This window comes from Callospermophilus lateralis, chromosome 4, assembly GCF_048772815.1.
Source record: "Callospermophilus lateralis isolate mCalLat2 chromosome 4, mCalLat2.hap1, whole genome shotgun sequence".
Classification (NCBI taxonomy): Eukaryota; Metazoa; Chordata; class Mammalia; order Rodentia; family Sciuridae; genus Callospermophilus; species Callospermophilus lateralis.
In genome coordinates this window covers 52,497,103-52,759,142 of record NC_135308.1, presented here as the reverse complement: position 1 = coordinate 52,759,142, position 262,040 = coordinate 52,497,103, and the positions used below count along the sequence as shown (strand labels likewise).

The 262,040-nt window shown below is 38.0% G+C and overlaps 4 protein-coding genes, 1 non-coding gene and 2 pseudogenes across 11 annotated transcripts; 4 read left to right on the top strand and 3 right to left on the bottom strand.

Annotated features, from left to right (window-relative positions):
* The first annotated feature begins 39,579 nt into the window (after positions 1 to 39,579).
* Plekha2 (pleckstrin homology domain containing A2) lies at positions 39,580 to 122,804 on the top strand. Of its 7 annotated transcripts, none has more exons than XM_076853846.1 (14): positions 52,450 to 52,627; positions 52,987 to 53,081; positions 53,940 to 54,069; positions 65,594 to 65,757; positions 87,729 to 87,785; positions 94,713 to 94,761; positions 96,171 to 96,268; positions 104,428 to 104,568; positions 105,072 to 105,218; positions 105,531 to 105,599; positions 105,990 to 106,060; positions 109,931 to 109,994; positions 117,802 to 117,879; positions 118,728 to 122,804. In XM_076853846.1, the coding sequence occupies exons 4-14, from the start codon at positions 65,617 to 65,619 to the stop codon at positions 119,088 to 119,090; spliced, it is 1,278 nt and encodes a 425-aa protein (XP_076709961.1). In that variant the 5' UTR covers positions 52,450 to 52,627; positions 52,987 to 53,081; positions 53,940 to 54,069; positions 65,594 to 65,616; the 3' UTR covers positions 119,091 to 122,804. The 7 variants fall into 7 exon arrangements, with proteins under 7 accessions (XP_076709964.1, XP_076709961.1, XP_076709960.1 ...); XM_076853845.1 differs by having other exon boundaries at positions 53,940 to 54,075; XM_076853847.1 differs by lacking the exon at positions 53,940 to 54,069.
* LOC143397304 (small ribosomal subunit protein uS7m pseudogene) lies at positions 72,882 to 73,800 on the top strand (annotated as a pseudogene).
* LOC143398710 (small nucleolar RNA SNORD35) lies at positions 108,341 to 108,426 on the bottom strand. Its single transcript, XR_013091310.1, has one exon. It is a non-coding gene; the product is annotated as a small nucleolar RNA SNORD35 (small nucleolar RNA).
* A 340-nt stretch (positions 122,805 to 123,144) lies between the features above and the next one.
* Positions 123,145 to 134,810, top strand: Htra4 (HtrA serine peptidase 4). Its single transcript, XM_076852480.1, has 9 exons — positions 123,145 to 123,625; positions 124,368 to 124,467; positions 125,787 to 125,991; positions 127,072 to 127,266; positions 127,709 to 127,741; positions 129,491 to 129,605; positions 129,964 to 130,021; positions 130,405 to 130,500; positions 134,603 to 134,810. Exons 1-9 carry the CDS (start codon positions 123,145 to 123,147, stop codon positions 134,766 to 134,768), a joined length of 1,449 nt encoding a protein of 482 aa, XP_076708595.1. The 3' UTR covers positions 134,769 to 134,810.
* A 2,360-nt stretch (positions 134,811 to 137,170) lies between these two features.
* Tm2d2 (TM2 domain containing 2) lies at positions 137,171 to 143,848 on the bottom strand. The gene is made up of 4 exons (XM_076852479.1): positions 143,504 to 143,848; positions 142,612 to 142,699; positions 140,861 to 140,976; positions 137,171 to 137,653 (listed from the first exon to the last, which is right to left on the bottom strand). The coding sequence occupies exons 1-4, from the start codon at positions 143,728 to 143,730 to the stop codon at positions 137,440 to 137,442; spliced, it is 645 nt and encodes a 214-aa protein (XP_076708594.1). The 5' UTR covers positions 143,731 to 143,848; the 3' UTR covers positions 137,171 to 137,439.
* Positions 143,849 to 144,124: 276 nt separating this feature from the next.
* Adam9 (ADAM metallopeptidase domain 9) lies at positions 144,125 to 234,935 on the top strand. Its single transcript, XM_076853825.1, has 22 exons — positions 144,125 to 144,419; positions 153,058 to 153,155; positions 155,694 to 155,752; positions 157,392 to 157,470; positions 162,130 to 162,206; positions 163,153 to 163,348; positions 165,078 to 165,143; positions 167,186 to 167,257; positions 168,843 to 169,012; positions 171,462 to 171,543; positions 172,023 to 172,156; positions 185,927 to 186,098; positions 193,537 to 193,629; positions 194,841 to 195,036; positions 204,857 to 204,962; positions 210,668 to 210,851; positions 221,028 to 221,108; positions 221,369 to 221,474; positions 225,936 to 226,077; positions 227,758 to 227,845; positions 231,705 to 231,772; positions 233,560 to 234,935. Exons 1-22 carry the CDS (start codon positions 144,323 to 144,325, stop codon positions 233,651 to 233,653), a joined length of 2,460 nt encoding a protein of 819 aa, XP_076709940.1. The 5' UTR covers positions 144,125 to 144,322; the 3' UTR covers positions 233,654 to 234,935.
* Positions 234,936 to 250,658: 15,723 nt separating this feature from the next.
* Positions 250,659 to 250,758, bottom strand: LOC143398692 (U6 spliceosomal RNA; annotated as a pseudogene).
* Between the last annotated feature and the right edge of the window lie 11,282 nt (positions 250,759 to 262,040).

The following is a 262,040-nucleotide window of genomic DNA, read 5'->3' as shown; positions in this document are numbered from 1 at the left end:
GAAGGGCACAGGATGAGCCAGAGCTGTGTCGACATTACAGCCCACAGAAAATAGTTGAAGTTTTTTTGTTTCTTCTAGGTTAATACCAGGAAAAACTTTTTCAATACTAGCCAGGCCAACTCTCCCCTCAAGGGGAGCAGACAGGAAATTTCATGGGTTGTATTACTGGAAAAGATAGAGTCAAAGCTCCATTTGAAGACTAGGTAAGGATCCCCTAAGGAAACAAGAGCCCTATCACAATCTTACCATTTGACCATCCTAAGACATTGCAGTCAATAAAGTTCCTCAAAGGAATGTTTCACTTCAGTGTGTTCCTGAACTGCAAAGAGAACCCTATAAAAATCACAGGAATAATCTCCTTTTCTGAGAATTATTGGGAAAAATAAGATGGAACTTATGCTCTACTCTTCTAAAAGAGCTTTATTCTTGCATAACTTAAGACCACCATTGTTTTTTTATTTTAGTGGTACTGGGAGTGAACTCGGGGCCTTGCCCATGGCAGGTGAGTGCACTACCACTAACCTACCAGGCCTTTTTATTTTGAGGCAAGTTCTTGTTAAGTTGCTGAGGGTCTCACTGAGTTGCCCAGGTTGATCTCAAACTTAAGCCTCCTGCCTCAGTCTTCTGAGTAGCTGGGATTACAGGTACACACCACCAAGTCCAACACACCAATGTTTTTTTGGCTTTTTTGTGTGTGTTTTTTTGGGGGGGGGGTTTATTTGTTTTTTTCCACACAGGATCATCTTAGCAATCAATTTTCTCTTTTTTTTTCCAGATCTGCTAGAGACGGAAGCCAGGGTCTCAGACATGTTCAGCAAGTGCTCTACACTGAGCTACATCCCCAGTGGCCACATTTTTATGAAACAATGACAGCAAATACCAGAAGTCATTGCACAAGTTAAGGATAAATATTGGTTTGTGAGATTAGCTCCAGATACAAATTTATGGGTAGTAAATAGGTCATGACAAAAAAGTTTCTCATGGGGCTGGGATTGTGGCTCAGAGGTAGAGCACTTGTCTAGCATGTGCGAGGCCCTGGGTTCAATCCCCAGCACCACATAAAAATAAATCAACAAAATAAAAGTATTGTGTCCAACTACTTCTAAAAAAATAAATATTTTTTAAAAGTTTCTTATTATGGCAAAGTAGGCAAAATATGAAAAAAACACATAGGCAATTTAAGTTCATTCACAGAAGCAACTGCAATCCAGAGAGAGGAGTGATATGACCAAGGCTGTATGTTACCAAACCCTGTGGTTTTTACTCAAAATAGGCTAAATACTAATAGACACTTATTCTTTTTTTTTAAGCTCTTGAAATCCAAGTCCTCCCAGGTTTGTATGGATTTATATCATTTTGTAAGTTTCTAGGCATATAAGAACCAATCAATCCCAAATGTGGTTTAACTATATTTGTTCACCAAATACTGCTGCATTTGCAGTTTAAAATGAAACATGAAAAAAAATCACTTTTTCATGTTTGATTGAAACTTCATTTAAATATAAATGATATGCTAATTAAAACTATTTTTTTCCCAAAAGAAAGCCATTCCTTGTCTGCATTTCTTAACTCAGTCATTATGGGTTATTTTACCTAAGGTGTATTCCTAAAGGTGGGAACAGTGGTGCTTCTGATCTATGAGATAAGTCTAACCCCCAGTATGGGACAAGAAGGCATGGAATTGTTCAGACAGTGCTGAACATGTCTAGAAGGGAAAACTTAACAGAAAGGATGTTCACATGGGGTAAATACTAGGCTATTCTGAACAACACAGATTGGGTTCTACCTAGGATCAGACCACAGCTTCTCAGTTACTTATCTCCAAGGGCTTCAGTGTTTTAAAATTCTGGCCTAATAGTTTGTACCTCAGAAGATGATTGTGAAGAGTCCAGCAGGAACGTTAGCATAGTGCCTGGCCCTCAGGTCCTCGGTAAACAATTATCATCATCTAAAACCTAGATTCTAAAAAATTTTCAGAGGCTGGATGGTAGAGTCTATGCCTAGCATGTGAGAAACCCTGGTTTCATCCCCAGCACCTCATAATAAATAAAATAAATTCTAATGATGGCTTCCTTGTAAAGCTGAATGATTTTATTGGTTTTCTTCGGCATACCAAAATTACAAAGCTTTGGAAACTTAAAGTTACCTAACTTTGTTCTTTTATCTGAGAGTAGCAAGAAGGGAAGGAATTGAAAATTAACTGAGGGGGCTGAGGATGTGGCTCAAGCGGTAGCGCGCTTGCCTGGGATGCGTGCAGCCCGGGTTCGATCCTCAGCACCACATACAAACAAAGATGTTGTGTCCGCCGAAAACTAAAGAATAAAAAATACTGAAATTCTCTCTCTCTCTCCCTCTCTCTTAAAAAAAAAAAGGAAGAAAGAAAGAAAATGTCCAAGGTAAAAAAAAAAAAAAAAAAGAAAGAAAATTAACTGAGGATAAGAAGAGGTCCCAGGGCTGAGGTTGTGCTTAGTGGTAGAGCACTCGCCTAGCACATGCAAGGCCCTGGGTTCGATCCTCAGCACCACATAAAAATAAAACATTGAAAATTACTGTGTCCAACTACAATTAAAATAAATAAATAAAAGAGGAGGTCCCAAAGTTGGGGCAATTGAGTTATAACATGGGAAATGGAAATTCCTGTTTGTGTGTTACCGCCTACCTCAAGACTGCCCAGGCCTATGCCAGCTATAAAATACCAGATTTCTATTATCTCTTTTTCTTTTGCCAAAATGTACAATTCTTTGAAGTTCTGTTCCTATGGAAACAAATGTTCAAGAACAGATACACCTCAGCTAACAGAAATTTATTTTTTATCCAATTTAAATGAAAGGGTAACTGATATTTGAGTTTTGTGTGTGCCAGGTTTCCTAACAAATATGGCACATCACCTATTCCATGTAAGTAGGATTGTTTTTTTAACTGATGGGGGAAATGAGGCTAACACACTTATAACATCAGTTGGCTAGGAAGGTGGCACTAGCATTTGAACTCAGATTTCTCTGATTTCAATTCCCATTCTCCTTAAGACCGTCTCTGGAATATAGTAGCTAACAATATAGAGGACTTCTTATTCACTAAGTGAATTGTCTTGCCCTTTCTTCATCTCATGTAGGAATAATTCAATGGATAGCAGAGAAGACTTTGCCTGATCATATCACCAAAGTTCAGAAGTATGAGAATATGAACCCTAATCAAAACTGCATAATCAATTGCAATTCTGAAGCAGCAGTGTTCAGGGAAAAGAAACTCCAACTCTCCTTTTTTCCAGGGAGTCCTGTCAGATGGGAAGAGCTTTGCATAGAAGTTTGAGACATGGATTGTGGTCCTAGTTTTGGTCAGCTGCATGGGATTTTGGATTGAGAACACCAGAGGAAACCTTCCTGCAATTTTGTGATTTTACAAGTTCCCCTCTATGATGCTGTGCCAGACAAAAGATCCCCCAATTTCTTCCATTTAAAGTCATTAAAATACCTGCTTGGAATGTGTCGACAATAGTGGGTTTCTCATAACTCTCCAGTGTGCAGAAATTTTCCCCATGTTTGCTTTGGCTACAGCATTCAGAAAGGTGAAGTCACCAGCCCACATCACACAATAAGGGAAAAAGCCTGGGCTCAAATCCCAAATCAACATCCAAGACTCCGCTCTCGTTTTCTCTGGCAGCCTGCTCCTCTCTGGACCACAGTTTGTGTCCCCTAGATGAAGAAATTGGCTATGTTCTTGAAGTCCTCTCCCAAGGGTGACAGTGTCATCATGGCTGCTGTACCCAGCCAGTGTCCCTATGATTCAAGCAGACACACTCTAAGTTCTCTGGAAAAGGCCCACAGACTCAGTAGTTGAGTTACACCCCCTGTGAGTTGACTAACCTGTATTTTCTGCTTTTCTGAGAATAAATCAAAATGTGTTGAGTTCTTAGGATGTGCAAACTCAATCACAAATATTCAACTATGAGATGTCATGTATAGACTTAGGTATTTTTCTTCTAGACATTAAAATGACACAATTACCTGGTGAATGCAGGCATAATCCCAATATTTTACTAGCATATTAAGAGTCCAAGCTCTGGCCAGGCGTGGCAGCACATGCCTGTAATCCCAGAATCTCAGAAGGCAGAAGCAGGAGGATTGCAGGTTCAAAGCCAGCCTCAGCAACTCAGGGAGGCCCTAAGCAACATAGTGAGACCCTGTCCCAAAATAAAAAATAAAAAAGAGGCTGGGGATGTGGCTCAGTGGTTAAGTGCCCCTGGGGTTCAATCCCTGGTACCAAAAGAAAGAAAAAAAGAGTCCAGGCCCTCATGGTTTGGTGTAAAATAATCAGTGTGCCTTCTATTTCTCTGAGAGGTTGGCTCCTGCTAAAATTTGTTTATGAAGTACTGACTTTTCCAGACCTGTTTTTTATTTATCAGTTGATTTTTATCACTTCACCATTTATCAGCAAGAAAATATGACATCTAAAATGTGATTTTACTTCCTACATCAGCTTCCAGTGCAAATGTGCATGAATGGTCACTGGAGGGCTCCACTCCCAAAGTCTTGCAGTCTTCAGGGCTATGCCTTTCAAACGGGAAGACAAACCCTGTTAAGAGACTGAATGAGAAGAGAACACAAAAGGATGAATGCTTGTTGTTCAAGCCCATGGTGTAGGTGAGTACTGTTTTAGGAACATTTGATTATACTTACATGTATATATGTGTGTACTGGGTTTCAATTTTGAATGCCTTGGATTGGGGGCCTGAAAAGTTTAGAACTATTTTAAAGGCTGGAGATGTAGCTCAGTGGTGGAGTACTTGCAGGAAGCCCTGGGGTCAACCCCTGTATAGAGGTATGGGTATAGGATAGGGAGGTACACAAAATTATTTTGAGAAACTTAAATGTCATTAAACTTTATGTCACGAGGGGAGAGATGCTATTGGATTGGCCCAGGGTTTTATAGGAGAGAAAAGAATAACCTGTGATTGCAGTATCTAAGTATTTAATATGGTTCTGGGGATTAAACCTGAGACTACTTGTATGGTGAACGTGTGCTCTACACCTAGCTACAAACCTCCCTGTTTTTAAAAGTCAACTATACAGTTAGAACACGTTGTTACTGATGAACACTGTTTATGATAACTTGAAGAAATTAAAACTTTAGGAATATGAAGCTGACTTCAGAAAATGGCATAAAAATTCCTTTGCAACCCTCGACTGCATTGGAGAGAAAAAAAGAGGAAGTTAGGAGGGGGCACTTATAGGATAAAAGCATGTGGGCCTATTCTAAAAAAGAAAATCTATTTTTAAAAAAGAAGAAAAGCAAAATTTTTCTTTCCTCCTCCAATCCCCAACATACCAACCTCCCTCCTCCTCATGGCCACAGAGGATGGCCTATGAAGATTCAGAACCCCATTTCTGTTTTGCCCCCATTGCCAAAACCTAACCTGCCATGCAGCTAAGAAAAATGAAACCGGGCTGGGGTTGTGGCTCAGCAGTACAGCGCTCACCTAGCACGTTCAAGGTGCTGGGTTCAATCCTCAGCACCACATAAACATAGATGAATAAAATTAAAAAGAATGAAACCTCAGGGCTGTAGCTCCATGGTAGAGCACTTGCCGAATAAGCCTGAGGCCCTGGGTTTCATCTGCAGTACCACAAAAAAGAAAAAGATAAATAAACTTCCTCTGTTAGAAATAAGATTTTTCCTTAATTACAAGTTCTTGTATGCAACTCTCTTGGCATAGTTCAATTCAAGATGATAAATATGTGTATAAGCTATAAACAAGATCTTTTATTTAAATCCTAACTAGATTGGGGTAATTTAATGTTTTCCACCAATGTCACTTCAATTCAGTAACCACAAGTAATTAATACTCATGTGTTAGTTAAACCACCAAGTGACTGAGTCATGAGTTTACCACATATTTTCAGAAATGTGATAAAATTTAAAGTTGAATCCAAGGCTTTGAATTAAGAAAATGAGTTTCAGGAAACAACAAGATCATTCATCACAATGTCACATAGATAGAAATCAGAGTTCCAGAGGTCTGGTAAAACGATGAGCCTATTGGAATATTTGTTGAAATACCTCTGGCTTCTCTAAACATTTTAAAATTATTTTAGGATAAGATTATATTTATAGAAAAGTTGCAAAGAAATCTTTCCTTCTTTTATGGCTAGCCCTCAACATTTACCCTTTCACATCTTGTCCCACTGGTTTGGGGTTATTTGCAAAAAAAAAATTTCCCAGCCCTGTTCTAATTCATTCATTATTTGGGCTGGAGGTCTATCTCAGTGGTGTACAAAGCATCCACAGGTGCTGAGCCAGTGTAGGCACTGGTGGAAGAAACTGCCATTGTTTGTGTCTCTCCCCTTTTTCCTGTCCCCTACATCTCCCTCTTACTTTTTTTTTTTAATTTTTTAGTTGTAAATGGACAATACCTTTATTTATTTATCTTTATGTGGTGCTGAGGCTCAAATTTAGTGCCTCACATATGCTAGGCAAGCGCTTTACCACAGAGCCACAACCCCAGCCCCTACATCTCCCTGTTTTGTTCAAACATTTGTACTTATATGACACAAGAATGGACTATGAACTCTTGGTCCTTACTTTAATGATGATAATTAAACTCTGTGGTAGATGACTACCACTTCCTAGTGTGCATGAGGCTCTGAGTTCAATCCCCAACACTGCCAAAAGAATTACTGTGCTTATAGCAAAGTGGGCAATGGGCAATCTCTTTTTCAATAAGATATATTTAGTAATTTTAAAAAAATTGGAAAGAATAGCCAAGTGCTGTGGCACACATCTGTAATCCCAGCAGCTCAGGAGCCTGAGGCAGGAGGATTGGGAGTTCAAAGCCAGCCTCAGCAACTTAGTGAGGCCCTAAGCAACTCAATGAGGCCCTAAGCAACTCAGTGAGAGCCTGTCTCTAAATAAAATACAAAAAAGGCTGGTATGTGGCTCAGGTTAAGTAACCCTGAGTTCAATCCCCAGTACCGAAAAATAAATAAATAAATAATAGTTAGAAGGAATAAATCAATATGAGTTAGTTTTCTCTAAAAGAAAGAAAGCCCTCCTTTGCATATTCTGTGAAAAGACCCCAAGTCAAGCTCAGATGAGAGCTAGGATCAGGGCCAGAACCTGCTCTCTGGGGCCCCAGGACAATCTGTTTCATTTTGTCTACCTCTTTCCTAGATACCTGTGAAATACCAGGAGTTTGGAACAACTCTATGACTCTATGTTCTCTTTAAAACTGCTCAAGTGTTTGCATACATTTTAAATTTACTGTTAAAACTTGAGCTCTTTTCCAATTTCTTCTCAGGTTTCCCTCATATTCCAGTCATATTCTCCTGACATAGCTATTCTCCTGATTTATTTGGACATAGTCCTATATTGAGGAACGATTCTTTTTATGGGATTCTTATTTGAAAGTCTACTATCCAAATTGACATTTGGTTGAGCCCTCTATGAAATTAGATCATAGGCACAATGAAGAAAAAAAAAGAATAGAATTATGACGCCCTAAGCAAAAATATAGTTGTACCTTTGTATGCATAACTTTGTAAGTCAGTGTTCATGTTCATGGACACATGATCCTCAGAATCCACTTGGCTGCAGGCAAATGCTTTTGGGCTATTTGGGAGACAACCTGAGTGAGGAGGAGGGAGGCATGTGTATCAGGAGGAAACTTAGGTAGCATCTGTACATCTGTAAATTCTAGTTGGGTGCATTTCATTTCTGTAGGTGGATCAAATTCTGAGCCTATCTGTGCCTTTGGACATTGCTCTGCCTTTTTTTTTTTTTTTAATTCTGGAAAAATCCTAGCTCTGGTCTCTATATAACCAATGCCAATAATTTAATAGTCTGATATTTTTCCTACTTTGTCTGGAAAAATTATCTTACAATGTAAGGCTAGTCCCTTTTTATTTTTAATTTTTTTGATCAGCAACTATTATTTGAGTTTATTTATAATTCTACTTTTTTTTCTAGAAAAGATTTAAGGCAGTTTACAGGCATATGAAACTCTCATGTCACTTAAGATTTCAGATAAAAGTGATTATGACAAAAGCCTTGGTTGATGCTTTGGGGACTAGTCATTGCCACCCCACCCACACGAAGGGCATGACCAAGCCATCATCCTGTCATCACTATCAGTGAGATCGGTCTGAAATGATTTAGCAAATCACTCCCCTGAAGTATCTTTCTTTTACCTCCATCCATTTGTTACTTAATTTAACAAACATTATTTGAATGCCTTTTATGTTAGAAGGGCCAGATTTAAAGTTGCATAAATAAGGTATAATTCTTGCCCTTGACATATCCATTATCTAATTGGGGGAATCAGCAAACTACAGACCAGAACCAAATCCAGCTCACTTCCTATTTTTATATGATCCTCAAGCTAAGATTGGGATTTGCAATTTTAAATGCACCCACCCCCCAAAGAAGCATAATATTTCATGTCATGTGAAAATTATATTAAATTCAAATTCAATGTCCTTGGAATAAACTTTTATTGTAACACAGCCATGCTCATTCATTTACACTACAGCAGCAGAATTGACAGTGGCAAGAGGGACCATAGGGCCCAGCACATCTATTTGGTTTACTATCTGGTACTTTGCAAAAAATTCCCCAGCCCCTGTTCTAATTCACTCATTATTTGGGCTGGAGGTCTAGCTCAGTGGTAGAGTTCTTGCCTAACATGTATGAGGCTCTGGATTCTATTGCCAGCACCATAAGAAAGAAAAATTATCACTTAAAAATGATTCATTGACTATCTAAATATTGTTTGTGGATGGTTTTTTGGTGTTTAGTTCTACTGTTCTCAGTGCTGGAATTATGAAGTTCCTACCCTAATTGAGCTTATACTGAAGGACAATAAAAGATGGAGATAACACAGATGGGTGAGCTAATATGAGCACCCTTGAAGCTTTCTTGGCCTATTTCAAAGTCTCACATTTTTTTTTCTGACTAGGTGCTAATACATTGTATCCATAAAAAGTGTGTGTGTGTGTGTGTGTGTGTGTGTGTGTGTGTGTGTGAGAGAGAGAGAGAGAGATGTCCTTGGAAGATGTCCTTAATGGTATTATGTGTATTTACTTAGGTCTATAGACTTTATAGACAACCTGTATGATCACCCCTATTTTACAGATGAGGAAACCAGACCTAAGCTAGCATGTGGCAGAGTCAAGTTGGCACTCAGGCCATCTGTGCTTTGTACATATCATGAGTAATCCTCATCTGCACCACATTCTCCTTTAGGCAGAACAGTAAGAATGTATACAAAGTCCCACAGGGCACCCCCTTCTCTTCATTTAAGAAAGCATTGAATGATGCTGTATGTATGTTTTTGGCTGAGTTATTACTTATGGATTTCCTTGACTCTCGAAGATACAAGTTGGATTGATTTCGAATCTCCATTCTATGGCTTATGCAATGTTCGATGCCCTCCCTAGATTGCTAATTCTAGGTAGGCTTGTCTTCTTATGGTGGGCTATCAACCCAGCTTCCTTCCTCCAGTGGGTTCTTATTATTTTGTGTCTAATTGCTATCTCTAATCTCTATACTTGTGTTGACTCAAATATGGACATTAGCATCTTTTAAAGAAAATGTTCACCAAAATAATAAAAAGAATACAAAAATTCCATGGATGTACAACTACTATAAAACAAGTTGCATTCATAGGACTGCAACTTAAATCTGAATATTAGACATGCCTAGTAATATTTAGTACTTACTGAGTGCTTATCATGCTCTGAGCTAGATACCAAATATTTATTGCAAAATAAACCTCTCCATAAGAAACACAGGGAGTCCACATTTTTCAGTACCCCCAAATGCAGGATTGTATTATCATGAGGTTAATGAAATGACTGGGGTAAGCTTGCCCAACTTGCTGGCGAGGCATACCAAAGACCCAGCTCTGCTATCTGATTCCATCCTATGGTTTGGCACCATCCACCTGACCACTCTGACTGAAATACCAGTAGGGCCAGTCTGGTGTTGTGGTGAGCTAGACTTCTGGAATGATAGAGGTGACTTTAAGAAGCTCCTAGTGAGAGGGTTCCAGAGAGATGGTCTGGGAGACTCCTGGAGATGCACAGTGCCTGTCCTGTCTTCTAAGATTGTTTCACACTTTCCTCCACACTTGGTGCATTGTGGCAGGTGTCAGAGATGTGAACCTAGGTGACTTAATTTGGAATCCCTATCTTCAGTCGCACTGCCTAGACCACCTCATTCCCCTTCCAAGGTTTATCTATTTCAAAACACAGTAGCAAACAAAAATTCCTCCATATGATCTGTCTTTTTCAGGGTTTGTTTTCAGTCCTATCTTTTCATACCTAAATGTCCTTAAAAAACAACTCTCCAACTCTCTCCTTCAGAAGGATTCCTACGGAGGATTTTTTTTTTTTTTTTTTTTTTTGCTGAGATGCAACATGGAACCCAGAACCTTATACATGCTGAGCACATACTCTACCACTGTGCTATGTCCCCAGCCAGAGGATTTAAAAAAGCAAAACAAACAAATTTTTTTTAATACTGAAAGATGACCTTGAATCCACTGTAATTTACATTTTCAAAATAGCCATTTTAGTGACCTATTAGTAATAAATCATCTGCAACATACCACTGAGCAATTGAGAAGCACAGCTCTAATTTTCTACTTTTGCATATTTGTTAGATTATAAGTTAATTTCAGGAGCACTCTTTCTGCATTTGTCACCTCACAAGTAGAACTCCTGACACAGGCTTGTTGGATATTATAGACTAAAAAGAGACTCCTGAACCTCCTTTCTGGGATTTGATATCACAGAAGGTGGGTAGTGAAGTGAGTGTTCCTCCACTGTCCTCTTTAGCACTGGGTTATAATATTTTCCAGATAAGTAGCCAAGTTGTGATTTGACGGAGAACAAAATCCTGGATGAGCCATTATTTGAACCCCACAAACACTTAGAATGGAAAGCTTTGCTTCCTACATTTCTGAAGTCATCTGGTCAGTCTTTTTGCCTCTTTTGTTTTCTTTGCCAAAGTGAGGTCCTAAAGGGCCACAGCTGCTATATGACCCCAAGTGACCACTAAATTAGTGACTAAGTCTTTAATGACCCAGAAAGTCCCAAGCTCAGAAAAATCAAGGAAGAGAATTGGAAATGCATATCTGCAAGGGCAGTAGCAATTCATGATAGTGGTCTGGCTCTGCTGGGCAGTGGGTAACTTTACTGGTTTGGGAATTGGTTTGTTAATTTTTTCTTTTCTATCTTTCTATTGCCAACCAGTGCACATATTAAGATCATCTGAGGTCATATTAGAAGACAGAGTCTTGAAAGAAGCAGCTGAGTATGTCCCAGAGAAGGTGAGGAAAGCCCAAAAGAAATAAAGAGGGAATCCATAGGACGTGCTGCTTCTAGAATTCTCATTCAGAGGCACAAGTTTAGAGATAGAGGATTCTATTTTCCTCTCTATTGGTCTGATCATAATACTTAGTTCTGCAGTAAATAATATTTTCAGGGTTGGGGATGTGGTTTAGAGATAGTGCACTTGCCTGGCACGTGTAAGCCCTGGGTTCCATTCCTAGCACTGGGAAAAAAAAAAAAAAATATATATATATATATATATATATATATATTCCTGTTTTTTGCTCTTCAGTGTTCTGGCAGTTTCTAGAAGCTGTTCACTTAAGTAAGGTTAATGTTTTGTTTTATTATTTATTTGAAGTACAGGGGATTGTGCCAAGGGCTTTGTGAGTGCTAGAGAAACACTCTACCATTGATCTAAGTCCCCAGCCCTTTTTATTTTATTTTGAGACAGAGTCTCACCAAATTGCCTGGTTGGCCCTGAGTTTGGGATCCTCCTGCCTCAGCCCCCTGAGCAGCTAGGATTGCTTTGTGTGTGTGTGTGTGTGTGTGTGTGTGTGGTGCTGAGGATTCAACCCAGGACCTTGTGCATGTGAGGCAAGCACTCTACCAACTGAGTTATATCCCCAGCCCAGGATTACTTATTACGTAGCATTTGATGGGAATTCAGTATACATTATAGTTATAGAAAACAAGTTAGGAACGTAGTACAAGTTGGACACAGAAATGTCTCCTGCCTTTATTCTATAAAGTAGGTATGAAAGAGTAATTAAAACAAATTGCTAATATTTAGGCCTTTTGCAAGCTGATAATAATTATTACATTTTGAAATTGCAACCACAGTTTCAATGGATAAAAGCAGAGAGATTTGTCACAGTGAGTCCACATTCACTGGACTTCAAAATCCACAGTATTACAAGCAGAGAGCTAAAGTTGGAACTGAACTGAGCAACTTGAAATGCCAGAGTAGAAAGGAGTTTGGGACATGCCACCCCTAAATATGCTGCTTTAGCATATTGATTGTTTTGGGCTAAGGGTGCTTTGAAAGCAGCTGCCAGAGATGGGGGTGGAAAGCAACTTGGAGGACCAGGGTTCCATCCCCAGCACTGCCAAACAAAAAACAAAGCCCAGCAGGTGCAAGATGACACTCTGAGTCCCCTTTTCTTCTAGAAAGCAAGAGATGAAACTCCTATGTGAAAGATGATTCATCCCCCTACCAGGAGGAAAGAAATATTCTTATCACCAGAGACAGAGAGTCAAGGCCAAGAATCTGTACCAACAAACCTTGTTAAACTAACCCTAATCTTCCAAGTTACTTTCCCATAAGTTACTACTCTTTGCCCACCTTGGTCTGTTAAGTATTTGGTTCTGTGTTTTTTTTTTTTGTTTGTTTGTTTGTTTTGCAATACTAGGTTTTAAACACTTTGCCACTGAGTCACATCTCCAGTCCTATTTATTTATGAGACAGGTTCTTGCTAAATTGCTGAGGCTGGCCTCAAACTTGCCATCCTCCTGCCTCAGCCTCACAAATAGCTTCAATTCCAGGTGTGTACCACTGTGCCTGGCTTACCTCTTCTTTGGGTATTCTTTTTTCTTGTGAAGGATCCCATGTACATGTAAATACAATCTGTATGCTCTTCTGAGTTAATCCATCTTATGTCAGTCTCAGATGGGGACCCTAAGAGAGTAGAGGAAATTTTTATCTCCCCTATAGTATTTCTTTATACTTCATTTTTAAATCAAACTCATTTTTAACTAGTACATAAAAACACAAAAATTATACACATTAATGAGGTAACATAATGTTTTCCTCCATGTATACATTTTGTAATGTTTAAATCAGGTTAAACATACTTACTTTTCAAAAATTTATTCTATTTTTTTAAAATATATTTTTAGTTGTAGGTGGACACAATACCTTTATTTTATTTTTATGTGGTGCTGAGAATCGAACCCAGTGCCTCATGCATGCTAGGTAAGCGCTCTACCCCTTGAGCCACAACCCCAGCCCACATTTATTCTTTATTTAGGGTAAAATCCCCCACAGTACTGATAGCAGAAAATGAATAATTAAAAGTTCCCTATCATGTAATTTATTGGCCAAAGTAATACCCCCTTCTGCTGATCAGAAAATATTATTGCCAGAGGGCAAGACCATAGAGATGGTCTAGTCCCAGCCTATTATTTTACAGATGAGAGACCAAATGACCCATCCAAGGCCACATACAACTTTGTGGCAGTGGTATGACTATTACTTAGGTATTCCCACCATTCGACGTTTTACATTTTGGAATGCACAGAAGAAAAATAAAGGCTATTTCTCAGTTTTAAAGAGGAGGGGCTGACTAGTGGTGTAAGTAGTACAGCACTTACCCAGCATGTGTAAGTATAAGGCTTGGGGTTCATCTCCAGCACCTCTTTCCAAAAAAAGAGAAGAGGTGACCCATTATCTTGATAGATGTACTGTAGTTAATGCAAATGGCATCCCTGGAGCTATGCCTTGGCCAGCCTATGTGTTGAGGAAGCCCTGATAAATGGGGAACCAAGATATTCTATATAAGGAAAATCAAACCAAACTAAATAAAGTTTCAATAGAAACATTAACTGGGCATAGTGGCACATGAATGTTGTCCCAACTACTTAGGAGGCTGAGGTAGGAGAATGGCTTGAACCCAAGAGTTCAAACCCAACCTGGGTAAAACAGTGAGACCCTGTCTCAAAAACAGAACAATACAAAACAAAAATAAAAAAACAAACAAGTGAAAAAAAAAAAAAAAAAGCCAGGCACAGTGGCACATGCCTGTAATTCCAGCAGCTCAGGAGGTTGAGGCAGAAGGATCATGAGTTCAAAGCCAGCCTCAGCAACTTAGCAAGGCCTTACGCAACTCAGTGAGACCCCGTCTCTAAATAAACTAGAAAAAAGTCTGGGGATGTGGCTCAGTGGTTAAGTGTTCCTGGATTCAATCTCCAGTACAAAAAAAAAAAAAAAATCATATGTATATACGTATATATGTTTTTGATTTTTTATGTATAATTATACACACACACACATATATATACATATACATATGTACATACATATACATATATATTTAATTGCAATATTAAAAAAAAAGACAAGGGAAAGGTTACCCTTATGGCAATTGAGGTTACTCTCAAAGAGTGATTGAGCTATTGGCTAAAGAAGGGAACTTAATTTCCCTACCTTTCCTCTGGTGACTGACAGCCTTCTTTAAGTCTTGAAATAGAAATCCATCTCCCTTTGGCTTAGCCTCGGGGCAAGTGCTCCCCTTGTCCAGGCAGCTCTGTCCTCCCTGCAGATGCCCTCTGGACAGAACACTGATCTACTGGGATGGGCTTGGGATTCCCTACTTCTACTGTTCTAGGTCACCTCAGTAGGCCTGGCTTTGGCTGTAGAGCAGGGAAGGTAACCTTGAGAAGTAGACATTTCAGAAACTGGGGAAAATACTTTAAGGAACAATAGAATCAGTTTGAATTTGAGCTGTTGAGAAATGGGGAAGTTGGTGAAAGAGAATAGAGCTGGGGGTTTTAGTGAAGGGAACATACTAGGAATCAGTTTGACTGGACACTTGAAAGAAGTTTCCTTAAAATGTGAAAACAATTTTGCAGAGGAATGTTTACACAAAAACCAATCTAAAGAAAAAACAACTTACACACTAGAAGCTAAATGTCACTTGATTCCCAAAGGGAATGAGCTCAGAAGTTAAAAGGGGAGGGATGCTCTCCAACTATTAAATGTATTTTTAAAGGCCCTTTTGGGTTTAAATTGGTTCCAGGAAGAAGACAGGCCCTTATCCCAGGGGAGGTATCTTTGAAAAGGCTAATAGAAGGTTGGAGATGCTTTCTATTGAGCATGGCATAGCGGGTGCAGAAGGTTAACCAGAAATATTCTGTCCATGGTGGTTTCAGCTGATAAAAATTCAGCCCGATTTTGAGATCAAACATTTGAAACTTGCAAAACTCCCTCTGGGGTTGCCTTTGTTTATCTTGCTTTCCTGGCAGCCATTGGAGTTTAGGCAGAGTGATGTCACTGGAGGAACTTGGAAAGCAAGCCCAAGTTTTCTGCAGTGTAACTTTGGAATCAAAACCAGTCACACGGGTGGGTTTGCAAGTGTCAGAAGTAGACCCTGAGCAGCAGCGTTAAAGTGTGCACCAACCGTGAGGGAGTTGAAAACGTAACTGCCCCAAGGCAAGCTGCTAGATGGTCAGTGCTAGGGAGGGAAACCGGGCTTTTAGTGCTCTTATTCTGAACTTGGACTATAATTAACCTTGCAAGTATAAAAATCACTCCAAAAATGAAGCTGACTTATATACTGAATTTAGAACAGGAAACCTAATCTCCTCAACCAGCACACAAAATCTAGACCTCTGAGCAACTTGCCACCACCCAAGGCCATCAAATTCAAAGGGTGTATGGGGGTGGAGATTGGGGTGGTTGCTGCCACCCAGCCAGGAGAAAAGGCTGGCTTGGGAAACCTGGGGATCTTGAGTTCAGGAACTAATGGGTAGAAACTCTCAAAGGTATTGTAAATGGGGGGGACTTTTACTTCCCTTTATGCAAAACCTCCAACTTCCTCCCAGCTACAAGCCAGTGCCTAAAGCTTCATTTGTTTGCTCTGGGAACGCCATTGTCACTGTGCTTTAGGAAAACAGCAATGGCTAGGCAGAAGGGTTCATTTTATTGCAGGTGATCTAGAAGGAACACTGGTAATTCTATCTAACCTCTCTATTTCCTGCTTTCGTCTTTACCTACAACCCATTTCTCCCTGCCTTTTTTTTTTTTTTAAATAAAAAAAATATCCAGGGCTGAGGATATATAGCTCAGTGGCAAAGAACATGTTTTATCATGCATGAGACCTGGGGTTCCATCCATAGCACCAAAAAAAAAAAAAAAAAAAAAAAATTCTCCCAAGTACTTTCAGACTAAGTAGGTGGTCAGCCACTGACTAAGTCTTCAGCAGTTTCATTCATTCAACAGAACTTCACCAAACTGCTTCTGCCATCCAGGAATAAGGCCTAGTCCCTTGTTGCCTCCTGGGTGGAGTCAGAGATAAACCACTCAGGGCCACTCTGGTAATTAGGCCTTCATAGGAGGTTCACAGTGAGGCCATGGCAGCCTGGGGACAGGTCTCTGTCAAGGAGAGGAGAACAAGGGGTGTACTTTCCTTATAGGGAGACCTCTGTGGACAGAATGTAGGTGAGATGGGACAGGGAAAGGTCACTCTAAATCCAGGGAAAGCATGTGCAGAGGAACTAAGTGAGAGAAGTCATGCCTGGGAAGTCAAGGAGCAGCAGGAAATAAAGTTGAGATTAGCAATGCTGAGCACTGACATAAGGCCTTGAGGCAGGAGACTTGAAATGCTCAGACATCTGATTTGGAGTGGAAAGAATAGATAAGTGCATTGGTGAGCCTGCAGGCAAATTGGGTGGGGTCCCCCAAGAGGTTTCCTAGCAAACTTTGTCCCACTTTGACAACCTCTAAATTATGGAGCAGATGACCCCCTCGCTGAGATGGAGATTATCCCTCTGAGATGAGCTGTGCAGAAGACCTCTCTATGTTCTTCACACAGAGCTGTGAGTCAGTCCATTCCTAGGACTTTTCTTAAACCTCTAAATTAAGTTCCAGGTAGGGGGACCTGAAACAAACCTGTCTTTCTGTTTCTTTTTTTAACTGGTCAGTGGAGTATTACATCAGTATTTATTAAAGTTTTAATTACAATCAAGTAAAAATCAGATATTTTTTAAAAATTAGACCTTTTAATAGTACAAACTAGGCGTGGTAGCATATGCCTGTAATCCCAGCTACTCCAAAGGCTGAAGTAGGGGATCACAAGTTTGAGGTTGACCCCAGCAACTTAGGGAGACCCTGTCTCAAAATTAAAAAAAAAAAAAAAAAGCCTAGGGATATTGCCCAGTGATAAAATACCCCTGGATTCAATCCCCAGTATCATGCCCCACCCCCCAAAAAAGAAAATGGCCATATCTTAGAAAGCTAATCAGTGCTATTATTCTTTCACTGTAGGAACAATCTCTTTTGCTAAGATAAACATTACTGACTCTGAGGAACCTAGGACATTTCTAACACTGTGGTAGTGGTTCTCAAAGTGTGGCCCCCAGACCAGCAATAGCAGCATTGCTTGATAACTTCAGGAATGCATATTCTCAAACCCTACTCCAGACATACTGAATCAGGAGCTGTGGGTCCAGCTAGTATTTGAACAAGCTCTCAGGCAGTTCTGATGCAAGGCTAAAGTTTGCAAACCACTTCCCCATGATGTCACCTACTCAAAGGAGCTACATGGAGAACTGAATATTCTTTTTTAATTATTATTATTATTATTATTTGGTAATAGGGGATTGAACTCAGGGCCTTGAACATGCTAGGCAAGAGCTCTACCATGAAGCTATATCCCTAGACCTGTTTTTGTTTTCTTAAGGGACAGAAAATCTTTAAGCCTAGTCAAAGTTACCACCAAGCAACTTTGAAGTTCCATGTAACAGACATGGAGCAATCTAAATATCTTTTATTTAAATAGAAATCTACCAAATGATTTTAAAAACTACATACATTGTACTCTCTGAGCAGAGGGAGGAGAAAAAAGGCACAAAGGTCTGGCCTATGGTAAGATTCTGCCATCATTGACATTATCATTTAAAAAAAATTTAATGCAAATGATAATCATTTACAAAAAGCGATGACCCCATATATATGTATAATTACTATGTGTCTTTTTTTTTTTTTAAATTTTAAGTCTACCTATGAGAATCCACAAGGGCTTACTGAGAATTACTTTTGTGTGTCCTAAGGCTCTTGCCCACAAGTGACCTTCTGTATGGTTGAGTCAAAACTGGAACATAAGAAGCAATTATGGTCATTGGGGAGCTCGGTTGCAGAGCTTAAGCTCCCCAGTCTTAACAAGGGGAATTGAATCCCCAGCACTAAAAAAAGAAGAAACCAAAGAGTCCTCCTTTAGCTTTCATTCAGAGAACTTTTGTTTTCACTCCTCACCCAATCAAATGCTACCAGATATGCAAAGTCACCCCTCCTTTCATCTCCCTTGTCTCTTAACCTAACAGCAATTTCCCAGCCTACTTTGCAGAGCCCCAAAGGGACCTCAGGCTTGCCAAACCCTAAATTCTGCCAGAATGAAGCGGAAGTTTCTTAGGAATGGGCCCCACAGTCCCCCTGGCTGTTCAGTCATGTGTCCCTGGGCAGGAACACCTGGCTGCCCCTCCAGGGCTACTGAAGACATTATACTACTCCATGGTCAACCATCCCAGGAATTTGGGCCTCCTGGATTTGTCCCATGCAACTAGGAAAAGGGGCTTTTAGTGCTCCAACTCCAAGAACTCTGACCTTTAATTCAGGAGCACTGGCCCATCCTATCTCCAAAAGGGAGTTTTTGAGGATATGGCAACTGCTGCATTAACAGATGACTCTAGGAAGGAAAGGAAAAGGCCTGTTCTAAAAATACATGTACCGTTCCTGGATGATGCACCGGCCTCCTCCCCACTCCCACCCCAATCACCCTTGTGACTGTTGGAGAAGAGCAGCCTCAAGCCAAGGGATTAGTGCAATCACAAGGTCAACAATAGATACCCCGTCCATAAATACTCCTGGAGAGCTTTAGTCATTGACTAGGAGCCAGGAAGGGAAAAAAGAAGAGGGAGGTGGAGAGAGGGTTGGCAGCCTGCTGGGGCTAGCTTCAAACAGCTACAGTAACTTTTTTTTTCTTAAACCTGACTTTCCACTAGAATGTAGAGATCTATGGAGGGAGTATAGCTAGGAGAGAAAAAGGACAATTACCACAAAAATGCTTTTTTTAATGGGTAGATGTCCTGATCTTCAGAACATAGATCTGTCCCCCAATTCTTTGTTAAAAGAAAACCAGGAGCTGGTACTACTGGCAATTTCAGAATCTCTGTTATTAGTCAGAATGTTAAATTTATGTAACAGGAAGAGAAAGCAGGGTTCCTGCACTGATAAAGTTGGAAGATCATTTAGTTTCTAATTTCCTGGGATTCATGGACCTATAAACCAGGAGGTAATTTGTTGGAAGGGTCTGTTCTGTGGGAACTGAGGACCCTGGGATCGTAAGGTCCTCGCTTTCTTGTCTGTCATGTGCACTTCTGGGGTTGCAGTGCAGATGAAGACAGTGAGGTTCGCTGAGGAAGACATGAAACGCTCCTCCTGTGTGGGAGCGAGTTGCCTAACAGCATTGTTCCTAAATAAAGAAGGCCTTGATGTACTGGTAACCACACCACAGAACTGATATTCTGCATCTTCACCAGACAGAGGGGAGGACTGGGGGCGGACCGGCTTTACTGTCACCAGCAGAGACAACTTCCAGAGCAGCTTGGATGAATCATCTGGTACATACACACACACCCAAAAATTTTAAATATGGATGAAGGGGGTGGGGAGTTGCCAACTAACAGAAGCTGAATGTTAGGTACATAATTTTTGGACCTGGTATATCTAATTCTGTCTTCAGTTATTGATTCTTTTAGTCCCTTTTGAGTGAAATTATAAGTGACTTACCTAAGGACCACTAGAACTAAACTTATTCTAGAAAAAGCTTAAAACCTAAGTTATTTTAGTGATGTGGCTAATGTAGACACCTAATCAAAGTACAAATCAGCTAACTGGACATGGTCACTAATGTAATTAATATCAAATGTGCTGTGGCTTGGGTCTGGAATGTCCCCCAGGTAAAGACTTACCTGTTATAGGGTTGGTCCCCAGCCTGTGGTACCATTGGAGGGTGCTGGATCCTTTAGGAGGTGGGGGGCTAATGGGAGGAAGTTAGGACACTGGGGATGTGACCTTGAAAAGGATATTTGGACCTCTGTCCCTTCTTTTTTCTCTCTCTACTTCCTGGCCACCATGAGGTGAGCAGCTTTGTTCCACCACGCTCTCTAGCCATGATGCTCTGCCTCATCACAGGCCCCTAAACAAAGGACCAACCAACCATGGACTGAAATTTCTGAAACCATGAGCCAAAATAAATATTTCCTCCTTTAAATTAATTTATCTCAGGTATTTGTCATAGCAACTGAAAGCTAACACAGAGATTTTTTTCTAATAAACAAAACCAGCCATATGTATCAGCCAAGACCCTGACAGGTAAAACTTTCCAATTTGATAGTTTCATAAAGGGGTTGTTTACAACAGTCTGAGTGGGGTTTGGCTGTACAAAGGGGGAGATCCTTGGCCTAAGAGGTCAGGGGAGAGAGCTGAGTGGAGGGAGCCACTACACATTGCTGTCATGATGTACTGTGTGGTGCCACAGGCCTAAAGCAACAGGGCCTCCCGACCATGGATTGCAACCTCTGAAACTGTGAGTCAAAATTAACCTTTCGTCTTTCACGTTGATTATCTCAGGTATTTTGTCTGAATCACAGAAAGCTGATTAAGACAAAATTTTATTAACATCTTTGTTTTTCTTCTAAAAACCAAGGTTCTTAGTTCCAGAGTGAATTTGTGTTTTACTTGGTATTCAGAGCAAAGATTTAGAACCCTGCCTGCCCCTCCCGCCAACCTGCTGCTCATTTGGTATCTCTGTCAGAGGCAGGGTATGACAGTGGGTAGACAACAGAGTTGACAAAAAATAACGTCAGTTCTTATTCACAGAAAAAAGGACTAAGGACATGGCTCAGTATAGAGCATGAACTCAGTATGTGCAAGGGCCTGGGTTTAATCCCCAGTAACACAAAACAACATATCCAAGAAAAAAATGCTATAGGATTAAATTTTCACTTGCCTTTAGAGACACAGGTCCTGTGTCCACAGAAAAGTTTAAAGATTGTGATCAATCAAATGAGAATGTAGGAAACTTTTGTCTTAAGAGACTCAGAAGTCAGCAACCAGCCAAACACGGCTGTGAAGGGTTTTAGAGTATGCAATTGGAGATATGTAAGTAACGATTCCATATGAGGTGATATTTTATCTATATTAAATGTCTTGCTAGGATCTAAGCAGCCAAAATTCCATATGCTGTTCCAGCCACAGACACTTTATACAAGTTTATTATATACAATGAAGTGCCTGGTCCTGCTCTGAAGACACCATGTCTTTTGTATCAAATTATTGGTGAGTCAAGACATAAATGAAAAGAGTCAATTGAAATTTTATACCATTAAGAGAGGAGAGACACTGACTTAAACTTCACCAAGAAGCCACATTTTGCTTACCATTTAAGATCAACTTATTATAGTTGGGTTCCAGAATGTTCCCTGAAAGCTCATGTGTTAAAGGTTTGGTTCCCAGTGCAGTAGTGTTTGGAGATGGGTATCTGGGGAAGTGATTGGATCATGAGGGCTCTGATTTTTCTCAATAGATTAATCTATTGATGGGTTCATAATTGGATCATTGGGGGTGGTAGAAATGATTGGATGTAGGGCCTAGTTAGAGGAAGTAGGTGACTGGGTGCATGCTTTGGAAGATATATCTTCTCACCCCCATTCATTCTACCCATCCCCCTTTCTCTTTCTCCTTTCCAACTAACATGAGGTGAACAGCTTTGTTCCCCCACACCCTTCTTTCAAGATGTTCTGCATCAACACAGCCCAGAAACAACAAATCCAGCTGATCATGGACTGTCACCTCTGAAACCATGAGCCAAAATAAATCTTTCCTCCTTTGTTTTTCTCAGGTATTTTGTCACAGCCACAAAAAGCTAACATCCAAGTAAAGTCCCCACAAATAAGGACTTATGGAAGAATGAATCATAATTATCTGTAGCTTGATTTAAAGTTTTCAAAGCTTTCTTCAGAAGTTGGTAATGATGACATCACACCACAGCTCCAGTCAGCTGCCCTCTACTAAGGACTGCTTCTTGCAATCCTAGTGCAAACAATGACCTCTTCTTGGCAAAGCCCCTGAGTAAGCTGTTGCAGCTGCAGCTCTTTGGGGAAAAAGAATTCACTCCCGCTGGTCTTCTTCATGGGGAGTATATGCTCCTTTGGTGTTGATTTGGATCTAGAATGCCCCCCAAAGGCCCATATGTTGTAGGCTTGATTCCTAGCCTGTGCTGTTATTGGGAGGTGGTGGAACCTTAAGGGGGGGGGGGGCTAGTGCAGGGAAATTAGGTCACGGCAGGGGTGTGCTCTTGAAGGGGATATTGAGACTCTGGCCCTTTCCTCTCTCTCTTTGCTTCTCAGTTGTCATGAGGTAAACAGCCCTCTTTGCCATGCATTCCTGACCATGATATTCTACCTTGCCCACAGGCCTAAAATCAACAGAGCCACTAACCATGGTCTGAAATCAAAATGAAACATTCCTTATAATTTGACTATCACAGGTATTTGTTACAGTAATGGAAAGCAGACTAGCACCGTATCTCATTATGACTTTTTTCAGTAAGAACTCTTAAAAGCGTAATCAGTGATAGTAGTTCCCAGCCCTGTCCAGCAAAAGTGCATAGGCAACACTGGTCCTATTCCATGGCTCAGCAATGTGTTTGTAAGCTTCTCAACACTGTGACTAAAATACCTGACAGGAACAACTTAGAGTAGGAAAAGTTTAGTTTGGTTTAGGGGTTTCAGAGTTTCAGTCCATGGTCAGTCAACTCCATTGCTCTGGGCCCAAGATGAAGAAAAACCTCATGGTGGAAGGGCATGGTAGAGAAGCACTGCTCTACTCATGGCAGCCAAGAAGCAGAGAGAAAGGGGAAGTGGCCACAGGGAAATTGAACCCTTCCAGGGAAAGCACCCAATGACCCATCTCTTCCATTTATACCCCACGTGCCTACACTTACCACCCAATTAGTCTATGCAAATTAGGATGGACTGATTATGTTCCAGGTCTCATAATCCATTCATTTCACCTCTGAGTATTCCTGAATTGACACAGGAGCTTTTGGAGGACACCGCATATCCACAATCACAACAAACTAACATTGCCACCTCTTTGCTCCTCCAAGCCAATTTTGTCCCACCTGTTTCTAAGCTGCAGTTGCTGAACAGGTTGGAACAGGCAAACATTCTCAATTTCACTCTCAGTCCATGGCAAGTTTGAAATGACTCTGAACACTTGGTGGTCATTTTCTGATTCTCACCCATATTTGTGGCCCACCCCGGGATAATCAGACAAAATACTGGCACCTTCCACAACAATATTATAACACAATATTAAGCCACATATTGACCTTCAACTTCAAGGTCAAGGAACCTTGAAAAAAACTCCCTGTAACAAATCACCCAGGACTCGATTACATAGTCCTAGGTTATCTAGTTATGTTTTACATATTATTGTGACAATTGACGAAAATCAATTAATGTTTTCTAGATCTACCTTCCTGAGGTAGTTACTTCACCCCCACAAAGGTCACTATTATTCTATTTTCTGTTGCTATTAATAAGTTATTTTATTGACATAATAAGCATACAGATTCATGGGGAGTTTGTGAAAATTTGATACATGTATATAATGTATAATGATCATATCTGGAAAATTAGCATTCCCATCTCCTTAAACATCAAATATTTCTTCCTGTTGGGAATCGTAGGTTTCCAACTCCTCTTTTCTAGTTCTTTATAACATATAATAAGTTGTTATGAACTATCATCACCTCACTGTTCTGTAGAATATTTACTCATTTTCCCTCACCTACACTCCACCGTGCTAAGCACTTAGCAGGAGATTATGAAGCAATATATCCAGTGTCCAACAGTCCTGTACCAAGTAGCTAATGGATCTCTTCATACCACCAGGTATTGGAGATGTTCCATGGTATGGATGAACCTTGCAGAATAATGAGAGGTGGCTAACAAGTAACCAGACTTCAAAACAAGACTTCAAAACAGCTCATGCCCCATGCATTTTTACTTGTTCAAACTTTTTCCCAGTTCATTACTTTTTTTTTTTTTTTAATTTTTAGTTTGTTTTTTTTTTAGTTGTTGATAGACCTTTATTTATATATGGTACTGAGAATCAAACCCAAAAGTGCACTACCACTAAGCCACAGGCCTAGCCCCCCAGTTCATTAATTTTTAAAAAATATTTTTAGTTGTAAATGGATACAGTAACTTTATTTATTTATTTTTACATGGTGGTGAGGATTGAACCCAGTGCCTCACACCTGTTAGGCAAGTGCTCCACCACTGAGCTACACCCCAGCCCCTCCTAGTTCATTCTTACCAAGGAGGACCAACATGCGAATGTGGGCAATGGTGGGAATACCAGTAGCTCAAAACAGTAGTTTTGCTGTAAATCTCATCTGGCATTTTGTGGGTATAACTCAATGGTAGAGCACTTTCCTAGCATGGGCACAGCCCTGAGGTTCCTACCTAGCCCTCTTCCCCCCATTTTAAAAAGTACTTGAGCTTGGTGACACACGTTTGTAATCCTTGTTACTTGGGAGATTGAAGCAGAAGGATTGCAAGTTCAAGGTCAGCCTGGGCAACTTAGCAAAACCCTGCCTCAAAAATTCTAAAAAGAGCTGGGTAGTTCAGTGATAAAGAGCTTGCCTAGCATATGAAGACCCTGCATTCAATTCCCAGGATGCACACACACACACACAAAAATGCACTGAGTTTCAAGCATCTTCCGCTACTTTGGCAGGACTCATGAGTAATCGAAATATGCAAAATGGGGGTTGGGATTGTGGCTCAGTAGTAGAGAGCTTGCTTGGGATGCCCAAGACCATGGGTTCAATCCTCAGCACCACATAAAAATAAATAAGTGAAATAAAGGTATTGTGTCCAACTATAACTAAAAAATAAATATTAAAAAAGAAAGAAATATTCAAAATGGAGGAAAGATTAAGAGGTCATGCTGGAGATTTGTCTAGTACACACTGAGGATGCAAAGGAAGACATGGTGCACTCTATTTGGGAGGCACTCAGTGGTCAAGAAGGTCATACAAATGAGGTGACATTTTATCTTTGTCTTGAGAGATGAGAAATTTTTGTTTGGTGACAGGATAAGAATGCCTTTACCAGTAAGACATCATAAGTAAAGTCAGGGTGGAATACATTATGTGATCTGGAGGCCACTTGTAGCCAAAGGGAATAGGGGGCACAGGCAGAAATAAGGATGGAGAGAAACATGGCACAAGATGACAAAGGGCCTTCTAGGACCAGTGAAGCAGCTTAAGCCTTTTCCATAGGCAAATGGGTAACACTAAAGCCACTGGAAGTTTTTAAACCCCAGAGAGACATAATCATGTATTTGTTATAGAAAAATTAACCTGGAAGCCATGTAGAAGGAGAATTCTGAGGTAGGAAAAAGTCCAGGGAGACATGTTGCTCTCCTGCTTAAAACCTTCCAAGAGCTTAAAATAAAATCAAGTGGGCTGGGGGTGTAGCCAGCTCAGAGGCAAAGCACTTGCCTAGTATGTGTGAGACCTTGGGTTCCATCTCACTGAGAAACAAACAAACAGTAAAAAAAATAAAATCCAGATGCATTTCCCAGAGGGCCTGCCTTCTTGCCATGGTGTCCCATTTTCCCCTTTAGGTGATCCTCCAGCCATGGGGCCCTTTGTGGGCTTCTCCAGTGTGGCCAGCCCATTCCACCTCCAGGCCTTTTTGCATTTGCTGCTTCTCTTACTTGGAGTTTGTCCTTGGATTCTCCCACGACCCTTCTCTACTAGTTATCTCAGTCTCAGTATTAGCCTTAGCTCCTTCAAAAGGATAACATGCCTTTCATATCACTTTAATACATTAGAAGCCTGATGTTCTTTTGTTTGTTGAATTATTACTGTCTTTTATTCCCTCAGATGTGCTTCATGATGGGAGGGGTCATCCCTGTATTATTCACCAACATGTCCCTTGCCCCTGAATGAATGAATGAATGGTCCAAATTAGGAATCATAAGGGCCTGGATTAAGGTGAGGAGGGGGGGCAGGTGGGAAGGGAGGTGGAAAGGAGAGAGATGTGAAACAGTGAGATCGATATGACTAATTGGATGTGGGTGGTGAGAGAGAGGGAGGAGTAAGAGTGACATTTGGGTTTCTGGCTTGGGTGGCTGGGTGGATGGTTGTGTCTTACAGAACAGGGAATGCAGGAGAGAGAGGTTTATGAGGCACAGTCAGTTTCAGGTATGTTAATCTGGGGACACTCAGAGGTAGAAGACCAGGAAAGCAATTGGATATGGCAATCTAGAGTTAAGGAGAAAGGATCAAGCTCAAGATACATATTTAAGATCTGTCAACACACAGGATAATTGAAGACATGCAAGACACAGGAAACACGTTCATTAAATGAGGAGGGAAAGGGTATGGTTGCAAGTGGAAGCAAGAGGAGATGAGCACTGATTCTGAGAACACAGCTCTTCTATGGATGGAAGGAATGTCTAACAGCCCTTATGTGACTTCTGGGGATGATCTGTCCCATCGCAGATTGGGCAGGTAGCTGTGATGCCAGAACTCAAGGAAGAGTTTATAGAGGGCCAAGTGAGAGACATTTTCTCTAGCCTGGCTTCCCTGACAAAAGAACAACAGATTTCATTCATCCTGGGGCCAATCAGGGAATGAAGCGCAGAGCAGCTCCTAACCTGCTGTGCTGGACACTGGGGAAGGATTTTATCAATGTAGTGTGTGCACATGAGACCAAGAACCAAACCCGCAGTCTAATCATGCAGTTCCCTTTCTGAAATATGCTGTCTGTGAGAGTGGATAGGCCCACCTATATAATTCCCTATTTTACCTGTTTATGTACTTATTTACCTATTTATTTTTGTGGTGCTAGGGACCTAACCAGGAACTGGAGCATGCTAAGCCTGTGTTCTACCACTGAGCTATACCTTTAACTCCATCTGTTCTATTAAGATGTCTTTTCTTTTTGGGGGTGGGGGGGGCAGGGGAAGGTACTGGGAATTGAACTCAAGGGCATTCGACCACTGAGCCACATCCCCAGACCTATTTTATATTTTAATTTAGAGACAGGGTCTCACTGAGTTGCTTAGTGCCTTGCTTTTGCAACCACACGCAGCTTCTTTCTATGGTGCTAAAGATCAGAGGATATATTTTCAATAATAATAGTTCAAACTCATTGATGAAAAATATAGAATATAAATCATAGAAATAATCTTCTAAAAACAGTACTAAAATTAGCCCCTTTTTTTTCCTTCTAAGTTTCTTTTCTTTCCTTCCATGGGCTTTTAAAAATATAGTTAAAATTATATAAAATTTAATATATAATTATAGAATTTAATAATTTACATATTCAGACATATACATATAATTTTTATCTTGGCTTTTCTTTTTGGTAGATAATATAAATATTTTCCATATGGTTTCAGTATTTTGATAACTATATAATATTACCTTCCCAATTATTGAACACTTGGACTATTTTATTTTTTTTCTATTTAAAATGTATGTATACAGTGATAAAAAAAAATCATTGTGTATTAGTTTGCTAGGACTCCAAATCACAGAATTAATAGCTTAAACAACAGTTTGCTTTTTCAGAATTCTGGAGGCTGGAAGTTCAAGATCAAGGTATCAGCAGGGTTGGCTTCTGCTGAGGCCTCTCTGTTTGGTTTGTAGATTGCCACCTATCTCCTCTCTGTGTGCTTACATCTTCTTTCCCCTGTATCAGAGCATCTCTGCTGCCTCTCTGTCTAAATTTCCTCTTTTTATGAGGACAGCAGTAAGAATGGATTGAGGTCCACCCTAATGACCTCGTTTAAATTAAACACCTCTTGAAAGGCCCTGTGTCCAAATACAGTCACATTTTGAGGTACTGGGGATTACAGTGTCAATGTATGAATTTGGGGGTAGGGGACACAGTTCAGCCCATAACACACTGTGTATAATTTTTCTTCTCACCTGTATTTCTAATGATTTCCTCTGGATGGATTTCTCGAGTGGGAATCACTAGGTCAAAAATAAAAAATAAAGCTTTTGAAAATTGCTTACTCAAAAGATTTAACAATCGCTGTTGCAAAAGGTCACTTAAAATTTTGTTTCTTTAAATAAGTGCATGAACCAACGAAGGATTCCATTCAGTTGCATATGACAGTAACTCATTCACAATGATTGAACTCAAGCAGGATTTATACAGTGACTTGAAGTGAAGCCTAGAAGGTGGTCACAATTCACAGAGGCTTCATGATGGACTGATGTCGTAGGCACCTTCAGAGTGTCTGTTCCCCCATGTCCTGCAGTCTTTGGCATGTGGCTTTCACATCCCTGGCCTTCACACTTGTGTTCTGTCTCTTATCCGCGGATCTCCCTGTGGCTGGCTCCCTCACTTCCTTTATATTTTTCATCAAATGTCACCTTCTCTATGAGGCATTTCCTGGCCACTCTTTCTTTCTTTCTTTCTTTCTTCCTTTCTTCCTTCCTTCCTTTCTCTCTCTCTCTCTCTCTCTCTCTCTCTCTCTCTCTCTCTCTCTCTTTCTTTCTTTCTTTCACTTTTTTTTTTTCAGTACTGGAGATTAAACCCAGGGTCACTCTACTATTGAGCTAAATCCCCAGCCCTTTTTATTTTATTTTGAGAGAGGGTCTCCAAGTTGCTGAGCTGGCTTTGAACTTGTGATCGTTTTGCCTCAGTCTCCCAAGTAAAGAGACATACCACCATGTCTTGCTCCTAGTCACCCTTTCTAAAAGTACTTCCCTATCTCTTCCTGTCCCTCTTTACTACTCTATTTTCCTTCTTAGAATTTATTATTATTTAATATACTATTTGTATTTAGCCAGCTTTCTGTTGCTATAAAAAATGCCTGAAAAAATCAACTGATAAAGGAAAAAGGTTTATTTTGGCTCATAATTTTGGAGGTTTTAGATCATGATGAAGTGGTTCTGTTGTTTGGGGGCCTGTGGTTAGGCAGCACATTATAGGAGGAGCATGTGGTACAGCAAAACCTCTTAGGAGATGAAAAAAAAAAGAGAGAGGAAGAGAAAGAACCTATGGTCCCACAATCCCCTTGAAGGTCATGTACCCAGTGACCTAAGAGCTCCCATTAAGCCCCATCTCTCAAAATTTTCCACAACTTCCCAATAGTCCCAAGGGCTGGGAACCAACCCTTTAGTACATGGAACTTCAGCGTACACTTATCTAGCTCTAAACTTCAGCAATAGTTATATGCTTTTAATTATTTTTTGGTGGTGCTGGGGATCAAACACAGGCCCTCACCTATGCTAGGTAAGTGTTCTACCATGGAGCTACATGCTCAACCCTATATTTTAATTATTATTTTGTTTTCTTTCTCCTCCCCTAGAAGGAGAGCTCCACAAGAGTATGGATTTATCTGTTTTGTTCATTAGCATATACATGTGCACACACGCGCACACACACGTGCACACACACGCACACACACGCGCGCACACACACACACAATTTCTAATTTCAGGAAAGACTAAGCTGAAACGACTTCCTTCTCCCTTTCTTTCTTCTTCCCTTCCTATTTCCTTCCCCCTTTTAAATTTGATGTGGCTTTATCAAAACTACACAGAAAGTTAATGACAAAGCCAGAGAACTGAAATCCTAGAGTCCTGAGTTTTTGGCCCTTTCTGCTACCATTCCTAAGCAAGAATGTCATTGACCCTGAAGGATTAGCATAATGGGCTGAAAGAGAAAATTTTGTGGTTGAATTTAGGTTTAACAAGCCTTTTGAAACAGGATGCTGATGAGGTCATCTGTTCAAGTCAGTAGTACAGTATTCTCAAATCCTTTAGCACCTTTTCTGAAGTTTCTGGGGAGGTAGGAGACTGAAATACATGTTTGTTCTGCTATCTTTATTCAATTCCTCATTAATCCTGAGCCTGGTTTTCTGAAATTTCCTTATAATGTAAAGATCAGTGTATGTAATATTTTTAAGAAGTATTATTTTAATGAAACAAATGTATGGGGTTCAGGGTGATAATTTAACACTTAGACTATTTTATTTTTTCTCTATTTAATATATATGTATACAGTGATAAAAAATTATTGTGTATTAGTGTATTAGTATGATGATCAAATCAGGGTAGTTAACACTGCTATCTCCTTAAACTTTAAAGCAATTTTTTTCAATTATAAAGTAATGATCATACATATTTGTGGAGTACAGAGTGATATTTCAATACATATATACAGTATGTACTGATCAAATTGAGGTAACTGATATTTTCACCTACATTATTTTGTGTTGGGAGCCTTTGTGCTCCTCTCTTCGAGTTACTCATATAATAGGTTATTGTGAGCTATAGTCACCCTCTGTGCTGTGGAATATAACACATTGACATTTATGTAAAATAGGAGGTATAAATGTAATAGAAATTCTTATAGATGCACAGAAGGTCTCTGGAAGGACATAAGAAGCTCTAAGGATGATTTTGAGGAGAGGAAATCGAGGGCTGGGTGAAGAGGAAAGAGTGTAACCTAGTTACCACACAACCCAATGATACTTTTGAATATGGTTGCAAAAGGATCAAAGAAAAAAACCAAACTCTTAATGTCAATGCATTGCCTCAGTCGTGAAATACTCATTGTTTCCAATGTAAAATGCTACTGAGCCAAAGTCCTACCAAGTCCCCACATTATGTAGCCCTGCCCATCTTTCTAACCTTTTTTTTTCTTTTTTGGAACCAGGGGCACTTAACCATTGAGCCACATCCCTAGCCTTTTTCTCATATATATATATATATATATTTAGAGACAGTCAAGGTCTTACTGAGTTGCCTAAGGCTTTGCTAAATTGCTGAGGCTGGCTTTGAACTTGCAATCTTCCTGTCTCAGCCTCCTGAGCCACCGATATTACAGGCGTGCGCCACCGTGCCCAGCTCTTATTTTCTACATATCTCCCCTTGCATACTTTGCTCTAGCAACAAGGGCCTTCACGCTATTCCTTGAACAAGTGGAATCTGTGCTAAACAGGGCCTTTGATTTGCCTTCCCTTTGCCTGGGATCCTCTTCCCCAAGATCTTTGTGTGTCTTACTCTGTAACCTCATGCAAGCATCATTTCCCCAAGAGGGCTCTTTTCTAAAATCTCCTTTTAATGCCTGATCTCTTTATTCCTTTCACCTCCTCTCCTTTCTCCATTTTATTTTATTAATTTTTTAAGTTGTAGATGGACACATACCTTTATTTTATTTATTTCTTTTTATGCAGTACTGAGGATTGAACCCAGTGCCTCATGCAGGCTAGGCAAGCGCTCTACCACTGAGCTACATCTCCAGCCCTCCATTTTAAATCATAAAATAATGTCACTTATTTATTTCCTTACCTATGTAAGACCCAGTAGGAAGGGACTATTTTCTTCCCTACTATATCCTGATAACCTAGAATCAGAGATTACCACAAAAAAGGCACTCGCTAAATTTCTTCTGATTGAATGAAGAAATGCATAAGTGAATTTATCAATATGCTTAATGCAAGGCAATACTGGACCTACCTAGTTCAGGAGGGCAAATGAGTTTCCTTCACTTACCAGCTCCCATCAATGCAGAGCAGCTTGGAAACTAGACTGAGAAGATTTGAGGAATGACTCAGGTGATGATTAACCTTGTGGTTAATCAGCAATGTTGGCTATGGGCAAAGGAAGGAAAGACTGGTACATATGTCATCTAATTGCAAATCCAGATAATCTGGTGGGTTTGGTTAAAGCAAAAGTCAGATAAAGAGCATTAGAATCAAATGTTCATTTTTGAATAATGAACTTGAGCCAGATGTGGTAGTGAATTCCTGTAATTCCAGCAACTTGGGAGGCTGAGGCAGGAGGATCACAAGTTCAAATCTAGTCTGAGCAACTTAACAAGACTCTGTCTCAAAATAAAAATAAAAAGGGTTGGGAGAGAACTGGCCTACCAGCTGGCCCTGGGCTTGATTTTCTGCACCACCACAAAACAAACTCTACCTTCAAAAACATGATGTTATCAAGCAAACCGCAAGATAATGCCTTCATTTCATATTTATTACATTTGCTTGCCTTCATTCACTGTTGAGAGGTTCATTGTTTAATAGTCTAGACCAAATAGTCAAAAATCTTAAACTTATCAATTTATTTTTAAATGGATATTTTTTTAATGTGTGTGATGCTGAGGATCAAATCCAGGGTCTTATGCATGCTAGGCAAGCACACTACCACTGAACTATGTCCACAGCCCAATTAAAACATTTTTTGGTGCTGAGGTGGGATTGGATCCAGGGTCTAACATATGCTAAGCATGTTGCTATACCACTGACTGAACCCCAAGCCCCTCAGGCAGGGTTTTCACTTTTTCAAATGTCAGATTCACTAGGTTTCTGGGAGCCCGTGCTCAGGAGCCCCTAGAGCGCCCCAACTCCCAACACACTTAATATTAATTTTTCTCTTCCCTGGAGGCTTCAGTGAAACAGAACAACTATCTCCACCAGCCAGAAGCAGCAGTTTCTTAGCCAGCTTTGATGCACACAAGAGAATCTGGGTGTGTGTCTTTAAAATCTAGCTCTAACTTGAAATATACCATGAAAACCATCTAGCCAGGTTTGAGTCACAGATTCATCTGTGACCAAGCAAGTGGACCAGGTGGGTAGGGTACCATGATTGATCTCAACTAGACCAAGTTCCTACTTGTAGCCAATCTACCATGAGTTACAGAAGAACATGGAGACTCCCCTTCGTGGACCCCTTCCTCTCAAGGGAGAAGGAATATTTCTTAGGGGAGTTGTCATGGGGAGAGAGCCATCTCCAAAAACAGGGTATGTAGTAATGTATAGGACATGCTAACCACTGGTGATCACACAACTTCTTTCCAGATTTCCCTTCCTCCCACATCACCCCCTCCTAATACTCATAACAAATGCTCACTATCTTTTTCCCCCATAGTTACCAGGGATTCTATTTAAATTCAGTGACTCTGATGGAAATAATATCATTATTATTTTCTGGAACTTCTGAGCTTTATAGTGAGTACATACTGTGCAGGCCCGTGGAACCTTCTTATAAAAAGTCACCTGAACTGAAATCGGCATAGGTGCTCCTTTCTTCATGAATTATTTCACCTACAGTTGAGTTGCACATTATTTGACTTCCCTTTCCACACCTGTTGCCTGGTTCAGCCCTCTGCCACCTGGTGCTATTATTCCTCCTTTGATATTTAACAACTCTACTGCCCTTCAGGGTGGTGTGGGGCCTCCAGCAATCCTATTGATGAGTCCACCTATTTGTAAACAGTCATGGCTCTTACAGTGCTAGCACCTGGAAGGCCTGTAGCCATCAAACGGTCCAATACTTTATTTTGTAGGGGGAGAAAATGAGGCTAAAGGATTTGCTTAAAATCACCCAGTGTATTAGTAGTGGCAGAGCATGGCTAAAGTCTTGCTGTTTTCTGGTTCTTAATCCAGTATACTTTTAGGAACCAGAAACAGCCCCCAGTAAAATCAAATAGAGTGGTTGAGTATGTGTTTAACATGCTCAAGGCCTTGGGTTCAATCCCAGCACCAATAAAGAAAGCTAGCTATATAGTACTCAGGCCCTTTGACCAAAGCCCCTAGTGCCTAAAAAAAAAAAAAAAAAAAAAAAAAAAAAAAAATATATATATATATATATATATATATATATATATATATATATATATATATATATATATATATATATATATATATATATATATATATTTTTTTTTTTTTTTTTTTTAAAGTAAACTCATCCCTTCTGTGAGACTGTGCCCTGCAGGGCCATCATCAAAACAGACCTCCCTCTGCTTGTCAGGCAGATGAGTCACCTTCATGCTCAGCAGGGAACACAACTAACACCTTACTGATGGTCTCACTGATGGGCTCTCAGGATGAATACTTTAGACTGGGAAATAAGCAATAGAAGTTTATTACTTACAGTTCTGGAAACTGAGAAGCCCAAGATCAAGGTGCCAGCAGATTTGGTGTCTGGCAAGGGCTTAATTGTTTCCTAGATGGCACTTCTTGGAAACACTTTACATTCAGTCTCTTTTATATAAAAGGGCATTAATCCCATTCTTAATAAATCAAATAAAAATTTCATTTTAACTGCTTAAAGATGTCCCCAAGTCTCTTCCAGTTTACCCTGTGATTAAATAAGTATTATAATTATTGTGGGGAAAATGGGAGACATCAAGTCCAGGAGTTCAGAAGGAAACCAGTCTAGGGAGATTCTGTAGATTGATGGTGATTAATATCCACTTTGAGAAAACGAGGACTTGGGGGGTCCCCTTACTTGACATACAAGAAACCGAGACCCTATAGCATGATAGAGCAGGAGCTGCTAGGAGGAACAGAACTCAAAAGCATGTTTTATGGGCTTTAAGCTTATCATTATAGAAGCAACAAATGCACACAGTTTAAAAAGTCCAATAGCACCACAAGGCTTGTAACAACAGCAGCAACAAAATAGTTCCTTGCTTCACTTGCTGCCTTCATCTGAGAGACAATCGCAAATCATTTTCCTTAAATGTTTTTTCAGATTCCATGTCTGCTTTTTAGAAGTCCAATAAATTCTGACGACTTCTCTCCAAGGTGGCCTGTGTCTTTCTGCTTGGCAGCTTTGGGGATCTTCCCTGTATCCCTGGAGTTCTGAAAGGTCTGATTTCATTTACTGTGTGGGGCACTCAGGGAGCCCTTATAATATAATGTGGAAACTGATATACTTCAGTTCTGGGATTCTATCTTGACTTAGTGTCTTTATTTTCTCTTTTTGAAACTCTCATTTAGCTGACATTTCTCTTATTTATTATCTTCAACAATTAGCTGCACCTCTTGGATTTGTGTCCACTTTTTGTACCAATTTTTTTTCATTTTTCCTACTTATCAATTTTTGTCTCTGATAGATTTCCTCAACTTCATCTTTTAACTGACCCATTAAATCTTTAAAAAAAAAATTTAGACGTTGATGGACCTTTATTTTGTTCATTTATTTATATGTGGTGCAGAGGATCAAACCTAGTGCTTCACACATGCTAAGCAATTGCTCTACCACTGAGCCCAACCCCAGCTCCCCATTAAATTATTTTCTGTCATTTTATTTGATAACCTCCATGAGTTCTTTCTTATTCTCTGAATGTTCTAAGAAGCATCCTGAGATGTGTGTGTATATATATATACACACACATATATAAAATACATTATATATATTCCTGAGTTATATTTACATACATGCATATATAAATATACATACACCAATACACATATATATTCACATACATATATATTTTGAAATTTATTTTAAACTAATAAAAACAAAAATAGTATGTATTTATTGAATACTATGTGATGTTTAGCTTAGGTTACATGTATTTATCTCCTCAGACATTTACCATATCTTTATGGGGAAAATATTCAAAATCTATTCTTCTAGCTTCTGATGTGTATATTTTTGAAATTATCATTATTTTATTTTTTTGCACTGCTGGGAATTGAACCCAGGCTTGAGCATGCTAGGCATGTGCTCTACCACTGAGCTGTGTTTCCACCCCCAAATTATCATTTTAGAGCGAGTGAAATATCTCACTTCAATATGATAGTAGTTTTATTTTTCTCTCTCCCTGCACTGTCTCTGTTTCTTCTAAGTTCTCCTTTTTTCCCTATTTGTTTGTCTGGGTCTGTCTTTTATGTTAGAGGATTCCAACAAGAGCCTGGAATGTTCGATGGCTCTTGTTGGTTGGTAGGCATTTATGAGAGATGCCCAAAGCTAGTTTGAAAGTGTTGAGTACACATGAGGGGTTAAGACAGGTGGGCCGCACTATGTGCATGGCACTGAGAGACACAGATCTGCTTCTGTACAGGTTTTTCTCTTGAACTGACAGTTTCCCAGGAGGCCACTCTTCCACACTCCTACCTGGGGACGGAAGCTGGGAAGGTATAAACCTTTTTCAGGATCTTTCAGTCAAGTTGGGACAGGGAAATGGGGGAGGGGTGGTGCATTCAGTATCCAGGTATTGGATGACTCCATACCCCTAATGTCAGTAAATCATCTGTTTTTTGTCCTGTGTGGACTCAGAGTCCTAAGCCCAGATCCTTTCCTGACTAACCTCTCAGTCACCTTCCTCCTCACCTCCTCAGGCAAGCCTTCAGTCTTCCTGTTTTCAGCCCCGCCCAAATCTCCACCTCCTCTCACCCTTTTGACAGGTTCCTGGTGATCTAATCCCTGAGGCTGTCTAGGTTTTGGAGATGCAAAACAGCTGGTTTGCTCCCAACTCAGCCAGGTTGAGGAGATTTGTTTCCACTTATTTATTACATGTGTTTCTCAAACATTTAAAATTTCTGTTGGCAGTTGATGTTTTCACATTCTCTTTGTCCTTGAGTGTTTATGTCCCTTCTTCTCATTTATTGTCACTTTAGTGGAGGGTTAAGAGGCAGCTGGGATAACATTATGTGTTCAACTGATCTTAATTAACTGGGATCTCCATGTGCCTCCTTTGAACTCCACCTTCCAGCTTTCTGTGTTTTCTCTGTCCCTGTCTTCTTCCTTCCTTCCCCTTTCCCTCCCTTACTCCTTCCCTCTTTCCCTCCCCCTCATCCCCCTCTTTCTTGTCCTTCTTTCCCCCTCTTCATCTTCCCTCTCTCTCCATCTTTCAGGATACCTTTCCTTCTTCCCTACTTAAAGGGCATTAGGAAGACTGATGTTCTCTGCTTTTAAAAAATGTTTTGAATATAAATAGCACCTTGGAATCTGGCTTTAATTTGAACATGCCACGTTTCTGCAATAGACTCAGAAATACCAGCAACTCCAGAATCTGTGCTCCCTAATCTTTTCCCTCTGTGCATTAACCGAAAAAAAATTCTCTTTGGTATTTCTGGGAAGAAGAATATAGGCATTTTATCCATTTCGGGTCTGGCTACTCTTGTTCAGAGTTTGGATTTTGGAACCTTAACCCATAGAACAGAGGAAAGAGGACAAAGAGTAACTTTTGACCAAAAAAGGAAACAAGTCCAGGGTAAGGGTGAGACCAAGAACTAATTAATTGATTAATTAATTCAACAGATAAATATTGAATATCTACTGTATTCCAGGTATTATCCTAGGTAGAGGGGCTATAAAATGAATAAGACATTTAGAGTGGTGTTATTTGTGTAAATACACATACCTACTGTATGTCAGGCGCTATATTAGACACTCTGACTTTATTTATTTTTCACAATGGCATTGTGTGTTAGTCATTATTGCATCTATTTTAATAAAAGAAATCTGCCCCAATAGAGGAATGCACAAGTACTGTGAAGCCATTAGTCTTCATGTGTGTTTTGGTGCCATACCATGCTGTTTTTGTTACTATAGCTTGGTAGTATAATTTAAGGTCTGGAATTGTGATGCCTCCTGCATCACTTTTTGTGCTAAGGATTGCTTTGGCTAATCTGGGCCTCATATTTTTCCAGACGAATTTCATGACAGACATGAAGACCAATGAAGCAGAATAGAAGACACAGAGACACAACCAAATAAATACAGTTATTTCATCTTAGACAAAGACACCATAAGCATATGGAGAAAAGATGGCCTCTTCAACAAATGGTGCTGGGAAAATTGGAAATCATATGTAATAGAATTAAATTGAACCTTATATATCTTACCCTGCACAAAACTCAACTCTAAGTGGATCAAAGATTTAGGCATTAGACCAGAAATTCTGCACTTACTAGAAGAAAAAGTAGGCCCAACTCTCCAACATGTTGGCCTGGGAACCAAATTCGTCAACAAACTCCTAATGCCAAGAAGTAAAATCTAGAATCAATAAATGGGATGGTATCAATCTGAAAAGCTTCTTCCCAGCAAAGGAAACGACCAGCAATGTGTACAGAGATCCTACAGATTTGGAAAAATCTTCACCTCCAGTACATATACAAAGAACTAAAAAAACTTAACACCAGGAAAATAAATGACTCAATCAATAAATAGGTAAAAGAACTGAACAACAAACACTTCACAGAAGAAATTTGAATGATCAAAAAATATAAGAAAAAATGTTCAATATCTCTAGCAATTAGAGAAATGTAAATTATTCCAGTCAGAATGGCAGTTATAAAGAATAAAAGTAACAAAAATGTTGGTGAGGATGTGGGGAGTAAGGTACTCTCATATACATTGTTGGTTGGACTGCAAATTGGAGCAACCACTATGGAAATCCATATGGAGATTCATTAGAAAATGTGGAATGGAACCATCATTTGACCTAGTTATCCCACTCCTCAGTTTATACCCAAAGAACTTAAAATCAGCACACCACAATGATGCAGCCACATCCATATTTATAGCAACTCAACTCACAATAGCCAAACTATGGAAACAATCTAGGTGTCCTTCAATGGATGAATGGGTAAAGAAAATGTGGTATATATAGAGAATGAAATATTGCTCAGCCATAGAGAAGAAATTATGGCATTTTCCAGTAAATGGGGAGCTGGAGACTATCATGCTAAGTGAAATAAGCCAATCCCCCCCCAAAAAAAACAAAGACCAAATGTTCTCTATGATTTGTGGATGCTAACCCCAAATAGAGGAGGTTGGGGAGGAGAATAATAGAAATAGATTGGACTGGACAGGGGGTAACAGAGGGAGGGGAGGGAAGAGGGAAATAGGAAGGACAATAGAATTAAATGGTCATAACTGTCCTAGCCTTCTAACTCCACATTATGTATAAGAGTGGGAACCTAATAGAATAAGTTATACTTTATGTATGTATATTCTGCCAAAATACATTCTATTGTCATGTATAACTAAAAATAAATAAAATAAAGTACTGTGAAACCAAAGAGATGAGTTTTTTTTTGTTTTTTTTTTTTTTTTTTTTTTTGGCTGAGCATCATAGGAGGTTACCCTCTGTGGGCTCAGTGGTCTAGTCTCTGCAGAAGTCAAGGTAGAGGCTCTGTCTATCTGTTACAGGGGAACCTGCCTGAAACTGGCTCTTCATCCTTGGTCAGTTACCCTTTATCTCCTTCCTCTGCTCCAAACCACAGAAAACTCTTAGACATGCAGTGCTTTTCCTTTTTCTTACTTTATCCTCCTCCTTTCCTTTTTCTTGTTAGTAACAAAAATGTACCAGTGTTTCAAGACACTGGCTCAGGAAAGACCAAGAAACCCGTTGGGGATGGGACTTGCTGGGGTGGGCAGGTCCAGAGATTTTTTATTTTATTTTATTTTTTTTAAGAAAGGAAGATCCTGTTTCCCAGAGGACAGCCAGGCGAATCACATGGGTGAGCTGGGGAGAGGAAAAGCACACACACCCCACTCTCTGAACTTCATCAGTTTTTTTAAGCTCTAGTCTTTGAAACAGGAACTTGGCTTGTGTCTCCTGAACCAAAAGCACACATTTTGCCTTCCTCTTTTGTGCAGTCACCTTGTCCTTTGTCACTGTCAGGGGAGGTGGCTGCCACTGGCTGCTACAGAGGTGCCTACCTTTGTGCAGAGAGCCCGGTTCTTCCAAAGCCAGGGGTTGGGTAAGTGGAGGCCCCCTGGGGGGCTCTGGTCACTTTGGTTATCCTAAGAACTGGGTAGAGAAGGTTGCAGGGGGGTGAGGGATCTGAATTGCCTAGTACTGAGAAAAGGAGGTGGTGGGGTTGGGGGCAGGAGGCAGACTGGGATTTTGCCAAATTACAGATGAAGCCAATGAGATCCAGAACAATCCCCAAAGGAGGGCCCTCCCACACCCACAGGAAGGCCAAAAAAAGGCTTGAAATTCAAATTATTTTTGGTGCCTGGAAGATGAGAGGAGAGTGAGAGAGGGCAGCGGTAGTAAGTAGGAACTGAAGGGGGAAGGGAAGGGAAAAAAAGGGAAGGTTCAGTCTGTACTTTTCCTAAGGAACAGCTCATAAGAGCACCAAACATGAGAAATGTAGTTGGATGATTTGAATAATACTTTAAAATTTTGTATCTGTGGAGTAGACTATACAGAAGAATATTCACAAATTTTGTATCAATTTAGTTTTTGTGCTTAAAGAAATCTCTGCTCCCCCTCCTTTTTTAACTTCTACTTGTCTGGATGCTGGAGATGGAACACAGGGCCTCATGCGTGCTAAGCATGCACTCTATCATTGAGTTACATTCTGGCCCCACAATGTCTATTTTTATTTACTTATTATTTTGAAAATAATTATTGTTTTTGCACGTGGGGATTTGAACTCAGGGCCTCACACATGCTAGATAAGCATTCTACCACTGAACTACACCCTAGACCTACACAATTGTTTTATTTTTGATTAACATGTATTAATTATACAGAATAATGGGTTTCGGTGTGATACTTCCACACATGCATTCAGGGTGCACTGAACAAATCCAACTTCCTTCTCCCCACCCTCCTCCACACACACCCTTCCCAATCTCTAGTAATCACTATTCTACATTCGGGTCAATCTCTTTTTAGTTTCTACATATGAGAAAGAGCATGTGGTTCTGGTCTTTTTGTGTCTGGCTTATTTGATTTACCAATAATGTCCCCTAGTTCCACCCATTTTGCTGCAAATGACAGGATTTCATTCCTCATTGAACCCAGGGTCTTGTGCACCCAAGGCAAGTGCTCCACCCCTGAGCTGCATCTCCAACCCACAGCCCCTATTTCTGAGATGACAGGAGGGGTTTTGTCCACACTGTACCCATTTGCTCCCTCTGCTTCTCTTAAGCCCTTTTGGTTGTGCTGGTTTCTATAAGTCTTTCTTCTTTCATGATGTCATGTTTTTGTTGCTTCTGCTTCCATTTTTGCTTTTGGTAAGAAAGATGTAGAACAGGAGGTGGCGGTGGGGAGATAAAAATGGACAGTCCTGATGAAAGGTAAGAAAGTAATACTGCATTGGAGAATTAGGTAGAGGGAGACGGGAAAGTTCCCTTGGTCAGGTTCTTTACCCTGTTTAGGTCTCAGTTTTTCTCACCTCTAAAAAAGAATTATGTGGATTAGATAGGCTTGCCAGGTAGATACTGGACACCCAGTTAAATGTGAATTTCAGACAAAGAGCAAATAACTAAAAATCTGAATTACAATTCCATGTATTTAAAGTAGTTCCTTTTAAGCCACCTTCTGCCAATGGTGTTTCAATAGCGGGTAAGCAGAGAGCACACTGTTTTAGGGGAATCAGGGTCTAGATCTGCCTGAGATAAAGTAGGGCTGGTTTTACACTGGGTCTCTGCTCTCTCATCTCCCCTTGCACACTAGGCCTCTCTCTGGTTTATAAAAGAAAGAAAGAAAGCCAGGCCTTGCCCTGGGTTGTAAAAACCTCCAAGATCAAGATAAGGGACAATTAGAAATATCTGTGTTTTGAGAAAGTAAAAGACTTTTATAACTGAGAGAAATCATTTCATCATTTATTGCTTTCCATAAAACTGGTCCACTGATAGATCAGCAGAATAATCTTTGTTTATAAGACACACTTTATTGGGTTTTCAGCACAATATAAAGTACAGAGAATTTCTATATATCTTTTGCCCCAACACATGCACAGCCTCCCCCATGGAATAATTTTTGGAAGAAAACAACTGATTGATATCTGTCATGTAACATGAAGGAGGACTAAGAATTGAATGGCATTGCTAAGCAAGGTGCTGCTGCGTAAATTTCAGGTTCCCGGGCAAAGGTAGACTGGTCAGAGACCTTCACATAGGACTTGCATCCATGGGGGATTTAGTTATTCCCTGCTCCCTTCTGAAGCCATAAACCCTTTTGGGTTTTGTCCCCCTTTTCCTTTCCTTTTTCCCTTCCTGGACATCATTGTAACAAAAATTCCTCCAGTCCTATCTATTTATTAATATGAACAAGGTTTCTCAGAGCATCAGAAAAATGAGAAATAGGAATAGTATGGATACTAAACTAAGCTCATTCTTGCAATGAGTAATGTTAGTGGATGGATACTTAAACTCATTACATATATCTGTATATGTAAATACATAATATCCCTACATTTAAAAGTTCATCTTTATCCGTCTCATTAAGGAAATAATTTCCAATACTATTTTACTGTTTCATGCTCAAAGATCAACAATATATATATCTCCTATTATTCATAATTGTAATGATGGCTTAGTCTCAAAAAATGTTTTAACACTGAAAGCCTTATGGGTACAGGATAATTTTTTAAATTGTAAAATCAATTTACATATGCATTTTTGTTTCAGAAAAATGGCAGGGCAATCAATGAAAGATGTCCAAGCATCAAAATATCTGACATTTTAATATAATTCTTTAGAGAAAAATGTACTTCAAGGAGGAAAGGAAATGATTTAACATTTTTGGCTGTCAAAGAATTACTTGTTCATTTTTAAAAATGAATGATGGTATCAAATGACTATGGTACTTAGATTCTAATGGGTACATTTATCAGAGTGATATAACAGTTTTATTTTAAAACTCGCCATGCTAACAATCTGCAAAATACATCCTTTACAAACACTGAAGTCTACCATTAGAAGATGTGAACACCAACATAAACATATGTGAAGGCACACATAGTTTTTCAGCATTTTTTACTGGATGTAGGTAAGAAAAAGTTTGAAGAACACTGCTTGATACCCTTCTCTCACTGACATTCTTACTCATAACTACTCATTTCCTGTATTTCCAGAACCTTTATGACTTTGAGCAGTAGAAAGGTAGGTACCATCACACCTCCAATCTCAGGGAATTCCTAACCTAAAGTTCTTTGTACCTCACCATGCCACCCATCTACTTTGAATTGGGTGGTAGTTACAGGGTCATAGTACAAGAGCTTAAATTGGAGTAACCGAAAATAAACCAGCCCCTAGACCTCATGGCTGAACTATTTCAAGAATATGTTGTTACATTTCAGTGGCCATGATTTGACTCATAGTGTACTCAGGAACATATAATTACAAGCTTTATTCTAACGAACTTCTGCAATGCTTGCTTGTCACCTCCTGCATGTAGAGGAGAGCTGCAAAAGAGTTTTATGGTAACTGGAATGATCTAATCAACCCCGATGTGTATCCTCAGAGAAGTGACTTTCTTGAATACCAGATGGGGTTCTGGTGGAGTTTCTCCAAGTATTTATTTTTAAGGAAGGCAGACAAATGGTTGGAAGTGGCTACATGCCCAAAGGGCAATGGGAATGTTCATGGGGGCATCTCTGTAATAGGGACTGTAGCAGTAGAAGTGGGAGAGGAATGAAGCATTGCTTTTCATCATTGAAAGATAATTAGTTCACCCCAATTTAAGTATAGGTGTTCTTTAGTGTTCTTGGGAGATTAGTTCCAGAATTATCCTCAGATACCAAGGTCCCTGAATGCTTGAGTCCCTGATGTGAAATGGCATAGTATTTGTATATAACCTACAACTTCCCATATATTTTAAACCATCTCTAGATTACTGATAACACCTAATATGATCTAAATGCTATGGAACTATTTGTTAAATTGTATAGTTTAAGGAATTATGAAGAAGAAAATCTGTGTATGTTCAGTACAGACAGAATTTAAAAATATATTTTCAGTGCTTAGTTGGTCGAATTCACAGATAAAGAAGTTGCAGACATGGAGGGCCGACTGTACTGTTAGCCACAATATGAGAAACTATGCTTAATCAGTTCTGAAGTTTGTAAGTAATGATGCCTCAGTTACCTACGGTTAAAGGAATATGTTTCTCTGCAAGTACTTTTAAAAAACTGATTACTTCTACTTAAGCACAAAACTCACAATTCTTTTAGCTTTAAAATGCTTTTTTAAAATCAATCTTTTAATTTAGAAATAATTATAGTTTCGTATTCAATTATATGAAATAATTCAGGGCAGGGGGTATAGTTTGGTGTTAGAGGGCTTGCCTAGGAGTGAGACCCTGGGTTTCATCTCTAGCACTGGGGGAGGAAAAAAGACTCAGAGAGGTCCTATGTACCCTTTGCCCAATTTCCTCCAGTAGGATTACTTTGCAAATGATAGTATGATAATACACCCACCTAAGACACAGAACATGTCCATCAGCACAGAGATCCCTGAGTGCTTTTATAGCCATACCCATTCCCATACCATAGCCCCTTCTTAACCCTTGGTAAATACTATTTAGTCTCTATTCCACCATTTCAAGTTTTATATAAATGGAATCATGCAACATATGACCTTTTGATTGTTTTTCATTCAGCGTAATTCTCTGAAGATTCATCCAGGTTGTTGTATAGTTCCCTTCTATAGCTGAGTAGTATTTCACGATATGGGTATACATTTTGTCTAATTATCCAAGAGTTGAAGGACATGTGGGTTGTTTATGATTTGGGATTTTATGACTAAAGCTTCCAGAAACATTTAATTACAAGTTTTTATGTGTCCATAGGCCCTCATTTCTCAGGACTAATTCCCAAGTGTACAATTGCTGGGTCATATGATAGTTGTATGTTTAATTTTTAAAAGAAATTGATAAAATTTTCCAGAAAACTATATTCTTTTATATTTCTACCAGCAATAGGCCATGATCCAGTTTATCTGCATCCTCTCCAGCATCTGGTATTGTCATTATTTTTTATTTTAGCCATTCTATAGATGTGATTACCTCATTGTGGTTTTCCTCATTATGGCACAATATTTTTAATTTATACAATTTTACATTTCACAAACTTTTTATATCATCCTTATGAACATCAATTAAGAGCATTTTTATTAAAAAAAATACACACTGCACACAATATAAAACACACAAAGAGCATGGGTGAATCATGAAATCTGCTCTTGTTACCTCATGGATGATCTCCTTCCCAGAGACCGCCACTCCTACCAGCAAAACCACATGAAACAGTTCACCAGAAAACAAAGGCCACTTTGAAAATAAAAAAGATTTAAAAACACTGCCTACTATGCTGACCGCTCAAATAATTATGCAGAACATTTTGAGGTTACATCCTTGCAAAACTGAATATTTGTTATCAAACACACAAAAATTATCTCTGAGAACGATATGTTTGGGGAAAATAGAGGATAGCTGCTTTTCGCTGTTTATCTTTTGTACCTTTGTCCTTTATGCTGTATGTATATGTATTAGCCTGTTTTCTGTTGCTATAACTGAATACTACAGACTGAATAAATGACAAAGAATAAAAGTTCATTAAGTTCATGATTCTGGAGACTGGAAGGTCCTTATTGAGGGGCCACATCTGGTTAAATGGTGAATCCCAAGGCAGCCCAGGGCATCACATAGCAAGAGAGGCACATACCTAAAAGAGACAGAGCCAAACTGGCTTTTATAATAGATCCACTCTCAAGATAACCCATGGATTCATTAAGTCATTAATGAATTGATCTAGTCATGAGGACTCTTCTCAGCCACCTCTTAAAGATCCTACCTCCTAATATCTCACACTGAGGATTAAATTCTAACACGAGTTTTGGTGAAAACATACAGATAGAAGCATATATCTCCCATTAATAATAATGGAAGGACTTAATTCCACACATTCTTTTTGCTTTCCTTTGTTTTCTATGTTTTATAATGGTCTGCTTGTGTTTAGAATCAGTGATGTAAAACTTTGTGCGCTTCACTAATGTTCACAGGCATATACTGGGTATAGATATTTTTGACTATGTTCACCCAGAAGTGTTTACTGATAGTCACCCCCATGTGGGTTCAATGCTGAGGAAGTGAATTACGTAACCAGTCTGTGCAAAAATAAAGTCAAATATAGTGCTAAAACATGGTCAGGGATTAAAAAATCTAAGATACCTATTCATTCTCTCACTCTGATCTGGGAAGGCTTGGTTTTTCCCATAGAATCACAGGGTATTGCTGTGGATTCAGGAATCCTAGTGGTGCACTGCACTTATTCAATCTGACGGAAAAACAATGCCATCAGCATGAATCAATAGGAATGGTGCATTTGGCCAGCAGACTGTTATTTCTGGGGACAGGATACACACTCAGTTCTGAGGTTTATGTTAGTGTCAGACTTAGCAATATAGCAATGTTTTCCAAACTTTGTTGCAATGAAAAAAATTTGGCATATATATGTATGGATGTGTGTGTGTGTGTGTGTGTGTGTGTGTATACATATATATCTCCTGTTTATATTTTACATTTGATTTTAAATACACATTTCCAGGTGTTCACCAAAGTTTTATCTATTGTGATCTTACTTTATTCCTGTCCCTTAATGCTGTTTCTCTTATCCTATAAACAGAAATTTCCGAAGTGTCTTCCACTTCCCATATTTTCTCTACTCTCAAGGCTCTGAGAATTTGACCAAAGAGCTAGCCCTGGGTTTGGGGGCAGGGATCACTGCACAATGATTCAGAGTTCATGGATTCAGATCATGACTGGCTATGTGATTTTGAGACTGTCTTTCTCTCTTTATAACCTCAATTCTTCCACCTGTGAAAGAGTCTATTCCTCTGAGGGTATGAAGAAAGAAGTTAGTTCTTTGTAATGAAAGTTTCAGAATGAGATACAAAGATTTTAATCTAAAGGCATGATACTGATTATTTTATTTATTTATATTTTGTGATGCTATGGAACCCAAGGTCTTACTCATACTAGAAAAGTGCTTGACCACAAAGCCAGGCCCCTTATACTGATTTTTAAAATTTAGCAGACATTCTCAGCACTTAACATGTGCTGCAAAAGCATTAATTCATTCATTTGATCCCCAAACCATGGTATGTGATAGTCCTCTGTTATCACCGCCTTCCACATTTCATAGGAATATGAGAGGTAAAGTAACTGGTATCTGGTTATTCCGCTAATCAGTGACAGACCGGAATGCTAGAGTGCAATTATTTGGCAGTCACTAGCAATGGAATTGCTGCTTATTCACTTCTGATTGTGATCCCTTTCTTGCTCAAAAATCTTCAGTGGCTCTTGAAGTCTAAAGTAATAAATAAAGAATGCTCAGCTTAACAATAAAGATCCTCCAACTACTTCCTTTCCTGTTCTATTCCCCATGAAAATCCTTCCTACATCCTCCTGTGCTCCAGTTGGACCGGACAAACCCTAACCACAATTCCCTGGACAGATCCCACGTATCCATGCCTTGCCTTGAGAATCTCTTGATCTGGTTTTCACCTAGTCTCATCCCCTCTTCATTTTTCCACATTTTACCTTTCCTTCAAGGTCCTTCCGGAGTGCCATCTCCTGAAAACATTTTCTCAACTATGGCTGGCTGATAATCTTCCCAGAGAATTCTCTCTCTTCCCTCCTCTCTGCCTGCATCAGTTTCTGGCTATTATGACAGTTATTTCTGCAGATGCCTTATTCCTCTCACCTTAATAAAAGGAGGAGTTCCTTGAGGCATGCATTGTGATTTCTTTCTCCTAGAATTTTAAGATTTTATTAAAAATTTAAATCATCCTTCTTTACTTCTTTTTTAAAATATTTTTTAGTTGTAGATGGACACAATACATTTATTTATTTTTATGTGGTGCTGAGGACCGAACCCAGTGCCTCACATGTGCAAGGCGCATGCTTTACTACTGAGCCACAACCCCAGCCCCCTTCTTCTTCTTTTGATAAACAAAATGCCTGCTTTTTGTTTAAAACAATAAATATTACAGAAAACACATCTGTTGGAAGTGAAATTTACTATTCTAACCTCTCCAACCCTGCCCTAAGAGAATTGTGGTTAACAATTTGGAATGTATTCTTTTAGACCTTTTTCATGAATAAAGAGTTATAAGTAAAGACATGTAAGTAAATATTTATTTACAGAAAGAGGATTATATTATACACATAGCTTTGTAGCTTTTTTAACTAAAATATTTAGTATTTTTAATATAGATAATCATCTCACTCTTTTTGTGCTGAGGATTGAACCTGGGGCCTCATGCATGCTAAGCACATACTCTATCACTGGACTACATCCCAGGCTGATCTCATTCCTTCTCTCTCTCTCTCTCTCTCTCTCTCTCTCTCTCTCTCTCTTTTGGTACTAGAGATTGTACCTGGGGTGCTGTATTACTGAGCTACATCCCCTGCCCTTTTTATTTTGAGACATGGTCTTGCCAAGCAGCTTAGGACTGAGGTTGACCTTGATCTTGCAACCCTCCTGTCTCAGCCTCCTGAGTCACTGGGACTACAGGCATGGGCCAGCCTCATTTTATTTTAACACTGGTATAGTATAAGAGTACATGAATGTTCCATCGTTTACCTATTCAGTCCCTTGTTCATGAGCATGAGAATGATCTCTATTTTTTATCATTATGAACAATGCTTCGGTGAATACATACATAATATATAATAGTGTGTGCATATATCTCTACATTTACATACTCATATAACTTTCTGTGGAACACACTTTTCAACATGAAATTGCTAGGTGAAATGGAATAAATTTTCTAAGTAATGATAAGTATAAAAAACATGGAGGGGAAGGAGTTTTGGTTTGTCTTTCTGCATCCTTCACAAGGCTTTACATGGCATCCGTCAGTGTGGTCCAGAAATCTGACATCAGGCTGCCCTGGCCTATATTCAGGTTTCATCTTTATTCCTCAGTCACTTCATCAACATATAGTGGGGAAAATAATAGTACTTGGCTCTCAGTGTCATTGTAAGGCTTAAATGAGATAATATATGCAAAGCAATTAATATTTAGTAAATACCTGAAAAACAAGTAAATGCAAGGTACATATGGGAGAAAAATGGTAACAAGTTCAGACAATTGTTGAATGAATAAGACTAAACAGAACAATGGTAGTTTGAGTAATCTTTCTAGAAATGAATGGTGCAGAACCATTCATACTTTGCTAATGAAACCAATAACAACTACTTATAAAATGACCAGCTAACATTAGATGTGCAACATGTAGCCTTGGAGAAATTTATATCTGTGCAAAATTAACTGGCTTCAATCAGGATCAAAAGAATGACCTTGGCCTCTTCAGTCCCATACTTTCCCCAGTGGAACTAACTGGTCTCAGCTGAAGATGAAACCTTATATAATGGGTATGTCTGAGGACAGAGAACAATACAGTTCCCTTGAGGGTACACTGGCTCACAAATGGAGGGTATTAGGTGATCTAGTTAACTAGCCATCAACACTGAAAAGGACATAAAGCATATATATATATATATAATGGGCTAGGAAAGAAGATGAAACTTTCTGTTTAGATTTTTAGGTTCTGAGCCAGATTTCTCCACATTCATGGAATAGTTCCTACCCAATATCAGAAGATTCTAGGGGTAATGACTCCTGGACTCTAGAACTAGCTCTACTATTAACTAGTTGCAAAATCTTGACCAAACTGTTGAATCTCATTTTACATTGGTCCAATGAGGAGACTGAAATAGTTGATGTGAAAGGTTCTTTTTTTGACATCCCTTTCTCCACAGAGTCACATTTTCAGAGCTGTTTATTGTACTGAAAAAAAATTAAAGTATGAAATCTGATAATGGAAATACTTTCAAAATGTGTCAATAATGATAAAAGTAAGAAGCTAGACCCCAAAAGGCCTCATATTGTATGACTCCACTTATATGACGTATCAAATTTTAGGCAAACCTACAGATTAGATGGAAAACAAGTTATTAATTACCAGGAGCCAGGAGAAGATAAGAATAGGGTGTGACTACTTAATGGGTATGGGGGCACCTTTAGGAGTGATGGAAATGGTCTGGAACTAGATAATGGTGATATTTGTACAACACTGTCAATGTACTAAATGCCACTGCGTATAAATTTAAAATGATAAAAACAGTGACATTTATGGTGCATGTGTCTTACCATAGGAAAAAAGTCGGGGGGGGGGCGGTGTGAGGAGGGGGAATACACATGCAAGAGAGCACAAAAGAACTATAGCAGGATACACATCAATTGACACCTGCTCTATGGTACCTGTTAGAGGATCTGGGTGTACAGTGTCCTCTGAGGAACACTGGAAAATCCAGGGATGCAGAAGTGAAAATCACTGCATAAACTGTCCTCTGAGGCCAGGCCCTGATTGGGGCAAAAGTGGCACTAAATGGAGAGGTATGAGCATAATTCAAAGTACACTGATTGCCCTCCCCTCAGCCCATGTTCTTGCCCTTCCCTTCTTGGACCCCAAAATGGACCTCTTAGACTCATTTCAAAGTTCAACTTCTTCTTGAGAACTGAACCCATAGGGACATCTCACTCTTCTAAATGCTGATAGCACAACTCACTTGTGCCAGTCCAGTGGCACTTCCAGGAGAGCAAGAGACTGCCTGGACCTTCTAGTCATACTTGTATCCTCCTAAAGAGATCCAAGGCCTTTTTGCCTTGCCTTTGCCTCCCAGGCATCCAATACAGTAGTGCTCAGAAAATATTTGTGGCTCTGTGAATGAGTGATTCAGGCAGGCCCCACAGGGAGTAGAGTTTTATGGATTTTAATAGGAACCATACCATGAAATCCGAAACTTTCACCTCACCGCTCATACTAGAAATCATCAGTTGCAGCTGGTTTTGTTGGATAAGCTGCTCCCAGCAAATTCAACTAGAACTGGTGGTTTCCAGTATGAATCCTCAAAAGGAATTGTGCTCCTTTTCACACTAAAAACAATAATTAAAAAACCACTTATATAGCCCTATCACGTGTAACAGCAATCTAAACGCTTTGCAAATGATGATTCATAACGACCCAGATGTAGAAACTGAGGCTGTGAGACATTTAAGGAGTTGGCCCAGGGAGCAGAGGTAATAAGCACCAAGGCTTGGATTCAAACTCCAGGTATCCTGCGTCAGAGAAGATACTCTCCAACTTGATATGGCTGCCTTAAACCCAAGTGCTTGTCAAAAACCTCCAGGAATGAACACACACACACACACACACACACACACACACACAAACGTTGATGTATTTGTTTCAGGAGAATTTTTTTTTTCTGTGTCCTCCTTTTCTTCCTCATTCAGAGCAAAATGTTCTAAAGCAAACAGTCTTTTTTTCACACCTGAGAGAGCGGTGTGGCTCATTTTCGCTGTAGCAATCAAAATGGAAGAGGAAACTTGTGTGGTTTCATCATTGGTGCTTTCGGGGTGTGTGCTGCGGATTGTTCTGCCTTCCTCCTGGCTCACCTGGCTCTCTCTCCCCCAAGACTTGCTTACCTCAGGGGTCGGGGACTCTTTATAAAAGTCTGCCTCAATACTGGGATGATGCGGACGGGCCTTTTGGTCCTTCCCTCAATCCAGTCCTGGTCCTGGACAACCTACCCCATCACCTCCGCGGTGCTGGGGAGGAACCCAGAACCCTATGCCTGCTAGGCAAGCTCTGCCACTGAGCTGCACACCCCCCCCCCACCCTCCCAGCCTTCACTGTCGTCTTCTGCCCTCCTTTTCCTGAAGCCTCTTTATTACCGTACATTCTTAACCACATTTGCATCAGAATCCCCAGGAGCGGCATTTCGCTGTGCTCTGTCCCAAGGTGAATCCACTATATTTAGGCTTCGGATGTTGTCCGTCTGCCTGGCTTTAGGAATATCTAAATGACTATCTCCCCACGTGGGAGGCCGGCGTCAGAACCCGACAGACCTGCCTTTTGCTAATTGAGGACCCAGGGCAAATTACTTAACGTCTCTGAGTCTCGGTTTCCTCATCGTAAACGGGATTGATACCCAGAGGTTGCTGTGTGGTACCGATGCGGTAACACCGGGCGGCATCGCGCACAGTAGTTCTCTTAGATCTCCCCAGGACAATACCTGAGTAATGCATACTTGTCTGTTTCCTTTTTAAAAATTTTCCCCCTTTTCTTCCCAGAATACCCTCATGCTCTGAGGGCAGGAGGGGCTTCTTTGCTCACACTCTGAAAAGTTCCTATAATCCCAGTTAAGAGCGCTACGGCCCACTGGGCTCTTGGGTCCCATTCAAGACAACCCGGAAGAATCTACTATTCGCTCGACCCCAACTCTAAATCTAACTGCTCAGCCCTAGAAAGACTTTAGGGCTCGCGACCCTAGTGAGGGCGGGCTGAAGTAGCTCGGTGGGGCTTCAAAGGGGGAAGGATTGGGGTTAAAGAGCGCGCGCTCTGGCTAGCCTCCCTCCTACGACTCCCCGGGCTAGGACACCTGCTGCCCGGGGCTCGGCGACCCGGGCAGGGCCTCGCGTGCGTGACGGTCTTCTTCGCGGCCCGCAGGCACCTGCGCGGCCGCAGACGGACAGCCAGGTGGCGGGGCCCGCGCCTCCGCCTCGGGGGCAGCCTCACAGGCGCGCCGCCCCCGCCTCCTCCGCACAGCCCGCGGCGCCCGGCCGCGCCCCCTCCCAGCCCGCGGCGCCCCGGCACCCCTCTCCTCCCCCGGCGGGCTCCGCGGAGCATTGTACTCACATCCGGGGCTGGGTTTTGCTTTAATGCGAAACGTAATTAACCCGGAAAAAAGAGCCGAGAGACAGGAGAGAAGAAGGGGGTAAAGAGTAGGGGGAGAAGAGCGTGAGGCGCGACGGACACGAAGAGTTGGGCAGCGCGATTCAGAAATCCCCACCGCCGGAGAGGCGGTCCTACTCCGATGTAACCCACCCTGACAAGCCCCGGCCCCTGCACGGCAGGGTAAGTTGGGCGTCCCCACGGGCCGGTGAACTGAGAGGCGCTGAGGGGGTGCGCGGGGACAAGTGAGGGCCGGGGGTCAGAGGAGCGCTGGCGGGGGGCAGGCGGCGGAGGGGCGCGGAGGGCGCGCACGCGGGGTTGGATGCGCCTGTCCTGGCGGCTGACGGCGGGTGAAGGTGGCCGCAGTCCCTGGCGGCCTCCCTTACCTCCCAGGAGAGCCCTGAGGGCAGCGCCTCCTCCAATCCCCTGGAGCGTCCTGGGTAGCCAAGGTCGCCACCGCCAGGGGTCGGGCTGCGGGGGTGGGGCCGAGGGGGAGTGTGGGGGCGGGTGTTCTGCTGAGCTGCATTTTCTCACGTTTGCAGCCGCGAAACTTCTGTGCCGGTTGTGGCGCTGGGGCACCGGCCCCGCAACGACTACCCGGGCTGCGGGTAGGGAAGGAGAGCAGAGAACGTCCCAGGCAAGTCCCTTGGGCACGGAAGGGGCCATGGAGACTGTTTCTCTTCCCCCACCATTTATTACTTGGCAGGCCTAGAATGCTACCCTGGGGAGACCCCCTCCTTTCCTCTGGGTTTGCTCTGGGGAAGTGGAGGTGACTTGGGGAAAAACTGCCCTAAAACGCAGGTCCGGTGCCAGATTAGGTAAGCCCTTCGAAGGGAGTTGTCTTTCTCGCACCAACTTCTTCCTCACCTTACAAGGCTTCCCTTTTCTGCTCCAGTCCTGGAGACTATATCATTTTTAAAAAGAGAGAGAGAGAGAGAGAAAAAAAAAAAAAGAATAGAAAGAAAAAAGAAGCGGGGGCTAGGATAGAGGCCAGGCTGTGTAGGAAGGAAAAGTGTCCTGGCATGTCCAGAGCAGGCGCAGCAGTGCCAGCCACCGAGCACCCTTGTACATCTGCCCCAGGCCAGCCCTGCCCCCAGCCTTTCTCCTTAAATGCTTCCTTCCTTCTTAACGAGCAGAGGTTCAAGATATATCTTATGCTTCTAACTCCTCTGTCCCTTTCTTTAGGACTCCAAAGGGTTTTTCAGAAGAGTGTGAACACCAGAGAAGGCTGGGGTGAGGGTGGAGAGGGATGGGGTGGGGGCCTGTTGTACCAGGAGAACTACCGTGTGGCTTCTAGGACCCCCTCACACTGCTGAGTGGTGGTTATACTTGGGGCTGACTGGTCCAAATTGTCCTAAATGTTGTTCTTAATATATGTGACTAAGTCTCCCTCTTTCTTCTTTCTTGTCCCCCCCCTTTGGTGACAAAGCTTTGAACAACATCAAAACAAAAGATTTGAAATTAGAAATTTTTTTTTTTCTTTTTTCCTTTTCAGTCGCATTCATTTGACAGCTCTTGGATAATACGGACATGCAAGGTGGTGATGAAAGACACTCAACCCCTGTCTCTCAGGAGCTGACGGTCATGTGGAGGATGCAGACTGTTCATAGTATCTAGAATACAAAGTGAGGGTCAGTGTGTGTTTAAGATACCAGAAGAGGCTTTTAAAAAGTATGGTCATCAATGCAGATATTTGCCATCTCAGTTGTGTGCCACGTGGAGGCAGATGACTTTTGCCATAGCAGAGGTCTAGGTTGTAGTCTAGCCCAATGTAGAACATCTACTGCATGCTAAGTAGATGTTTCTTGAATGAATGAGTGAATGGTAGTGCACGAATTGACTATACTTGTTGGAATAGTAGAGAAAACAGTATGGCAATAGTTTAAGTTATGGAAATTTGGCCCACTGGCCTGGTTCATGGGGATTTTCTCTGGCTGTGGTCTTTAGACTCAATCATCCTTTGGTTCATTTTACCCCATTTTTTTTTTTTTTTTTTTTGCAAATTGTTGGTGGCTGATATTGGGAGCCTTGCTCACTTCACAGATGGGTAATTAAGTGGGTATTGGTTTGGAAGTTGCCTACCCTTTGGTAGAAGATTTTTGCAGATCTTTTTTCCTTGTCATTGGTGTTTTCATCTTTTTGTGTGTGTGTGTGAGAGAGAGGAAGTAGGGCTTGTGTATGCCATTTTGTCATCATAGTAGGCTGAAGCTTTGTATTTTACTGAGGCCAAATAAATTGAGAACATGAAGGTTTTGGTTGGTGGTTGCTTATTGGGAGATTCTGCAAAGGTGGGAAAGGAGACTAGAAATATAGCTCAGAAGTATAATGCTTGTCTAGCATGCAACAGGCTCTGGGTTCTATCCCTAATACCACCATAAAAGGGGGACGGGACACCCCTGTCTGTCAAGCCCCAGACCAGTCCTCTTTCTGGCTAACCAGGTGTTTGTTAAAAGTACTAGTACATCTCAGGACCCAAGCAGCAAGACCATGTTCTTCCTTTGTTATGTGCATCCAGCTGGCACTTCCTCGATTTCCTATTCTTTTCATGGGGCAGGTGCACAGGCAGGTGATGCCCATGGTACAAGGCTGGATGACTCAGATTAGATCTTGCTTGTAGACCACAGTGCAATAAATATCCCTTCTCAATCACTAAATCTGCCTCACTTCTCCTTATTTTGGCTGTTGTAGACTTAAGCCTTGGAACATAGGATCTGGCTGCTGGGATTTTGGTTGCTCTGCCTCCTCTGTTCCTGTCGTGAGCAGAGTTTGGGTTGCCTTACTTTCAGTTTCCCATCTGTCTTAGTGAGCTAGATACAACTCTGGCAATCTAATCTGTTAGGCTTTGGAAAGGAAGGAAGCAGAGCAAATATTATAGTATGACAGCGTATGGGAACAGAGGAACCCTAGCCCTGCACAATATGAGGCCATTATTGAGACAGGGACTTGGGCAGACTGGGAGGTGGGAGGGATATGGTCCCTTCCTGTCTGTTCTAAGGAGGCCTTTGGTTGGTGCAGTGGGATTATACTTGGAAGACCCTGTTGACCTTTGTTGTAATCTGGGGTTGCTATGTTCTTCCCTCCCCTGTCCCCACTTTAAAGCCCTGCCAACCTTTCAGGACTTACAATTTATCTTTCTTCTGAAAGTCCCTTCTCTGTTCTGACCCCAGCTAATTGAAGTGACTTGCTGCAGATTAAAAGCCAAATTGGTTTGTTTCATTGTGAAGGGCTCAGCCCTGTTAGAGCAGGAAGCAGGGGCCTCATGCCGCCCAGGGCAGGTGAAAGGCTTTCAGCATTGAGCCTGAGGTGTACCTTTTGGCCCATAGAGGTGACCAACTGAAATACAGAGGCTGGGAAGTGAGGTCCTCTTGTTTTATGCCTTTGAGACATGCTTCAGTTCAAATGCGAAGGCTAGGGGACTTGCTGTTCCAACAGCTAGGACTCCAACTTGACTGGCTACATGCAAAGCAACTTTGTGCTATTGTGATTCCTCCAGGGGTAGAGCAAGGCAGCTTCAGGGTCCCTTCCTTGGAAGCTGATAGTCTGCTAACTTTCAGGTAGCCTGTCCAAGATGGAGTCTGTAGATCTCATAGATTTTTATTTATTTACTTATTTTACCTCTTGGAGACTTTTTCTTTTGATGGTGCTGGGGATTGAACCCAGAGCCTTGTGCATGCAAGGCAAACACTCTACCAACTGAGCTATAATCCCAGCCCCTCAGCCCCTCTTGCAGACTTTTTAGAGATGAAAATATTGTGGTTCTTGTAGTACAGGGAAGAGTAAGGGATCCCTTTCCTTATGAGAGGGTTTCCAATGGCACAACCCTGCCATTGTTATTTGCTCATTGATATTTTAGGGCAGAAATGTCCTCTGTACCCTGCACCTGCTTGTCCAGTGTTAACCATGGTAACATGTAATAGTAAGGGTAACCATGAACCCTTTGTTAGGCACACAATCCCCCCCCCCTCTCTCTCACACACACACACACACACACACCCCTTCTACAATGCATAATATATATTTTAACAAGTGTATATACTCAGTGCTTATTCTGTGTCAGTCCTTGTGTTAACTGCTTTTCACACATTATTTTTTTTAATCCTCTCAGCCCCCTTTGAAGTAGGTAAAACAATTATGTCCATTTTGCAGAGGAAATAGGCCTACAAGAGTTAAGTAGCTTGTCCACATTTGAATCCAGGTCCATCCAACTCTAAAACCCGTGTGATTTCACTTCCCTCTCCCCATAGATGGGTAACTGAAATCAGCACACCCTTTTAAATGGTCATTTCTTGCCAGAGTTTAAAAATAATCATACTGATCATTGTCACCTGCACATCCTCCTTGCCACACCCAGTCCCTCTTCCTTCCCTAAATCAAGAGATATGCTTTTAGACAGGCGTACCTAGGCCACAGATATTTCCCCCCTACACTTTGTAGGAGGAGAAGTAGTGCTTTCTTTTCATTTTCTTACTGCCCAAGTTTTGGTGTCACAGTATAGCTCTGGGCCTTCTATGCAGCTGTTGTTAAAAAGCCCTGCAGTAAAACTGCATTCATTGTGTCTTCTAGTTGGGGAGACTTTCAGGGTTCTGAATTTCAAGCATCTCTGCTTCTGTAGGCTGTGTATAATCCAAATGTGGCTGCCCACCTGCCCTGGTGATCTTTCTGGTGAAGCCCTGGGCAAACCTTTGTTGCCTGTGTTCTCTACCAGCTCCATTTCTTTGAACATAGATGAGGCTGCTATTGAGAGAGGTCATGAGTGTTTTAAATGTTTCTTTGTTTTTGGCATTTTCATTTCAGTGGTATCAATTTTCACTTACTCTTGCCTTTTCTCCAATATTCTTTTCTTTTTAAAAAATTCTTTCTTGAATGTGTTTTATCCTCTACCCCCAAATTCTTGGGTCCAGCAGGGTTTGGCCATCTCAGGGTCAGTGTGGCACCCTTTCTGAACCTCCCCATTCCTGAAGATGTTTGCATTCCTCACCCTGCACTTCCGCTGGGAACATGTTCTCATTACATTCCCTTCTCTCTCACATTACTCTCCTGCATTAGACTACTGGAATTTGCTCTTATGACCGTTGCAAAATGCAGTGATATTATAGCAGAAGGAAATGGATGCTCCCACACTTCCTAAGTTCTGATCTTTGGCCTGTTCTCAGGGATGTGCTCTGAAATAGCTTTGCTTGTGTTTTGTTGTTTTTACTGGGCTGTTAGCATGGTTGAGCTCTATGGCTCTACAGTACACACTTCTGTATACCAGTAGACTTTCTGCTGCCATGTTCCCCAAGTATTCTAGCAGTAATTGAGTAGCTGTTCTTAACCTCAGTTCTAGTCGGCTGTATTAACCGATCTCTCTGACACCTCAAATGTCATTTCCTGGTATACTTTCTCTTCTTACAAATTTAGCAGTTTCTTGTTGGGGTACCTCTTGCCTACTGCTGCTGCTGTTGCTTTCACCAGAGTTAGCCCTAGCAGGGATAAGAAAGCAGGAGATACGCTCATTGCATGTCCTGTGACTTGTCAAGGGGCGCTGTCTTGACTTTTTCTGGAGCAAAATTCCAGGAAGGCCCTGTCCTGCCAACACAGGGTAATGAGAAAGAAAAATCTCTAAATTTTAAAAATGAATCAACTCTTTTTCAGTTTTTAATTGAGGTTGTAGTAGGTTTTTTAATAGATTATTTGTAGTATGAACAGTACTATTGAAGACTTTATCTCTGTTATCATTTTCTCTCCTTTTTATTGATCTCAAATATAGTCAGGCAAATAAATATTCCCATATTTCACTCTATTCTTTCTTTAGTCTCTCCAAACTGTGTTAACTATCTTAAAGATCAAAAGGGCTAGCCAGGGGTTGGAGATGTGGCTCAAGCGGTAGCGCGCTCGACTGGCATGTGGGGGGCGCTAGGTTCAATCCTCAGCACCACATAAAAATAAAATAAAGATGTTGTGTCCACCGAAAACTAAAAAATAAATATTAAAAAACTCTCTCTCTCTAAAAAAAAAAAAAAAAAGGTGGGGGCTAGCCAGACATGGTGATGCGGGCCTATAATCCTAGCGTCTTAGGAGGCTGAGGCAGGAAGATTCCAAATTTGGGAATAGCCTCAGCAACTCAGGGAGGCCTTAAGCAACTTTGTACAACCCTGTTTTGATTTGTTTTAAATCTCAGTAGTAAAGTGCCTCTTGGTTCAATCCTCAGTACCAAAATAACAAAAACAAAAAACAACAATAAAGGAATCAAGATGGCTGATTTAGCAAAACACAGTTTTATTTTCTTCTTATAGTGAACGATTTTATTTTTCTTGCAGTGCTCTGGCTTGACCCAGGGCCATACACGTGCTAGGCAAGTATTCTACCACTGAACTACAACTTTGGCCCCAAACCACAGCTTTTATAACTTAATAGTTTGATAGCTTTTTGTTAAAAGAATTGAAATATCTAAATCTTCATTTATTCATCCATTCTATTATTATCATTAATTATTATTATTGTTGTTATTATTGAAATGGATCTCACTGAGTTGTCCAGGCTGGCCCCAAACTCCTGGGCTCAGTTGATAATCCTGCCTTAGCCTCTTGAATAGCCAGGACTACAGGTATGTGCTACTATGCTCAACTAGCCATTTATTTAAAAATGTCAATCCTATCTTCCAGATTGTAAGAGGGAAACCCCTAGAGGTTCTGATCAGGGTCACCCTTTCTTTTTCTCAGAGCACTGATCATGGTGAGGCTCAGGTGGGTCTGAATATTTGGTTGACCCCAAGGATGTGAACTCCTTTTATGAAGACCAGAGAGTAAGAAACCAAACTAGCAGGGGAGAGGATGAGATACTCCTAAGAATCTATGGCAACAGGAAATAAGACACTCAAATAAGTTGGAGAGTGTGAAGCCCATTGGGCAGGTATCTGACTCGGGTAATTATGATGTGTGAGATATTGATTTATTAGAATTAGAACCTCAAAACACCAAAAAAAGTTCCAAGAGAGCTATAATTTAGGCAAGGTTTTATTTGCTAGTGTACTCCCCAGGATTGAGAAATTTTTTCTCAACTTCAAAACTGTGTGCAGAGGGTGGGAGTATTTGTGGAATTAAATAGCTTTCTCTTCTGCTAAATAAAAGTAACACATGTTCCCTGTAGGAAATTTAAAGATATGGAAAAACATATAGGAATAAATAAAATTCACCTATAAACCATAGATAATACCCATTAATAGTTTGGTGACTGTATACCTAGTCTTTTAAAAAATTTATACATAGGAATACAAAAATAATGTTTATATGATTGAGATCATATTATACATAATATATTATGCACATTATGATATTGAGATTATATACATCATTTTATGCCTTCAAAAAACTTATTATCCGGGCTGGGGTTGTGGTTCAGTGGTAGAGCCTAGTATGTGCGGGGCCCTGGGTTTGATCCTCAGCACAATATAAAAATAAACAATAAAAGTATTGTGTCCAACTACTACTAAAAAATAAATATTAAAAAAACTTATTCTGTTATGGTGAGTTTCTAAATTTTATTTGAAATTACTTGAAAATATAGTTTTTTAATAATTGTATAAATTTTCTTATGTGACTATCTTAGAATTTAAATATCCCAGATTATTGGAATATTCAGGGTGTTTTTAAACTTTTTTTTGTGGTTATAGATCCTGTCACAGTTGCCATCTTTTGACTTTAATCTTTATTTGCATTTTTGTTTATTTCCTTGGATGAAATTCTAAAAGCAGAATTACTGGGTCAAAGACCTGGACATTTTTAGCTGTCTTGTTACATATTGCCAAATTGCTTTCCAGAGAGGTTTATCCTTTAGTCCCGGGTGTATAAAAATCTTAGGACATGTTTTCAAGTGGATGGCATCTGTTTTAAGCATCAGTCTTTTCTTTATGTTTTATCTCTTTTAGTGTCTCTGTCTCCTACCTGGAGTATATTCTGTTTTCTCAGAGTCTGTGTCCCAGCCCTCCTTGTATATTATAATGAAGGCCTAATGAAGATCTCTGTTGCGGGGCAGTTTTATCTTTGTTTGAACCTTCCTGATGGTAGAACCTAGGACATTGAAGTGGGCAGTAGAAGAAATATTTCGGAGCCCTCATTTCAGTGTAGGGAAAGCAGCTACTAACTCTCCTCATGAGCTTCCTCATGAGATTCCAGTCAGGAATCTCAGTGAATTACCATTTAACTCATCTTCTGGTGCTTATTAATGGGTGACTCCATACAAATTCTAAGGTTCACTTTTACCTTTAGTTAAACATTTAACTTATTTTTCATTTGCATTACATAATTAGGAAATTATATTCTACTGAAGAAATCTGGATCATATAAAGCTTCCCTCTTATTTTGTTTTTTACTAAAATACATTATTGAGTTATTTGAATTATATAGGGCCACGTTTTGGTTTGGTTTGGTAAGTGGGACATGCATGTCCGTGTGTGTGTGTGTGTGTGTGTGTGTGTGTGTAAGTGTGTTAGAAACAGACATACAAATAAGGAGCTTATGTCCACACACACACCCTTGCTTTTGCCGAAGTTTAGAAGGTAGAAGAAGTAAAAAATAAACATGAACAAATGTTAACCCTCTCTAGTCATCATTATATGTTTCAAACTAGCAACAGTTTAAAATAATGAGAACTTTCAATGTATGTAAGATTATAGTGATGTTAACAGTATATTGTTGCAACACAAATAGATAAAATATTTTTAGAAAACAATTTTGTAATAGGTCTCAAGAATTATTATAAAAGATCATAGACTATGATCTAGTCGTATTGTTATTTGAAATTTATGTTCTTTCCATGTAAAAGAAGAAATAAGGCACAAAAATATGATGTTTTAGCATCATTTTTAAGAGCAAAAAAATTGGCTATAACCAGTCTAATTATAGAGAAACAATAAAATCAGAGCACTAATGTTATGCAGCTGTTAAAAACTGATTATAAACACATACCAATGTAGAAAATATTGATAATATTTTAAATGTAAAAAAAGGTCAGTTTTGTGGATAGAGACATGAAGAAGCGTACAAAAGCATGCATGTTGGCTAGAATGGTTCTAAAAAACATTCCAACCTTGTTATATTATGATTTTTTGTACAAAAACTAAGAAAATTCAGGAATTTTTGCGTTTTGGAAAGACAGGGTATCTAGTGGGGTGGCTGAAGTTCCTTCTGTTACAGATATTCTATGCTCCTGGTCGGCAGCCTGTGTGGAGTCTAGGAAACTACTTGCTGAATGTATTCATTGTGATATTAGGTCCCAGGAAAAGGGACCAACTAAAGAGAGGAGTGCTCTGGTACTCTAAGCCAGCATGAACACTTTCTGTGTTGTCCCAGGAGACATAGTAAAATGGAGTTTAAGGGCCCAGGGTATAGCATAGTGGTAAAGAACTAGACTAGTATGCACAAAGCTCTGGGATTGATCCCTAGCACCCCCCCCCCAAAAAAAAGTACAATTCAAGATAAGTGATTTTTCAGTTAGAAAACTGATTAAAACTCTATAACTGAAGCACTGTTGTGAAAGTTGGAAGGACATTTTAAAGCTTTGTCCTGGTCTTGGTAAGGGAATCTTTGGGTGAGAGTAAAGTCATCTCTCAGTATACTTGAGGGATTGGTACTAGGACCCCCATGGATTCTAAAATCCATGGATACTCAAGTTCCTTATATAAAATGATACAATCTTTGTGTGTAACAAATGCATATCCTCCTGTAGACTTTAAATCATCTTTAGATTATTTATAATACATAATCCAATGTAAATGCTAAGAAAACAATTCTTATACTGTATTTACTTACGTGGTATTACTTATGGAATAAAAACAAATATATATGTACAGTATAGACACAATTTAAAAAAATATATTTTTGGTCTGTGGTTTCTTGAATGCATAGGAGCAGAGAAGCCTGACTGTGTCAGTGTGTGTGTATGTGTGTGTGTGTGTGAAGTTGTTACCTACTTTGGATACCAATTGCTAGTACCCCATTGCTTCCTTCACTGCTCAGTTGGAGGCTGGGGAGGAGTGGCAGAGATAATTTTCACAGAGGCTTCTATGAAGAAGAGAAGCCACTAGAGAAGTATATAGAAGAGATAGTGACATGGTTGAAGAGGCAAAGCAGGGAATTTGGGGGCCTTGGGACAGCAGGCTCTGTGAATCAGTTCTTAGCAGCTGTTGTGACAAAGGATATTCAAAGGGACCTAAAGGATCCATCAGAGGACTGGGGCTTTGGACCTCAGGTTTGTGTCATGCACCATTGTTTGAGCGTGTGGCTCCTGCGTAGGTTGGTTAGTTATAACCACATTTCCGTGTAATGCTTGGTTCTCCTGCAGCTGATCCATCCCCCACCTCCCACATTCTTGATGAGCTCTGTGACTCAGCTGCTTCTCAGGACATCTGAGCAGCTTTCCCCACCCTGGGGATAGATCCACGGTCAGGAGATGTTGTAACGGGAATTCTTTTTCTTTTTTGGGGGGGTCCATGAGAGTTTCCTCTACCCTGTGGATCCATGCAATTGGGAATTCCCCTCAACACAAGTAGACTTTTAGAGGATGTAGAAAGAATGCCTTTTCCAAACTTCTGGTTTAAGAAAAGACAGGCATTTGTTACTCCTGTAGGCTGAAAAGGGAAGTTTGAATTCCAGCCTCAAATTGGACACTGTATTTCCTCACAGGGCTCAAAGACAGCTTTATTCTTCCACTGTAGTTTGTGTGATTTTTCTTAGAGATGTCAGAGGAGTAGCAAGAATTCTGTAGCCCCTGCAAATTCTGTCTCTGGGACAGATTTGGTATCAGGTAATTGGCTTGGTTTTCATGGTGGAGGGCTAGTGACCTCTCTCCCTATATGTGCCGCTAATGTAGGTGGTGGTACTTTGTGCAGGGGTATCCCCTCCCCCACTCTTGCCCTCTACTTCTGCTATGCTGCTTCCTCCTCCTCAGCTGTTTTTTTTTTTTTAATTTTTTTTAGTTGTAAATGGACACACAATATCTTTATTTATTTTTATGTGGTGCTAAGGATGAAACCCAGTACCTCACACATTCGAGGCAAGAGCTTTACCATTGAGCTATAGCCCCATCCCTCAGCTCCTCTTCCCACTTTTTATCCTTTTCTCACCTCTTCTTTTACTTCTCCTTCTACTCCCTTCTTGGCTGCATTATTGCATCTTTGCCCTGTTTCTTTGGGCTTTACTCTTTTGCTCCTCCCATTCTCTTTCCTCCTGTGCCGAGTTATAATAATAGCTACTATTATGAAGTGCTTACTGTGTGCCTAAGCACTTAACTTGCAGTCAAAATCTTATGTACATGCCTAGTGAGTAGCCCTGGGATCTCCTGATGCCTCTGCTTGACAGCTGCATCTTCTGTTCCTCTTGGGATTCTGACCTGAGCTTAGCTGACCACTGTTTCACTGGGGTGTATATTTGTGTGTGTATGTGAGTTTCTCTTGGGGCAACCTCTTGACACTGCAGGGCCTTACAGAGGTGCAGAGAATAGACCATAGCACTAGTTACCACCTTTAGCTTGAAATCATGAGAATGTGTCTCCCTACTCTGGGGGACTGCCCTGCTGTGGGTCTGGAGGACTAGGGCTGTCATATCTAGAGCTTGCTTCCTGATCCAGTGTCATGTCATGGAGGATAGCCTTTGCCAGCTATCTTACACCTTTGCTGGACCTTGGTGAGCCATTATGGAATTTGCTCTGTTGGAGTCAGTTAGGGTTTGTTGGGTGTTACTTGTTTTTGAAAATCTGAATGTCATGTGGTGCTCTGTAGCCCTATGGGACCCCTGTCCTGTTCTAAACAGTGTGTGCATTCAGATGGGGTGTCTCTGGTTGTTGCAAGGTGCTCCTTCTTGCTGGGGAGGACAATAGAACTTCTGCCCTTTCCTTTTGCCCTTCAGAAAGGCCCATGGAAATTCTAGAGAAAAGAGAGAGTTTTGATGGTTGGCTCATCTCACATTACCAGAGATGGTATTCTGGAATCAGTGAAAGTACTCAGGGCTTGGGACTTTGTTCTGATTCATCATTGTTTCAATAAGTAACAGCAGGGCAGCTGCATGAGTCTGCTCAGGTGACTGTAACAAAGTGCTATAGACTGAGTGGCTTCAACAACAGAAATTTATTTTCTCACAGTTCTGGAGGCTGAAAGTCCATGCAATTGTGATAATAGGTTGGTTTCTTCTGAGGCCAAAGGGGAAGGATTTTTCCAGCCTCTGTCCTTGGCTTGTAGATGGCCATCTTTTCTCTGCATCTCATGTAGTCTTCCCTCTGTATCCAGATTTTCTCTTCTTGTAAGGATCCATCACAATGGACTAGGGCCTACCCTATGACCTTGTGTTAATTTAATGACCACTTTAAAAACTTTGTGTCCAAATATAGTCATATTGTGAGGTCCTGGGGTTAGGACTTCAAATAAATTTTGGGAGAATACAGTTTAGCCCATAACCTTAAAGTAAGGTAAGTGCTACCAGGCTAGGGCTGAGGGATATGAACTTGCCACAAGGCTCCAGAAACTCTTCCATGTTTAATCCTGAGATGCCTTCATGGAGTGGGAGGGGCTGCTGTTCTGAATAAATTCCTGGCAGAATTTTATCTATGATTTGGAGTTTAAGTTCTTTCTGAAATAGTTTATTCATGTATAAATGAATTATGCTCCACTGACTTTTGTGCAGAGTTATAATAATAGCTACTATTATGAAGTGCTTACTGTGTGCCTAAGCACTTAACTTGCAGTCAAAATCTTATGTACATGCCTAGTATGTGCAAGGCCTTGGGTTCAATCCCCAGCACTACCAAAAAAAAAAATGTGGCCTCACAATTAATAAGTGTCCAGAACTGGAATTTGAACCTGGCCCCAGATCTATAGTCTAAGCTTGTATCCTTCTGTATATATGTAAAGTGCCTGATGCTGACTATGCTTGGCAAAGTTAGTTGCCTTGGGAAAGTTAGTTGAATACATGTTAGTGGATTCTGATAACTCTTCATTGAGTTGGTAGAAGTTTCCACTGGGGTCTGGTTGGGGTGGGACACTTCGTAACCTAGGGAAGGAAGGTGATGAACGGGTGTCCCAACCCAGCCTCTTGCAGAAGTGAGTCAAGCCAGGGAGAGGTGAGATTCCCACAGGTCCTGCTTCACCCTCCTCACCAGCACCTCCCTCCTGCCATGCAGGGTGATGTGAGCAGAGCCCAGGAATGCCTTATGTGGATCGGCAGAACCGAATCTGTGGGTTTCTGGACATCGAGGAGAATGAGAACAGCGGCAAGTTCCTGCGGAGGTACTTTATTCTGGACACCCAGGCCAACTGCCTTCTATGGTACATGGACAACCCCCAGGTGAGAGGCTAAGTGGAAAAGGGGCAGGGCAACTGGCTGCCCATCACTGCCTTGGAGGAATGCAAGTGGGATTAGAACTTCATCTCTTGGCAACACAAACCTGCTGGTCAGTAAGAAGGGAGAAGCCTTCTGCCACACAGGCACACAAGATACATACACAGACAGACAGACAGGCACACACACAAATTCAAGGGCTGGGGTTGTAGCTGAGTGGTAGAGCATGTTTTTAGCACAAAGTCTTGGGTTCAGTCGCTAACATTAAAAAAAAAAAACCAAAACAAACAAAACCCTCTCAGATCTTAGCCTGGGGAGAAAGAAGCTCTGCTGAACCTAGAACTGTTGCCTTTTCTCATGCACCAAGAATTTAACACTTGCAAAAGTCAGGCAGAGGCCGGCCAGGCTGGCTCCAGGCTCCCAGGACTGCCGTGTTTCCTCTTACCCTCTTGTAAGGGATGTGGCTTGGTGGCTACTCCTGCTCTTCCAGTCTGGGGCCCCTCCCTAGCAGAGAATGTGACCTGGTTCCCTGAGGTGGACAAATGTTGGGCTTTAATGGTCTCCTGAATCAGGAAGTCCATAGAGTCCTGGGTTGGAAGTAACCTTGGAGTTCACCTATTTTGCTTCCTCACACTATAGATGAAAACACTGAGTCCCAGGCTTTGTAATTGATCTAGGAAAGGACACAGTCAGTGTCCTTAGCATTTTGTGACAGGCACAAAGATGGGGGCCACCTAACTTTTATTGCAATGCCTGCAGTCATCACTGATTTAGAAAAAAAAATTGTACTTTGAGAACTTAAGTTTTTGTTTTTTTCTTTCTGGCGTGAAGTGCTACTAACTCTTTGCTTCCCACTGCCCTGGAGCAGTTTGGTGGAATGAGGCTGTGAGGACTTGACATGGCTTCTGAACAGCAAGATCATGGGTCATGGCTATGTGGGGAGGGAGGAGGATGTGGGGGTTGGGATTTGGCTCTGTTAGAGGCTTAGAAAAAGGAAGGTCTGAGTATTGGGGGATAGATTTTTGCTTTAAGATGTGATGTGGAAAAAGAGTCATGTGAATCTTTGTTAAGTCATTATCCAGGGCTCAGTCCTCTAGAGACCTTTGGCATTTGTCCTCTGGATTTGATGGCTGAGCAAAAATGTTATAGATACAGAAACCATATGCAGAAAGCTGCTGTGAATTGCTGTTTCCAGGAAGACTTAAAGCTGTGCTCCACATTTCACCCCACATCTCTGAAAACCCTGTCACTTACTTTTTTTTTTCTTTTTTTTCTGATTTAATTTTTTGCAGTTCTTGAAGGTTGAACCCAGGGCCTTGCACATGCTAGGCAAGTGGTCTATCACTGAGCCCTACTCCAGCTTTATCACTTATTCTCACTTGAGCATTCAGTTTTGGGGGTTCACTTTGGGTCCTGCATATGGACGTTGTTACACCCTCTGCTTGTCTTGTTATGTTTTGGTCCTGGTTTGCCTTCAGACACTGCTACCTCATTTTCCATCTTTACTCTGTGCAGGTTCCCACATCTGGGTCCACAGATTCATTGTAAAAGGAAATGCTAATGTACTCTTCCTGCTGGAGGGGTTTTGAATTAATTCTTTGTTGCCAATTGTCTGAGCTTCTGCCACACTAAGGTAGAGTCCTGGGGGACTTAGGATCCCTGGATCTTATTTCCTCTTTGCTTTCCCCACTTTATGTACCTTTGCCTACTCACTTGCCATGTTAGCCCATTTGAGGTTATTTGAAGGTTATTTTGATAATCTTTTCATCTTGATTTACCTGCTTCATGCCTTCTTCCTTACTAGCACTGTCCTGAACCCAAATGTACTTGCTGAGGGCATCCTGCCCAGCTGCTGCTTACTGCCTCTCCTTGAGAGTTAGACCTTCCTTCAGTCCCTAGGCCACAAGAGTCTAGCTGGCAGTAAGAGATTACCCCAGGACCATAATATCGCTATCTTGGATCTTGAATATTGCCAACTGTTAGGATTTTTCTCACTGTGACCTACCTTTTGATGTTATTGTTACTTGGGCCCAGAACCTGCACTGACCTTGGATATTGTGCCTCCCGGGCTCTGTGGGATCATCTTCTGCAGCAGTTCCCCTGATGTTCAGGGCAGTCTGTTTCTCTTCCCTGCCAACTGAGTTCTCAGGATGCTTTTTGTGTTAGAAACTTATTTGAGTTTAAATTACCAATAGAACTTGTGGCCCTATGCTGAGGATTCTTTTAGATTTTCCTAGCTGGGTTTGGCATATGCCTAAAAAGAAATACATAGTGAAAATTTAGAACATTTTACTTCTCTTGTTGGGTTAGTTGTTTTTGTTTATAGCCAAGTAAGTGCTCCAGATTTGAGAATGCATGTTTTGGTAAATTGTAAAATGGTATTAGCAAACATTTATTCCTTTATGACAAGCACAATTCATTGGGTTTTCATTTCATTCTGACAGCGAGTCTCACAGGTAGATGTTGTCCTCATTCCAAAGTTAAGGAAGGTGAGGCAGAGAGGGGAAGAAGTTTGCCCATGGCTATATAATAAGAAAGTGGCAGAGCCAGGATTCTAAGCCTGAAGATGTGACTCCAGTGCCATTGCCATGATTGCTAATAATGAGACAGTCATTTGGAGTCCTCAGGAGAAAGAAAAGCCTTCAGTGGTAGTCTCTGATTAAGAAAAAGAAGCTGGAGGATCTCAGACCTAGAGGGCAGAGAGCTTGTCACGTTTAGCTTTTGATGCAGAGCATCCAGCTTTGATAAATGTATTCTCAATAAATGAACGAATGAGCAAACTAAAGAGGGCCGGGGAAAGAGACTGTCAGAAGGCAGGTCCTTAGGAAGTATGGCATGGTATTACTGCCCTCCTGGGATTAAAGACGGGGCCCTCAGGACTCTACCTTAGTGTGGCAGAAGCTCAGACAGGAAGTTGTGCAGCATGGGGCACCCTGGGGATGTGGGGAGAGGTATTGAGAACTGTGTTTGGTCTTTGAACATCTTTTATAGGGAAAAGGAGACCCTGATGTGGTTGGTATCTTCATCATTGGACAGACATTAATAAGCAGAGATTCTCTGAACCCAGGTCTCCGATCTTTACCTGGTAGTTGGTGTTCACTCCGTCTGTCTCTACAGCTGTTGACTGTATTGCTGTTAATTACTAACTGCAGTTTACTTACTGAGTGGTTATCATATACCAGTCATTGTGTGAAATGCTTTGTATGTGTTATCTCATGAAATCCTCTTGATAATCTCAGGCCCTTGGGATTATTATCCCTCCTTGTTCACAGTCACATAGGTGGTTAAGTGCAGAGCCAGGGTTGGAGCCACATTTGTCATTATGATATGTGTGCTCAGTCCTGTAGATGATGTGGAAGGTGAATTCAAGGAGATCTTTGCCATTGGGAAGCTTCAGGTTTAGTCAGGGAGATGAGAACAGAACACACAAAGCTATATATCTCTAATAATTGTAACGCATCATTGTAACAAGAGAGGGTATCATCTGTCATTGATGCCAACACCCACATGCCAGATTTTTTTTTCTTTCAAGAGATAAGGTCTTGGGCTGGGTTGTGGCTCAGTGGTTGAGCGCTTGCCTTGCATGCGTGGGGTACTGGGTTCGATCCTCAGCACCACATTGAATAAATAAATAAATAAATAAAACAAAGCCATTGTGTCCATCTACAACTAAAAATATGTTTTTTGTTTGTTTTTAAAAATAGATAAGGTCTTACTGGGTTACCGGGGCTGGCCTTGAACTTCTGGGTTCCAGTGGTCTCCTGCCTCGGGAGTAGCTGTGATGTAGGTGGCATCAAGATGTCAATATTTGATTCAGGAGCAAGAGTTGGGGTTTTCTTTTGCAACTGCCTGTGGGAGGAAGATATAAGGCCTGAAGGTGGAGTCTCACATGGGAAGTTCTCAGGCTTGGGAGACAAGAGATCTAGGTTGTAGCCTTGGCTCCTCCACTCAGTTGATCTGTGTCTTAGGAAGTCATTTCTCTTCTAGACTATACACAGTCTAGGTAATCCTTAATATGACTTTTAACCCTTCATTTTCTGCAGGCCTGAGAGTCAGAGATCCTGGAGCTTAACAATATTACCTAACACATATTTACTAAACTTGTCTAATGTGTCAGACACCAGTCTAGATGCTGGGGCCACAGCAGTGTGCAAGACAGTCTCTGGCTTCATGGAGCTTACATTGCAGGTCGGGAGGTAGACGATGAAGCACAATTGGGGTAGGGAGAATTGTGGGTTACCCTTTCAAGGAGGAGGTGACACACTAGAGCCAGATCTTGAGGATGGGTGAGATTAGCGTGATTATTACTTTATATTGTTCGCATTTGTAGAGCATTTTGCAGGTTTTGAAATGTTTTCATGTACAGGGTCTCGTTTGATTGCTGTCCCCACTGTGTCCTAAGCACAGAGGAGGAGGAAGAGGAGGGAAACAACAGTTGTTATGGGGGCAGAGGAAGGCACCTGTGTTTCCCTGGTTAGAGGGGTGCTTAAGGTTGAGTTCCCCAGAAGAAGCCCCTGTTATGAGGTGTTTTAGTCAGCTTTTCTTGCTGCTATGACTAAAGGACCCAAACACACAACTGTAGAAGAGGAAGAGATTATATGTGGGCTCACGGTTTCAGAGGTCTCAATCTGTAGACAGCCGGTTCCATTCCTCAGGGCTCCAGATGAGACAGGAACAACATGGTGGAAGAGTGTGGCAGATGGAGGTACCTTGTGTGGTGATCAGGAAGCAGAGAGAAACTCCATTCTTCAGATACAAAATATCTACCCCAAGGCCTCAATTCCCACATCCTCCAGCCACACCCTTCCACCTCAATTCCCACTCAATTAATCTGATCAGGGATTTGTACACTGATTAGGTTAAGGTTATAACCTGATCATTTTTCCTCCAACCTTCTTACATTGCCTCACACTGAGCTTTTGGGGGACACCATATCTATAAACCATAACATGAGGAATCAGGCACCCAGACAATGCTTTGTAGTCAAGTCTTTTTCATGAAGAAAACATTCCCGTGAGGATTGTTAGGAGAGTGGGGGAAACAGGATAGAGAAGGGAGGAAATCAGACAAGGGCATGAACTCAGATGGAAGTCTTGTGGCTGATGATAGTTCTGGGGAGAGCTAAGCCTCAGAGTTGTACCTAGAGAGTTGGGCTTTGATGTGCCCGAGCTGGACAATCACTAACTGCAGCTCTCCATGTGTGGGCACATAGCTTCCAGCAGGCCCTGAAGCTGAGCTGAGAGAATTTGGGACATTAGCAATAGTACCTGTTAGTGGGGAATGCAGTGGGGGAATATCAGGGATCAGAACACAGTAGCCAGGATATTGGATAGCCAGGTGTGGTGGTGCATATCTATAACACCAGTGACTTGGGAAGTTGAGGCAGGAGAATCACAAGTTTGAAGCCAGTCTGGGCAACTTAGCAAGACCATATCTCAAAAGGACTGGGGAGGTAGTTCAGTGGTAGAGTGCTTGCTTAGCACTAACGAGCCCTGAGCTAGATCCCAGTATCACAAAAACAAAAAAACCAACATAGCAGGGACCAAGTACAGCCTTGAATCTTACGCAAAATTTAGAATCCATGTGGTAAATTAAGGATTTGAGGTTTTAGTTAAAAAGAACCCCTCTAAATTAAGGTTTTCAATATTATTGATTGTGACCACTGATTTGGCTGAAACATTTTAAAGTCAATATGCTGACAGCATCAAGCACACAAAATAATCCTTTTTTGTTGAAGTAAGCATATTTAACATGAGAGCTATCCTTTTAACAAATTTCTAAGTGTACAACACCATATTGTTGATTATAGGTGTGATCTTATACAGCAGATCTCTTTCTAACTGACTCATCTTACATGCAAACAAATCATTCTTGATTAGAAATAAACATTGGCTGTATTTTCTTTAAAAATAATTTCATGATGTTATGGCACTACCAGTTTCTTCTTTCTTTCTTTTCTTTTTTTTTTTTTTGTCCTAGGGATCAAACCCAGTGCCTTGCATGTGCTAGCCAAGTGTTCTACCACTGAGCCCTAGCCTTTAGCAGTTGTATTTTAACTTAATGTTGGTCTCTATCATGATGGAAGAGATAAAATTCCTTAATTAGGGCTGCTCTACTTCATTAAAGTGACCTACAGAGTAATGAACTATGTTTTAATTGCACAGTAATGCTGGTGTTCAACCTCTGTAATGCCCATGAGGCTAAGTAATTACAAGACTAAATTATATGGCCTTGAACGAGGGGTAAACAGAGGCTGGGATGGTATTGCACTAGATTGCTGTTCTTTTCAAATGTACTTTGTAAGATGTATTTTTTTCTTTCTTTAAAAATACTTAGATGCATTTACTTTCCAAAGGGCATGTGAATTCTGGATCAACATAATATCCAAAATATTGCATCTCTCCTGGTAAATCTGGGAGCCCAATGAAAGCTCTCTGCTTGCTCTCTCTCTCTTTTTTTCCCAAGTGAGCTGAAATCAGTTCTTTTTATTGATAGGGTCAAAGAGTTTTAGTAGTGTCGACAACAGAACCTATATTTGGCTGCATTTTAGTGGAAAGAATATGCAAGCATGGGAGGAGAGTATATTAATGTATATAGTGGACAGTATTGTCTTAAAGATTGGGCGAAAAACTGGCATATTTACAAAATTGTGTCTTCTGTATCAGAGATCTCCTTAAGCAAAGTTTGGTTGAAATCCATCAATATTTAAAAGATCTTTGCATAATGTACTTCAGCTTGCCCAAATGCCAAGAACCAGTCAATAACGTTCTTTTAAAAATGGACAGTACGTGTACATAGTTCAAAATTCAGCATAGGAAAGTTCGACATAGTGACAAGTTTCTCCCTTCCTCTCGTATCTTCCAGTCAGAGTCCCCTCAGCAGGGCAGCCAGTATTGCTTTTCTATCCAGAGAGATCTTCTGCATATATAAGCATCATGATAACTTTCAGATTTTTCAGCAATAGTTTGGGCAAAATTTTTTTTCTGGGGTTTTAAAATATTTTTAAATTTAATTTTATATTTCTTTATTTTTGTTCAGTTTTTATTTTTTATATTCATGGATTTTGTGTAATTAGCAGACCAACTGTCCGTGTTAACACTTTATTGAGGGGGTCCTCGTGGCCGGCCAAGATGGCTGCCCCTTGCACTGAAGGCTCTGCTAGGCTGGTCAGGCTTGGCGCCGGGCTTGCTGCGTACTGTCAGTCCTCTTCTAGGGAGGAAGCTTTCCTGACCTGTTTGGGGGAGGTCCTTCTACCTCTTGGGACAGAGCCAAAATTATTACTGTTCAGGCAAACCCAGGTGAGGTGGAGCCGCTACGGTGCTGAATTCAGAGATCCCCCTAATTGACAAGGAACATTACCGCAAGTCTGTGGCAGAGCTCACCGAGGAGGAGAAATATGACCAGGAGCTCAAGAAAACTCAGCTCATCAAAGCTGCCCCAGCGACGAAAACAAGCTCCTTGTTTGCAGACCCGGTGATGAGTAAATTCACCAACATGATGATGAAAGGAGGAAACAAAGTACTGGCCAGATCTCTCATGAACCAGGCTCTGGAATCTGTGAAAAGGAAGCAGTTTGAGAAGTACCATGCTGCTTCTGGAGAGGAACAGGCAGCCATTGAATGCAACCCCTACACCATCTTCCACCAAGCACTGAAAAACTGTGAGCCTGTAATTGGGCTGGTACCCATCCTCAGGGATGGCCATTTCTACTGGGTCCCTGTGCCCCTAGCTGACCGACGTCGCCGCTTCCTAGCCATGAAGTGGATGATCACTGAATGCCGAAAGAATAAGCACCGGTGGACATTGATGCCACAGAAGCTGTCACATGAGCTGTTGCAGGCCTTTCACAACCAAGATCCCGTGATCAAGAGGAAGCACGATATGCACAAGATGGCTGAGGCCAACCGAGCCCTGGCCCACTACCGTTGGTGGTAGAGGGGGAGGAAAGGTTCCCTTCAGAGCCCAGGGCCTCTGCCATTTAAAAACAAAAAAACCTTATGAGTTACTGTTCTCTTGAAAAGTACCTGTGGGTTAAGGATATAGTTCCTTTTGAGAAGAATGGGGCAGCATGTTTGTTGCCTATCTTCCTTTGGGGCTAGAATAGCTCTCCCTGTCCCATCTCTTTGTAAAGAGAGAACATTTTGTCAACTTATTGACTTTCTCCAAGAAACTCAGGGCCCAGGCTTCTCTCACCTCAGAGTGGGCCTTCGGATACTATGAGAGGAAGAAATTTTTGTATCAGAAATGATTATTAGAAAATCTTTAATCTGAACTAGTGTAACACATTATGTAAGAACTACCATTCATTAAAACTGGCTGGAGGGGGCTGGGGATGTGGCTCAAGCAGTAGCGCGCTCACCTGACATGCGTGCGGCCCGGGTTCGATCCTCAGCACCACATACCAACAAAGATGTTGTGTCCGCCGAGAACTAAAAAAAAAAAAAAAGTAAATATTAAAAAAATTCTCTCTCTCTCTCTCTTTCTCTCTCTCTCTTTAAAAAAAAAAAAAAACTGGCTGGAGGATTAAAAAAAAAAAAACACTTTATTGAAAAAGTTCATTAGAGTGGCTGATATGTAGTTGGGCACAGTGGCACACACCTGTACTCCCAGCTACTCAGGAGGCTGAGACAGAAGGATTATATGTTCCAGACCAGCCTGAAAAATTTAGAGAGACCCTGACTCAAAATAAAAAAATAAAAAGAGCTTGGAGGTGTAGCTCAGTAGTAAAAAGAGTCCTGTCCCAGTCCTGGGTTTGATCTTCAGCGAAAAAAAAAAAAAAGGTTTGCTGATGTGCTTTTTAAAAATATTTCATTAGAGTAAAAATGCAGAATCCTTTGGGGTAAAAGTTCCAAAAGGGCTGGGGAGGTAACTTAGTGGTAGGATATCTCTGGGTTCAATCCCTAGTACCATATGAAAAAAAAAGTAACAGATCTAAAGTTTTACAAAATGAAAGTTCTTTCTAAGGATTAAATTATTATTAAACTAAAGTTTTTAGAATTTAAAATTGTGTGGCCTTTTTTGAGAACTAACATAAAATGCTGTATATGGAATTTCATTTTGTCTAGTAACACTTTAATTTAAAAAATTAAGCAAGTCTTGCTTTTATAACAGCATGCACTTTATCTAAATTAAAAAAAAATTAAGGGCTGGGATGTAGCTCAGTGGTAAAATGTGTGCTTAGTGTGCATAAGTCCCTAGGTTTCAATCCCTAGCACCAATAAATAAATGAATAAACAAACAAATAAATAGCTAAGAAGATCTTTGGAGCAATTGTGTCAATAGCACTACTTGATATTCAAATCCAAGCAACCAAAGAGATACTTGCTAGAGATCTACTAAGTTTTACTAATGCAAGACCATGGTGAAATTGTTCTAAGTTTTCTTAAAATTTGTCTTTGGTTATGTTATTGCATTTGCTTTAGGCCTTAACTTTCAATATTTGTTTAATATATCTATTTTGTACATCTCTATGTATTTAATTTTATACAAAAGAATGCCATTTTTCTTATTAAAATTGTGTCTCTAAGATGAAGCAGGCTGTTTGATATTTGGGAGAGGGGCTGCAAGTTAGATTTTGCTTTGGAGTCCATTTCTACTGATTGTGTCAGCTAAGCATGGGACAATATGATGAATACATTCATTAAGGAAACAGGCACTTTTTGAACCTCCTGTCCTCATCTGTAATATATAATAATGATATCAATGATGTCTACCTGCAACATAGTTGCTATGAAGGTTAAATAAAATAAGGTATGTGAAAGTACTTTGATAAATTCTCAAGTGCTACAGAGATGTCATTTGTTAAGAAAGTTTGTTTTGGCAGTGATGTTAAGATGGATAGGGAGGTAGGGAGAGCTGAGGCTGGAGGTGACAGCTCAGAATTGATCAAGAGCTTCCTCTATATCTGGGGAGGGTAAGTGGTAGGAATTGAGAGGAGGGGGCAGGTTTAAAGGCCATAAGAAGGAAGAAAATGATGGGCTTGTTGACGAACTAAGGGTTCGTGAAGTAGAATCACTGCATAGCTGACCAAATGGTATGTGTGATGTATGTGTTATACATATATCTTCCTAATGTCCTCTATAGTTATATTTATAAACCAAAAACTTTAATGAGGTTAATTTATTTTTCAATTTTATATATATTTATTTTTTGGTACCAGGGGTTGAACCCGGGGCACTTAAATCCTGAGCCACATCCCCAGCCCTGTTTGTTTTTTATTTTGAGATGGGGTCTTTCCAAGTTGCGTAGGGCCTTGCTAAATTGCTAAGGCTGGTTTTGAACTCAAAATCCATCTGCTACAGCTTAGAGCTGCTGGGATTAAAGGAATGCACCACCATGCCCAGCTAATGAGGTTAATTTTATATATATATATATTTCAGAAATAATAGTTCATATCTGTTTCCTAATAGGTATAGTTTCTAAAGTGTGCATGCCTGTGCCATTTTTGAAATCCAAACAGATAAAGCAATACATAATACTATACATTCCCACTTAATGTATATTTAATTAAAATTTATAAGCAAGAAATTACAGATAAGTGGTGATGATGATACTTAGGAAGACTAAGTTGTTTACTTGGGAAAGAGCAATGAAGATCTTATTAGTGAAAACACTGTATCTATCCAACTTTAAGGAAAAAAGTGTAAAGCCAAGACTTTGTGGTAACAGCACAAATGTGAAAATTGATGTTTTCTGAAAATTGTCACTCATTATAATGAATATTACTCCCTGTGATGTTGAGTGGATGCCTATCAGTCTGATTCTTATTTTTCTTATCTGTTAAATATACTATTATCTATCTGAAAGAATGGTTTTGAGAATCCTATAAGGTAACAACTATGTTTTTTTAGATTCTGGAAAAATAGGAGGTGCTCAATATTATTCATTGACTTTGAACAACAAATAATATACTAATTGTTTTGTAAATGAATGGTGAATTTCTTTACCTTATTTCACTTAATTTCTTCAGGCTAATAAAATTAATTGGTTTAGGATGGTATGTCAGCTAATTATAAAAAGATTAGATGTCTTTATTAGGTGACTATGGAGGAAAAAACTTCAAATTAACTTTTCCTGTGTTGCACGTTTTGCTAATACTTAATTCAAAATAATAAACAAAACATGAAAATAACCTTATGTCACAATAAAGTAATGATGTTTTTCCAACTCAGTTTTCAGCAGTGTGTGTATATCATAGTAATTTTCTATTTGTTTATAGGTTTGTTAGGAATAAGTTACATATCTAGTTATATTTCTTTAAATATAGTGAGCTATAAGTACTTAAGATTTAAAAAAAAAAAAAAAAGTTTAGTACCTGGTTGGCTAGGGAGAGGATGTGGGGCCACTGACAGATGGGGAAGTTGGGAGGGTAACTGATAAGAGGGCGGAGGGGAAATGGTCTATGAGTTTGAAGCAGATGTGTGGGAAGCTGGTTAAAGAAAGGAGTGAAGGAGTTGGTGTATTAAGTTTAAGGCTTTAGAATCATCCAGGTGGCCAACAGTGAGAGTCTCAGGACCTGCATGTGACTAGAGGGTATCTGGAGCCCAGGCCTTTAAGCAGTTCTCTAAATCTCTATCGCCAGGGTTGGAAGAGGTCAGTAAAGGGAACAGGGAACTCAGGGTGTGGTGGCCAACAGGTTTACACATCATGAAGCTCGTCCTGTCTCAGGCGAGTGCTGGCCTATCAACAAGAGACAGATGTCCTAGGAGCATTAAACTAACATAGCAGTTTGTGATATGGAATTGATTTCTCAGGGAGGGAAAGATTACATATATATTTTTATCTGGAGACTGGGGAGAGTAGCTTACAGGCATTTCATATTGCCTGAAGTTCGAATCAGGGAGTGGACTAAGGGGTGGAGGGAGGAGATGTGTTGGACTACATAGCAGCACGTGCAGCCACTGCCCAGGGCACCTGACTCCTGGGAATAGCATGGTTACTTTCCACTTGGTTATTCTCTTATGCCAGGGGGAGGGGCTATGAAACGTGAGGCAGAGTTGGCTGTGCTCCTCCTTTGCAATTCTATTACGCTGGTCTCTCTCTCTCTTTTTTTTTTCCATTTTTTTTTTTTAAAGTTGGAGATTAATACATTTAATATGGTGCTGAGGATTGAATCCAGCGTCTCAGAAGTGTGAGGCAAGTGCGTCACCACTGAGCTACAACCCCAGCCCTCTCCTGGTCTGTTTAGGCAAGCTCTTTTCTGCGAGTTGGGATGGTCTTGGCTTTGGTGGTTTGAGCAGTGGTTTCAGCTCATGGGCAGCCATGTTGGAGCATGGGATTGACATGGGCATTTCTCTACTTTTGGACCACCAGCTGAGTTCCTTGTTGTCAGCTAGCCATTCCAGGGGGGTATAAGAAAAGGTTAGGAGTTGAGGAGGCTCCACCATCTTTCTTCCTTCCCCCTTTCTGTTCTCTTAATCACTGGTCTTTTGGAGGTTGGCACCCAAGAGCCAGTTGGACTAGTTCATGCCCTGCCCATCTTGGGCAACTGTAGAGGGCCTCATTTGGTGTAACCCTGCTGGTCTTGCTCTTGTCTTTGTCTTTCATTGATAATCAACTCTTAGATAATGCTTCATGGGAGGTGGCATGGCATCAAGGAAAGTGCCATAAATGATTTGGGAATCCAGAAGGGTTGGGTTTTTGAGTGCTGGCTAGACTACTTGCTGCCTTTGGGACCTTGGGCAAGCTGCTTCACCTGCTGCATTCTTAGTTTCTTCATCTGTAAAGTGGGTTTGTTGGGATTCAGCAACCATATGTGAAAGTCTGTAGCAGCATGCATGACACAGAATAGTCTTTTTTTTCTCCTAGTACTGTGGATTGAACTCAGGGGTGCTCTATCACTGAGCTGTATCATTAGCCTTTTCTTTAGTTATTTTTTTGAGACAGGTTCTTACTTAGTTGCCCAGTCTAGCCTCAAGCTCGTGATCCTCCTGCCTCAGCCACTAACTGGGATCGTGGGTGTGCACCTAGTCTCTTAAGTATATGTCACTTTCCTTCTTTCTTCCTTAAGCTGGGCTTTCCCAAAGCACCAGATCGATGTTGGAGGTTGTGAGCTCTGTCTTCATTGGGCTCCTTGAGGAGGTTCCCCCAGTTGAGCTTTGGGGGACTCACATGTTAAATGAAGAGAAAATCATTGAGACCTTTTGGGACTGACATTCTGTGAATTTATGAATCTGTAGTTGGGTCTTCTGATCACTTCTTTGTTCTTTATTACTTTCACTAGTAGAGGGGAAGGGGAGAAGAAGTCACATGGGTAAACTTTTCTGCATCAACAAGAAATGTTGCTGTTTCTGCAAAAAGTCTTATTAATCGTGGGAGATATGTCACATCTCTGTATGGGCACCTCATCTCCTTCCTTGGTTATAGAAGAGAATTAGTCATATGCTTTCCACTCATGGGGAGTGAGCTCCTTCAGGTCTGGAGTGAAAAGCTGTGCATGGCAGTGACTTCATAACAGGAACCTTCCCTGTGCCCCTACTTTCAGAAAATTTATAAGTCCAAGAAATGTGCAGACCACTTCTGACCTGCAGACCTCATGCAGGGTAACTGCCAGCCATACAACACATGCACTGAGGTCTCCTTTCCCCTACCCACCCCACCCCACCCCACTCTTCTCTTCCTCCTGCCTTATTACTGCTGGTGCAGCAACTGGGGTCACTCTGTGGGCTGCTGGCTGGGTGTAGCCTCTTCTATCTCCAGCTGTTGTGTCTCCAGTGCACAGTCAGCAGGACCAGCCGGCATCTGTAACAGTGTTCCTCCAACCTGGTGGCACCATGAAATCCTTTAGGAGCTCCAAAAATAAACAAGTGCCTGGGTTCTCTCTTAGGTCAGTTAAAACTGGGGATGGAGCAGGGATGTTAAAAATCTCCCCATAAAAAACTGACCTGAGCAATATAGTGAGACTCCATCTCAATCTCCTCAGGTTCTGTAGCACATTAGGGCAACTGTGATTGACAACAACTAATTGTATATTTCAAATAGCTCGTAGAGAAGGTTTTGAATGTTTCCAACACAAAGAAATGATAAATGTCTGAAGTGATGGATATGCTAGTCATAGTCACTCTGGCCAGGTCATTACACACTGTATACATATATTGAATTGTTATGCTGTTCCCCATGAAAATGCATGATTATTATGTGTCAATTAAAAATAATTTAAAAAAAATCTGTACAGGCAATCCACATAAACTGTCTTCCATTTGCAGGGGAAAGGCTGAGAGTATAGCTCATAGTAAACTGTGCTGTTTATCATGCACGAGGACCTGGATTCAATCCCTAGCACCAAAATAAGATAACAAATTAACAAAAGTGTATCCCCACTAACCTGTCCCCCCTCCATGTCTGCTCAGATGCCCTCACCTCGATATGCCTGTCGTGTCCTCAACATCCATACCATCCAGGAAGGAGAAACAACTCCCAGAAAAATACATACCACTGCAGCATCCAAGGGCTAGATGATTTCATCCTGTCCACCAGAAGTTCTCAAACTTGGGCCTTTTTAGTAACCACTGGGGAGTATTTTTAAGATATATGTCTTCTGACCATATTCCACTTGGTTCCAGTTCAGCCGTCTGTGGGCAGAGCTTGTGCCTGGACTTTTAAAAACAACCTCTTCAGGAGATTTCGGTGTGCACTGAAGTTGGAAAAGATGCTGTGTACATGAATTCAGAGTGAGGGGGGTCAGAGTAGGCTGTGGTCAGTGGAGGAGGCATCTGAGTTTGTCCTTTTCTGGAGGAGGCAGAATTGTGGCCAGAAGAGGCAGCTTGCGTGGGTCTGACACCCGGTCCTTCCCTGAGTGCTGATTCCTGGTGTTTCTATCCTGATATCTGATGGCCCAGCCCTCAGCTCAGCCATATTGGCACATTCTTCCTTGCTCAGTAAGTGTCTCTGCCTGGGTTTGCCTGTGTGCCACCCTGGCAGGGAGCTGTCACTATTAGTCTTCTAGGTCTAGTAATTGGAGTAGACGTTAGCATCACTTTGGATCGAACTTCAGGAATCCTGATGCTGTTTTCTCCTGTGTCATCTGTTTCCCTCTGGGTGGGGAAGACAGTGGAGGAGAAGCATCTTTTTTAGACTTTTGTAATATTTTCCTGGCTCCTTGTGAAGGGGAGAGAGAGAGGGTATACTGGAGTAGAATGTGTGTGGGAAGGGTGTGGACACTTTCACCCCTGGGTAACCGAGCCTGGAGGGCTGCTGTTATATCTTGCTGAACAGAGAGAGGCAGGGGAGGAGGGTGGAGCATCCCTTTGAGTGTGGGTGGAGGGGGTGAAGTAGTTGAAATCTGAACAGCCCTTATCTGTCATTACATGTGGGTTAGAGTCCAAATGGTTCCCCCAATCCTGCTTCATCACTCATAATTCAAGATAGGGCTCTGGAGGCCTTTGGGCTGTGGTTGGGGTGAGGAGAGTGAGTTATGCAAGAGTAACCCTGAGCCTTGGCACTTGCATCTTGTAATTAGCCTTGCAGAGGGGGATAGGAGCTGCCATGTGCTGGACTCTCTCTATGTATTTTCATAGTAATTCTCTCAACCACCCCATGACACAGGGCTTATTATCTCCATTTTATAGGAAAAGAAACTTGCCTCTAGTCATGGAGTGTTAATTTCACAGCTAGAAGTCCCAACAGCTCAAGCTTTTTAAATTACACCATGCTGCTTCTAGGGCATTGGTGTGGAAATGAGGAGACTTAAACTTTAGGTCAAGCTCAGCCACCAATTTTGTGACCTTGGACAAATCCCCCCAATCACAAGTCACTCTCTTGGACTGCACAACAGTGTGGGGGTAGATGTGCAGACTCAGGCAGAGGTCTGTGTCTCTGTGTATCCCTGGAGCCTTCGGCCACGATGAAGTGATACAACAGGGGTCTGCTTCTGGCAGTCAAATTCTGGACGAACTCTGTCTTTGCTTACAGTGGCTCATGGTCCCTCCTAGGGCCGTGTCAGTCACTCCTTACTTTTGGGGAGCTGGTGACTGCTTTTTTGGACTCTGTTCTGGGTGTGACAAGACCTGTCTTTCTCTTTCTCACTCTGTTTTTTATGGTACTAGGGATTTAACCCAGCCACACCCCCAGTCCTTTTTGTTTTTTATTTTGAGACAGGGTCTCTCTAAGTTGGTGAGGCCTGCCTTGAGCTTTTGATCCTCATGTTGCAGCCTCCCCTGTCACTAGGATTACAGAAGTATCTGGCTCCTGGTCTTTTTCAGTTTCCACATATGAGGGAAAACATGATGATTTCATTTTTCTGTGTGGCCGAATAATACTCCATTGTGTATATATATTACATTTTCTTCATACACTGGTTTGTCGATAGGCATGGAGACTGATTTCATAACTTGGCTATTGTGAATAGTGCTACAGTAAACATGGATATTCAGGTCTCTCTTTTATATGTTTATTTCATTTTCTTTGAGGATATACCCAGGAGTAGTATAGCTGGATCATATGGTAGTTCTAATTTCAGTCTTTGAGGAACCTCCCTTCTGTTTTCCATAGCGGCTGTACTAATTTACATTTCTGCCAACAGTGTCTAAGGGTTCCTTTTAATTCACATCCTTGCCTGTTTATTTTTTTTTTTTATAATAGCCATTCTGACTGGGGCGAGATGGACTCATCAGTTAAGTTTTGATTCATATTTCCATGATGGCTAAAGATTTTGAACATTTTCCAAATATTTATTGGGCATTTGTACATTTTTGGGGGGAGTACTGATTTGTACTTTCCAGATCTAGTTTAGATCTTTTACTCATTTATTGGTTGGATTTTTTTTTTTAAATTTGTACCAGGGCTTGAACCCAAAGGCACTTTACCAATGAGCCACACCCCAGCCCTTTATATTTTTTAGTTTTGAGACAAGGTCTTGCTAAATTGTTTGGGGCCTTGATAAGTTGCTGAGGCTGACCTTGATTTATGACCCTTCTACCTCAGCCTCCTGGGTTGAAGGGATTATAGCTATAGCCACCTATTGTTAAGTTTTTAGAGTTCCTTATATATTCTAGATATTAATCCTCTGTTAGATGAATAGCTGGTAAAGATTTTCTCCCCTTCTGTAGGTTGACTCTTCATTCTGTTGATGGTTTCCTTTGCTGTGCAGAAGCTTTTTAGTTTGATCTAATCCCCTTTGTCAATTCTTGATTTTATTTCCTGAGCTATTGAAGTCCTGTTCAGGAAATTATTGCCTGTGCCAATATCTTGAAGTGCTTCTTCTGTGTTTTCCTCTAGTAGTTTCAAAGTCTCAGGTCTTAGATTATGATCTTTGATCCATTTTGAATTGTTACTTGTGTGGGGTGAGAGATAGGGGCCTACTTTCAATCTTCTACATGTGGACATACAGTTCCTCAGCACCATTTATTGTTTGACTTTTCTCCATCATATGTTTTTTGGCACTTTTGTCAAGAATCACTTGGTTGTAGGTGTATGAGTTTATTTCTGGGTCCTCTGTTCTATTCTATTGGTCTCTGTGTCTGGTTTTAGGTTAATACCAAAATACCATGTTGTATTTGTTACTACGGTTCTCTAGTGGATTTTTAAATCAAGTACTAAGCATTGTACTTTTACTTACTTGGCTATTTGGGGTCTTTTGTGCTTTCATCAAATTTTACAATTTTTTTCCTAGTTCTGTGAAAAATGTCACTAGTATTTTGCTGAGGATTACACTGAATCTGTAGATTGCTTTTGGTAGTATGGCCCTTTTTTAAAAAATATTTTTTAGTTGTAGTTGGATACAATAACTTTATTTTATGTATTTATTTTTATGTGGTGCTGAGGATCAAACCCAGTGCCTCCCATGTGCTAGGTGAGCGCTCTACCACTGAGCCCCAGCCCCAGCCCCAGCCCCAGCCCCAATATGGCTGTTTTAACAATATTGATTCTTCCAATTCATGAACATGGGAGGTTTTCCCATTTTCTTGTGTCTTCTAAAATTTCTTTTCCCAGTGCTTTATAATTTTCACTGTAGAGGTCTTTCACCTCCTTGATTAGGCTTATTCCTTGGTGTTTTAGTTTTTGAGACTATTGTGAACAAGATTGTTTTCCTGATGTCTTAGTGACTTCATTATCAGTTTATAGTTTATACTGATTTTTATATGTTGATATTTGTATCCTGTTACTTGCCTGAATTTGTTGATTAGTTCTAAGAGTCTTTGGTAGAATATTTGTTTTCTAGGCATAGAATAAGATTATCTGTAAACAGGATTAATTTGACTTCCTCATTTTCTATTATTATTCCTTTTTATTTCTTTCTCTTATCTGATTGCACTGGTTAAAATTTCAAGTTGCACGTAGCAACTCAGTGAGACCTTGTCTCTTAATAAAATATTAAAAAGGCCTGGGGATTTTGGCTCAGTGGTTAAGCACTTGTGGGTTCAATCCTCAGTACAAAAAAAAAAAAAAAATTCAAGTATTATATTGAATAAGAGGGTGAAAGTGGACACCCTTGACTTGTTTCAGATTTTAGAAGAAATGCTTTCAGTTTTTCTGCATCCAGTACAATGTTGGCTATGGATTTGTCATGTATAGCCTTTATTATGTTGAGGTATGATCCTTCTATACCTAGTTGTATTAGTCAGGGATCTCTAGAGGAACAGGGTTCTCTAGAGGAACAGAATCAACAGGAAGTATGATTATAAAAAGGGGATTTATTAGATTGGCTTTCATGACCAGAAGCTGGATAATCCACAGTGGCTGTCTACAGGCTGGAGAGCTAGAGGAAACAATAGCTGTGTAGTCCAAGATGCTGAAGCCTCAGAACAAGAGGAATCAGTGGTGCTACCCTAGTCCAAGACAAAAGGCTTCTGGAAACTCCCTGGAGAATCACTGGCAGAGTCTGCTTTGGAAGGAAGAAGAAGCAAGAGTCTGATATCCTCAGGCGATGGCAGCAGCAATCAAGAACCCAATTCAAAAAGAATTGAGCTTGTGTTTGCTGCTGCTTCTTTGTTCTTCCAACTTTTATTCCATTCAAAACACCATCTTATTGGACCTGTGCTGCCCACAGAGGGAGGGTCTGTCTCTGCTTCAGTTTGCTATGCCAGTCGTTCCTAAACACACCCAGAAGCCTCCTAATCATCAGTATCTCTTCATCCAATCAAGTTGACAATTCAGATTAACCATTACACTAATTTATTCAGAGCTTTTATCATGAAATACTTTTATCACCAACTCAAATCATAGTGTATGATTTTTTTTTAAAGAGAGAGAGAGAGAGAATTTTTTCTTAATATTTATATTTTAGTTCTTGGCGGACACAACATCTTTGTTTGTATGTGGTGCTGAGGATTGAACCCGGGCCGCACGCATTCCAGGCAAGCACGCTACCACTTGAGCCACATCCCCAGCCCCAGTGTATGATTTTTTAAATTTGTTGTTGAATTCTGTTTGCAAATATTTTATTGAGGTTTTTTGCATCTGTTCATCAAGGATATTGTTCCATAGGCTTCTCTCTTTTTTTTTCCATTAACAATTTTTACAATTTTATTTTTTCTACATTTTAATTGATGTATTATAGTTGTACACACTGATGGAATTTATTGTTACATATTCATACATGTACACTGTTTCTCTTAACCCAGGTTTTCTTAAAAAAGAAAAAAGGCAGTTACTATGAAGACAGAAAAAAATATGTAAATGAAAGTGCAAATCAGATCACCCTCATTTTAAATGCTAACATGGTTACTCAAATGCAGCTCTTATTTAATTTTCAATGCTGGGGATTGAACCTAGGACCTCACACGTGCTAGGTAAGCACTCTACCATTGCCTTACCCCTAGTCCCTTAAAGGCAGTTTTCAGACTTACTGCCTCATTTGCAAAAGGAGGGAGTTGGAGTACAGGGTCTTTTACTAGGATTCAGGGGTTCTTTTTTTTTTTTTTTCCGGTACCAGGATTGAAGAGAGGGCCACTTAACCACTGAGCCACATCTCCAGCCCTTTTTTAAAAAAATATTTTATTTAGAGACAGGGTCTTGCTGAGTTGCTTAGGGCCTTGCTGTTTCTGAGGCTGGCTTTGAACTTCCAGATCCTCCTTCCTCAGCTCCCAAGCTGCTGAAATTACATGTGCCACCACAACTGGCTAGGACTCTGGGATTCTTTTTTATTTTTTTATTTTTAGTTGTAGATGGACACAATACCTTCATTTTATTATTTATGTGGTGCTGAGGATTGAACCCAGTGCTCCACACATGCGAGGCAAGTGCTCTACCTCTGAGCCACAACCCCAGCACAGGATTCTGGGATTCTCAGCATACTTTTGTTGTTGCTATCCCTATCTATTTTATTGTGATAGGAAATTTTAAACATTGAATTTGCTTCAAAGATGTATGTTAGGTTAGATAACTGGGGCTAGAAGGACTCTTCATTGTCATCTTAGGTATTTCTTAAAGCTGTCTCCTGGAATGATAGGTCATTTTGCTGTTAATCCTTAGGTAAATTTAATAACTTTCCTTGATCTAAGATTTACCTTCTTTTATTGCTTTGAGATAACCCCAGGTATTGGGGACTTCAAAAGTGCTTCTTTGAGACCAATGGTAACAGTTTTCAAGGTCATTGGGAGCTCCAGATTCTCAGGTTCATGGGGGAGTGGGTTTTCCAAGATAACATGTTAGAAACTCCACAGCTATGATATCTTGGCCAATGCCTTGGTATTAACCTGTAATCCCAGTGTTTATATTTCTTCATCCCTGACAGTGGAGTAATTGGAAAGCCAATAAGGTTATGCCAAGGTGGAATGTATTGCCAGACATGGTGCCTATGAACTTCTTTCTGTTTTAATAGTATATGTAATTATTGTTTTTTAGTGTCCAGAGATCATTTCATTTGCTACTCATAGCAGCCCTGTGAAGAAGGCTAATTTCTATATTGTGTAAGTTTGTAAGCTCTGTATGTATTATGGAAAGATTTTTAAATACCCAAAACAGGACAAAGTCAATGAAGTCAGATCAGTTAGGGTTGAAAAAACCATACTAGCTAACATTTGTTAAGAGTATTCTATGTAACAGGGACAATTGCAAGCACTCTTTTTTTAAAAAAAAAATAGTTATTTTTTAGTTGTAGTTGGACACAATATCTTTATTTTAATGTGCTGAGGATGGAACCCAGGTATGCAAGCCCTAGGCAAGCTCTGTACCACTGAGCCACAACCCCAGCCCCAAGCACTCTTAAGTGTATTAACTTACCCTTACAACTGTCTTTTAACATAAGTACTACAGGTGAAGTATTCTCAATCTGAAAATTCAAAAATCCAAAATGTTTTGAAATATGAAACTTTTCAATGCTATTATGATGCCACAACTGGAAAATCCCACACCTGACCTCATGTGATGGGTTTGTGGTCAAAATGCAGATGGATTAAAAACATTGTATAGCCGGGAGTGGTGGCATGCCAGTTAGAAACATGTGGCTTGGGAGGCAAGAGAATTGTGAGTTCAAAGCCAGCCTCAGCAACTTAATGAGGCCCTAGGCAACTCAGCAAGACCCTGACTCTGAATCAAATATAAAAAAGGGCTAGGGTTAAGTACCCCTGGATTCAATCCCCAGTAACCCCCCCAAAAAAAGTATAAAATTACCTTCAGACTACGTGTATAATGTATATGTGAAACATAAATGAAATTTCCTGTTTAGACTCGGGTCCATCCCCAGGATTTCTCATTGTATGTGCAAATATTTCAGAACCTGAGAAAAATCTGAAATTCAGATGTTTCTTGTCCTGGAGTCAAATGGTAGAGCAGACTTTTAATCATTGTCTTGGAATAACTCACTATAATAAGTGAGGTGAGAGTTTTCTGATGGAAAAATGATAATGGAATTATTATCCAGGAATTAATATCCTTGTTTTACAGGCAAGGAAAGGGAACTGAAGAAATGTTAGGAGAGTTGCCCAAGGTTTTGAGGCCAGAAAGTGACAAGCTAAAATGGCTTCTTGATGTTGTCTTTTGATGCTGGGTTCGTTGCCTCACATGGCTCCTTCTTAAAATGAACAACATGTGTCTTTCAGAACCTGGCAGTTGGCGCAGGGGCTGTTGGATCTTTGCAGCTGACATACATCTCGAAGGTAATGTTGACCTGGAGCTCTGGAAATTTCATATTCTCTAAGGAGGTTTGGTATCTAAATAAGAGGAAATGTTATATACCCTTGGGGCTTTATCATTTGGGGACATTCCATAGGCATTAAAATGTCCCCTTTGCCCATAGATTGCCTATGGAAGATTTGCTCCTGACGGGTGGGTGTGATGGTGGTTCCTAAGTTCCTGGAAGGCAGGCCCACAGCCTCTTCCTCCTTGGACATATCAATCCCAGCTTTCTATCACTGTGATAAAATCCCTAGACAATCAAATTTTGAAGAGAAAAGGTTTATTTTGTTTCACAGTTTTAGAGTTTTCAGTCCTTGGTCTGTTGGCCCTGTTGCTTTGGGATGTGTGGTGAGGGGCACATCAAAATGAAAGTATATGGCAGAGCAAAGGAAAAGAAAGAGTTTGGGGTTCCATGATCTCCTTCAAGGGCATGTCCTCAAATCACTTAAAGACCTCCTCATGGGCTTTACCTCCTAAAGGCCTCATCACCTCCCACTAGCTTCAAGCTATGGGTCTTCAAGGGATGTTCTAGATCCATATGGTAGCGGTCCATAATGCTCTACCTCCTCCAAAAGGGGTGTGTGCAGGTGGTAGCTGGACTTGGGGGTATTAGTTGGATAAACTTTTTGTTTTTAATTAACTGGGACAAAAAGTAACCTAAACCCCTAAGTCCAGTAATTTTAAAGGGTTCTCTCAATGGGTATGTTAAAAAGTAGTAAGCAAGAAAGATCTGGGGCCTCACTAAAATTTTACCAATCACCTGGACAGTATGCCTATGGAGGGAAGGTCAGTGTCAGAGAAGGCACTCCTAGGTGCCAGGAGCACACACAGCCATGTAACTGGCAGACAGCTAACAGGCCATCCCCAAGTCCCGTAGTCCAGTTTACGTAAAGGGGCAAGAGCAGCCCGTCTTGTGGGCTGAGACCTGGCTGTGGGGGCTGGTTAAGATGTCCAGTGTAACTGCTGAATTCAGCTGCTTTTAGCAGCCCCTCCCTAGGGCAGGCACCACTGCTGACCCACGATGCAGCAATGATAAAAAGGCAGGGGGCGGGGGACTTAGAACCTCCCCAGAAAGAGGAACTCTTTGTACACTGAGAAGAGCCAGGTGGCACTCAGCCAGCTCCGAGGCTCCGGAAGTTCTGCTCTCCGTACACACCCCTCACTTCAGGCTTTCTGGGGGCTGCTGCTTCCTTGACCACACTCTCCCACCCTTAGGGTCTTGAGATGGAAAGGGAAGTCCCTGAACTGAGTGGCCACCAACTCCTTCTGGTAACATGTTTGGATGCCTTGTGGTCAGCTTCCATCTCAGTTGCTCCAGAAGGGAATCTGGAGGTGCCCCAGGCTCAGGGAGGAGCAGCCATCTTTAGCTGAAGGGGCGGCTGACCTTATGCCTGCAGCCGCCAGGCTGAGTCTGGCAGATACAGCTCAGTGAAAACCCAGAAGATGCTCTGAGTGGATTAGAGGGAGGAGATAATGGCCTCAGGGGAAGGGGGAAGGGCCTTTAAAAGTATAGCTTTGCTAGCACAGCTGCGGGCAATTTGTGCTTGCCTTGTGGTTAGAAATGTGGCTGCCTCCTCATGCCAGACATGGGCCTGCCTTCTCTCCCCTTTCTTGTCCTCCTCTTGCTGTGAGCTCATTAGGTCATTTCTCCAGAAGGAGAATTAAGAGGGGAGGGAGCAGAGAACCTTGTAAAAAATGAAAACTGAAACTCTCTTCTGTTTAAGAGGGTTTGGAAAAACTTTTTTTGTGTGTGTGAGAGTGAATTTAATCTCCTGCTGAATCATGATTTATAAATGCAGCTCAGATTCAGATGAGGGTTTTTTAGTATTCTCTTCTTTGGAGGCTGCCTCATTTAGAAAGGATGACCTGACTTTTAGCCCTTCCTGAGACAGGCAGGCCTGCTTGGGCCTTTTGCAAACCCACAGCTGCTACTGGGTCAGGTTACAGAGAACTGAGAGCCTTTAACTCCTGCCTGACCCAATGCCAGAAAGCAGGGGTTTTCCGAGAGAAACAGCCTTGGGTGCTGGTGTCCAGTTTGGTGTTCCAGGTTGTCATTAACCCTGAGGTATTCCCTCCAAGGGTAAAACATTCGCCCACAATGTCAGAGGCCTGGTTTGCCTTGTGTATATGGGGGTGTTTCTGTAGGGGTCTTCTGAAGGCTAGAGTTGGGAAGATAGGGACTGGCATGTAGTCCTCCAGGGGGCAATTCAGAGATGAAAGGGCCAGATATGATGTCATCCAGGGGACCCACAGCAGCAGAGCCAGTTTTTGGCCAAACTAGAAAACAATTGAAACTGGTCTTTGATACCACCTACTTTACCTCTTTGCTCTATGGCCCTTCTCTTCCATTCTAACCATCTTTTCATAGCCAGCCCTACTGTCCCATGCCTAGTCTGGTCCTATTTTGTCAGGGCTTGGTCTCTGTTACCTATCAGGGAGAGTTTCCTCAAGACACTGCTGATTCTTGACTTTTCTATTTCTTTATTTTTGTTTAGGTGTGGGTCATGGGTTCTTTTGAGAGTTTGATCGAAGTATAGAGTCATTTTGCAGTTAAATGTATATATGTATGTACAAACCCTGACTTTGCCTAAGACTGGTCCATAGACCCAAACTTAAAACCCTTCTGATTATCCATATAGGGAGTTGCCTATTCTCTTGCTCTTATTGCTATTTCAATAAGATCATTCCAGGTCCCAGGGCAGAGCCAAGCAGCACGCCAGGATCTGGTTTGGCTGTTGCTACTCCTGCCAGAGGGGCCCCAGCTCCACTTCCGGCCAAGGGCAGACGGGGTGGGGCTGGCTCTAGCAGTGCCCTGCTGTTGCTGTGGAGCTAACTGCCTCTGGTCTGTGTTTGATCTGATAAGAGCAAGTTCCTGAGTCTTTTTTTGAGCTGTGGAGCAGCCCTATCTGCTTCACTTAGTAGGTGACCCATGCCCACTCCCCTCCACAAGTCTCTGGTCTCTTTTCATTGCTGGGTGTTTATAGGACCTGCCAGTCAACCTCAGTGGTGCAGGGACTAAACTGTGGCCACCTCAGGTAGGAGGATGTTTGCACTTAGATGCCCTCACTTGAAGCCAGACTATCAGATGTCCTTGCCCACTTGCAGCCGCACTGCTTCATGCGGGTCCTCTCCTCCTTCCCCATGTCCAAAGTCAGTACAGTAGCCTGGCATGATCACCAACAGGCAGTGGCAGGCAGGAAGGGATCACACCTCCTGGTGGCAGAATGTCAAGAGGGGTCAAAGCCATATTTCCAAACTAAATGAAAGTCCTTCCTTGGTCTTTCTGGGGCACACAGAAACAGGTAGATAGGGTTTCATTTGTTCCTCTTGCTGTTCTGTGATTTGAAGGGGACTAGTATTTATAGTCTAGCTTTACTTCTTGGGAAGTTGATCAGGATGTTGAGAATGTTCACCCTTGAACTAATAGAACCGATCCTATTAGTTCAGGGATGAGTTGCTTTGCTGGGTAATCCCTGTGTGGCACAGTATGATGTGTATGTGTGCACTCCCATGTACCCCCTGACTGCAGATTGGAGAAGCAAAAAGCCACACACACTCTTTGGGTCCTTCACTTCCCACATTAAGCACAGGGGTAGGGTTTTCACAGTGGAGGCTGCTACTGAGTTGTTTAAACAGACACATTTGTAATCCAGGCAGGGTGAAGTCAGTCAAGGGTGCTCTGTAGTCAATGACAAATATGAGTGTCTCAGAGAAAAGGCCATTTTCTGAATAAACCAGAGTGGGTCTCTGGGTGCCAGACTTCAGTGCCATTCTTAAGCTGGATGAGATAAGTGGGCACTGAGGCCAAGACAGCTCTATATGGTCAGGTGCCGCAGTCTGGCTGGGCACAATTCAGGAGCCACTTGTCAAAAGAAACTAACTTTATTTTTAGAACCACACACGCCAAACAAAACAGCTCCTCAGGAAAAAACCCTCAGAGCCCAACTGCCACCACCGGCTTCCCACAAGCCACTCCCTAACCCCACCAGCCTCTCCACCTCCCACCGCTAGGTTTCAAATTTAAAAAGTTTAGAGTAAAAAGGGTTATTTTAAGTTTATCTTTGGGGAATATATACCCCTTCCCAATTCCTTCTTTTTGCTTTAATAAGTACGTTTTAATAGTTTGATGAGCTCTTTCAACTATGCCTTGTCCCTGTGGATTGTATGGGATTCCTGTTATATGAGTAATGCCAAATGATGAGCAAAATTGTTTAAAGGAGGTAGAAGTATAACCAGGGGCATTATCTGTTTTTAACTGTTTTGGGACGCCCACAGTGGCAAAATTTTGTAAGCAATGAGCTATAACATCTTTAGATTTTTCTCCGGCATGAAGGGAGCCCATCAAAAATCCAGAAGAAGTATCAACTGTAACAAGCAAATATTTCAATTTTCCAAATTCTGGCAAGTGTGTGACGTCCATCTGCCAAATATGGTTAGGTATCAATCCTCTAGGATTGATTCCAAGATTAACTTGTGGTAAAAAGGCTCCTGAGTTGTGCCCAGCCAGACTGCAGCAGTCAGGGTTATATAGAAATGGAGTGCAGAAAAGCAGATCATGGGCAAGAGAATGTGTGGGAACATGGGTGCTGAGTGATAGTAAGAAAATGAGTCTTGCAAATCAGTATAAGACACACAAACAGGGTGACTCTGTCCACTGTGGTTCTGACCAAAACCCAGGAAAACAAGATAGAATGGGGCCAGGGCTGTGAGTTTATAGGGTGCCAGTATCCTGTGTGTTAACCTGTGAATTGTGCAGACATGAGTGATTTGGGTAGTCTGTGTCTAAACTCAGGATATATGGGCTTTTCCTTTGTTTATGTCTTCATGTTTTTCAGACTTTTCTTAGGCCCTATGGCTTCCACCTCACATCATGTTAAACATACAAAAATACACCCACTTCCTCATTAAATAGTATGGATACACATACATGCACATTCCCTGTCTCTTGCCTTGTAATGCCCTGTGCCACCTTGGGACTCTTATGAACAAGAAGACCTTCACCAGTTGTGGCCCCTCAGCTTGCATTTCTAAAACCATGAGCCAAAATAAACCTCTTTCCTTTATGATTAAAAAAAAAATGTGTGTATACATGCAAGATTTTAGCTACAAAATATTAGAAAAAGTGCACTTTGCTTTGGCATGATTTGGCTATAACACACATAATTTATAATCAGCTCCAATTTCTGGACAGTCGTCTTGCAAAAGTGCAAGGATTTTTGTGAACTAAGATAATTTCAGCTCCAAATTATTTTCAGATGTAATGAAAAAATTCTGCATGCTTAATTGAAAACTTGAAGTTGACTTAAAGTGACTTCTTGTATTTAGTTAAATACTTATCAGTGAGGTTGATATAGTGTTATACAGGCATTTTATTACCACCTTTGTTTTGTATGTTGGAAGCCAGGTTTTTTTTTTTTCAGGTCACCATGCAGTTTTGCTCATGGACTTTCAGCATTTTGCCCATAGTTTCAAGTGTGGCACTGTTGTGATAAGCAGTGGGTTTTTAAAGGAAATGAGGTATCAGAAACTATAAATAGTTCCTCCCTGAATGACCACGTTCTGTGTGACAGGATAGGTAAGTGCCTTACCTGCACTATCATATTGAATCACGTCAGCCCTATGAGAACATGATATGAAATGGAGGTCACACAGTTGAGACATCTGTGATTTGAGACACTGTCTCAAATCCAAAGCCCAGGCTGTACTTACTGCCTGTCCTTCTTTTGACCTTTTATAGGGTTCTGTCACAGTTCCCATTTGAGTATTTGAGAAAATATTAATTTTAGTCAAGGAATTTGGGCAGGTCTGTAAGAAAAAACTTACGATCAAGAGCAAGAACCTAGAGACTGGTGCGTCAGTCATTATTAGACCTTAGCAGTTGTAACTCATGAACCTTAATTTTGACTCAAGACTTCAGCTCCTTCCTGCCCTGTCTGTTAAAGCAGGATTCGCCCCTGGAGCCCTCAGGTGAGAACCAGAAAACTGGCCTGAGGTTGGAAGGGTACTGAGGGAATAGTATGCCTGGAAGGATAATAATAGTATGTGGACAGGTCTCCTGGGAAAGTGACTGCCTCTTTAGAGATTCCAGGTATAGTGGTGGAGGCCCGCTCCAGTGAGGTTCAACCAGTAACAAGGATTGTCTATGTGGTCATATGATGGAATATGAGTTGTGTGAACTTGAGTGATGTGGGTTTATATATGTAGATCCTCTGGAATGTACATGCAAGAGGTAGGATTGTGAAAGCTAAGTGAAATAAAGCAACAGGAGGTAGAAAGATACTTCCACTTTCTCATTCTCACCCCTTAAATACCTCAGTAGGATCTTGACTCCTCAGCCCCTCTCTGGGTTCATGGACAGTACTTATTTTCGTGGTCAGGGTATATAGTAAGGCCATTGGTCAGTGTGTCCAAATGCAGTGAGTGTCAGGCTGCTTCCTCTTTCTGAGTGCTCTGATTAAAATCTATGCATCTACAGCAAGAACCCCTTCATTTTGGAGACTATTTAAGAAGGGGAGTTGGTGGTTGAAAGAGGAACGGAATCCTGCTGGTGTGTATGGGACCAGGCCTGTCTTATGGGCTAAAAACAATCTTGTCAGTTCCCAGTGACTTTTAAACATGTTTTTACAAAGACAAAAATTAACACAGATAAAAAGATAGCAGATAACAGACTAACACAGATAAAAAGATCTCTGTGAGGTGGGGATTCTATCAGGGAGGAGCACACAGAGGGCTTCTAAGAAATAGGACTGATAATGCCTGTTTTTTAATGGAGGTAGTAAGTGCAGGATTCTCAATGGTTATTTCTTAAAATGTATTCATATGTACAGTGTATTCTTTTTAATCTGTGAACAATTTTCAACCCTGTTAGAAACAACATTCACATTTCTTTTATTTTTTATTTGATGTAGGTGAGCGTAGCTACCCCAAAGCAGAAACCAAAAACTTCATTTTGCTTTGGTAAGTACTGAGCCAGGGATGGGTTTCTTAACACTTGTCTAGGAACTTCCTCTTTTGCATGGAGGCAGTCCTGTGATCTCATGTGAACTAGACCCTATGTATGTGAGTGAAATCACGGTGATGTTCCTGGGTGTCAAGTGATATCACCGTCTTTGGCCTTGCTGCAAAGATTGCTAATAACATAAGGACAGACATGCCAGGACCAGTAACATTTTTTGTTTACTTGGGTGCAAAATATCTAGCACAAGTTTATGGAAATCTTTGTTTTAGAGTAGAGTAATTGTGTGCTCAAGAAAGGTAGAGACTCTCCAGAATGGGGATGAGAGGAGGGAGAATTCTGTTGATGGTCTCAGTGTTGCCAAATGAGGCTCAGTATCAGGGGTGACATATGAAGCAGAGCCTTTCAGTGGATGACTCAAATCATTAAATTGTGAATTTGGTGGATCTGTCATTGAATTGTTATTTAGTCTCCGCTGAGTTTTCACAACTGTACTCAATGCTATGAGCAAATGCTGACAGATCATTTGTGTATCTAGGATAGATCTGAATGCAACCTTCAGGGGGCAGAGGTGTTTCTTATTGTGTCACTGCAGTGGCCTCAGTACTCAGAACGATTCCTGGTGAATCGTGGGTGCTCAGCAAATTTTTTTTTTTTTTTTTAATGAATGAATGAATTCTGTCTACCTCATGAAGATTTTTTCCTATAATACAGGCTGATGTTGGGAGAGTGAAATTGTCCCTTAAGTCATCCTCTCCCCCAGCTTCCAGTTGGTTCAAGTTCCTTTGATGCACTTACTCTCCCATACCTTTCAAATATTATTACTAAACTCAAAAATGACTCAGGTTTTGTGGTCAGCAGAAAAAAAAAAAATATATATATATATAGTAATGAACCCAGAAGTAAATGGTTGACCTATTGGAAAGACAATTGAAAATGAGGCCTAGGGCACAGATTAGTTCTCTGGCAAGTTGTGTTCCACTTCCCAGCCACAGGCAGGACTTTCAATCCAGGCCTGTGGAAACAAAGCACTGGGTCCATAATTCTGTAAATCATGTGACTGTCAGTCTCTTAGCACTGGTGTAAAGTTGTTCAGGGGGGTGTCTTCTTGTTGGCAGACCAGCAGCCTCATCACAACAGAATAGCACATCAAGGCTGCTGCTCATGTTGTCCCATGCCATTCTTTGGCCAATGAAATAGTCCTTACTTTTAAAGATGGGAGAGACAGCAGTTGTCACCTGCTGTTTCCTGACTATCCATACAAGTGACTTAACATCACAGGGAATTTCTTGATCTGCTGTGTGGACTTCATCTATCTTGTCACCTCAAACACCTTAGGTTTGTGGAGACTTCTTGTGTGCCATGTAGTCTGACCTGGAAATTTCTCTCTCCTCACCTGTGACTTTTACAGTCATCAATGCCCTGTCTCAGAGGTATTTTCTTCAAGCCAATGACCAGAAAGACCTGAAGGACTGGGTCGAAGCCCTGAACCAAGCCAGCAAGATCACTGTACGTATGATTGCTTCTCCTTTTTGTAGTAAAAGTGCCCCTTCTCAGTTGTAGCCTGTTGGGGTGGGGGAAAACTCAGACGGCAGCAGGGACTTTCCCAGGAGCTCAATTTTCTCCTGCCTCAACATTCTCCTGCCCCTTGGCTCACAAACCACAATTTGACCCAAGAGTTTGAGTTTGAATCAAGTTCAAGGGGAAGTTTATGGAGGGTCCCCTTTGTGCTTTCTGGGAGGGCTCCTGGTCAGTCATGTTCTGGGTAATTCTGGAATGCTGATTCAGAATGTGGTAAGACTGGAAAATGGACTGCTGACTCCGACAAGTAGAGTAAGGGGGAAAGCGTATCGAGAAGGGAAGTCAGAACTTCTGTCCCGACTTGGGGAATACTCTTCTTATTTAACGAGGCCACCTGGAGGATCAGGCCGGGCTATTTACCAGTCTGTCCTAGAAAAGTCTTCCATTTAAAAGTCTCACGAAACGAGTTCATGGACTATTATGAATACTCTCGTTTTCCTTGACGTGGCTAATGAAGAATCATTCTTTCCTTGACTTGGCTAATGAATTATTTCTTTTCCTTACAAACACAAAAGAGAACAGGAGGAGTGAGAATTTGGGAGAAGGAATATTACAGTCAGCTTTCCATTAGTATGTCAAAATAGCTTATAAGGAGGAAAGGTTAATTTTGGATCATGGCTTCAGAGATTTTAGTTGATAGTAGGCTTGGCCTTGTTGCTTTGAGCCCCTGTTGGCACAGGGCATCATGGTGGGAGTATGTGGTGAAGGAAGCCTGTTTACGTCATGGCAGCTGAGAAGCAAAGAGAGAGACAGGAAGGGGCTGGAGTGTTATTATATATTTCAGAAATATGCCCCCAGTGACTTAACTTCCTCCCACCAGACCCCACCTCCAGTTCCCAGCAGCACGGTTGTCTAGCAGCCAGACCTTCAATACATAGATCTTTGGGGACACTTATCCAGCCATGGCAAAAACCTATGTTTGGGGGAAAAGAGAAACCTTTAAGGCAGACAAGGCAGGCAGATTCTTGACTTCCCAAACAAGGCTTGTTTGCTGAAAAGTTTGAATATCTCTATTATATAGTCGGAAACATTTACGTGAGTGATTTCCAATAATAATAACTATGTGCCAGGGCAAATGTTATCCCAGATACTCACGGTTCCTGTGAATAAATTAATAGATGAAATCTGTACATCTATGTAGCATTTTTGTTGATAGACCCAACCAGAGTAAAATTGAGTCTTTTAAGTTGTTTAGCTGGTTAGTTCTTATTCTGGTAAACCTTGGAAAACCCATGAGGAGAGAGAGTAAAGCAAGGAGGGGGCACGGAGGCAGTTGCTAACTCACACGCTCATGTGGGCTAGCCGTGTGCTTATGTATGTGGGTCTGGAGTGCTGAGTATAGTAAGTGTTTTCTTCATTCATGTTGGGGGGAGGTCTTCCTCAAAATCTTCCAGAATTTGAGGTTTCTCTCAATGCTAATACTTGACTGTTAGAACAACAGTTTCTTCCTAGGTTCTCGCCTCCATTCTTGTTAGTAAACAGATCTGGACAGTCCACAGCAAAGAGCCTCTTTGATTTGCTTTTCTTTCCTCCCCCCTATTCCTCTCCCCACCCCCATACTGAGGTTTGATATCAGGGCTTCACACATGCTAAGCACATGCTCTACTCTAACCTTCTTTAAAAAAAAAAAAATGGCTGGGTTAAACCCTGGGCTTCATGTGTGAAAAATACATGTTTCTACCACTGAGCCATTCCTTCTCCTCCTTCAGCTATTTGTCTTTCTTTTGTGCCTTGAACATAGAGTTGCTGAAATCATCCAGTGTCTCCTGCCTCTTCTCTGGCCTCACAGAGCAGAAGTGACAGGGTGCAGGAGTGGGAGGGAGCCTGGTGGAGCCCAGAGGACAGAAGATCAAAGGCGTCCTTCAGTCTCCACAGTCCCCAGGATCTCCTTGTTTTCCTTTGCTTAGTTATATAGTGGACCTTCTGTATCTGTAGATTCTTTAACCAACCGTAGATCAGAAATATTTTTAAAAGCTGCATCTGTATTGAACACGTGCAGACTTTTTTTCCCTATCATTATTCCCTAATCATTATAGTAAAACAACTATTTCCATACCATTTATATTATATGAAGGTATTATTAATAAGTCATCTAGGGTTGGTTTAATGTATATGGGAAGATGTGCATAGGTTCTATGCATATACTGCACCATTTTATATAAGGAACATGAGCATCTGCAGATTTTGGTATCCTAGGGGGATCCTGGCACAAATCCCCCTTGGATACCAAGGAGCAGTCATGTGTCTTGTCTCTTCGCCTCTCCTGCCAAAGGTTTTGTGGAATGGAAGGACCTCCTAAATCTTTTTGTATCCTGAGAGGATTTACTCCTTTTTCCTCTTTTTTGTAGCATCTGTCCTTCCATATGGAGTTGGAATGAGTTGGGCAGATGTGGAACTCTGATACCATGTGATGAAATGCATATTTATTTTAAGACACCATATGTGCAAAGTGAGGCACCAGACACTTTGGGGGACACAGATAGGAAGGACTAAACAGATAATGTAGTGAGCGGGGCTCCCACTCATTCATCCTTCACGGCAGTCTTGTGAGACGAATGGTTTTACTGCCGTTTTAAAAATGAGGAACATGGAGGTTGGAGTCTTGCCTGAGGTCAGGAGGTCAGCAACTGGTAGAGTCGGAATTCTAACCCAGGTCCCCTAACTTCCAAGACCTGGGAGTTTATAGTTTATAAAATTATTACAAATAAGCACCAGTAGTAAAATACGTCAGATTACACACCACTTTTGCATATGGCTTCATTTTAGCCTCATAAAAACCTCAAATAAGAAGGGCAAGTGTTATTATCCCTATTTATAAGTGAGGAAATGGAAATGCCTAGAGATTAAAGTACTTTCCCAAGGTCATGGAGCCAGGATGGATCCAGTTTTTCTACCCACAGATCACTGTTCATTTTATGCTGTGGTCATTGAGTCCCTATGATTGAAGACATGTTCAGCATATAGTATTTAAAGAATTGGGTTCTCTCAGAATATTAGCCTTCCTGTATTCATTTTCTAGGGCTGCTGTAACAAATTAGGTGGCTTAAAGCCAGGGAAATGTATTCTCTGACAGTTCTGGAGGCTAATGTCTGAAATCAAGGTGTTAGCAGGGCTGCAGTCCCCTCTGACTGCTCTAGGGGAGACTCTTTCTTGGCCTTCCTGCTTCTGGTGGCTTCCACAGATCCTCCACACTCCTTGGCTTTTAGCTGCATCACTCCATGTCTACTTCTGCCTTCTTCCCTATGTGAGGACACAGGTGTCCTCTCTTCTTATAACACCTATGTAGGTGTCTCCAGTTGGACTTAGGGCCCCACCTAAAACAGTATGACCTCATCTTAATTTAACAGATCACATCTTCAAAAACGCTGTTTTCAAATAAGATCACATTCTGAGGTTATGGGTACACAGTTTTATTCAGCTCACTACATTTCCCCCAAAATTTGCAAATTAAATGAAGCACAACTTTTTCCCTGAAAGTGGGTTATTCCTCATAGTATTATAGCCACACCAGACAGGAAGAAAAAGGAGTCCTTGTGAATTTTATTTCACGTTGTAGGTAGGTGAGACGCACATGGATCTCTCTCATCCGAGGATACTCTGCAGACGGGTGGAGGAGGCACATTGTTAATTAGGACTCTGGAATGTGAATGCCCAAAAGAACAGCCTTGTTTTCAAGCTATATTGTTCAGTTGTGATTGAGATTCTTTTCCACAGGCTGACTTTCAAGTCTCAGGATGTAAAACTTCCTTAAAGCCTCTACATGGTTAGTCAGAAGCAGCCCAAGATACAGGGACATAGTAGTGACAACCCCATGGCCCATGTGTGCTGACAAGATAAGAAACGCAGCAGCTGAGCGTCTTTGTCTTTTTCTGTCTTCAGCAACTAAATAGTTCCTTCTTTTCCAGGTTCCAGGAATTCATTTGAATGATTTGGGGAAATTACTTCTGTTCCATGGTGATGATATCCCTAAATACCCCAGCAAAAATCAATATCCCTAATTTGATAAAAAAATTTGATCCCACAGTGACAAGACTAACAGAAAATTAAAAAGTAACCCTCGAGTTGGTAGTGATATTTAGCAAAGGGGGGCAAGCATCTGCAGGGCAAGTTACTCAGCTTTAATAATGAGCTTCAATTTACCTCATGTATAAAATGGAGAAAATCATACCAACTTGATACGACTGCCTAAGAATTAGAGATAATGCAGTGAATAGCTTAGTAGCCTGCCTGGCACTGAATGGAGCCACAGTGGGGCGGTGGTGGGGTGTCCCAAAGCTGTGGTAACTGTTCTGTTTCTCAGACAGTCAGAAGGAAAGGAGAAGGTGGAATTTCTGGTATGATCTGTAGAAATGGTGGCAGAAGTCATCCTAGGTGTGTCCACAGAGTGGATTGGCCAGGAAGAGAGGTCTCATCTTCTTTCTTGGGACCTACCATAAATCACAGTGGTCTTGACACTTCACACTCAGTGGACACCAAATGATGTGGTCTTTGGTCTCTGTCCTGGGCAGAGTTTTCCCGTAGCTCTGAGCTTGGAGCTCTTGAAAGTGTCTGCCTGCTTAGGTCTCTCTGACTCACAAGCTGTAGAGGAGGTGGCAGAGGACTTGGGCTTCTCTCCTGAGATCGAAAGTTCCTTGGCTGGGAGATAGACACAGGGTGTTGTGTTCCTGTGAATTGGCTGGGAGTCACTTCTCAATCATAGCTTCAGGCAAATGACTTGACTGTTGGGCCTCTCTTTCTCTCTTATAAAGGGAAAGATTTCGTCAGAGTTTTCAGACTCTAGGATAAGTGAGTGAATTGGACAAGGATGAAAAAATAGGACAGTAGAAGTGAGGATATTGAAGAGAATGGTCAGGACCGTGACAGAGTGAAGACTGCACTCCCCATCTCGTAAGAGGACTGCTGCTAAGCTGAAAAATGTGGATTTTTTCAATGTGAAAATGTTAAACGTACATTGAAAAATACACTGTATAGTCAAACAAAACTGTGTGGGCAGAGTCTGCTTGTGGCCCACCAGTTTGCAACTTCTGGCCAATGGTTTCTAGCTAATTATAAAAATTCTATGATTTGCTCCATTACACTATTATAACTGATGAGGAGAAAGAGCTCATTCTTCAAAAAGGACTTTTTTCACCATCTGTGAAATATTAATTAAGAATTTTCATAATACATTTATATTCTTATTTGTGTTTCTAGAGCATTTAAATGTGTGTACCACTTGAGAACTATAACAACTATTCTAATATCATGTTGTTCCCCTTTCCGTTTTATTGAGATGATTTTATAGTTCAGATCTTGAATGACCTCCAGAGGCCTACGTGCCTTAGCCCATTGTGCTTTGGGGAGGTAGTGGAACCTTTAAAAGGTGGGACCTAGTAGAAGGAAGTTAGGTTATTGGGGGGTGTGCCCTTGAAGGCGATATTGAGATCCTGACCCCTTCTTGTCTCTCTTTACTTTCTGGCTTCCATGAGGTAAATAGGTCTTCTCCACCATAGGCATCCACCATGATGTACTGTGTTTCCACAGGCCCAAAGCAATGGGTCCAAGCAACCACAGACTGAAACTTCTAAATCAAAACAAACCTTTTTCCTTATGGAAAGTTAACTAACAGATGGTTTAGGCCTACAGAGGTTCAATGATTTGCTGAAGGTCACTCACATTGTTGGTGACAGGTCAAAAGTTATACTCCAGGCCTTCTGGCTTCAAAGCTCATGCATCCCTGATTTTATACCTTATACAGATTGGCTACCCCTTATCTGAATCTCTTGGGACCAGCAGTGTTTTGGATCTTAGATATTTTTCAGATTTTGAAATATTACATGGAAAAATCTTGGGGATGGAACCCAAGTTTAAACACAAAATTTATTAATGTTTCATATATATATTATACACATTACCTAAAGGTATTTTTTACTGTGTTTTTAGTGTACCTGTATTTTTAAAAAAATTTTTGTTCTTTTTAATTATACATGACAGTAAAATGTGTTTTGACATCATACATACATGGAATATAACTTCCCATTTTTGTGGTCGTACATGATATGAAGTTACACTGATTGTGTGTTCATATATGAACATATGAAAGTTATGGATTCATTCTACTGTTTTCCTATTTCCATCCCATCCCCCTATCCATCCTGTCCAATCCAGTGAACCTCCTCCTATTGTGATTCAGGATCTGCATATCAGAGAAAATATTGGGCCTTTGGTTTTTTGGGATTGGTTTATTTCATTTATCATGATAATCTCCATTTTTATCCATTTACCAGCAAACACCATAATTTTGTTGTTCTTTTGGCTGAATAATATTCCAGGGTGTATATATATCACATTTTCTTTATCCATTCATCTGTTCAAGGGCACCGAGGTTGTTTCCATAGTTTAGCTATTATGAATTGAGCTGCTATAAACATTGATGTGGCTGCATTACTATAGTATGCTGATTTTAAGTCCTTAGGGTATTTATCAAGAAGTGGGATAACTGGGTCAAATGGTGGTTCCATTCCAAGTTTGCTAAGAAATCTTCAAACTGCTTTCCAGAGAAGTTGCACCAATTTGCAGTCCCTCCAGCAATGTATGAGTGTACCTTTTTCCTCACATCTTTTGCCAACGTTTATTTTTACTTGCATTTTTCTTTTCCTTTTTTTTGTACTAGGGATTGAACTCACGGGTACTCAACCACTGAGCCCCAGCCCCAGCCATATTTTGTATTTTATTTACAGACAGGGTCTCACTGTCTTGCTTCACTTTTTCTGAGGCTGGCTTTGAACTCATGATCTTCCTGCCTCAGTCTTCCCAGCCACTGGGATTACAGGCATGCGCTATGGTGCCCACCCTATTTTTACTTGTATTTTTGATAATTGTCATTCTGACTGGAGTGAGATGAAATCTTAGGTAGTTTTAATTTTCATTTCTCTAACTACTAGCAGTGTTAAACATTTTTACATATATTTGTTGACCCTTTGTATTTCTTCTGTGACGTGCCTGTTCAGTTCCTTGGCCCATTTATTGATTTGGTTATTTGTGGGATTTTTTTGGTGTTAAGTTTTTTGAGTTCTTTATATATCCTGGAGATTAGTGCTCTATCTGAGGTGCGTGTGGAAAGATTTTCTCCCATTCTATAGGTGCTCTCTTCACATTCTTGATGATTTCCTTTGTTCTGCAGACGTTTAATGCCATTCCATTTATTGATTCTTGATTTTACTTTCAGGGCTTTAGGAGTCTTGTTGAGGAAGTCAATTCCTAAGCTGACATGATGGAGAATTGGGCCTGCTTTTTCTTCTAGTGGGTGCAGAGTCTCTGATCTAATGCCTCAGTTCCTGATCCACTTTGAGTTGTGAATGTACCTGTATTTTTGTCTGCAAGTCATCACATGAAGTCAGGTGTGGGATATTCAGAGTAGGGATGCTCAACCTGGGCATGTGCATTTGTGGGTGTGCATTTGTGCATACACATGTGGCACTGGGAGTGGAACTCAGGGATGAGCAGATGCTCAGTGAGTACTCTTCGCTGCTACACCACAGCCTTCCCACGTGCATTCTTAGCTGTTCTACCTGATGAGCTGGCTCCCTCCCATCTTTACATTCCTTTTTCCTTTTTTTGCCCTCCAGGTTGCAGATTCAACAGCTGTTCTGTGGAGTCCTCTCCCAACTGCTCCATTTCCTGTAGTTTCCTGTAGCACTCTGCCTCAGCTCTCACTTACTTTCTTTATGGCAGGCACCATCATTTGTAGATACTCTGAATGTTTTTCTACCCAGTTTTGGGTCAGTTTCACTTATTAGTATTTGGTTCCAGAAGGGCAGGGACTCATGTCTGTTTTGTTTGATGTTTAATCTCTTGTTTGCAGCTGTGGAAGGGCTGGCTTGTAGAATAGGTGCTCCGTAAATTTGTCGAGCAAGAGTGTAATAGGTGTGGAGGGGTTGCTGGCTGAACTCATGTTGAGATATGGATCAGTGGAAGGACTGTGGAGGAGATAGGAGTCTTAAATATAATTTGGTACATTAGCTTTTCTTCCCACCCTATCTTGCTCTTGGGTCCCCACTTTTCCTAAGCCTTCTGTTCCCCACTGACCTCACTGTCTTTCTTCCCAGGTACCCAAAGGTGGGAGCCTTCCCCTGGCTACTGAAGTTCTCAAAAGCCTAACAACTCCTGCAGCCCTAGACAAGAAGCCACAGGTGGCCTACAAGACCGAGATCATCGGAGGGGTGGTGGTACACACACCCATCAGCCAGGTGCTGGGGCTTGGCTTGGGCTGCTGAGGGTGGCAAGGATATGGAAGTATCCATGATGTGCCAATCATGTGCATCGAGGAGTGTGCCAAGAAAAAGATAGATGGGAATAGGGGAGCTAGCGCAGAAAGGTGATCAGAAGAATACAGTGCAGGGTCGTTGTAATGGTGGTGCAGAAATCAAGGCCAGTGCATCTCAAAGTTGTGACTGTACAAGACTCAGGAGATGACTTGTAGGATAGCAAATAAGGCTGCTGTCCCTCCTCCCATTCTGGTATATATGCCTTTTTTCTGGTTTGCATTTTCTATTCTTCCCTTTCATCTGGGTCTGTCCAACATCCCTGAGTCTTACTGTATGACTTGAATGTCTTATCCAGTGCAAAGTCAATGTTTATTTATTCTTTGACTAACAAAAGAGATAAGAGATCCAAACCGAGGGAGGGAGAGGGGGCTGTGACTGCATAGAAGAGCCAGGGAGGTGCTAACCCTGACACTGTTTCTTTGTAGAATGGCGGGGATGGACAGGAAGGGAGTGAGCCAGGGTCCCATGCCATCCTTCGAAGGTCTCAGAGTTACATCCCCACGTCAGGCTGCCGTGCTTCTACTGGGCCTCCCCTCATTAAGAGTGGCTACTGTGTGAAGCAAGGGAATGTGGTGAGTGCCAGCACAGGTGCCCATCAGGGTTCTGGTGACTCCTTGGAGCTAGTGGGTGTGGATGTAACAGAGGGGAGAGGAGAATGAGAGGAGGAGCTACAGTCCTCTGTGCTAGCCGCTGTCCAAGCCTGTGTGCTCTGGGGACCAACTGTTGGCCTGATGTGTCACATATTGCTTCTGAAAGGAAGCCTTTGCTCCTGTTCAGTGTGGTAGCCTGGCTTCCACGTAGCTGTGACCCTGGGAGTTTTGCATTAGAACACCCTGTGCAATGCTGAGGACAGCTTCCCAATATCCGGCTCTTTTTCATTTCAGCGGAAGAGCTGGAAACGTCGCTTCTTTGCCCTGGATGACTTCACCATCTGCTACTTCAAGTGTGAGCAGGTTGGTAGTAGCTTTGGGGGGTCTTTCTGAGAAGTCATAGAAATGAAGAGGTACATGAATACACACCCGTAGGAAAGTGTGAAGGAGTGGAGACAGGGGCACATACAGACTCCAAAGGTACCTCTGTCTTATGACCATCCATCTTATTGCCCATATTTACCATGATATTAAAGTGACCTTAATGTCCTTCTGTCTTCAGTGCAGTAAGCTGCTGGGTGGAGCCACAGAATAGCTTAGATTTTTTTTTTCTCTTAGTGATTGTTCTGAGACCAGGTTGTTTGCCATACTGGGGTTAGCCAACCATCTTGAAGAGAGGGGCATTTGTTAGCTGATCTGGGCCATTGGGTTGTGGGAACAACCTCACTCATTATCTTTCCCTTTTTCAACCAGGACCGAGAACCACTGCGCACTATATATCTCAAAGATGTTCTCAAGACCCATGAGTGTCTGGTCAAATCTGGGTAATTATCTCGGCTTATTTTTTTCTTTTCTTTTTTTTTGGTACCAGGATTGAACCCAGGGTCACTTAACCACTAAGCCACATCCTCGGCTCTTTTGTACATTTATTTAAAGACAGGATCTCACTGAGTTGCATAGGGCCTTGCTAAGATGCTGAGGCTGTCTTTGAACTTGCCATCCTCCTCCCTCAGCTTCCTGAGCTGCTGTGATTACAGACTTGCGCCACTGTGCCCAACTTCTGCTTACTCTTTTCTGATCAAAACCTCCATTTGCTTTCTTAAATCTTCATTTTGTACCCTTCTGAGGCTCTCTTTCAGAGTCGTCTTCTGGGGATAGCTTAGTGGGAGAGGGTGGGCTTAGCATGTACAAGGCCTTGGGTTCAATCCCCAGCACCAAAAAACACACACACAAAAAAACCCATAAGAAAATAAACAAAAACCAAGAGCAACAAAAAATTCCTTCCAAGAGCAAGGTAAGGTAAGGACCCTCACATCTTGTGGCTGACTCACTGTATCCAAGCTGTTACAGGGATGAGATCACACTGAGCAAACTTACCTTTTCCCATTAGGTAATAGTTCCTAAGGAGAGGAGATTCTAAAATAATTTCTCTTGGAGGAAAAGAAAAAATATGGTAATGAGAAAGGGAAAGGGAGTGGAGCTCAGATGCTTCTCAGGTGCTAGATGCTTTTCCTCCAGGAGGAAGAGGCTAAGAGGAGAACTTTGCCTTTAGACCACTAACTGCAGTGCTGGTCAGATCACTGCTGATGCCAGTGCTTCAAGCCTGAATTTCTTTGGCCTCTTCTCCTTTAGACCTTGATGTCCCATTAACACAAGGGTGATTCATCACATTTCCAGGTTACTATCATTGGGCAGGATGAGCCAGTTTTTGTTGTGATTTTTTTCTTTTTTTTTCTTTTTTTGATGCTGGAGATGAAACCTGGGGCAGTTGTGCATGCCAGGCAGGCAAGTTCTCTGTCACTGAGCTATACCCTCAGTCCTGAACAAGTGTTGTTGTTGTTTTTTTCTAAACAAGTGGTTGTTTTTTTTTTTTTTTTGTACACAATAACTTTATTTATTTTTATGTGGTGCTGAGGATTAAACCCAGGGCCTTGCATGTGCAAGGCGAGTGCTCTACTGCTGAGCCATAACCCCATCCAGCCCCTAAACAAGTGTTTTTAATATGTTCCTCTTTACTTAGGAAATGGTTGCCTTTGAAGTGCTGTGGTACATAGCATGAGTTTGGGACTTGACAATGGAATAGCCCACATTTAACTCCAAATACAGATATCCCCAGAACTATACTATACAGACCCCCAAGGGCATCTAGCGTGTAGAAATCTTCTTTTTTGGCCATCAGTGTGCAGTCTTAGAACCCTTGTGTTTGTTGTCCTGTGCTCTGTAGACTGTGCATGCAGAGCTCACATACATCATCACAGAGACTATTAGCAGCAGGCAGCTTATTCTCCCATGAAGGCATGAGACAATATTACATGAAAATATCATGCTGTGGGACCCAAGGAGGCTGGGGAAGAAACATTGGACTGGGTCTTGCAAGTGGCAGTTGCAGAGTTTAGAGGATTGGGGAGGTTCCCAGTGACAATTTATAATTTATGAAAGTAGCTGAAGATGGAAGTTCCAGATGTGTGGCTCCAGAGGGAGGCAGTGGGCAGAAGAAGAATAGGACATGATTAGATCCTGGGAGATCCTTCATGGTTGCTGACCTGAAAGGCTTGTACAGGGGAGAGATCACCTACATGTTGAGGTAGCTTAGAGAACCAAGGTAGGGTTCCATCCTAAGATCCTTAAGTTTTCCCTAACTCTTATTCTGACAGAATTTCACTAAGCTTTTGAGTAAAAGAAGTCAGGGAGTTGAAGCCAGCTGGGAAGGGACCTGCAGCTTCCAGGTCTGGTAGATGGCATGACTTCTCTAGAATCCAGTTAGGAGAATTCAGGACATCTGGATAGTCAATATACGTAGAATTGAAAGGGAATATGCAGCTGGGAAGGAGATGTGAAGGGGGTGCTTTCCTTTCCTCTCTGTATTCGATTTTGTGATTGCATTACATATGTATTAATAGTCTAAAAGGTTAAATCATTTTAGCCACCAAAGAGCCATCTCTATTCAGAAACACTATGTGAAGTGCTATGCTTTATACTAGATGCCTTCTGTATCTTTTCAGTGACCAACTCAGTAAGGGATGTCTTCTCATTTCTATTAAACACTTGGTTACAAATACCTTTTCCTTGAGTAGAGTCAGATCCCACCCCCCTCACCCCACTGCCCACCAGCATCAGCTGAATGTGTGGCATTTTCGGCACTGCCCACAGTGGCATCTGCAGACCATTGTAAGAAAAGACATCATCTGCCAGTATTGGGTGCTTTACCAGTGAGCAAGATTTCCAGTCCTTTTTATATTTTATTTTGAGACAGGATCTTGCTCACTTGCTGAGGCTGGCCTTGAGCTTGTGAACTCCTGTCTTAGTCTCCTGAGTTGCTGGGATTATAGATGTGCATCACCACAAACAGTGGAATTTGACCCCAGTTCTTTCTGACCAGTGGTGTCAATCCTTTTTTATGCAGTACCTATTGTCACTAGCCAACCTCCTGCCAATTCCTTCCAAGTCTGCATTCAAAAGTCCACACCTGCTCATGACCAGTCCTTTCTAGGAATGAGTCTGATTCTTTGAGTGTAACACAAAATTTACTAACATCTGATTGTGTAGTCTTGCTCTCTTAGGTTCTTTTATTGGGTAGGAATTATATTTCCTGCAGCCACTGGATAGACCCAGCAGGCATTTAATATTGTAAATGATTTTGGCCAATTTGAGGTTTGTCCCTGAGCATCTGTTATTTCTTATTCTCTTTTTTGCAGAAGTCAGAAAACCCATATGTACTTTGAAGCAGATATTAAAGTGGTCTACTCTCATCTTCATTTTTTTCTCTTTAGTTCTTGTCTTCTGGGCCCAGGACAGAAAGCAGGAATTGAGGATAAGGTTGCTGTTCAGGGGGAGGAAGGCTGTAGAAGTAGAGAGTTTGAGCCTTAATAGAAGCAAATGGCATTGGAATATTTAAAAGCCTAGACTCTGGAATCAGACCTGGGTCCAGTTCTCTGGCACCATCCACATATATATCATTTAAACTCTCCAAGCCTGGCTTTCTTCATCTATAAAGTATGGAAAATCTTTAGATGCCTCACGGGATGGTTGTGAAGATTGCATAACATAGGGCGGTAGCTGTTAACTCAGTGGCAGAGCACTTGCCTAGCATGTGTGAGACACTGGATTTGATCCTTAGCACTGCATAAGAAGGAGGGAGGGAGAAGGGATGGACTGAAGAAAATAAAACTGTAGGAGGTGGGGGGTGTGGTGGATATTAAACAGGAGGTTTTGGAAGGAAAGAAGCTTTAATCTTGTTGGAATTGGTGGTGGTGGTGGTGGTGGGGTCCATCAGAATAGCAAAGAATTCCTGAGACCTTTGAAGAGGTGAGGCTGGAGGGAATCCCCAGGGTGTTTTTGAGGCAGTGGCTAAAGGAGGAATGGCCTGGACACCCCTGCCCATCTTTTATTTTTTATTTATTAATTTTTTTAAAGAGAGAGACAGAGAGAAAGAAAATTTTTTTAATATTTATTTTTTAGTTTTTGGTGGACACAACATCTCTTGTTTTTTTTTTTTTTTTTTTTTTGTATGTGGTGCTGAGGATCCAACCCGGGCCGCATGCATGCCAGGCGAGCGCAATACCGCTTGAGCCACATCCCCAGCCCCCATCTTTTATTTTCAATGGTAGTGGATACTGGTGCCTAGACTTAGTATCAGTGAAGCTCAGAATATATGCCAGTATGCCTAGTAACTTCCTTTCTCTTTCTCTGTCTAGTGATCTCTTAATGAGGGACAACCTGTTTGAAATAATAACAAGCTCCCGGACCTTCTACATACAGGTAAAGTGCTCACCCAGAGAAGACTAGCATTCCTTTTCTGTTTACAGTGTATTTATAGACCTCGCCCTTTCATTTGCTTTCTCTTTTCTTTTGCTTGAGGTTTCCATGTGGTAAATTTAGCCCCTAGTAGTCTTGAGTCCCATTTTATTCTAAACAGGATGTTTGCCTGAAGCTTCCCAACCATAAAATAATAAAGCAGGTTGAGCCACTGTACTGGAGAACGAGAGTTTCTACCAACTGCTCTCAGCTGCTGGGCTCCAACTGAGCAGAGAAAAGGAGAACTGGTCAGGGATTTCACTTCTGCTTTGGAGGGTATTTATAAATCCTGTCTGTGTATGGACATCACTGTGTGCGAATGACAGAAGCACAGAGGGCCCTGTGCAGGCACCAGGTGCAGAGCCCAGCTGCACAGAGAAAGCCATTGTTTGGATTCTGACAGTTCACTTATCAGAAGCTTCTCCCCTCCACCCACGACTTTGGAGTTGTCCCAACCCCTTCTAAAGTCATAGGAGCTAGCAAGGCAGATTTCCAAGCAGGGCCTAGACATTCAGGGCCAAGTCCCTAGCCCAGCCTGCCTGGCGATCTGCAGATAGTATATTGATCTCCTGCATTGTGCTGATGAGGGATTTCTAACATTAAAACTGATGCACAGTGTGCTGGCTTAAATGCAGGCTGCCCAACTCCAGCTTTTGTGTTAGGCAGCTCTCTTTCTTTTCTACTTCCCACTAAACACCCTCCTTTCTGTAGGGGATCAGACCCTTTTCCTGTTTCTTGGGCAGTGGCTCCTGTGATTCCAGTGTTCCTCTGCCTGCACCCAGCAGACATAATAGTGGACTGAATCATCAGCAGACAGTGCCCATTCAGACAAGCACGTACCTTCCAGGAAGAGATGAGGGGAAGCTTTGGAGCAAACTGGATTGGGGAAAGGGTCACTGTGGTATTAAAGCTACTTATTCACTGGCACCATGGCCATGTAGGGACAAGGTTGAGCCTATAGATGCAGCAAGGGAGCGTCTAGTCCTTGCACTCCATGGAGTTTGTAGAGTATGCTCAGGATAGCTAGGCATTTTGTGTTGGGTTGGGGTCACCACATTAAAACAGAACCAATCCTGAACCTAAGAGAGAGTTCTAGCCAAGTTAACAGGCAGTTAAAACCCAATGATGGGGTAGGGGAGGGAGTTTGGATAGGTGAAGCTGAGGTGTGTTTGCAGGGTAGTACAACTGTTATATGCCATAATGTTGAATGCGTGGCCTAGAACTTTACGGCACAAAGAGTCAACCTTAATATATTCAAGTTGAAAAAAAAAATTAGGAGGTCAGGTGATCACTGCATGAAATGCCAAATGTGCCAAAAGATTTTAAATGTATTCCAAATATGAAACAAGCTCCCAGAAAGGAGTGAGGGAATACAAATCAGAAAATAGTGTGATTGGCATGACTACTGCCATTAGGACCTGTAAGAAGGTCTTTTCTGCAAGCCTTAGGGAAGGTTTCCTGAAGGAAGATACATCTTTGCTGGGTCAGGGGAAGAATAGACCAGGCAAAAGAGTAGCACTTATGATCAAGAGCCTGGAGGTGAAGGAGTGAAGAACCTGAGGGGGCAGGGCAGCTAGGTGCCTTGGTAGACAGCTTGTGCTTTATCCTGAGTTAGTGCCTGGGAAGTTAAATGAAGGGACTGCCCCTGTCAGGTTTGCCTTTAAATATGGCATGTGAACTTGGGCAAATTATTTAACTTTCAGAGCCTCGTTTTCTTTAGCTGTAAAATGCTGTTTGTAGATTGTGTGGCCCAGTGCAGTGCAGAGGACACAGGACAAGGGAGGACTAGAATTTGGTTGGATGAAGGGAGAGAGGGGAGAGGTCTGGATAATGCTCAGATGTTTAGCTTGAGCATCAGTGTGGCTGATGGTATCTGTCACTTTCATGAGAACACAGAAGGGGGAAACTACTAAGGGGATAGGCAAGGTAAGCATAGGTGATTGTGAATTTATAGTACTTGTGAGACTTCCAAGGAGACATGTTGTGAGGACCATTGACTAGTTGATGCTTAACCCATTGATGATACTGAATATCTGTCAAGTGAATGATGGTGCTGGTTGTAAGATAGTGATTAGAAGAAACCTGGGCTGAAGATATTGATTTATGAAACACAAAACCCAACCAAGAAATGTTCAGAAGACATTGTATTATCTACATGAGTGTATACACGATTCCTGAAAGAGGCTCATCACTTCTGTCCTCCTTTCCCTTCAACTCCCCACATTTCTAGGATAAAAGGATACTGGCACCACCCTGAACAAATTATGAGTAAGTGATCAAATTAGTTTATAACACCGAACTCAGAATGGAAAATAAGAGAAGATATAGATGAAAATAATCATTAAAAGTATTTGTTAGTTCATTTAGAAGTGGAAACTATAAACTCACTATAAGCTATTATATTAATTTATTATATAAGTTATCATGAAAAATAGCTTTCTAAAAATTATCAACAAAAGAAGTAGTATTTTTATATTTTTGTAAATCTCTTCAATGGCTGGCTTAGTAGATGACAATAGGATTCTCATTATCTGCTTTTGCATTCTATCTGTGGCCATATGTTGTTTTGATTAAGAAATATGAAAGTCTGACTTTACACAAATATGTACTGGAAGAGTTTTTTAAATACCCTTTTTAGATAATCTTGAATATTCTTCTTTGATTCTATACCAAAACTTGACAAATGGTAATTTTTTGATGTTTAGATACAATGTGGAATCTGAAGTAATATCTATAAACTTTTATATTCTTACATTAGAATCTGTTAGTCAGTTTTTACACTTCGAATAGATACTTTTTATCCATGCCAGCCTGCATTACTCATTTGGAAAATACTGGTCTCACTGAGGTATGCAGATCTTCAAAATGTTGACTCATTTTATTATGTAATATTTAAAAATCACAATCTTTAATATTACTAGCAAAGTTTTTATGTATGGAAATTTGTTGACCTCATGGAGTTAGGGACAAGTCTTCTGAGATTCTAATTTTTGCTTGGAATGCTCAACATTTACCATTGGCAAAAAAAAAAAAAATACTGCCATAATTTGTCCTCAGTGTTATAGACTCATTTTATTCATTTTTGAAGAAAAAATACTGCCAAATTTCTAAGTGTGAATAAATTAGACTGAGTTCATGTGTCAGTTATTTGTTCCAAGTGAAAATCATGTGCAAAGGGTAAAAGAATGTGACTACTTCTGTAGTTTGGTACTGAGGTGCCAGAAGTTTTACCTACCATGCCATAATGGCTTTCTGACCTGCCTCCTAAGTTAGGATCAGTACATCTGCCAAAAAGAACTGTCTTCTGCATCTGGGAAAGCTATCTGCATGAGCACAGTGATCTTGGCAGCAAAAAACAACTCTATGGACAGAGAAGAAAGACTTGGGATGGATTCTGACTATTTAATTTGTATTATGTGTATTCTATGATCTCACATGTTACAGTCTTTGCTATTAAAAAGTGAGGGGGAGCAATCATTTATTGATGTTCCAGACACAGTGCTAAGCAACTTATAGGCAGTGTGCCACTTAAATTCTCCACCATCCCTGAACTTATCTCCATTTCACATGAGAACCCGGAGTCTCTGAAAGTAAATTATTTGTCTGGGTTCATACACCCAGTAAACCAAGGAACCGACTGGGAGGCTAGAGCAAGACTGGCTCATTTGTGTAAGAGCAGTTGATCCAGAACCCAAGATGTAGAGGGTGTGGCTACAGGAACCAGAGAAGTTTGACTTTGTATCAGGGAAAACCAACTTGAGGTTGGGTCATGGTAACCAAATATTCAGGATTCGGCAGTAATCAGGTATCAAAGCAGGTGGAAAGGTGGGTGCTTGAGAAGCTTGTCAGCAGGCAGGGAGTTCTCAGTTCTGGACGGGGCTTCAAAATGAGATTTCAATTCTTGGGGTGGAAGGCCAGCAGGGGTCACCATTTCCCCAATCACCAAGGGCCTGGGGTATTAGGCAGCTTACTATGAGGAGGACTCATTATTCAAAATGAGAAATGAACAAACAGATCTTGATAACTTGGCATGAACCCACTTGTCAGAACTAGAGTGCTATGAGCTGGGCACAGTGGCACACACCTGTAATCCCATTGACTTTGGAGGCCCAGTCAGGAGGATTACAAGGCCAGCCTGGGCAATTTAGCCAGACCTTATCTCAAAATAAAGAAATAAAAAGTGCTGGGGATGTAGCTAGTGGTAGAATGTTCCTGGGTTTATTCCTCTGTTCAACACACATATGATACACCTCCCACCCCTCAATAAACCCAGCGTGCTATGTCAGGACAGGAGCAGCAATAACGGGATTCACAAATTATTTGCAAAATATTGGGCCTAAAACTCTCTGGATCCTGCAGTTTATGCAGACTGCAAGCTGAGTGACATCACTTGGGAGTGCAGTCAACACAATCATATGTGACAGGGTTGTGTCTAAAGATCCGGTAGGTTCTTGAGAAGAGGGCAGAGGTAGTCCTCTGTTAGGACAGGTAGCCTTCAGAAGTTGGAAATGGAAGGAGGATCTGCCAAAAGATTTAGGATGGGGCCTTAGCAATAACCAGAGGTAGAAACTAGATACCTTTTGCTGGTGGCCTCCATAATTCATTACTTCAAACCACTGATGCATCTGTTATCCTGCTGGGATTATAGTAGATATTCAGTAAAAAATTAGTTGGACTTCAAGAAAACCACAGGCTGAATGATTCATTTTAATACTCTTTGTCCCTCTCATCTCAAAAATGTTGTCAAAGGTAGAAACCCTACTTTTGAACCAAGCACCAGAAACAAATGCACACACAAATGCACTCCAGGAAGAGGAGAAAGTGTTAGTTTGGCATTTCCCTTTTTGTTCTACCCAGTTTTAAGCATTCTTTAGTCTCTTAGTGATTTACATGGTGGGTGGACCTCAGCTCGAATTTTTACCTCTGGTTCATGAAGCTATCTTCTGATGTGGTTTTAAGATTTTTTTTTTTTTTTGAGATTTTGATGAAAAGTTAAGTAGAGGCTTTCCATAAAAAGTAGATATCTACATACTCCATAATTCTTGTTTGTGTGCACTACTAGGATTGAACCCAGGGATGCTCTTCCACTGAGTTATATCCCCAGCCCCCCACCTTTAAAAAAAATTTTGGTATGGAGTTTCACTAAATTGTCGAGGCTGGCATCAACTTGCAATCCTCCTGCCTTATCCTCCCAGGTCATTGGGATTGTGGGTGTGTGCCACCACACCTGGCCATAATTTTTGCATATAATATTTTATGTTTCATTGAATTTTTTTTGCCCCAAATATGGACCCTAGTTCTTAAAGCTATAGAGATTGTTAATGTGATCCCAATAAAATAATATTCTCTTTCTTCCAATATGGAATCAATTGTAATATCTGCTCTTCTATCTAAATCATATTTTAAAATAATGTTTAAATAACATTTTTAAAATATTGGTTAAAACTACTAATAGAGACTGCTAATATAGTTTCTAAAATAGCAGTCTGTCTCCACTGGGCACAGTGCACACACATACCTGTAATCCTTCCAACTCTGGTGGCTGAGGCAAGAGGATCATAAGTTTGAGGACAGCTTGGACAACTTAGTGAGACCCTGTCTCAAAATAAAATAAAAAGGGATGGGGTATAACTAAGCTGTAGAGCACCCCTGGGTTCAATCCCCAGTATTGTAAAATTAAATATATATATATATGTTCTTTCTATATGGGATCAATTGAAATACTTGCTTTTCTCTTTGAATTATATATATAATATACATATAAATTATATTTGTGCTGGGAATTAAACCAGGGCCTTTGCACATTTCAATCATGTACTCTCCCACCGAGCTACATACCTCAGTCCTGCATTGGACATGGGGGGGGGCATTTTACTAGGATGGTGGAAAGAGTAGCTTATTGGATTGCCCTCATGGGAATGTTCCAGTCTGTTAAATGAAAACGTCAAATCTCCTTTGTGTATGGGAGACATTTGTTTTTCCCTCAGCTCCTGTTTATCTTTTCTTTTGTCTTCCAATAGTCTCTGTACCAAATCATCATTTGTTTCCCTAGAAGAAAAAGCCCTGGTAAATGCTCTTCTCTTCATGAACAATTACCTCCATCTCATTCAAATTCTGAATAACCTTTTTTCTTTCCATATATATTATATAATTTGATCCTGACAACTTGATCTTTTGAAATATGATTTATATGCAGTTTGAGGAGAAAAGGTCTCAGGGAGAGCAGTGAACAAATGGTAGAATTTAATGCATTATTTTCTTCTCACGTATCATATAATATTAATATTAATAATAAAATTCCTAATAGCCTTACAGAGTATCAAACAGGCTCAAACATCTTTACCTAATTGAGCTTCCACTAGTTCTACCTATAGAACAAGGTATTTCTAATCAGTAAAAGTTTGGAGACTTGTTATCCTGGTTATCATTTTGGACCAAGGATGAATTTATCTTTTTCTTGGGAAACTACGAGGTTTTCAAATAACTGGAAAGAGTCGGGGGGGTTGTTGTGCAAACACATTTGCAGGCATAGCACATGTGAGAGGTGTTCACCTCGGGCCCTTGTTGCTACACACTTTTTGACCTAGTGTCCTTGATCACTGTCTTTGCACATGTCCAACTAAGGAGGGTTTGTTTTGAAGTGACAGGAAAGAGTAAGTGCAAATTTGAGGATTAAAAAGCCAAACCTGGTCATGTTCTATCCTGATAGAAAGCAAATAAAAGGAATCATTTTGGGCAAGGAAGAAGGAAGGCGAGGACATGGAGAACTTTGAGGGTTGGAATGTGATGTTTGTACAGACTTTTGCACATGCATGCAAATACATGTTTGTGTTGTGTGGGACTCTCAGAGAAGGTGCCAGGGGAATCCTAACAAATGTCATTTTCTGGAGGTCAGGGATTTAGTCCAGTTTTCACCTCTGTGGCTAGCATCTGTTGGAGTATATAACACTTACGTAGGGCCTTGGTAAATGTCTGCAGATTTCACTTGAACTCAGCTCTTCTCGAGCTGTGAAGTGCTGAGAAGCTCTGCCTGTAGTGGCTAGATTGCTTGATTTTTCTTCCTCTTTTCAGAAGCTCTGCTGCCCTCTTCTGGGGTTAGTAGGTTATTTCTGGGGAAAATACTTGGATTCCTCAGCATGGTCCTGCATATTCTTAAACTTAGATCTCCCAGATCCACAACTTTTGAAGCCTGGATGGATTTTTCAGGACAGACCCAGGTAGCGTGTGCCTTGATAAAAGCCCCATTTCTGGAGATCACACATATAATTATATATACCTTGGATTTGCACAGGAATTTGACTTTAATGGAATTGAAAGTGGGATTATTCTGTTGAGATCATTATAGTGGAAAGATAATTATGTTGAGAGTAAGAAGAACTCAAATCTAGATCAGCTATAAACCTTAAACTTTGGCCTTTGGGGCCTCATTTTCCTTTTCTGTAAAACTAGGAGGGCAGACTGGGTCACTTCTTTTCCAGGAAGAGCAAGGAACTTCCAATAGGGGGACACTGCACTAAGCTCCCCCTACCCCGGCCCCTGCCCCTGCCCCACTTTATAACAACTCTACTTTGAGGGATTTTATTTATTGGGTGTCAATTAACATATTGCAAGGGGAAATTGCCCTCAAATCCTGCAAGCCACTGGACTAGATGATTTCCAAGATCCTTTCCAGCTTTAATGGTATGATTTTATGAACTCAAAGTTGAGTCAGAGTCTTGAAAGCTGAAATCACAGTCCAGAAATGTCCATAAATGCTGTGGGTGTTTTGCAGGCGGACAGTCCAGAAGACATGCACAGCTGGATTAAGGAGATTGGGACAGCTGTCCAGGCCCTCAAGTGCCACCCCAGAGTAAGTCACTTCCTTTCGTTGCTCAATGTCAACTTGGAGAGCTTCTCCTTGAGCGGGTGTGTTTTATTTGGTGATGTAGGCAAGCAGCCCAGGCCCTAGAAACAGCTGAAGCCAAGACTGACTTGTTTTTCTCTTTCTACTAATTTTTGTTTTTGTTTTTCTTTTTGGTTGTTGGAAGAGATGAGGTACTGTTGGTCAGAAACATAGAGTTTCTTTAGGTCTCGATGCTAGAGACCCTGACACACGTGGAGTGAATTCTGGTGAACCTTTTAACTTTTTTATTTTTTGAGGCAGGATCTTACTGTGTGGCTCAGGCTGGCTTGAACTCCTAGGTCCAAGTGTTTCTCCTGCTTCAGCCTCCCGCGTAGCACAAACCATTGTACTCGGCTTTGCCACAGTATTTTATTTTTTTTAATGTATTTTATTGATTTTTAAAAAATAAACGGCAGCAGAATGCATTACAATTCATATTACACATATAGAGCACAATTTTTTGTATCTCTGGTTGTATATAAAGTATGTTCACACCAATTTGTGTCTTCACACATGTACTTTGAATAATAATGTCCATCACATTCCACCATAATTTCTAACCCCATGCCCCCTCCTGTCCCCTCCCTCTCCTCTGCCCTATCTAGAGTTTGTCTATTCCTCCCATGCTACCCGTCCCTTACCCCATTATGAATCAATCATTTTATATCTCATATTTGATTTTTGTAGACAAGCGTCTCTGGACCTATGAGATGGTGATCCTGGGTGGATATTTTTTCTTGGGGCTTTGGGATAAACATTGTCAGAAAAAGCTCTTACTTTCCTTTGTTTGTTTCTTGCCTTTTTTTTGTTTTCAGGACATATCCTTTTCCAGATCCATTTCTTTGACTCGACCTGGAAGCTCCAGCTTCACAGGGGGGCCTAACTCTGTCTTCTGCAGAGGGCGGCCACCTGTGGAAGAGAAGAAAACCCTCTGCAAAGCCCCTTCTGTGGCCTCTGCTTGGCAACCCTGGACACCTGTCCCCCAGACTGGGGAAAAGCTGCTTCCAGCTGAAGAGACTCCAGAGGACTCTTTGTTCATGCCTCGACTTGGGGAGAGCAGTACTGCTGGGGTGTTGTCAGGCTCCCGAATAAGGCACAGATCAGAGCCCCAGCACCCCAAGGAGAAACCCTTTGTGTTCAACCTTGACGATGAAAACATACGGACCTCTGATGTGTGATGAAGCACAGTGCCATGGGAGGAAGTGGGGGAGGGAGGGAGGACTTGAGAGAAAGAGGCCGTGGCTCATTGTCTCTCCTTGTTGGAGGACAGTCAGAGCCCTTAATGGCACTCATATTCCTGTGGATGCTGTGTGGGAGGGGCCCAGCCAAGTGGCTTTTTTTTTTTTTCCTTTTTTTTTTTTTTTTGTATTATCAATGCAGTATATTTAATTTGGGGGAAATCACTAGGTTAGATCTGTAGGCATACTCAGTGAAGAGAGAGCAGCTCGCCTCTTGTTGATCTATTCCAAGGTCTTTTGTGTGATGGGCTATCTTTAGCATCTCCGCTTCTGAAGAGGTTGGGAGTCATTTCACCCTGACCAAGTTTTACTTCCTTGTCCTTGTTTTAGTTGTTTTTTTTTTTTTTGTTTTGTTTTGTTTTGTTTTGTTTTGTTTTCAATCTGGGCACAGGCTCTTAGACCAGTCACCTGGTTTTAGTCCATACCTATGTATTGGTTCAAGTTTGTGAAGCAGGTAACTAACCCAGCTGAAAGGCTGAAAGGCTTCAGAGTAGGGGAAAACCCAGATTCTGGCTTGATAGGGAGCCGTTCTGAGAGGTAGTGTTTAGAATCTGGAGGGCGGCCTTTAGAATATGTCTGCAAGGGTGGGTCCCCTAGGATACCTCCCAGGAGAAGAGATGGGGATCTTTTGTGAGGCCTGAGGAATAATTCAACTCTACTGCATGAGCCAGTTTTGAAAATTACTCTGTTCTCTTGATGCTATGACCCCAAATGTTATAGATTGAGGAACAGACCCATTAGAATTGTTTCTTTATCAGGCCCCAAGGACCGGTATATCAGTGTTAAATACTATGACTGTTGAGAACAGAACAGACATTTCTCTTGATAAAGGTGTTACTTGGAATGTGTGAGGTTGGTAAGCGTGTGATAATTCTTGTGTGTGATAGATCAATCTCTATCTCAGAGTTTTAGATAGGTTAAAAGCAGGTGCTGAGAAGAGATAGATCATCCTGCTGAGTTTTTTCCATGTTTTCTGGATAGGAGAAAAGTTTTATTCTGGCAAAGACAGATTGCCTTGAATCCTTGCCTCACAGCTCTTTTTTGATGGGCCAACATTTGTCTAATTTTAAGTGCTGTTTATTATATACCTAGGCAGATTTGCTTTCTTTTTGTCCTTTCTGTTGCCCTTTGGATGGAGTTGTGTGTGCTTGCATGATCAGACCCTGTAATCTGATGAGGTTCCATGTGGAGAAATACAAAGATAATCTTGAGATTATATTTTAGTGGAATAAAAATGGGGCATAAAAGCATTGATTTAGAGATTACGAATTACTGACTAGAGATTTCCCAGGAGGTTGAGTTGCCCAAACAAATTTGAGGGCATATTTTCTTCCACTGGACAAGATACTATTTCTAGTGTCCTTGGGCACATTTGCCTATCCAGTTTCTTTAGTGCATTGCTATCAGAAACTTAGGAGGGTTTCATAAAGGGATAGAGAACTTGGCTTATTTCTATCAGTAGCTTTCATCAGCTAGATCAGTTAATTATACTTTAATTAAAAATAGTGACTAGAGGAAGAGACTAAGCATTTTTTCCTAAATAAATCCTGGCTCCTCCTTGGGTCCATATCTAATGCAGAAGCAAAAACACTTGAAGAAGAAATTTTTAGTGGCTTTGAAAAGAATCATGTTCTTCCAGGTAGTGCTGTTTTTCTGAAATGTGTTTCACGTTGAGAACTCTTTCTGACTTCACTGTGTTGGAGCTGTCCTTCACTTAAGTTTAGTCTTGTGGTCTTAATCTAAAAAGAGAAATCTACTGGATCTTTCTCTTTTCTTCCCATCTTCTTTTAAAAATAAACTCTTGTGTACTTTTTTCCTCAGAAATTCTTGGTTTGGGAATTATTTATTTATGAGTGATCAACCTTTTTTGAATAGACTGATTTTAAGAAGCCATTCCAGATTTTTTAAAGTTCCTTGTCTCTGGTTTCACCTTCAGATTTTTCTCAAGAAAATTATTTGGCTAATAAATACAAGTGCACAATATGTGATGTGGAACTAATGAAAATAAATTAATGTTTTAAATCTCTTTAAACATTCCCTGACTCATGGAAATGATGTCATCTCTTGGTGTTTAAATTGTGAAAATATACCCATTTTCTTTTTGTAAATCTCTGCTAGATTACTACTGCTTAAGTAATTGACCATTATAGTAAGCTGATAGTATTCTCATTTAGTAAAGTCTGTTTTGAAAAGGTGTTAAATATAATCCAGCTAGTATTATCTTAATAAAGGGAAAACAAAGACTCTTATTGGTATATACTTAGGAATACTTGAGAATTACAAGTTAGAACATCATTAACATAGTTACAATATCAGGAAAATAAAAATATCTTTCATAAAGCCTAAAAGCATTGCATTCCCAAATCTTATTTCAAAATTCTATCTTTGTCCATATTTCTTACCTTCTGGCCAGTTTCACACTAGAGCCTTTTAATATGAGCCAAAGATGGTACATATATGACCATAGCGTTTAATTGAATCAAATAGAAAAAATGGGTTGGGGATGCCATAGGGGTTAGTGGTTAAGTGCTTAAGCTCTGGAATAAATCTGGATTTTAAAAAAAGGAACTAAAAAAGGTACAGCTTTTTCTTTGAGGAATGAAACTATCTGAATTGGCTCACTCTTTTTTTAATATTATGTTTTAGTTATAGTTGGACATAATACCTTTATTTTATTTTTATGTGGTGCTGAGGATCAAACCCAGCACCCTGCACATTCAAGGCCAGCACTCTACTGCTGAGCCACAATCCCAGCCCCTGAATTGGCTCTTTCCATGAGGCTTTTGAAGTTGTCCTGACCCACATATGTGTAACAGTATTTCAGGTGGTCTTTTCTATAGCTGAACTGCTTACCATCCATTATTCTTGAAAACTTTGATGGACTCACTTAAGGTGAGATGATAGTTGGTAAAAATAGTTTCCCTTTTGCTTTCTGTGAGACATTGTAGGGGCACATCTTGGAGAATGACCTCAGGTCAAAATAGTGGAGTTATACTTCTACTTCAGAGCAGAATGCTGAGCTTATATGAGAAAGAGTAGATTTAAGGTCTAGAGTCTTAGTTTACTGGAAGAAAAAGTTGGGTTTTTTTTTCTCTCTGAATGTAAATATGCTCTGATATGTATTAAAATGACCCCATAAGTAAATAGCAGATTCAGTAGGTAAGCAGGGGGGTATGATGAGTTTGTTTTCAGTGTTAACCAGATAAACAGGTATATGGACACATTAATAGCATTTTGGAAATTTAATTTCTCAAGTCAGCTTTCTTTATTAACTTTAAACATATCAGAAATGAGCAGGTTTATTAAATATTTTCTACCAACATCCTTTTTTCCCCTTGGTCCTTTTTTTTCCGTGTTATTGCCTGCAGCAAGTACAGTCACACGTGATAGGTAGAGTTTGAATGAAGCAACTGTTTGGCAAAAACATTTTGTGACCCCTTCCCCCTCTGCTTATGAAGATGTGGCATGATGTTGTGTTATGTTGAACCAAACTGTTTCAGCTGTGAAATGCACTCGCTGCAAGCACTGAGCTGAGTGCATGAAAACTGTTATGCTTCTCATTTTATGTGATCTCCTAATTGGTATGTAGCAAAAATAATTTTCTAAAACTGTTTTGTTGCTTGTTTTGTAATAAAACCATGTGAAATACTGTAATACGGTTGTGTGTTTTCTTAATACCGACCTTGGGTGGGTGATGGCTCTTGTCGGTTTGCCCTCAGTATTGCTTTAACAGGGCTCATGGTGTAGATCTCTTCTCAGGAAAGGGCTACGGACCTGCCAGCAGTGCTTGGGGGTGGCCCTGAACCTGGGGCGGGACGGGTGGTGGGTGATGTATGGGTGTGAGTATGGAGAGGTCTGCCAGGCTCTGCCCCTTAAAGCCTGGAGGCTGGTGGAGGCGGCAGGCAACCTGGCCAGGAAAGTGTTGTTCATCTTAGGCCAGCTTGTTAGTCCAGAGTGAAGTAACTGGAAAAGTGCAAGCGAAGAAGAAAGCAAGATGAGTAGACCTCTGCTGCAGCCAGCTGGGCTAGTACAGTTCCTTCTGCTGTGGCTGCTGTTGACCCCGGTACCTGTGGCCAGGGTCGAGGCAAGGAGATCCAGAGCCTTGCTGCCCTGCCCCGTGGTCTGCGAGCCGACGCGCTGTCCCCCGCTGCCCACCTGTTCCGCGGGGACAACACCAGTGCTCGACCGCTGCCGTTGCTGCCGCGTCTGTGCTGCAGCTGAGGGCGAAGCCTGCGGCGGGGCTCGTGGCCTGCCCTGCGGCCCTGGGCTGAAATGTGGCGCGCCCTTCAGCCAGGAGTACGTCGGTGGCCCCTGGCTGGGCACCTGCGGCTGCCCGGCGACAGGGGCGGCGGTGTGCGGCAGCGACGGGCGCACCTATGCCAGTATGTGCGCGCTCCGCGCAGAGAACCGCGCCGCGCGTCTCCGTGGCGCGCTCCCAGCTGTGCCGGTGCAGAAAGGGTACTGCGGGGATCCAGGTGAGCGCAAGGACAAATTTTGATTTGTCCAGCAAATCCAAATCCAGCGGGCAGATCTTTTTTTTTTTTTTTTTTTTTTGTACTAGGGATTGAACCCAGGAGTGTCCCAACTCGGAACACTTTTTTTCTTCTTCCTCTGTTGCCCTGGCTGTTGTCGAACTCCTGGGCTCAAACGATTCTCCCACCTCAGTCTTCGGAGTAGCTGGGATAAGAGTCGTGTGCCACCGCCCCGGCTACCGACCCACCAACGCCCGGTTTTCTTGGGGAACTGCGGGTAGCACCCTCGGGCGTACTAGGCAAGTGCTCTACCACTGAGCAATACCCCAATCCTTGAATTTAAACATAATTATTCATTCCCTCGTTTCAATCACACAGTCCGCGTGCGGCTCACTGTTTTATTTGCCCCAGGGATTCAACTTTTTTTTGTTTGTTTCTGATTTTCTTTCCTCCTTAATAGGTGTCTCTTTACCAGTTACCACGCGGTTTCTCCCCATTCGCCTTTTGAATACTGTCTTCCCTTTGTAATTATTTTCCAACTGGTGTGACAGGTCTGGCTCTCTTGAGGTGTTGGTGTTATGGGGCCGCAGTCCACAGGCAGAGTGGGAAGCCTGAGGAGAGGGAGGGGACGGAAAGAGAACAAGGGAAGAGGATAATGGATGGGAAGATATGAATGAGATATTACACCTGATATTGTAGGGGAGCCAGGCTCCCTCTGCCCCAAGCACGGAGCATTTCTTCACAGGGACCAGAAGCGCAGGCAGGGTCCGAAGCAAATACAACTTCATCGCCGAGGTGGTGGAGAAGGTGGCGCCATCTGTGGTTCACCTGCAGCTGTTTCGCAGGTAAAAGACACAGGACAATCAATTACCCAATACTGCTTCCCACTGCCTTACCTACTCTAGGGCCTTTACAAGCATCATTGAATCTTAAACCAACCAACCAACCAAACAAACAAAAACCACTGTGAGGAAACCGAGGTGCAGGGGATGGAACTCAGTGGCAGAGTGCTTGCTTAGCATGTAGTAAGGCCCTGGGTTCCATCTGCAGCACCTCAAAACAAACAAATAAACAAACAAAACAAACAACAACAACAAAAATAAAACAACAACAACAACAAAAATCTGTTCAAAGCTATTTAGATGAGAAGCAGAGGCAAAGGACACAAGGATTCTGGCCTCCAAATCTGAGCTATTTCTGCATACTCGGGTGCCTGAGGTTTCTTTCTCCCTCATGCCCCAAAGATAAAATTTGAAGCCAGTAGGAATCTTGGTGTGATCTTGCCCAACCCCATCACTTGCATGCAAGGAAATCCAAATCCAGGAAATCCAAATCCAAATCCAGTGGGCAGTTTTTGTTTTGTTTTGTTTTGTTTTTTTGTTTTTTTGGTACCAGGGATTGAACCCAGGAGCATTTAAGCACCAAGCCATATCCCCAGACTTTTAAAATATTTCATTGAAATACAGAGTCCAGCCATGGTGCAAAGCCAGTTTCAGCCATTTAGCGTGGCCCTAAGCAAGTTAGTAAGATCCTGTCTTTAAATAAAATTCAGAAAAGAGCTGTGGATATGGCTCCGTGGTTAAGTGCCACTGGGTTCAATCCCCAGTATGGGCGGGGGAGACAGGGTCCTGCTAAGTTGCTGAGGCTGGTTTTGAACTTGTGATCCTCCTGCCTCAGCCTCTGAAGCTGCTGGGATTACAGGCATGTGCCACTATGCCTGGCCTGAGGAAAAAATTTATCTTATGCCACAAGGCTAATTTGTAGTGAAAACTAAGCCAGAACCAGAACCATTGGATTCCCTACCTGCCTGAGTTCTTGAATCTGTGGCAATATATCCCCACAATATTAGGATTAGGTTTGGCTTCTTTGCAGCAGAGGACTCACAGAGTGCTGCACTGACCAGCTCTGAAGAAGGGAGCAGTGCCTCAGAGAAAAGGGGAGTTGGAACCAGCTTTCAGTCATGTTCACCAAAGATGGCCAGGGCAGGATACATACAGTTCATTTACATGTGGAGAAGATGAAAACTGACAGGGAAAAGTAAAATGTCTGAGGAAATGGAGATGGAGATAGGTTTAATAAATGTCAGGTTCCCATGATTCACAGATGGCGGCTGGAGTCCCTGAGCTTCCTGCCCTTGGCTTATATTGTTGTCTTATGGAGACAGGTCACCTCTCAGCGGCAAGGAAATGCCTGCATCCAGTGGCTCTGGGTTCATAGTGTCTGAGGATGGGCTCATTGTTACCAATGCTCATGTCCTCACTAACCAGCATCGGATCCAGGTGGAGCTTCAGAGTGGGGTCCAGTATGAAGCCACTGTCAAAGACATTGACCATAAGTTGGATCTTGCACTGATTAAGATTGAGCCAAATGTAAGTATTTAGAAGCCAAGTCAGAGTCTGCGTATTTTCTTCTATTTGCTGATATATTGTTTCCCTTGCTCACATACTACATTCTTTTCTATCTAGTATATGCTTTTTTCCTGTCTTTCACTCCCTCTTTTGTTTATTTTCTTCCATACCTGTGTGTACATCTCTGATAATCTATATTAATTAGCTGTCATTCTCTCTCCTGTGACTTTTCTTCAGCAGATGCTGCTTCTGGGAAAATAATTTTTCTGTTTATGATACCAGAAATTATTGCAATTGGCTCAAAGCTGCTAAGGCAGGCTTTGAGGTCCTTGCTACTCAAAGAGTGGTGTATATCCTAAAAGCATCAACATGTCATCTGAGAACATTTAAACGTTTTTAATATTTATTTTTCAATTGTAGTTGGACACAATACCTTTATTTTACTTATTTATTTTTATGTGGTGCTGAGGATCGAACCCAGGGTCTCTCATGTGTTAGGTGAGCGCTCTACCAATGAGCCACAACCCCAGCCCAGAACATTTAAACTTTAAAAAAAATTTAATTTTGAGACAGGGTCTTGCTAAATTGCTGAGGCTGACCTCCAACTTGGAATCCTCTTGCTTCAGTTTCCCAGATAGCTAGGATTACAGGCATGGGTCCCTGTGCCTGGCCAAAAATGCTTTTGATAAGATCCCCTGGGGGATATTACAGTTTGAGAATTGCTGTTCTGGGTGATCTCCTTCTTGTTGGTGGCTTAGTCACTGTACACAGTTGAGCTGGAATGGTGCTAAGTGCATTGTTAATGTCCGTTCATGTTGATCAGTTGCTTCGCTGGTGGTTTACTAATTGTGATTTCTATGAAATAATAATCTCAGAGATGATTCTGATCATCTTAACAAATAAGAGCTTGGTGTTTTTTGGACTTTGAGAAAGAAGTATATAAGGCAGTCATAGAACTTGTATGAGAGGGTACTTCTTAGATAAGGGCCAAAATGACAAAGATGGTGTCATTGGTGAGCTATATGCAAACATTGGTTGATTCTGGTTTGGATTTGTTCTTTACCCTTTCTGTCCTCCTCGGCCCTCGTCACCTATGTGCAGACTGACCTCCCTGTGTTGCTGCTGGGAAGATCATCTGACCTTCGGGCTGGAGAATTTGTGGTGGCCTTGGGCAGCCCATTTTCTCTACAGAACACGGTGACGGCAGGGATTGTCAGCACCACACAGCGAGGGGGCAAAGAGCTGGGGCTGAAGGACTCAGACATGGACTACATACAGACTGATGCCATCATTAATGTAAGTCACTTAGGAAGTCTAGTCTCAGCGCAAAAGACACTGGTAGTATATAGTGAGAAGACTTCAGAGCAACCTCTTTTCCCTTTGGCCTTTTGGTATGCTAAGAGGTCAGTTAGACTCTAGGAGAGGAATGGAATGCTTGTGTTGTTAGAGTTGAGCCTGTTGGAGTGATAATTAGCATTCATACTATCAGATGGTCTCTCAGGGTTGGACACAAAGGCCAACACTACTGTAGTGTGTGGAGTCCTTTAGCTATTGGTCTTCACCTATACTTACTTCATTATTGGGGATGATGGGTGACACGATTTTGCCTGCCTTGGCAGAACAGGAGCTCACTAGAGCAGGCTGCTTCTGATAAGCTTCTTTAGGGACTATGTATAAATGTCATGGAGAACTATATTCATTGGCTTTACTGATAGTTTTTTTCAACTTCTGTCTTTAGCATGGAAACTCTGGGGGACCTTTGGTGAACTTGGTAAGTGGCCGTTTTTCTTGCTGCTTCATATTTCTTCCTAACTTTCAAAAACTTTCCAAATTCTATGATGCAAATTTGGGAGCTACTCGTGTGTAGAGAGTTGTGGAAAAATGCTTTTCTATTCTTGGATTTAAGTAAATGGTTAGGAAAACATTAAATATCTATGATGGATTTATCATCCTGGTGTGTGATCTCATCCCACCATAAGCACCAGGGTTTTGGCTATGCTTACTTTGAAGGAAATGTTTCCTCTTCCACATGCTTTCTGTTTTCATTAGATAGTTACCAAAAGCCTGGATTTATACCAAAGGATCAACCGTGCTATGTAATGTGTATTTTTCAAGACTCACCTGGTGCATATGAAGAGCTGTTCCTCATATAAAAATACTAATTATAAAATGTGCTCTGTCCAGGTGTTTAGTCTTGACCTGCTTATTGATGACAAAAAAGTGCCAACCAGAATCCATTGTTCTGTTATGAATTTCTTTCTTAAATTTTATGAAGTATCTCTAGTGGAAATGCCAGGGTTTTTAATTGCTCAAATACATGTGAAAATATAACTGAATACAATGCAGTTTGACTCATGCTTTCTAAGTCCCTTGGAACTGATTGCTTTTGCTTATTCTTTATATATTACATTTGCTTTTAAGAGAATTAACTGTATGTGAAATGGTTGGGCACTGTTTACTTATAACATTGTAATTTTGGGGGCCTGCCTTCTCCATTAAACAAAGAGTTCACTAGGCTAAGGATGAAATACACTGGCCATGCTCCAGACCTATTGAATTACAATCTGTATGTTCCTACAATCAAAAATCTCTTTTTTATCTTTGCCATTACAAACAAGGGCTAAAGGATGAGAAAGTGAATGAAGAGGAAAGTAGTTTCTTTCATTTCTTTTTGGTACTGGGAATTAAACCCAGGATGCTTTACCACTGAGCTAAACCCCTAGTCATTTTTACTTTTTATTCTGAGACAGGGTCTCACTAAATTGCTGAGGGTTTCACTAAGTTGCTGAGGCTGGCCTTGAATTTGCAATCCCCCTGCCTCAACCTCCCAAGCTGCCAGATTTACATGCATGTTCCATGGGGCCCGGCAAGAGGAAAATATTTTTAAAATATTTTTGTTAGTTGTTGATTGACCTTTATTTATTTATACATGATGCTGAGAATCGAATCCAGTGCTTCACACATGCCAGGCAAGTGCACTACCACTGAGCCACAGCTCCAGCCCGAAAGTATTTTCTACTTTGTAACTTTAGTTGAGCAGACATTTGTTCACTAAGATCAGTTTTGCTAATTCTTCTGAATGTTGCTGAATATCCAACAGCTTTTTGTCTTTTTCCATGTTTATTTTTAGTTTCACTTAAGTAATAAAAAGGCAAATACTCCTTGTCTTCTTGTGTCAAAATCCAAAGTGTGGCTCACTTTTAAGAATCAATGTAATTTACTGAAGAAAAAAATGAGCTCAAGATAAATAAAGAGAGAAAGAAGTCATCAGCGGCTTTGACACTTTGATCAGGAAGCAGTAACTTTTACCCCAGTACACCTCCCCTCCCTTCTCTGTCCTATTGCACTAATTGCCATGTAAAGTAACATACTCTCTATTGAAGACATGCAAATTTCCTCTCAACTCTGCTTCTGATCCTAAGTGACTACTTCCCCCGCCCGCCACACATGCGCTCTCCTGATTTTTGCACTGTTCAGTTTGCAAAGCTTCATGACTGAATGATGTCCCCTTCCTTGCCAGGATGGTGATGTGATTGGCATAAACACCCTGAAAGTGACTGCAGGAATCTCTTTTGCGATTCCCTCAGATCGAATCAGACAGTTCTTGGCAGACTATCACGAGCGCCAGTTGAAAGGTGAAGGTAGTTGGGCTTTTTTTGTTCCCTCTTGCTTTTTAGGAACTCAGCCTCTAATGGAGATTGCCATTTGAGTTCTACATGCTGGATCATCAGTTCTCAGAGCTTATAATGGTGGGTTGGGTGGCCGTATTGGGGGACTAGGCACAAAACCAAGTGTGAGGTGTACCCAAAGGCACTTGAATTGAAACCCATGGGCTGGAGGTGGGGAGGGGAAACGTTCTCTGAAGCATGTATTTCACAGCAGGCAGTGTGCAAGGGCAGCTATAATAGCAGAAATTCTGGAATTTGGGTGTCTTTAAGCTCTGCCAAAAGAAAAGAAGTTTTGTTAGTCACACATTACAATTTTCCTTTCTAGGAAAAGCTCCTTTGCAGAAGAAATATCTGGGTCTGCGAATGCTGCCCCTCACTCTGAAGTAAGCATGAGTTTGACCACATCTGGGTTATTTCTCAGAGGCAAAAGCCATAGCTGGATAGTCTTAATAGGAAAGTAAAAACATTTGGACTTCAGTGAGTGTACTCCTGTGACCAGAGGGTCTATTTGTCATAGGGTATGTGTCTGCCTCAGCGGTGTATCAGCGTTCACTGTTCTCTCCCTGGGGCTGTATTAGATCATGCTCAGTGATTCTAGGCTTTAGCATGGAGGATTGGACAGCACCCAGGGGAGAATGATCATGATTGGAAGGGATTCTTGTGGGTGCCTGTGAACCTTAAGCAGACAGAGTACCTACTAAGAGTTCCAGGTTTGTATTAGGGCTCAGCAGATGATGTCATTGTTTGCTAACCTTGTCACTTCTAGCCTTCTTCAAGAAATGAAAAGGCAAAATCCAGATTTCCCTGATGTGAGTTCTGGGGTTTTTGTGTATGAAGTAATTCAAGGAACAGCTGCTGAAAGGTAAGCAAATTGCAGGCCTTTGTTTTTTTTTTTTTTTTTTTTTTTAATAGTGCTGAGGGATTGAACCCAGGGACTTGTACATGCAAGGCAAGCACTCTCTCAAAAGCTATATCCTCAGCCTTTGTATGTTATATTTAGATGTGTGTCATGGCAAAGGCATGTGAGATTTTAGACTTGCTCTAATACTGTGGCCACAACCTACACATCGTGTGTGTTGAACATCTGAAATGTGGCCACTGTGAATCAGGAACTAAATTTAAAATTTATTTAATTTTAATTGACATGAAAAGTGAAAGATCCCAGAAGCAGTATAATACACACACACACACACACACGTGTATTATATATGTTTTAGAAAGACAATATTTCATTTTATTTACTATATTCTGTAAGATATTATTATTCTATAATGGCATATTAAGCATGTGTTGTTTGGGTGGATTTAAAAAACTTTCCTGTAACTCAGAGTATAGAATACCTATCAAAAATTTTAAAGTATTTATTACACGTTAAAATGATAATTTTTTAGGTGTACTGAGTTAAATAGGAGACACCCAATTTGCTTAAACCTTTTTTTTAAATGTAGCTACTAGAAAATATAAAATGATGTGGTTTGCATTATGTTTCTATTGGAAAGTGCTATTATGAGTTAATAACCTTTGTTTAAATTAATTTTCCTAGGAATTATCAAATCTTCTCCCCCCCCTCCCCAGGTTCTAGGCAAGAATTCTACCACTGAGCTACATTCCTGGCCCTCAAATCTACTCTTTCAATGTTAATAGTTATGGGGCTGGAGTTGTAGCTCAGTGGTAGAGTGCCTGCCTAGCATGAGTGAGGCATTGGGCTTGACTGGAGGCACTGGGTTTGATCCTCAGCACTGCATAAATATAAATAAATAAAAAATAAAGATATTGTGCCCACCTACAACTAAAAAAAGTTAAAAAATCAATATTTATGGGCAGGTGTTGTGGTTCAGCGGTAGAGTGCTCGCCTAGCACATGCAAAGCGCTGGGTTCAATCCCCAGCACCACATAAAAATAAATAAATAAAATGAAGGTATTGTGTCCAATTACAACTAAAAAAAAGTTTAAAAAATCAATATTAATTAATAACAATGAACTCTTAGAGTATTAAGTAATTAATAAGTATTAGGTATTTATGACAATCAACTAATGGTAATTAAATAGTTTAAATAGTTAAATAATTAACTATCAGTTGATAAGAACGGGAAGAATCCAGAGTGTTAAAGGTCTTCCTACATATCATAGGTTTTTAAAAAACACCTTTTTGTTTGGACTCTAGATGGCAGTATGAGAGGCCAGTGCTGAAATCTGCATCTCAAATCAATGGTTAGAACAGTCCCCCAGAGAAGGTTCTCCAGCTGGTTTCATTGTGGGACTATTAATATTAGGAAAGAGGTGGCTTTTCCTACAAGTATTATTCTCCTGGTCTAGCATGTCTACATAACCTCTTCCTCACTGTTTTTATTTATTTATTTAAACATTTATTTTTTAGTTTTCGGTGGACACAACATCTTTATTTTATGTGGTGCTGAGGATCGAACCCAGGGCCGCACGCGCACTATGGCTTGAGCAACATCCCCAGCCTGACTGTTTTTATTTTTTAAGTGCTCAGAAATCTGTTTAGACTATCAACTCTTTTATAGGGGGAAAATTCATCCATACTAACCTTCAGCATGGCTAAATGCTAGGTCATGTGTTACTAAATCTGGTTTGTCACAGGCCTTAATAGACTTTCCTCATTGCTGCTCTGCTCTTACTTCCTTATTTTAAACTTCTGGTCCAGGGCCAAAGAGTCTCCTTTTAGCTTTCTAAGTTGTTGCTACTCAAAATGTGGTCTGATCATTACCCTAAGTACATGCATAAAGACACGAATGGTGTGACTATACCTTGTGTATAACCAGAGATATGAAAAACTGTGTTCTATATGTGTAATATGAATTGCAATGCATTTGGCTGTCATATACAACAAATTAGAATAAAAAATATGGTCTGAAACCAGTGGCAATTAGAATCAGCTGGAGCCAGTAAGAAAGGAATAATCACAGCTGCACCCTCCAGCCACTGAACCTCCTGCATTTTCTCTCTTTCACCTCTTCCTTCTTTCTCCTCCCACCCTGGGTTCCCTGCTGAAAATCAAATCTAGGGTCTTTAGCAAGCCAAGAACATACTATTTTACAGTCAGAATCTGCATTTTAAACCTGCATTTTAATCCCTAGATGATTTGTATGTATGTTAGAAGTAAGAATTATTGCTAGAAATCCCTGATAAGTGGAAATCCCTCCTTTCTGGCTTTCCCCTACTTATACCTAATAATAATAATAATAATAATAATAATAGTTACAGTAATAACAGCTGGCACTTAGGAAGCATTTACTACATCTCATTCACTTTAGTATGTTTTGTGTGTGCATATATATTGTGTGTGTGCATATATTCATTTAAAGTGTTTTGTGTATGTGTGTGTGTGTGTATATATATATATATATATATATATATATAAAATTTATTTATATATTTATCTATTTATTTTGAGATGGAGTAGAGTCTCACTATGTTGCCCAGCCTGGACTCAAACTGCTGGGTTCTGATGATCCTCCCACATCAGCCTCCTGAATGGCTGTGACTATAGGTGCATACCATTGTCCCCACCTTAAAGTGTTTTTTACATACTTGTTTGACCCCCCAGTAGTTTTATGATATGGGTATTATTTTACAGGGAAGTAAGTAGCTGTGGTACATAGATGTTGATTAACAGTTAAACAATAGGTCAGAGAGCTGGGAGGTGGACTCTGGCTTAACCCCTTTATTATACTGTTTTTGTGGCTGCTATTCTCTTTCTTGAGTGATTTAGTGGCAAGAAGATACCTTTTTCAAGTCTGAAAGACCCAGGATCAAATACTACTTTAGACTCTTAGAAGTTGTGTGATATGGGGAAGGCCATTTATCCTGTTTTTGAGCTTAGTTCTTCACATTTGGTGCATAATAGACACTATAATAACTCACAGGTTTCTTTCTTCTTTTCTCACTCACAGAACTTTTATGAATTAAGTTCCTCTTTCTTTGTGCACGTGGCCCAAGTTATTCCCCTAAACTGTTCTTGCTCTTAAGGTTTAAAGCGTTTCTTCAAATCCTCATGCTTTAAATTTCCTCTTTTCTTCTTCTTCTTTTTTTTTTTTTTTTTGGTATTGGGAATTGAATCCAGGGCCATGCAGATGCTAAGCACATAATTTACCACTGACCTATACCCCCAGGCCCCAGCCCTTCCTATTTTCTTTTTAAGTTTCACATATTTTGGTAATCTTTCTACATTGTCATTTTATCTTGTGCTCCCCATTAATTCTTTAATCTCCATTCTCTTAGTTATGTCTTCAGGAGTCATTTGATGTCCCTCTTTCAGTTTATTTTAACCTTTAAGGCAGATCACAAGCCTGGCTACATATTTACTGCAGTTTTGTATTGGGAGCTGTTCTTTATTTCTAGAATATATATTCTGTGTGAAGCATATATGTTGGAAACCGAATACAATCACAGCTTTGGGGAAAAGGAGCTTAGACCCCAAAGTTTAATATTTAGACTTGGAAGTTTGACTGGCTTTTGATTTACTGAAGCAGAACTTCTATAAGGCAGCTCAGCATACTCTCCATCCATAAACTGTGAACTGTTCAAATTGAACTGATTGGAGTACAACTGTGGTGAAAATTGTGTTGCCTGGTCTTTGCACTTTTGCTAGTGAGAGTAGGAATGTGCTTGAGGTGAAAAGAAGTCAAGAAATGCATAGAAATTAAAAGCTAAACTCTCCATTCCAAATCAAATTTGATATATGAGAGTAGCAAACTTACTACCCTGTTTCTGATGGACTATTAATTTTCTAAAGGTAAATGGGATTGTTGTCTTCCAAGTGATTTTTGCAAGACATGTCACAGAAGTTCCTTCATATTTGGAAGGATTAAGTTATTTCTAGTTTCCTGGTTTATATGTTTAGTGTAAGCAAAATTGTACTGCTGTAAGAGAGACATTACATTCTAGATGGAGACAAGTAAAACTCATATTTTCACGCTTTTTTCTTTCTTTTTTCCCAGCTCAGGGTTGAGAGACCATGATATAATTGTCAGCATAAATGGGCAACCTGTTACAACCACAGCGGATGTCATAGAAGCTGTTAAGGACAATGATTCCCTTTCCATCATTGTGCGTCGGGGAAGTCAAACCTTATTCTTGACAGTAACACCTGAAATAATCAATTAAGTTTCTTGCTTTAAAGAGGGATTATTTAACAAAACCTATATTTTATTACCCAAAGAAGTGCCAAAAATGGCAGGGGATTTTAGGATCTCTTTTTTATAAAGAAAAATGGATACTTTAAACACACACACACAGCCTGAGATCATTAGGTTGGGGGTGCTGTTCTGCTATAAAGGCTTCCTAAGCCAAGTGGAAGGTGGCTATGGTGCCAGGAAATCTGGGGAGCTAATGGGAATGATAGGAAACAACTAAAAAATAGGCAGTTTCTAATAAACCTTGATGCAGGGACACTTGAGTATTTTAAACTTTCATTATAGCCACAAACTAGATATTACACAAACTTTACCAAATACGAAAAAACTGCCTGAATCCAGGTGTGAAAGTAATCACATATTTAATGACATTCCTTTCTTTACTCAACCAATTTTCTAGGTTATATCATATTTGGCCATGGCTTATGGATAAAGGAGGGGCATTACTTAGAAGTCAAATTGAAACTGATTATGGCAGATTATCACACAGAATATTACTAATGACTCTCAAATTATCACTCTAGCAGTACAAATAACTTTAGTCTCCAATAGCATTTCTGACTCTGAGAAGAGCTTCTTTCATGAAATAGCTTCTTCAATAATTTGCAGACTTAGTTTTTTATTCAAGTTCTTCCTTGCCACGTTAATGATTTCTAGTCTTAGCATTGCAAATATTTGTAAAAAAAAAAAATAAAGTGTGAGATGAGGTAGGATATAAGTCTTAAAGTGATATCTTCTTTTGGGTAATGTTTTCAGATTTCCCTGAAAATGATTGTTTTTTTTTTTTTTTTTTTTTTTTTTGTGTGTGTGTGATGCTGAAGATTTAACCCAGGGATTCATGCATGCTAGGCAATTAAGCTAAAACCTGAGCCCAGAAATTATATTTTGCATATGGCATCCTTAAATTTTATGCAAAATTTTACATGTATCTGTGTTCTTTTGAGGATGGGTCCAGTTTCTTCAAGATCCACAATTAAAAAAATACTGCCATAGGGTACAGAGATTATGAATTGAGGGTATGCAAATTATTACTATTGTAAGCAAAGTTAAGGCAGTATGACACAGAACATTAAAGACAACAAAATAATCTGTTTGAATATTTTATACAATGGCCACCTTTGGCAATATAAGAACAGTAATCATATTAATCAGGATTAAGAAAGCAGAAACTTTAGGAAAACTGCTACAAAATGAAGAAATTTCCAGGGAAGTTATTTTAACTGTGATTCTTGGTCTTAAAGTCAATTTATTATGAGAGTAAACTTTGAGTAGTTCTATCTTGATGGTTTCTAGAATTTGTAAGCTACTCTGAAGAGCAGGCATTTGCCCACACAGTTCTCCTTTTGTTTTCTACTTAAATTGCAAAGGATGGGAACTGAGTTTTGAAAACCATTTGTAGGTCAGAGCATTTCTTTTATTCCTAGTGGCTTATGAATGCAAAAGCTTGACTGTATCTCTTTTTGATTACTATAGCCTACTGTGAAAGCTTTTACTATCATGTTTATTTTGAGAGAATATGTTCAGATTTCCTTGTCTTCATAAATCATGTCCTAATTCTACCCCAGTGTTCAATATCCTTTAAGTAGGATTATGTTTTTCTTTTCAAGAGTGTATCTTATCTAACTGTGAAGTCTTTTTTATCAGTCTACAACAAGGTTTCCTTAAACTGACAAAAATTAATTTTTTACATAGGGCAATTCTGCCAAGAAGAGCTCAACTCATATATGTCTGATACTGTTGGCTTTGAAAACATAATTAGAATGAAGAAATTATTGTACTGCATATACTACTTCCAGAACATAATAATAGTACACAATAGGACTTATTCACAGGTAATTAATTAATTTCAGATGCTTAGCTTTCAGCAAAATAAAAATTTAAGTTTCACACACTCTACTGAAAATACTCATATAGCACGTCCATGTTGGCAAAATTTATTCTATATTTTAAATTCAGAAAGTACGGATTTCATTTGAGTATTAAGATCCATAGCCGGGCTGGGGATGTGGCTCAAGCGGTAGCATGCTCGCCTGGAATGCGTGCGGCCTGGGTTCGATCCTCAGCACCACATATAAACAAAGATGTTGTGCCTGCCGATAACTAGAAAATAAATATTAAAATTCTCTCTCTCTACCTCTCTCTCTTTAAAAAAAACAAACACACACACACACACACACAAAAAAGATCCATAGCCATTTCTACTTCTCCTCAAGATTTTCATTGGCTCAGCTTTGGATCTTCTCTACAAGAAGATTCAGGGTCACAAAAGGCACACAGATAAAAATATTCATTTTGCTCATCCCGTTGGGTCCACCTGCTTCAAAGAACTGAAGACATAGCAACGTACAGAAATAAAGAGTAGAGAAAACCATCTGTAGTTCATAAGTTAGACACTATCCTTTATATTTTGTACACGAGGAAAGGTACAAATTTGATTCCCACAATACTGCTTGTCATTTCTAGTCTGCAAGGTAAGATTTAAGGTTGAAAGTCCACAGAATCCTTCTTCACCAAACCCATTCCCTCCAAAGAGGGAAACTAATGTTCAGGTGTTATATCAAAGAAGAATTCTTGAGCCTGTAGAGATGAATTTAGAAGACAGAGCATTCACTTGATTCTCTGGGCAGTAACAGCAGCTCTTTTTAGTAAATAGTGCACCAGTTGCTGCCATCACTTGGCATCAGCCCTCCGGTGATGAGCAAAATAAGGTCAACAAACCACCAAATCCCAAGTCCTCCAAGTGTCAGCAGCTTCCCAACCGCTGTGCCCGTGTGTCCCAAACAGAAACGATCTACTCCGAAACATCCCAGGAAGAAGGAGTAGAGTAAAGTGGTTATGAAGTAGTGGCCAGTGTACCTAGACACAAGGAATAAGAAGAAAGATGTCTTACTATGTGAAAGTTAAAAATTAATGAATTTAACATAAAATGGTGCAGAGTCCCTCTGTGGTCTTTTACCCTCTGTTTTGAATTCTTTTCTGATGTGGTCAGGCTGGTATGGCCATAAAGGGAGACATGAAAAAGATTCAGAAAAAAAAAAAAAAAAAAGCTATGATTCTAATAGGTCCTAGAGATAGGAGGCAATGGCCCCCTATGCAGGGACACATGGGAGGGACACCAGGATTGTCAGAAGACAGGAGTTAACACTAGGTTAAGGCTTCTTTTTTTGGAGTTTGTGCAGGAATGCCAAGGCAGGGTAGGATAGGCAGTTTAGGATGGGCTAGTTTGAACAATTTTTGTGCATTCCAAGCTACAGGATGGTCCCTCATTGCCTGACACCTCGCCCCGGAAAGATTAAAGGCAGGGAATAAATACTGCCTCTTCAAGGTGTTCAGGCCAGATACAGGAGTATAGCTGTAGTTTGTATATCAAGGACATGTTCCTTGTATGGCCCATTTCTATCTCTAATTTACCAGCCTTGGGAGGAGCAGTCGCTTCCAACAGATTTTTTTTTTTTTAAAGAAGTCAAAAACATCCTAATGAATAAAAAGTTTAGTAAAAAATGTCTTACAATTCTCTTATCTCCCCCTACCAAAACTCAAGTACTTGCTCAGATACAGAGCACCTCTAAGAACAAATGTTAACTTTTGCAGAGTAGGATCGGACAAGAAATTATTAAACACATTTGCATAATAGATGTGATTGGTAATACTGATTTTGGGGTCTCCACCTCCCCTCAACTGGCTCCTTTCCTTAGGCTCAGTTGGCTTCCTTTGAGTGTCCTTTGCTAAGGGAGCACTGTCCTTCCTTGTCTCCATAAACCTTTCCTGCTTTTTTGTCAGCTAAAAGTGAGGACTTCTGGAGGCTTCTGTCCTTATGTACTGTGAAGGTATTTAACCAAAGTTGCTAATATTAACACAAACATAGCCACAGACTCTTTGCATTAGCTAGTGGTGTAAGTAAATTCTGTGCCTTCAAGCAGAATTTACAGAAATGACCCCAATCCTTTAAGATCAACTGATATTTAGAGAGAGGACTCCCAATCCCCACTTTTTATAAAAAACCCTTTATTTCATGAAATACTAAGGATTTTCACAGGATTTAAGCCTATCATGAGTTTTGGAGCTAGATCAGGTGGTTCAAATTCTTCATTCAGAGGATGAGGGAATAGACTCTTGAGTGCTCAGAGGCACTCAGCTGTTTAGTGAAAGAGACATTTAGAACTTACAACTTCTGGTCTCAATTCCAGTGTCCCCTACTATAAGCAAAATGCTTCTGTCACAGAGTAATAGGATTCCCTATTTAAAACTTCAAAGAAAAAGTCAGACCAAAAAATGACAATAAAAATATAATTCTCCTTCCATCCAACCAAGTACCAACTATTTCATTCTTTTTTTTTGGGGGGGGCAGGGTGGGGGCATCTTTTACTGTTCATTTTGTGAATTCTAGAAAACCCATTTAATTTTCAAACCCATAATGAAACATTCAACTTCAAATGTATCTGGTACCTCAATTTCTGACAGAGTTTTACAAAGTGAATCATATGTCTTTTGTCTCTTCCCTCAAGGAGCAATTATGTTTTATGATTTTCTTGTCTGCTAAATCAGTTATTACATCTACCTGTTTATTCAAAAATTTTGTTTACAACTCTTGTTTGAGGTTTCTCTTGTCTAATTTTCTATATATTTTTAAAATGTTTTACAGACTTTGTTATAAACTTGTAATTTTACTAGGATTTCAAGAAAGAAAGATATACATATAAAATATTTTAGTTATCAAATGTATGTGAAAATTTTTACAAAAATAAGAGAGAAATCAAAACAACACAATTTCTTAAAACACAGATATTGCAAACAGCAAGCACATCTGTAAATTATTTTTCTGTGGAAGAATAATTTAATATTGTAAATTTTTTTATTTACATGACAGAAGAATGTATTATAATTCTTATTACATATATAGAGCACAATTTTTCATATCTCTGGTTGTATACAAAGTATATTCACACCAATTCATGTCTTCATACATGTACTTTGGTTAATAACGGTCATTACATTCCACCATCATTTATAGCCCCATGCCCCCTCCCTTCCCCTCCAACCCCTCTGCCCTATCTAGAGTTAGTCTATTCCTCCCATACTCCCTCTCCCTATCCTAATATGAATCAGCCTCCTTATATCAAAGAAAACATTCAGTATTTGTTTTTTTTGGGATTGGCTAACTTCACTGAGCATTATCTTCTCTAAACCCATCCATTTACCTGCAAATGCCATGATTTTATTCTTTTATTGCTGAGTAATATTCCATGCGTATATATGCCTCATTTTTTTTTTTATCCATTCATCTATTAAAGGGCATCTAGGTTAGTTCCACAGTTTAGCTATTGTGAATTGTGCTGCTATAAACATTGATGTGGCTGTGTCCCTGTGGTATGCTGTTTTTAAGTCCTCTGGGTATAGACCGAGGAGAGGGATAGCTGGGTGAAATGGTGAGTGAATCAGGAGGCATCACTATACCAGATCTTAAACTACACTACAGAGCAATAGTAACAAAACCAGCATGGTATTGGCACCAAAACAGACTGGTAGACCAATGTTATAGAATAGAGGGCACAGAGACTAACCCACAAAATTATAATTATCTTATATTAGACAAAGGTGCCAAAAATATGCATTGGAGAAAAGATAGCCTCTTCAACAAATGGTACTGGGAAAACTGGAAATCCATAAGCAACAAAATGAAATTAAACCCCTATCTCTCACCATGCATAAAACTCAACTCGAAATCAATCAAGGACTTAGGAATAAAACCAGAGACCCTGCGTCTAATAGAAGAAAAAGTAGGCCCCGATCTCCATCAGGTGGGATTAGGCTCTAACTTCCTTAATAAGACTCCTTTGGCGCAAGAATTAAAATCAAGAATTAAATGGGATGAACTCAAACTAAAAAGTTTCTTCTCAGCAAAAGAAATAATCTGTGAGATGAATAGAGAACCTACATCTTGGGACCAACTACCCCATTCAAAATAACACTTTGTGCTGGGGTGTAGCTCAGTTGAAGAGGACATACTTAGCATGCTTGGGTTTAATCCCCAGCACTGCAAAAGAAAAGAAAACAAATACTTACTTTATACAAGGCTTATTTTCCCGCAGGAAGGTCCTAGGACTGGCACACTCAATTCCATCTAGGGCCCGGCACTGGACTGAAGTATGTTCCACATCACTGTATGCCTGACCTCCAAACTATGGAATAGCAGCCAAAGCCAAAAGAAAAAAACAAACTCACCAAAACAAGTAATAGAAAAATATATCTTTTTTTTTTCCATCAATAAAAACTGCCTCAGTACTATAATATTCTAACAAAGCTGGGGTAAAGCTGAATTCCATACTTAAAAGCATGTAACATATTTAAAATGATAGATTAGTCCATCCTAAATATACATTGTTCAAATAAATTTTTTCCTCTCATGATTGGCTTCAATAATGTAGTAAAAAATTACAATCAATTTAATTAAATGTCATTTAGGAGAAATGAACACAATACTTACAGGAAAAAGTACAAATCAGAGCATTGGAGAATAGGTATTAAAAATCACGTGTATTAGAGGTTTCTTTTATATCTACTGTAAATTAACAGAATTATAAAATAACTCAGAATATCATTTGACTTAGGTCTTTATTTAGGTCACAAATGGGTGATTATCAGGTTTCTGCAGTCCAAATTCTAGTAAAAAATTTTGGAATGGGACCTCTTTTTACTTAACTAAAGGCCAGCAGAGAAAGCATATCTGTACATTTTTTAACTGGAACATTATTAGTGCTGTATACTATTTTTATTGGAGTGTTCCTCAAAGAGAAAATACTGGAAAAGAGGATGCTTGCCTTTCTGGTCTTATTCTTGTCAAGTTTATTCCTTGTTGTTTGATTTAGCACAAAAAGTTTTTTTTTTCTTATTCTTTTTGTGTTATAATAATCCTCTTAACATCTTTTTAAATCTTGCATAATATAATGTTGATTCCATGGTGTGGAAAAGATACATGAACTTTTTGAGAGACTGACTAGGAAATGTACATACACCCAGCTTTAGGGATATTATTAATGGATTTGATTGACTCTTTCCATTCTAAGCGGCTATTGTTACCAAAGACTTCCCCTAGAATATCTTTCATTTTTTTTTGGTACTGGAGACTGAACCCAAGGGTGCTTTATCACTGGGCTATATCCCCAGTCCTATTTTGAGACAGGGTCTTGCTAAATTGCTTAGGGCTTTGCTAAGTTGTTGAGAATGGCCTTGAATCTGCAATCTTCCTGCCTCAGCCTACCCAGTTGGTGGGATTACACGTGCTATTGCACTCAGCTTCCCCATGAAATAATTTTTACTACCTATGAAAACATACTGATAAACCCTATCTATTTCCTAAGGACATGGTAGAACCTGCTTACCTGGTGAAAAGGAAGATTACTGGCAAGTGGTTTACCCCAAATGTGTGTGAAACAGAAACTGCCCAATTCATCCTTGGTTTTAGAAAGTGCAAAGCCTTTTTTTTTTTTTCCCTTCTCTTTCAGGAGAGGGCCTGCCTTGAAGGGTAGGTGACATTTAAGCTTCAAATCTGTCAGTCTTAATGGTCAATGGCCAAAGGAACCAGACAGGTCTCTGCACCTGGATGCTTTAGGTACTGAAACTGTTCCTTCCTGAAGAAACCAAATGTCATGTTCAGTCACTGACCTTAGCCTTGCTGGAAATTTCCAGTAACAGCCATTTGGATGAACTTCTACAAAAATGTAACTTCATATATCCTTATATTTTTCTGTAACAATATTTAGTCAGTACTTTTTCTATAGGGAAGCATTTGCTAATACAACAAAACAAAAAGTCACCTTTAGACAACCATAACCAAGTTCCTGGGATGCGGTTGTATTTCCAACATGATCCACTGGGTCTTCACATTCTATAAATTCATCAGGTCTGCAAATCACCAGTAAAATCATGATCATAATCATTCCTTTTGCAAGTTGCTGTTTAGATGAATATAATCAAAATAAACATCAAACATTTATTTGTTAAGTTTTTTTGGGGGCTCAATTTCACTTTGTAGATAACTTTTCCAAGCCAAATGGTGGTGTCAATTAAACAGAAGCACAGCAAGTCAAACTTGACAGCTACTCAAATGACTCTTTTATTGGGGAGGTGCTTCTGGTCCTGTTTTTACATGGATTCTACTTCTGCCATGGCTTCATCTCTTCCTTAGGCAAACAACCATAACACACTGGGGCAAATAATAAGACAAAAGATGCTCAGGTCTCTTTGCATTTCCCAAACGTCTTACTTGCTCAAAAAGAAATATTAAAAATGGCTTGGTTCTGCAAATGGTAAGGATATTCTTTATATTTTTATTTTTAAGTGACTTGTGCCTTATTTTTAAGTGTCATTTATTTCATTTGTACCTCATTCAGTACCAGTGGATTCTTCCTTGGCTAAAGGGTGTAGGAGGGAGAAGGCACAGCATGGAATACTTATGCTAGAGGCTATGTCACTCCTTCTTAGTACTACTCTTTCGGGATCTCAAAGGATCTATCTCCAATACACAAGGTTTTTCTCTGCACGAGTGAGATGAGTGAGGAACCTACCTTGACAATTACCTATCACTACTATCGGGTCTTCAACCGGAGAGGATCTAATAAAAAAGGCAGTCTTTCCCTTCCCTCTACCCTCCCACATATCCCTGGCCCAGTCTCCACCTCCACCCGCCTCGACGACTGGGTAGCTTACAGGTAAGAGCAAAGGATGACTGGAGAGTGGGGGTCGCCATATTCCCAGGTTAGAGCACCCGCGGAGCCCTCTGGGTGGGTGGCACTAGCGGACGTGAGCTCGAGCTCGGCGGTAGCATTGTATGAGTGGCTCCGAGAAACACAGTGCAGCAGAAGTAGATTCCCCAGCAGCAAAGCCGCCTGGCCGCACAGAAGTAAGTAGCTCACCGGGCAGCCACCCAGCACCATCTTCCTGGGCTCAGTGGTGGAGACACGGTCTCAACCACAAAACCCAGGCCGGCACCGCCGACCCAAGCCCGGTCTTGTCAGGCCTCTCCGCGTAACCTCCTTCCTCGCCGCCAAACGGCCAATGGGCGCGCAGCTCGATGCTCCACCCACCCCTTTAACCAATCAGAAGAGGCTGATTGGGGTGGGGCTTCGCATGAGCTTCCCAATTCCTCTTGTGGGTCTCACGCTCCTCCTCCTTTCGTTCCGGCTGCTTCGTCCAATCGGTTCCCTTGACCTCAAAAGTAGGCGTGCTCGGACAGAGAGGGCGGGGCAGATAGTAACCGGGCTGGGCCGACTACTGAGGATTTCAGCGGCCAGTTTAGAAATCTCATTCTCCCGCCAGGGACTACATTTTTCCCTACGTCAGCGCAGCGAGAGCGATGTCGGGAGCGAGCTCGGACCAGGGGCTGAGTTGCGTCAGTGCCGCGCGCGTGCACGTCCCTGGGCGCGCGTACCCTGGCCAACCCTGGGGCCCCGGCAGGGTTGCAAAATGATGGAAGAGGCGGAGGCAGAGGCGACCGAGTGTTGAGTGGAACCTGCAGATTCTTTCGAGATGGGTTCGGGCGCGGGCTCGCCCTCTGGGACCCTCCGTTTCCAGTGGTTGCTGTTGTTTGGCCTAGTGGGCCCAGTTTTCGGTGGGGAGCGGCCAGGTGGGTGTCCGCCTCCACGCTCCTTTGGGATTGCTGTTTCCCAGGGCTGGGACGCTCGGAGTTAACCCGTGGTGCCTGGGAGTGGAAGGACCTGGGCCGGGACTGGATTCGGGGTCGGGAGGCGCGGCCGCTGCACATGTGTAGACCCTGCCAGACCCGAAGTTCGGGGTCTCTTGTCCCAAACCCTTCCAGGTATTAGTCTGATGTCCGGTTCCACTTTTCTCCGTATCCTACTTGGAAGAGCCTTTTGCGCCGTACCCCACCCCCATCTCGAGCAAAGCCGGGTCTCCCAGGCACTCTCCAGACTGCTCTGGGTCAGGGGCTGACCTCAGGGAAGTCCGCCGAGAACCCTGGAGACTGGGTGCGTGCCGAGGGTGTGTTCACGTTTAATGTGCTTTGAGGAATGGAGCTTGCTTGCTCTTGCTTGTAGAGTTGATGTCACTTGGAAAGAGACTGGAAGGTGGAACTTTTGCTTCAGGTTATCATACTTTAAGCTTTTTGGCGTTTGTTTCTTTAGCAGAGTCACCCGTGTAGATCCACAGACCTAGAGGTAGTGATGGAATAAAGGAAAGGGGGCTCATTTTTCTTGGGCCATTTTTGCTTTTGAAGTAATACTTTTTTTTTTTTTTGAAAAGAAGTGCTGCATTTCTATAGCTATAGTCTTTTATCTGTGTTCATACTAGGTTTGCCTTGTCTTAAATATGGGCAAATAACTCCTGCTGTGTTTAACTCACAGGATTATCCTTACGAATTAAATAATTTATGTGAAATCATTTTTGAATTGTGAAGCTTCTCGTGAATGCGTAAAATATTTATATTGGAAAAGCCCAAGCATAGTGAAAAACAAATCAAACACTCTAGTTTCTTTTTGGAAACATTTTCTTGATTTTGGCTTTTGTATAAATTGTTTGCTGGCTGTATTTTCTCTATCTGCGATTGGATATATAATGGAGAATGGGAGGTTTTCAAAATTGTTGCCTTGAGAGTTGTTCATGGGTAATTAATGATGGAAGATTTCAATGCAAGACTGCGGACCTTCAGCACGCTAATTGCATGTTTTCTTATCTTTGGTTTTTTCTTTTTAAATTATGTCGTTTTGCCCAAGCATGGAAATCTTGAAGCTCAAAATACTGAAAATGTTTTGAATAGGATGTTGCCAAATCATTTCTGATTAAAAAAGACTACTCCCAGTGGTGGTGTAGGTGGCAATTATCTATCAATATTTAAGGTGAAGCAGATTATACCTCTCGAGGTTTAGTGATCCCTGATTTTGTGTTTGTAAATATAAATCAGATGATATTTTTGGTTCATGTGTACATTTATTACATACCCACACTTAAATGAATGGAATATACTTAACTCTTTATCAATGTCTTATGACCAGCCTCTCACTGAAGCATAGATATACTCCCCAAATTTAGTCAACATTTATTGAACTTCCATAAATACCACCCTCGATTCTTGTGCAGAGGGTAAAGGGTGACCAAGTGTGCTAAGTGTATTTGAGGGATGTTGGAGGTTTTATGGAGAGAGTGATATTTGAATTGAGCTAAATGGGTAGATTTTTCAAGTGAAAGGGTAGGAGTACATCCTAAGCAGATTTTTTTTTTTTTTCCAAAAGTATGAGGGTGGGAGATAGAGGAAAATGATGATAATTTCAATATGACTTTAGGTAGTCTATATGAAAGGGAAAGATTCAGGGTAAAACTAAGGTAGGTTGGTACCAGTGGAGGGGAGCCCTCTTTGCTGAGCTAAGGGGTTCAGACTTTACCCTGTAGGAAGTTCTTTGTTAATGAAAGTTTTTAATTAGGAGTGTGACAATCAGATTTTTGATTAAAACCTGACAACACAGTGGAGGATATAATCTGGGAAGGAGTGACTGGTAGACCAGTTAGGAGGCTTTGGCAAGGAGTGTAGTGAGTCAACTTGTGTTTCCCCAGGGGAATGTTCTTCCAAAATCAGCTGACTTAAGTTTTTGCAATACAGGATGTTTAAAACATGCACTGAAACATCTTCTGCTAATGAAAGAGAAAATTGAAGACTCAGTAAGTACAGCCCACACATTAGTTCAGGAGGCTTTGGTAGGATTTTTACTACAATTTATAACATTGTATCAATGAGGATATGCAGTATAATTTCCAAACTGCTGATTTACAATATTTAAAACAGCAGCAACAACAGAAACAGGCTGACAGAGGTAACTCTGTATCACTGTGAAACATAACAAAGGGAATCTGGTATGATTTTGATTTTTCCCTGAAGGGAAATATGATGCACAGTCTTAGAAAATTTTCTTTTTTAAAACACTGGCATTCTAAAGAAAGTGAGTTTGAAAGCTTATTCATGTTGAATTATTATAAAATGAAGTATATAGTAAGAATATAGGTTCATTTTAATCAAAATTTTAGATGCTGACAAATTATTTGAATTTGATATATTTGTATTTGTCTTAGTTATATAGGAATATGTAATCTTTCAAATTTAAAGATGGTTTCAAAATACTGAAAATGTTTTGAATAGGATGTTGCCAAATCTTTTCTGATTAAAAAAGAAAATATGTACACAACAAGTTGCTGGGTTCTAGGACAGTTAGCACTTTTAAATTTTACCTTACAAATTTGATTTTATATTTGTTGTTTATTAAAAATCCTGGTTTATTATAAACTCCGTCAACAGATGGGAGATCTGGGTAACTAGGAGCTTTTTTGGATACCATCCACAAACTCAAACATATGACATGGATAACCTCATGATACTGCTTTTTTCTCTTTGATACCTCCTTCTGTATGTATATAACCTAGAGCCTTGGAGTGATGCCAGTGTTTGAGTCAGTCTGATGATACTACCTCATAAATGAATCTCGCCCTCCTGGTGTCATATCAACTAATCCCCTATTACCTTTGAATGGGTCCAATATGGATCCAACCAAGGTTGAATTGCACCATGTTGTTTGTGTATTGAGAGATTATTTTCCACCAATATCATGTTTTCTATAAAAATATTTTCCATTTTGTGATAGAAAATAATCTGTTTTAGTCAGATCATTTTCCCAGGGTGATTATATATGGGTCACTGCGTGAGTCATGAGTGAACCTGAGAAATTAACTTATTTTGGTCAGTTTTAAACTATGCAGTTGTGTTAGAATTTAAATTTAGATAAGAATTAGGGCACTAAAGCTTATGATAAGTCAAGAAAATGGTATCATAGACTAACATGTTATAATGTATTCAAAACCCATGCCCAATTATGAAGAACTCCCTTTGACACATTTTCTCTGAATGAGATTTTTCATAATTTAAGTCACTTTATTTTGATTTTCCCCCCATCCCTTCCCTTTAGTAGCTCATTAGAACTCTCAGGCAAATGGACCCCTCAAGAGTCTGCCCTCATTGATAGCAGAATTCTGTTCTGAATACACGCTTGGCTTACTGCTCTCATGCCAGCTTAGAGAGCAATATATGGTAATGCTATTAAAATGACAGGTGTGTGAACTTTGGGCATTCATGGAAAAGTTGACATAAAAGATGTTAATCATAGAAAGTAAGACTTATTTTGGTTTGTATGTGATCATTATAACCAAGAGAACTACATATGCATAGACGTAAAGATCAGAAGAGGTTGTTAACTGAACATATATTTATTTTATTGAATGCTTTCTGTATGCATGAAGAAAATATATGATGACTAAGATATTGGCTTTGGTTTTAGGAACTTGAATTTCTTACTGGAATTTAAATTAATTCTTAAGAGCATTAAATCTGGGCTGGGGATGTGGCTCAAGCGGTAGTGCGCTTGCCTGGCGTGCGTGCCGCCCGGGTTCGATCCTCAGCACCACATACAAACAAAGATATTAAAATTCTCTCTCTAAAAAATAAATAAATAAATAATAGTTGGAATTTTGACAAGGGGCACTTTAAAACAAACAGCAACAAAATCATTTTCTTTTTAAATGTAAAGATTGGTAAATATAAAAAACTGTCAAAACGTGAGAGTGTAGGATATAGCAATGGAAATCATAATTAAAAGTATGTTTGAGAGAGGTTATTAATGATACAGTATGCATTTACTTGGGATTGATCTTGTGAATAGAATGAAAACGTGTGGCCCCAAATAACAATGTTTTATGGATCTAATTACAATTTTTCTTAGAGAAATACTTTGAACAACAGAATTATCTCATTCAGCCTGAATGTGAGGCCCAGGTTTATTTTCCACAGTGAAAGTACGGAAAGGTAGCTATTTGTTTAGATAATGAGCAGGAAGGAAAGGGGAAGGTTCTGTGGTTTGGCTCTGACATTTATTTGATTTGCAGTTAGGTAGAATTCTTTTAACTTATTTCCTTCTACTACAGTTGTATTATTTAAAAAAAAACATGCTTAGACTTCTTCCAAATTTTAGTACATGAAAAGATCCAAGGAGTTAGAGAAAGAAAGAAGTGCAAATAACACCTTTTTCTTTTATTTACTAAGTGTAGGACTCTTAAATTTCATGTTTCGACTCTTTTATCTTCAGGCCATGATTCAAGTGATCTGATTTTTAGCCTATCAAATTCTAATATAATAGTTTGTATTCCCCAAAGAGCTGAATGTATTAAGATTTTAAGTTTCATTGTGAACTCTCTCTTGTTTTTGCCAGTAATTGTTCACTAGAAGGCATGTGGGGGATTTTTAGTTGTCACAACAAGGGAATGCTATTGGCATCTGGTTAATTGAGATCAGGGATGATACTAAACATCTTACATGGGATGACCCCTATTCCAGCCTAGTACGTCCATGCTACTGAAATCAAAGTTTTATACAAATAATGTTAATGAGCTTTCTGTATAGTAATATAGGAAAAATACTATTTTGGTTCCCAAGAGAAGGAAAGTATCCCCGCCCCCCGCAAAAAAAAAAAAAAAAAAAAAAAAAGGAAAAATCTGTACACTAAGTAAACAGAAGAGAAGGAAAAAAGAAATTGGAATTAAAAATAGGAAAGGAATTTTTTAAAAAATACAGGAGTAAGAATTTTAACACAATTAGTATGTATTATTTTTGAGTGGCATTTTCCAAACTTGTACATCTGTCATGATGTTTTTGAACTCTTTATGGCATAGCTTCAGAAAGTGGATTCTTGTGCTTTCAAAAGGACTCAGTGTCAAAGTTAACAACTCTTACATACAGAAGTTTTTATGGTGGTATAATTTTGAAAGCCTTTTAAAAAATAAATGTCTAATTATGACATTTTGGTTTTAAAATAAAGAAGGAAAGAAAGTTGTATCTTATATATATATTTTAAAAATATTTTATTTAATTGTAGATGGACACAATACCTAGGTTTATTTATTTATTTTTATATGGTGCTGAGGATTGAACCCAGTGCTTCACACGTGCTAGCTCTACTACTTAGTTATATATATTTGGGGACTGGGGATTAAACCCAGAGGCACTCAACCACTGAGCCCCATCCCCAGCCCAATTTTGTATTTTATTAGAGACAGGGTCTCACTAAATTGCTTAGCGCCTTGCTATTGCTGAGGCTGCCTTTGAACTCGCGATCCTCCTGCCTCAGCCTCCCGAGCTGCTGGGATTACAGGCTATGCCACTGTGTCTGGCTGTATTTTATCTCTCTCTCTCTCTCTCTCTCTCTCTCTCTCTCTCTATATATATATATATATATATATATATATATATATATATTAGTATTTTAGTTATAGAAGGACACATTACCTTTATTTTTTGTTTATCTATTTTTATATGGTGCTGAGGATTGAACCCAGTGCCTCATACATGCGAGGCAAGCCCGTGTATCGTATATTTTTATGTCTGTTTTTTATTCTTCTTTGCTGGCAATATGGGTAACAGGTCCATAGAAGACAGAAGACTTGATTTCTAATCCTGGCCTGAAAGTAGGTATATAGCCTTATTAAAAGTATTTTTAGGAATATGAAAAAACTGAAAGTTATTGAAAAATTTATTTTGGGGAGGAAATAGTCCCATATTTCAGGGTTTTTTTTGTAAGGATTATGGGTATTTTTGCTTAGTGATTTGTGTATATTCTTAAGGTCAAGGATTTCTTTTGACATGGTTCCCAACTGGCAGCTCCAAATATCTGTATGTATATATTTGAACATGACATGTCATAAATATGCCTTGAATCAGCCTATGGGTGCTTTTGTGAGTATTGTAGTCCATTTCTATTATTTTTAATGTAATGATATGAAGCCATATTTAGATAGTATAATAGGGCTTGATGGGTAAAAAGTTTGAAAACTGTTAGTATGACATGTATTGTATATAACATAATTTAATTTTCCTGTTTGTATCTTTTAAATCCCAGATCAAGCCAAGAGCCTATAATATTGCTAAGGTTCACTTGATATTACCTCCATGTAAATTTGCTAATCAGCCAGGCAAGGTTATAAACATTTTTATATACAGTGTTATCTTGGGAAAAGTTAGATGTAAATACTTCAGCTTCATCTGTACTTGAGAAATCTGAGGGGCATAAGCATTAAAGAGGGAATGAACATGAAGATTGTCTTGAAAGAGGATAGTGTGGGCATGGGGAGCCCAGGTGTAAAAGTATCCTGTACTCTAGATGTGAAGTTACTAGGCTGATGGAGGCCTAGGGATATGGCTGGGTGGAGAGTGCTTACCTGGTATGTTTTGAGTCCCTGGGTTTGATCCCTAGCATTACCCAAACCAAACCAAACCACACCACACCACACCACACCACACCACACCACACCGGAATGGAAAGGAAAGACCATTGAAAAGAGATGCTAGATAATCAGTACTTTTAAAGGAATTTATGTATTTTTATTAAAGATATGTTTTTTGTTTTCCTTTTAATTTTAAAAGTAATACAGTAGTGGCAAAATTTATATCTTTGTAAAAACAAGTTTGAATTATACAGAAATACAAAAGTGTAGGAAATGTATTTTTTTCTCATTACTTGCTAGTTGTACTCCATTACGGTAATGACTTTAAATAGTTGGTCCACTTACATGTTTACTTATGACATTTTATAGTCATACTTCATTTTATATGATTTAATTATAGTGTTTCATAGTTACTGTAATATAGGATTGTATAAAGTAAGAAGTAAAAGGCCTTTATCCCATGCCCTATAGGTAATCACTTAAAATTATTTTGTTATAAAAGTTTTTAAACATACACAAGAAAAAGGAGAGTAGTAATGAACTCCTATGTGCCCATAATCCAGCTTTAATCTTATGTGTATTGATTTCCTCAAACATACTACATCATTTTTAATGCATATCATAGACATCATGTTATTTTGTCACTAAATGTTCAGAATGAATCTTTAAGACAGGACATAAATCCTTACCCACAAGGTGCTTATTACACTGAAAAATTGATAGTAATTCTTCAAGATCATCTGATAGCTATTCTGTCAACATTTCCCAGATTATCTCAGATATTTTTCAGTTGATTTATTTTTACTAAGATCTAACAGATCCATATACTGCATTTGGTTATAAAGGCTTTTTTAATTTATGAAAGTCCCATCTTCCCCCCTCTTGTAGGAGAAACTGAGTGGAAGATGTGACTTTGGTCTTCCCCCAGTCTTAAGATTTTGCATGTTGAATGTGGTTCTGGTGGATAGGGCTACATACAGAGATTTTTCATCTGTGGTCCTTAGATGGTGACCAAATATTTCATCAAGTTCACTGAAAGAATTGTTATGCCACTGCTAATGATGCTGGAAGAAAAGAGATTGTGTTGAACTTATCAAGAGACTGTAGGTTGGAATCCTCTATGTGGGCAGTTTTCATTATACTCAGTTTTTACTAAATTGATGAGTTTAGAATCCAAATCCTGCTTAAGATGTGATTTCTATCTGTGATAGAACTAAATAGGATTGGAATTGGAAGTGTCTACATGACTGTTTTGAGTTCTTAACAGTTAATATATTTGGTGTCAAGTTTTTGTTTTATGAAGGATTAGGGCAGTCATTTTATTTGAGATAGTTGCTACATTGTTGATTATGTATTTATTGAGAGTTAACCCATTAAATGCTGGAAGTAACTTTTCCTTCTTATCATGCCTTCCATTTAGTAAGTATTTAGTAGCTACCATCTCAGAGGATGCCATTTATGCTGGATTAAATGGGAAATGGGAGATAAGTAAATGGAATTAAATTCTAGGATGCTCCCTTCCCATTACCCCACTAAAGAAGTCTTTTCTTCTTCTTCTCTGTTGACTCCCATTCTCCCTGTCTCTCTCTCTTGTTTTTATAATTTAAGATTTCTTTTGAGAAAAGATTTATGGTATATAGCTAAAAAATATTTGAAAATGATTGCTACACATACAATGTTTGGAAAAAGGTTAACATCCTTTTAAATGAAATATTTCCCTTCATACTTATCTAGTACTTTGCTATTTAAGGAAAAACTATTTTCGGGGAAAAAATATATATTTTTTTGGTGGTGCTGGGGATTGAACCCAGGGCTTTGTACATGGGAGGCAAGCACTCTACCAACTGAGCTATATCCCCTTGATTATATTTTAATATGAGAATGTCATATAATTTTTCAGTGATTTGAAATTCATCTTTTGATTGCCATTATATTTTGTTACCGTGTGGTTTTTCAGGTTACCTTTGTTATATTTGTTATTCCCTTTTTGATAGGCTTTCGACAGACCTCACATCTTTCTTCTTATGAAATTATAACTCCTTGGAGATTAACTAGAGAACGAAGAGAAGCTCCTAGGCCCTATTCAAAACAGGTACATTATTTCCTGAGAAATCTGTATATGTTAAGATTTTGCTTTGTTTCCTTTTTTTTTTTTTTTAACCAAAGGTGATATTTCTAAAGTGATTGGTCCAGAGAATAATTAATTGGTCATTAATTAGTACTGCAGTGTGTGGTACTGATGTCCATCAAACATCATTTTTGTGAAAGTGCCGTATCAAGTCTTAGTATATATAGTTAAAGACAAAATGATCAACTCAAAACATAACAGAATGAAAAAAATAGAATTCTATGACCAGATTAGGATGCTGACTATATAGATTTCTAACCCTTAAATACTGTTACCACTGCCATTCAGTTTAAGGGTTAGAAATCTATATAGTCAGCATCCTAATCTGGTCATAGAATTGAATGTATATATGAATTAACCTCACTTAATTTGTAATAGGCAGAATATTGCATACTGTATCTTCACTGGAGAATAGTAATGTATTTTTCATTTCCAGAGATATTTAGTAAACAATGAGTTTTATTTCCATATTGGAGGAAAACTATTGTGCTGTTAATGTGGTAACCAATGCACAAAATTATTTTTTTCTGTTATATTCTTATTACAGAGTTTGTTTAGAAATAATATTTATTCTTCAACTGTATAGAAGTATTATATAACTTCATTATAATTTTATTCCAACAGATAATAAAGAATTCAATATAGCTTATTACTTCTGAATTTCTGTTACACTCACAGCTGTAAAGCAGTTTGCATGTTGTTTAGAGACTGGGCATAGTAAAAAGAACACTGGAGTTCAAAATCAAGAGCTTTTAGTTTTAATCCTTCCTCTGGGTACTACCATTAGTTGGGTTGATCATTCAATTCCATTTACTGTTCTATAAGTGAGGACTAAGTGACTTTAAGATCTCCCTTGAGTAGAACAGTTTATAATTTTCTCTTGTTTTTGGTCTGAACTGTATACTCTATGTTTTGATTTTGTTTTTTCTTATAATAGAATTATACCCTGCTTACTTAGTTGTTTTTCTCCTTGTTTTCACTAGATTATAGACTTTTTACCACAGGAACTATGTTTTCTCCTTTATTGTGTCTCTGATGGCATCTTCATCAGTACTCCACATGGCTGTGATTGTAATAATGATAGTGATATTTTACACTCTACCACTGGCCAAGAACAGAAAGAATAGAAAGGCACGTGTCAAAACTGTGTGGAGAGGATCTTGATATTTTTGATGTCTCTGTGGAGATTGAGGTAGACAACAGAGTTCCCAGATTGCCATGTAGGAAGAATAGTGCCAGGATCCAGAAGTTGGTCTAGTTCTTGGAAGTCACTGGTTGATGTGAAGGGTTCATGCTATTTCCTGGCAAAATGTTAACTTAGAGCTGGAAACATGTAGAGAAAATTAAATAGATGCTTCTGATAAAATTATTTGTTGAGTCCTTTTATGACTGTCATTTTTATTAAAGAGTAAGGCAAAGTTGTAGAGGTCACATTGAGCACTTTTGGCTAATGCAAGGTGAGTTTCTGGGTGTGTTAGCTTTCCATCACTATAATAAAATACTTGAGGTAACTTATAAAGGGTTAAAGTTTTATTTTGGCTCATAGTTTTTGAGGTTCTAGTCCTTCACTGGTTAGCCCCTTGGCTTTGGGCCTGTGGTGAGGCAGCACCGCAGGAGCGCATACTGGTGCAAAACAGGGAGCAAAGAGAAAGAGGAAGAGCACAGGGTTTCACAGTCCCTTTCAAATGCATACCTCCAGTCCCTTAAGACCTTCTTCAAGACCTCACCTTCTAAGGGTCCATAGCATACCCCAGTAGTGCTGCCCTTGGCACCAAACCTTTACACATGCACCTTTGGGGGGGCCATTAAATATGCAAACTATAGCACTAGGGAAGTTGTTTCATAGATGTTTGAGGTTGATAGGAGGATCCCAGGAACTTGAAGATGTGGAAGTGGAAGGTTCCTTATCTTAATTCATTAACTCTAAGAAGACTTTAATTGTAAGACATGGCTATATTATTTTGTGTTCCACTAATAAAGATGCAGAAATGTTGCCATTTAGACAGCTGTGACTTTTTATGATGGATTCTCATTCTAAAGGGCAAGTATGTTTTAGAATGATGAAATTAGGTAAGCCATGTAGAGATTTAGTCATAAAAATCTGTATTTCTTTTCAACTTTGAATAATTGAAACTAGGGATAATCTCTTGAACCCAAGAAGTTTATTTCATTTAAACAAAAGGAAGAATTACTTTGTACTGTAGATAATTTATAGATGGATTTAATCCCTGAAGTTATACATGAATTATAAATGAATTTAAGAGAAATTTAGATAAACGTGGGTGTGATTTTCCACAGTCGGTTATTAAAGGGAAGTAGGGATGATCAGATTACATTTTTATTATTTTAGAATTGATATGAAGTTCTATAAATCAAATGCAATTGTACCAAGTTAATTTAATTCAGGAGGGACTTTCCTTTGTCTTATAAATGATGTTTTGTTTAAAAGTAATTTATAAGGTGGTGCTTATTATTTATTTTCCTCCTTCTCTGTGAATTTAGGTATCTTATGTCATTCAGACTCAAGGAAAAGAGCACATTATTCACTTGGAAAGGAACACGTAAGAAATTTAAATTACTTTGACTTTTAAATAATGATTTCTTCTGTAGTATATTAATTTCATTTCCAGGTAGATGTTGTTTAGTAGATACTGAACCTGGTTTTGGTAGATTTAGCTACTTAGGTCATTGCTACACAGTGGTTGGCCTGCTTCTGAAGAAGCACATGAATTTGTGCTGCGGCTGGGCACTGTGACTTCCAAGAGGAAAGAAGGCTGAGCAAAGTCAAGAATCTCCAATTTGTTGTTTGAAATTCACCACTAGAGGTAGAAGGGGGAAGTGGGGAGAAGGAGAGACTTGAGATGACTGAACAGGGACTGTTTATTGAGAGGACTCAAGATTCTATAGGCTCCTTCCAAGTCCATTCACACAGACTTCAGTAAAGGCAAAGGAGTAGTACACCAGGATGAAGAAAGCTCGCAGTCCATGAGGAGTGTGAAAACTTGCGGGTATGGCCCCTCTGTGTCCTTTCTCAGTTGCAGGGATATGCTTTGTCTTCAGATTTCCAGCCACTTTAATGTGTGTGACAGCATAGCACAGGTTTACTGAAGGGGTCTTTAGATGCTATGTTAGTCATGTAGCTAAGGTTAGGCTTTGTAACTGATTAAACCGGTTGAAAACCATCAGTTTATCCGTGTCTAACCACAATAGATGAGTTGGTTCTAGGTATCTCCAGGAGAGTTTTGAATTTATTTAACTTACTTAAATGTGTTTTTGAGATAGGTTCTCTCTAAGGTGCCCATGCTGGCCTTGAACTCCTGATCCTTCTGCCACAGTCTCCTGAGTAGCTGGAATTACTGGTGTGCACCATTTAGTCAGGCTTAAGAGTTCTTCATTTTTCTGCAGCTACATCTCCAACCTGAGTTTTGAATTTGAAATGGCACATTATAAATTGTTTTGTTGCACACTGCATCCTGACTTGTCTATAAGGCCTGGGGATAAGTGTATAACTACTCTGGCCCTGCTGGAAAGAACCCTATCCTTACACATGTGGTTTTACTACTGAGCTTCCTTAACATGGAAAGAAGCTTTGAGAATTAGGAATAACTGTTTCCTCCAACAACTGACTACAGAATTTTTCAATCAGGCTTAGGAGGTTAAGGCAGTGAATGATTCTTGCTTATAAATAGAAATTTAATTTTTTTTTTTTTTTTAGTTGTAGTCGGACACAATAACTTTATTTATTTATTTATTTTATGTGGTGCTGAGAATCAAACCCAGCCCCTCACACATGCTAGGCGAGGTCTACTGCTCAGCCACAACCCCAGTCTTATATATAAAACTTTTAAAAGAGAGTATAAAAATATTTATTTTCTCCTACAAATATGATGTAAGTTATTCTTTTCCTGTGAGTTGTATCAGAAAATTTTAAGGACTTTAAAAAATATTTTGTTTATTTTTTGCAACCAGAATTTCATGCCAATAGAACAAATTGTAGCTTAACATTACTTTTGTGTAAGTAACACATACTATTTTAGATGCAAGTCTGTTTATGACCTTTTAGTTTTAAGGTAGTACATTTCAGGTAAATTTTTTAAATTTATTTTTGCTCCTCTCTTCTGAGTGTAATGCTTTATCAGTTTGTTCTTAGTTGTTAATAGTTAAAGTAAACTTAAATGGTTTGTTTTACTCTTTTTCCAGAGACCTTTTGCCTAAAGATTTTGTAGTTTATTCCTACAATGAGGAAGGGACTCTGATCTCTGACTATCCCAATGTACAGGTAATATATTTTTCTCTTGATCCTATAGTAAAATTTAAAAATAATTATAATTTAAAAGTGAGTTCTAGATAAGTAATTGTCACTTCCCACAACCCCATGGGGACACTTTTAATATTATAATAGATGCATGGCCTGGAGGAGATGGGCACATTTATATAGACTAAAGGACTTGACAGCCCTCCAGGTTCTTTATTAAGATTTTTTGTTTTAAAGGCAGGAAAAGAATATATTTAGTGGTAATTCTTACTTATTATGAAGGGGGGAAAGTTTGATGTTTTAAAAATATAAGTTTTTTATTTTGTTGAAAGTTATTAAAAGCAGATTTCATTCTCTTATTAAACCATTTATTCATCATTAGTGTTTAGTAAAGAAAAATGTTTGTTTGTTGTTATATATTATATACATTATATATTTAATAATGTTTAGGTAGATGTGAAATATGAATTAAAACTTTGATACTTTTTAAAATTTCTGTGTGGTTAGTTTGTTGTTGTCATATTCAAATGTTCAATTATTATTATTATGCTATTATTCAAAAGAGGTGTGGTTCTCTGCGTCACGTTAGAATACTCTCGGGGACAGAACTGGCCAGGAATACTCAAAATAATTGGCAGATGTTGAACTTGGCTTTGTGTGATTTTTACTTAGAGCATAAACATTTTTAGTTTGGTTCAGGAAATGTTTTACAGTCCTTTTTTGGTGACTATGTATTTTTTCTTTTGCAGTAATTTTCATGAGACGTCATTGTTTCCTTTAAACATATTATTATTCCCCTGAACTTTGTAATGCTTCGCTAATTGTTTATGTTAGACACTTTTGAAGCATTCTTCAAATAAATAGAAGGCAAAAATCTTTATTTTAGATTAATTATTAGTACTTAAAAAAATGAGGAAATGCTGACTTTGCCCTATCCTTTCTTTGTTTCACTATTTGATTGCTTTATCTTAGTGCACTACTGGTCTATTTATTAGAAAATTAGTAGAGGAGATTAGATTTACATTATAGCATAAACCAGATAAAAAATAATCCATCCATTTTTTCATCCATCTGAAGATTACTATGGCAGGAGGCCAAAGACCACATATTTATGTACTTTAGCAAAAGCAATAATCTTAAAAGGCACTTTTTTTTTTCTTGTAAGGGTTGCTTGGCATACTTACTTGAGATATACACTGATTGGACTTGAATTCTGGCTCTGTCACTTCCTGATGAAGTTAAGGTCATCAGTTGAAATGGAATGCAGTTACTATTTCATAGAATTATTAGGACGCTTGAATGAGTAAGATGAGTAAGATATTTGTAAGACGCTTAGAAAAGGCAGTCTGACATTTTTTAGCTCAAATATAGTTATTATAGAAAGAATATATACTTAAAACTTTTAAAAATAGATTTCAACTATATAGAAACTTACATAAGTTATATTAAAGGTTTATAGAATTGTTACGTTTTCCTGGGTGTTTGAAAAATATCGATTAAGACAACATGGAGTCTTTTACTTATTTCTTGGTTATTTAATAATGTTTAGGTAAATGTGAAATATGAATTAAAACTTTGATACTGGGTTTTTAAAAAATTTCAGTGTGGCTAGATTGTCAAATATTATAATGACATATACTTTGCTCATACAATGCAGTTAAAGTTATATTGAGAACATGTACATGCTTTCCTTTACAATTCTGTTGCTTAAGATTGAAATAATTTGTAAAGCTTTTTTTTTTTTTTTTTCTAGTTTTCATCATTAATGTCCTTCAGAAGACCATTTCTTATAAGAAACAAAAGTTTTAGAAAAGTCACTCAAAATGAGTTGCTGTGTGAAGTGTAAAATTCCCTGTTAGTGTGTCTTAGGACTTTGGGGTATCTTGTAAAAAAACTTGTAAATTCTGTTGACTATTTCCCCCAGTTAATTGATGCTCTTTATTTCCTCTGAAGATCCATCCATTGCCCTAGGCTCCCTGGACCTTTACCAGGCTGTTTTTCAATAGTTCTGTGTACCTCTAGCTAACCTTTAAATTTATAGTTTGTGTGTTTCAAAATTGTCTGTGCTACTTGTACCTTTATTGTTATTTTTCAATTTAATTAGATGTTTTGTATTACAAAGTATAATATGTTGTTCTTCTGAGAACTGTAAGAGCTAATGGAAATTTCCCCTCTGTCCTCTGAAGGTTTGCTGGGATATTTTAACAGACAAAGACATTACACAGGAGAAAAGGCATGTAAATTTGTTAACATACAAAAGGAAAAGTCACAGCACAGAAGAAAATCATAGGCACATGATTACCCACTAACCCAACATAATTTAAAAACTTATGTAATCTTTTATTTTTGTTTTTAGTTTTTAGTTTTATATTTTTATTTTATATTTATTTGGTGCTGAGGTTTGAACCCAGTGCCTTGTGCATGCTAGGCAAGCACTCTACCACCGAGCCACAATCCCAGCCCTTATGTACTCTTTTCTATAGAGGAGGAGGAGTTTGGGGAGTGTTTGGAACTGTAAATGATTTGTTTTAGGGGAATTTGATGGCTTTGGAGAACATAAAATGCCCTAGGACAAAGCACGTTTCGCCCACAGAATAGAATATGGTTTGTCAATGTTTTTTTCTGTTGAATGGAAATAGAAAACAGTGGTATGTAGCAAAAGTTTGTCCAAGTTTGTTGGACAAATTTTGGTCTTTCTTCCTGAGATTAGTTTAGTCTTCTCTGGTTAATGAAATTTTCATAAGAAGACTGAAGGTAATTGTATTCTTGGGAGATCCTTTTAGGTAGATAAGGGAACTTTACTACAGAACTAAATTGAAAGCTGTGGAAATATTTAATAAGAGCAAGTTATTAAACAGATACCATCAAGTTGATAGGTTAAGGGTTCACCTGCTGGATGTCAGTCAGCTCAGTTCTCTGTGTGTCATGTCAGTGAGCCTGTGCTGTCTCTTGACAGTATTAATACAGATCTCTTAGTTGGGTAAGGAGTGGTCTGCCAGGTTTTTATCTGTGAAGTTACTGTTTTTGTCTTTTAAATTAATGTGATGGTTAGATACTTGAAGACTGTAAATATCTTCAAATTTTTTACCCAGTGTTTTCAGTATTTAGTATTTGTCTGAATCAGTTATTAACTGTGACAGTTGTCAAAATGGTGATTCTCTAATTTCATTGGTGCCTCTGTTGGGGTGCTTTCTCCTGTGAGGAAGTCTTATTTGTTGATATCAATGTGAACTCATGGATTCTTTCTTTCTTTTTTAAATAATATCTTTACTTTGTTCATTTATTTATTTTATATGGTGCTAAGAATCGAACCCAGTGCCTTATATGTGCTTGGTAGGTGCTCTACCACTGAGCCACAACCATAGCCCCAGGGATTCTTTTTTGTCATGAGTGAGATTGAAAATCTTTTTATATATGTAAGAACATTTTTAGATCTTTTGTGAATTGTCTGTTCTTGTATTTTCCCAATTTTCTTTTGGACTTTTAATCTTTTCCTCTCAATATTTAAGAGCTTTTTATATTTAGGAATATTAACTCTTTACCTATCATGTAGGTTTTGAAGATTTTCTTCTAGTGTGTCAGTTGTCTTTTGGAGTCTTTTGGTATTTCCTCCTAAGAAGCAGCTTAAAAAATAAATACTCTTTTTATATAAGAAAAATTATCAGTTTTTATCATATCTAGATTTTATGTAATAGTTAGAACATCTTTCTCTACACCCAGGTTAAAGAAGAATTCTCTTATTTTTTTTAATAGATCCTATGTTTTTTTTTTGTTATGTTTACACTCTTGACCATTTAGAATATATTCTTATGAATAGTGTGAATCATGGATCTAATTTTCTTCCTTTTCAAGTGTCTAACTAATAGACCAAGCCACATTTGTTGAATAGCACATTGTTGCCCCAGTGATTTGAAGAGCTACTTTTATCTTATGAAGTTCTACATGTACTTTGGTCTGTTTAGAGGCTTTTTTTCTCTTTTGCTGGTTGGTCTCTCTGCTGATGCACCAGGATCATATTGTTCTAATAATTAGGGTCTTGCATATGTCTCAATGTCTGGTAGGACTTTTCTATTTTATTGCCTTTTAATTGTTTAAAAGATGAGAAAAAAATCTCATTAGGTACTAACTACTAAGCAATATTTTTGCATTTCCACTAGTTAATTTCTGGCTCAACATTTAGGGTAAAGATTCAAGTTTTTGAAGATGGCTGAATTTATAACTAATAACAACATAAAAAATATAGAAAGAAAAGAAAATCATCTGATCAAAATACCCTTTTTGCCTTCATGCTGAATGTTTTTTCCCTTGGACCTTATTAACTTCTCATAAGGTCCTGTCCTGTATTAGATGTCAACTGGCTGGTGCTTCTTGGATTGACTGTAACTTAAATGTTCAACATGACATAACACTGTCCTGTTCTGGTTCTAGGATGAAAGGTCACTGGGGCAGAGTTGTTTGTGCCTGGTATCCTGTGGCATTCTGCCTAGAAATTTGTGTCCCTGGAGGGTGGTGGTAGATAGTCGGCAGATACTCTGAAGAATGCCATGTGATGTTTTGAAATGCCAAGAATATAAATAAAATTTTTTAGTTTACTGGATGCAAGTAATGTTAGCTCTGCAGTTTCTAGGATGATTTTCGGCTATGTAGCAGTATTTGGAGGTAATATAATATTTTTTCATTTAGAATCATTGTCATTATCGGGGCTATGTGGAGGGAGTTTATAAATCATCTGTTGCTCTTAGTGACTGTTTTGGACTCAGGTAAGACATTTTCTGTATTTTTTTTCTATTTTTTATCTTTTCTTCTCTGTCTCTAAGCCCAGTCATTTTGGGGACTTAACAGAATTAAATTTTACTTTGATGTTACTAAGGTCTCTATAGCTGTGTTTCAGATATTCTTGGCATGTTTATTTAGGAAAATCTTATAGTTGATGATTTTTAATATTTAAATGGAAAATTTCATTTTTCTGAGAACACTAAATAATTTTAGGTATTTAAAATAACATATGCTTTAAATTTTGGTAGTGGTTGGTTTACAAAATTTTTACCTGCATACTCATTGAAGTTTCACAATGTCTGAAAAAGAGCTTATTAACATCATATTTTGGTGAGCAAACTGATGTTCAGAGAAATTGTATGACATATCCAATGAAGTTATAATAATGTTAAAGTTACTTGTATTGAAGACCTGGCCATATGGCACTGTGTTAATTAGTTGCCTTCATGGGTACATGATTGATTGATGTGATAAATATTACTTTTAATTCTCAAACCAAATATATAAAATGGCTATGATTATTCTCATTTAAGGAACAACATTTACTGAATAGTTATTGTGTGCCAGGGAATATTCTAAGTATTTTATGCATATTAAATAATTTATTTTTCTGAACAATACTTTGCAGAATGTAAACTAAAGTTAAATGACTTGTTTGGATCCCTCACTAGTAGAAAGCAGATTTGGGTTTGAGCTCTGGTCCTGCAGCTCCAGACCCCTCTTTCTCAGCTGCTACTTTGCAGTTGTATAGCAACCATTCAGAAAGGTTAAATAACAGCAGTAAGGTCTGTTTAACTCTAAAGCCTCTATTTTTTCCTATCTTGTGGTATCTTTACATGTGTTGAGAATTAGGACTTCAACTCAGGGTTTCTGATGCCTTTTTCTGTGTATTTTTTCTTAAAAATGGCATATGTGTAATGCAACATATAGAGGATTGCTACATTTAGAGAATGCCAGTTATGGGATTGAACCGCTGCACAATAGCTCTCGCTTTGAGCACATGTTCTATCGAATGGATGATGTCCACAAAGAGCCTCTGAAATGTGGAGTTTCTAACAAGGATGTAGAGGAGGAAACCACAGAGGATAGAGAGGAAGATCATCCCAGCATGACTCAGCTGCTTCGAGTAAGGAAATATAATTATTCATGACTTGGATTCATATTTTTTTAAAAAATCATTTATTTGTTCATTAAACCAGCACTTAAAAAGATGAGCAGTATGTAGTCCCTGCTGCCAAGTTGACGACAGTTTAGATTCTGTGGGTTTTAGAGACTAGGGTTTAAATTTTAAATAGGAATCATATTTAGTATTGCTGTATAATACTCCATTACACTGTTTTTCAGTGGAGGTTTTATGTAGATTGAAATAATGGGAATGGCCATTATTGATCCATGGAGAAACATACACACACACACACACACACACACACACACGCACACACGCACACATACACACACACACACACACACACACACACACACGGGTTGGGGTGCATGCAGGAGAGAGAGATTTGGCATTAGCATACTAATCACTTCAGATGGCTTCCAAGGCTGCTTATATTCCCAGTTGTGACACTTGAGGATTCTTTGATATGAGTCACTTGGACTGAAGTGGTTCTAGGATGGGATTAACTTCAGTTTTAGGGATTATACCTTTTTACATGTGAGATGGTGCTGTTTTGGAAGAGGCATATTTTTTCCCCTTTTCTTTTTGTTGAGGCATATAGGGACTCTATATGTTGCCCAGGCTCAAACTCCTAGGCTTAGGTGATCTTCCTATCTCTGCCTCTACAGAAGCTGGAACTACAGGTGCATACCACTATGTCCAGTTTAGATCATAATTTTAGTTAATTAAGTAGTCTTAATTATGGCATTGCCTCTCCTGCCATCCACTCTTTTGACTTTTGGACTATTTTTTTTTTTTTTTTTTTGTAATTGAAACATTGAAAGACACATTTTTGCTTATTCTATTCTGTAAAATGACAAAACTAGTTTTTGTTGTTGTTGTTGGTACAGGGGATTGAACTCAGAGGCACTTGACCACTGAGCCACATCCCCTGCCCTCAGTGAGACAGGGTCTCATTGAGTTGCTTAGTGCCTCACTGTTGCTGAGGCTGGCTTTGAACTTGTGATCTTCCTGTCTTATTCTCCCAAGCTGCTGTGATTAAAGGCACACACAACCATGCCTGGTAAAACTAGTTATTTTTTAAAGTGGTAGTGTGTGCCCCAGCTTTTGCTTTTAAATTTTAGGAGACATTCTTTCACTTTAGTAATGGGTTTTTCAGTTTAGTAATGGGTTTTCTCTTTAAAGTGTTTTTTTTTTTTTGTGTGTGTGTGTGTGTGTGTGTGTGTTTGTGTGTGTTTTGATTTTAAAAATCAGTCTTTAAAACATCTGCTTCATGAATAACTAATTTTATCTTTAGCTGGAGTTTTTCCCTCAGATCAATATAGATAGCAGATAACATTTTTTTTTAATCATGTTTTAATTCAACATGGTGGTGCAGGCTTGTAATCCTAGTGACTTGGAGGCTGAAACAGGAGGATTGCAAGTTTGAGGCCAGCCTTATCAAGTTACCAAGTCCCTGTCTCAAAATAAAAAAGAGCTTGGGATGAAGCTCTGAGATAGAATGAGATAGAATGCTCCTCGGTCCTGCAAAAAACCAAAACCAAAAATGAAAACCAGTTAAAAACCCCAAAACATATCTTTGGCTTTATTGATCTTGAATACATTAAGTAAAGTTTAACAATACTCTTAGCAGACATGAAATACGTGATTAAAGTATGATCATTACATATGAAAAACGTGTAGCCTGATACTTTTTATTTTGCCCTTATGATGTTCGTGTTTTCAACAGAGAAGGAGAGCTGTCCTGCCACAGACCCGATATGTGGAGCTGTTCATTGTTGTAGACAAGGAAAGGGTAAGGATGGCAACAGTTTTTCTTCTTTTTCATGAAAAGCACATGAGACGTGGGCGTTCCATGAAGGAAATACAAACTGTGACATATGTTTGTATTGATTTTTCTTAAATAAGTATTTAGAAAGTAAAATGCCTTTTTTCTTTAAACCTTAATACCACAACATACCACTAGAAGCTGAAGTAGCAGATGGGACCACTTTTGACTTAATTTTTTACTAGCGATTCTCTGCCTCCACCTACCCTGTTCTCTTTGTTAAAATCATTTTTATTAGTGCATTATAGTTATACATAATATAGAGGTTCATTTTTATATGGTTATACATGCATGGAATATAATTTGCTCCATTTTAGTACCTAGTCCTTCCTCTCTCCTTCTCCTCTTCCCTCTCCTAGTCTCCTTCATCTCCTCTACTGGTCTTTTTTCTATTTATTTATTGCTTTTTAATTGGTGCTTTATAGATGTACATAAAGGTAGAATTAACTGTGCTGTTTTCATATGTTTATGTAGTGTAATTTGTTTAATTCCATTCTGCAATTCCTCCCTTTGTCTGTCCCTTCTTCCTCTTCCTCCGTCTACTCCCTGATCTCCCTTCTATTTTCATGGGATCCATCACCCCCTTTCTTATTTTGCTCTAGCTTCTGACTATAGTGAAAACTCTGTCCCCATGACTGAGTCTTATTTTGCTTAGCATGTTGTTAATTTACCAGTAAATGCCATAATTTCATTCCTCTTTATCGTCCCTCTTCTTTCTAGTGATTTGCTTATGTGCATTTCTTGAATGAAACTGTGCTATCAGGGGCTTGAGAATGTTTCAGATTACTTTAATATACTGTGGCTTAAACCAAGTTAGTCAGGTGACTAATAAAATTGCTTTGCTTTGTAGAATCTTAGTTAACCTATAATTCACTTAAGAGTAGATTACTTCCAGGGCTTGGTATGCTTTTGTAAGGAAATAGTATTAATTTCAGAGTACAGGACAACACCAGGGCATTTTCCTTGTTTTTATTTAAGAAACTGAACTAATTGTTTTATTTAACTGAGAGAAGTAATGTGTCCTTTTCAACGTATATAAGATTATGAGTTTTAAATAGAGCTGCTATATAACTTGAAATATAGATTATTTGAAATGTTTTGGCTGACTTTTATTTCTAATTTTGTTGTTGTATTAAGAGTTATTTGTGGAATCTTAATATGATTGGCAGTTCTTTTCTTGTAAGCTGCAGGGGTAGGCTTGAGGATTTTTGTGGTTTAAAAAACGGTTTATTGTTGTAGGTAGGAAAAAATAAGCCCTAGTGATTAAGAGATGGAAGCTCGCTCACATTCGTTTAGTATAGGTTCATTACCTGCAAACAGGGGGAAGAAAAGCATAGGGAATGTAAGTTAGTGTGAACTGCGCCCCAAATGATGGGTAAAATGTTTCTGTAGAATGTTTTGGGCAAAACACACAAAGAGAAATTTAAAAGTATTTTTCTTTATTGCTGTCTCCAGATAGATTTGTTTTATATGTATAGAAAATGGTTCAAAATAAAAATGGAACCATTTCCACAAAGCCCTATCAAAGTTATTAAAACTTTTGTTTTTTTTTTTAGGAGAATTATGATAAATTGCTTAACTGATAAAAATCATATATTTTGATTTTAAGGCCTTTATCATAGAGCAAAGTCATAAACTTTTTAAAATTTTCTTTTGGTTAGTAAGTTGGTTGTATAAAAAATGTTAAAATAGACATTTGGATAGAACCACCTCCTATAGAAAAGAATCAGTTATATGATTTGTTAGACTTATACTAGTTATACTAATTAGAAGAAAGGAAAACTTTGGTATATTTTCATTAGTATCATTGTACTTGTTTTTCTTTTATTTCTATTTATCACTAAAGTGTACATTTTAGATGTATTAATTTGAAATGTTGGAAAATGTCTTAATGCCTTAGTTTTAGTTTAGAGAAAAATATTTGGATTCTTCATTGTAACAGGTTAAAGACATTTTCATTCTTAAGTTACTTAGGTGATAATGACAATGATTTTCCTTTGCTTTTCCAGTATGACATGATGGGGAAAAATCAGACTGCTGTGAGAGAAGAGATGATTCGTTTAGCAAACTACTTGGATAGTGTAAGTTGTCTTTTCTGTCAACTAGGATTATTCTGTCCTGCCCTTTCATGGTCTCAGCAGAATTTAAAATCTCATTTTGAGCTTTGATTATCATAGGCCTAAATGACTCAGTCTTTCTGAGATCTGCTTTCTAGTTTATTCTGTATTTTTCAAGGTCTCAAAGCAAAGTTTAAGTGTAGAAAAGACTTTGAGAGGTCTGGGGTTGTGGCTCAGCGGTAGAGTGCTCACCTAGCACATGCGAAGCCCTGGGTTCCATCATCAGCACCATATAAAAATAAATAAATAAAACATAGATATTGTGTCCAACTAAGAAATAAATATAAAAAAATAAAAGACTTTGAGAAGAGCCAGAGATTTCAGATTAGCATTTGACTTACCTTCAGAGTAGATTGGCTGAAGTACTTTTTTGTTTATAAAGAGATCTTTGAATTTTTGTTGACAGAATCTTATTTGAATAAGTCTGCTTCCTACCTTGAAACTGTGACATATGCCAATGTTTACTTTGTGCATGTGTGTAATTTGGAGTTCATTAAAGAATTAGATACATATTCTTATAGGATAATTTTGTTTGTAAGGCATTCATTCCCCTGATACAACAATGATGGTGATGATCATAATGATATCATTCTGTTAGGTGTTAACAATGTGTTATAATCTAAGTGCATTATATTTATTAATCATTTAATATTCACAGAATCTCTATGAAATAGGTATGAGTTCTAGAATCCTTGATCTGTAAACTTTGGGGTCCCTGTGATTAGAATTTTAGGTAAGCATTTAGAAAGGTATTATGGTTTACTGTGTATTACATAATACCTCCAACATGATCTTGGGATAGTACCTTTTGATCAATTTCATTGATATTTCTGCAGTGAAATGTATGAATTATGTTAAGTGTTATGTGAATCAGTTTTTCATTACTATAACAAAATACTATGATAATCAACTTATAAAGAGAAAAGTTTTGTTTTGTTTTATAGTTTTAGAAGTTTAAGACTGTGATTAGTTGGCCCTGTTGTTTTGGACCTGTAGCAAGGTGGTGCACCATGGTGGGAGCCTGTGGCAGAGCAAAACTGTTCACCTCATGTTCAGGAAGCAAAAGAGAGGAAGAGGAAGGGTCTGGGTTTCCACAGTCCCCTCTGAGGAAATGTCCCCAGTCACTTGAAGACCTCCCACTAGGCCCCACATCTTAAGGTTTCTATACTTCCCAATAGAGAGGAGATGAGGACTTTACCACATGGGTCTTTGGGGAACATTCAAGATCCAAACAATAGCAGTGGGATAAACACAGACCATGAATAGGATTGCATTACTTTGGGGTAAGTTTTAGAACCAAATTTACCAAAAACTTAATTTCCAGAGTTTGTCAGATGTTAAAATGGGAGATAAAAAGGACTTTGAATCTTTGTAACCTACCATTTTATAGGTAATGAAACAGATTCTTGAGAGGTTAGAGTCTCATTGTACTGAAAGACTTTTTCTTTTGGAGGGAAGAAGTCTAATTTTCAATTTAAGTAATTTTGTTACTATAGATAAAGCTTTTCATCACATTCTTTAATGTATTTTATTTCTCTTTTCTTCACAGATGTATATTATGTTAAATATTCGAATTGTGTTAGTTGGACTGGAGATTTGGACAAATGGAAACTTGATTAATATAATTGGAGGAGCTGGTGATGTGTTGGGGAACTTTGTACAGTGGCGGGAAAAGTTTCTTATAACACGTCGGAGACATGACAGTGCTCAGTTAGTGCTGTAAGTGAATTTTTTTTTTAAAAAGTGCTATGAACAATCATTTTTGCTTATTTTCTTATATTTCTTACTTATGTTTTTCTTTTTGGGGGGTTCTGGGGATTAAACTCAGGGGCACTCAACTACTGAGCTACACATCCTCAGCCCTTTGTTTGTATTTTATTTAGAGACAGGACCTCACTGAATTTGTATTTTTCTTTCCTATATTTTCTTACCACCACCCACCCTCCAATTGCCCACTACCCTTTTAATTTTTTTTTTTCCTAGTGCTGGGAATTGAACCCAGGGCCTCACACATACTGGGCCCTACTTTCTTATTTTGTTTTCTAATTGCTTTTTGTGAAATAAAAAAATTACATGGAAAGAAAAAATTTGGATATCTTGCTTGTCAGACAGTTTGTTTTCACACTCTCAGAACAGAATTTAAAGATTATTTTAATTTGAGCTCTCATGATCTTAACTCAGTTTTTCAAAGGTGTGCTTTCTATCTTTCTTTTGTTTTTATTTACTTTGGGAATTATTTGGTTGTGTACAAATTATAGGCATGGAATCTTTCTCCTTCACAGATTTGAAGGCACTGTAGCACTGTTCTGTAATCTTTTGATTTCCATTATTATTATTATTATTTTTCTATTTTTATTTTATTTTTTGAGTACTGGGGATTGAACTCAGGAGCACTTGGCCACTGAGCCACATCTCTAGCCCTATTTTGTATTTTATTTAGAGACAGGGTCTCACTGAGTTGCTTAGTGCCTCACTTTTGCTGAGGCTGGCTTTGAACTCAGGATCCTCCTGCCATAGCCTCCCAAGCCACTGGGATTACAGGTGTGTGCCACTGTGCCTGACTTTTAGTATTATTCTTAAGATTCCTAAAATCATTCTGATATCTGTTCCTTTATTGTGGCCTGTGTTTTTTCATCATCACTGGAAAACTTGTAGGATCTTCTCTTGGTTCCCAGACTTCTGAGTTTTCTTGATGATGTATTTGGTATAGATCTTTTATCACTTATTGCACTGTGTTCTCAGTGAGTAATTTCAATGTGAAATCAAAGTCCTTTGGTTTTTGGAATTTTTATTGAATTATTTTATAGATTATTTCATCCTTTTATTTTTTGTTTCTCCTGGGATCCCTTTTCTTCTGGAATCCCTTGGCTACTGGTTTTCTTGTCCTGGTACTTCTTTACCCGCCCCCCACCCCCAACTTGTTGTGATTTAAAAGTTTTTTTTTTTTCCGCGGGGTGGGGGACAGTGCTGGAGTTCTGAGTATCTCATGCATGCTGGGCAAGCACTCTACCAGTGAGCTATATCCCCAGTCCAATTTAATGACTTTTATAGCCCCATAATCATAAAAGCTTGGTCCTGACCTTTTTATTAATTTTCAGTAAAATGCACATGCCACCTATCTCATCCCAGTGACAGTGCCATGTGTTTTACAAAAGACCAAAAGGAGCAGGCATCAAGTGTACCCACTGCCATGCCCAACCACACTGTTTGGTCAGTGTCTGTCCTATTGTAGATGCTTGATGATGTTTAATGAGCCTTGGTTGTTTGTGGTTAAGAATGGAGTTGTAAAAGCTTTTTGGAAGCTTCGAGCACATGAGTGAGTCTTAGGTTCTATGGTTCGCTATAAGGTGATCAGGCTGGAATTTTCCTTCACTGTAGCTCTGATTATTTTTTCTGGGTTGGTCCGAAGCCCCAGAAAAGGATTTATTGATTTATTTAAAAAATATTTATTGGGTGTATACCACATTGACCAAAACAGATAAAAATTCCTACTCTCATGGATTCCGTATTCTGGTGGAAGAAGTTTGAATAAATGAGACAAATAAGTGTATATAGTTTGTTAAATAGTGCTAAGCAGTGTGGAAAAGTAAAACATGGAGGGTAGATATAAAAGTAGGAGTGGGGGTGGTATTTGAAGTAACATGGCCAGGGCAAGGTTCTTTGAGGTTTCTTTTGAGTGAAGACATGGAGGAGGTGAAGGAATGAGAGAGGGGTACAGAGTTCCAGGAAGCATGTTGGGCATGCTTGAAGAACAGTGTGGAGACCATGTGACTCTTTACCTGTTCGCCGTGCTCAATGCCTTGTAGCCTCCCTTGTGAATATATTCATTGGGTTTGTTATCTTTCCTCACTAAAATATGTTGTATAAATAAATGTAGTATGTTTTTAGAAAGGTTTTCATCCATAAGGTAAAAATCCCTAAAGCCAAAAACTTTTCTTGGTATCTTTATCTGTCTGAAAAAAAAAAGTTCTTTGAAATATTAATCTCATTTTCTGATAATATAAAGGAAAGAAGACTGCTATTTTTTGATTTTAAAAATTATTTATCATTGCCATTTTTCTCTCAGTTTTTGTAGGTGTTGCCAATCCAGTTAAGATCCCCCATAGAAATAGGAGTAATGCGTTCCTTTTTCCCAAGTACATTTTGTAACTTTTACTTTTTCATTTAGAAAGAAAGGATTTGGTGGGACTGCAGGAATGGCATTTGTGGGAACAGTGTGTTCAAGGAGCCACGCGGGCGGCATTAATGTGGTATGTTGTTCTTGATGTTTACCGTTGGAATCTGCATTAGGGCAGTATCAAGCATTTATTAACTCTGTGCTTGTCTCCTAGTCCTTAAAACAACATTTTGGATATTATGAAGAACACAGTAGAAGTGGCAGGTGTGTTCTTTCCCTAGAGACCAGAACAAATTTTCTAATAATTTTTATGTTTATTGGCATGTTTTATGAATGAAGAAACAGGGTCCATTTGTGATAAACTAAATGAGAATTTTCAATTTACTTTCCCATAAACCACCATCTATTGGTATTCAAGTAAATGACCTGTTGCTTAAAGGATCCAGCCTCATGATTAGTATGTGAGTCATACTAATTCTTACTAGACTATAGTTATTGTATGCCTGATTTATCATGTAGGCTGTCAACATTGTAGAGAATAAATTTCCTTTTGTGAAAAAAAAATTTCTTATTTATTAGAAACCTGATTAATACCTTGTTATGTTTGAACAGTTTGGGCAAATTACTGTGGAGACCTTTGCATCCATTGTTGCTCATGAGTTGGGTCATAACCTTGGAATGAATCATGATGACGGGAGAGATTGTTTCTGTGGAGCTAAGAGCTGCATCATGAACTCAGGGGCCTCGTGAGTAGCTGCGTTTCTTCTTCTTAATATGGTGTTGTAGATCAGTGTTTCTTAACTCTGAGGGATACTTATGCCTATGTTGTAAAAACCAGGAAAAGTCATTTCTGATTTCCTCAAATACATCAGTGAGAAGCCTATTTTCTAATTAAATAATCCCAGAGAACTTTCAGAAGGGAACATGTAGATAGGCATAGATATGTAATTACACTGTTCTGTAAACCAGTAGAGAGACCAGTAGAACATACAAAACTTTACTGCTAGATTCATTATAGATTGAAGAACTATATGAAAAAATTCTTCACAAACCCCCTTTTGAGGAAGTGCTACATTTTCACTTCAAGCAAAAGAAGAAATCCTGACACATACCTATTACTACCCCTTGTTTTATAGAAATAAAAGAAGGATATAATTCAGAGAGGAGGAGAAGAAACATTAGTAAACATTTATTAAATTCTTTTTTTAGATACTTGTGGGTACTTATCAATTTACTTATTGCTTAGTCTAATGAGGTGTGGATACTTTGTCCATTTATAGGTGAAAAATGAGGTCACACATCCAAATTCCTGACTGGGATTTGAACTCAGGAAGTCTGGGTCCAGAGCTGAAGATCTCGTCTTTTAACTAGTTTCAAAAATCTTTGCAATTGAGGGTTCAGAGGTGACTGGGTTTCTTTCTGCCAGTCTTCATTATGGGGCAGTCGTTCTAAATAGAGCTGCACTAAGCCACAGTGCATATGTGGATTAGAAGCTGAGCCTGACTGAAAATTAGGTACGAAAGGAGGTCATCTTTAACAGCCACAGCTGAGGATTTCATATGGGAAATATCAGTGGCCCCAGGTGCTCACTTCCTTCCTCAACTTCCTGAAGTACAGACAGAGTAATAAAAAATCTGCTAGTTAGTTATTTAGCTAAAGGTCTGAGAGTACAGTTCTAGTCACATGGTGGTCTAATGGGATTCACAGTTTTTGAGTAAATACTAGACTTAAAATGAGATATGGAAGAATTAAATTGTGCTTGTGAAAAGTGATCCTCTGGTAAAAAAATATACAAAAGTCATCTGTTTATAAAAGAGTTCCCATAAGAAAGGAAGTAAATTAACGTTTGCTTTGTTTGGCATTGATGATGAGGAAGACACCAACTCAGGGAGATGAAAAATGAGTAATGAGCAAGATAAGACAAGAAATTAAAGTGTAAAATAGAACATTCAGAGTGCTAAGGAGGGAATGTTATGAAACTTTAGTAATGGAATTTAAAGTGGTATAAGAAGGAATGGGGAGTGAACTCAGACTTTATTCATTCACTTATCATATATTTATTGAGCACTACAATGTACCAGACTTTATTTTAGGTACTTGGAATATTTCAGTAAGTTAGATAAGACTTGCCCTTCACAGAATTGGCATTTAGTAGAGAAGACGAACTATCAACATAATAAATAAATTAATAATACAGAATGTTAGAAGGTGTAAGTAAGTGCTCTGGGAATAAAATAGAGCAGATTTTGGGGGTTTGGGTGGTATGGTGCTAGCACTGGTTATAGGAGTAGGCCTCATTCTTTTACTATAGTCTGGTTAAGCTAGATGTGAATAATAGAAATCCCACCAAGTACCTGTAGTCCAAGCTCCGTGGGTGGTGAGAACTTTGTCTCAAACAAAAAAAAAAAATACCCTCCAAAGTCCCAAATTAGTTGGTAAACATTCTTCTAAGTAAATCTTGTGTTTACAAAAATGTTTTAAAAATGTTCAGAGGAGAATGATGTTATGAATATTATATGTAAAACTTAAACACAAATATATATAATGATCTCAAATACAAGGTGATCCATCATTTTCTACATGAGAAGAGCCAAAAAAAATTTTTTTTTTTTAAAGAGAGAGGGGGCAGGAGAGAGAGAGAGAAAGAGAGAGAGAGAGGGGGGGGAGAGAGAGAGAGAGAGAGAGAGAGAGAGAGAGAGAGAGAGAGATTTTTAAATATTTATTTTTCAGTTTTTGGTGAACACAACATCTTTATGTGGTGCTGAGGATCGAACCCAGCGCCCTGCGCGTGCAGGCAAGCACGTTACCCCTTGAGCCACATCCCCAGCCCACCAAAAAGTTTTGGTAACAGGAATAGAAATGTGCTAGGCATTCCTGGATCTTGGAGAGGATAACCAATTGCTATAGGAGAGACTGACCTTATAGGAGTTGGGGTAGAAGGACACTGCCAGCATGAGGTGACCTGATAGAGAGGTACTGAGGGAAATTAATCAACTTTATTCTTATAATAGTGTGTCTTTGCCAGTGCCTCTTTTTGGCTACATTTATTTGGATGTAGGCCTAAGCAAGGGACCTAGTGGCAAAGGATGGGTTAGGATTTGGAGGGGAAAGCAAAATCTGTAGCACACATAAACCCATTTTTATTACTATTCCAAATAGAGCACCCCTAATCCAAAAATCTGTCCAAAATGCTCTGAAATCCAAGACCTTTTGAGCACCAACATGACATTCAAAAAGTTTCAGATTTTGGATTTTCCAGACTAGGGATATTCCACTGGTAAGGTATAAATATTTCCAAATCCAGAAAGCTCTGTAATATGAAACACTTCTAGTCCCAAGCATTTCAGGTAAGTGATACTCAAGCTGTACTTTAATTTGTTTTGGAAGTTCTAGCTAATGTGATGAATAAAGAAAAGATTTAGGACCAAATATTTGAAAAGAGGGAAGCAGTTATTTACAGAAGATATGACTCTCTACTTTTGAAAAGCAAGGTGGTTAATTAAATAATATTAAAATGTGGTTATCAATCAAATGTTTTAAATAAATAGATTCCTAACAAATCAGTTATAATCATTTTGAAAAATGAGGGGAGAAACCTGATTATGTCTGCCCCAAATTCTAAATGTCTTGGAATCAGCTTAATAGGAAGCATGTAGGACTTATTAAGATGATGCAAAAATTTATTGAAGGTCATGACAGATAATTTGAGTAAAGGTGATGTTTTATTAGAAGATTAAATATTGGAAATATGTTTGTTTTCATCAGATTAAGCCATATATTTACTGCAACTCCAATCAAATTCCAAACATTTGTGTATTACTCTCATTTTGGAGCAGGATAAACTGAATTTAAAGTCAATTTGAAAGAATACCTTTCTGATCATAGTGAAGAAGACATTCAAAAGAAGATTCCTGGGGAAGGCTGTCAGTACTAGATGTCACTGTGATTTGGAAAAATACACTATTAACTCAAATGCATATACCTGCTGATTAGCAGCTCCCTGTTTTCTCTCCCCCAGTCCCTGGATACCACAATTTTATAAATTTTTTCCATGAATTTGATTACTTTAGAAACTTTGTTCAAGTATTAACATACAGTGTTTGTCCTTCTGTGACTAGCTTGTATTTCACTTAGCATGATGTCCTCCACGTTCTTCTTGTAAGTGGTAAGACCTCTTTTTTGAGGCAGAATAATATTTCATTGTATATGTATGTATGGAGTGTGTGTATCTATGTCATTTTCTTCATCCTCACCAATACTCATTACCTTTTGATTTTTTGATAGTAGTTTTCTAATATGTGAGGTGTATATCATTGTGGGTTTTTAAAAAAATATTTTTTAGTTGTAGATGGACATCATGCCTTTATTTTATTATTTTTATGTGGTGCTGAGGATTGAGCCCAGTTCCTCACATATGCTAGACAAGCGCCCTTCCACTGAGCTACAGCCTCAACCCTCATTGTGGTTTTGATCTGTATCTCCCTAATGTTAAGCAGCCTTTATTAGGGGGTGGTAGCACGTCCTATCCTCTTTGGAGAAATGTCTGTTCAAGTCCATTTTTAATTGAGTGTAGTGCTTCTGCACATTTGCACATGTGTCTCTTCTATGATTCTTGTTTGTCTCTTATCCTTTTAAAATATATTTCCTATCAGATATTTTTTTCTGACATCTTTCAGTTCCTATATTTGTATGAATTTACTGTTTTATACTACTCATTGAATTCTTAATTTCATTTACCGCATTTCATTGTTCAATTTCCGATTTATTTTTTAAATCTGAAGTACTTGTTTTTCCTGCCAGAATTTTCAAGTCTGTCTTTTTTCTTTTTTCTCTTACTATAGCAAGCATAGGTGTTTTTTGGTTATTATTTAATAATTCTAGTATCAGATTTTATTAAAATAAACCAGCTTTTTTTGCCATTTTTTTTCCTCATAGAACCTTTAATTTTTTTTTCTTTTGTAATTGTAGATGGACAGAATGCCTTTATTTGTTTGTATTTGTGTGGTGCTGAAGATCGAACATAGTGCCTCACATATGCTAGGCAAACACTCTACCACTGAGCTACACAGCCCCAGCCCTCTCCTAGTATCTTGTGTCTTCATATTATGTTTTTTTTTTTTTTTTTGGTGGTGGTGGGGTACCAGGTATTGAACTCAGGGGCACTTGACCACTGTGCCACATCCCCAGCCCTGTTTTGTATTTTATTTAGAGACGGGGTCTTACTGAGTTGCTTAGTGCCTCGCAGTTGCTGAGGCTGGCTTTGAACTTGTGATTCTCCTGCCTCAGCCTCCTGAGCTGCTGGTATTATAGGTGTGAGCTACCATGCCCAGCCATAAGCTATTGTATTTCAAATTTTTTTCTGTATGAATAATTTATAAACTAGAATATTGTCCTTAGCTTGGGTAGCAGTTAATCTTCAGTTTTTGATTACAGATTTCTTATACTCTATAATAACCCTAATTTCATGTTCATCTTACTAGGGCTTTTTAAATAGAGGTGAAATAGATTTTGCCTTTTTTTCAGATAATTCAGTCGGAGTCAGTTCTATTTAATAAAATGGGTAATCTAACTTTGTAATATGTTTTTTAGGTATTTATATTTTTGGGTCCTACTGGTACTCTTCTCATGGTTTGTTCTTGGATTGCTGAAAAGTGTGAGGTGCCTATGAGAAAAATGACTTTCTTAACTCTGCCCCTCAATGTCACCTGCATCAGAAAGGCTTCATAATCAGATGCTCTCATTTAATCTAATTAGGTGCCATTATTTAGAGTCTACTCTTTGGACTTCCTAATTCCATGCTATTGGAATCAGGATGTAATGGTGAAAATACATTCTGGTATTTCCACATTACTCATAGAAATAATGACTAATAATATAAACAATGAGTTCTGAGTGGATATTGATTTTTTTTTTTGGTCATTTCCTGGTAGATCATTTAATCATTATCAAGCTCCTTTTGAAGTGGCCTTGGAAAACTCACCTAGGTGTGAGAGAAGATGTTTAAAATCATAAATACAGAATCTAGAGGTGATAGGAAGAAAGTAAGAACACTTTCGTTGCCATTCAACGAAACGTTGTATTAGGAAAAAGATAATTCTTTTTATTGCTATAGGTGTCAGTCAGGGATGGCTAGTGAAGGAATACCTTTGTTATTATCTCCAGAGCTTTTTAAGGCATTGCTGAAGGCCAGTATTGGAGAATGTTTGTTAATATTTTCATCTGCTAAAAAAAATCAGAAGAGTTTGTGATTTTTGTTATGATATTCAGTCCATAGCTTCATTGTGGGTGAAACAGATGTTTTTGTAGATTGCTCTAGGGTCAAACATAGAACATACAGAAGAGAAAATGTGTTACAACTGCTAAATACCAAGTTTATTTAAAAGTAACCTATTGAGGGGCTGGGGATGTGGCTCAAACGGTAGCGCGCTGGCCTGGCATGCGTGCGGCCCGGGTTCGATCCTCAGCACCACGTACAGACAAAGATGTTGTGTCCGCCAAATACTAAAAAAAATAAATAAATATTAAAAAAAGTAACCTATTGAAAGTAATAGACTTTGTGTAGGTTGTAATTAGGGACTCAAATGTAGGGATATGCATATGCCTGCATAATTCCTATGACTATTTCCTAATTAATATATCCTTACAGAAAACATTATTGCAGGTGTACTATGTGGCAGATAATATACTAACAACAATCACCAACAGGAAATAAACAATTACAAACCTGTTTAAATTGATGTATCTTTTGCTTATCAAATAATGATTATATATTGTGAGTTCAACGTCACTTGATATCTAGTAACCTTATGCTCCGGTTGCTCCTCCTAAACTCATATCTGCCCACAGTCTTTCTCTTCCCCATGTAAATTAATGGTAACACCTTCCTTCTACTACCTCAGTGCTTAAATTTTCTTTCTCACACTATTTGTCATAGTGGCTATTTCTTTAAGGCAAATAATCCATCCACTTCTTCCTGCTTTCACATTATTCTGATTAATCATCTGTTCAGTGGATTCTCGTAAGAGACCTCTTGTAGTCTTCCTGTTTAACATAGTAACCATGGTGAACCTACTGAAGCACATGTCAAATCATTGTCCTTGCTAACTCCACCTCAGAATCCTCATTTCACTTATAATAAAAAGCCACATTTAAAAAAACAAATGGCCTGTTTCCATCTTTCCTGACTGTATCTCTCATTACTCATTTCCTCATTGACTCACTTCACTGAAAATTTGCTTGCTTCCTATTGTTCCTTGAATATGCCACGTTGGCTTCTACCGTAGGGTTTTTGCACTTTTTGTTCCTTCTTTCTATAATGTTTTTTACCTACATGTCCAATTTTGATCAAAGTGCTGAAGTGTTTGAAGTGCCTGCCTGGACTGCCCCTTTAAAATTGTAATCCCCTACCCTCCATAGCTCATCACCCTCATCCTCCCATCCTTTTTCTCCCTAGTACTTATTACCTTTTAATATTCTATTGAATTTACTTACTTTTGTTTATAGTCTGCTTTACTCACTAGAATGTAGCCTTCACAGGGGCTGAGATTTGTTAGTCTTCTATATTCAGTTTCATCCGTTGCACAAAGAATAGTGTCTGCACAAACAAATGTTCAACAAATATTTGTTGAATGAGTGGATGATTGATATTGCACAAAAGGACTCCACCCCACAACATTCTTTTTTTTTTTTGGATTTTTTATTTTTTTATTTTATTTTATTTTATTTTTTTATTGGTTATTCAAAACATTACAAAGATTTCAGAATCACATCGGTTACACATCCACATTTTTACATAATACCATAATAGTAACTGTTGTATTCTGCTACCTTTCCTATCCTCTACTATCCCCCCTCCCCTCCCCTCCCATCTTCTCTCTCTACCCCATCTACTGTAATTCATTTCTCTCCTTATTTTTTTCCATTCCCCTCACAAACTCTTATATGTAATTTTGTATAACAATGAGGGTCTCCTTCCATTTCCAAGCAATTTCCCTTTTCTCTCCTTTTCCCTCCCACTTCATGACTCTGCTTAATGTTAATCTTTTCCTCCTGCTCTTCCTCCCTGCTCTGTTCTTGGTTGCTCTCATTATATCAAAGAAGACATTTGGCATTTGTTTTTTAGGGATTGGCTAGCTTCACTTAGCATAATCTGCTCTAGTGCCATCCATTTCCCTGCAAATTCCATGATTTTGTCATTTCTTAGTGCTGCGTAGTACTCCATTGTGTATAAATGCCACATTTTTTTTTATCCATTCATCTATTGAGGGGCATCGGGGTTGGTTCCACAGTCTAGCTATTGTGAATTGTGCTGCTATGAACATCGATGTGGCAGTATCCCTGTAGTATGCTCTTTTGAGGTCTTCAGGGAATAGTCCGAGAAGGGCAATAGCTGGGTCAAATGGTGTTTCCATTCCCAGCTTTCCCAGGAATCTCCATACTGCTTTCCATATTGGCCTCACCATTTTGCAGTCCCACCAGCAATGTATAAGAGTACCCTTTTCCCCACATCCTCGCCAGCACTTGTTATTGTTCGACTTCATAATGGCTGCCAATCTTACTGGAGTGAGATGGTATCTTAGGGTGGTTTTGATTTGCATTTCTCTGACTGCTAGAGATGGTGAGCATTTTTTTCATGTACTTGTTGATTGATTGTATGTCCTCCTCTGAGAAGTGTCTGTTCAGGTCTTTGGCCCATTTGTTGATTGGGTTATTTGTTTTCTTATTGTTTAATTTTTTGAGTTCTTTGTATACTCTGGATATTAGGGCTCTATCTGAAGTGTGAGGAGTAAAAATTTGTTCCCATGATGTAGGCTCCCTATTTACCTCTCTTATTGTTTCTCTTGCTGAGAAAAAACTTTTTAGTTTAAGTAAGTCCCATTTGTTGATTCTTGTTTTTAACTCTTGTGCTATGGGTGTCCTATTAAGGAATTTGGAGCCCGACCCCACAATATGTAGATCTGAGCCAACCTTTTCATCTATCAGACGCATAGTCTCTGATTTGATATCAAGGTCCTTGATCCATTTTGAGTTAACTTTTGTGCATGGCGAGAGGAGGGGATTCAGTTTCATTTTATTGCATATGGATTTCCAGTTTTCCCAGCACCATTTGTTGAAGATGCTATCCTTCCTCCACTGCATGCTTTTAGCCCCTTTATCGAATATAAGATAGTTGTAATTTTGTGGATTGGTTTCTGTGTCCTCTATTCTATACCATTGGTCCACCCGCCTGTTTTGGTACCAGTACCATGCTGTTTTTGTTACTATTGCTTTGTAGTACAGTTTGAAATCTGGTATCGCTACACCTCCTGATTCACACTTCCTGCTTAGAATTGCTTTTGCTATTCTGGGTCTTTTATTTTTCCATATGAATTTCATGATTGCTTTACCTATTTCTACAAGAAATGCCGTTGGGATTTTGATTGGCATTGCATTGAACCTATAGAGAACTTTTGGTAATATTGCCATTTTGATGATGTTAGTTCTGCCTATCCATGAACAGGGTATATTTTTCCATCTTCTGAGATCTTCTTCTATTTCTCTCTTTAGGGTTCTGTAGTTTTCATTGTATAAATCTTTCACCTCTTTTGTTAGGTTGATTCCCAAGTATTTTATTTTTTTTGAGGATATTGTGAATGGGGTAGATGTCCTCATTTCCAGTTCAGAAGATTTGTCGCTGATATCCAGGAATGCCTTTGATTTATGCGTGTTGATTTTATATCCAGCCACTTTGCTGAATTCATTTATTAGCTCTAGTAGTTTCTTTGTAGACCCTTTTGTGTCTTCTAGGTATAGGATCATATCATCCGCAAATAGTGATAATTTAAGTTCTTCTTTTCCTATTTTTATGCCTTTAATTTTTTTTGTCTGTCTAATTGCTCTGGCCAGTGTTTCGAGAACTATATTGAATAGAAGTGGTGAGAGAGGGCATCCCTGTCTTGTTCCAGATTTTAGAGGGACCCACAACATTCTTAAGAGTAGCAAGAAAATAAATATGGAAAAAGTCTTTCTGTTATTGTCACAAGCCTTGTGCTAGATCTCAACATTCTGTGAGTCAAAATATTGTCTATGATCAATCAACAAGTACATGAAAAAATGCTCACCATCTCTAGCAGTCAGAGAAATGCAAATCAAAACCACCCTAAGATACCCTCTCACTCCAGTAAGATTGGCAGCCATTCTGAAGTCAAACAACAACAAGTGCTGGCGAGGATGTGGGGAAAAGGGTACACTTGTACATTGCTGGTGGGACTGCAAATTGGTGCGGCCAATTTGGAAAGCAGTATGGAGATTTCTTGGAAAGCTGGGAATGGAAACACCATTTGACCCAGCTATTCCCCTTCTCGGTCTATTCCCTAAAGACCTAAAAAGAGCATGCTACAGGGACACTGCTACATTGATATTCATAGCAGCACAATTCACAATAGCAAGACTGTGGAACCAACCTAGATGCCCTTCAATAGACGAATGGATAAAAAAAATGTGGCATTTATACACAATGGAGTATTACTCTGCATTAAAAAATGACAAAATCATAGAATTTGCAGGGAAATGGATGGCATTAGAGCAGATTATGCTAAGTGAAGCTAGCCAATCCCTTAAAAACAAATGCCAAATGTCTTCTTTGATATAAGGAGAGTAACTAAGAACAGAGTAGGGACGAAGAGCATGAGAAGAAGATTAACATTAAACAGGGATGAGAGGTGGGAGGGAAAGGGAGAGAGAAGGGAAATTGCATGGAAATGGAAGGAGACCCTCAGGGTTATACAAAATTACATACAAGAGGAAGTGAGGAACTATGTAATGTTTTGAACAACCAACAATAAAAATTAATTTAAAAAAAAGAGGAAGTGAGGGGAAAGGGAAAAAAATACAAGGGGGAGAAATGAATTACAGTAGAGGGGGTAGAGAGAGAAGCGGGGGGAGGGGGGATAGTAGAGGATAGGAAAGGCAGCAGAATACAACAGACACTAGTATGGCAATATGTAAATCAATGGATGTGTAACCGATGTGATTCTGCAATCTGTATACGGGGTAAAAATGGGAGTTCATAACCCACTTGCATCAAAGTGTGAAATATGATATATCAAGAACTATGTAATGTTTTGAACAACCAACAATAAAAATTAAAAAAAAAAAAAAAGAAACCCAGGGCTGAGGTTGTGGCTCAGTGGTAGAGTGCTTGCCTAGCATATATAAGGCACTGGGTTCAATTCTCAGCATCACATATAAATAAATTAGTTAACTAAATAAAGTACATCAACAACTAAAAAAAAATATTGTCTATGTGTATGTTGTTATAAACAGTTGATTGTTATATTTTTCTTCGTTTTTTTCTCTGCCAGTCATTCTGTTAAAAATCTTTTAACATCTCACATCAAAAAACTTTTTTTGTCAGGTAGCAGTTAACAGTATCAAAAAGTTCTAGGCAAATTGCATTCTAATTCCAAAAGCCAGGAGCAGGACTCTCTGCTTCCCTGGAAACTTCTTAACAAAGAAGAGTATAACGGGGCTGGGGATGTGGCTCAAGTTGTAGCGTGCTCGCCTGGCATGCGTGCGGCCCGGGTTCAATTCTCAGCACCACGTACAAACAAAGATGTTGTGTCCGCAGAGAACTAAAAAATAAATATTAAAAAAATTAAAAAAAAAAAAGAAGAGTATAACAGGTCTACTAAGGCAAAAACATTATTTTGCAAAAACGTTTGCAAAAAGTATTTGTTTCTTAGAGTTCTTTAGCTGTACATAAGACCCAACCATAGACAGGGATGCTTCCTCAGTAACTGTAATGCAACACAGCTTTCACTCCTGTTGGCACCATTGCCCAAACTGATGGAAAAGATTCTTTCAGGGCACCAAATTATCTTTAAAAATAAATAAATAAATAAATAAACAAACAAACAAACAAACACATACATACACACACAAAAACATATATGATATACATATGTATACATATATATATGAGATACACACATGGGTATGTGTGTGTATAAATATATATGTATGAAAACATACATATATAATTATTGTGTATACTTGAAATAACATACTTTGATATACATAGAGATGACAAAATGATTACTGTAGTAGATTAACATATCCATCATCCCACAGAATTACCCATTTTTTTCCTTCTGTGGCAAGAGCACCTAAAATCTACTCCTTTAGCAAAAATCCCAGATAGAGTACAATACTATTAACTATAGTCCTATGCTAGATCTCTAGTTTTGTTCATTCTACATATCAGTACTTTGTATCTTTTGACTACATCTCCTCCTCCATAGCTACTGTTTTTTATTTTCTGTGTATTTGACCTTTTTTTTTTTTTTTTTTTTTTAAGATTTCACATGAACATGAAAGTGAGATTTTGCAATGTTTTTTTCTTTTCTTTTGGTGGCAAATCCATCCATGTTGTGGCCAATGATAGTATCTTCTTCTTTTTTTTTTCGTACTGGGAGTCAAACCTAGGGATACTTTATCCCTAGTCCTTTTTATTTTTTATTTTGAGGCAGGGTCTTGCTAAATTGCCTAGGCTGACTTTGGAACTTGTGATAATCCTGCCTCCACCTCCTGAGTTGCTGGGATTGGAGTGCATCTGTCTCACCTGGCAAGACCCTTACAAGGCTGAATAGTATTCCATTTCTCTCTCTCTCTCTCTCTCTCTCTCTCTCTCTCTCTCTCACTCACTCATACATACACATACTGCAGCTTCTTTATCCAATTGTCCATTGATGGATGCTTAGATTGTTTCTGTATGCCATTGTGAATAATGGTGAACTTGGGAATGCAGATATCTTTACAAGGTGCTGATTTCATTTGTTTTTGGAATATAACCAAAAGAGGGATCACTGGGTCTTATGTAGTTCTGTTTCTAATTTCTTTAGGACTCTCATACTGTTTTCCATGTGCCTGCAGCAACAGTGCATAGGGTTTCCTTTTCTTCACACCTTTGCCTGCACTTGTCTCTTAGGCTTTTGACCAGAGGCATCCTAACAGGTGTCAGGTGATATCTCATTGTGGTTTGGATTTGCATTTCCACAATGACTAATGATATTTAGCCTACCTGGTGAGCATCTGTATGTCTTTGTTTGAGAAGTGTCTGTTCGATTCCTTTTGACCATTTTTAATTTGATTATTTGTTTTTCTGTTATTGAGTATCGTGAGTTCTTTATAAATTTTGGAATTTTACTTTTTTTCAGATACTGTTTTCCAAATATTTTCCCCCAGTCTGTAGCCTGCCTTTTCATTTTGTTGATTGATTATTTAATGTAAAGAAGCTTTTAAGTTTGATATCTATGGCAGTCAAAACAGTATGACACTGGCATAAAAACAGACATGTAGACCAAAAAAACAGAATAGGAAGCCCAGAAATAAATCCAAACATACGATCAACAAATTTTCAATGAGGGTACCATTAGAAAAGTATAGTCTCCTTCAATAAAAGGTGCTGAAAAACTGGATTTCCCAGGCAAAGGAATGAAGTTGGACTCTTATTTTTTATACTACCCACAAGTGTGCGCACACACAGACAAATCAACTTGAAATGGATAAAAGGCCTAGGTGGGACACTTGAAACTATAAGATTCCTAGAAAAACATTGGGGAAAAGTTCTTTGATTTTGGCCTTAGCAATGATTTTTTAAAAAAAAAAAATATACCAAAAATTCCAGGCTACAAAGAAAAAAGAATAACTAAATGGGACTATCCCTAATGAAATTTTTGAGTTTCCTAAAGACTGGCTATAGGTCTATTTCCTAGCAGTTTTCCAAGGTAAAAATAGTCAATGAAGTACCTGTAAACATTTTATAGTTATTGAGTAAAACAATGAGTAACTAAGAAAAAAAAAATCTGAACATATCAAAATTGCATTTGTGTAAACTCTTACATGGTTAGCTCAAGTTGGGTAGTTTCTTAAAGCATGTCTAACCTTTGAAGTATTAACCTTGGTTCTCAGGAATTATCATAAAAGGCATTTAAAGTTCAAACTGAAAACCTGTCATATAGGAGTAGCTGGAATTCTGCACTACACAAGCTGCCTCTTGAGGACTCTGCGTGTGTTTGTACTGGAACTGCCCATTCACATTATGTTTACATAGCTCCCAGTGAATAACTTACGACGGGGATGTAAAAATATAATCTGCAAGGTGACAAAAGATTGGGAACAGCATAAAGTTAGCTTCCAATATTTGAACTTTTACTCTGTTAAAGTTAATTCTTTATAGTACTAGATAATTTTAAGGTCTTTTCTGATTCTGAGAATTATGATTTTTTTTGTTTCAATGTAAATGATCTATATGGAAGATGTTTTCATGGAGGTACAGTATATTGTAAGCAAAATTGAGAGCTATTTCTGTTGTAGCTTAGGTAATGTTCTATATTGATTAGGAACAGATATTAATTCTTAATTCTCTCTACTTTTGTTAGCTTTTTTTTTGCCACTTATAATATATACTTCCTGTTGGTTAAAATATTCAAAGTATGTGATCACTATGACATAAGATCTTTTTCTCAATATTGTAGAGGTTCAAGAAACTTTAGCAGTTGCAGTGCAGAAGACTTTGAAAAGTTAACTCTAAATAAAGGAGGAAACTGCCTTCTTAATATTCCAAAGCCTGATGAAGCCTATAGCGCACCCTTCTGTGGTAATAAATTGGTGGACCCTGGGGAAGAATGTGACTGTGGTACTCCAAAGGTCAGTTGAATTTTTTTAATTTAATTTTATTTTTTTCATCTTTCATACATTTGATTCAAGTGAGTTATGCACTTCCATTTTTACCCCAAATACAAATTGCAGAATCACATCAGTTACACATTCACAATGTTTACATAATGCCATATTAGTGACTGTTGTATTCTGCTGCCTTTCCTATCCCCTACTATCCCCCCTCCCCTCCCCTCCCATCTTCCCTCTCTACCTTATCTGTTGTTGTTCAGTTCTTTCCCTTCCCCCCCCTTTCCCCTCACAACCTCATATATGTGATTTCGTATAACGATGAGGGTTTCCTTCCGTTTCCATGCAATTTCCCTTCTCTCTCCCTTTCCCTCCCATCACTCATCTCAGTTTACTGTTAATCTTTTCCTCATGCTCTTTCCCCCTGCTCAGTTCTTAGTTGCTCTCCTTAAATCAAAGAGGACATTTGGCATTTATTTTTTAAGGATTGGCTAGCTTCACTTAGCATAATCTGCTCTAATGCCATCCATTTTACTGCAAATTCAATGATTTTGTCATTTTTTAGTGCCGCATAATACTCCATTGTGTATAGATGCCACTTTTTTTTTTTTTTTTTTATCCATTGGTCAGTTGAATTTTTAATTTTTGCTTTGTAAAACTATCACAAGATTTGCAAAATCTTGTGGTTTGGGGCAACTATGACAGAGGAGCTAAAATAAGCTTTAGTAGCAAAATGAGGATTGTTATTTCGTCTGTATGGATATGTTCTGGGACTAGTCACCTCCTTTTCAGGATGTAAATAATGATGCCATCTGTTAAAGTCAAGGAAAACATCATGGATAGTCTTCTGTTTTTTTTTCTATCTCCTATTATTTATTTTATGGTTATTGTCTTATTTATTTAAAGAAGTGGTCTGTTTTCCACTTGGCTGTTATAGTAAATTTCCACCATTCCGGCGTTGTCATTGCAGAAATATTTATCCAGTTGGACTCATTTAAAAAAAAAATAAATTGAACCTGGCTACCCTTGAGTCCTTCAAAATCAAAATTCTTACTACTCAAAGTAGGATTCTTCTTTTATTCAACTTTGGTTTACCTTTTAGTCACTGATTTTATCAGACCGTTAAAAGTTACTGCCTTAAGTGCATTCCCATTTTTCTTCTTCTGTAGCTATACTTCTCTACTCGGCCATACTCCTCTCTTGGAGTATAAATGCCTACTTAAATCCTTTCTTCCCAGGCCTGACATTGTGTTCTGTTGTTTGTAAGTCCTACCATATTTTCAGTCTTTTCCAGAAGTGCATCTTCCTCTTTACCTGTCCACACCTGGTCCTTCGGTTCTAATCAGGTATACATGACAGTAGAAAGCTCTTCAATTCATTGTACAAAAATGGAGCAGAATTTTTTGCTTGTCTGGTGGTACATGAAGTAGAGTCACACCATTTGTGCAATCATACATGTACCTAGGGTAATGATGTCCATCTTATTCTATATATATTTTTTTAGAGGCAGGGTCTTGCTTAGTTGCTGTGCAAAATTAAGATTACAGGCATAAACTTTATTATTATTACTTTTTTTGTGGTGCTGGGAATTGAACCCATGGCCTTGTGCACTCTACCAACTGAGCTATATCCCCAGCCCACCATACCCGGTCTTTACCAGATGACTTGATTTTACTTTCTTGAAAGGTGCATGTGTTTTATGATGAAGGTGTGTTGATTAATCAGTACATTATTGATGTGTATCAGGATTTTGTGCTAAGTATTTTAGAGTATAGGTGTATAGTTCCCATAATAACCCAAAGAAACTGGTACTTTTAATATTTTCATTTTCATATGAGGAGGATGAGACCTGGTTATGTTTAATATATAATTAATTAATTATTATTTTTTTTTAAGGGGAGAGAGAGAGAGAGAGAATTTTATATTTATTTTTTAGTTTCCGGTGGACACAACATCTTTATTTTTTTTTTATTTTTATGTGGTGCTGAGGATCGAACCCAGTGCCCTGCGCATGCCAGGCGAGTGCGTTACCGCTTGATCCACAGCCCCTATTATTTTTTTTTTCAGCAGTGCTGTGGATGGAATCCAGAGTCTTGGGCATGCAAAGCTTGTACTTACCACTGAACTGTACCCTCCCCCTCTTAATTTTTAAATTAAGATACTGTTAGGATACCTAAGACCTTGCTTGTTGGAAGGATTCTCAGGTCTTATTTTTTTTAAGTACTGGAATTGACCCAGGGGCACTTTGCCACAGAGTTACTCCCCAGCCCCTTTTTAACTTTTTATTTTGAGGCAGGATTTGGCTAAGCTGCTTAAGGCCTTGCTAACTTGCTGAGATTGGTCTTGAAGTTGGTGATTCTCTTGCCTCAGCCTCCCAAGTTGCTAGGATTACAGGCATGAGTCAAGGTGCCTGGCTCAGACCTTTCTTCTTAAATATTTTGTTAGTCTTGTTTCCCCCCCCCCCCACTTGTTTATTTCACCATCAAACTTATTTAAATAGTAATTAATATCTGCTATTTGAGTTTTCTCACTATAATTATAATTATTTTAATTACTCTTAAAAAATACTCCTCCCCCCTTATATATCACAGGTTATTTTCTTAGTGTAAAATTTTTGAATAGTTAATAAAAGCAACGATACATGCCTTGATTTCCCTCATGAGTCATTTACTTCGTAGAAACTGTCACTCTAAGAAGTTTGGTGCATTTCTTTTTAGACCCTTTATGTTTATATACAATATATAGTATGTACATTTATAAATATTTGTTTTCAGATTAACTTTTACTTTTTTTGAGTGGTGAGAACACTTAGCATGAAATTAATCTTTTAGACACATTTTAAAGTCTATAATGAAGTGTTGTTAACTATGGGTACTGTGTTATACAGCAGATCTCTAGAATTCTTTTGTAAGTGGAACCTGACACCCCGTTGATCAGCATGCATCTCCCATTTCACCTTCTCTTAGTTCCTGGAAAACACCATTCTGTTCTTTGCTTTTATGAGTTTGGGTAATTTAGATACCTAATATAAGTAGAATAATCTAGTTTATGTCTTCTGTGACTAGTTTATTTCAGTTAGCATAGTGTCCTCAAGGTTCATCCACATTATTGAAATGATAAAATTTCTTTCTTTTTAAAGGCTGAATAGTATTCCTTTGTGTGTGTGTGTGTGTGTGTGTGTGTGTGTGTGTGTGTTGCATATGCACATTACATTTTCTTTATTTATCTGTCATTGAAGATTTAAATAGTTTCCACATTTTGGGTACTGTGGATAATAGTAGTTCAGTGCACAAGGTAGTGCAGATATCTCTTTAAGATTCTGATTTCATTTTAAATAAATAGAAGTGAGATTGCTGGAATCATATGAATTACATTTTTAATTTTGGGCGGGGGTGCTCCCTGCAGCTTTACTGTTTTGCATTCCCAGCAGTGGTGTACAAGAGTTCCAATTTCTCTACATCTTCACAAGCACCTCTTCTTCTTTTTTTTTTTTAAATAATAATAATCTCAACAGGTATGAAATTACATTCGATTTTCCTTTATGATTAGTGACATTGAACATCTTTTCATATGTCTTTGTATGTCTTCTGTGGAGAGATGTCTGTTAAGTATATAGCCCATTTTAAATATCAGGTCATTAGGTTTTTTTTTTTGTTTTGTTTTTTTACTATTAAGTTGTAGGAGTTTCTTTTATACTTTGGAAATTAATCCTTTATTAGATGTGTGATCTGAAAATATTTTCTCACATTCCATATTTTGGGTCTTTACTCTGTCAATTGCTTCCTTTGCTATGCAGAACCTTTTAGTTTGATGTAGTCCCACTTGTCTATTTTTACTTCTCTTTGTGATTTTGGTGTCAACCCATGAAATCTTTGCCAAGATCAATGTTATGAAAGTTTTCTTTGTATTTTTTTTCTGTAAGTTTTACCATTTGAGGCCTCATTTAAGTCTTCGATCCATTTTGAGATAATTTTTGTATATGGAGTTAATTTTTGTTTATATTATAAAATAAGGTTGCACTTCCATTCTTTTGCTTATAGATATCCAGTTTTTTGATTTAGTGAAGGGACTACTGTTTCCAGATTCTTTATTCTTGACATCCTTATAGAAGATCATTTGACTTATTTGCATGGATACTTCATTATGTTCTGTTGGTCTACATGTCTATTTTTAAGTCAGTACTATACTGTTTAACTATAGTAGTGTGTTGAAATCAGGAAGCCTTCAGCTTTGTCCTTTTTTATCAAGATGGTTTGGCTAGTTGGAGTCTTTGGGGTTCTACATGACTTTTAGAATTTTTTTTTTTTGTAACTTCTTTTAAAAATGGGATTTTGATAGGAATTACATTGACTCTGTAGATTACTTTGGACAGTGTGGACATTTTGCCAATAGTAATTCTTCCAACCCATGAATGTAGGATCCCATTTATTTGTATCATCTTTGATTTCTTTTAGTAATGTCTTGTATTTTTTAGTATGCAAGTCTTTTAACTCATTGAGTTCATTTCTAAGTACTCTATTATTTTTTATGCTGTTGTAATTTAATTGTTTTCACGTAGTTCATTTTTCTGTATAAATGAACCAATTCTTTTGTGTGTTCATTTTGTATTCTACCACTTTACTGAATTTGACTTTTTATGCACTAATGGTCGTTGTGAAAGCATTTAAAATGTTACTTTTATCCTAAACTATAAATTTCTGTTACTCTTTTATGAAACCATCAGTCTGTGCTGCAGAGTGTCTTTGAAAAAAAATTACCAGCTTCACTGAAGTAGAATTGAATACAATGTCAAATCAAAACTTCAGATTTAAATAGAGAAAACCTTTATTCAGAAGAAAGGCTTGAAATAGAGTGCTTTGATCTCAGAATTCTTCAAGGATCTCAAAATCAAACCTTTTTTTTTTTTTTTTTTAAGGGCAAGTAAAGATTAAACAGAATCTTTTAAGGGCAAACTTGAGAAGTGATTGGGAAATGACCAGTGAGGGTCTGATAGGAAGTGTCTGCTACAGTCAGCTCATTTCCAGGAAAATACGACAAGGGTGTATGTTATACTTCCTTCCCTCCCTCCCTTCCTTTCGAGGGGGAAGCAGAGTTTTGAGTTTTAGAGGAGAGAGAACTAAGTTTTGTCAAGGCAAAACAAAGGGGGAAGAAATGGGCTGTTTTGTGGACTTAGTCAACAATACTGTGCACATTTTAGAAGTATACAAGTTGATAAGTCTTGACACGTTCATACATATTTGAAACTATCGCCACAATTATGAGCTTGAACTTAACATCCTCAAAAGTTTATGTCTCTTGGTAATCACTTCTATGCAAACCCATTTTTCTTAGGCAACCACTGTTCTTTCTGTCACTATGTATAAGAGTGTGTTTGCTAGAATTTTATATAAATGGAATGGCTTTTTTTTCGTTGTTTTGCTGCTTTTACTCAGCATAGTCTTTCTTGATGTTTGTTCATAGTATAGCTGTGCCAGTTCATTAATTTTTTTTGGTGTTTATTGCAGATATATTGCAGTTTGCTTATGTATTCATCTGTTATTGGATATTTGAGCTGTTTCTAGTTTGAGGCTATTATGAAAAAAGCTCATGTGTACAGTCACATTAAAGTCTTTATGTGAACTTAGGTTTTTATTTCTCTTATGTAGATAGCTAGAATGGAATGACTATGGTAGTTCTGTATTTTTCAAGAAACTTAAAAACTGCTATTCAAAGTGGTAGTGCCACTTTTCACTCCCATCAATGTGTGAGACAATGTGTTAAGAGTTTTAATTCTTTCATATCTTCAATAGTACTTCATATGGGGTCTTTTTAATTTTTAGTCATTCAGCTTGGTGGGAGGTGATGCCTTGTTAAAGTTTTAATTTGCATTTCCTTACTTTGCCCTTCCCTAATATGTTTTCAAGTTTTTTTTTTTTTTTTTCCCATTTGTGTTTCTTGGGGTGGCATGGTCTGTTTAGCTTTTTCTTCCATTTTAAAAATTAGTTTGCTAATTATTTTGAGAATACTTTATATATTTTGGCTATAAGTCCATTGTTATATATTTGATTTGCAAATATATTCTCTAGATTGTAGCTTGCCTTTGAGTAACGTAACAGTATCTTTTGAAGAACAGAACTTCTACATTGTGATGAAATCCATTTTATCATTTATGAATTTTATGCTTTTATGGATTGTACTTTGTTTGCCTACTCCAAAGTTGCAGATATTTCCTCAAAGTAGTTTCATAGCTTTATTTGTTACATCTTGGTCCATGACTTATTTATTTTGGCATGTTACAAGGCATAGATTAGAGTTCATCTATTTTATAATTTTTATTGTGTTTTGGAAATGCTGATTATCCTGACTGGATCAGTATACATTGTATATATGTATGGAAATATCACATTGTATTCTATAAATATGTTAATTTTTTATGTGTTAATTACAAAGAAAAAATAAAAACATTTTAATTATGAAATGATTGTAATCTTACAGGAAATTGCAAAAATGGTACAGAGAGTCCCAGGTACTCCTCTGCCAGTCTTCCCCAATGGTGATATATTGTAAGTCTACAGCAGAGTATAAAACCCAGGACACTGATCTTGCTACGTTAACACAGAAGAGAAGGCAGACATATGGGTGGAAGGATGGAGTTAAGGGGAAAGAACCGTGGTAGCCCAAAGTGTGGTGAGAGAAGCCAAGTAAGATGTAGTTCAGTGGTAGAATATGTGTAAGCCCTGGGCTAAATCTCCAGCATTTTTTTAAAAAAAAAGAGTGCCCACTTAGGACAAAGAGCCACCTAAAAGAGAAGTCAGACCTTGAACATGAAGAGAATTACATTCATGGATTTCTTCTTCTTTGTGATCATTAAACCTATTCTTATAGAATGGATATTTGTGTATTCCCAAACTTCATGTGGCAAAGCCATAACCACCAGTGTGGTTATATGTGGTAAGGGGGTCTCTGAGGATGTAATTAAGTTTAAATAAGGACTGAAGGATGGGTCCCTGATTTCATTAGAATTAGTGTCTTTAGAAGACATACTGGTCATCTCACCTGCCTTCTCTCTGAGAAGGCAACAAGCACTGAGGAAAGTCCATGTGAGAACGCAGCAAGAAGGGAGTTGTCTGCAAGCCAGGAAGAGAGGTCCCACCAGAATCTGAATTTGTGAGAACCTTGATGTTCGTCTTCTACCCTCCAGAACTGTGAGAAAGCCAATTTCTATCTTTGAAGCCACTTTGTCTATGGTATTTTATTATGGTTGTCTGAGCAGATATAAGGCACGTACTCCAATATTTCAGTCTTTTCAAATCTATCGAGACCAAATTATTTGTACCTAAAGAGATACTGATAAATCTAGTAGTTAGTGACTGTTTGTGGAGAGTAATTGCTATAGGCAGGATATAAGAAAAGAATTTTAGTAGTGAATATTAATGTCAATAACTCATTTTTTTAATTGACAGTCATTTTCTATTTGTAGGAATGTGAGTTGGACCCTTGTTGTGAAGGAAGTACATGTAAACTTAAATCATTTGCTGAATGTGCTTATGGTGACTGTTGTAAAGACTGCCGGGTAAGGAATTCCTCCCTGTTTGGAACAACAAAAATAAAAATAGAAAAAGAAAAATATGTATATATCAAAGTTTGTTTTCATGCTAGGTGTGGTGGTGTATACCCATACTACTGGCTACTCAGGAGGCTCAGATAGGAGGATTGCAAGTTAAGGCTAGCCTGGGCAACTTAGACCCTATCTCAAAATAAAAAAATGAAAAGGAGTGTGAATGTACCTCAGTGTTCCATCCCAAGTACCCTTCCTTACCCAGCCCAATCCCCCACAAAAATTCTGAGATATCTAGGGGAGGACTATTATTATATATATTATTATATATTATTATTATATGACTAGGAAATTCTATTTTGCCACTTATTTGCAATTTTAAGCATATTTCTTTCTGATAAATGTTCTATAGGGATTTTTTTCCAAGTAGAAACATTTTTTCCATGATTTTAAAGTAATTTAGGCTTATTAGAAATAATTCAACAATACCAAAGTATATATAGGTAGTAGAAAATGAAAGACCATCATTTTATGTTCCTTTGGTTGCCATTTGTTGATAATTTATTGTTAACTTAGTCACTTTTTTTCTATACAAATGTGAGAGACAGGTATGTATGTGTTTGTTTATAATGGGTAAACACAGGTACACATATTTTTATTATCCATTCTTTCCAATAAGATTATCATGGACTTTTACCCTTATATAGTTCTACATGGTTATATAATTAGAATTCCTTTAGTATGGCAACCATAATTTATCTAGTTAACTAATGGTGGACATTTAGTTTGCTTCTAGTTATTTCATATAAGAGAAATTATTGGACCAGAATATGCATATTAAAACTTTTGATAAACATTTTATATGTCTTCCACAAATGTGTCATTCTACACTTCTGTCAACAATGTTATCAAATACTTTTTTCTTTATGCTAATGTTGGTTTCTAGCAAGCACCATTTCCTAGTTAGTGCAGTAGGTGTAAAGTGTTCATATATTTTTATTTATTTGCATTTCTTTTCATTATCATTAAAGTTATGCTTTTATTTTCAATATTTATGACATGAATTATCTGTTTAGTCTTTATTTTTCTATTGGGTTATTTAATCTTTTGTTGTTAAAACCATTCAAAAATTGTATAAATATGTTAACATACTATGGTTTTCAAATTTGACTTATTTGTGGACATTGTCCTGATATTATTATTTAATGTAAATCTTATTACCCTAGTTCCTTCCAGGAGGTTCTTTATGCCGAGGAAAAACCAATGAATGTGATGTTCCAGAGTATTGCAATGGTTCTTCTCAGTTCTGTCAGCCTGATGTTTTTATTCAGAATGGATTTCCTTGCCAGAATAACAAAGCCTATTGTTACAATGGCATGTGCCAATATTATGATGCGCAGTGTCAAGTCATCTTTGGTTCAAGTAAGATATTCATAATTGATTGATTTGATTTTTATTTATTTTTTGTTTTAGATTTCTTAAAAACAGAAATCAAACATTAATGATAAAGTTCTCATTTTCCCCTCTCCTATCATATCTCCCTTCTTACTTCTCCAGTGGCAGTCGTAATCATGAATTTTAATATGCTCAGATTTAATCGAAGCTTTTTGCTTTTGCTCTCATCTCTTCTCTTTATCTTTGTATATAAAATATATAAACATGAGCATATATTATATTATTTTGTAGATTAAAATTTTTTTTGCAGTGTTGGGCATTAACCCCAGGACCTCATATATGCCAGGCAAATTCTGTACCATTGAGCTATATTCCCAGAGTCTTGTTTTCTTTTTTAAGTTAGAGGGTTATAATTATACATAGTAGTTGAGCTCATTTTGACAAAGTCATACATAGTTGAAATTTGTTTTACTCTATTTCAGTTCTTGTCCCCCCCATCACTTTCCTTCCCTTTCGTTCTCCTCCTATTCTCCTTCCTTTACTGACCTTCCTTTGTTCATTTATTTAGTTATTTTCAATTGGTGCTTTTTACATATATATATATATATATATATATATATATATGTAGAAAATATATATGTGTGTGTATATATATATATATATATATATATGCATATAGCATGATTTTGTTAAATTTATTCCAGATTTCTTCCCCTTTCCCATCTCCCTTCTCAATCTACTTCTATTCCACTGATCTTTCCTATATCTTTAGAACCTCCTATACCCCTCTTTTTCCCTTATTTTTTTCTAGCTTCTGCCTATGAGAGAGAACATTCGATGTGATTTTCTGTAGACTCTCATTTTCTAGTTTTAATAAAAGCTTATGTACCTTGGCCTGATATTTGCATCACTCCCCAGAATTTTCTTGAGATTTATCTATGCTGATACATTTATATTGTAGTACATTAGAATATTTCATTAGGCTAAGTGGTCCATGATTTAGTTATCCATGGACCATGATTTAGTTATCCATTTTCTTAGTGATGTATATTTACCATGTGTTTTTATTTTCCATGTTTTTTTCTTTTTAAAGTTTCATTTTTATCAGAGGTATACCACAGATCAGAGCTAAATGACTCTATAATGTTTGCTATGAAAATTAAAGTCTATTTCTACTCAGCATCCCCATCCTTTGAGATAACAGCTTTTATTTGTTTTAATTGATTTTTTTGGTGGTAGTTGTTACTTGCCCCAGTCTTTGCATAATCTCTTGGTAGTACTGCTTTTTTGTTGTTTATGAAAGATAAGAATTAGTTTTCTTTCCTTTTCTTCTTTCATCCTTTGACAACTTTCATTATATCAGTGTTCATTTTCCATTCTCCATCCTTCCAATATAAATTAATTATTGTTTTAGATAAAGCAGTGTTGACTGTGTATGCCATGTTGATGCCATTCACAAATGAATGTAGTAAGTTACAATTACTTTTCCACTTTTATATTCCCTAGATTGAGTGATTATTTTTGGGTTTTGTTTCTGTCTCTTTCTGATTTGGCTAGCTTTCTATATACTTACCACTAATTAAACTGTAAATGATTAACCACTAGCCTGTGGTGATGTATGGAATACCACAAAGGTGGATAAGGAATTCTGTAGCTCCACAGAAGGTAATTCTGGCAAAAACATTGTATGTAGGGACAGAAAATCCACATCCAAGCCAGGTGCAGTAGTGTACTACTGTTATCCCATTACTTGGAAACCCGAGACAGGAAGATCACAAGTTCAAGACCACCCTACTCAACCTAGTGAGACCCTATCTCAATGTAAAAAATAAAAAGGGCTAAGAATGTAGCTAAGTGGTGGAATACCTCCATATTTAATCCCCAGTACAGGGGAAAAAATATCTACTTTAAGAATCTCTATTCTAGTAAGAACAAAACACTGCCCCTTCCATTATAAAAACGGAATAGTGTAGTGTAATCACCCTGCCACCAGGTAGCTGGATGATTACCCCTAGAAATGGTGCCACTTTATGGACTCAGTGGTTTTAGCTTCCAGCAGATTGGGCACTTAGCACTGGCTGCAGTCATATCAATCGTTGAGTGGAGTTCATGTTTCTGATCCCATGAATGACCTCCAACCCTGCAACCTTGGTTATTTTATGAGATATTTGGATGATGAGAAGGAATGCTAGGGAAAGAGGCTGTGATCCATCCTATCTATTTGATTATTAAAACCATTGGCCACAGCCCATCACTTGGTTTGTAATCATGTTTCTGGCCATTTCTCCTTGCAAACAAAGTAAAAAACCAGGTGAATTTCAGGGATGTCCTGGAAAAGGACTGTAATGCTATACCTGTCCACTTTTGGGTTCTGCCTATTGTGCAGAACCATGTGCAAAAGAGGCCTTATTCTTCTCTTCCTGCCTCTGTCAACTCAGTGTAAAGAATTCCCCATGAGGGCGTAGGTTCTGGCTAGGAGAAAGAATGCTGTGTAGCAGGAGTAGGGACTATGGGCATTGGGTCACTTGGGTCACTTCATGAGCCTTTGGTGCCTGCTTGGGTTCAGTCTTATATATACCACTTCCATTTCAGGGTGGAGTGTTGCCCAACTTTATAAGTTGGTTTGTCAGTTCTCACCCACTTCACAGTCACCAAGTTACCATTCAACTCAGTGACTACTTAAGGTTCAGTAATAGAACAAGGACCATTTCTCAAAAGGAGAGTAGTTAACCACAAAGGATAGCCGAATTTCACTCCAAAATCCTAAAGACTTGTGCTGCCATTCTCCTATAGGGAATTGGCAAAAGCTCCAAGTAGCATTTTTATCTGCCACTGAAACTTCAAGCACTGTTTTATATGCCCAGTTGACAGAAAATCTTGCATGGCATCCTGGGCCTGCTGCAGAATATTCTGTTTGTGTCCCCAAGTTAGCAGGTTTTTAGGTCACTGGATAAATGGTGCAGAGTAATATCACCAAATGAGGAATACAGTCGTGTGTCACTTAATGAAAGGGATATATTCTGAGAAATGCATCGTTAGGTGATTTCATCATTGTGTGGATATTATAGAAGTGTATTTATATAACCTAAGATGACTGTGAAATCACTAGGTGATAAATGGGACCATCATTGTATATGTTGTCTGTTGTGGACTGAAGCATCATTATGTGGTGCATGACTGCATATTACCTTCAAATCCTAATGAGGATTGCTAAGTGTTGTGCCCCTCTTTGGGTTATGGGAGTGATAAAAAACAACAACTTCTCTTTTAGAAAGAATATCTATCCCCCCCCCCCTTTTTTTACTGGTGCATTATAATTATATATAATAGTGGGATTTGTTGTTGCATATTTGTACATGAACATGACATAACAATAAAATGTGCTCAATATTGTTCCCCAGTATTTCCTCTTTCTCTACTTTCTTCCTCATGATCCTTTTCCTCTAATATACTGGTCTACCTTCAATTTTCCTGAGATCTCTCTCTTTCCTTTTTCCTCTCTAGCTTTTTACATGAGAGAAAACATAATGATCCTTGACTTTCTGAGTTTGACCTATTTCCCTTAACATAATACTCTCATTATTCCATTCATTTTCCTACAGATGTCATAATTTCAGTGTTCTTTATGGCTGAATAGAACTCTATTATGTGCCACATTTTCTTTATCCTTTCATCCATTGAGGTCACCTAGCCTTGTTCCATAGTTTGTTTTGAATTGTTCTGCTGTAAATATGGGTGTGTGTGTGTTGTTATAGTATGCTGACTTTAATTCTTTGGATAAATACTGAGGAGTGGTGTAATTGGGTCATATGGTGGTTTCATGTCTAATCTTTTGAGGAACCTCGGTACTGATTTCCATCTTTCCAACACTGTAAAAGTGTTCTTTTCCCCCACATCCTCTCTAGCATTTATTATTGTTTGTATTTTCCATGGCTGCCATTTTAACTGGAATGAGATGAAATCTCAGTGTAGTTTTTATTTTCATTTCTCTAATTGCTAAAAATGTTGAACATTTTTGATGTATTTGTTGGCCATTTGTTTTGTATTTCTTCTTTTGAGAAGTATCTGTTTAATTTGTTTTCTAATTTATTAATTAGTTCCTTTTTTGGCAGTAAGTTTTGACTTCTTTATATTTTATCTATATTAATATTTTATATTAATCCTGTCATAAGAGTAGCTAGCAAAAATTTTCTTCCATTCTGTAGGCTCTCTCTTCACATTCTTGTTTCCTTTTCTGCACAGAAGCTTTCTAATTTGATGCTATGCCATTTATTAATCCTTGATATTATTTCCTGAGCTTTAGGAGTCATTGAGGATGTTGTTGCTTAAGCCTGTATGTTGGAATACTGACCCTTGTTTCTTTTTTTTTAAATATTTTTATTAGTTGTTGATGAATTTTTTTTAAACTTATTTATATGTAGTGCTGAGACGCGAACCTAGGGCGTTACACATGCTAGGCAAGCGCTCTACCGCTGAGCCACAACCCCAGCGCCCCCACCCTGTTTCTTTTAGGAGTTGCATAGTCTCTGGTCTAATTCCTAGTTGGTGCATTTTGAGTTGATTTTTGTGCATGTTGAGAAATAGGGATCTACTCTTATTTTAGAAGAGATATTTTAACATTTCTCATACCCTAGTAATGTCATTGAGGTAGAAGATTCCTGGATTTTCATCAGATTTATTTCTTATCCTCCATCATGTAGATCTTACCAATGTCTATAGTGTTTGCTACTTTTTTTCTGACTAGTTTCAGTGAACATAATATTTTCATTGTAATAGAGTGGAGTGATATTATTTTGGAAGGGAAAGGCAATCATGGCCCTCAAAATGACATAGGTCAGGCTGAAGAGTTGATATACTCCTGAAGTAAGATAGTGCAGGTTGTATTTCTGCCTTGACATCTGACAGCATCCTGCTTCTGGTGGGCCATGTAGATGGGCCTGAGAATTAAAGCATTTGTCAGTTCACAGCTGCATGCCAGGTATCAAGGAATGTGTTAATTTGCTCAAACAATGAATAGCTACGTTGGAGTCATCACTGGATTAAGCTTAGGTGGTCTTCTGTCATTGTCCAAGAACTATTTGCCTTTTTTTATAGGCCAAATAGGTGAGTTGAATGTAAGTGTGGTGAGTCAGTACCCCTATCTTTTAGGTTCTTAAGGTGACACTGATCTCCATAATCCCTCCAGGAATGTGGTATAGCTTTTAGTTTACTATTTTCCAAGGTAGAAGTGTTCTAGTAAATTCCACCTGGCCTTTTCCACCATAATAACTGTCAGGAAACCAATATAGGGATTCTGCCATTTGCTGAGTACATGTATTACAATTATGTATTCTGGAACTATAAGAAAAAATGCAAAATGGATTTGGGGACTCACTGACCCTACTATGAGATGGACCTTAGCTAAAATTCCATTTATCACTTGACCTCCACAAGCCCCTACTGTAGTGGACCACAGTGATATTTTGTGTCTGTTAGTGTCACTGTAGATACAGTGGCTATGTTGCCAAGAGTCTGTTTGTTTCCTTTTCCCTAGTGCATCAAATCTTAGTCTGATTGATTTTGTATAAGGGTCAGTCTGTTTTGTGTTTCTGTAATAATATACCACAGTCTTGGAAATTTAAAATGAACACAAATATATTGGTTTATACTTCTGAAGGCTGGACAGTCCAATATCAAGTCACTAGCATCCAGTGAGGGCTGTGTTGCCATTTCACCATATGGTGGAAGGCAGAAGGGCAGGAGACAAAACAGGGACCTAACCCACCCATTTATACTGGCATTCATCCCATCATGTGGACAGAGTCCTCATGGCCTAATCACAAAAGGTACCACCTCTTAATACTGCTGCAGTTATAATTCCATTTCAGTATGCGTTTTGAAGGAGACAAATATTGAAAGTATAACAGACTGCTATAACAGGGTGGCTTAAACAATAGACATTTGTTTTTCACAGTTCTGGAGACTTGGAAGTCTAAGGTACTAGCTGATTTGGCTCCCAGTGAAGGCTTTCTTTCTGGCTTGCAGATGGCCACCTTCATATGGTGGTGGGAAAAAGAGATGTCTCTCCTCCTCCTTATAAGGTCACTGGCACTATAATGAGAGACCCACCCGTGACCTTATCTAACAACGTCTCCTAAAAGACTCATCTCCAAATCTCATTTCACTGGGACTTAAGACTTCAACATATGAAATCTGGAGTACACAGACATTCAGTACATAATACAGTTACTGTGGTGAAAGTCATTCCTTTGGAAATGGCTAAGATAATGATTAATAGTATAAATTTTTGCCTGTGTACTAGAATTCTTCCCAAAGGGACTGGCCTTTTTTTCACTCAGACATTTCTTTTTCTGCATACATGTTTAACTCAGGAAATGGTCCTCTGCTTCTTTGTTCAGTGTTTAACCAACCACCATGTTCAGTGTTTAGCCAACCCACCAGGTAAACTGTTAAGAGCCCTTTCTAACTCGGAGTAGAAACACCAAGTATAGAATCTCTGCTGTATGAGTTCTTGCTAATAAATTCAGCCTAATCCACTTTTATGTTTCTTCCACCATTATCCTATGCCCTTGATATCCCATCCCACACATGCTCTTGGGGTCCATTTGGAGTATTGTGAACCTCCCCATGGGTCATATTTTATAGTTTACCGGTCAGGGTTTGTTTTGATTGGAGTCTAGTTACAGGTCTATAAGCAGAGAGGGAAGTTGGGAATGGGTCCAGAGGAAAGTTGGAATAGCATTGCATGGCAGTTTCTTCCACAGGCAATCAGGGTTAATTCCCATGGTGTGGAGAGGCTGTTTCCACAGAGTATAGTGGCCTCTTCCACTGGGGGTGAAGAGCTTGCTTCCACTAGCAAAGAGTCATGAGGTTCATACTGAGGTTATTATGCCCCAGATGATGGGAGAATAATGAAAATTTAAGTGAGGAAATGCCATGATATGATTTGCTTTTGAGATTTCTGTAGCAACACTATGGAAAATCATTTAGAGGAGCAGAGAAAGGATATTGGGTAGCTGCTATATAGTAGTTCAGGTGAGAAACCATGGAGACTTTACATTGAGACATTCAGCACATTTAGTGAGCTTTATTTTTATTCCACATTAATGTTATCAGTGTTCTCAGAGCGATGATCTGCATTGTGCAGAATCCTTGTTTCCTGTATTGGCTTCACATGGTTGAGGCTGCTCAGGGAGAAGTTGCTTTTCAGCAGATATCTGTGGTTTATAAATTGGCAGTGATGATTGATACCGAAACTATTCTAGAATTCTGTTTTCTCATCTTCTTCCTTTTTTTGTTTTGAGTCAATAAGAACAGCAACCATAAAGGGAATATGATATTCGTCATATATTTGGAGAGGCTTCCCTTTAATTAAGAAAGAGAACAGACAACTACTAACAGAGGGATTTTTCTGTTTTCTTCCTGGTAAACTATACTCTATCCATCAAGGTGTGAGATACTTAATAGGTGCTTAATATATATTTAATGTATGAAGGAAGAGGGGAAAGAATGGATGGAGGAAGAAAGGAAGGAAAGCAAACAGGCAGGGAGGGGAAAAGGTAGAGAGAAGGGAAGACAGAGGAAGTAAAGAAAGAAAGAAGAAAGGAAGGGAGGCAGGAAACAAGGAGGGGAAGAGGAAAGGAGGAAGAAAGGAGGGACCAGTCTTTACTTTGATATTTCTGTATCTGGGTTTGTTTGTTTGTTTGTTTGTTTTGTTTTGTTTTGGGTATGGTGGATTGAACCCAGGGGCACTTAACCACTGAACCACTCCCCCAGTCCTTTTTTGTATTTTATTTAGAGACAGGGTCTCCCTGAGTTGCTTAGGGCCTCACTAAATTGCTGAGGCTAGCTTTGAACTAGTGATCCTCCTGCCTCAGTCTCCTGAATGCTGGGATTCAGGTGTGTGCCACTGTGCCTGGATGTATTTCTATTTTTATTTCAGTTTTTGTTTCTGTTATTAAGATTTCTCTGAATTTAGAGTTGTTGATTTTGTCTAGATTTTGATACCGGTCTTGGAGATCAGGAACAGGTCCTTGTTCTCCCAGTGTTGAAGATTAAAAGATTAAGAAAAGAGATAATAACAGTCTTCTCTGAAGAGAAGGGGGCCCAGAGCTGGGTATCGTGGAGGGGGTGTGTCTTGCACTTTTGTAGACTTCAGAATCCCCCTTTTAATCCTTGCCTTCTCTTTCTTCTCCATGTACAAGCCTAAGGGCAGGAGGGAGCAGGTGCACAGGGGTTAATCCTTAGCAACCCACTGTGCTGGGCAGTGTGACCCCTGAGGTTAACTTTTAGCAACCCATTGTCTTTTCTTTGATAACCAGTCCTCATCATCTCAAACCCTATCATTCATTACCTACACTGACTGCCAGGATCCCACCCCCATTTTTGGGAGGAATGTGACATATCCTGTCTGCTCAGGCCAGGCAGGACTGCAGGAAGATCGGCACAGTGAGCTCATTTTATAGACATATTCTCTTATCCTCGTGTTCCCCATTCTCATCTATCTGTTCCCTTGCAATTCCTGCTCTCTCTGGTTTCTCCTACATCCCTTGTCTTACAGTGGGTCAGATAGAGACTGAGGAAGACTAATAAATAAATGGGACTTATCTATGCCAGGTCATGGTATAGGGTGAAGAAATCTGTCAGCTTCTGATGTATTTTGTAGGAATGGGCAGGTTATTACAAAAGTAATTACAGATAGTCATTTTGATGAGGTAAGTACTATTATTTAGCAAATATATTGCTTTCATAGAGGTTTGCAAAAAATGTCTAGGGCTTAGGGAACTATAGTTATTTTTTTCCTTTACATATCATCTGGAATTTTTATAGTTATTTCTGTTTTTATAAGAGCTTGATTGGGGATGTTAACATGTTTCATCTCATTTTTCCAGTAAAGGTTTCTGTATTTGTTTTTCATTTTATTTGATCCCCTGCTTCTTTTTTGCTTTATCTCTTTCTTCTCCATATTCATTTTCTTTAAAACCAAGTGGCCTAGTATCAGATGTGTATGATAAGCAAGTGAACTTCCTTTAATTAAGGAGGAAGTACTGGCATTTTGGCTTGAAAATACTTCTAAAGAAAATAAATACTTCCAAAGAACTTATTTTTTAGGCATATATAATTAGGTAGAAAAGTTGAATATTAAGTGATATGTTAATTTAAGAAAATAAGAATGGATTGATACTTTGTCATCTATTATAGGTGTTTGTTAATTCATCCATTTAACAGAAATATCTAAACTCAATATCCATAAAGTGGTAACGGAAAAATGATTGGCAGTATTTTCACCAGGTCCCCCTAGTTGATCTAATCAGGGGTACGAAATGTGTACATGAGAGCAGTGAGAAGGAATATGCTGAGATGGCACCATACTGTGCATTGACTTTAAATGATAATTTCTTGTTTAATGGTATTTTCTTTTTCTTTTTTTCTTTTTTTTTCTTTTTAGAGAGAGAGAGAGAGAATCTTTTAATATTTATTTTTTAGTTCTCGTTGGACACAACATCTTTGTTTGTATGTGGTGCTGAGGATCGAACCCGGGCCGCACGCATGCCATGCCAGGCGAGCGCGCTACCGCTTGAGCCACATCCCCAGCCCTTGTTTAATGGTATTTTCTTATAGGACTTGAGTGCTTGAGACTGGCTTTAAGGGCAATCTAAATGTTATTTTTACATTTGTTGTTATATATGAAATATGGAACAAAAATTTTTTATCTGTAAGGTTAAATCTTGTTTTCAGAGGTGTGGAGGCAGTTCATCCAGTGTATGGACTGTCAAAGGGAATAGTTTTATTTTTGAGTTAAATTACTATAACTTTTTTTTTCTCTTTTAAATGTTCAATGTTACAGAAGCCAAGGCTGCCCCAAGAGATTGTTTCATTGAAGTGAATTCTAAAGGTGACAGATTTGGCAATTGTGGTTTCTCTGGCAATGAATACAAGAAGTGTGCCACTGGGTAAGTGGAGGTGAGGTCCTAGAGCATTGTGAAGATGATAAGACCAGTCTTCTCTAGTGTCCTCTGTGACAAGTTCTTGCCACAGCTCCTAGCAACTGCTGACTTTCTCACTTTCTATGTATTTTTAAAATTTTATACATTTTCTTTTCTTTTTTGTGATGGGTTTTCACTGTATTGCCCAGGTGGTCTTGAAAAGTGAATCTCCTGCCTCTGCCTCCCCTCCCAGATGCTGGGGTGGCAGGCTTATGCTATCATGCCAGCCTTCTCCTCCTTTACCTAACCTTCGAAATTAATGTTTTACAATACAAGACTTCAGACAGTCTCTGGTGTTGGGGACAAAACTGGTAAAATAATTCATTTCTTTCAACATTAACTGTCTCAAACCTAATAAGTTTTAGATTCTTACTTTGTTTATCCTAGATCAACAATAAGAATCCCAACTAAACACCCTTTTCTTTTTCCTTTCAATATTAGATTATATTTCCAAATCCCAAGGTAAAGGGTATTTGCAGAATTAATTCTGGAGTTCATTATTTTATTCTAGCTCTACATAATTTTAAAATTGTGGATTAAAACTTTTTATTTTTATAATTAACATTTACTTATTGTAAAAATATTAATAACATTAAAAACTTACAAATGAGAACAAAGTCATCCATCTCAACCCATATATGTTCACTAATTTCAATGTCTTTCCTCTGTTTTAATTTCTGTACACTGTCTCTACTCACACTGACATTTTATTTAATGGGAATTAATTTGTAATATCATGCTCTCTTCTACCCACTCCACCTCCTAAATCCCCCAGTTAGATTAAGAAACTTGTAGTGAGACAGTGTTTCCTAGGAAGAAATAGCACTGACTTCCACATGGCAAATCCAACAGATACTTTTAGGTCTTCATGGTACTTGACCTTTCAGTAGCATTCATTTCTCATTCTTGAAAAAACCTCTTTCCTTACCATAAGGTATGTCCTTCATCTGCTATGTATGTATGTATGTATGTACGTACGTATGAATGTATGTATGTATGTATTTTCTGTGGCTTCATTTGCCACATCTGTGAAATGCTTCAGCCATACTGTCCTATAAGTGCCTTTTGCCACAGGACCTCTTGCATATACCATTTCTTAGCTTGGTTAATTCTGTTTATCTTCCCAATCTCAGTTTAAGTATAGTTTCTTTAAGGAAGACTTCCTCCAGTTTCTTAACAGGGTCAAATATCATACTTACACATATTCTTAATGCTATATATCTTTTTTTCATAGAATTTGATATGTTGTATTTTCATTACTGTTCAAAATATTTTCTAATTTGCATTGTGATTTTTCCTTTGACTTGTGGGTTGAAATGTGTTACTTAATTTCTAAAAAATTGGTAATATTCTGATTATCTTCTTGATTTTGATTTCTAATTTAATCCCATTCAGAACATACCGTATATGATTTCAACTCTTTGGAATTTATTGAGATATGCATTGTTGCCCTGTATATGTGGTTTATTTGGGTGAATGTGCCATGTGCAATTAAAAACCAGAGTATTGTGCAGGGTTTCCAGATTCGTTATTCTGTTAATATCAAATTAATCAATAGTTGATATTTCCATGTCTTTTGGGAGGTTTGTTTTTTTATCTGTTTGCTCCTTCAGTTTCTGAGAGAGGCATGCTAGACTCATGTTATGATTATGAATTTGTCTGTTTTTTTTTTAGTTTTTAAATTTTTATTGTGTATGGTTTGAATTTGTTATTGAGTGCATGCACATTGAGGATTATGTCTTCTTGATGAATTAATCCTTTTAGTATTACCAAACTTACATCATGATCTCTGGAATATTCTTTTGTAATATTTGCCACCATTTTAGTTCTGTATGTGACTACTTGCTTATCATTCATCCTCACTAAATTGTAAGGTCAGATGACACATTTTATCATTAGTGTTTAACATAATGCCTGGAACACAATGCCTAATAAGGTTTGTTGAATTAACTAATGAATGAAGGTACGGATTAGTGTGGGTGAAGAATTAGTATAAAGGGATAAAGATTAGTGTTTAGGGCTGGGGATGTGGCTCAAGCGGTAACGTGCTTGCCTGGCATGACCGGTGCTGGGTTCGATCCTCAGCACCACATAAAAGTAAAATAAAGATGTTGTGTCCACCAAAAACTGAAAAATAAATATTAAAAAATTCTTCTCTCTCTCTCTCTCTCTCTATCTTAAAAAAAAAAAAGATTAGTGTTTAGGGATAAGTGGATTCATGCAAACTTGGAGAGAACTTGGTAGACATATCATATCCTTATTTATAGCCTAGTTTGGTTTCTTATTTTTATAACTCTCATTGAAAATATGGAAGCTATACTTGTCAAACTTATAAATTACTGAGTAGCTAATTTGAGAAAAATTTTATAATAGTAATATAATGGTACTATAGTTATTCTGAATACACATTTGAAGTCAGACCCTTTGAGTTTGAATCCTGGTTCAACTTCTTAACATCTCAGAGACTTTAAACAATTCACTTCCCTTTCATCCTTCATTTTTTTCTCCTATAAAATGGGGATAATGTTGGTATTTATTTCTAAGTGTTTTTTTAAAAAATATTTATTTAGTTGTAGTTGGACACAATACCTTTATTTTACTTAATTTTTTGGGGGGGTGCTGAGGATTAAACCCAGGGCCTCACATGTGCTAGGCAAGTGCTCTACCACTGAGCCACAACCCCAGCCCTCTAAGTGTTGTTTTGAAGACTAAATGAGTGTTGAATATTAGTACTAAGGGCAGTATGTGGTCATTGTAGTGCTCCTCCTCCTCCTCTTCCTCCTCCTCCTCATGATCTTTATTATAATCTCATCATAGAAAATATATAAAATCTAAAGAATAATCACATATGGTTCTATCATCCAGATATTTCCTTGAAGTATTTTTTTCCTTTTCATGTGTTCATATATTTCTAAACACGAACCACATGTTTCATGTTGAACATAAACATTGCTATTCTAAACATGTGGTTTATATTTAGAAATATATAAACCATGTGCAACACCTTGACTGAAAGGGCTATTTTTCTCTTTTTTTTCCAGTATATAGATAATATCATCCTTTTGAACTTTTTGTTATTTTGTTTATTTTAAATTACTATAGTTTTGGTGCTGAAGGTTGAACCCAGGGCCTTATGCATGCTAAGCATATTCTGTACCACTGAACTACACCAACTGCTGTTCTAAAATGATCAGCTTTAAATATCTTATATCTAGTTGATGTTCATATTTTCCTAGTCTTCCTCAAATTGTGTTTCACACTGACAATTTTTCCATATCAGGACTCAAATCAAGGATCATCTGTTGCATTTAGTTGTCATGTCATTTAAGTCACTTTCAATCTAAAATATTCCCCTTTGTTGTAATTTTTTTCTTTCCAACGGCATTGACCTGTGGAAATGGCTGGGCCGATAAGCCCATGTTTTGGATTTGTTTGATAATTTTCTTTCAGTGTTGCTTGACTTTTATCTGTTCACTGAATTTTCTTTAAATGAGAATTGAAATCTAAAATCTTAGATTTGGGTTAAATACATCTGTTAAAAATACTTCATAAGTGATCATTATGTTAAGAAGGCACATAATATGGGCTGTCTTATGATTGGTGATACTAAGTAACAGTGACCAGATCTTGCTATCATAAAGTTAGGATTTTCCATTGCAGCCATCATGTAATATGTGGAGTGATGCTTTTGTGCAATATGAATATCCACTGCCTCACCACCGTTTCACCCTATGGATGATCCTTAACTGAAGCAATTATTTTATTGAGGTTGTGATATTATAGTTAATAAAACAACATCTTTTTTTTGGATGTTTGTGTTTTTATTTTGTGGACTGCCTGTATCTTTATGAAGTTTTTTTCTGTTCAAATGATTTTATAAATGATGTGTAACAGTTTTTTAAGAGTATTTTCCTTTTATACTTTAATATGTCACCAAGATTGCATATGAAATAATGAATGTGTCTCAGCAATGTGAATTTTGCCAGGCTCTGAAAGATGTTAACTGAGATCCACTTTATGCTGTGTATCATTTTAGAGGTTTCATACCTAATCTCCCCACTATGTAATATAGGCATTATTATTTATTTCCTTATTTTAGATGAAGAAACTGAGGACAGAGTTTAAGCACTTTTACTCTGGTAATCTAGCAAATGAATGGCAACATAGAATAAATGTAAAGTTGGGACAAAATCATTAATTCTTATTGCAGAACAGAGGGAACATAGGGAATAGCAGCATATGATAAAAATTAAATAGGAGTCTTTTTGATAAAAGGGAAAAAAATTCAAGGGAATTAATAATGGAATAAAAATTCTGGAAAAGCTGCTATAATCTTAGGCTTAATGGAAATGTAGTATCTGGAATAAAATGAAAGAGCGCTCCATTTTCTTTGCTTGTCAAGCTAAAAGTGAAGTTCCATTCTTTCAAGAGGCAGTAAGACAGGCGGGTACTATAGTGCACCCTAGAATCCCAGCAGCTGGAGAGGCTGAGGTAGGAGGATTGGAGGTTCAGAGCAAGCCTCAGAAACTTAGTGAGACCCTAATCAACTTAGTGAGACCTATCTCAAAAAAAAAAAAAAAAAAAAAAAAAGGCAGTGAGGCAAACTGAAACATATTAGAAGGGAACTTCCTTGTTCCTTGTTACATGAAAAGTAATAGTAGGATATTTCCCTTGTGCAGTAAGCATTTAGGAGCTATTGTCCACAATTAGCTACCTCCTGAAAGAAGAAGATATTTGTGTGGTCTCCTATGAAAGATCTGGAATCAATGGAGAAGGGATAGTAGGAGAAAGATTTTTCACTCAGTGAGTAAGAATGTGCATAATAGCTAAAATGAGGGAAGTTACAGAAGGTTGTGAGTTAGAAATATTGGGAAAAATGTCCTATGATGACTTGGCAATAATATCATGGAAAAGATTCAAGAATAGGATAGGTGCTTAGGTCAAATGACAGTTAAAATAGGAATTTTCAATGCTGGGTCATAAAAGTTGATATTAGAAATATGCAAGATATAATGTATATAGGAAGGACATTTATCTTATACAACCTTTAAATGTGAATGGTAGCCAGGGAAAACTTCATAGATTTTGAATATCAAGTCAATAAATTAATAAGTTAGTAAATTAAGGATTGAATCTTTAAGAAGCTAGGAGTCAGGGCTGGGGATGTGGCTCAAGTGGTAGTGTGCTTGCCTAGCATGCGTGAGGCACTGGGTTTGATTCTCAGCACCACATAAAAAATAAAATTAAGTTATTGTGTCCACCTAAAACTAAAAAAATAAATATTTTTTAAAAAAGAAGTTAGGAGTCAGCCAGGCAAAGAGGGGTGGAGTCCTTTTTTAGAATTTCCTCCCTCACTGTGTCACATTTTGTAAACATCCTTACTAGTTAGACTCTTTTGAACACTAGATAGACAATGAAGAGGGATTAGGAGTGGGAAAAGGAGTGTTAGCACCATTTGTTACCCTAATAATTTGCATCTTAGCTTCCATTTATCTTTTCTCTTCCTTTTTAAAAGATAGTTGCTTTTCATTTCTTGCTCTTATATGCTTCCTCTGTTGAGATTTCCTTCAGCCAAATAGCAAATTCTGGCTTCATACAAATATGTAATTATCTTTTGTTTGTACAGTGGATGCATTTTAAGTTTCCTTTTTTTTTTTTTTCTTACTTTGTAGAAATGCTTTGTGTGGAAAGCTTCAGTGTGAGAATGTACAAGAGATGCCTGTATTTGGAATCGTGCCTGCCATTATTCAAACACCTAGTCGAGGCACCAAATGTTGGGGCGTGGATTTCCAGTTAGGATCAGATGTTCCAGATCCAGGGATGGTGAATGAAGGCACAAAATGTGATACTGGAAAGGTAATCAAAATATTTTCTGTTTATAAAATAAAATATTTTTAAAAAACTATTATACAAAGTAAAAACTATTATACAAAGTGCCTGCTCTTTTATGATTATAAAAGAAATCTATATTTATTGTAGAAATGTTACAAAATCCAAAGCCACCAAGAAGAAAATTGAGAACATCTATAATTTTACTATCCATATTTCTTCACTGGGGTCTTATAACTAATATTTTTAACTTGGCAATATACTGTACATATTTCCCCTCTCTATTGATATGCTATTATTTATTAGCCATTTTTTCTATTATTGGGACACTTAGGTGATTTCCAGAATGTGAGTGTATGTATGTGTGAGTGGCATGTGCCTCCGTACCAGAAATGTCATAGTGCTTGCCCTGCTCATGTTCCTTGTTATGCTGACTCTACTGTTTGGGTTTTATGAGCCCAGTTATCCAGCTCATGACTTAGTGCATCTATATGAGAAAATGACCTGTGCCAAATTCCTTTAAAAAATGTTATTAAGAAAGTTAAGGGTAGGGCAGACGCTGGAAGAAGTTTTTGAGAGATGTCATGAAGTAGGACTTGGGCTAGAAGGGCTGTGGCAAGCTTCAGCCATAATAATAGAGAGGAGGGAGTAGGAATGTTAAATGAGATGAAGAAACCAACTCACATGGAGGAGTGTAGCTGGAGGGGAAAGGTGAGGTGGAGGGAGTGTGATTGAGAGAACATAGCTATCTAATTATGTAGCCTGTTATAAAGACAGATGGGTGGACCCTCTGATTACCTCAGTTTCTACTGTTTCTATTTCCAATTCTGTTTTTCACTTCTTAGAAAAAGACTCACATGATTTTGTACCTACTCTTGCTATAAACTTGCCTGCTGTAGCTATTATAAATAATGCTACAGCTTTAGAAATAAAAACTTCAAAACATTCTTGATTGTTTTCTAAGTTAAACTGCTATAATGGTGTGCACACTTTTAAGGTTTTAGATATGGTTTTGCCACATTTCTATTTGGAAAAGTTTTTATTATCTTCCATTCAATTATGTTATAAGCATTTTAAATTTTCCATCCCTTAGTCAAGGTTAGCAGTTATTATTTTAAAGCTTTCAGTGATGATTTTCTTTTCTTTTACTCTTTCTTCTTATTGGTGATGCTGAATTTTTTCATTTGTATAAATGTATTTATACTTTTGTGATTTGCCTGCTGATATTCTTCAACTACTTAAAAATTGGCTTCTTAATAATTTTGAAGAAATTTAACTATGTAAAATGTAATGATATATTCATATACCCCTCCAGTTTACTGCTGGCTTCTATTTATTTTAGAACTTTTTGCCATGTTTAAATTTTTATTTACTCAAATCTACTATTCCTTTCTTTTATGGTTTCCAACTTTATTTACCTATTTTAATATTTTGATAGACTTTTCTCAGTATATTGTAAGGTTGTTATTCTCTTGTATTTTCTCAACTGTTTTGTTATTTTAATACTTGTCTTTTTCATTTTTGTTTGAGGTTGACATGCATTCTTTTTCATTTATTTATAGAGAAATTAATGCTATTCCAAGTATTTTTTTCCCCAGAATGGTTTATCATTTACCTTAACAACCTTGATTCTAATCTCTTTTTAAATTTGAAATGCTGTTTGAATTACTTATTACATTTTTAGTTCATTTGGGTTCAGTTTCTGTTTTTTACATCATGTTCTTTGGTTTGTCTGACTACTCATGTGTGTTGGCTGCCTTGTTTTACTTTGAGTAGTTTTATAAGAATTTTTAATATGCAAAATAGTACAGTTGCTCCTCATTCTTTTTTCATAGTTTCTTGGCTATTTTCATTTATTTATCATTTCAGATGAACTTGAGATCATTTTATCAAGGTGCAAAAAATAAAAAAGGTGCTTTGGAATTTTGGTTGGGATGACATTAAATTTATGCATTTGTTATGGGGAAAAGTGACATCTTACATAATTGAGTCTCCCATAGAAGAATATGGTATGTCTCTCCATTTTGGGGGGTCTTCTTTTAAAGATTTAGTCATAAAGTCCATTCATTTTTTTCATTGGGTTTTATTCCTACATATTTGATGTTTTCATTTCCATTTTAGGACTAGGCTCCCTTCCTCCCATTGGTTTTCTGATTTATTCATTTTCTAATCAGTTTTCACTTTTAAGAAAAGTTATTTTGTTTAATATTTTTGACTTGTTGTTATTGCTATTCTAAGAAACATTCATTTGTATATGTTTATTTTGTTAGCAGCCATGTACTTAGTGTCAGGTATTTTTGTTGTTGATTACATTAACGTTTCTAGGTTAAACAGTAATCATCTGTAAATGAAAAAAAAAAAAGCTCTTTCCTTTCAGATATTTACAGTTTCAATTATTTTTTCTCATTGAACTGCAATGATAGAATTTTTAGATAATTTTAAATAATTATGATGATGGTGTCCCTGACTTAACTGAAAATGCACTTAAGCTTCCAAGATTATATGTGACTTTGGTGCCTTAAGGCAGAAAGTATTTATTATTTAAATGGAATATCTTTTTCATCCTAATTAGTAAGAATGAAAAAATAAAAGAATAGATTTAAAATTTTATAAGAATTTTTTTGATAGCTAGTGAAATAATCAGGATTTTCCTCTGATCTATTGATGTATGCTGGATTATATCAATGAATTTCCTAACATTACTTTTACATTCTATAAGACATATATATCTAAAATTTGTTTGACTTATATAGTTTTAATTTTTAAATTATAATCTTATATTCCTGGAGTGGACACTGTTTGGTAATAGATATATTCCTATATTCTATTTCCTAGTGAATATATTTTTGTACTTCTGAAGGAAGATTAGATGATTTTTTTGAATACATAAAATTTTACTCTGTGGTCATAGATAGTACCCTTAAATCTCACAAAAACGCAGCTAAGACTAGATTAAAGCATAAAAGGAAATTTATTGTTTCAACCACAGGATCAGAAAAAGAGCTTTAGGATTGAGAATGTCAGATAACGTTCCTCTGGGTCTTTCTACCTCTTCCATCCATGCTTCTCTCTTGGCTTTATTTCCTTCTGTGCACACACACCTTATCCTTGTAGTAGGGGAAGACAGATCTCACATCTTCCCAGCACCCTCAGGATAGGTAGGATTGTTCTTGCAATGAAAAATCCAGAGATCCTAGAAAAGGGCTGCAAGGCACAGCTTGAAAGGCCAGTTGTGATGTGGGAAGTAGGCAGTGTAACCCTAGGACCTGTGCAGAGTACGCAGTGGCTGTGTAGCCCTCTGCTTAGAAGGGAACTGATGACAACATCTCTAGCAATTAGAGAAATGCGAATTAAAACTACACTGAGATTCCATCTCACTCTAGTCAGAATGGCAGTTATCAAGAATGCAAGTAACAATAAATGTTGGCAAGGATGTGGGTAAAAAGGTACACTCATACATTGCTGGTGGGACTGCAAGTTGATACAATCACTCTGGAAAGCAGTTTGGAGATTCCTCAGAAAACTTGGAATGGAACTACCATTTGACCCAGTTATCCCACTCGTTGGTATATACCCAGAAGGCTTAAAGTCAGTATACTACAGTGATGTAGCCACATCAATGTTTATAGCAACTCAATTCACAAGAGCTAAGCTATGGAACCAACCTTAGTGCCCTTTAATAGATAGATTCATGGATAAAGAAAATGTGGTATATATACATAATTTCACAGGAATTTCCTATTATTTGGGGATACCAGCATTTTGGTTCTATTCAGGTCTTCCAGTGGATTGGATGAGGTCCACCCATGGTAGGTAGAGCTGTTTTACTCAGTTTGTTGATTTAAATGTTAAATTTGTCCAAAATCAGGACTGGGGTCATGGCTCAACCGTAGAGCGCTCGCCTAGCACATGCAAACATTCATTGGGTTCTATCCTCAGCACCATATAAAAACAAATAAATAAAATAGAGGTATTGTGTCTAACTACAACTAAAAGAATTTTTAGAAAATTATCCAAAGTCCGTTGCAGAAACATACAAAATAATGTTTGACTGAATATCTAGGCACCTCATGACCTACTCAAGTTGACACATAAAATTAACTCACAATCAGTTATTATAAATAAATAAAGTTCAGAGTAAAAATATGAATTGGAAGAAAATCTGCAAAAATAGGTAGATTGCAATTTTAGTTTATCTTCTCTGCCAAGCCTGCCCAAAAGATAAATGAATAAATGAGGGATAAACTCAAAAGCATGAAATTGAGGAGATCTCCAAAATAAGTAAAGATTTTAAGAACATTTGAAAAACTCAGAGGATGGAGAATATTTCAACAGTAGTGAACATACAACTTAAAATGTACACAGAGAGGATGTGCACAAGAACACTGCCTTTTAGCTTGACTAAACTGACAGATTTATGATTTGGAAGTACTGGTTATAGCTGTGTGGGATGAAGCATGGAACTGAAGACTTGGTCTACAAGGGAGAGGTTGGCTCCTCAGCTTACTTCTCATATGTTGTCAATGAAGCAGCAATAGATAGTTGTCTATTTTAGGAAGGACATCAGAAGATACTATTTTTGTTGTACTGGGAGATGCTTGTCTCCATGTTCTTTCTATAGTACACAGTTGTTTTTTATACACCTGTAACTGGCTTTAAGTGGATTGTTGCATGAAGTTGGACAATTCTTGCACAAAAGTTAGAGATGGAAAGTGTGAAAGAAAAGGTGAAATTCTGAGAGGATAAATTAAGAATTTTAAATTCAATTAATTTAAATCTCTAATTTAGAGATAAAGAACACAGAGGTGAAGTGGACAATTGTGAAATTCCAGAGTACTGGTGAAGAATAATCCTAAAAACATCCAGAGACAGAAGCAAAGACAAATAAAAAAATAGATCACAGGTAAAGAAAGGTGGTTAGAACTGAGTTCTGGAAGATAGGGGAGAAATATTTTTATGTTTCTGAAAGGTTCTCAACTTAGAATTTTGTATACAGTTAAATTATTAATCATGTTAGAGGACAAAATAAAAATATTTCACACATTTAAATACTCAGAACATTTATCTTTTATTTATTCTTTCTTAGGCACTTTCTTTAGTAATATTCCAGCAAATGAGAAAGTAAAACAGGAAGAGAAAAAAATTATAGTCCAGGAAACTGAATAATGTTAAAGAGAAATTTCAAGATACAACAGTGGTGTACAGGGCCAGGAGAGCAATCAATTCAGATTGGAACAAAATCACCCTGTAGGGAGGTTTCTAGAGAAAGGGAAGTTTGAAAAGAAAATGACACGGTAAATTGTTTGAAAGGAAGATACTGAGGTTACAACAAAGGGCATTTTTTGAGAAGAAAGGTAGTCTTTACTTGTTATCAAAAACAAGGCTGTATGAGGAATAGAATATAGTACTTAGCTTTGAAATCTACAGTGTTTCTGCTTAAACTTTTCATGTTTCCTTGTGGTAGAACTTCCATGAAAATAACATTCCTGGCCTCAGTCTGATACTCCTTCATGTCTCTCCAAGGGAGACAAAGTGGTTGATCCAATTGGTGAGTTCAGGAGAAGACACTGGGCACAGGTGGCTCAAGAACCCCCACCAATCTCCACCCCCTTTCAGATCTGCCTGCCTGCAGAGGGTGCATTTGGTGTGCTCTCTCAACCATGCAGTACACTTAGCAAGGCAGACTCTGTTTCTGTTGCGGGGAGGCCTTAGTTCTCCAGAGCAACCTGTGACTGGGCAGATAGGTTGAATTCTGGGTGCAGTACTAGGAAGCCTATTCTTGCTGGGTACTTACATCATGTTAAATATTATGTTGGTAGAAAGATGATCCTTTAATTGCCTGTTCTTAGTCTTTGGTTACAGGCCAAGGAGAGGGATAGCTAGGTCTTTCCCCTGGTTCTGAACTTACTCAATGAATAGAGAGGTGTTATGTATTGACCCAGTTATATCCCAGTATTAAGGATGTAAATATTAAACAGTACTTACTTTGAGAAGGTAGAGGAGGAACATTGGGGTTTGTGTAAGAAAGCTGAATTCTTATTTATCATAAAAGATGTAAGTTGATGATGTCTAAAATAGACAAATCAAGAAAAATATCAATTTAAAATAGAGAGGTAATTATCACAAGAAATAGCAGTTGCCTCTGGACTCTTTGACTGAGAGATTACATAAGAGTGGGTCAGGGAGTTGTTTCTGCCATAAACCCTCCATCACTATTTGTTTTTTAACCATATATTATATTATATTATATATATGTTTTGTTGCATTTTCTTTTTTTGATTATTTTTTAAATTTATATATGACAACGAAATGCATTACAATTCATATTATACATATAGAGTACATTTTTTCATATCTGGTTGTATACAAAGTATATTCACACCAGTTCATGTCTTCATACATATACTTTGGATAATACTGTCCATTACATTCCACCATCATTTCTATCCCCATGCCCCCGTCTTCCCCTCTGCCCTATCTAGAGTTTGTCTATTCCTCCCATGCTCCCCCTCCCTACTCCAATATGAATCAGTCTCCTTATGTGGGGAAAAAGGTACACTCATACACTGCTGGTGGGACTGCAAATTGGTACGGCCAATATGGAAAGCAGTATGGAGATTTCTTGGAAAATTTGGAATGGAACCACCATTTGACCTAGCTATCTCTCTCCTTGGCCTGTAACCAAAGGACTTAAAAATAGCATACTACAGGGACATAGCCACATCAATGTTTATAGCAGCACAATTCACAATAGCTAAACTATGGAACTAACCTAGATCCCCTTCAATAGATGAATGGATAAAAAAGTGGCATATTTATGTTTTTTAATAGTGTGTGTATATGTATATATATACAAACACATATATTTATATTTTAATATTAAATGAAAAAGCAGAGGACAACTGGTACCGCATTCTTTCGAAGTGATGTTATGGACTGGGGAGATAGCTCAGTTGGTAGAATACTTTCTTGCATGCATAAGGCCCTGGGTTCAATCCCCAGCACCAAAAACAAAACAAAATAACAGCAAAAAAAGAAGTGATGTTGCAAGTGTTGTGTCAACTTTGTTAGGAGTAGTACAGCAAAGTGCTGGTTACCTGGTTTGAAAATCATAACCATCAAAACATGCCTTCCCCCCCACCCACAATTTAGCTTAAGCAAAGGCAAATTTTAATGAAAATACACTGACTCTTGGTTTTGGAAATTGGGCATATTTATATGGCTTTTAAAGGCATCAGGCATTTGCTTGGGCTTGGAATGAGACACAGGGTTAATGGGTTGACTCCAGGTTCATTTTTTGATGAATATTCTGAGTGCATTTGAAATGAGTGTATTATTGCTTATAACATGTAGTGTTTGATAATTATATATTCACATCTATCACATTCTTATTTATTGTTCTTAAAGTGTTAAAGATTTATAGAAAGGAATACTAAAGTCACTCAGTCACTTCTGTTTTCATTTTCTCTTATAGTTACAGATTTTTTTTTATACTAGAAGTGCTAAATGCTATATCTGAGGTAGAGTTTCTTGATTATCATAATTTAGTTGTGGGTTATAACTTTTATTAATTTATAGTGCTTCTTTTTTTTAATGTTTTGTCTTAAAATTTACTTCAATTGATATTTTTACTGTACTTTGTCTAATAGATTTTTTCCCAGCCCTTCTCAGTGACATTTTGCTTTATGCATCTGAATATAACTAAATTTTATTCTATGCCCCAATATAAATTCTTTCTTCCTTTGGTAAACATTAAACAATTGGAACATCATATTTTAATTATTAAAAAAATTTTAAAATATTGTATTAAAACAAAAAACAAAGACACTCTGATGATGTCCCACTTGTTTTCCCCTTTTCAAACTCATTTTCTAGGGTAATCACTGTGTTGTGTACCTGTGCAGTCCTCACCCTCCCTGGGCATTTAGAAATATTTATACTCTCTACCACTCCCACACACTTTAAAAAAATAGAAATAGATTAGACTTTAATATTCTGAAATGTGTTTACTCAGTGGTACAGGGTAAAGGCCTTTCATGTCATTATAGGAAAATCTACTTTATTCCATATTCCATTTTAGATATAGCAATTATTTAATGATATTATGGAGATTTATATCGTTTACAATTTAGTGCTAAATACTTTTCTGCATTTAATCTAATCTGCTTTTATAAATACTTCTGTTGGATAGATGTCAAGTATTCTTTTTTAAGATTAATCATTATGTACATGTAAAATTTTGATAGAGATTGCCATTTTACTTTTCAGTGAGACAGTTTACCTTCCATCATCTGAATATGAGGGTGTCTTATTTTCCCCTAGATTCTTGTCAACATGAGTCTTTTAAATTCTTTGCATTCTGAAAATTGTTTGTATTTCCCTGCTTGAGCATTTTTTTTCATGTCTTTATTAGGTATATTCTGAGAGGCTTATGTTCATGTCTTCTGGTTTTTTGATTGGGTTGTTTCATATATAAAGAATACAGTCTGTTAGTTATATCTGTTGTAAATGTGATCTGTAATTTGTTGTTTCTTTTTACCATAAATATATATAAAAATATAGTCTTGCCCTCCTCTTCTAAGCACTTTATCAGTGTATTCTTTCGAGTTTGATTCCTTTTACTTCACAAGGCAAACACTACTAATCAGAACATCCTTTTCTGTGAAAAACTTGGAATTTTTCTGTTCTTTAAAGTAAATTTGGGAGTTATTAGCACATTTTCTCTTATTTCTATGATCTTATTTACTGCTTTAGCTATGCACTGAATATCAATTTTGGGAAAGAAACTCTCCTTTTAAAGCAATAGAGAAACTGGTGGTAAATATCTGCTCTAAAATATTTGTGGATGCATGAAAAAAGTATTTTCTAAATCTTTTTTCAAGATTACTAGGCTGCTAGAGGACAGATGAGGTCTGAATTTGCATTGTAGAATCTTCTGTTCTTTTTGTACTTTTAATCACATACATATATTTTCTATTTAAAAATTGACTGAAATAATTGGAGGAAATGTATTTCTCTAAGTACAATTCTGTTCAAGCCTTCGTATTTTTTAGTAAAGGTACTGTTGAGATTTCCCTGTATCAAAGTATGTTTGTTCTTATATTGTTTTTTATTTCACTAGTGTATTTAAACATTCTGATCTTGTATAGTTGGTAACCTAATAACATTTTAAAATAGTTCCCAACAATTTTTAAAAAAGATTGGTCCTTATTTAGAAAGATTACTATGCTATGCTATTTAGCAGAAAAAAAAGTACAAAATTGAAAGTGTATTCTGATAAATCAAACAAAAGATTTCATACACACATTAAAAATTGTCTTTTTTTCTAACCTCACAAAAGAGCAGCGTTCATAAAGATGTTTATTTTCTAGAAAGAGAAAATTTTCTAGTAAGTTTTTAGTTGATTCCTTTAGATCTTTAATATTTTTCTGAGGTAATACTTCTAAATCTCTTTCAATATTTAGGACTGTCTTCTGTTTCATACCTCATTGCATGAACCAGAATTTCCAGAGCCATATAAGATAATAATGATTTATTTTCAATAGTGCTTTTCATAGAAATGCCTCTGTTATTTCATCACTAATCATGATGTTGGAAGATAGGTTTTGTTTTGCCAACAAAGTATTATTTCATTTTATATTTGAGAAAACTGAAAATATTGAAATGCTTCTCATTTTATCAGCTGCTATTTTGATGTCTGTTGTAATAACAATGGTTTATAAGAGGTATTATAGTAATAGATTTCCCTAAGATTAAATCTTTCTTATTGTTCTGAGATCAACTCTATTTGGTCCCTTTTTTTTTTTTCAGTGTTGGGGTTTGAACTCAGAGCCTTGTGCATGCTAAGCAAGCACTCTACCGCTACCACTGAGCCACACCCCTAGCCCTGGTCATTTTTGATTTGAAAAAAAATTCATTTGCATATATTTTCCTGGCACATTTATATTCATAGAATAAAGTTTTTTCTTTGTGTTTGACCTTATCATTTTTGTCTTTTTTGATCATTAATTCTGTTAAATAGTTAATTTCTCTATTTTTCTACATTTTCAAAAATATAATAATACTGGAATTAACCATTGCTTGACAATTTGGAAAGAACTTTTAAATGAAATAATTTGCACCCAGTTTTTTTTCTGGGTGCTTCTTTTAATAAAGAAGTATTCAATTTTTCTTTACTTAGTTCTTTTTTTCCCCCTCACTTAGATCTGTAGGAACTTCCAATGTGTGAATGCTTCTGTTCTGAATTATGACTGTGATGTTCAGGAAAAGTGTCATGGACATGGGGTAAGTAATGTTCTCTTGATTTGTTTATAAAAGTAGAGCTGACAATGAGAATTTCCCATAAGGTTATGACATGAGAATTCCCAAGATTTCTTGATTTTAAGATGATGATAAATTTGTTGATACTGAGGAAACTTTTCATTCTTAAAAAGAGAGTTTTATGAGTTTATGAATTTAGCCCTCTCTCATGGTTTTCATTCTAGAGTTGATAATACAGAGCAACATTCACAATTAACAAAAGTGGTATTTTGATTGTTTTGAAGGTATGTAATAGCAATAAGAATTGTCACTGTGAAGATGGCTGGGCTCCCCCAAATTGTGAGACTAGAGGATACGGAGGAAGCGTGGACAGTGGACCTACGTACAATGGTAAGTAATATTGAAGAAATTAGTGCATTCTCCCAGGGGATTGAGTCATAAATCGGTTATCCTTGTAACTTTCCCTCACTTACTGTATCAGCTGTACATTAAATGGTTTTGATTTTGCTCCCCTAAATTCTTTGCACAGGCTTCTAGGGTTTTTTGTTTGTTTGTTTGGTTGGTTCTTCTCCATTTTTTTCAATTTCTTTCCTGGACTTATAGAATAACCTCTTATCTGGATTACCTGTTTACCACCTTGCTCCCCATTATCTGTGGTCCATACTACCTTATAGAGTTTTAGTATTTTTCTTTAAGAATTCAGTTTGGTTATGTCAGTGTCTTGCCTATAATTCAGTGCTTTTATGTTGCTATCACAAATACTGAAGTCCATAAATCCTTAACATGACTTACTCCTGCATGATTTTCCCCTAGCTTACCTTTCCAGTCTCATTTCTCTATGCCCAAGATAAACTGTGATTTATTTGACTCCTCTAATAGGTTACTCTTTTTTACTGATGAGCTTTCAAATCATTTTATTTTCACATTGTTGGAACTGGCAATGGATGCTCAGGCTTCAGTTTATACCTTATTCCCTGATGGAAGTTTTTCATAACTACCTATATCTGAATTAATCTGCCCCTTCTCTTTGCTCTCCTAGTACTGAATTTAGCATGATCACTACTATAGTAATTACTTTTTTACTTATTTTTGTTTTCTAATGGAGTATGAGATCCTTACTTATAGTGTCTTTCTAATGAAAACATGCACTTTCTTTCTCTTGGGTAAATATTAGGTAGAATGTCTGGCTCTTATAGTAGGTGTATACTCAACTTTTTATTTTTATAACTTTATTTATTTATTTGTTTGTTTTTTTATGTGGTGCTGAGGAGTGAACCCAGTGCCTCACAGGAGCTAGGCAAGTGCTCTACCACTGAGCCATAACCCCAGCCTTACTGTAATTTTTTAAGAAATTGACAAAACGATTCTCAGAATGGTTTCAATAGTCCTTCTTTGTCCATGGTTTTAAATTCCATGGTTTCAGTTATTCTTGGTCAGCTATAGTCTGAAAAATCCCATGGTTTTAATGATCCAGGGTCCCCTGGCGCAGAAAAGCCCCCTCTGACCTTGTCAGAAGGTCAATAGCAGTCTAACACTACATCATGATAGCTACGTCATTCGCTTCACTTGATCTTAGTAGATGGGCATTTTATTATCTTATATAATGACAAGTGCCCATATAGTTACCATTTCTGGTGCTTTTCATTTCTTTGTGTAAATTTGGATTTCTATCTGGTATCATTTAATTTCTTTTTGGACGACTTCTTTTTATTTTTCTCATAGTGTAGATCTACCAGAGATAAATAATTTCACCTTTCACATGTCTGAAAAAGGCTCCCCCCACCTTGAATGATAATTTAACTGGGTGAAGAATACTAGAATGATAGCACCTTCTTCCCTTATACTTGTAAAAGAGTACCACATTGTCTCCTGACTTGCATGCTTTTCCTGGGAAATCTGCTGTTATCCTTTTATGTATGTGTGTGCAGTGCTTCAGTGTGTGATGTCCCCCCCCACGCCCCCACCCCCGCATCCCTCCTTCTGGTTACTTATAGGATTTTCTCTTTATCTATGGTTTTTAGTTATTTATTATAATATGTCTTGGGATTTGCTGAGATTTTTGGATCTCTGCTTTTAGAGTTTTCTTAAAATTTGGAAAAGTTTTGGCAGTTATTTTTTCACACATATTTTCTGTCTTTCTCTTTCTCTTCTCTCCTTCAGACTCCACTTTCATGTGGATCTGCTACTTGGAGTTCTTTCACATGTCACTGATCTGCTACTGATTTTTTTTTTTTTATTACTCTCTATTTTCTAGTTTTGATTAATTTCTTTTGCTCTTCTTGGTTCACTCTTCTTCTGTAAGGTTTACCATTAATTCTATCTGGTGTATTTCTTAAGCATTGTAACTTTTATTTCCAAAAGCTTTATTTTTTTATATATTCATGATCCTGGATGTGATTAATCTTTAGGTTTCTGAACAAATGGAATAAAATTACCATTTTAATAACTTCTGAAACCCATATCTGTTAATTTTGTCATATATAATATTTCTCAGACTCTTTTGAATGGTTTTCCCCTTTAGTTTGCATCATATTTTCCTGCTTCTTTGCATGGCTTATAATATTTTAGTGGAGTCCAAAAATTGAGAATTTGTCTTGTAGACTGGATTTTTTGAATTTCTACTGATGAACTTTGTTCCAGTTTCACTTCAGTTACTTGGACATAGCTTGATCCATCTGGATCTTACTTTTAAGCTCAGTTAATCAAGATTGGAGTAGCATTTAGTCTAGGGCTGATTTTGCCCCATTACCAAGGCAAAAACCCTTCAGTTTATTCTACTCAGTGTAACATTAATTAGGAGGTTTTCTGATGTGAATCATAGATACAAGCAATCTTCCTAGTCCTGTGTGATTGTTCACACAAATCCTTTCATGTGGTCCTTTTCCTTTATTGATCAGTAGGCAACTGCATATTTGCGGGAAACCTTCTGTGGGTCTTTCAAGTTCTCTCTGTGTGGCTTGTTTCCCTCTGGTGTGTTGCCCCAGTGGACTGCACCTTCCTTGGCCTCTCCAGAGCACCAGCTCTGTGTCTTCCTCACTGGCCTTTGTTTGGGTGCCCATAACCTCATAATGCTCGTTAACTTTTTCTAGGCAGTAAACTGGTGCAATGTAAAGTTCATTTTTTTTCTGTCTCTTAGGGATCATTTTTCTTCATTGCCTGATATCTAATGTCTTGAAAACTGTTGTTTCATATATTTGTCTGGATGTTTAACTGTTTAGTTTGGTTGAAAAATCTAGTCCCTGATTGTATCTTGGCTAGATGTGGAGGTCAGAATTATGGATTTAAATGGATATATATTCCAGTGAATAGATGTTCTGTAACTTACTGTAGCTGTTTCTAAATATTTGATATTTAGATTGTTTCTGAGTTTTTGATATGCACTGTTAACATTTTTGTATACATCTTAAGGCATATGCATTTTTCCAGTTGAAACATAAATTACCAGCAATGGAATTATTTGATTGAAGGATCTAATCCTTTTTACAAGTTTTAATAAAAATTCCAAATGAATGATACCTCTGTGTTGCCACTAACAGCGTGAAGGTATTAATATCAACATAGTCTTGCCAGTATTGTATGCCTTAACTTAAATTTTCCTAGTTAATAAGCATAAATTATATATCAGGCTTGCTTTGATTTTTTAATATTTTGGTTTTTAATTGGGATAAATATTGTTAACATGGTTTTGTGCAACATTTAACAGAAATTTTTCATATAGGGAGAATTGTAAGGAAAATTTCAGAACTTAACACTTCTTTTCATATCTACTATTTTGTGTCTTCAAAGAACACAGAACAGATAAAATTAATATTAACTAGTGAATTGTGAAAAGATGTAATGAAATTTAAAATCTAGAAGTCATGAAAAGTAAGATTGATAAATTCAACAATACAAAAATAATAAATTTCTGCATGGAGAAAAGCCTACTGCCATGGACAAATGACAAAATGGGGAAAATATCCAATTTACATCACAGACAAAGCTAATCTCTCTAACATATAAAGAGCTTTTAAAAACTGTGGAGAATACCAAAAGTCCAGTAGAAAAATAGTTAAAGACTGAGCTTATAAATGGTGAAAATGTGTGCTCCAACACAAAAAAGGTGCTCCATTGATAGTATTAAAAAAAGAATTGTAATTTAAAATTATATAAGATAGTCTTTTTTACCAATTATGTTGGCAGAAATTTAGAATTTTGGTTCTGAGGGTGAGTCTATGAGAAATTTTTATATATTGTTTATAGAGGACAGTTTGACAATTTCTTAAAAAAAGGATGAATTATTTGCCCTTGGGAAATTATTTTGTAATTATAACATGTATTCATATAATATGACATGTATGACATACATAGGATTATTCATTGTAGCTTTTTTTTCCAATAGTGAAATATTAGAAAAATCAAAGTATGTATCAGTAGGGTACTAGATAAATATACTATAGGACATCCTCACAATGGAGTTTTGTATAGCAACAGAAAATGAGGAGGCCCTCTCTGTGTGATTTAGAAAGATATATAGATAAGTGAAAAAAAAATGATGTGCTGAAGTGTTTATTGTATGTTATGTTTTGTGTAAGAAAGGGTTGACAATAAAAACATTTTGTTCATGCTTATATTTGCATGAAGGTCTATCATAAGATTAAATAATAAACTATTAGAAGTGGTTATCTTTGGCAAAAGTGAAGTGGACAAGGATAAAGTGTGAGGAAGACTTCTCAATGTATTTAACTTATTATATCAGTTTTACATTTTAATAATACACAGTGTACAATATTTATAATCACCTACTATGTTCTGGGTAGTATGAATTCATATCCAGCTTAATTGCCATTAACTTAAATTTCATCTCTCTAGGAAAGAACACTGCACTGAGGGATGGACTTCTGGTGTTCTTCTTCCTAGTTGTTCCCCTTATTGCCCTTGCCACTTTTCTCTTCATCAAGAGAGATGAATTACGGAAAACCTACTTCAGAAAGAAGAGATCACAAACATATGAGTACTTAGATTTTTTTCTTTTCAATCTTACTAAATAATTTAATTGTTGATGATGGTCATATCATACAGATTTGTAATCCTTTAAAAATAGGGTTCTCAGATTTCTTTCCATTCTTCTGAAGTGACTAGTATGGGTTAAAAGGTAGGGGTCAAGCCACTTCTTATAATGGGAAATTTGGAAAAAGATTATGGGAACCTGCCTATATGCTGCTGAAAATGACCCTTATAGTGTTCATCTCACTTAACGTTGATTTTTGATAGTGGGGTAAGTAGAATTTGGGCTGCCATATCTGACTTGGGTCTTCTTCTAATTAGAGATTAAAATATAGGATAAAGATAAAACATAAATGTTGAAAAATGTTCTTCTTTCTCTTTATTTCATGTGTTAATTCTCACAGAGAGAATTCTTCAATTTTCAGTTTTGGAAATAGACTTGAAGAAATAAGTTTTGATAGGAAAAAGTTAAGGTTGTCATAATTCAAATACCTGACATGTCTAGTCTGTGTAGGTTAGACTCTCAAAACTCTCTTAATTATCACTTCTAATATATCAGCATCAGAATGTAGCATATATTAGCATGCACTTTGTAATAATATCTGAATTCAGGTTCCAAGTTTGTTATTAGAGAAAAATAAGCTGAAACTACAAATAAGGCTCTTTGAGTCTTGGTTTGCTTCCTATAAAATTGGAATAATAATAATATTACCTTTCTTTGATGCAAGGATTAAATGAGGAAATAACAAAACTTGTATAACATCGTGAGCTCATTGTAATTACTTAATAACTGAATATTATTGGTGTGATAATGATTTCTATATTCATATCTAGCTTTGGTTGCTCACCTTTGCTTATGGCCCTATTTCTCACTTAGTATATAATATTTTCTCAGAGTATCCTGACATTAGCTTTAATTTTTTGAGGGGGTACCAAGGATTGAACTCAGGGGCACTCGACCACTGAGCCACATCCCCAGCCCTAATTTGTATTTTATTTAGAGACAGGGTCTCACTGAGTTGCTTAGTGCCTCACTTTTGCCGAGACTGGCTTTGAACTTGAGATTCTCCTGCCTCAGCCTCCTGAGCTGCTGGGATTATGGGCATGTCTACCATGCCTGGCTAGCTTTATTTTTAATGTTTCCCATTTTTATCTTCCTATCCTTTCTCTTCTTATAACACTTCCAACTGATCAGTCTATGTAGATCATCTCCTAATCTGCATTTTGCATTTTGTTCAACAACTACAGGTATCTCCCATACATCTCTACTTAGCTGAATACTGTCACCCGAGCATGTCTAACACTTACCTACTGTCCTTTCAGCCAACCTATTTGCTACTCCTGGACTTCCTAATTTTTAGAGTGACTATTTCAAATGTTATATATGCAGTCTAAGAATATGCTTTATTTGTCTCTAATTTAGGAAGATTTGAGGAGAAAAAGCTGGGGATTACTGGCCTAATTGACCAAATTTCATAGATTTTTAATTTTAAAATGTGGTTCATATTATGTAAAGGATTAAACATGTGAAAACTTAAATGTCCTATAAAGACATCGTCTCTCCTCATGATCATCATCACTGCTACTAACATGATTATTCTGCACCAGGGAAAAATAAAAGATATATTGATGTATAATGTTAAAATTAAATTTTGATTTAAACTCGAAAGCAATCATATTTTTTCAGATCAGATGGCAAAAACCAAGCAAGTGTTTCTAGACAGCCAGTGAGTGCTCCTCGTCATGTTTCTCCAGCAACAACTCCTAGAGATGTTGTAAGTTTAAAATGAAAAAAATTTTTTTTCTTTACTATGTTTAAAAAATGGGCAGAAGATAGAGCTAAGTGGTAGAGCACTTACTTAATGTGTATGAGACTTGGGATTCAAACTCTATTACTACAAAAAATGGTTACATAAATATAAACATAGATACTTAAGAATTGTGGAGTACTGTAGGTGATCCCTGAGTTAAAGGAATACCAGCAGAATCCCTGGCTCTGAGGTTGTGGGTAAAGATGTCTGGACATGAAAAATGTCTTGCCTTGAAACCAGGATTGGGAAATGACCTGAGATACATGCTATCAGTATCAGTGTTTTGTTTTTTCTTTTTTAAACTATCTTCTTTTTCTTTTCAATACCTGGCTCTTCCCTAGAGTATGTTACCAAAGATGTGGTGCTGAACTCCTGGCTAGAGTTAATTGTTTTAGCAATAGGACCCATGATCACTGTTCCTGCATGTATTACAGAGCATTGGAATAAAGATATACTTTTACTGATATGCCTATGTCCCTAAGCAATATATATATTATTATATATTATATATAATATTTTATCTGCTTTTAAACGTTATAGAATGTTTTGATATTTTACCAACAGAGGTTCCCCCCCCTTTTTTTTAATCTTCTCACTGCATTTGTTATCTCTAGTCTTTTTGATAAAGCAATCTTACTGGGGTGATGTGATATTTCATTGATGTGCATTTCTGTGATGCTTAGCAGTGTTGGACATTTATTCATACACCCACTGTCCCTTTGAAAATTTTTGTTTTAGAAATGTCTTTAGGCCTGTTGCCCATATTTTAATTGGTTGTTTTTTTTTTCTCTTGAGTTGTTTTAGTTCCCTATAAATTCTGGATATCAACCCCTTGTCAGACATACAGTTTGAAAATATTTTCTCCCATTCTATATGTTGTCTCTTCACTCTGTTGACTGGTTCCTTTGCTCTGCAGAAGCCTTTTCATTTGATGTAATCTGTTTGTCTGTTTTTGGCTTTTGTTTCCTGTGCTTTCAGGGTTTTGCCTCCCATATCCTTGCCTATCCCAATTTCCTGCAGCATTTCCCAAATATTTTATTCAGTAATCATAGTTTAGTCCTTCTTTTAAAGTTTTTAATTCATTTTAAGTTAATTTTTTAGTGTGGTGAGAAATAGGAATTTAGTTTTATTTTCCTGAATGTGGATGTTCAGTTTCATGTAAGCAACTATTTTTTCTTGGAACTTTGAAGAGATTATTTTTTATCTTCCTCCTTACAATTTAGAAGCTGCCTCTTATTCTAATTGTCGCTTTAGATAATTTCTTTTCCATGTCCTTTTTCTTCTGTATCCTTAGAATACTAGATGTGGCCTTTTAAAAACTCTTCAGTGACATGTTCCACTATTGTGTACAACTAGGATGCATTAATAAAAACATTAAAATAAAAAAGAATGTCTATCAATGCAAAGAACTGTAGACTGTACCACCTGTGTGTTTACTGGAATACTGTGCAGAAATTAAAACAAAATTGGGCAGAAGGAAAAAAAAATACTCCTTCACAGTTAGGTAGAGTTCCTGAATCTTAGGATTTACTTTTCAACAACTGTAGAAAATTCTTAACAATTATTTCTTTAAATGTTGCCTCTGCCTCATTGTCTTATTAACTTTTTCTGTAGTTCCTATTCGATGCACATTGAGGCTTTTCACTGTTTCCCAGTTACTTAACTCTTTTGATACTTCTAGTTTTTTTTGTGTACTCCATTCTGCTGATGTTAGATTACCTATCAATTGCTAACTCTCTCCTAAACTATGCCAAATCTGTTATTGAACCTTTTTGTTGAATGTTTAATTTCACTAATTTTATAGTGTATTTTCTATAGTTTTCCTTATTTCAAATCTTTCTGCTTATTAAATGTGATAGTTTCTTACAGCATGGTATATTTTAGTGCTTTCATTTTGTGTAAACATAAAAGTATTCACTTTATGTGCTTTATCTCATCTTTTTATTGTATAGAATTTTGGTTGTCACTGTGGTTTGTTATTCCTGATGAATCTTATTTCTTAGTGTACTTTGTAAAAATGATTATAAACTCATATTCTTTGGAACTTCGTGTATGGAATTTATTTGAGGTTACAGTAGTTTCCTACAGAGTGTGTGGGAACACAAGCCCTTCAATGTCTAACATAATTTTTTCTAGATGTTTTGGGGGCCATACACTATTATAAACTCTGCCCCTAAGCCCATGTTATGATGTGGGTAGAGTTTCTCCACAAAGCCTGTTTTATTTTGCTTCTGTCAGTACCAAGGCCAATATTCCACTGTAGCAAGTCCTGTATCATCACTGGCCTTTCTTGAGGCAGGTGTTCTCTTTTCCAGTTAACTCTGTGGACCTATCACTCTAAAGATGCTAGAATTTATATACGGTGTTATAGTAAGGCAAAACTGAGGCCCTTTGTTTTGCCTCTTGTGTCTATGTACTACCTGAAAATGTGGACAGTGGACTTCCAAGGAAGGCATTTACAGGATTGCTGTTCCATACTTTGAACTCTTTCATGTTTTTAAATTTTTTATTAGGAGTGTAGGTGTTCCATACTGAGAAGTTTTCTCTGAACATTTGGTCCACTGTTTGCAAGTAATGAGTATATACCCCATTCTCTTTAACAACAGCATGTTATCCATCTTGTAGATTTTCTATAAATTTAAAACAGGTTGTTTCCCATCTTAACACAAAAAATATGGCATATTAGGCATCCTTGTACATTAATTTATATGATTAATGAGAAGTTTTAAATTAAGGTCTTTAAAATACCTAACATCTTTGTTACTTATAATTTTTAGCTTTTTAAAAATTATTTTTAATTGACAAATAATTACATATATATCTGTATTTCTGGGATACAGTGTGATGTTTTGATCAATGTATACATTGTAGTAAGATTTAGTCAAGCACATTAACATATCTATCAGCAATTTAACATTCTAAGAAATGGAATTTAAGTATCCCTGTAAAGTTCTGTGCCCATGGTTTGGTAGAAAGAGATGGAAACATTTTCTTGAATTTCTTCTCTATTTTTAGAGTACATGCACATTATTCTGTGAGGAAAAGACAGCATGTGATAGACCAACTGTCCTGTGGCAGGACTCTACAGTGAGTGCTCAAGGTTTTCTTCAGCACTGTTCATATCCTGCCACTCACAGAACTTTAGGAGTTAATAGTAGATAGTAGAGAAAATCCTGGGCAAGATCACTTCATCAGTGATGAGTAATTCCATCTCATCTTCCTTTTTCCCCAGAGTAATGTGATTTGTGAAAATGTTTTTGATTTTACTTTCTTATTTGGGGATGAATTATATAATCCCACTTTGTTGTAAAACTTCATTTCATCTTATCAAGGAAGAATATTATGAATTCCAAAGTGAAGGATTGTAGATTAGTGGTATTTACAATACCAGTTAGGTATTGTACAGATTTGACAATGACTTTTAGGAGATTTTATTTAAAATATATTGACATGATAGTTAATTTGAACCAGATAATTTGTATTTTTGTATTTTTTGAATTAAAAAAATGAAGCCTTAAAAAAACAAAGTATTCTACTCTCAGTGGTAAAGATATGTTGAATAAGCAAAATATTTTATTTGTTTATTTTTTTTGTTGTGCTACGGGTCCAACCCAGGGCTTTGTACATGCTAGGCAAGTGCTCTACCAATGAACTGCATTCCCAATCCATTTAAGCAAAATATTTTTAAAAGTTAGCATTATAAATAGTGTGTTAATTTAAGTATACTAATGAATTTTACAAAAAAGCCCAAGTTATACATAAAATATATTGATGACTGCATTGTTGTAATAACATTAATTATTATTATCTTTTTTCTTTTTAGCCAATACATGCAAACAGATTTCCAGTACCAACTTATGCGGTCAAGCAGCCTCAGCAGTTTCCGTCAAGGTCTGAAGTGATTGTGCTTATATTACTTGACCAGAATTTCCCTTGTATTTAATTTAATTTAGGATAAGATATTTAGGCCGTTTAATTTAGGGCAAGTTTAGACAGAGCACAATTTTCAGGAAGATTTGTAGATAAATTTTATAGTTTCATATAAATTTGGTCACATTAATGCAGTGTCAAAAGAAATTTAAAGAAGTCCAAGACTTACAGTGAACTGCTGCTGTATAGTTGTCTGGGTATAAAATTTAGGAGCAAGGGCCTCTAAAATAACCAGCATATAAGAAACTATATAAGTTAGACTGATCTTCCCATTGAGAGAGCTTTAAAATAGGTAATATAAAAAAATAGCGGGGCTGGGGCTGTAGCTCAGTTGTAGAACGCCTGCCTCGCATGTGGTTTGATCCTCATCACCACATAAAAATAAATAAATAAAGATATTGTGTCCATCTACAACTAAAATATATATATATATAAAAGAAAAAGAAAATAGGTATTTGAAGGTGAGGTAAGGAATTATAGAGCTAAGCAGAAACAGAAAGAAGTGTACAGATCATCCCAGTTTGTGGTGCCACTTTTCTGTTCTAGATGCATCTAGAAAAGTACTATTCTGAAAACACTGTTCTGCAAGTGACAAGTGAAAGGCTTGGAATCTGAGGAGAGTTTTCAGTAAATCACGGGGTTGGGGAAACAAAAATTGGAGTCCTTCTGAGGAGGAGGTACCATGGCAAACATCTCAGACTTTATGTGGGGACCCAGGGAAAAGGGTGAACTATACCATCAACTGATTTCAACATTATTTTTCTTCATGTTTGACGCCCCCTCCAAAAAAAAAAAAAATCCTGGAGCACAAGAAAAGAAATCATAGCTAAAATCAAGCAACAGTAGACCATAAAAACAGACTTGGAAGATATCTAGTTAATAGTCACTTAATATGAACTTTAACTATGATGATTATATCATGGAATTAATAGTGAGATTGAGAATTTCAGCACAGCGCTAGAAACTTTTAAAGAAGAATCAGTGCAGATTCTAGAACTTAAAAACAGAAGAACTGAAATTAAAAAATTTTAAGTCCTCAGTAGAAGGACTTAAAATCAGCAGGAAAGGAGAAAATTTATTACTACATTTACATCATAAAATACATCTGATTCCTCCCACTCCCACTAGTACTTCAAATTCCAATTACACTGGAAATTGAGGAGTGTCCCTATATATAATTTTTACTATTTAGTAACAGTATGTTGAAATCCAATTGAGGATTCAGAGAAGAATATATTAGTAGAGAGACAGATATTTACCAGGTAATGTTCCAGTGTGGTATCAGAGTAGAGGTGTATTAGGATTGGATGGAGAGGTGTCTGCAAGTTAAGGTATGAGGATTGAGATAGATAGGTGTAGGTGTAATAGCAGATTTAATTCTCAGAGCAGATATTGTTTGAGAGAGCTGTAATTTCCCTCTATGTACGCAAGCATAGAGCTAGGTTTCAACTTAGCAGTAATTTGCTGGCCCATAAATTCTCACAGCACTAGAAAAGTGCTTCATTCTTGGTGTCCTCATTTGTTTTTTCAGTTTGAGTATACGGTTTCATAGAAACTAGAACCTCCATAAATTATTGATTATGGAGTAACATTAATATAAGGTAATGATTCCATTTTAGATTTTAATTGGAACTCTTTAGTAATATCATTAATAATAATCTCAGAACATGAAATGCCTTTAACTGTTATCAGAGAGTTTGAGAATGGTGTTATGTTGAATATTAACATGTTTTTTTCCCCCTTTACAGGCCACCTCCACCACAACCTAAAGTATCATCTCAGGGAAATTTAATTCCTGCTCGTCCTGCTCCTGCACCTCCTTTATATAGTTCCCTCACTTGATTTTATACCCTTCTTTTTGCAAATGTCTTCAGGGAAGTGAGCTGATACTTTTCTTTTCCTGACATTTTCTTGAAAAGCCTTTCTTCCTTTTGCAACTATGAATGAAAAACAAAATACCACAAAACAAACTTTACTAACACAGAAAACCAGAAATGGAGCGGGGAGTTGAGAAATACAAGGAAATGCAGTTAAGCCAGGGAATTTAGAGTAACATTTCCATTGCCATCACTGAATGCGTCTTATCTGATCATCTATGATGTTAATGCACTTAACATTAATCATGTTATTTTGTACATGTCATTACAGTGATTCTCAAATTCACTGTATTGTTGTAAGATTTGTCATTATTTGCTTAAATGTAATCTTGAATTTTTGACCTTAGTTATCATTAATGTCGCTTTTGGTGGAACATGTGATAATCTAATACCTATGACAATTGACTAATTAGCTGCCAATATTATCTAATACTTTCATCTTGCACGGATTAATAATGATAGTATACTAGAATTTTGTCTCTTATTCACTACATGAATAAATAAATATTCTGTCTTCAGAATGCACACTAGCCACAATTAAGATATTATATTATTTTGAAAGTACAAACTATGCTAAAAGAATGTGTGTATTCACACTCAATTATTAGCTTCCCTTTTTATGATTGTCAACTATAAATGACTATTAGAAAAATTAATTTAATATTAGAATTTCTATCATGCATCATGTTAAAGCACGGCATCCTTTCACAGTAGCATTATTTTAAATTATAAGCTTTAAGGTACGAGGTATTTAATAGATCTAATCAGATATTCTGTTGACTTATGGCTATAATAAAGCAGGAGCAATTATAATATGTTCAATCAGTTGAGCTATTGTAAAACCACTTGAGAATTTCATGAGCACTTTAAGTATAAAATCTGAATTTTCAAAGCTTGATATTAAATCATTTAGAATGTTTACATTTACTATGGTGTGCTAGATTCTGTCTCTTTTGACTCTAATATTTTCATAAAAATTAGACTGAGAAAGGAAGAAAAGGTTTTCTTAGATAAGTACTAAACTTAATGTGGTATCTGTGAGTTATTAGCTGTGTTAAAAATGAATTTTTACTATGGAAGAAATGGTATGGACAACAAAATTTTAAAAATTTAAAATTTTTTCATAACCTTTCATAATAAAGTTTAATAGGTTTATTAACTGAATTTCATTAGTTTTTAAAATTTTTTTTGTTTGTGTATATATACATATGGAAATATAACATTTACAATAAATAAAATACTTGAAATTCTTTTGTCTTCCAGTAACTTCCTCAATACTCAACTATGTGTATTCTTATTAATTTAAAAGTTATAATTTTAGATAAAATCCTAATCAGACTTTTGCCAAATTATGCACAATGGCTTTGTTATTAAAGGAAAGCAGATTTGTTTTGAAGAAAATGAAAATTTCAGTTCTTTATGGATAGCTTATTATTTTAGTAGTCAGGTACATATCAAACATTGTGAGCCATCTCAAATGAAGTATCTTCATTTTAATTTAAATCTTGGAATGAATTTACATAGAATAAAATGTTTGTCCTTTCACTCAATTTGCCTCAGTTTTTGCAGATGTAATGCATATCATTTGAAATTTTACAGTTAGTAATGTATTAACTATGGAATGTTACGCTGCTCTTGGCTAAAGTTTTTATTTTTACTTTTTTTTTGCACTGGAGATTGAACCCATGGGTGCTTTACCACTGAAGTAAATCCCCAGCCCTTTAAAAATTTTTTTAAAATTTTGAAACAGGGTCTTACTAAGTTGCTGAGGTCTGTCTCAAACTTGTGATCTTCCTGAGTCTGGGTTTACAGGCATGCACTACCATGCCTGGTTTTTCTAAAAATTTATTTCATCTGAATTTCTTTTGCTTTAAAAGATTTCTACATACTTTGCATGTTTTTCCACTTAGATTTGTCCTTGAATTATTCTGAAATATGATTAAAATTGTAAAATTCCTTGGTCATCCAGCCCATTATGAGAAATATGAAAGTATTAAAAGACTTTCTTGTCATGTGTTAAAGAATAATAATCAAGGATAAATTACATATAAATTTGATATCACAGACTAAGTTCACAAACTGACCTTGTTCAGGTTGATGAATTTTCCCTTAATAGCCTGAGTCTCTAGCTATACAGTTAAGCACAATCTAGGTTTTCTAAACAGAAATCAGATTTTATTAGAATTTGTATATGTCTCTTGAAGACTTAACTTCTGGCAAGTACTCTCTTAGGTACAGTGATACGTAAGTTGGGTGGGAGGGGGAATATGTTTCCTGCCCTTTAGAAGTACATATTATGGAGAGACCCATACATACAAATAAGAATGATACAAAAGTCTAGCCCAGCACTGTGGCTGGCCCACGCTTGTAATCCCAGCAGCTCAGGAGGCTGAGGGAGTAACAGTGAGGTGCTAAGCAATTCAGTGAGACCCTGTCTCTAAATAAAATACAAAATAGGGCTGAAAATGTGGCTCAGTGGTTGAGTGCCCCTGAGTTTAATCCCTGGTAAACCCCCCCCCCCAAAAAAAAAAGATACAAAGTCTGTTCTATTAAAAATACAAAGGTTGAAAGAAAAAGAAAAAACTAGAAATTCATTCAAATATCTTTTAACTGACAAGTGTAAGTAAGCATTTACCACTACTAATAGTTCTAATTGCTATGAAGCAGGGCAAAACCAACTTTGGCTTAATTGCCACTCAAAAGCAGTGTTGTCTAGCATTAGCTAATCCTATGGGATTCAGGTGAGGTGTATTTTCTTTTGTTGTTGTTGCCTTGGTTTTGCTTATGCTTTTACAGGTTTAGGGCCCTGTTGACATGTATTCATAAAATCACATCTCAACAAAATGTGTTGATTTGCCTACTGAGTGCCTCTGTTTCCATGGGGCCTTTTGGGTTGTGTGTCTGCCTTTCTAATAATTAGTATGAGAGAGAAATGAATTAATGCTTTGGGGATTTGGAAAGAATTAAAGGATAATTCATGCATTATAGATGGAACCTGGGAGGCAGGAGGCTCTGCATTGCAAGGAAATAAGGCAATGTTTAGGAAAAGCCAGAAGTCAAAGCAGCAGAAATACTGAGCACAGAGCAAGTAGTTGGCAGACTGGGGTGTGAATTTAGAAAAATTTAAATATTGTAATGAGGCATTTGGCTAGGTTTCCTACTGGAAATAGAAGTACTCTAATTGTGTTAAGAATGGTATCTGGGGGCTGGGGATGTGGCTCAAGCAGTAGCATGCGAGCCGCCCATGTTGGATCCTCAGCACCACATACAAACAGGGATGTTGTGTCCACCGAAAACTAAAAAAAAGTAAATATTAAAAATTCTTTTTTTTTTTTAAAAAAGAATCTTGTCTGTTACTACATGAATGAGAGTATATTTGTTACTTTGAGAAGTTTCTGAAGAACATGAATTTTTGCCTGATTGGAGAAAGAATGCCACAGCCTTTTTATGAACTCTATAATGAGCTTTGTGAGTGAGGAAATTAAAAACAACAACAACAACAACAACAAAAACATAGCAGGCTGTTATGATTTGGCTATGTGGTGGCCTCCCAAAGCTCTGTATTAGTGCAGGAATATTCAGAGGTGAAGTACTTAGATTATCAGAGCTGTAACCTAATCAGCCTATCCTAGTTTCAATGAACTGACTGGGTGGTAACCGTAGGCAGGTGGGGCCTGGCTGGAGGAAAGGGTCACTGGAGGTTGCCCTGGAAGGGTACATTTTCTTTTTGGCTCCTTCCCCACTCTCTCTCCCTCTCTGGTTCTTGAACCCATCATGAGCTTTCCTCCCCTGGGACCTTCCCCCATGATGCGGCCTCACCTTCAGCCCAGACCAATGGAGTGGGTGGACCATGGACTGAGATCTCTGAAACCCTGAACCCCAAATAGACTTTCCCTCCTCTAAATTGTTCTTGCAGGGTATTTTGCTTTCGGTGGACAAAAAGCTAACACACAGGCTGTCTCCAAAAGAGTGGAAATTGACTCATTCTTCCCTTCAATTTTTTTTTTTTTTAAATCTTAGAAGCTTAGCTTCAGCAATTATGAATATATATGTATATTTAGGTGAACAGTTGTACCCCGCCCTAGGTGCTGGAGTTGTACCCCAGGGTCTCACGCATACCAGGCAAAGTTCTACCACTAAGTCACACCCCCAACCCCTGCGTGTAGCTTTTAATTCAGAACATATTACACATCTGCTTTTTAAAGCACCTGGGAAGTGTCTGCTACTGAAGTGGGAGAAGTTTGTGCGGACCACAGCCACGAGGAGGAGCGGCGCGGCGGGGGGGGCTGGGGGATTTGGCACGTGGGCGCACCTTGCGGGCGGTTGGGGCAGGGGGCGCAGTGCACCCGGGCTTCCGGGCGCGTGCCCCCCCAGGTCCCCGCCCCACACCCCAGACAGCAGGTCGCGGCCCAACGGCCCTCGCCAGTCCCCACTCAGAGCCGAGGAACCAGACCATGTTCCGCCTAATGGTGCTGCTTGCTGGGCTCGGTGGCTTGTTCACGTCAACATCCAGTAAGCCAAAGGAGATACTGTTCTCAGGTAAGGGGCAGAGGAAGGACTTTCCTCTTTGAATGTGTGCTGCTGTCCTCCAATGGTGATCCATGGAGCTAAAGCTCGCATCACCTTGGAAACCGGGCCTCCTTTGATTACTCCACTGGGCCAGAGAAGCGACTCGTAGAGGAGCAATATAATTTTGATAAGCTCAAGGACAAATCTCTATTCTGAATCTGAATTTGGGGCTACCTTTCTTGTGGCTCTGTCATCCATGTCCAAATCTCAAGTTTTCAGGCTCTTCAAAAAGTACTTCAGAAACTTCTTGAACTCCAAACTCAACAAAACAAACAAAAACCCCAAACCCTGACTGCTGGGAAAACTGTTTGTTCCAAAATAAAAGATTGTGCTGCATACAATAATAATTTGTCCTGAAATAAATTTAAAAAAAAATTCAGTGAAGATGCATAGGTACTAAGGAGAGATAAGAACATTGGGAAGAGGCCTCACAAATTTAAAACAGAGCTGAGGAGGATTAGATGCCTGTAAAATATTTTGATATGTGTTTTTATTCTTTCCCTTTTTACACCTTGTTCTGAATCTTGCTATCTGTGTCAGCACATGGAGTGCCTTTCCCCTTTTATCTCTCTAATGTTCTATTATTTGGAAGTAACCAATTTAGCAGTTTTTCTATTAATGAACTTCTGGATTATTTCCAATCTATATTAGCTCCAGCTGCCCTAACAAAATACCATAGACTGTATAGTTGAAAAGACAGAAATGAATTTTCTCACAGTGGGGGGTCTGGAAGACCAAGAGCAGAGTATGGCATGGTTAGGTTTTAGTGACACTCCACCACCCCCACCCCCGCCTCCCCTGGCTTATAAACAATTGCCTTCTACATGTGTACTCCCACATGACCTCTCTGTGTCAAGCTTTCTAGGTCTCTTCTTATAAGGGTATTAATCCCAGCATAAGGGTCCTACAGTACGACCTCATCTGACCCTAAGCACTTCCCAGAGGCCATCACTAAATACTGTCACACTGGGACTTAAGGATTCAGCATGAGAATTTTGTGGGGTTGCATTCAGTTTATATACCACACGAAATATTTTAATGCAGTGGTTGGTAAACTTTTTGGATTCAGAATTTCTTTACACATTAACAGTTTTGGAGATCCTCAAAGGCTTTTTGTTTATGTGTGTTTATATATGTCAATATTTATCGTATAATAAAATAAAATAGAAATTCAAGAATGTATATTAACTTATTTTAAAATAAAAGGAATAGATCTATTTGTTAACATAAGTAACACACTTTAAAACGAATCATATTAAAAAATAGAACAGTGTAAAATGTAGACATTTTTGTAAATCTCTTTAACATCTGCCTTAATTGAAGACAGCTAGATCTTATATCTTCTGCTTTCTCTTGCTGAATGTTTCATTTGATGTGTATGTGAAGAAAATCTAGTGTATGTATTTGAAAAAGGGAGGAATTTTTTTGATAGCCTTTTCGGATAATTGAGGATATTCTCTGGTTATTATGCCAAAACTTGACAAATGGTTGACAGTTCTGTGTTTAGTATAATGTATAAATTATAACATGCCAATTACTGTTGACTTTTAAGAGTTCTTTGTGTGCTTTGAATAATGGGCTTTTATTGGATGTGTTTTTTGCAAACATTTTCCTCCTAATCTGTGGCTTGTCTTCTCATTCTCTTTGCATTGTCTTTTATAGAGCTGAAGTTTAAAAATATTTTTCTGTGCTCTTTATCATCATATCTCCTCCCATTCTTCATTTAAAAGTTTTTCAATAATACAGAACACTCTTATTTACTATAGTAACCATGTTGTATAATAGATGTCTGGAAGTTTTATTTCTAAAATTATTGTACTCTTTGACCAACATCTCCTCTTCCTCCTCCCATCCCTGCCCTGGTAACCATCATTCTGCTTTTTGCTTCTTTGAGAACTCAACTTTTAAAGATTCCCACATATAACTGAGTGCCTGTGGTATTTGTCCCTCTGTGTCCGGCCTATTTCATTTATTATAATGTCCTCTAGGTTCACCCATGTTACAAATGACAGGAGTCCTCCTTTTTTCAGGCCAAATAGCATGACATTATGTATATGCACCACGTGTTCTTCATCTACTCATCTGTTGTTGAACACTTATAATGCTGCAGTGAACACGGGAGCACACATGTTTCTGTGAGGTGCTGATTTCGTTTTCTTTGACATATACCCAAAAAAGGGATTATTGGATCCAGGTGAAATTTAATACCAGATAGATCATCAACACTAGCTGAATTTACATTACTTTTTTCATTTTAATTGACACACAGTAATTGAACATATTTATGGGGTACAATGTAATAATTTGATATGTGTATATAATGTGCAATGATAAAGTCTGAGTAATTTTCATGTTCATTTCCTTAAACATTTATTATTTCTTTGTGATAGTAATCTTTTAACTCCTCTTTTCTAGTTATTATAAAAAATGTAATAAATTGTTGTGTACTATAGTCACTCTAACGTGCTATAGAAATTTGAACTCATTTCTCCAATGTAATTGTATTTTGGTATCCATCATCCAACCTCTCTCTACCACTTCTCTCCCCATCTTTCTAATATCCAGTAACAATGTTCTACTCTTAACTTATATGAAATTAATATTTTTAGCTTCCATATATTATGAGAACATGCAGTATTTTGTCTTCTGTTTGGCTTATTTTACCTATCTTAATTTTTTCCAGTTCCATCCATGTTGCTGCAAATGATAGGATTTCATTCTTTTATGGCTGAATAATATTCCATTGATCCATTGATCTGTTGATGAACATTTTGGTAGATTCTATATCTTGGCTATTGTGAAGAAAGAGTACTGCAATAAACATGGGAGTGCTGGTATCTGTTTGATACACTGATCTAATTTCCTTTGGATGTATATCCAGTAGTGGACTTGCTGGATCATATGACAGTTCTGTTTTTAGTTGTTTGAGGAGCTTCCGTATTGTTCTCTATAATGGCTACACTAACTTACATTCTCACAAATGGTGTAGAAGATTTTCCTTTTTTTCACATCCTCACCAGCATTTGTTATTTTTGTCTTTCTGATTATAGCCGTTCTAATTAGAACAAAATGATAATCTAGTTGTCATTTCGATTTGCATTTTCCTCATGATTTGTAATATTGAGAATTTTTTATACATACTTGTTGGCCACCTGTGTATCTTTTTTTTTGAGACCTGCATATTCAGATCATCTGCCTATTTTAAAATTGGATTATTGTTTTTTTCTGAGAAGTTTTTGATTTTTAATTAAGTGTAGTTTATCAATGATTTCTTACCTTTGATTTTTGTACCTAAAAAAATCATCACCAGGCTCAGGGTCCTCTAGATTTTTCTCTTTGCTATCTTTTTAGGAATTTTGTAGCTTTGCATTTTATATTTAGGTCTAATCCATTTTGAGTTAATTTTTGAGAAATGTTTAAGGTAATGGATAGAATCTTTTTTCTCTCTCTCTTTAATGTTTCAGCATCATTTAGTTAATATTATATCATTGCTCTTTTGTCAAAGATCAGTTTATTAATGTGGTTCTCTTCTCATTCTGGGCTTTTTTTCCTGTCCCATGTTCTAATTTCCTGTTCTTTCTCTAATAGTATATTATCTTGATTGCTTTAAATCTTGAGGTTCAAATAATATCAGCCCTCTCACTGTTCTTCAATATTAAGTTGGTTATTTTGGGTCTTTTGCCTATTCATGTAAACTTTAGAACAATTTTGTTGCGATCCTCAAAGTAACTTGTGGAAATATAGACAAAGTTGGCAAGAATTGACATCGTAACAGAGTTGGCTCTTTCTATCTCTGAATACGGATTTTAGTTATTCTTTGATATCTTTCATTAGGGCTTTATAGTTTGCTTCATATGGATCTTATACATCTTTTTAGATATACCTGTTTCATTTTGGGGGGTGTTAAGGTAAATGGCAATGGGCTTTTAATTTCAAATTTCACTTGTTACTGGTTTATTGGAAAGGAATTGGCATTTGTGTATTAACCCTATATCCTATATCCTTTATATCTTAAACATATTTAAATATGTAGTTTTGTATTGTCAAGTACATTTATATCATGCAGCCCATCTCCAGAAGTCTTTTCATCTGGTACAACTAAAACTCTGTAATCAGTAAGCATTAAAAATTGTGGTAAAAATATAATACACATACATACTCATAATACACAATTTACCATTTCAACTATCTTTAAGTGTAAAGTTCAGTGGCACTGAGTACATTTACACTGTTGTGTATTTTTGAGAAGTGTTTAAGGTAATGGATAGAATCCTTTTTCTCTCTTTAATGTGTTCTTCATCTTATCTGTAGAACATTTTTCATCTTCCCAAGCTGAAACTCATTGCATATAAAACACTAGATCCCCATTCTCTCCTCTCCCAACTCCTGGAAAGCACCGTTTTATTTTCTGTCTGTATGAATTTGAGTACTCTAGATACCTCACGTCAACCTAAGCAAAAAACAGAGTGATTGACTAAGGAATACTGACATATATATGGGAACAGCAGAGTACCACAATGCGGATATGCATGCCATAGCAAAATATGGGTATATTCAAAGAGATTGAGGCAAGAGGAGGTTTATAAAGGTAAAAAGGAAGCACACTCCATCAATTCTTCCGAAACATTAATCTTTGGCAACAATGATTAATGACAGGAGTGGCATCAATTTGGTGTTGAGCAAACAACTGCTGGGCAGATGTCCTGGTAGAGTACATTTAATATAAGGATGGGAGCCCTCTTTGCAAGCTTGTGCTTTTTTTTCTCTCTCTGTGTCTCTCTCTCTTTTAAATTTTTATTTGTTTTAAATTTTTAATTTGTTAATATATGACAACAGAATGCATTACACTATATATATTACACATATAGAGCACAATTTTTCATATCTCTGTTTGTATGTGGTTCTCTTTTTTGTGATGGTTTTTATTTGTTTAAAATATTTATTTTTTTAGTTGTAGTTGTACACAATACCTTTATTTTGTTTATTTATTTTTATGTGGTGCTGAGGATCGAACCCAGGGCCTCACACGTGCTAGGTGAGTGCTCTACCACTGAGCCACAACCCAGCCCCCTTTGTGATGGTTTTTAATCAGACAATCATGTGTAAGAACTCTTTCTTCATAACCTCCCAGCCTTATTTTTTTGGTTAGAGTTGACACATGACTTAGTTTTGATTCTAACAACTTTTACATTCATATAATTGGAATCATGTAGTATCTCTCTTTGAAACTGGCTTATTTCTCTTAGCATAATATTCTCAGGGTTTTTCCATGTTGTAGCATGTGTTAGAATTTCCTACTTTTAAGGCTAAGTAATAGTCAGCCTTAATATATATCACTTTTGTTTATCACTCATCCTTTGATGGACACAGGGTTGCTTCTGTCTTTGGATTATTGTGAATAATGAACATGAATGTATCTTTGATTCCAGCTTTTACTTTTTTAAATATATACTTAAAAATGGAATTGGGGATTGTATAATAATTCCACTTTTAATTTTTTGAAGAGTAATTATATTGTTTTTAATAGTAGAGGTCATCATTCTAGATTTCTACCAACAGTGAAGAAGTGTTTCTCTATGTTCTCATCAATATTATTTGCCATTTTTTCTTTAAATTGTTATCATAATGAGTATGTGAGGTGCTATCATGTATGTTTATTTACTGTTTGCATATTTTCTTTGGAGAATGTCTATTCAAGTACTTAGGTCATTTTTTAATCAGTTTTTTTGTTATTGTTGTTATCCATGCATTTTAAGAGTTTTTTTTTCTGTAGTACTCATCTCTACTATTACCACTTTTAAGTTACATCAAGTAAGTTGGTATACCTAGTACCTAGAAAAGTGCCAGCACTCAAACATTTTGTGTTGATAGAAAAGATAGAAAGAGAGAGAAGGAGGGGGTAGGGAGGGGGAAGGCTAAGAAGGAGAAGGTTGGAGGGGAGAGAGGGAAGGAAGGATGGGAGGAAGGAAGGAAGCAAGGTAGAGATTGGTACATACCACACAACACAGGTCTTCTGAAGAAGTGATTTTCATGCTTTTTATTCTCAGCCTCTAATAAAATTTTGAGACTGTTAGATACTTATTTGAATTTATCTACAGTACAGATATTAATTAGTTAATGTTGACTAACATACATTTAAAATATATAAATAAACTCTTATTTATTAGAAGGACATTTAACAATATTCCATTTCTTTTTACAGTACTATGGATCAGGGCCATGCTTGGCAAGTGCTCTGCCACTGAGCCTCATCCCCTTCATTTCTTTTTGAAATAATATTGTCCTTATAGTTGGGAAGAGAAAATAAACATAAATATATCTGTACTATTGACCCAACAATTTCTCTCCTAGGTATATACCCAAGAGAAATGGAAACGTCTGTCCACATAAAATCTTGCACACAAATTTTTACAGCAGCATTATTTATAATGGCCAAAAGTTGGAAACAACCCAGATGTTCATAAATTAATGAGTGGATAAGCAAACTTTGTTATATGCATATGATGAGATATTATGTAGTCATAGAAAGGAATGATGTTCATGATATATGTATGCGGCAACATGAATGGACCTTGAAAACATTATGCCCATGAAGGAAGCCAGGTACAAAATGTGACATTTTGTATGATTCAATTTATATTAAATATTCAGACTAGGTAAATCCACAGAGATAGGAAGCAGATTAGAGTCTGTCAAGGAATTGGTGGGATGAGGGAATTGATATGAACATATCATCTCCAATTGCTAAGCAAGATCCCTCAGCTAACTGGACCATGTAGCAGTTTGGAACTGGCATTTTCCGTTGAAGTTTAAATGTCTCTCTTATAAATAAAAAATTAAAAGATGACAACCAGAATGTCTTGCACTGTAGTTATACATATGACTTACAGTTCAACAGAAGCATCCAGATATCCTTCATATACAGATAGATGGCATCTTGACAAAGGAATGTGGCCTATATTCATATGTATCTTTCAGAGCAAATAGAGGATGAGAAAAGGTGGGATTTGCAAGGAGCACAGAGTGCAATGACTACTTCCAGTGTTATATAGAAAAGGATTCTGGGCTTTGGTTTAGATTTAGTGTAAAAACGATGATAACTGCTAGATTGTGAAGTGACATACTTCTTTATATATCAACCTGTTCTCAAAAAGCAAAAGTGGACCTAGTATTTGGCTTTGTATCGGAATAACCCCTGGGAATTAAAAAGATACAGGTTTCTGGGCTCTATTTATGCAATTTACCTTATAGTTCTTAACTACATAAGAACTTTTATTTAGTAATATATGAATATATTTTAAAAGAAAAAAGAGGCTACCCTTACCATCCCTCTTTTTTAAATAGATATATATGTATTTTTAAAAATATTTATTTTTTAGTTGTATTTGGACACAATACTTTTATTTTATTTATTGTATATGGTGCTGAGGATGGAACCCAGGGCCTTGCACGTGCTAGGCAAGCACTTTACTGCTGTGCCACAACCCCAGACCCCTTACCATCCCTCTTGATTGTCAATTTTATTGCAATTTTAAAGGTAACCACTATGTTTATCAATTTGGTGATACTTTTACAGATTTTTATTTATATACTTAGATATAGAAATGTAGAAATATATGTTCTATATTTTGAAGTAATGAATTCTGTATTTATGAATGATGAATGCATGTTGCATATATTCATGTAGATCATCTATTTTTATTTACTTTATGTGGAGACAAGTGCATGGAGTACTGCATACATGGTGTACGTTAAGGGCATGGGTGGCAGGCCACTCCCCTCGTGCTAGGTACATGAGCAGCAGACAGCTTACTCCATAGACACAGCCCTGGGTGTGAAGCCATGTGCTTACTCCATGGCCTGCAGTCTCTGTGCTTACTCCACGGTTTGCTTGATTGGTCGCTGCAAGGACAGTTAGCAAGAGAGTATATTGGTGGCTGCCTATAATTAGCACAGGTAACTGTGCAAAAAAATCAGACCCGCTTCCTTCTTGGTCTCCAGAGGTCTTGATTAGTGAATGACCCCACAGCCACACGCTCCTCTACCCTGTTTTGTGGACCTCTTCGCTGGGCGAGAGAGCCCACACAACTTTGGATATGAATGATTTGTTATGTATCTTACACAGGTTGTTTTTAAGCTTGCAGTTTACTTGAGAACTTTATTCATGGTATCTTGTTTTTCATATTAGGTTTATCAATATTTTCCTTATTTTTTAATTTATTGATTGATTGGGTTACTTGTTTTTTTTTTTTTTTTGGTGTTAAAAGTTTTTGAGTTCTTATCTGCACTCAGAGGAGAAGTTGGCAAAGATTTTTGTCCCATTCTGTAGTTTCCCTCTTTGTGCTCTGAATTGCTTCCTTCACTGTACAGAAGATTTTTAATATGATGCCATGCCACTTACTGATCCTGGTTTTATTTCTTGAACTTTAGGGGTGTTAGTGTCTATGTTGGATTATTGAGCCTAAATGTTCTAGCATTTGCAGAGTTTCAGGCCTAACTCCTAGGTCTTTGATCCACTTTGAGTTTACTTTTGTGGCAGGGCCAGAGATAGTGACCTAGTTTCATTATTCTACATGTGGATATTCAATCTTCCCAGCACCACTTGTTAAGATGGCTATCTTTTCCTCTAACATACTTTTAGCATCTTTATCAAATATCAGATGGCTGTAAGAATGTAGATTTGACTCTGGGTCTTTTATCATATTCCATTGGTTTTCATGTGTGTTTTGGTGCTAGTATCATGGTGTTTTTATTACTATAGCTCTGTAGTATAATTTGAGATCAGGTATTGTGATGCCTCCTGTATTACTCTTGTTGCTCAGAATTGCTTTGGCAATTAAGGTATTTCTTTTTTTTTTCTAGTTCTATTAAGAATGTCATTGGTAATTTGATGGGGACTGCATTGAATGTGTACATTGCTTTTGGCAGTAAGGCCATTTTAAAAATAACAATTCTGTGTATCCAAGAACAAGGGAAGCCTTACCATATTCTACAGTCTTCTTCATTTTTTTTTCTTCAATGTTCTGTAAATTTTATTATAGATAAATTTCACCTATTTGGTTAGATTAATTACCAAGCATTTTTTCTGAAGTTATTGTGAAAATCTTTCCTGATTTCTTTCTCAGCATAGAGATTGTTGGAGTATAGGAAGGTTATTGATTTATGAGTACTGATCTTGTATCCTGCTACTTTGCTGAATTCATTTGTCAGCTGTAGAAGTATTCTGGTGGAGTTTTTTGGTATTCTAGATATAGGATCATGTCATTAGCAGAGATAATTTCTTTTCCTATTTTGCATCCCTTTAATTTTTTTCCCTCTGGTTAGAGTTTTGAAAACTTTATTAAATAGAAATGGTAAAAGTGGATATACTTGTCTTCTTGAGTTTAGAGGAAATGCTTTCAGTTTTTCTCCATTTAGTGTGTTGTTGGCTTTGGGTTTGTCACATACAGCTGTAAATGTTGAGGTCAGTTCCTTCTATCCCTATTTTCTCCAGAGTTTTTAATATGAATGGGTGATAGATTTTACCAAAGGCCTTTTCTGTATCTATCGAGATGGTTGTATGATTTTTTTCTTTTATTATCAAGATTTATTATCCCCATAAACAAACATAACTTTCTCTGAATGGGTTTTTACCAAATACGAATTATATATTGTTTGATGGAACTAACTTATAAAACTATTTAGGAATTCTTATTCTTCCCACTCCTTTACCTTATCTTCTTCCTTCCCTATCTCCTTTCTTGCTTCCTTGTTGGTCTTTCATTCATTTTTCTCCCTGGGCCATTTTCTACAATTACAATATTTAGAAAATTGTTCTTTTTATTTGAAATTGTTTATAGAATTTCTATTATAAGTTTCTTTTTAAGTTTTCCAAATGTGAAATTAACTGAGTCATTTTAAAGTGAATGGTGGCATTTAGCAAACCACAGTGACTTTTGAGGCCATGGGCTGTTTGTTACCACTCAGAGGGAACCTGAATTTCTGAGTCTTAATTGAAAACTGATGATTCCCATTAGACTTCATGTAAAAAATAAGTTTTTATTATGTTAAGCCACCAATAGTCTTCTATTAATCCATTTTTTAAAAATTGGTGCTTTATAGACATAAACACAGGTGGAATTTTCTGTTGTATACTTACATATGCATATAGTATAATTTGTTCAGTTTAATTCCTCACTTCCTCCCCATTCCTTTCCCTCTTTTCTCCCATAAACCCTGATCCTCTCCCCTACTGATCTCCCTTCAATTTTCATTGAATTGCCCTCTTTCCCCTGATACTTTGCTCTAGCTTCTGCATATGAAGTCTTTGACTTTGAGTCTGGCTTATTTCACTTAGCATAATATTCTCATTTCCATCCATTTACTAACAAAAACCGTAATCTCATTATTTTTTATAGCTAAAACTCCATTGTATATAAACCACATTTTATTTATGCATTTATCATTTTATGGGCACCTAGGCTGGTTCCATAACTTGGCTACTGTGAATTAGCTTATAATAAATACTCATGTGGCCATATCACTATATTCTGCTGATTTTAGTTCATAAATAACAAAGAGTGGGATAGCTGAGTTTGATAGATATGGTATTTCCATCCCTAAGTCTTTTGAGGAATCTCCATACCGCTTTCTAAAGTGGTTCTACTAATTTGCAGTTCCACCAATAATATATGAGTGTACCTTTTTTCTTACATGCTTGACAGCATTTATTCTTGTTTGTATTCTATGAGTGTCATTCTAACTGGAGTGAGATGAAATCTCAGTGTAGTTTTGATATGCGTTTCCCTGATTACTACAGATGTTGAACATTTTTTTTTCAAATATTCATTGGCGTGCGTGGGTGCATGCATTTATTAAAGGTTTTTGAGTTTTTAAAATATATATTCTAGATATTAATCCCCTGTTAGAGAAACAGGTGGCAAAGATTTTCTCCTATTCTGTAGGCTTTCTCTTCATGTTCTTAATTGCTTCTTTCACTGTGCAGAAACTTTTAAATTTGATGCTGTCCCATTTATTGATTCCTGGTTTGATTTCTTGAGCTTTTGGGTTCTTGTTAAGGAAGCCGATGCCTGTGCCACTATGTTGGAGTGTTGAGCCTAAGTTTTCTTCTGGCAGTTGCAAGGTTTCTAGTTTAATTTCTAGGTCATTGAGCCACTATGAATTGACTTTGGGGAATAAATCTAACCAAGAAGATGAAAGACCACTACAATGAAAACTATAGAACACGGAAGAAACAAATTGAAAAAGCACTTAGAGGTTTTAAAGTTCTTGGATAGGCAGAATTAATATTGTCAAAGCAGCTATACTACCAAAAGCACAGATTCAATGCAGTCCCTGCCACAGTCTCTGGCTGGGCACAAATCACGAGTCTCCACACAGCTTGTAGATTCAAACAGCAATTCTTTATTCCCGAACTCACACCGGCCGTCTACAAACACGCTCTGGGGGAATCCACGTTCTCTGCCCAAATCCTCTTCTCCCAAATCCACTCTCTGCCCAAATCCACTCTCTGCCCAAATCCACTCTCTGCCCAAATCCACTCCACATGGGCTTCTGTCTCCCAAAATATACTGTCTGACCCTAAGCACTCAAGAGGAACTCAGCAGCAGGATACGCCCTATTCTAAAGGGGGAACACCCTAATCTCCTATTATGCTAAACTGCCCTATTCTAAAGGGGGAACACCCTAATCTCCTATTATGCTAAACCGCCCTATTCTAAAGGGGGAACACCCTAAACACGGATCCTGCCCTGGTCCTTGAGCAAGGTCACCTTTCAGAAGTCCTTCCACTAGACAGCATGGGAGTAAGCTGGCAAGGAATTTGTCATACCTACTTGGCTGATGGCTCCCAGCAAATCCCCATCAAAATATCAATGACACTCTTTGCAGAATTAGAAGACAGTCCTGATATTCATTTGGAAGAATAAAGGACCCATAAGAACCAAAGCAATACTGAGTAAGAAGAGCAATGCTGGAAGCCATCACAATCCCTGATCTCAAATTATACAGCAGAGTTATAGCATAGTATTGGCGTTAAAACCGACATAAAGATCAGTGGAATAGAGTAGAAGAAACAGAGAAAAACATGCATAGATATAGTCATCTGGTCATTATGAAAGCTTCCAAAAACATGTTGAAGAAAAGATAACCTTTTTAACAAATGATGCTGGGAAAACTTGATATCCATATGTAGAAGGATGAAAGTAGACTTCAGTGCACAAAAGTCAACAGGTTTTCTTAAGTATGCTGTTTATTTATTTTTGTCTATTCTGTTTTTTTTTTCCAGGAACAGAAAATTTTGTATAAATTGAATATTTTTATTTTTTGGGTCTTTAAAACTACATTGTATGTTTTTTAAATTAAGTGTTTTCAAGGTTTTTTTTGTTTCATTTTGCTTAGTTTTAAGTATGGAATTCTTCATGAATTTGAGTGTCATCCTTGCACAGGAAACATGCTAATCTCTCTATCATTCTATTTTGTGAGTGTGTTGATGAAGTGAGTGCTCAAGGTTTTCACAGGAGTACACAGTGAGGAACCATCCTTACCTGCACAAGTAAACCTCTGAAAAGTGTCAAACAGATATTTAGTCAAATTCAAGGCAGGGTTGCTAAATGTTTTTTCTTTTAATTTCTTCAGGTTCTCAAAATCCATTTTTGCAAATCATACTTCCAAAGAAAATCCAAGGAGAGAAAAGTGATAATTCAGAGGTAGATACAGTAAGAAATATTTTTATAATATAAATAATTATAGGAAATTTCATATTTCATTACATGGCTCTGAAATATATGAATCCCATTATAAAATATGAATGTAAATATCTAATATTACTACTGATAAGGAATTCAAAGTTCTATTGATAAAAGCAAATATATATATGTGAGAATGGTCAGCTTTGTTTATTAACATTTTTTATCATTTCCTCATGGTAAATTATTTTTTGAAAGTTCAGCATAGAAAATAATGTTGAAGAATTAAGTGTCTTATCTTAGTGATATCAAGGAGATTTGGATGAAGAAAATATTCTTCAAAATGGCAAGAATATCTTTTAACAACACCCTCTTTATTTATTCTTTACTCATGAAACTACAAACTCTCAAAGAAGGAGTAATTTTTTATTTTTCTATTTTTATTAAAAAGGGAGAAAGTTTATTTTATCCATTGATTTATTTAAGTATTTCTTTGGAGATGCCATGTGCTTATGCTGTTTCTTAAAATGTTAAACAAACAAACAAAATACAATTTAACAAGCCTAATAGTATAAGTGGACAATTTATTTTCTAGTACTGGGGATTGAACCTGGGGTCACTCTGAACACTGAGCTATATCCCCATCCTTTTTTAGAAAATTTTTTGTTTTGAGTCAATGTCTTACTAAGTTGCCAATGTTGGCCTTGAAATTGCCATCCTCCTGTCTCAAGTTCCCAAATCACTAGGTTTACAGATGTGTGCCACCATGCCTGGCTCAACTTTTTGATGATCTTTTGTATTTTATGATTTCATTTAAGTATAATTTTAAATTGTATTATAATTATACATAATAGATTCATGTGGCAGATTAACATATGCACGTAGCATAATTTAGTCTTTCATTTCTTGGGCATTCATTTTCCCTGCCTTCCTTCCTCCTCTCATCTCCTTCCATTATTCTCCTGATCTTGCCTCTTTTTTCTTGAGGTCAATGTTCTTTCTTTTTACTCTCTAGCTTCCACATATATTAGAAAACACACAGTGCCTGCCTTTCTGAGTCTGATTTCATGTAACATAATGCTTTCTAGTTTCACCCATTTTCCTGAAAATGACATTTCATTCTTCTTTATGGCTATATCAAACACCATTGTGTGTATATGTGCAGTGTGTGTGTATCACATTTTCTTTCTTTAAAAAACTATATATACATATATATTTACTTATTGTTGTACACAATACCTTTATATTATTTATTTTTATGTGGTGCTGAGGCTCGAACTCGGTGCCTCGCACCTGCTAGGCAAGCACACTATTGCTGAGCCCCAACTCCAGCCCCATGTATCATATTTTCTTTACTCATTCATTGATAGACAATTAGATTGGTCCCATAACTAATCTATTGTGAATTGTGTTACTACAAACACAGATATGTATATTGTACATTGAATTAAATTGTTTTGGATGAATGCTAAGGAATGGTATACCTGGGTTATATGGTGATTCCATTCCTAGTCTCTTAAGGAATCTCCATTATTGATCTCCATAGTTATTGTACTAATTTACAGTTTCACTGACTGTATATATGTGATCCTTTACCCATATATCCTTGCCAGCAATATTATTTATATTCTTGATGATTATCATTGTAACTAGAATGAGATAAAAATCTCAGTGTAGTATGAATTTGCATTTTTCTGATTGTTAAAGTTATTGAATATTTTTTTCATATATTTGTTGACCATTTTACGTCTTTTGAAATGTATCTGTTTAGTTCATTGGGCCACTTATGTTTTATTTTTACAATGTCATTTTTTATTGATTCTTTTTATGTTATATATAACATTAGGATACATTTTGACATGATCACAAAAACATGGAATATAATTTGCTCTAATTTAGTCCTCTTCCCCTCTATTCTCATGCTTCCCTCCCTCTACTCTATTCATATTTCTTCAAATTATTTGTGATTTTATTTTTATTTTTTAAGTTAGTGTCTTGTGGATATTTGTGATGTTGAAATTCACTGTAGTATATTCACATATTCACTGTGGTATAAAAGTTTGTTCAGATTTATTCCCAGTCCTTCCCCATCCCATCTTTCTTTCCTTCCACTCAATCACATTTATCTGTTTTATTGATATTTCCTCTATTTTGATAGAATCCCTTCTCCCCCTTTTTCCTTTATCTCTCCCCACCCCCATTTTGGGTTAGCCTCTGCTATTAAACATTTGACCTTTGATATTTTGGGACTGGCTCATTTCACTTAGGATAATAGTCTTCATTTCCATCCATTTACCAGCAAGTGCCATAATTTCATTCTTCTTTATGACTAATACTCCACTGTGTGTATATATATATATAATATATACACACACACTCATATATATATATATACATATATGTGTATGTATATATATATATATATATATATATATATATATATATATATAATCACATTTTCTTTATCCATAAATCTGTTGAAAGGCACCAAGGGTTGGTTCCATACTTTGGCTATTCTGAATTGTGCTGCTATAAACATTGATGTGACTGAATCACTGCAGAATGCTGATTTTAAATCTTTTGGATATATGCCAGGGAGTGGGATAGCTGGGTCATATGATGGTTTCATTACTAGTTTTTTGAGGAATCTCTATACTGCTTTCCAGAATGGTTGCACTAATTTTCAGTCCCTCAAACAATGTATGAGTGTTCCTTTGCCTCCACATTTACACCAATATTTATTATTATTTGTATGCCCGATAATTGCCATTCTGACTGGAGTGAGATGAAATCTCAATGTAGTTTTGATTTGTATTTCCATGATTGCTAGAGATGTTGAATATTTTTTCATATATTTGTTGGTGTATTTCTTCTTTTGATAAGTATCTGTTTGGTTCTTTTGCCCATTTATTAATCGCATTTTTGTCAAGTTTTTGGATTCATTATATATTCTGGATATTAATGCTCTCAGGAGCAGGTGGCATGCTCTTAATTGTTTCCTTGCTATGCAGAAGCTTTTCAATATGATGCCATCCATTGATTTTATATTTTATTTATTGCACTTTAGGAGTCATATTAAGGAGGTCGGTTCTTGTTCCAACATGTTGGAGTGTTGGGCCTATATTTTATATTTTTCTGATTGCTAAAGAGCTTCAGGTTTAGTTCCTAGGTCTTCAATGCACTTTAAATTGAATTTTGTGCAGGGTGAGAGGGGTCAAATTTCATTCTTCTATGTATGGATTTCCAGTTTTCTCAGCACCATTTGTTAAAAAGTCTACCTTTTATCCAATGTATGTTTTTGGCACCTTTGTCTAGTGTCAGATAACTGTATTAATGTGGGTTTGTCTCTGTGTTTTCTATTCTGTTCCATTGGTTTTCCTGTATGTTTTGGTGCTAGTACCATGCTGTTTTGTTACTATAGCTCTGTAGTATAATTTGAGATCCAGTATTGTGATGCCTCCAACATCACCCTTTTTGCTAAGAATTGCTTTGGATATTCTGGGTCTCTTATTTTTTCAAACGAATTCCAGAATTGCTTTTTCTATTTTTATGAAGAATTGATATTTTGATGGGGATTGTATCAAATCTGCTCTTTTGGAAGTATGATCAGTTTGATAGTATTAATTATGCCTACCCAAGAAAATGGAAAATCTTTCCATCTTCTAAGGTATTTTTCAGTTTACTTCTTTGGTGTTCTGTAGTTTTTATTGTAGAGTTCCTTCACCACTTTTGTTAGATCGAGTCCCAAGCATTTTATTTTTATTTTTTGAGTTTATTGTGAATAGGATAGTTTTCCTAATTTCTTTTTCAGCTCATTCATTATTAGAGTATAGGAATGTGATTGATTTGTTTGTTGATAAATAAATTGATGAATTTATTTATCAGCTGTAGAATTCTTTTGGTGGAGTTTTTTGTGTCTGCTAAATATAAGTTCAGGTTGTCAGCCAACAGAGATAATTTGAGCTCTTCTTCTATTATTTATGGCCCTTTAAACTTCTTCTCCCTGATTGCTCTGGCTAGACTTTCAAGCACTGTGTTGTATAGAAATTGTAAGTGTGGGAATCCTTGTTTGTTCCTGTTTTTTAAGGATGTGCTTTCAGCTCCTTTAATGGACTCTCCTTCTACTGTAATGCATCCCTATGCTGGTTTTCATTTTTTATTTTTCATTTCTTCTTCATGAAATATTTCATTGAGTATGTTTTGTAATATAGGTTTTGTGATTATGAATTCTTTTAGCTTCTGTTTGTCATGGAAGGTTTTTATTTCATCTTCAATTCTGAAACTTAATTTTTCTGGGTATAGTAATCCTGGTTAAAACTGATTTTCTTTCAGAGCTTGGTATATATTATTGCATGCCCTCTGCCTTTTAGTGTCTGGGTGGAGAAATCAGTTGAAATTTGAATTGGTTTTCCTATAAATGTGATAATCCATTTATCTCTTGAAAATTTTTAAATGCTATCCTTATTCTCTGTTAGACATTTCATAATAATGTACCTTGGTGTTGATATACTTTGATTTTTGTCTATTTGGAGTTGTATATGCCTCTTGTATTTACATTTTCTTCTCACTCTGTAGGTTTGGAAATTTTTCTAATATTATTTTATTAAAAAGATTGTGCACCCCTTTAGTTTGTAGTTCAGATCCTTTTAGCTACCTTAATAATTCTTAGATTTGGTCTTCTGTTTTCCCATATTTCTTGAATATTCTGGTTGTGGTCTTTTAACATAATTTCTTTATGGTCAACATTAAATTCAAGGGCTAAAAATCTATCATCAAAGGGTCTAATCTATTGGTAATACTTTCCATTGAATATTTAATTTCATTTATTAATTCTCTCATTTTGAATATTTCTGTTTTTTTTCAGAACTTCTATCTCTTTATTGAAGTGACCTTTCGCCTGTATTTTTTCTCTAATTTCACTCTGTACATCATCTTTCAGTTTGATGAACATTTAAACTATGAACTTTCTATATTCTTTCTCTGACATTTACTGTAGTGTCAATGTAGTCATTTGTTGAAGCATTTTGAGTTATTAGTTCCAGTCACTGAGCAGAAATGAATGATGCCATTTCACTTATTGATTCCTGGTTTTATTTCTTGAGCTTTAGGGGTCTTATTAAGGAAGTTGATGCCTATGTCACTATGTTGGATTGTTGTATCTAGATGTTCTGCTACCAGTTGTACAGTTTCATGTCTAATTCCCAGGTTTTTGATGCACTTTGATTTGGATTTTGTGCAGGGTCAGAGATAGAGGTCAAGTTTCATTCTTCCTCATAAAGATTTACAATTTCCCCAATTTATCTTTATTTTTTGAGTTTATTGTGAATAGGATATTATTAAAAAGGCAATATTTTTTCCAACATATATTTTTGGCACCTTTGTGTAGTATCAGATAATTGTATTTTTGTGGGTTTGTCTTTGTGTCTTTTATTCTATTCCATTGGTCTTTATGTCTGTTTTGGTGCTAGCACCATGCTGTTTTTGTTACTATGGTAGTAACTATAGTATATTTTGAGGTCTAGTATTGTGATGCCTCTAGCATCACTCTTTTTTTTTTTCAGGATTTCTTTCACTAGTCTAGATCTCGTATTTTTACAAGTGAATTTTAGAACTGCTTTTTCTAGCTCTGTGAAGACTGTTGGTAATTTGATGGGATTGAAATGAATCAGTATAATGCTTTTGGTAGTATGGCTTTTTTCTTTTATTTTTTTTAGTTGTAGATGGAGGCAATACCTTCATTTAATTAATGTTTTTATGTAGTGCTGAGGATTAAACCCAGTGCCTCACACATGCTAGCAAGCACTCTACCACTGAGCTATAACTCCAGCCCAAGTATGGCCATTTTAATAATATTGAATCAGCCTATTCAAGAACATGGGAGGTCTTGTAAGTTCTTCAGTTTCTTTCTTCAATGTTCTTTAGTTTTCATTGTAGAGGTCCTGGACATCTTTTGTTAGATTAATTCCCAAGGATTTTTTTTTTTAGGTTACTGTGAATGGGGTGTTGTTCCTAATTTCTTTTTCAGCAGGTTTGTTACTGGAATACAGGAAAACAATGGATTTATGTGTGTTTATCTTATATAGTGCTACTTTATTAAAATTGTTTATCAGTTCTATAAGTCTTTTTGTGTTTTTGTTTTGTTTTGTTTTTGTCTTCTAAATATAGGATAATGTCATCAGCTAATACATACAAGTTGAGTTCTTCTTTTCTTACTTGTATCCCTTTAATTTCCTACTCTGGCTTGATTGATCTGACTAGAGTTCTCAGCACTATGGTGAAAAGGAGTGGTGAGTGTGGGCATCCTGTGTGTTCTTGTTTTTAGAGGAAATTATTTCAGTTTTTCTCCATTCAATATAATGTTGGCTTTGGGTGTGTCATGTATAGCTTTTACATTGTTAAGGCAAGTTCTTTTTATCCTTAGTTTCTCTAGTGTTTTAAACATGAATTGGCATTGTACTTGGTCAGATGCTTTTTCTTCATCTATTGAGATAATCATGTGATTATAGTCCTTAAGTCTATATGATGAGCAGAGATGCAAAAATTCTTAATAAAATATTGGCAAACCACATACAAAACCACTATATTTTTAATGTGTGTTTTTTTTTGTTTGTGGTTTGCCAGTATTTTATTAGGAATTTTTGTATCTATGCTCATCAGGGTTATTGGTTTGAAATTTTCTCTCCTTGATGTTTCTTTGTCTGGTTTTAGTATCATGGTGATACTAGCATCATAGAATGAGTTTGGAAGGGTTCTTTCCTTTTCCATTTCATGGAATAATTTGAGTAGGTTTGGTATTAGTTATAATTTGAAGGTCTGGTAGAACTGGGATCAGAATCCATTTGGCTTTTTTTCTTGGTAGACTTTTTATGGCTTCTTCAATTTCATTCCTTGAAGTTTATCTGTTTAAATTTTCCTGTCCTGACTCAATTTTATTAGGTCACATATCTCTAAAACTTTGTCAGCTTTAATTACTTCCTGTCTTCTGCTTTTTTGAAAAATTACTTATGTATTCTAATTTGTTATACATGATGACAGAATGCAATTTACTTCATATTACACATATAGAGCACAATTTTTCAAGTCACTGAATGTACACAAAGTATTTTCACACCATTTGTGTCTTCATGCATGTATTTAGGGTAATGATGTCATATATTTGTTGATTGATTGTATATCCTCTTCTGAGAAGTGTCTGTTCAGTTCCTTAGCCCATTTATTGATTTTTTTTGTATTAAGGTTTTTGAGTGCTTTATATATCTAGAGATTAGTGCTCTATCTGATGTGCTTGTGCTAAAGATTTGCTCCTATTCTGTAGGCTCTCTATTCACCTCTCTGATTGTTTCTTTTGCTGAGAAGAAGCTTTCTAGTTTAAATCCATCCAATTTATTGATTCTTGGTTTTAATTATTATGCTATAGGAATCTTATTAAGAAAGTTGGAGCCTAATCTGACATGATGGAGATTTGGGTCTGCTTTTTCTTCCATTAGGCACAAGGTCTCTGGTTTAATTCCTAGGTCCTTGATCCACTTTGAGTTGAGTTTTGTGCATGGTGAGAGATAGAAGTTTAATTTCATTTTGCTACATGTGGATTTCCAGTTTTCCCAGCACCATTTGTTGAAAAGGCTATCTTTTCTCCAATGTGTTTTTGGCACCTTGTCTAATATAAAATAACTGTAGTTACGTGGGTTAGACTCTGTGTCCTCTATTCTGTACCATTGGTCTACCAGTCTATTTTGGTGCCAATACCATGCTGTTAAATGTTACTATTGCTCTGTGGTATAGTTTAAGGTCTGGTATAGTGATGCCATCAGCTTCACTCTTCTTGCTAAGGATTGCTTTGGCTATTCTGGGTTTCTTATTTTTCCAGATGAATTTCATGATTGCTTTTTCTATTTCTATAATGAATGCCATTGGGATTGATTGAATCTGTATAGTGCTTTTGGTAATATGTCATTTTGACAATATTAATTATGCTTATCCAAGAACAAAGTAGATCTTTCCATCTTCTAAGGTTTTCTTTAATTTCTTTCTTTAGCGTGTTGTAGTTTTCATTGTAGAGGTCTTTCACCTCTTTCATTAAATTAATTCCTAAGTATTTTATTTTTTTCTGAGGCTATTGTAAATGGGGTGGTTTTCCTAGTTTCTCTTTCAATGGATTTGTCACTGATGTACAGAAATGCCTTTGATTTATGGGTATTGATTTTATATCCAGCTACTTTGCTGAATTCATTTATTAGTTCTAGGAGATTTCTGGTGGAATTTTTTGGGTCTTCTAGGTATAGAATCATATAATCTGCAAATAGTGCTAATTTGAGTTCTTCCTTTTCCTAATCTTTTAATTTCTTTTGTCTGTCTGATTGCTCTGGCTAGAGTTTTAATAACTATGTTGAATAGAAGTGATGAAAGAGGGCACCCCTGTCTTGTTCCAGTTTTTAGAGGGAATTCTTTCAATTTTTCTCCATTTAGAATGATGTTGGCCTGAAGCTTAGCATAGATAGCCTTTACAATGTTGATATATGTTCCTGTTATTCCTGGCTTTTCTAGCGTTTTGAACATAAAGGGGTACTGTATTTTGTCAAATGCTTTTTCTGTGTCTATCGAGATGATAATATGATTCTTATCTTTAAGTCTATTGATGTAATGAATTACATTTATTGATTTCTGTATGTTGAACCAACCTTGCATCCCTGGGATGAATCCCACTTGATCATGGTGCACAATCTTTTTGATATGTTTTGTATTCAATTTGCCAGAATTTTATTAAGGATTTTTGCATCTATGTTCATTAGAGATATTGGTCTGAAGTTTTCTTTCTTTGATGTATCTTTGTCTGGTTTTGGAATCAGGGTGATATTGGCCTCATAGAATGTGTTTGGAAATGTTTCATTTCTTTCATGAAATAGTTTGAGAAATATTGGTGTGTGTTTTTCTTTAAAGATCTTTTAGAATTCAGTTGTGTATCCATCTAGTCCTGGGCTTTTCTTGGTTGGTAGGCTTCTGATGGCGTCCTCTATTTCATTTCCTTGCTTGAAATTGATCTGTTTAAATTGTGTATATCATCCTGATTTAGTTTGGACATATCATATGGCCTCTAGAAATTTGTTGATACCTCTAATATTTTCTCTTTTATTGGAGTACAAATTTTCAAAATAATTTCTAATTATTCTCTGTATTTCTGTAGTGTCAATCATATTTCCTTTTTCATCACGGATGTTAATAATTTGAGTTTTATCTCTCTTTTTATTAGCATTGCTAATAGTTTATCAATTTTATTTATTTTTCCAAAGAACCAACTTTGTGTTTTATCAATTGTTTGTTTCAATTTCACTGATTTCAGCTCTGATTTAAATTATTTCCCATCTCCTACTGGTTTTAGGGTTGATTTATTCTTCTTTTTCTAGGGTTTTGAGATATAATGTTAGGCCATTTATTTGTTGACTTTTTCTTCTTTGAAGGGGTGAATTCCATGCAATAAACTTTCTTCTTAGAACTGCCTTCAAGTGTCCCAGAGATTTCAATATGTTTTGGTGCTCTCATTTACCTCTAAGAATTTTTTAATCTCCTCCTTGTTATCTTTTGCAATCCATTGTTCATTCAATAGCATATTATTTTGTCTTCAGGTGTTGGAGTAGCTTTTATTTTTTATTTTATCATTGATTTCTAATTTCATTCCATTTTGGTCTGATAGAATGCATGATAGTATCTCTACTTTTTTGTATTTACTAAGATTTGATTTGTGGCATAATAAATATGGTTTATTTTAGAGAAGGATCCATGTGCTGCTGAGAAGAAAGTGTATTTGCTCATTGATGGATAATATAATCTATATATTAGGTCTAAGTTATTGATTGTATTCTAGATTTCCATAGTTTCTTTGTTTAGCTTTTATTTGGAAGATCTATCCAGTAGTGAAAGAGGTGTGTTAAAAAGTCACTCAGATTACCGTGTTGTGGTCTATTTGACTCTTGAACTTGAGAAGAGTTTGATTGATGGACATAGATGCTCCATTGTTTGGGGCATAGATATTTATAACTGTTATGTCTTGTTGACATATGGTTCTCTTAAGTTGTACAAAATATCCATGTTTATCCCTTTTGATTAACTTTGGCTTGAAGTCTACTTTATTTGATATGAGGATGGAAACCCCTGCTTGCTTACATAGACCATGTGAGGGGTGTTTTTTTCCCCCCAACCTTTCACCTTCAGTCTGTGGGTGTCTTATCCTATGAGATGAGTCTCTTGAAGGCAGCATATTGTTGGGTCTTTTTTAAAAATCCACTCTACCAACCTATATCTTTTGATTGGTGAGTTTAGGCCATTAACATGTAGGGTTATTATTGAGACATGATTTGTATTACCAGTCACTTTTGTTTATTTTTGGTATTTAGCTTGACTTGGTTTCTCCTTTCTTGTAGTTTTTCCCTTTGCAGATTTTCATTGTTATTTTTCATTTCCTCCTCGTGGAATATTTTGCCAAGAATGTTCTGTTGTGCAGGCTTTCTTGATGTAAATTCTTTTAACTTTTGTTTTACATGGAAGGTTTTTATTTCATTGTCAAATTTGAAGTTTAATTTTGCTGGATATAAGATTCTTATTTGGCATCCACTATCTTTTAGAGCTTGGTATATATTGTTCCAGGATCTCCTGGCTTTGAGAACCTGGGTTGAAAAATCAGCTGAGATCTGAATTGGTCTTCCCTTATAGGTAGTCTGATTTTTCTCTCTTGCAGCTTTTAAAATTCTATCCTTATTCTGTATGCTAGGCATTTTCATTGTAATGTACCTTGGGGTAGATCTGTTGTAATTTTGTACATTTGGTGTCTTATTGGCCTCTTGTATTTGATTTTCCAATTCATTCTTCATGCTTGGGAAATTTTCTGATATTATTTCATTGAAGAGATTGTGCATTCCTTTGGTTTGAATCTCTGAACCTTCCTCTATGCCAATAAATCTTTTTTTTTTTTTAAAGAGAGTGAGAGAGGGAGAGAGAGAGAGAGAGAGAGAGAATTTTTAATATTTATTTTTTAGTTTTCGGCGGACACAACATCTTTGTTTGTATGTGGTGTTGAGGATCAAACCCGGGCCACACGCATGCCAG

Excerpts from the sequence above, each read along its gene's own strand:
- Plekha2 (XM_076853849.1), top strand. The coding sequence starts at position 65,617 with ATGCCTTATGTGGATCGGCAGAACCGAATCTGTGGGTTTCTGGACATC. Across the intron at positions 94,762-96,170 it reads AAAAACTTCATTTTGCTTTG|TCATCAATGCCCTGTCTCAG; the intron begins GTAAGTACTGAG and ends TGACTTTTACAG. Across the intron at positions 106,061-109,930 it reads GAGTGTCTGGTCAAATCTGG|TGATCTCTTAATGAGGGACA; the intron begins GTAATTATCTCG and ends TTCTCTGTCTAG.
- Htra4 (XM_076852480.1), top strand. The coding sequence starts at position 123,145 with ATGAGTAGACCTCTGCTGCAGCCAGCTGGGCTAGTACAGTTCCTTCTG. Across the intron at positions 124,468-125,786 it reads CACCTGCAGCTGTTTCGCAG|GTCACCTCTCAGCGGCAAGG; the intron begins GTAAAAGACACA and ends TTATGGAGACAG. Across the intron at positions 129,606-129,963 it reads TCACGAGCGCCAGTTGAAAG|GAAAAGCTCCTTTGCAGAAG; the intron begins GTGAAGGTAGTT and ends TTTCCTTTCTAG.
- Adam9 (XM_076853825.1), top strand. The coding sequence starts at position 144,323 with ATGGGTTCGGGCGCGGGCTCGCCCTCTGGGACCCTCCGTTTCCAGTGG. Across the intron at positions 169,013-171,461 it reads GACAGTGCTCAGTTAGTGCT|AAAGAAAGGATTTGGTGGGA; the intron begins GTAAGTGAATTT and ends TTTTTCATTTAG. Across the intron at positions 221,109-221,368 it reads AAAAGTGTCATGGACATGGG|GTATGTAATAGCAATAAGAA; the intron begins GTAAGTAATGTT and ends ATTGTTTTGAAG.
- Tm2d2 (XM_076852479.1), bottom strand. The coding sequence starts at position 143,730 with ATGGTGCTGGGTGGCTGCCCGGTGAGCTACTTACTTCTGTGCGGCCAG. Across the intron at positions 142,700-143,503 it reads GTCATCCTTTGCTCTTACCT|ACCTGATGAATTTATAGAAT; the intron begins GTAAGCTACCCA and ends GGTGATTTGCAG. Across the intron at positions 137,654-140,860 it reads GAAAATAAGCCTTGTATAAA|GTACACTGGCCACTACTTCA; the intron begins GTAAGTATTTGT and ends CCTTGTGTCTAG.